General features: G+C 40.9%; 1 protein-coding gene across 4 annotated transcripts; it reads right to left on the reverse strand.

Moving 5' to 3' along the window:
- Window positions 1-49,069: 49,069 nt before the first annotated feature.
- On the reverse strand, window positions 49,070-203,415 carry MAN1A1 (mannosidase alpha class 1A member 1). 4 transcript variants are annotated; one of them, XM_036318139.1, is made up of 13 exons: window positions 203,126-203,415; window positions 202,056-202,913; window positions 155,027-155,123; window positions 154,120-154,235; window positions 144,933-145,013; window positions 110,026-110,120; window positions 71,473-71,596; window positions 69,302-69,395; window positions 63,172-63,287; window positions 59,946-60,165; window positions 58,272-58,444; window positions 52,185-52,300; window positions 49,070-51,818 (listed from the first exon to the last, which is right to left on the reverse strand). In XM_036318139.1, the coding sequence occupies exons 2-13, from the start codon at window positions 202,668-202,670 to the stop codon at window positions 51,695-51,697; spliced, it is 1,971 nt and encodes a 656-aa protein (XP_036174032.1). In that variant the 5' UTR covers window positions 202,671-202,913; window positions 203,126-203,415; the 3' UTR covers window positions 49,070-51,694. The 4 variants fall into 4 exon arrangements, with proteins under 4 accessions (XP_036174032.1, XP_036174034.1, XP_036174033.1 ...); XM_036318141.1 differs by lacking the exons at window positions 202,056-202,913; window positions 203,126-203,415 and adding an exon at window positions 167,268-167,272; XM_036318140.1 differs by lacking the exons at window positions 202,056-202,913; window positions 203,126-203,415 and adding an exon at window positions 159,492-159,527.
- Between the last annotated feature and the right edge of the window lie 84,943 nt (window positions 203,416-288,358).

Genomic DNA, 288,358 nt, shown 5'->3' on the forward strand with positions numbered 1-288,358 from the left:
GTGTATGTGTGTGTGTGTATGTGTGTGTGTGTGTTATTCTTACTTTTTAACTTATTTGCATTTTTTAAAAATAGATTTTATTTTTAGAGTAGTCATAGGTTCACAGCAAAATAGCAGATGAGGAGTTTTAAAAATATGTAGTTTATAGACTGCCCCAGATCCAGCAAATTAGAAGCTTTGAGGGTGAGGTCTGGGAATCTCTCTTATAAGGGCTGGTGGAATTCCTGCCTTTGTAAAAAGCCTACTTAACTATATTAACTTAGAGCCAAGGACAGGGGCAGGAATGCATTAAACATTATGTAGCATACACAGCAGGATATAAAAACAGAAGCTCATGATGAATATGTTTATATCTTGATATTGATATTCTACATTTATGACATATACATAGGTCATGAGCTTATCAATTTGTGCACATTAAATATCTGCAATTTATTTTATGCCTCAACAAAGCTGTTTTTTAAAAAGTACCTAAACAACACACAACCCTCACCTCCTGTGTAACCCTAAACAATAAAAAATAAAAATAAAAAGTACCTAAACAAAATTGCATGTAATTCCAGCAATATAAAAATATAACAAAATAAAATATATATTATTATTATTTTTTTTAATATATTTTTTATTGATTAAGATATTACATATGTGTCCTTGTCCCCACGTTACCCTCTACCCCCCACCCCCCCCACCCCCGCTCATGCCCTCACCCCCCCGTTGTCCATGTCCATTGGTTAGGCCTATATGCTTGCATATAAGTCCTTTGGTTGATCTTTCCCCCTTACCCCCACCCTCCCCTACCTTCCCTCCAAGTCCCGACAGTCCAATCAATGTCTCTCCGTCTCTGGATCAGTCCTTGTTCATCAGCTTATGTTGTTCATTATATTCCACAAATGAAGTGAGATCCTGTGGTATTTATCCGCTCTCAAGTTCCATCCATGCTGTGGCAAATGGTAAGAGTTCCTTTTTCTTCTTCCTCTTCTTAAAGAATACCTTTCAGCATTTCATATAATGCTGGTTTGGTGATGATGAACTCCTTTAGCTTTTTCTTATCCGTGAAGCTCTTTATCTGACCTTCTATTCTGAATGATAGCTTTGCTGGATAAAGTAATCTTGGTTGCAGGTTCTTGCTATTCATCACTTTGAATATTTCTTGCCAGTCTCTTCTGGCCTGCATGGTTTCTGTTGAGAAATCAGCTGACAGTCGTATGGGTACTCCCTTGTAGGTAACTGACTGTCTTTCTCTTGCTGCTTTTAAGATTCTCTCTTTATCTTTTGCTCTTGGCATTTTAATTATGATGTGTCTTGGTGTGGTCCTCCTTGGATTCCTTTTGTTTGGGGTTCTCTGCGCTTCCTGGACTTGTAAGTCCATTTCTTTCACCAGGTAGGGGAAGTTTTCTGTCATTATTTCTTCAAAAAGGTTTTCAATATCTTGCCCTCTCTCTCCTTCTGGTACCCCTATAATTCTGATGTTGGTACGCTTGAAGTTGTCCCAGAGGTTCCTTACACTATCTTCATATTTTTGGAATCTCTTTTCTTTTTTCTTTTTCGGTTGGGTATTTTTTGTTTCTTTGTATTTCAAATCTTTGACTTGATTCTTGGGATCCTCTTTTCTGCTGCTGGATCTCTGTAAATTATTCTTTATTTCAGTCAGTGTATGCTTAATTTCTAGTTGGTCCTTTTTCATGTCCTCCATGGTCTCCCTATACTTATTGAGGGATTCATTAAATTTATCGGCGGTTTCCATAAAATTCTTGAAAAACCTTATAACCGTGGCCTTAAACTCTATATCCAATCGTTTGCTTTCCTCCATTTCTGCCATTTGTGACCTGTTTCTTTGTCTCCGCATTTTGGCAGCTTCCCTGTGTTGATAGAGTGGCCCTGTGCGCCAGGTGTCCTGTAGGGCCCAGTAGCTCAGCCTCCCCAGTTACCTGGGGTGGACACTCTTGGTGCACTCTTGGTGCCTTGGTTGTTGTAGAATCACTGGGAGGAATTGACCTCCAGGCCAATTGGCTGTGAGAATCAGCTGTGTCTAAAGTGGGAGAACTTCTGTGCTGAAGACACCCTTCTGGGGCAAGACTTGCTTCAGTGGGGCTTTGGTGCTCACTGAGTCTGCTCCCTGAGTGTGTCCCTTATGGATCTGAGGAGTTGCAGTCTGGTACCCTCTGACCACTGGGTACAGTGGCTCCTGGATCTAAGGAGGTGCTAATTCAGCCTCTGCCTGAGGCCACACAGCAGGAGCCACGAAGAGGCTCAGCTGTGAAGCAATGCAAGCCGCTGCGGGGCCTTGGGCCTTCTCTTGGAAGTTCCGGGTCTGCCTGGCTGGGCTGCAGTTAGGTACATTCACATGCAAAAGCCTCTGCCGCAGCCTGGGTGGGGCGGGGTCTCAGGGAGTCAGAGGGCGGAGAAAGCGGCCATGGCCGATTCTCCGCCCAGAGTCGCGCGTCTCAGTGTTCCGGTAACGGCTGCAAGCACCTCTGAGGGAAAGCCGCCCTCAAGTTCGCTCGCTGCCGGACAGACCAGCTTCTCCCCGTATGAGACCTGGGTCCCCAGAGACTTCCCGGAACCGGAGTTCAGAGCCGTCGGGAGTTTGTGATTCAAAAAGACAGCCGCGTCCTCAGGCACCACCCCGTTTCCTCGCGCGCGAGCCGCCGTACCTCTGCACTTCACCTCCGCAGCGCCTCTGGCTCTCAGCGTGCTTTTCTTTCCTTCTAGTTGTGGAATTTACACTCAGCCAGCCTTCCTGTTGTTCTGGATGATGTTTGCTCAGTCCTTTGCGGTAATTTTCAATTGTTGTATGAGGCGATAATTTCCCGGTGTTTACCTATGCCGCCATCTTAGTTGCAAAAATATATATTATTAATAATAGTATAACATATTCTATTAATAATAACAATAAATATAAAAATGTTTAAAAACAACAACCTAGAGGCTCACAAGGATTTAAACATAAAAAAAGATAGATGTTAAACACTTGGAGATTGTCAATATTTAGAATATCAGTCATGTTTTTTCAATTAAACAATTTTAGTTGCTAAGTAGAACCCACATCATTCACTTTGAGCCAGAGCAAAATTTGAATAGTTAGAGTAAGACTTCCAGCTTCAGAAATGAGATTTTAGGAAACTCCTAAATCAGGAAACAGTATATTGTTCCTGAAACAAGCATTTCAAGAAAGACCGCCAGATTCCCGTGGATCTTACTCAGGGACTGGAAATAAATATCCTGATCTGATTGCCATCAGGCACAGATGTTTCCACAGTATCAAATACATCCTGCCAAACTGGCCCACAGACACAGCTGCTTAAAAAATTACAGAAAGAAGAGCGGGCACCGAGATCATTATAGGAAGAGACTTAATAATTTTTTTCCACATAAAAAGCACTTTAAAATAAAATGAAAGTAATTTTATTGATTTATAGGAAAGTATGTTAGAAAACCCAAATGATAGGGAGAAAATCAGTAATCTAGCTTAGAAACACCACACCGCCTGCCCTATGGGCACTGCCGGCCCTGTGGAAATTTACAAATTTATTTAAGTCAACATCAAATAGCCAGAATCCTTGTGATCAGAGCTGACCTTTGTAACAAGTCTCTAAAAAACCTAGCTTGAATATCAAATAAACTCACAACAACACCCCCACCCAGGTCCACCCTCACTTGGCATTTGCTACAATCTCACGGTCAGAATCAGATTTTCTGATGCCAGTGTATTTCCTAAGCCAATGGTTAAAATAATGTCTCTTGAGTTACTCCTCCCTCTAAAGCCATAAAGATTCTGAGCACAAACTTAAAACATGTCTCCTAAAAGACTGCTCTGGCTCTAACATTTTAAAATAATAATTTAAAAAGTTGCAAGGCCCAATAGGCCAACAAATCCCGATCAGTGTGGGTGGATTGGCAGCAATCATAGAGTTCTTCATTATTCTTTCTTCAAAGGTTAATTTACTGTGTATGGAGGGCCCTCATACACTTTTATAGCCTAATCTACTCAATCATAAAACACAATCTTGTATTATGTTTTATGTTAGAGATATATTTCAACTCAGAAAAACAGTAGTGTATTGGGAGATGAGGTAGAAGAAGTTATAGAGGTAAATCTATTCTTTTAAAATTTATTCTCAAAGCAGCATTTGGAAGGGAGGTTATGTGAGGGAGAACAATATAATAATTTATACTGATGCTTACAAGTAAAGCATGCAAATGAATAAAATTCCATTTCTGGCTAACTTGATTACACAATCATGCATTGCTTAATGATAGGGATACATTCTGTGAAATGTGTCATTAGATGGTTTTGTCATTGTGCAAACATCATAAAGTGCATTTATACAAACCTAGATAGTATAGCCTACTGAACACCTAGGCCATGTGGAATAGTCTATTGCTCTTAGGCTATGAGCCTGTATAGCATGCTACTACACTGAATACTGTAGGCAATTATAGCACAAAGGAAAGTATTTTTGTATCTACATACATCTAAACAGAGCAAAGATACAGTAAAAATAGGGTATCCTATATAATAAATGGCTAATATGCAAACTGTCCCCTCCACCAGGAGTTCAACTGGGAGTTCAACCAGGAGTTTGACCAGGGGGTGGGGCCGATTGGCCAACTGCCTGCAGCCCCTCCCCTCAGCCCGCCCGCCTGATTGGCCCTGATCAAGGCGGGCTGGCCGGACCCCACCCATGCACAAGTTCATGCACTGGGCCTCTAGTAAAAGATAAAAATGGTACACCTGTTTGAGCACTTATGAATGGGGCTTTTTTCTATTTTTAATTTGTTTAACTTTATAAACTTTTTTGTTAAAAACTAGGACACAAACACATTAGCCTAGGCCAGCCGTGGGCAAACTACGGCCCGCGGGCCGGCCCGGCCCGTTTGAAATGAATAAAACTAAAAAAAAAAAAGACCGTACCCTTTTATGTAATGATGTTTACTTTGAATTTATATTAGTTCACACAAACACTCCATCCATGCTTTTGTTCCGGCCCTCTGGTCCAGTTTAAGAACCCATTATGGCCCTCGAGTCAAAAAGTTTGCGCACCCCTGGCCTAGGCCTACACAGGGTTAGGATCATCAATATCAGTGTCTTTCACTTTTACATCTTGTCCCAGGTCTTCATGGGCAACATATGCACAGAGCTGTCATCTCCTATGATAACAATGCCTTCTTCTGGAACGCCTCCTGAAGGACCTGCCTGAGGCTCTTCTTGAGATGTCCCTCTTTTCAGAAATATGTCTACGATGGTTTGCTTGTTTTTTATTTTATTATTATCATAGATTTGCTTGGAAGCAGATAACATACCATGCACATTCCTCTCTACCAATGAAAACCTTTCAGTGTTGGGGTCCATGTTTTTAAACTTTTTAAGGAGCTTGTTGAGGTCTGCAAAACCCATCACTGTGAATTTCCTTTGTTCCTTTTATTGTCTTGCAGTTTCCTTTTCTCTTGCCTCTTCTTCAGCTGTATGTTCCCGTTTCAGTTCCAACAACTCATTAGTCAGTCCCTCTGGACCACCTCTAGGAGCTCCTCACCCAGGTTAAAGTTGTTTGCTGTCTCAACAACAGCCATGTTGTTTTTTGCAACCTCTGCATCCTTGGCAAATTCTTTGAAGTCCTGGGTGAACTGTTTGAATGTCTTCTCCCAGATGCCATTTACACACTCCTTGGTGACATCACCTCAAGCCCAAGCGAGGTTCTTGATGCAGTCATAGATGTAATCTTCCAGGATTGCATCACTGTCTTTGTCAGTTGCAGGAAGCCTGAGCAAAAGTCCTTCTCTGGTAGAGGCTGCTTTAGCTCCTTGATCCCTTGGTTGGATCAGAGAGGTAGTGTTTGGAAGGAAAAACATCACTTTGATATTCAGATGAAGATCAATAAAAGGAGGATGTCTGGGAGCATTATTAACAATAAGCAATATCTTGAAAGTTATATTATTCTCCATTTCACTGGCATAGCAATTCAGGAGGCATTTTGAAAGAGGAGCTGGGTCATCCATGACTTCTTATTGTTCCTGGATTACCCTGGCAGTGTGTGGTGGCCGATATGCTTGAAGGTCCCAAGATTCTCACTGCGCCAGATCACAAAGGGCTTCAATTTGTAGCCTGTAGTATTGTCCCCAAGCAGGACTGTTAGTCTGTCCTTAATCACCTTGAAACCTGGCATTGACTAGATCTTCTTATAATAAGAAGAAGTCCTTTCTGGCATCTATTTCCAGAATAGGGAGGCTTCATCCATATTGAACATCTGCTCTGGCAAGCAACTGTCTTCCACAATCAGCTTACCTAGAGTTTCCAAAAATTCTTTGGCTGCTTTCAGATCAGCACTTGCAGACTCACTACTCACTTGCACATTATGTGATGAATAACAATTCCAGGGCTAGCAGCAAATTTCAATACCGTAGCCAGTTCCAGGCTTTTCTTTTAGCGTTGCACACAAACTTTTTATTTTGGCAGTGATTGTAATGGTGCTGAGAGAGACACACTGCTGTATCTTGTCCTCAGCCCTGGTTATTAGAAGCTTCTCCATGTCTGATGTAGGCCCTTCTCAAAATTTTGCTTGTCTTCAATGAAGCAGATCCTTTAACAGTTTCTGTCATTTGGTTCATGTTCTTTAGATTGTAGATATGGTGGAATAGGATGTGTCTGACTGGCAAGCAATGACCATCACTGAGTTTCACTTTTGTAGTCTTTAATCACTTTTAATTTCATTTCCAGGTCAGTTACTAGATGCGATCTCTTACTGGCACCATTAGCAGTAGATTTTATATGTTTAAGGGCCACGATAAACCAAACAGCTCAAGATTAAATCAAGCACAAGGGAAATTATTAAATCAAGAGAGGAGGTAAACAAGAGATGTATAAGGCTGCTGCTGGCGTAACATGGCATAGTGTTTCTCAGCAAACTTCTTTATAAGTAGAAAGAGTACATTCGAAAATAATGCTAAAATGAATAGTAAAAACAAGCTAGAATAGTTGTTTATTTGTCATTATCAAGTATTGTGCACTGTATGTAATTGTATGGGCTACCCTTTCATATAACTGGCTGCACAGTATGTTTCTTCATCAGCATCACCACAAACACAGGAGTAAATGCATTGCCCTATGATGGGGCAATGGGGGTGACAACACTAGGAAATAGGAATTGTTCAGCTCCATTGTAATCCATGGGACCACCGTTGTCTATGTGGTCCTTCATTGACACAAACTCATTATGGGGCACATGACTATAGAATATCCTTTTCTATGTAATCATGTCCCATTTTGAGAATAAAATTCTAAAAAGATTTTTCCATAAAAGTATTCCATTAATATTATTTTCTGTTTTGAAACAGCTAATGCTGAATTTTGTGCAGATTTTAAAAATATATATTTTTATTTATTTCAGAGAGGCAGGGAGAGGGAGAGAGAGAAACATCAATGATTGATTGGCTGCCTCCCACAAGCCCCACACTGGGGATCGAGCCCACAACCCAGGCATGTGCCCCGAATCAAACCATGACCTCCTGGTTCATAGGTCGGTGCTCAACCACTGAACCACACTGGCTGGGCAGTTTTCTGTAGACTTTAATGATACTGAGTATCAGAATATATTTTTCTCTCAGACTGATAGATGCCAGAGGGGTGGGGGTTGAGGGGTTGGGTGAAAAAGGTGGAGGGATTAAGAGGTACAAATTGGTAGTTACAAAATAGTCATGGGGATGTAAAGTTCATAGGGAATATAGTCAATAATATTGTAATAACTATGTATGGCCAGATGGGTATTTAAATATTGGAGAGGGGGGCATATTATAAAAGTACTAGCATATGATTGTTTAACTGCTATGCTGTACACATGAAACTAATACAAAATAATATTGAATGTAAACTGTAATTGAAAAAATAAAAAGTATATATTTCTCTCACAATAAAAAATGCACTTACACTGTTTGCCAGAAGAATCAATTTTAGTTCTTTGCCTGCCCCTATGTGATAAATATTTTTCTCCTATCAGCCTGTGGTTGCAAATGAAATGCAATTTGCAATAAGTTAGTTGGTGGCAAACCCCAGTCACTCCTCCTGGGCTGGCTTGGCCAGAGGACAGCAGCTCTTGTTGAGGTTCTGATAGAGCTCCAGCCCCACTAGATCATTAAAATGTCAGCTGGCGGCGCAACAGCTGCCTGGAACCCAGTGTCAAAAGCTCCTCCACTCCAAACCTACATTTTAGAAGAGAAAGGTTTCCCAGTGTGAATGCCGCTTCTGCTTCTCATTCATTTGCAAATTTCCTCTCTTATTTATTCAATCTCTGATTTTTTCACACAGTAGCCACTCCTCATTGTGCCGGGCCTATCCCACCCAGTGAGATGGATTACATCTCTCTTTTCCTTGGAATGGGGATGTAGCCCTCCAATGCTCTGTTGCATAGGGTACCAACTGCTGGGAGTTGGCACTTGAGGTGGCATCTATTTTCTACCTTGGCTTTAAGTAATACCTTTCAGAAGCATTAATTACAATTAAATTTTCCCTTGGTCATCAGAAGCTTAGAGGATGGGTTGGACTGGGATTCATATGATCACATAAGACAACCGATGTCAGGGGAGGATAGAAAGGAGCCCCTTCTCTGGGGCTCTGTGGTCACTCTCCCAGGAAATGACCGTGACATCTCCTAACAGTGCTGGTGTCCTTAGGGAGAAAATGTAGAATCTCCATCAAAGGCCACAGAGAAGTGGGGGGAAGGGGAGTCAGGGAAAAATGCAACACGGAGGAAGTAGAGGAACTGAGAGTGTTGGCAACTGAATCCTCCTTGTTCTATCTCAATTAATACAGCTAAGATTTGGAGATTGTTCTGAATTAATCAACAGAGCCGAGCCAAGCCAAAGGGAAAAAGGTGAACTTGGTTAGCTGTGTCACTAAAGGTGGTCTAAGTGGCTAAAATTGGTGGCTTGGGTGGCTGAACCACTAAAGTTTTATGAGAGTTTGCTACAAAGCTGACAACAGAAAAGCTAAGCCCCAACATAATTTACTTCCATTGAGGAAAGTGTTTGCTCCAGGTCAGGCCCGGGTTGAAAGACTGTGAAGACAGCGTGAGTGACAGGGCCCCAAATGACCTGCTTTGTAAGAAGGGACAGTTAATTACAAATGCTCCCTTCATTGCAATCAACACCTAGAGTTGGAAAGAGCAGGGACCCAGGGCTAAAGCAGGGCTAAAGCTGGCAATAAAGACAGGCTTTGTTCATAAATATTACTGGTCTGAGACTTCTCACGAAGTTGAAGAACTGGGTCATGACAAATAGTGTTTCACTGTGGTTGTTTATATTCCATAATGGCTATTTTTGTGTGACCAATGGGCGAGAATCTTATCTGAGTTTTGAGAAATAATAAATTCTCAGGAGGATGCATGAGTTTAAAGGAGAAAGCTTGGCCAAGTGTTTAGTATATAAGTAAACTCTACGAATTGGTTGTTGCCAACTGCAGTCTACAGCCTGATTCCTATACAGGCTTCTCAATGTGAGTTTTAATTTATCCTAGATCATTTTACTAATTTATCTGAATTATCTTAATTGATTGAAAATGTTTGACAGATAATTTATATTTCCACTTCTGACAGTGTGGTAGGTTGAGGGAGGTGGTGTGCGTATTTAGCTCTGGGCCAAAAAGGTATTCCTCAGACCACTTAACCAGGCCATTTTTGGGCAGGGGTACAAAACAGTGTTTCTAATGAAGTCTTTTTTTTATAAGTTTAGGATATTCTCTAAACAGCATTATATTACACTTCTCCTATATCACAGTGAATCTTTAGTGTTTATATGTAAATTCTTTAAAAAAATGACTTTTCTCTTTGACAAACTAAAATCTTGGATAAATAGTTTTTTTTTTTTTTTTTTTTTTAAAAACCCTTTCTTCCTTCCTTTCTTTCTATCTTCCATCTTTCCTTCTTTCACTGGTAACTGACACAAAAGTAAGGAAACTGAAGATCTCCTACACAGAAGTGAAAGAGGAATTCTGGAAGGCATGATTAACTGTAGTTTTTAAGTATGTATAGTAAAATCATAGTAAAATAGCTTGCGTTGCCATTAAAAGGCTGGCAGTAGTATAACTTCCAAATAGAGGAAGAAAAATGGATTGGGAAAAAAAACAACAAAACAAAACAAGTCTTAATTAATCTAAAAAAGGAAAGAGAGCTAAGAGGGAGAGGAAAAAGAAAAAAAAAAAACCCAGAGAAGGCAAGAAAAAGAAACAGCCAAATAGAAAACACATGATACAGTGCTAGAGAAAAATCCAAATATATAAATAATCACAATAAGGTCTTAAAAGGCAAATCTTGGCAAACTAAATAAAACCCTGCAGTATGCTCTCTATAAGAGAAATACATAAACATAAAAACACAAAAAGGATAGAAAGCCAAAGGATTGGGAACATATCCAGGCAACATCTAAATGAAAACTGGTATAACTAAATTCATACTAGACAAAACATAATTTAAGGATCACATTATGATGGTAAAAGTTAAATTCCATCAGGATGATATAACAAATCAAAACGTATGTATTTTAATGAAGTCTCAAAATACATAAAGTGAAAATGGACAGAACTTTAAAGATGAATTCATAAATCCATAAGTATAATGGGAAATAGTAAATATCTCTCATAGTAAATGATAGATAAAGCAGACAAAAATATCTGTAAGGATACAGAAGATTTAAAGAGCAAACTCAGCAAAGTATACACATTTCTTTGAAGAACCCATGAAACATGAAAATTGACATTGTGCGATATCATAATCACACCCACTCTGTATACTCAGGTCAAAGGTCTGGTATCATCTAGATCACTGCTCTAATTAGTTTAGAGAGCCTTTCTGCAACTAGCTTAGAAATCTTTAATCTTTAACAAGAAAATCCTATACATTTTGAAATTTAAAAAAAAAAATCACACATGTCTAAAGGTTAAAGAAAAAAATTAATGAATATTAGAAAATATTAAAATATAAACAACTATAAAAATACTACCCATCAAATCTTTGGGGATCCGAATCAAATGATATTTAGAGAAAATTTTTATTAGAAAAGAAATAAAGCTCAAAACTGATGAATTAAGCATCTAACTGAAGAAGTTAGAAAAAGAAAGTAAAAGGAAGGGGAGCTATGGGGGGAAAAAAGAGGAACAACTAATAATCTGAACAATTAATATTTAAAAATATATTTAAAAAAGAAAGAAAGTAAAAGGAAGAAAAAAATGCGATCTGAGCAGAAATTAATAAAATATAAAACAAACATACAATAGAGAGGATCAACTTAGACCAAAGTTGAGTCTTTGGAAAAACTTTAAGAACAAACCTCTGGGAAAGTTAAGGAAAAAAAGAGAGAGTACTCTAAAATAAACAATATCATAAATAAAGAGGGATATAACTAAAGATGTACAAGAGTCATTATTTAAAAAGTCATAACCAATGGACACAGACACTGGGGCAGTGGCGGCTTGCCCTCAGGGGCGGGAGTGGCTGGGAGGGGGGTCAATCGGGGAAAAAGAAGACATGTAATACTTTAAACAAACAAACAGTAAATAAATAAAAAGTCAATAAGTGTTAAACCTAGATGAAATGAATAAATACTTTTAAAATATAACTTGCTAAACTTATCTGAGAAGATATGGAGAATCTGAATAGTCCATTAAAGGAATAAAAGTAGTAGTTAAAAATCCTTACACAAAGAAATATTGACTTTCAAATAATTCCAAACTGACACAAACCCTTTTCGAGAATAGACGCTGAGGGACTACTCCTCAATTTATGTTATTAAGCCAATATTACTTTGATGCCAAATCTAGACAAGGACATTGCGAGCAAAACCACAAACCAAAAACATAAAACAGTTCACCTTCATCCATGACCATAGACACAAAATCATATTAGCAAACTGAACCTGAAAAAATACAAAAAGATACTACCTTATGATCACATTGCATTAATCCCACAAATGCAGTGTTGGTTTACTTTTAATTTGTTTAAACTTCATAAACAAATTAAAAGAGAAAAATCATGTGATTATTCCAACAGCTGAAGGAAAAACATTAGAAAAACTCATTCATTCAGATCAGGGAAAGTCTTGGTTGACAGATAACAGTTATTGTCACAACTTGAGTTCCTCGGGAAGAAGACTTTGAGATACAGATGAACAGGCCAGAGGTTTATTAGGGAGTGTTCCTGGTGTCAGCACCTATGGATTGGAAGGAAGTAGGATTGGGCAGAGGGACTTCAGTGTAGCTCAGGGAAAGCCTCAGGCAAAACCCTAAAGGGAGCTCCAGTATGAGGCTGGCCTGTCTGTCTTAGGGTGAGTAGGCTGGGCCTCAGTAATCGGCCAGGGGTTTGTCAGGCTCTGTGGAAAGCCCTGCCTCTGCTCCTCCTGGACTGAGAAACTGTGCTTCAAGCCAGGGGCCCTGTCTCCCATTCCGTGCGCCAGGCTGGCTTGTCCGAGTGCCAGCTGGCTTGTCTGTTACTTCTCTGCTGTTCAGCTGGACAGTCATCACTGCTCCAGCATTAGTAGTATCTTCTCTCCTGGGTTTCAGACACCCCGGCAGGAATTACTTGGAGAGGCTACAAGGAATCGTGGAAAGATGTGGAAGGCAGAACACCTGTGTTCTCTCCCTCGCAACAGCACAACAAGCTGTGTGACTTTAGGGAAATCACTGAGCTTCAGTATGTTCATATGCCACCAATGTGTATTACTTTCTTACAAGTTTTGGGCTAGGTGTTGAGAAGTCAGTGATACATGCTATGAAGAGAAAGTGTAGGATGCTGGGTGGGGAGGGTGGGGAGCCTTCAACTCACCTGGTAGTGTAGGTCTTTCCAGAGGAAATAACCTTTGATAAGAGAAATGACCAGCAGGAGTTACCTAGGAGTAATGGGGGAGGAAACACATTCAAGACAAAGGGAACAGGAGAAACCAAGATGGCGGCATAGGTAAACACTGGGGATTGCTGCCTCGTACAGCCACTTCAAAAATACAACTAAAAGACGGAACGGACATCACCCAGAACCACAGGAAGGCTGTCTGAGTGGAAATTCTACAACCAGAAGGAAAGAGAAAAGCATACCGAGACTCAGAGGAGGCGCAGTGCGGAAGTAAAATCTTAAGGTGCGTAGGTGCATGCGGAGCGGGCTGGCGGCTGAGGGTGTGGTTGTCGTTTTCAATCTGGAGGGAGTCTCAGGCTCTGAGCTCCAGTTCCGCGCTAGTCTCTAGGGACCCAGACTCATATGGGAGAAGCGGGACTGTCTGGCGGTGGTCGGAACTCCAGGGCAGCTTTCTCTCAGAGGGGCTTGCAGCGATTACCAGGACATTGAGAAGCAAAGCCTCTGAGGGCAAGACTGAGAGCAGCCATAACTGCTAGCCCCGCCCTGTTGATCCCGTGGGAACCACCCCGCCCAAGCCCTGCAGGGAGGCTTTTGCTGGATAGCCTCAGGCAGAGGCTAGACTAGCACCTCCCTAGAGATCCAGGAGTCAGGAAGCCCAGAGGTCAGAGTGGGATCATCCAGTTTGCAGCTCCGTGGAAACATAAAGGACACACTCAGGGGGCAGACTCAGTGAGCACCAAAGCCCCATTGAAGCAAGTCTTGCCCCAGAGGGGTGTCTCCAGCACAGAAGTTCTCCCACTGCAGACACAGCTGATTCTCACAGCCAATTGGCCTAGAGGCCAATTCCTCCCAGTGATACCTACAATCAAGGCTTAACTACAACAAGACTGTGCACAAAGACCACAAGGGGGTGCACCAAGAGTGTCCTCCTCAGGTAATTGGGGAGGCTGAACCACTGGGCCCTAGAGGACACTTAGCACAGAACCACTTTATCAACACAGGGAAGCATAAAAAATGCGGAGACAAAGAAAAAGGACACAAATGACAGAAATGGAGGAAAGCAAACTACTGGATATAGAGTTCAAAACCACACTTTTAAGGTCTTTCAATAATTTTCTAGAAACTGCTGATAAACTTAATGAGATCTACAAGAAATCTAATGAGACCCTCAATGTTGTGATAAAGAACCAACTAGAAATTAAGCATACACTGACTGAAATAAAGAATATTATACAGACTCCCAACAGCAGACTAGAGGATTGCAAGAATCAAGTCAACGATTTGAAATACGAAGAAGCAAAAAACACCCAACAAGAAAAGCAAAATGAAAAAAGAATCCCAAAATACAAAGATAGTGTAAGGAGCCTCTGGGACAGCTTCAAGTGCACCAACGTCCGAATTATAGGGGTGCCAGAAGAAGAGAGAGAGCAAGATATTGAAAACCTATTTGAAGAAATAATGACAGAAAACTTCCCCTACCTGGTCAAAGAAATAGACTTACAAGTCCAGGAAGCGCAGAGAACCCCAAACAAAAGGAATCCAAAGAGGACCACACCAAGACACATCATAATTAAAATGCCAAGAGCAAAAGACAAAGAGAGAATCTTAAAAGCAGCAAGAGAAAGAAAGTCAGTTACATACAAGGGAGTACCCATACGAATGTCAGCTGATTTCTCAACAGAAACTTTGCAGGCCAGAAGGGAGTGGCAAGAAATATTCAAAGTGATGAATGCCAAGAACCTACAACCAAGATTACTTTATCCAGCAAAGCTATCATTCAGAAATGAAGGCCAGATAAAGAGTTTCACAGATAAGAAAAAGCTAAAGGAGTTCATCACCACCAAACCAGGATTATATGAAATGCTGAAAGGTATCCTTTAAGAAGAGGAAGAAGAAGAAAAAGGTAAAGATACAAATTTTGAACAACAAATACACATCTATCAACAAGTGAATCTGAAAATCAAGTGAATAATCTGATGAACAGAATGAACTGGTGATTATAATAGAATCAGGGGCATAGAAAGGGAGTGGACTGACTATTCTTGGGGGGGAAAGAGGTGTGGGGGATGTGGGAAGAGACTGGACAAAAATCATGCACCTATGGATGAGGACAGTGGGTGGGGAGTGAGGGAGGAGGGTGGGATGGGAACTGGGTGGAATGGAGTTATGAGGGGAAAAAAGAGGAACAAATGTAATAATCTGAACAATAAAGATTTAAAAGAAAGAAAGGAAGAAAGAAAGAAAGAAAAAAAGAAAGAAAGAAAGAAAGAAAAGACAAAGGGAACAACATGTGCACAGCCCTGAAGTAGGAGGGACTTAGCACCTTGAGGTTCCGGTTGGATCAAAGAGAGGCCTGGGAAGGGGGATCCACGATGAGGCTAGGCAGGAAGGCAGGGGCAAGAGCATTCCCATGTCCCAGGGCCAGTGGTGGGAGGAGGAGAGAAACAGGCTCCCAGTTGTTTTCAGAAGCTCACTCTCACTAGACTGTGGAGATGTCTGGCGAGGAGGAGAGGTGGCTATGGCGAGCTCAGTGAAGTGGCCAAGGAGGACAGTGGTGTGGAACAGGATGGGGGGAGTAGAGGTAAACAAGCATGGTAATCATTTCCAACCAGGGTGACAATGCCTGCAGATGGCGTTACATCTACCTGGTTGGCCCAGAGGGTCATTTACTGGGCACGGCATTCATTCAACGTTTATGGAACCAGACACCTTTCCAGGTGCTGAGGATAGAGCAGTGAACAAAACACAGACCTCTCCCTCTCAGGAAACTCACCTTCTAGCAAAATGGTTCACATTCTCACAGGGAGGATCAAATGAGATATGTACTAGTAAGCTACCGAAATGTGAATAGTTGCTTCAGAATTTCTAGTTCACTTGTTTCTAGAGAACACTGTTTTCAGCGTCTTCCCTGTATTAACTCCCTGTGGCTGCTGTAACAAATTACCACACACTTCGTGATCTAAAAGACTACAGACCTATTACCTTGAGTTTTCAGGTCAGAATTCCGAAATGGGTCTCCCTGGGCTAAAATCAAGGTGCTGGCAGGACGGCATTCCCCTGAAGGTCCGTGGGGAAAACTATTTCCTTGTTGTTTTTCCAGCTCCTAGAGGCCCCTGGCATCCTTGGCTCATGGCTCTCACATTGTCAAGCAGCAATGCCAGTAGAGCCTTTCTCACATCCCCTCACTCCGAACTTACTCTCCTTCCTCTTGCCTTCACTTATAATGATTCTTGCAATTACATTGGCCCCACCTGGATAATCCTGCAAACTCTCCATCTGCAGATCCTCCCCCTCATCGCATCGCAGCGTCCTTTTGCCCTGTAGCACACGGCCAGGTCCTGGGGCTGGGAGGTGGACATCTTTGAGGGCAGCGTTATTCTGCCTGCTGCTCTCCCAGGTGCAGCGTTAGCAGGTCTGATCATGCAGTGGAATCCAGTTTTCTCTTCTCTCCTTTTGGATTTGTTCCCTGTGCATTACTGAGCAGTAAAGGGACTGAAACACAGGGACAGCCAGAGCCGAATCAGTCTCTTTTTCTGTGTCTGAGAGGTTTTAAGAGAATCCCAGAGAGCTCCTTGATGAAAGGGCCAAGTGTCAAAAACACGGGTCTCTCCTAGGCTGCTGGGGAGAAGCCCTCAGAGACCTGCTTCTGGTTGTCACGGCTGACTCGCTGCTCTCACAATCAACCAGCCAGTACAGTGGGGCCTTGACTTACGAGTGTCCCAACTAACGAGTTTTTTGAGATACCAGCTGTCTCTCAGCCGTTTTTTTGCATTGAGTTGATAGAGTAATTTGAGTTAACGAGCTCCTCAACGAGCTTGGCCTCCGAACGAATTAAACTCGTAAGTCAAGGCCCCACTGTATCTGGAAATCTTTACTTGTGAGTGCTCTGTTGAGGAAGATTTCCTACCTACAGGGTTACTAGTCGGGGAAAAGAAAAAGACACCTAGAGGATATTTCCTGAGCCCTCGCTGGATGGCTCAGTTGGCTGGAGCGTCATCCTGTGTACCAAAGAGTTGCAGGTTCGATTCCCAGTCAGAGCACATACCTAGGTTGTGGGTTCGATCCCTGATTAGGGCACATCTGGGTGGCAACTGATGGATGTTTTCCACTCACACTGATGTTTCCTCTCTCTCTCTCTCTCTCTCTCTCTCTCTCTCTCTCTCTCTCTCTCTTTCTCTCTCTCTCTCTCTTCTCTTTCTAAAAATCAATCCACAAATGCTTGAGTAAGGATAAAAAAGAGAACATCTCCTGACACACTTTACAGCACAGAGGCAGGCAACAATTCAGGCAGAGAAGATTTGGAACTTTATCCTTTGTGGGGGGTGGGGGCGAATTTATGCAAGTCCTTAAAGTATTAAACTTTCTTATAATGCTGCTATTAAAATATGAGAAAAGCGACCACTGGGGGGTTTTAGTGACCCATTTAAAACGAAATTAATTGGCATTTCATCATCAGGGACCAGCTGCAGCTTAATTAATCTCTCCTGTGGCCGCTCTAGAGGAGCAGCTCTGAGAAGGAATAAAGGACTGTGTTCAAGTTCCCTTTTTACCTTCAAGCAGACGACTAGGGTTTCCTGACTCCAGGTAAGAAATGGATAACTAGCCCTGACAGGTTTGGCTCAGTGGATAGAGCATCGGCCTGCAGACTGAAGGGTCCCGGGTTCGATTCCGGTCAAGGGCATGTACCTTGGTTGCAGGCACATCCCCAGTGGGGTGTGTGCAAGAGGCAGCTGATCGATGTTTCTAACTCTCTATCCCTCTCCCTTCCTCTCTGTAAAAAATCAATAAAATATTTCTTTTTTAAAAAAGAAAAAGAAATGGATAACTACTCATAGCAGGTGAAAACGTACTCCCTTCCGATGCATGATCGTGTGAGATGCTTGGGAAGTCTGCGTGGCTACAGTGTCCTGCTGGCTCCTCAGCCCTCCACATCTGCCCTTTGCTGGGACCACCAAGCCCCCGTGAGCGAGGGCCTTAAGGACTGGCTGCGCAGGATGCTTTAAAACAGGGGTCCTCAAACTTTTTAAACGGGGCCAGTTCACTGTCCCTCAGACCGTTGGAGGGCCGGACTATAGTTTAAAAAAAAAACTATGAACAAATTCCTATGCACACTGCACATATCTTATTTTGAAGTAAAAAAAACAAAACGGGAACAAATACAATATTTGTATTTGCATGTGGCCCGCGGGCCGTAGTTTGAGGACCCCTGGTTTAAGATATGTGGGCGATGCCCGGTTGGTGTGGCACAATGATTGAGTGTCAACCTATGAACCAGGAGGTCACTTTTTAAAAAATTTATTTATTTTTATTGTCAAAAGTTTTACCTATGTCTCCTTTTCCCCCAATTGACTCCCCCACCCCCGCCCCGCCAGCCATTCCCACCCCGGGCAAGCCCCCACCGCCCCAGTGTCTGTGTCCATGGGTTGTGCTAATATGCTTGCATACAAGTCCTTTGGTTGCTCTCTAACCATCCCTTTCCCCTACCATTTGTCTCTGGATCTATTCTTGTTCATCAAATTATGCAGAAGGTCACTTTGATTCCCTGTCAGGGCACATGCCCGGGTTGCAGGCTCCATCCCCAGTGTGGGTGTGCAGGAGGCAGCCGATCCATGATTCTCTCTCATCAATGATGTTGCTATCTCTCTCTCCCACTCCCTTCCTCTCTGAAATCAATATAAATGTATGTTGAAAAATAAAATGTCTGGGTGAAAATGGGCTGGAGAGGAAGGCTGGGAACAAGAATGTTCAAGAAGGCAAGGCCGCTGTCTGAGAAATGGTGCGATCTGCCCTCACGAGTTGCCTCCCGTGTGACAGGGACCGGAGTGGACACTGTACAGGTGAGCTGCGGAAGGGGCAGGGGAGTGACCTTTCTGGTCAGTGTCTTCACTGCTTACCATGTACCACGTGTCTCGTCAGATCTGCTTCTCCAGTGACAATGATTCTCCATTTCCCCTGGCCTGCTGCGAAGGTCCCTGGGAGAAGCAGCCAACCTTACTTACTTTAGGTGGGGACGAACAGGCCTCATCTTTGAAGGGAAAATGCACAAGTGGCCCCTCATGCGCCATATCCACTTTCCTGGTCTCACGGGCCCTTTCTTTCGTCCTTTCTGGTCCATTCTCAGAGCCCTGCTCTCACTTTCTCTCAGTCCTGATTACAACAGCATCAACTCGTCTGCACCTTTCAGCTGCTGGCACCCCAGCGCTTGCAACTAGTTCCCCAGTCTTAGTTCTCCCCACTGTGGTCTCAAGTCTCAAGGGCATGGGCCGAAAGGCAGGGGCTGCTTCCACCAGAAACCGAGTCTCCTTTCCCACGCTGCACGCAGGAAACTGGGTGAACGGCGTGGGGTGGGGAGGTGGGGATGGGGTCGGGGGAGCTCTCTTTCCCTTGCAGAATCCTGGCCTCAAAACCCTGCTAGGATTTGCATGCCCTACTTCATTGCGCATTGCGGTCTAGAGCCGATGTCTTTCTATTAAAGCCAGAATCGATTCGTGAGGTAATAAATGGAAGAATCTTCCCCAGGCTTTCCAGCAAAATTACTTGTGCTATTAGTAGCAGTAAGCAGGCTTTTACAGCTGGAGATAAGCTCCTCTGATGTTCTGTGTGTCGGGATGTGAGAGACCCAGGGCTGCTAGTGTGGCTGCGACCAGGAGGCAGGGCCGGAGGAAAATGTGGCCATTAGTGTCCGTGGTCCCTGGATGGGTTCCTGCGAGGAACTGCTCTTTAATTCTTTCCCTGGAAAGCCACAGCTCGTTAAAACCAGCCAGACAGAGAGCGTGAAATAACAGCACTTAAACTCTGACTTTGCCTTAGGGTTTAGTGACCTGCCTGGTTAAACTGCCCTGGTGTTGGCTTTAGCGCACAGCTGCCTCTGTAAATAAATCACCAGGTGGCCCTGTCCGAGCCTCTGAGAAGTGTGTGCCACCTGGTCTGTCACTTCTCCCTCGGCCGGAGGCAGGGTTGGCATCAACTGCAGAGGCCAGTTTGCAGGGTGGCTGAGCTGCTGACCGTGGAGATCAGCTGAACGCCTTTCCATGAAGTCCATCTCGGGGCCCAAGAGCTGCAGATCCCAGGAGGAGGCTGTGCACAGATACCCAGCAGCACCTTTCTCAAGAGATGAACCTGGAAACATTTTCAACGAAATCTTATGTTGTTATTATTGTTATGATAGTCTTCTCTTTTAAGGAATCACTTAATGAATCCTTTTTAAACCCAACTAATCCTCCCTTAATTTTCTCTCCTCTGGAAATGCTGATTTTCACATGTTGGAAAATGGTCATTCCTCTAGGGCACAGGGGTAAGTGAGCCATTTAGCAGCAATACAGTTAAAGCATTGAGAGTGAGTCATTTCTATTCCTAGTGCCAGTAAATCTGTTTTGTGTGTCCCAGGTTGGAGGATGCTATGGGGCACGTGGACGAACATCTGAAGACACTGCATCAGCCAGGCAGCCCAGGCCTCTCTGGGGTGTGGTATGTATGGAGGTGGCGACCACTGAATGGGCCCGGGAAGGACACAGTGAGCTCACAGCCCTGATTCACTTCCCGAGAGACCCCTAGGCACGCCTTTTGTTTCTGCCTGTTCTCCTTGGACAGAGGGGAATGCAAAACAGCAGAGAAGATGCTTTTCAAAGACCAGAAGCAACAACAACAAAAATAGCATAAGGAGCCGACTTGATCTACTGAAGTCCATGCTTCATGTCCTTCCTTCTCCCAGGGCTAAAAACGACATTGAACATTTAACAGTGCACAGTTGGAACCAGAGGGACACTCAGTCAACAAGAATGGATTTAACACTGAAAAATACCAAGCAGCACAGGGGGAGGGAAGTCCTTGCAGTCAGAAGACATGCCAGCCGAATGTCAGCTTCGCCATGATCGTTACTTTCATCCAGTAATGCTGCTTCAGCATTTACAAAGTGCATTTAATGCTCACAGACATCTTGGAGGGTGGGTGTGGGTTGAACATGTCTCCCCGGAAAGTAATTTAAGTCCTAATCCCAGCACCTGTGATGTGACCTTATTTGGAAAGAAAGTCTTTGCTGATGTAATCAAGTTAGGATGAGGTCATACTGGATTAGGATGGGTCTTAACCCAATGCTAGTGTCCTTGTAAAATGAGGAAAATATATATGGATGTAATGAATTCAGAGAGGAAGGGAGAGGGAGAGAGAGAATCATTGATCGGCTGCCTCCTGTACTACCCCTCCCCCCTCCCATTGGAGATCGAGCCCACAACCCACCATGTGCCTTGACTGGGAATCAAACTATGACCTCCTGGTTCATAGGTTAATGCTTAACCACTGAGCAACACTGGCTGGGCTAAAATTAGGACAATTTAGACAGATATAGCGAGGAGAGTGCTATGTGAAGACACCGGGGAAGATGGCCATGTGGCAGCAGAGGCAGGCGTTACATCCATGCAGCTGTAAGCCCAGGAGGCTGAGGACTACCACCAACCCCCAGAAGCTCGGAGAGAGGCAGGGACAGATTCTGAGCTGCCAAGAAGGAACCAGTCCTGCCAACACCTTGATTTTGGACTTTTAGCCTCAAGATCTGAGAAAATACATTTCTACTGTTTTAAGCCCCATAGTTCACAGTACTTTGCTATAGCATCCTTAGGAACCTAAAAGTGCAGGTATTGCATTTTCATTTTATAGAAGAAAAGCACAGGTTTCAGAGATGTTAAGAAACTTGCCGAAGATGACAGAGCCAGTAGAAGGTTGACATCGAGACTTAAAAGCCAGAACTGTGACTTCAAGTCCTAGGCCCTTCCCCCAACATGATCTCTGACAGCCGTTGGCTTAGAGGTGAACAAAAAAGAGATAAGCAGCCATTCCATTCCTGGGTCTATACTCAAAAAACTGAAAGCAGGGTCTCAACGAGCTATTTGTATACCCACATTTGTGGCAGCATTACTCACAATGCCCCAAAGGTGGGAGCGACCCACATGTTCTTCCATGGATGAATGGATAAACAAAATGTGGAATAGACGTGCAATAGAATATTATCCAGCCTTAGAAAGGAAGGAATTCTGACACATGCTACCACATAGATGAAACTGGAGGCCATTTTGCTGACTGAAATAAGCCAATCACAAGAAGACAGATACTGTATGATCCCTCTTATGCAAGTACCTAGAGTAGTCGAATCCCTAGAGATAGAAAATATAATGGTGGTTGCCCAGCCTGGGAGGAGGGGGCAATGGGAAATTGTTGTTTAATGGGCATAGAGTTCAGTTTTACAAGATGAGAAGAGTTCTTGGTTTTACAGCCACATAAAAGAGTTCTTGGTTTTACAACAACATAAATGCACTTACTACTGAACTGTACACTTACAAACGGTTAAATGGCGAATTTTATGTGTATTTCCCACAATTTAACATCAAGCAGAGATGTGGTGGAGCTTGTTCTGATGGTGATTGCTGGCTTGGCCTGGCCATGGGCAGGCAGTCGGATTGGACAGGCTGGTTCCACATTCTGCCTGTTGGGGACTTGCTTCCTTTCCCCTGCCTTCCTCTCTGCCCTGCATGCCAACCCACACTCTGTTGCTGTTACTCCAAACTGCAGTTGCAGGCACTTGGCTCAGGTCTTTAGCATCTGTCCCCTTCTTCCCCCCCGGGACGTACAGTGCTGTTTTCTCAGAAGACTTGGGGCACACTCCCTTTGTTAGAATGAGTTCTAAACGCCAAGTGAATAGCAGTCTGGCTTCCTGTAAACCTGACTCATGGCAGTTGAAACGCCAGGAGAGCAGTTTTGGTTGTGTTGCTTCCTGACTTTGCCAGTTTTGTGGTGAGGATGAGAATAGGGAGGGTCCCCCTGTGGACTATTCCCCTCACTTCCAAAGCCATGCTCCTTGCCGGCCAGTTCCTAGGTGGGACTGAGAGCTGCGGCTCCTGGCCTGCAGGGGCTCTCTCTCGGTGCTCTATGGGTGGTACATGCCTCTATTTTGTTTGCCCCACCTCCCATCTCATCTTTGTGTCGCTGATGCACACATTCACAGTCCGATTCACTTGACATTTACAACTCAACCTGCTGAGTTTAAGGGGTGCAAAGGTGCATCACAGATATCTGACCATCATAATGTTATGTGTTGGTTGTTCTCCATCTGGTCCTTCTTGATCCATTCTTAGTCCATTTAAAGATGACATAGTCAGTGTTCCCCTTGTCCTCCAGCTTCCAGTCGGGTTAATCCCCTGGGAGGCACTGGCAGGGGACATCAGGCAGGAGGAGAATGCACCCACAGAAATCACTCCCTCTCTGCTGGCCCCTTGGCAGTGACCCACAATCTGCAGTGATCTTCCCAGAAAACCAATCCTCTTCTCCACAACCAGAACCCAGCCGGCTGTGAGTCAGGTTCACTGGAAGCCAGACTGCCATCTCTAGTGACAGTCCAGGAAGCCAAACAAGAACTTCTGTAACAAGTGATCCCACATGGCCAGGACTTGATTCATCACTGACAACTTCCCTAATTTATGTCCCTGCTTCCAACTTAGGACCAACCAGGGAAAACCACTAACCAATTATACAGGACGCCCACTTCTAGTTAACCCCCCTACAGCTTCCCCAGGCCAATAGCCTCCCATCAGCACACACCTGAAGTCTCCTCCTTTTGCTCTGTAAAGCTGTCCCACTCCTCTGCCTGCCTGGGGTCCCTGAGACAAGGAAACCGACGGTGGCTGGCTCCCTTGCTTGAGCAACCTAGGAGTGAATAGCCCTGCTGTTCTCATTTGGTTGGTCTTGGTTTATTTCCACAGAGCCCATGACCTTATCTCCCTGGTGTCCTGCCCTCTGATGAAGACACTCAGACTCCAGATTCTCCTCTGTGGGCTGGGTTCCCTTCCTCTGCTGGAGAGAAGTGTGAGGCCAGTGGAATGTCAGCAGGAGCACCTTCCCAGGGAAGGGCCCAGGCAGGGCTTGGCTGGACTTCTGGCATTCATGAGTGAGACACATGGGGCACCTGAATTCTTTCTTTAAAAAATTTTTAAAAATATATATTTTGTTGATTTCAGAGAGGAAGGGAAGGGGGGGGGGGAGAGAGAAACATCAATGATGAGAGAGAATCATTGATCGGCTGCCTCCTGCCTGTCTCCAACCTAGGATCCAGCCAGCAACCTGGGCATGTACCCTGACTGGGAATTGAACCAGGACCTCCTGGTTCATAGGTCGATGCTCAACCACTGAGCTACATCAGCCAGGTCTGAATTCTTTTAAGAGCCAGTGATCAGGCAAGACCATAACTAAAGTTTAACTCTGGGTCCTACTTTATTTTCCAGTCCCATCCACCCATTGAGGGTTGGGGCCTATCCTTACTCTTGCCAATGAACCCAAGCCCACTAGTGTGGCCTGAATCCCCAGTGGACAGTTTTCCTCTCTGCCAGCTGCCTGTCCCCATGCCAAGTCCAGCTGCCTGCTTTCTCCTTGCCCCACCCCTGCTCTCCTCCAGGGATCTCAGCCCTTTCTTTCTCCCCTCGCCCTCAGTGCACACACATGGTTGCTTCCTGTATCAGATGCAGGACTGGCCAGCATCATTCTTACAAGCTGCCCAACACAATCATAGCTGAATCATTCAGTGTCTCTCCTCCAAGTTTGGCTCTAGTGGAATTTTTGAACAGATTGAGAAGTGACCACATGATGGCACTATAAAGCTGTTGATGGTCTCATAAAGTTGGCAAACTGCAGAGCTCCAGGGCGTCAAAATCTGCATTCTTCTGTTTTTGTGAATGTCAGAAAATAAAAATCGATAATGGTCAACAACCTCCAGAAAATCGTACTCTGTTTTGCCAAGGACTCTTCCTAATCAATGGCCATCAGTGTTTGACACTTGCCAACATCAGCTCTCCTTCCTCCGCACGCGTCCCCACTGCCCAAGGCCCTTGTCTCTTTGCACTCAGCACATGCACTGCCTGTCCCACATTGTCTGTTAGTTGCTATGAACCAAAACATACACACAGAGAGATTTAAGAAAGATGAAAATATCTTACCTAAGCAGGAGTGAAATGATTTCTCCTTTCGTTTTGGGCCATCATTATGGTAAATAAATAGATGCATTTTTTCCTTTCCACGTATATAGCTGGGCAAATCACATGCACAGATGAAAACTGCCCACATCTAGAAAAATCCCTCAGCTGCTCTAGGTGATTAGTCATGATCATAGTTAGCTAGCACAGGCAAGGTTGCCCAGGTAATCACACACACATTTGATATTTTCCCACACCTCTCCTGTCTGATTCAAACTCTTAGGCATTAAGGTTTGTTTGGGGCACACTCTTAAAAACAGCACTGGTGAGATTCACGTGGATCTTAATTTTTCATGTGACCAAATGATAACCTGATAGTACTGAGTTCTGTGTGAAAGGCAGCAAAGCACAGTGGGGAGAAATACACCTCCTGGGTCAAGATTGGGGAGGTGGTGACTCAAATCCTAGCTCAAGCCTTACTTTATTTCTGATCTTGACAGAATGTTCTCAGCTTCTTTGACCTTCAATTTGCTCATTTGTGAACTGATGTAAAGAGTATTTGGCTCCTAGAGTTATTTGGGGCGGGGGGGGGGGGGGGGGGGAGGAGGAGTTAAATGAGATAATGCAAATATTCATACTAGGTGATCAATCATTGGGTGCTAGTATTCCTGTGAGTAGATTGGATGATTGCAGAGCATAACCTGTGTCAAGCAACAGAAAGTTCAGGAAAATTCCTTATGCTCCTTTGGAAACCCCCAGTGGTAATTAAGAGCATGATATTTTGAATCAAACTGTCTGGATCCAAACCCTGGGCCTGCCATTTACGCAGTAAATGAATTCAGAAAAGGTAAGCAAAGCTTTCTAAGCCTCAGTGTCCAGCTTGAAATGGCAATAATCATAGCTCCTGCTTCGATGTTGAGTATAAGATAATGCATATGCTATGGGTTGAATTGTATTTCCCCCCAAAGATGTTGAAGTCCTAATCCCCAGCACCTGGGAAGGTGAGCTTATTTAGTAATAGGGTCTTTGCAGATGGGGAAGTTAGGATGAGGTCATTAGGGTGGGCCCTAAAACAATACACCTAGAAGAGAAAAATTGGAGAGGGACACCCACACAGAGAGAATGCCATGTGAAGATGAAGGGAGAGATTTAAGTGATGCATTTACAAGTCAGGGAATGCCAAAGATGGCCACCGAACACCAGGAACTAGGAGAGAGGTATGGAACAGGTTCTTTCTCATAGCCCTCAGAAGGAAGCAACCCTGCTGACACCGTGACCTCCAACTTCTAGCCTCCAGAACTGTGAGACAATACATTTCTGTTAAGCCACCTAGTTTGTGGTACTTTGTTGTGGCAGCCCAGGAAACTCAGACAGCACGGATGCACTGACCCAATGCTGGGCACCCAGCAAGCATTCAATGAGTGTTACATATTATTGCTGTTGCTGTGTGCTAGTGAGATTTCTCACCTTTTCTAACATCAGTTCCTCTGCACAGGAATATTCCCATCTGGTTTCTCTTGACTGGTTACTAGAACCCGCATTTTCTCTGTGATGCTTACACACAAGCAGAAAGGCACATACAAAAACAGATTTCAATCACACTGCTGATTAGATTTTAAAAAATGTAAGCACCTTGGGCAGAGCATCACTAACTAGTGTATAAAAGATGATTTTATACAAGATGAGGGTAGAACAAGACAACTTCCATAATTAAATGTCAAGGTGTCCTCGAAGGTGTCAGGCCCATGGCTAGCGGCAGACAAACCAGCAGCACCGAGGCGGGCTCTCAGCATCCTGATTGGCTATTCACTCATCTCCAGGGAGTGGAAATTCATCTCATGAAAAGCACAAGATTCCTGGTAGGGCTGCTTTATCTTACCCTTGTCCTGTGACAGCACAAAGGAAGCAGTGTGATTCTCTCCATTTTCAATGTGACCTGTCTAGCTGATGACAGCTATGCAGAAGTCTTGACCCATCTGGCCTGTGCCTTCGTTTTGGATGTTGGCATCCAAAGTGTCTCTAAACCACCCACACAGCAGAGAAGCTCCACGGCTTCTGACTCACGCAAGGTGTTCAGTAATAAGCATGTGTTGTAAGAACAAATGACCTGCAAGAATAAGTATGTATTTTATGAATACTTAATTCTGGGTCTTAAAGATCATGAAGACAACCTCGCAGGAAAATGCCCTTTAAAAGTTGGCGGTAGAAAGCACGAGTGGTCTTTCTTTCTGGCGAAATTAAAATTATAAGCATTTCCTTCTTCTCTTACATGCCATGTACAAACAATCCCTGGAAACAAACTGTCTGGAGTATTTTATTTCTTAATTAATCCAGTTTTGCCATTTGGTATAAATAGGATGATGTTCAGGCTGAATGAAAGAACAGGAAAGTTTAAGGGCTACAATCCAAGGAGGATTTTCAACTCCCTCCACATCTGCTGCTCTATTTTGCTTTAAATTAGATTTGTAAATTAATTTAATTTTTCATTTGAAAATGCTCAGCTCTCCCTCACCCCTTTTTCTTTTCTTCCAGCAGCTGGTCCTCTTGTCTGTGTCCCCAGTCTTTCCCCAGGAGACCAAACTCTACTTTCTACTTCATCTGACAATTCTCTTCCCATATTAAACATGAAGCACTTAAGCTAGACAGGTAAGTTAAGACGAGCATCACTTACAGGCTAATTGGTATATGAAAAAGACGAGATCTCCCCCACTGATGTTAGAAATTCCCTTCTCCGATTTGTCTCTTTCAGCATGAAAATACTCCAGGCAACACAATAGTACACATCTAGACCCAGCTTCACCTTTGTTTCCTCATCTAGAAAAACTGAGTCACAGTATGGGGCTATTTCACACGGTTGTTGTCGGGAATTATATTTTCATGTACTTATTAATACTCAGTTTTCCACCAACCAAGATTTTTATCTGCTGATCACAGATATCACACAAAAATGGTGAAATAAAATTAAGGAACCAGAAACAAGGAACTTAAACACAATAGTAGAGCATGAAGACTAAGTTAGGAAAAATGTTCAGGGGTTGGGGTGGAGTGGCTACTTAGTTTCTGTAATTAAGCTTTAACTATAACTCAGATTCTTGAAAGTTCAAGGTTAAGGGTCAGTTACATGAGCAGAGAAAAAAATAAGGGTCCTAAGAAATGACATATGGAACTTGAATGTCTCTCTGTGTCCTCACATGGTGGAGGGAACAAGGGAGCTCTGGGGGTGTCTTTTATCAAAGGGCACTAATCCCATTCATGAGGGCTCCACCCTTATGACCTCAGTACCTCCCAAGGGCCCTACCTCCTAATATCATCACTTAGGATTTATTTTTTATTTGTTTAGAATTAATTTTTTTAAATTTATTGACTTGAGAGAAGGAGAGAAATGTTGATTTGTTGTTCCACTTATTGATACATTCATTGGTTGATTCTTATATGTGCCCTGACCCAGGATCAAACCCAAAATCTTGGTGTATTGGGACAACGCTCTAACCAACTGAGTTACCCAGCCAGGGTGCACCACATAGGATTTTGACACATGAATGTTAACACATTCAGTCTATGGCAGTGGCAGATTCCTCTGTTCAGCAGTGGGGTGGTTCTCATCATGGAAAACTGAAATCTTTTTTTCAATAAAAAAATGAACTCTTTTTTTTTTTAAGTTGCCCTTTTTGAACAAAGTTAACTCCCTTGAGTAGGAGGGATGAGGAAACGGTTAGCGAGCTGACATAAGCCACAGAAAGAAGCCATGAGGAGTTTACCTGCATTGGTTGGGCACTTGGCCTCTGGTCAGTAGCCCATTATGCTCCCTTCCCCCTTTCCTGGCAGATTTCCTCAGCCCGCGCCCCTGGGCCTTAACAGACTTGCCTGCCTCTCATTCTGGAATCGAGTTGCTTGACAGGAGAGGTTCTTTTTGTCTTTTATCTCAGTATCTCCAATTCTGAGCAGATTCTTAGCTCCAAGGGGGCAGAGAATCCCTTCTGTTATTTCCTGTACCTCCTGCGCAGTCTCTAATAAATATCTGCTGCATGAATAAATACATTACCCCGCAAATTGTAGGCACTTAATAAGTATTTGTTCAATTAAGGAATTGTGCTTAAAAGTAAATCATATTTTATGCAATCTGGGAGTTAAGTATATTGAGAAACATTTAATAAATCTTATATAAAGTGACTATCTTATCTACTTAAAATCTCTAGTCCTCTCTTTAGGCTTCTGGTTATACAAATAGTACATGTTTCTTGCAGAAAATGGGGAAAACAGAAGAAAATAAAAATGATAGAGAATTCTCCCATATAAAATTAAGAACTGTTAATATAGTCTTAATGGCACACACAACTTTTTATTCTGCCTTTTACTTATTTGTGAATATTTTTCTACATTGATGTGCCTTCATTTCACCTAGCTATTTTTCTTATTATTTCTAATATAGGTTGGTTTCGATTGTTCATTATTATAAATAATATTAAAATGAAAACTTTGAATCAAAGTTTCTATCTGCATTTCTGATGGTGTGCTTAGAATAGATTCCTAAAAATCTTCTCCCAAGTCGTTCCTGACAATATATTCAAGAAAACACTGGTACTTTCTGCCTTTTGGTAGTGACTCCGGAAGGTGGTTAACATGGTTACCAGCTATTAGTTTGCTAATTGTCCTTATTTGAAGCCAGTGACCCAATAGTTTCTACTATTCTAGCCTTGTGACCACCTCAAGATTGCATTGTTGTCTCAGCCAGGTTGATAATGGCCCACCCCCTCCAGGGTAGCCTGAGTAATGCTAGACGCTTCCGTGACACCCAAAGAAGGTTTTGAAAAAGCCGAGATTGATGGCGTCCATTTGGAGTGTGCTCTTTAGGTGGAAAGGATAAGAGGCGAGTACATTTTGATGATGGCTTTCAGTCATCCTGAACACCTACTGACCCAACCAACCCCTTGAGTTTATGGCCCTCATAACCCCCCTGAAGAGCACTCTGGACTCTACAGACTCAAGGGCATGTGATTCTCTACACACAGGCTGCGACAGCCGGCCCTCTTTTCTCCTTTCTGCCTACAATACCTCATTAGAAGAGGAGATAAGTATCCTTCAGCCCCATACATTAGTTACATCAGCAATGCGGCCTCCGCTGCAGCAGGGATGGCTTACCTTGACACTCCAGAGGTAGTCCTTTCCAGCTATGACCTAAGTGGCTACAGATTTGAAACAGGGCTGCAAAGAAATTGCCACAAGGCTGAAGGCAGAGCTGGTCCTGGTCACCAGCTCCGCATGCCCCAAGGAGGCTGCCGTGTAAATCCCCGTGGCCGCTGCCCCACCAGCTCCAGCGGCACCTGGGAGAGAGGCTGAGTGTCTGCAGGTGAAGCCACAGCTGAGAGGACAGGCTGGCGCTCAAGATGGTCATGTGGCCCGGAAGGGGGTCAAGAGGGTCAGGATGCCAACACGCCCACTCTGTTTTAGGAAACATGTGGGTTACAGATCCCTGGGAAAAGAAAGGGCATCCTTGAAAACCAGGGGAATTGCAGTCATGTGTGGGAAAGCTGCGTATCTCAGGTATGAAATAAGCACAGAGCCAAGCAGAGGGTGAGAAGAGCAGTGAGGGGTGGGGGTGCAGGTAACTATTAATGGGCCCAAGTTCATAGCCAACTAGTTATTCTGCTACCCCGAGAGTTCTGTTTCAGAACAAAAGACACATTTGGTCAGGAAGTAGATGACAGGCAGGATTAAAGCAGACGTTTATTAATTAATAGCATAAACTTTAAATAAGTGAGACACACACTTAACTGCAGCCCAAACACTGTGGTTTAAATAATATTACATGGCCAACAACTGTTGCCAATATATTTTTACAAGGTTGTTAAGTACTGCCAATGCTCTGATGCTGAGCCAAATTGCTCTGGAATATCGTGGTGCAAAGCACAATCCTGTGTTTTTGTGAAAGACTCGGGATACCGAGGGAATAATCCATACAGCTCATGAATGTGTGATGCGTGCCAGAAGGTATGGGTGAGAGCCACCCCTCAAAACTGAGGTTCTCACCTCCATGCCTGTGATGGAATGGGGGGGGGGCGGTATATTTAGAATGAGAGGGACATCTGATTAGGAAGCAGGGGAGGCAAGACCTGGGATTTGTCTTTAAAAACCCCAAAGATAGCCCTGGCCAGTTGGCTCAGTGGATAGAGCATCGGCTGCGGACTGAAATGTCCCAGGTTCAATTCTGGTCAAGGGCACCTGCCTGGGTTGTGGGCTCAATCTCCAGTAGAGGGCATGCAGGAGGCAGCCAATCAATGATTCTCTCTCATCATTGATGTTTCTCTCTCTCTCCCTCTCCCATTCTCTCTGAAATTAATAAAAATGTATTTAAAAAAGCAACAACCCAAGGGTACATCTCATATCTGATTGGGAACTTCTCCTGACTTAACCTTTGCCTCAGCGTGTGGTGCCCTAAAAGTGCCAGTGATCTCTTCCAAGAGCAGATCTCAGCTCTGGCTGGAGCTCAGCTTGCAGACGCTTGGAGCAGGTCTCTTTGAGATCATCACCGTCAAAGCAGGCCCCGCATCCATCCAGTGCTCGCTGCATCTGTGGGCAGCCAGGCCTGCCACCTGCCTTCACAGACCCTCCTGGCCAGGGCTGCTTCCCCGCACTCCCAGTGCGACTTCCTTTCTGCCTTCCTGCCGTTCCTCTTAATTTCCTGACATTTAGCCAAATTGCATGATTAGTAAGCAATGGTTCAGTATGTACTTCAGAATCAGGAGATGCAGAGGCCTGGAGTTTGGCTGAGATTTAACTGGTCACGAAGCCAGAGGAGAGCTGAGAGTGTGCGGAGGGGGCAGATGGGTTTCTCACATCGGGCCTTTCCGGAGGTTCTCCGCACAGTTGTCTCTGGCCTGGCCTGGCCGTGTATTGGGATCTCCCGTGGGGCTGGTGGAGATGGGCAGATGCGTGCTGGGGAAAGGCGCTGAGTTACTGCGGCACAGCAACTACATAGACCATCAACAGAGGCATCTAACACTTGCCAAGGAGCCTGGGGTAGGTGTGCCATGACTATTTGCTAAATAAAGAAATCAACGATTTCACTGCAGATAACACTGTGAGAGAAGGAAGGAGGAAGTCTTTTTTTATACTAGGAAGTGTAGATAACTAGGTTTTAAAAATTTTATTTATTTTTTCCTGGGAGTAATCACCCTTCCCACCCCAACCTCCCCCCTTTGAATGAAGGATGATATGGAATATGTAACAGAGGCACATTGATCTTTTTGTTTCCTCCCCTGCAGTTTCTCTGCCATCAAAACTAAGCCACGATGAGTGGGAAAGAAGGGCAAAGGAGAGGAGAATGTTCTTTTCTTTGGGGGTGGACATAAATAATGAGAGGAGAGGGGACATGAAGGGGGGCAAGGGGTCCGCTGTGAGTGTCCATCTGTTGCGGTGAGGTGAGGGGGAGCAACAGCTTGAGGGGCAGACTTGTCAAGTACCGGTGGAGCCTGGAGCCCTCCTCACTGTCCCTGTCCCCTCCCCAGCTCAGCTTGGGGTCCCGAAATGTCTCCTGGGTCACTGTGGTTGGAAGCTGAAAAGGCAAAATAAAAGCACAAGAATGAATGGCGCCCAAACAGAGCAGGCTGAGCTTGCCGTCTGCGAGTTTTCAGAATGACTTGCTTCCAACATCCCCTCCAGAGGCGGCTGACACTGTTTTCATAGGCAGAGCTTCCCATATCCTGGCCGCCTTCTCTGGCTGCCAGAAATGGAGCACGGGCTCAAGGAGCTTCCCCAGAGATCCGATCTGTTCAGGAAGAACGTTCTCTGTGGCTGCCCAGGGCCCGGGCAGCCCTGGCTCCCGGGATGCCTTGAGCGTGGAGGAGGCCTCCTGAGGGCTGTGCAACTGCACTTCCAGCAACATCAGCCCAGCACATGCAACCTTCCATGACCCGCATTTCCTAATGGAGCATTTCTTAATGGAGAAGCCTAAGTTTTTCTTCCTTGCTTTCAACACCCTCCTTAATCTGACCCCACCCTGCTTATGCAACTTGTTTTGTCCTCAGCATCTCATCCTCAGTCTGGTTGCCCCGTTGGCTTATTTGTAAGTTCCTCATCTTTCATAGAATCTTCCAGGTCTCCTGGTTCTCTTCCTTTCAGACCCCTGGTGGTGCTTATCACATGTTAATTATGCACGTGCTCCCAAAGCTCACTCAGGTCTCCCTTGTGTGGGTTTTGTTCCCCCCAACTCATTTACCAATGCAGTGAGGTCGGAGTCACTGCCCGATTCTCCCCCTTGGAGCCCTATGTTGGTTAATGCAGATAAGGCGAGCTTTCCCTGGGGTTCAGGTCTTGGGTCTCCTACCTGGGACCCAGCGCTTTTAGCTGCGACCTGCTATGCAACAGGGAGGGACAGCTAGTTCTTGGAAGGGTAGGAGGAATGGGGCAACTGCTGGCTGACAACTAGGTTGAACAATTCCTGGAAGTCGAATGCACACAAGTGGAAACAGGTTTGTTGGCTATGAGGGCTCCTGACCCTTTTTTTCTTTTGGTTAATCCTCACTTGAGGATTTTTTTGCCCCTATTGATTTTTAGAGAGAGTGGAAGCAAGCGGGGGGGGGGGGGGGGCGGGGGGGGGGGGAAGAGATATGTGTTGCCTCCTGCACACGCCTGGACCCAAGCTGAGATCGGGCTGGAAACCCATGTACATGCCCTTGACTGGAATTGAAGCCGGACCCTTCAGTCCTCGGGTTGATGCTCTAACCCAGGGGTCCTCAAACTACGTCCTGCGGGCCACATGCAAATACAAAATATTGTATTTGTTCCGTTTTGTTTTTTTACTTCAAAATTAGGTATGTGCAGTGTGCATAGGAATTTGTTCTTAGTTTTTTTTTAAACTATAGTCCGGCCCTCCAACGGTCTGAGGGACAGTGAACTGGCCCCCTGTTTAAAAAGTTTGAGGACCCCCCTGCTCTAACCACTGAGCAACTGGCCAGGGTTATCTCTTCTTTTCATTTCTCTTCTCCCTTCAGGCTAGCTATAGGTTGGGGCTGGGAAAGAAACCACAGCCGTGGTCCTGCTGGGGAGGGGTCCACCCCACCTCACTATGTTGGGCTCCTGCCTGCGTGGGAAGGTTCTGTGTGAAGGCAACAGCATTTGCCACAGAAATTGTGCTTCTGGAATTCTGGCTGCCGTAGATGCCCATCTAAGCGTCCGTACCTCTGAGGCAGGAAGGCGAGCCTCCTCTCTCTGCCTGTCTGCACTCCACTTCCTCTTGTTGGCCGAAAGAGAAGTGGGGGAATCCCAGCCAGAGCAGTTGCAACAGCTTCTGCTACCTCCGAGGGGGGGACAGCCCCTCAGATTCCCCAGGCTAAGCAGTCCTCCCCCGGGAACGCCCCCACCTGCTTTTCCTTCCCCAGTGTGGTGTGCCCTCCTCCTTCCCAAGAGCCTGCTGATTCGCATCCACGTCATTCCTTAGAGAAGGTGGGACTCTTAGCTCTGCCCAGGGACACACATCCAGGGGCCCACATGACACTGGGCAGCAGGGTAAGACCCTTTCCCCCCAGTTTAGGGACTGGCCAACCCTGGGGTATAGGAGGGGGGAGCGGGCAGGGGATGAAAAGGAAATCCCCTTGAGAACCAAATATCCTCCATCTCAGACTCTTTCCTTTGACCTTGGGTCTCTAGGTCGCAGTGTCCACTTGCTGCCAAGGACAGTGGGGGCCATGAACCTGGACTGGGGGGTGGAGTGTTGGGGAGAGTGGAGGGTGGTGGCAAGGATCGAATTTGTGAATATATATATAGTCACATCCACAAAACAATGAGGGCCGAGATGAGGTGACTTGTTCCTGACAGTGGTCTCCACAGCCCCTCTGCAGTCCTCCTCTCAGTCATGCCCGCCCTCACGCCATTCCTGTCCCCTCGCCATTCCTCAGTCATCCCCACCACTTCCCCAAGCCCCACAATCCCTTACGTCCTTTGCTCCAGCCAGTCCCTCTGCCTGGGACACTCTTCACCTGGATAACCCCAGTGGTTCCTTGGCTAGTTCCTCACAGCCTTGTGCCTTCACTCCAATCTGTTCTTGGTGAAGTGCACCCTACCACCTGCCTTCATACATACTGTATACATGGTTCCAAGCACTCTGATTGTCGTACCCCGTTCCACGTTTACATTTTCCTGTAGTTCTCATCTTCTAGCATTTGTGCAATTTCCTCATTTATGAAGACTTTTTTGTCTTCTGCTAGAATATACGCTGCCCAGGAAAAGGGGGTGAGGTCCCTTTGTCCTCTGCTGTCTCCAAAGCACTTGGGATAGTGATTGACACATGGTAGGCACTCCATCAATAGCTAAGACATCAACGTAATGAAAGGTGACCCTAGTGTCGATCCAGCAAGGGCAGAGCTGGATTTGGATTCCAAAGCTGGTCATCCTGCATCCCCACCTCAGAACCCATGGCCTGTCCGGGTGGAGAGCACATTAGTGGCTGCTCAAGAGATGCCTGTTAATTAGAATTGCCCATCAGACCGCTCCCTCCCAGCACAGATACTAGAGCTCTGTGTGTGAACACAGGGCCTTGCCTCATTTTTCCTGACAGGTTTGCTGGCATCCTGCACATCCTGATGAGGTGGCACGTCCTGATGAGGTGGCACGTCCTGATGAGGTGGCACGTCCCTGGTCACAGAGCACTAAGCTTTATGGTCCCTGGGAGTGTCCGGAATGAACCCTCTTTGAAAACAACACAAGCTGTTGGCCCATGCTGAGTGCTTAAGACCATATGCTTGTGAACTCTCCAAGCAAAGACACCTGTCAAATCCAGAATTGGCGACCAGCCTTGCTCGAAAGATTGGCTCTCTAGGAAATGATGGAGGAACACAGCTGGGGCTTGTAAGGCATGAGCTGGAGGTGCCAGGGCAGGACAGAGCCTGAGGGGGTGTGAGGGAAGCCCGTGGAGCAGGGACACCAGGCATTAATTACCTGGGTGGCTACTCTCTGGGCAGAAATGCAGCTGAGCCCCTGAGGGTTGGGTTGCTGCAGTGGTTTTGTCATTTTTGTTTTTAATTAGGGTCTAAAAATGGATCTTAGTTCCTGTGAAGAAACTCCATAATGTGAGGGCAGAATTGGGCCAACTGGGTCCACCGGCTTTGAGAATGCAAGCATTTCACTGCTTCTCCCACGATCAGGTCCCTCAGGACAGACCCTCTCTTGGACTCTTGCTCACCTGACCCTTTTACTTGTTATGCTTGTGGTTCTGGTTTCTGTTTTGTTTTTCTTGTTTTTGTTCCTGTTATTAGCTGACCTTGTTTATGTTGGAATTAAGGACAATTTTCATCCTAATCTCAACATCTTGGTAATAGAAAGTTACACATTATATGGATTCCGGGTGAAAGGGAACAGTCAAATTAGACTCATACGTACTGGCTCACTGAGTGTATTTCTCGAATAGCCCCAGAATTAATGTTTTAATGAACACTCCAACTGCTCAGGAATACCATTCTGGAACATATTAACCTAGAGAGCAGCCAGTTAAGCTGGTATTTGGTCAACAACAAGCATTTCTTCCCCACAAAAGACTGTAATGGGATTAATTTAACATTTCCTAGCTTGTGGCATCTATTTTGACATAAATCTTTATACAGAGTTCGATTACACATATAACTATAAAACAGGATTTGGGGAAATATTTTGATGAGGAAAATCAGAACACAAACACAAATCAGGCCTTGGCTGATGACTTACAAGAAAACCAATGCATGTTCTGGGAACAGCACTTGGAGGTTGGGGGGTTGGGTAAGAAAGGTGAAAGGATTAAACAACAAATAAAATAAATTCATAGACAAATACAACAGTATGGTGATTACCAGAGTGCAAGGGGGTTAGGGGAAGGTAGAAGAAGGTAAAGGGAGGGGATAAAGAGTGACAGAAGGAGACTTGACTTTGGGTGGTGAATACAATATACAGATGATGTATTATAGAATTATACACCTGAAATCTACATAATTTTATTAACCAACTGGGGGCTCAGTGCACAAATTTATGCACTTTGAAAGGAACTGTGGGTTGTGAGGCTGCGGTGGGCACAGGGGCGGGTTTACACACAGCCCTTCTGCTGCGGCCCCTGGTCCCCTGTCTGCCGGCAGCCCTGCTCCCGCTGCCACTCTCACGCGCTGATGGTGCTGGCCCCGCTCACACCCGCTGATGGCACGGAGTAATTGGGGCCAGCACTGTCAGTGGGTGTGAGCTGCGGCTGCTGCCCCGATTGCCCCTCAGGAGCAGGGGGAGGTGGAGAAGCCCTGAGGGGCAATTGGGGCCAGCAGCCACCGCTTGCATCTGCTGATGGTGCCGAGTGATCGGGACCGGCGCTGGGTGTCAGCAGTGGGTGTGAGCAGTTGGCGGAACCGCAGCGTGCGGGAACAAAGAATTTTCAGTAACCACCAGAGGCTCGCCCCAATGACAGCGACCAGTGCCCTGCCTTGGTCTGGCACCTCCGCTCACCTGCTCCACCATCCCGCCGCAGCTGACGCCCACCATGTCCTGTGCGCGTCCCCCTGGAGGCCAGCGCACGTCTTAGTGACCAGTTGTTCAGTTGTTCCACCATTCGGTCTATTTGCATATTAGCCTTTTATTATATAGGATGTCACCACAATAAATTCAATAATTTAAAAAAATGAGCTTAATGAAAAGAAACTACCTCTATATGACTCCCCATTGCAAGATGCTGGTGTCGGCAGATAACCTCAGTACTTGCAATGAGCATGGCATTGTTTTAGTTAATTCTGGGTGATTTAGTTTTGCTCCCAATGGTTATACATTTTCTTCACGAGTTGCTTTGTAACAGAAGATCTCAAAGTATGTTGTAGGATTCAGATTGTCACTGTTTGTTTACCTAACAAATAAATACAACAAATCTCTTAATCAGCACCCTGGTGACTTGAGAGAATATGCATAGTTTCCCAGAGTGGGTAGCTTGCCAGGATGCAGTGTGCCCCTGGCGCAGACTGCCTGGTCTAGCAGAAAATGTACAGAGTGTCACACATAGTGGCAACTTCCTTTGATATATGTGCATCTCGGTATTCTAGTAAAAGCTACCAAATAAATAAAAAAAAGAGTTCACCTCTTCACCTTACATTAAGTAGGATTACAGAGGGAAAGTGAGCCATTTTAGCAGAATTCTCTAGATCCAAGCAGTGCAACAAACCTACATTTGGATAGCTCCGAGGTTAATTGAACCAACTATATTTGTTAACTGTAGCATCTAAACATGACCTTTCCATTTTCATAGTCCAAAATACCTCTTTATTCCTGTTTCTTATGATTTATTTTAAAAATTACCACATGCCTACACTCTAGTTTTATAGGACAGGTAGTTTTGGGTGTGTGCATTCTGTAAAAAAAACAACAACAAAAACCCCTCTTCTCTGCAGTTCTCTGATGGGCTTGCACCTGACTGTAACTCCAACAGAGGTCTTGCCAAAAGCAATCCAATTCTGACTTGAATTAGTCATTTTATTAATTACATTTTAAGCAAGCCGATTACTTGCTTGACTGATTTCTTGTTAAAGCCATTAAAGTTCATTAATATTCTGAATTATATATCCTACTTCCTGCACCAAATACTGGAAATAACACCAGTCACCACTATGCCGGATTGGTTCCGAAGGATCCCTGCTGCAACCTCACTCTCATGTATGACTTCGGAAGTAGTAACCATCCAAGAATAATTTCTGAGCTGGCTAATTCTTTTTTCCCCCTTGTGCCTTCTGTTATGAAGAGCCCTTAGGAGTGCTGTCTCAATGAAAGTCTTAGAGTTGGGCGGAAAATAACTTATGAAAGGGATAACTTTGTCCTAGCACAGTGGTTCTCAACCTTGGCTGCACATTAGAATCACCTGGGAATCTTTTTAAAATCCTGATTTCTGGGCCTCATCCTCCGGAAATTCTGTTTCTTTGTTATGGGGTGGGGCCACAACATTAGTAACAAAGAAACAGAATTTCCAGAGGATGAGGCCCAGAAATCAGGATTTTAAAAAGATTCCCAGGTGATTCTAATGTGCAGCCAAGGTTGAGAACCACTGTCCTAGCATATGGTTATAGATAGAGAGAGTTTGGCTTACCATTTTGGAAGGCGGGGTAGGGAATGGGAGGAACTGGGAACTGGAGAAACAGACTGAGAGAAGAGTAGGGAGAGAAACGATGTGTACTTCCCACTTGGAAAAATAGAATCTTAGCTCAGTAAAATTAAATTTGAACCAGTGCATTCATGCAAAATCTTCCATAAAGAAAGATCTCTTGATACAGGCACATGTGCTGAATGCCTGAAAGAGGGAGTACCTTCTATTGAGATGGATTGAACTTAGAAGGAAAAAGAACAAAAATTATATTCACACTGTCTTAGTACATTCAGGCTGCTTAACAGACTCTCATAGATCAGGTGGCTTATGAACAACCTCTCACAGTTCTGGAGGTTGGGAAGTTTAGGGTCAAGGTGCTGGCACATTCAGTTTCTTGTGAGGGCCCTATTCTTGGTTCATAGACTTTGTGCTATGTCCTCACATGGTGAAACAGGTGAGGACGCTCTGTGGGGTCTCTTTTATGAGGGCACTAATCCCATTCATGAGGGCTCCACCCTCATGACCTAAACACCTCCCCAAATCCCCACCTCCAAATACCATCACCTTGGGAATTAGGTTTCAACGTATCAATTTTTGAGGGGGGCTGTCACAAATATTTAGTCTATAGCACATACTCATTTATTAGATGCTTATTTTATACTGTGAGCTAGAGTCAAGTATTAACAGGCATCATTATAATATATTTCTATGAAAAGAAAAATATAACTTACATATTCTTTCCCAGCCAATCGATTTAGGATTTTAAGGTTGTTCCAGTTTGTCCTTGTACTGAAAACTTGTTTCCTCCAATCTCTTAAATTGGATATTATGGTTATTTCAACTTTTGAAATAACACAGAGTAGCAACAACTAGCTGAAAATAAATGATCAAAGACGAGAAAAGCTCCACTCCCATTTTTGTAAAAATGACAAAAAAGCTTAAATTCTGGACCCACAAAGTATTGCAAAACAACCTCATTCCACAACAAAGTTATCAAACTTGGCAACAGTGACTGGGGATATTAATTTCTGACCGAATTGTAGTGTAGACCAGCTTATACTTATTTAATCTGGAAAGTCAAATTGCTTTTGACAGGTTATTTTGTTCTAAATCACTAGTAGAGAGAGAGAGATTGGCAGCAAATAAATGCAGTCAAATGTAATAAGTACACCTGTTGAAGCTTATGCAAGCTGCTAACAGAGCAAAAAGAAGACGTCAGGGAAAGGTTCAGAGGTGACATTTCAACTGGGCTTAGAAGGGTAGGCTTTGTCATTTAAACCCAGTGAGGAATACAAAACAAGATGACTGAAAATGTCTTCTCTCTGAGTGGTTAAAAAAACACACCACAGGGTTCTTGTGCTGATGAGTAGTACTTTTAAACTAACAGAGTCAGAATCTTAAAAAAGAAAAGAAAAAAAGAAGTGTAAGTTCTATCCCTTGCATGATCATTTAGCTTTCATCATTTTTATGATCCACTAAGTAGGATATTAAACCAGGCGGATGCATTTGGGTTGGCAGATAAAGGCTTAGAAAGTGCTAATATCAGTCATGTGAAAATTTGGAGTTAAAATCGTTTGTGATCCAAGGCAGGTTGGCCAAGGTTTCATCACTGACATCTAAAGAGGATCGTTTTGACGGCCATGCCTTTGGCAGGTTTTCTTTGAGGCCTACCTGTCTTTCTATTCTCTGACAGCAAGCAAGTGCTTCATGGAGCCACAGCCTTTCTTCTCTCAAGCCTACTCTTTCACTGAAAGCACCTGTTAAACTTTTTTGAACTTTCATGGATGGGCAGATGTGGCTTCTCACTAGTGAGTTCAATACTGAGATATGAAGGCTCAAAAATATGTCAGATATATTTGCTGTGTAGCTCAGGGGTGATCATTGCACTCAAGGCTCTTTGTCAGTTCTAGGATCTGGTAGTCTTGAGGCTTGTTTTTTTCAATAAAGATGTCAAGCTAAGCAGAGGTCCTAAATGATGGGTTTAGCTATTGTCACTTTTGCCAGTAATTCACCTACTTTCTTTCATAAATGTTACTCCTCAGCTTGGCTCTGCGTCTCAGGGAACTACATTTCCCAGACTCCCTTGCCCTGTTTTCTGTCATCTTGACCAATGGGAGGCATTTATGGAAGATTGGAAAGTAGGAGACAGAGAAACCAGGGTATTTCTCCCATTGGTTGTGCTTTTAGTGGTGTTTCAAACAGCAGCTACCATCACCTTCATGATTCTAGCTTCTGTTGGACTATTTCTCCCCTTCTGATCCCAGTTCCTGCTGGCCAGTCCTCCATTGTAGACCTAGTTCATGCTCTGGCCATTTCTGGTCTCTGGTGACATTACCTCCACCTCGTGTCTTTCTAACTCAGGCCCCAGACGGTGGCATCCTGCAGCTGCTGATTTCTGACTTTCCATGAGAATTCACCATCCCTCTGGCTTCTCAGCTCTCCTATCACTTATGCAATGAAGTTCCTGCATTAAATTTATTCTTTTTGAGACAATGATACACCACTTGTAATAATCACAAAGCCAATGACCACAAAAGAACACATACACACACACACACAACAAATTAGTTTACAATGTGATGCCTGCTTCTGAGGCTTCTATCTAGGAATCTTGGTATCTTAACCATCAGGCTCACAGAGAAAGCAGGGTTTCCCTGTCTTCCCTTAGAGATGTGGGGCACAGCAGTAGTTAATCAAAGGTCCCAGGGCAGTTCCTAATGTGTACTGGGGAGCAGCCAAGTGACCTCTGCCCAGCGGAGTCGTAGTTGGCACTTGGTCTTGGATTTCCATCTCAGGAGGAAAAATACAATCTCATTGCCAAATGGATTTCTTTTCCTGCTTCTAGCTCTTAATAGAAATATCATGGGCAAAAAAATAATATAACATATTTGCAGGGTTGGGGAAGGAAATGCATGTCTCCGTTTTCCCTTTACAGTCTTTATTCTAAAATAGAATAAAACATTTACTTTAGAGAGTATTCATGAATCATTTTAAACAAAAACTCTTCTACAGTTAATCAATAGATAAAGACTCTTGAGAAGTCTCCGCTCCTGCCTGGACATGCTGAAACTCTTATTTAAAGGATGAGCTGTGTACACGAGCCAAGAATGCTTTCTGGCTTGGCAGTCTTTTCTGATCTTTGGGAGAGGTTAAAAGCCCAGATATGCAATGTGGAAATTTTGAAACTTCTCCTTAATGCAGTCCTCATTATGTGAAGGGGACCAGAAAGAAGAAAACAATCTCTCCTCTACTTTTTCAGAGCTGCAAAATAAATCTAAGCTCTTGTTAGAATTTGCCACGTTTATTTACCTTTTAATCAAGGTTTTGACATTCTATATGGTTTTTATCTAGTCTTTAATGGAATCTTGCATATTGATTTATAATTGTGACAAATGTCACTTTCAGATTTTTCAGGGACTGATTCATCGCCCTGGGAGCCTTTGTTTTTCCTCCCTGTCTGCTCATTTATATCAGCACCTCCCCTAGATGCCAGAGACAAGAAGATAAGGTGGAGGAGGGTGAATGTTCTAATCAGTCATTTTTGTCACCTGTAGGAATCCTTGAAGAAAGGCCCTCTGAGAAAAGGAGGCTGAACTTATTAGAAAGAATACCACAATATAAATAATAATGGATTTGCTTTAGCCCCAGACTCCTTTGTCCTATGACTAGAGGATTACAAAAGGGCTGCCGTCACCACAGAGGAGTTGTATGTTGTTGACATCACGGAGAGTGTCCCTCAAGTGTTTCATTGACCAGATGCCAGCCCCTGATGTGTGAGTGTGCCAGGGAGCAGTCTTCATCTATGATGGATAGAGTAAGCAAGCAAACAAACAAACAACTCACCCCCAACAAACACAACAAGCCAAACCCCAGCGGCCCTGAGAGGAGCTGATGTGTCTTTGATTTTACCAACAGCGTGGAGTCCAGAAGCAATTACAATGGAGGGACCCAGCTCGGGCTCCTGGGGTTTCCCTGAGACAGTTGATATATTATGAACATATTAAAAGATGACAAGTGGCCTATTTTCGGTGAGTTTGCTTTTGCAAGGACAGTGATGAGAATTTTCTAATGACAGCTCATAATTAGGCATCTGGCAGTTAAGGTAAACACTAGATTATCCCCTCAACATAAGCTCTGCATTCCACTGTGCAGGTAGCCGCACCACGGAGTTAGCAGGGCCTGGCGGGCTGTGTTCTCTTGCAGGAAAACTTAAGGTGAAAACTGTGTTTATATTTTTTGAAGGAAAGTTTGCAACTTTTTCTCCATTTATTAACCATTTGTCCATTCTTTATCAAATGATTTCTGAGTGCCTCCTATATATAGGATAAAAGGATGCAATTGGGTTGAAACAAATACGTGCCCGATGCAGTATTACATCCTGTATTTATATGAATGAATAAGTCATGGCACCTTCCTTTTTTCTAGTCTTCAGCTCCATGAAAACAAGAGGAAAATGTTGCTCTCCACTGAACCCCTAGGGTAGTGTCCAGAGCATTCTTGGAGCTTAATAAATATTTGTGATAGAATGAATAAATGAATGAAAACACATAGTGACACCATAGTGTGCTGCACGTGAATAGAAATTTGCATAAAGTCCTTAGGAGTCCCAGAAGGGCAAGAATAAGTTGGGGGACCAGAGAGGCGGACAGGTAGGCATTTCCCAAGAAGAGGAGGAAAAGATTGGGAGGGCCATTTCAGGAAGAGTGCAGGTTAGCAGAGGGTGGCATGGGGGGAGGGGTGGGGGTGGGAAAGAGGGGACCCTGACCGCTTGGTTAGGCAGAACCTGGGGGCAGGACTGCACGCCCCTCTTCAGAAGCCAAGTCTGACATTCCTGGGGAGGAGAGTAGAAGAAAAGGAAGTGTTCTTCTCACCGAATTCATGTCCCCAACGCTGTGGAAACTAAGGTTTTTTTTGGGGTGGGGTGGGGTGGGTGGAGACAGGTTAAGTAGACTCTGAATCAAAATCACTTTATGTATTTTCCTTTGGATGTGATTAGTTTTCAGTCACTAGAAGCAATTTTTAAACATATAAGCTGATTTTGGAAGCCATACTCGCTCTTTCAGAAATTATTCCTTCCCAATTCATAAAATTGATTTGTTGGTTTTCAAAGCTACTCTGGGATGGAAATAAAACTAAAATTTAAATGGAGTTCTTAATGTGCAGTCATTGTTTTATTTTCACTGGGCTATTTCAATAGATCAATGACGATCGATAATAGTGCTCTTACCAGTGCAACCACCAGGCAGGTTGATCTTTACTTCTTCTACAAATGCGAAAGGAAAACCTGTTCTTCAGAAAAAGAAAGAGAGAAAAAAAAAAGTGAAAACGTCTTCCATTAGTGCACAATTCAGGTGCGAAGACAGAGCAGAGTATTTCTGTCTTCTCATGTCAGAAAGCAAGCGCTAACTCTGACCTTGGAAGATGAGCAGGAGCATGTGCTTGCAGCAGCCTGCCGGGAGGGCGGCCTCCAAAACCCGGCGGCAGTTGGAACCAGCAAGCGAAATAATCGCACACGTGTTGCCCTAGCAGAACACGCTGGCGGCTTGCCAACGTGGAGCAGCGAGGCTTCCAGCCCAGGATGTAAGAGCTGCAATCAGGGCCTGGAATTCAGGGTTGAGGGCCCGATCCTGCCAGGTAGAGAGCTAAGAACGTTCACCTACAAGAGCAATTTTCATCCTCAGGAAGTGGGTATTATTGGTCCCACTTCACAGATGAGGAAACTAAGGTCTGAAGTCTTGTAATTCAGGTGTGGTGGTCCCTAGTCCATGGACGGGAAACTCCTGGTTTGGGTACTGCTGGTTCCTGCTCCAGGTCCCCACACAGACATCCTTCAGGGCAGAGCCCAGCGGCTGCCTCTGGACTACTTGCTCCTCCCTATTTTCAGATGAAGAAACCGAGATGTGAAGACTGGAGGGCTTGTTCCGAATCACACAGCAAGTTCATAACAGAGCTAAGTTTGGACCTCAGTTGTCTTGATTCCTAGTGAAGTGTGCTTACCATAAATCCAAATATATATAGGTCCTTACCAAAGTACAGGTCCAAATGCATCTACACTTTCTACCCCTTCTATTCCGCACCAGGTAAGGAGACCAGAGGGCCGTCATTTATTATAATGGCGGCATTTAAAATGTATATATAATTTTGCAGCGCCTGGCTGAGACTAAGTCACAAAGTTACCGGTTTGGGACTAGCAGGCCGAAAGTGTGAATAGCTGTGAAAGGTACTCAGGGTTTATGTAACTGGTGAGGGGAAGTGTTGTACTGAATGCCAGAGTGGTGATGACATTTTCCACACAGAAGGGAGAGACCCAGCTTGTTCTCTGGTGTTTACTAAGTGGAGTCACAATAAGCAAGTGGCCATGTCTATGGAGAGGGACCCACAGCACTGAGCCTGCGTTGAGAAGTTGACATTGTGTGGCCTCCCATCCCAGTTCTAGGAGATGATTCTAAGCCCGTTTCTACTTTCCACAAAGAACTCCAAGACAGTCAGAAAGTCAAGAACAAACTTCCCAAGATTTTGTGAATTAGGGTCATTTACTTCTTTCCCCTAAGAGAATTAAAAGCAAAGCAAAACAAAATACTCTCAGGTGCCAGTCGTTTTGAAAAACATGATTTGAAAAGCAGTGCATGTTGAGGCCTTGTTTATAAAATTATGAATTAATATGGGCTTGTAGCCTAAGGCCAAAACATCCCAGTCTGTGGAACAGTTTTTAAAAGTGCTATATATCTATGACTGCTTTCTAAGCTTTCATGGTAATTTGCATGCACTGGGGAATTAAATGGATCTGTGACACTAATTTACGTTAATTTATTCAGTAACTAATGGCATGTTTTAAGGAGATTCAAAGTGATCATAATAATGGCAACCAACCAATGTCTGACAATTGCACACAATGAATGCAAAAACACAGGGGACAGGGGACAGAAATGAAGGTGCTTTTCAAAGGTCATTTCCAAGAATATCTTACATATTTATACGACACACAGCCTACCTATGTAGCCTGTGCAAGTGACAAATCTTGTCAAAATTCAACAAGAACAGAAGAAACAGTTTGAGAATTAACTTTAAAAGCAGCTACTGGGAGAAGAAAGTAAATGAGACAGTCACTGAATAAAAAGAGGGATGATTGAAGTTAATACTTTTGAGTTTTCTCAATAAGAAGGACTTATGTTTAAAAATCCAATGTGAATCTGTTTCTAAAAGATGTAGATTATATGGCTTATTGCTCAGAGATACTTTTGTAAAAGAATGAATCCACATTTCCAAAGTGATCCAAATTATGTTTCAAGTTGTTGTTCTGCTTAAACCTGGAAGTAGAAACAAAAATACAGTAAGGAGGTCCATGGACTTCTCATCACTTGCTAATTAATTCATTATTTCTTCTGCTATCCTGGGACTTCCACCCCCTATAACTTGAAATTGTGGTTCTCCACTCCAGTGATTCCAGGGCCCACCACAATTTTGATTTGCTAAATTTGGGGTATGCTCTGGAACGTGCATTTTAACAAGACTTACTAGAGGTTCTGATATAAACTGGAGCCCACACCTTGAAAAATATGGCCTTAGATCAGTTTCCAAGGGTACACTCTCAATTTACACCTTTATTTTAGAGTGGTTGGATAGGACATGTGCTCCCGTATGTTGTTTTTAACTTTTATTAGCATAAATCTTACCAAATCACTGTGCCTGGGAGCATAGAGCCAGGATAAAAAACAGTTCCTGACCTTGGGAAATTCCCGTGTCCTTATGTTTAAAATAAGAGTTGGACTGAATGCCGTCTAGACTCTGATGCAGTTCTAAGACTTTATATGCGTATCTGATGCTTGGCAGATAGTTCTTGAATATTATGACTCATGTGTTGGCCAGTGTGAATGGAATAAGCCAGGAAAAACAGAAATCAGTCTCTGGGCCATTAAATCAAAATTAAATAAGATTCCTTTCCCCACCCTCACATTTCAGCCACAACCTACCGAACTGGAATGGCGATTAGATATATGAATTTTACCCTTCAATGAAAAAGTTTCTCTTGTTTTCTTAAAAATTTAAGGAATTCTCTACATGTAATTATCAGAAATTGGATGTATTGATTGCCAGGCTGCAACTTCTGTGTGGATGGTTGACGATTAGTATAAATAAAAATTATGTTTAGAAACTGTTTAATAATTTGGTCACCAACAGAGTAAACATAACCAATATCCTCTACGTTACAAGTAATTGAATTCAGAAGGTTCTCATTTGACTAGCTGTATTTTAAATGAAAAACCAATTCTTTTGCTTGATGTTGTAGAAAGCATTTTTTTAAAAAAATATATGACACAGGACTGTGAGATTAAGTCAGAAAACAATACAGTGTAGTAGGCTACTCAAATAGTAACACTGAAAACACTATATTGGAGAAATCACGACTTACATTTCTTTGGTAGGTGTTTCACATAGGGCCATATGTGATAAAAAGTGATTTTTAAAAATCTGTTTTTTTTTTTAGTTAATTTCAGTCACAACCACAATTTACTCTGTATTTCCTTAAAACGACTGCAAGTAGCAATGAAAGAAATTGCCCCTTCTTATAATTATCTATTTAAAACAGCATGTTATGCAATTCTGGCATGTAATACTTTAAAAATGTACAGCTTATTAAAAGACATTTGCAAATAGCTGTAGCAAACCCTACGAACCCCATTCATTCATTCATGCATTAACTGTTCACCAAACATTCCCTGTGGGCTGCCAATTGCTAGACGCTCCTTCAGGCACCGGAGATGCAGATCGGAGAGGAAGGCACCAAAACAAGTAACTTCTGTTCTCATGAGGCTTACATTCTAAGGCAGCAGTTCTCAACCTGTGGGTCATGACCCCTTTGGGGCTCAAATGACCCTTTCACCGGGGTCACCTAAGACCATCGGGAAACACACGTATAATTACATACTGTTTTTTGTGATTAATCACTATGCTTTAATTATGTTCAATTTGTAACAATGAAAATACATCCTGCATGTCAGATATTTACATTACGATTCACAACAGTAGCAAAATTACAGTTATGAAGTAGCAACGAAAATAATTTTATGGTTGGGGGTCACCACAACATGAGGAACTGTATTAAAGGGTCGCGGCATTAGGAAGGTTGAGAACCACTGTTCTAAGGGGTCAGAAAGACAATAGACATACAAGGAAATGAATATGTAACCTAACAAATGCTAAGCAGGAAATACAGTAAGACCAAGGGACTCAGGGTGATGGGGAATCTTATATTGATTTGTCAAAACAGCCACTCTGATGCGGTGCCATTGAGCAGACACCCACAGGAAGCGAGGGATGAGCCAGTGAGGAAAGAGTTCCAGGCAGCAAGAACAAAACCCAAAATGTCTAAAACATTCTAGTAAGTGGAACATGAATTTGAAAAACCCAGGCTTTTTAAAAAATATTGGAGGCTCTCCTGCAGCTTAAGTTCTCTCTTTTCTACGAAGCTTCTTTGACTATCAACCTGGGTGCTTCAGGAAGGGGAGCCCCAGGCTGGACTTAGGGGAAAGGCCTGGAAGGTAAGGGCGGGGCTTTGGAGGCCCCCCCACCCCCCCCACCCCCACCAGCCCCACATCATCATACAGCCTGGGGCTGGGCAAGCCTAGGAGTCCCTGAGCCAAGTTAACTGCACTTCCCACCAAGCAGCCTGCCCTGGTGTGCCCACTGCACTGTCACTGCAGAGGAACCCTGGGAGGTGGGAGTGGGGGGGGGGTGGAGGGGTGGGGGGAAGGGGGCGGGAGACAGGCACAGACACAGGGATGAGTCCCTGGTGTCCCCAGAACCCGGTCAAGCCCCAAAAGGAGGGGCAGGTCAAATCCTAGTGGCCTGCTCCCTGAACAGAATTTCACTTGTCATTTCACACTAAATGCTGCTTTGTTTTGTTTCAGTGGTACGGCGAGAATGTAAACGTAAGCACAACGATCATACTTCATGCTATTTCTGACACCAACTCCCCCCCCTCCACCCTACAGGCCCTGGTGTTGAACATGTTAGATTCTTAATAAAGGTATTTGTTTAACCAAAGGCCATGCATGCAAAATTATTTGCAAGTTAAAGTTTTTAATAGAAAATGTTTCCTTGTCAGGATACTCTGGGTGTGGTATGAAACCACTACTCAGATCTAATGTCTTTATTTGCAACTCTACACACTCACCCCTACATATATTCAAAAACTTACTTAAAAGGAGAAAAACATAACAAAGGAGGAGATATATTAAAAGGCTTTATTCACAATAGAGAAATTTTACAAATATAGTTTTTAAAAATTATGTGTCAATCTATTATGTTTCCCATAACATTAAAGATTTATATAAAGTTGGAAATGACAGAATGGATTTATGCACAAATCAAAAACAATCATTGTAAAGGATGGACAACACAGATGAAGGAATTATATCAAACATCGAGTCCTGAAAATCGCCACACAATTTTTATGTGTAATATTAATTGCACAAAGTATAGCAAAAACACATACAGAGAATTAAGTACTATTTTAATTATTTGCCTTTTAGGTGAAATTGCTGCAAATGAATGAAAGACAGTGTCTACCTAAAGACATCAGTTGTTTAAAATAATTAACACAAAATATAACTTTAGTTAAATTACATCACTATAATATTAATCTCTTCTTTACATTTTTGTTGTTTTGGGACTTATGTTAAAAAAATCCAAGTTCTAGAATTGAAAACACTTTATTTTTGCCATTGGCAGAACAATGTCTAGTATAATCTTTTGGCCTACTTATACCAGGATACAAAAGGTACATTATAGTGCAGGGTGTACATAAACCTGATATTAAAATCCTACCTGCTGCAGAAATACATACCAGCTCTGTGCTCTTTCAAATCAAATTTAAATGCAAAGAAAAGAAGGTAACTTAAATTGTTAGCCCAAGGATGTTTATGTGAAAATTATAATCTAAATACATATGGCCTGGTTTTTGCAATAATCTTTTATAGTTTGCCTTTATGTTCTGGGACAAAAGAACTCTCACTATCCATTCATTTCATAAGGTGAGCAGACATATGAGTGGAAGATATTCTGGGACTCAAAACACACTGACTTGGCAATAATGATTTATTAAAGTAATGACTAATAATGATTTAATAAATTTTTAATTTACTAATTTTATTAATTTATTCTTTGTATACCAATGTACAATATAGAAAAAAAGAGCAGGTCACACAAAGTGGTCCTTTCAGACAAAAGAAATATTTTGAAACACCTTTAAAAGCTGAAAGACCTAAAACAATTAAGTCTATGGAGATCCAAGAAGATAACTGTCTTAAAAATATTAGGTTGAACCATATGAAATTGTTGACATTGGATAGTTTTTAAACTACAAATGCAGCAACTTCATATGCTTCAGCTTAATGCATGGGGTTGCACTGATCTATCTGACCACTGTAGGTGGAGAAAGCAGGTGGTTAAAGTCTTTGTACCTCAGAATATACATCACCATATTAGCTCTTGGGGTCATATATATATAATATGATCCAATATGATAAGAAAACACAAGGTATCACCAAATCTATTCTTGGGAAAAGCACTCATATCTCAACACAATGCTTTGAAGAACCATATCATTATTTTGATCTGCTATTGGATTGTGGGGGATTGGGAGCATCCATTCCTACATATTCTTTCCAAGCTGGGACATCTATATTGAATTTAACCAAAGTAGACTATATTCTTATTTGACCTAAAAGTTTATTAGATTTTTCTCAATTGACCATGAATAAATACATTGGTAAAGCTTCTTTCAGAGTTAATTCTGCTTTCATTAACTGAAATGAAATAATTTCTTATATTTGAGAAAGGGCCCTTGTTAAATCTGAAAAATCTGAGCCACATGTAATGTTTTCTTTACTTCAAGGGGAAAAAAAAGTTAAAGATGAAATGCAAATGCAAAATCATTTGAAATATTCATCCTCTCTTTAGAGATACCCGATTCTTCATATGTTCAGTAAAAAGCGAAAGCTAACACACTAAGAGTGATGCTATTTCCCTTTAAAAAACATAATTGAGCAATAGCAGAGATCTGCCAAACTTGCAAGCTCATTTTGCTGTGTGGTGAGGAATGGAAGAAATTAACCAGCACATGATCCAGAAATGACACAGGACATTTCAAGTAAAATTTGAAAATTAATTCACAAATTAGGAAACACTAACATAATTCACCAACAGAAATATACTGTGGTTCCAATGAAATGAGGTCAACATGAGATGATCTTTTTGGAATGGCATTCTATTTTGAATTAAATTGTAGGTAAAGTATTTTAGAAGACATTCTATCAAATAATGATAGACCCGCATACGGAGGCTGTCACAGTTATAAGATCTGTCTCTGGTGGATAGACAAACCATATTCACATGAAATTAAAAAGGAAAAAGCTTTTTTTATTATTTAATTTATTATTATGGCTTTTTGCAACATGGCAAAACATTACAGCTTAAAGCAGACACTATCTCCTCATAGAGGAGGAAAAAGTTTTGCAGTCAAATCAAAATTGTAATTAAGAGGTCACTGGTATACCATTTTATTCGGTCTAATAAAAATGATACTACACCTTTATGAATTCCAGAGAGAACAGATTATGTGAAATAAGAAAATCTGTGATCTACTGACTGAATACTAAAGGATATGATAAGGAATTTGCGTCCCATTTAAGCCTATGAGAAAAAACATAAAAGACTGCAAAACAATTTTAGAACTGAGAATAATCACAGACCTACTAATAAAATTCATCATGGGCCTGGATACCGGAAGAGGAACTATTAAGGTATGCAGTGATGGGAATGAGCAGAGTAAAATGTAACATGTCTTGTCATTATCCAGTGACTTCCACTTCTTTTTCATTAGTGCAGAGTTTAGGGAGAAGATGGGCCTCAGTATTGAAGATCCAATGTTCCAGGGGAAGTAGATCGTCGTCAGAAAATATTAAGTACAAATATCTAGAGGGAGAAACACGAGTGTATAAAACCACAAAGGCACAGCCCAAACCACATCGGTGTCTCCATTCATCCGAGGGAGAAATAGGGAGAATCAAGTATAGCAAAGCGTTGAGGGAATACACACATTAATGCAGAGTGAAGAAGCTGCTCTGGGCTTTGATCCTAGAGTACCAGAACCGTGAAAGCAGGCCCGAGTCAGCACACTCACACGATGACCGGGAACAAACCTGCAACCATCGCCATGCGCGTAGAATGGCATTCAGAGGCAGCCATGCGTGACAGTGCCTGAATGTGCTCATGATAAAGACATGGACAGAGGTCTGCCCAGCTCCCTCGGCCACATCCTTTCGGATGATTTTTACTCACTTTAGTGTCTCCGCCAGGAAGAAGCTCTGTTGCACATCATCGTAGCTGTCATGTTTGAGGTAAACATCCCTGAGGCCCGAGTAGCCCCCGCTCACCCTGCAGTGAGTCTCCAGAGCCTGGATGACCAAGAAGATGGAAAAAAATGGTCGCGAGTCAGGCAACCGATTGTCACTAATTTTTATCACTAGATTGTCAAATTCAAATAAAATAAGGATCCAAATTGAATTGCTAGATTGGTACAGCTTTAGCTGGAAATTAAAACAAACAAACAAACCCTATCCAATGTAAATACAAATAAAGCATGAAAAGTTAAAGGACGTATGGACAATATATCTTCTCACCTAATTAGAAACACTTCCACATTGACTTTTGGAATAAATTTTCAGTCATATTTACCATTTCCTAATATAATCTAGAGCAGGGTTCATCACACTATGGACCACAGGCTAAATCCCATCTGCTGTCTGTTTTGGTAAATGAAGGGTTATTGAGCCACAGCTATACTCACATGCTGTCTGTGGCTATTTCTTCGCTACAGTGACAGTTGAGTAGTTGGGTATGGCCCCCAAACCTAATTCTCTCCAGCCCTTACAGAAAACAGTTGCTGACTCCTGGTCTAGAAAGATTATTTATATCAAATGGGACTATAAACCCCTGGTGAAAAAAGTATGCTGGACCAAAAACAGCTGCTACAATAAGCAGAACATCTCATTGCTTAAAAATCAATTGTGGAGTACTAATTAGTGGTCCTGGTGAAAGAGATAAAAGTGGAAAACGGAAAGCAGTGGGAAAAATGTGGTTGGTATCTATTTCTAAAGCACATTTTTCTTTTCTTTGGTCTGGGATGGAAGAAGATGGGATGAATCCACTGGTAACTATCTAGGGAGAAAGGACCCTACATTCCTGTAGCTGTCTGACTATAATGAGTATTTGGATAAGAGAGATGGGATGGGCAGGGTTGGAAAGAAAATTTAGGAAACAACCTAAAATAACTTGCCTTCTACATTGTCAGCTGTCACTAAGTTGACTAGTCCTTGTATTTTGAAATTACATTGGCTGCTTTGTTAGTTAACAGGCCTAGTCAGTTCTAAAGAAGTTATTTCCTACTCACCATATCCTATTACTCTTATTAACTATACTATAAGTCACATCAAAATTGCCATCTGAAATCTGGTTCTAATTCATGTCATCTTAAATTTATTTTTCAGTTTTCTCTTATGAAATATAACCCTGTCCCTCTTTTTAAAATGTGTATAATTATACTCCATTTTTCTCCCATTCAGCCAACCTAGCAAAAAAAGATGGAGAACATAATTGAGATACTAGTTGAGAGAAAGATCGTTATTGGCTAGAAAAAGATTTTGGAGGAAAACATGGCTCTAAGAATGCAGAGACCAGAAAAGAGGGGAGAGAGAAGGTGAATCCCGTGAGCAGGGATGTGGCGCTGAGGGCTCAGCTCCCCTCTGCAGATGCTGGCAATGAGGACATTGACTTGGCACACCAGGGCTGGAGGGCAGAAGACATAGAGCATTTAATTACCAGGTTAAAGAAAATCTAACTGGCAGGCTCCATGCATAAAGAAAATGTCTCATGATTGGTACTTTTTAAAAGCCCCCGGGAAAATAAGATCAACTTCAAAAATGAAATGCTTTGATTATATTCTTCGTTGCACACAATGAACCAAGAGCGCAAAAGCCTACAGAAAGGGACTTTCAGGTCCAATTATTTTTTTCCTTCCTTCCTTTTCTGATCAAAGTTCCTTTTGATAAAAAGTTAAATACCAGATAAAATGGAGGTTAAAAATTGTTTGTAAAAAGAAAAAGATCCAGATTTAGAAGAAATGAGTAAGTTCATTATTATGGAACATAATGAAATCTTATTTCCTAATAAGATTTAACCACAAAGTTTTTTCTTGGTTTTTCTCTGGAAGTTCTTTGGCGATGAGCTAATGAGAGTGTCAGGCCGTTCTCCCTCCCATAGAGATTTCTATAAGCGCAATCATTTTTTGCTTTGGGGCTGGCGATGTCCAAAGTTTTTCCTCTTTTCAGTTCACCCCAGTTGTCCTTTCTCTCCCATAGTCCTAGTGTGGAGAGCCATAGTAGTTAAGAACACAACCTAAAGTTTTAGAGGAGGGAGTCGTGTCCCAGCTCTGGACTTGCTAACTGTGGCCTCAGAGGTCCCTGGACCCAGGCAGTGTTCCTGTGGTCCACATGGGGTTGTTGTGACAATAAAACAAGATAGAGACACAGTCAACACAGTACAGGGCCCTGTTAGAGGTCCAGAGAGGCCTAGCTTATTTAATTTTATTTTTTTAGGCTTTTGGTAAATAAATAAAAAAATGCTAAAGATGCATTTTAAATAAAAAGAAAAACCTTCATGTCAAGTCTAAATTTTAAGACTTTAGATGTGTAAATCTAGGGACAAGCAGCTCTCTTGAGCCCCCATAACAGACTCTGATCTTACAGAACCTCAACAGTGGAAGGATGTATCTACACAGTAGAGTCTGATCAGAGCATCATTTTACTGCAGTCTGTTCTTTGGATCAGTCTCTGGGCATAGGGACTACCTCAGTTTTAGTAAATGTTTACATTACTTATTAGTGACCATATGTGAAGGGGACTTGCTAATAGCAAAGAAAAGGAGGACAGGAGAATGTTTACACCGACTAGAGCTCTAAAACAAAAGAAGAAACACAAACCTGACTGCAAGCGACTGTACCTTTTTAGGGGGGAGCAGGTAAAAGAATAGTGAGCAGCATGAGTTAAGTCCTAAGCCGGAAAGCATCACTGTAAGAACAGAGAAGCCTTGTCTTATCTACCAGGTTAGAAAAACAGCTGATCAACGGAGATTTCCAAGAGTGGACCCCAGAGAACAACGCTAATAATAAGGCTCACTTGTTGAGTTTGGTCTGAGAACCAGGCAAAACAGACACACCAAAGAGTCTCAGAACAGGGATCAAGCCTGGGCAGGCAGAAGCAGACACTGGGAAGACAAATCATTCTCTGAGAGCCAAGATGCCCATGTGTAAAAGATTAGATTCAGGGAACTGGAGAAAAATGTGTGTGCAAATAAAGAAATGAACATTCCTACGTAAGGCTTATCCACAACTCTAGCCCAGTGGAGACATGATATAATCTACACATACCTACATCTATAGACATTATATAATCCATATTTACCTACACATGTATGAATGTATAGGTATAACTTATCGTAAGAGCTTTATCAGAATATTAATTATACATGTCTAATTAGAAGGAATTTAATGTAGTTCTTCATGACATTAAAGAGATGCCTCAATAGTCGTCAATGTAGTCGTTAACATTCGACCATAGTTTCCATGTAAGCCAGGAGTTTTCTAAATCTATTAAAGGAACAAGTTGACCACAGGCTGTAGGAATTAGCCCTCAGGAGAGAGGCTCCTGAGTCACAGTGCTCAGCCCTGCAAGAACACCCCTGGGACATGTCAGGAGAAGGTGGAGGAAAAGGGGGGAGGCGGGAGGAACAGCTGGCAGGAAGTGCTGTCTTCAGATAACTGAGGAGCTGAAATGTACAAGAGAGAGATTCTTCTTTCAAAAGCACAGAACTGTAAATTCTGGTTTTAAAAGGAGTAACTTCCTAATACTTCTGGTCATTAAAAAAAAATGACACGAATCACGTTATTAGTAGCATATTCCTTTTCGCTACAAAGTCCTTGAATTGATGAGGAATAGCCACCTGCGAAGATTGGCAGAGGAGTCTTTCCTTTGCGTGGAATCTGGACTTGGTGATTTCCAAGGGCCCCTATGTTTTAGTTTGGGTTCCCCTACAAACAGAGCATGAGTCATGGGTTGGATGCAGGAAATTTGGGGGGAGGTGATATCAGGAAGTGGGGAGAGTGAAACAGGGAAGTGAGAGGAGCCAGTGAAACGCGCTGTGTGCAACCAGGGCCTCCTCCCGCCTGCACCTCCAAGGAACCATGCAGAACACATCTCAGAACTATTCTCTGAAGAAGGAAGACTGGGAAAGCCACCCACCCACTCCAGTATCTCACTGGGGAGGGCTGCCCCTGGGACCAGGAACTCTCCCCCACTTCCCAGACCAGGGCCAGCTGCCTGGGGACAGCTGGGCAATGCTGCCAGCACACGGGCATCCCCCATCGCAGCTGTAACACCAACACAAGGGGCCGAGGGCATGCGACAGTGAAGTAAGTATTGCCTACTCTATTTCTGTGCTTTAGAAAAGGCAAGCGCCCCCAGCGCTCCCCCATCCCCACTGCGTCTCAAGTCCCAGCAGAAGTTACTAGGGGCAAAAACAGGAGGATCCCTGCACTGGGACGCAATGAAACAATTTCACATCATATCCTACACTAAGAGGGGGCAACAGGCAAAATTCCTAACACCTCACATCAACCTTCTTCCTTCACCAACAAACTCCACCGAAGAACAAGCAAATCATAGCTTCCTGCCCATATGGCAATAGAGATTTAGTAACCTTCCATTTTTGAGCAAGTCTCTGTCATACATTTTTCGCATTTTAACATCTCCAAAATTGTTGTGTCACAATTTAATTGGTAGGGCTGTACTTTCTTAGTAGTACATAAAATAATGGTGTTTTAGATTTGATGAAAAACATAATTCCTGCTATTTTTAATTTAAACTGATATTTCTAAGGTGAGTGCTAGCCTTAATTCCTTTGCTGGCTTATTGAAGACCAAAATAATTCCCTATCAACAAAGCTTAGATGAAATGTAATTTAAATACATTTTTCAGAGAAAATATGTCTAAAGAAATTGAAATTACCACTGACTAAATATAATTAGAAAACTGCAAAAAAAATATTTAAAAAGGCCTAAAGAATCGCTATTACTTAAAATGAGTGATGACTAGTGATAAGACAGACACTAAATGAACAGGGTGATAAGCAAGATTCAACGGCTTCCTGAGATATTAAATTTCACACTAAGGCAATATTCATCTAAGATTTCCTGAGAGAAGTTGCTCCTAATGGACTGTTTTTAAAGACAGCAAACTTTCTAAGAAAGAGTGTGGAGAATAAGAAAGTGTAATTAAAGCCTTTGCTTGTTCTCATTCCCTGAATTCCCTCCCAGTCCTTTCAGAATAAGAGCTCTTAAAATTAGACATTGTTTGATGCACACTCCGGAGGGTGCCTCCGCTGGCATCCACACACAATAGTTTAGTTTAGGAAGATGATATGCCATATTCGGCAGGAAGAGACCCAAGAGATGGCAAAGAATTAAATCAGCACACTGGACAGATGGAAAGCTTATCGACATTCAGAGAAATCTGAACTTGCAGAAAGTTGTTCTTCTACAGGTTATTTCTAAAACTAAGTAGCTAATTTACTCTAAGTCAGTGATGGCCAACCTTTTGAGCTTGGCGTGTCAGCATTTTGAAAAACCCTAACTTAACTCTGGTGCCGTGTCACATATAGAAATTTTTTGATATTTGCAACCATAGTAAAACAAAGACTTATATTTTTGATATTTATTTTATATATTTAAATGCCATTTAACAAAGAAAAATCAACCAAAAAAATGAGTTCACGTGTCACCTCTGACACGCGTGTCATAGGTTCGCCATCACTGCTAAGTAAAAGTATGTACTGTATTATCATTTAAATGCCCAAAGACTAATAGAGAATACACACACACACACACACACACACACAGTGTTTCTTGAAGTAGACAACAGGCAAGGGGTGACTATCACCAAGTTGCCTATAACCCTTTGTGGAATTAAGTGGTTATCACTTCTAGTCATGGAAACTTAATTTTATAATATACCTTTCTAGATAACTCCTTCAATATCTATCATCTATCTATCTATCTATCTATCTATCTATCTATCATCTATCTATCTATCTATCTATCTATCATCTATCTACCTATCTATATTAAGCAAAGCTGAAAAGCTGAAGCCAAATATGCAGGATGACCTAAATGAAAACACTCAGTCCTGAATGGAAAAAGTCTGGTCAAAACTTTAACAATTACAGAAAAGCTGATATGCTAGATTTATCTGTACATGCCACATTTTTTCCCTGAGACATTTATCTATATGAAACACAAGCAAATTAAAATTTTACCTCTACAGCTTCCCAGGCCCATTTCCTGTACTTTGGATCATGAGTCAGTCGCCACATGTACATGTAAGTCTCAACAACCTCTGGCCGTAGAATGTAGTATTTTTCATTTTGCCTTGTAGCAATGGCTTCAACACCACCATCGAATCTGAAAGCTTCTGGTCCCAGTTTCACAACTAAAGAATATGGAATGGGTAACAAAGGTTATTGTCTTGAACAATGCATAGTGTCTACCACTTAACTAAAACTAGAAAGTACTTTACAATAGTCAAGAACAATGACAAATCACTTTAAGAAATAGTTATAAACATATCTCTATATCTAAAAGGCTAAGCCACCATCTGACCAGTAGCTATGACGTGCAATGACCACCTGGGGGCAGACGCTTTGACCAGTAGCTATGATGCGCACTAAGCACCAGGGGACAGACGCTCAACGCAGGAGCTGCTGAGCTGCTGTGACTTGGCAGTGGCCGTTCTTGGGCGATGCACCCGGAACCAGAGAGGAGGGAGCCTGATTCCGGGGTGCATCACCCGAGAATTACCCTCTCACAATATGGGACTCCTCGGGGGATGTCAGAGAGCCGGTTTCGGCCTGATCTGGAGACCAGGCCGAGCGACCCCACCTGCCAGAGGGACCTCGCTCACTCCACAGTTGACCTTTAAGCTGTGATGTCACCTCAGGTGTGGCTGGCTGGGGAGGGACCATGGGAGGTTGGCTCCAGGGTGTGCCCGGCCTGTCCCGCCCAGTCCCACCCCACTGGCCACCTTCTAATTAATTTCCTTTCAATGTGCACTGGGGCACTAGTAAATAATACTCAATATACATTTTTTTTTGTTAATCCTCCCCTAAGGATAGTTTTTACATTGATTTTTAGAGAGAGTGGAAGGGAGGAAGGAAGAGGGGCAGGGAGAAGAGCAAGATAAAGAGAAATATTGATATGAGAGATACACATCAATTGGTTGCCTCCCACCCATGTCCCATCTCGGGGTGGAGGATTGAACTTGCAACCCAGGTACATGGGAATAGAACTCGTGGCCCTTTGATTTGAGGGCCAATAATCTAACCACTGATACACACCGGCCAGGGCTATTTAATATATTTTTTAAATTCAGTCATCTAAGGTAATGATTCTATATTTTCTTTCATTTAACCAACAGTTATTGAGCACCCAGTGGATAGGTGCAAGGCCCCAGGAAATACCTTATAAGCTAGCTAGAAAATCTGGGGATTGTTAAGTCATTATGTCATGAAAGGTTATTTAATCTTTGTGCTTCAAACCCTATTTTATAAGGAGGGAGTCAAAGTCAAAATCATATTCATAGAGACACTGGAAAGATTAATGATAATTTACAAAAATATATTACATCTCTTTAGCAGTGAGACAGAAACTCTTACCCAATGTATTTACCTAAAGCAAGGCCAATAAATTAGACTGGCCTAATGTTTTATTGCCTGGATTTCCATTTCTTGGCAAACTAAGAGTAAATATTTTTATGTAGCAAAGCAGTATTTTTTAAGCTGAAAATATACATTCCTTTAATATATTAATCATGATTGTGAGGTTTCATCAGGCACAGTGGATATTCTTTTGAGGGCAACAATGACCAAGTTCTTTACTGAACGAAATAAAAGCATGTGGCAATAGACTGTAGATGAAGAATAACATGTACTCACATGTGCGATTGTAAGATTCATGGCAGGTACGGGCAATCTCAGCTCCGAGCTGAAGGTAGTGCTGGGTCAGGCCCTCGGGAGCATCATCTGCCCCCAGAGCAAACATGCCTCCAGCAAAGCAGGTCAGATGGCCCATCTTGTGCTCTAGGAGGCCGCCTTTCCACTCTGCGATGTAAGTCAGCCCCCTACTAGACTTGCGGATCAAGTGAGTCTCGATTGCCTGAAAATAACGCTTATTTTCAGCATTTGTAATCTCTTCTCAAATTTATACAAAAACATGTACCCCCCCCCCCCACACACAATTACTTCATAGCAGACTAGGGCTATAACAGTGTCTGTACCTTTTATACTATTATCAAAAAAGAAGGGTTTTTAGGAAGCACATTTGGGAATAGTAGACACAGATAAAACTTGTGATAGAGAAGAATAAATTAAAATGAATACACAGGCAGATAAAACTTTCTCTACCTTTATTATAAGCAAACAAATGAAATTAAGATGGTAATAAATAAATAAACATACTGCTGTGCTCATTTACTGTGGTTAAGCTAATTTTATTGATGACCCAGTTATTACATTAATATTTCATTCTTACTTAATGCAACTGAACATCTTAGCTATTTACACTCCTCAGAGCACAAATTGCAATAAAGTCCTTCAAGCAGATGCCTGTTCATCACCCAAGAAATTATTCTTTCTACATAGCAAGAGCAATAGCTTTTGAGCATGGATTAGAGAAACATTATTACCCTGTTATGGATCCTGCATAAAGCACTATATTATTTTTGGCATGATTCTGACCAAATTGCTACTTCTCAATATAAAGTTGGCAACTGAGTTCCAAGGCCTCCACAGCAATGTTTGTATGACAGTTGGCAAATATAAGTTAATACAGAGGATGGAAAAGTAGCTCTAAAAAAATGTAGTGTCAAGTCTATAGAGAATTAATTAGGAAAAAGGAGTATTGTATATTTTGTGATTTTTATCCTTCTATATTAGGAAACAATTAGTTTGATGAAGCCTGTAGAATCCTAATTGTCTAATATAGCATCTGCCCAGGTACTGATCACTCCAATGGCCCTGTGACAGGGTGAGCATCTCTCACTGTGGATTCTTAGTATGGTCTCCAGAGAAGGCCATGATAGCCAATAAAAAGTTCAGGGTATTTTATTATTAAAACAACCCCCCCCAACAAACAAACAAACAAAACAAAACAAAACAAAACAAAAAACCCATACCACTCTTGGATTAAAGACTTTCTAAAACCAACTTGCAGCTAAAACTGATGAACTACATCTCTACCAACTCAACTGTACAGAACAACAATGCAAGGTACCCTCTCCATAACAATGATCTATCTCTGTAAGTACAACCAGACAAAGAAACTTTGCTCTGTAAGACATGGCTACTTGTCACAATCAGAAGTTTAAGTGTTCTATCTGTGCTTTCTTAGTCAAAAGCACAATGGATTGAAAGTGCTTTTACTATTAAGAGAAACAAGAAACACCTTGACTTCAATTGTTCTTAATGGATCCTTCCTGTCAATGGTTTGTCTAAATACAGTATGTTAAAAGCTGTTTGGGTACAGTTCTAGAAACTGAGGGAAAATACTTCAAAGCATATTTTAAAGTTGCTCTTCCTGGAACAGCAGGTCTTAGGGGGCAAGGATGAGAATAATTAAAATGTCTGCCAGGATAGTAATTAAAAAATGACACAATGGAAACCACACTGTATGGAGAGGAACTCCCTAGGTTAAAACCTAAACCTCATAGGAACGAAGAAAAAGAAACCTGGAAGAGGCCGTGCGGGCCTATCCTAGTAGATAGGTTTTTGATGTCCATCATGTGCCTGAATAAAGGCTGTGCTAAATGCAGGCCCGGGTCCTAGCTAAGGGGTTTTTGTTCTCATATGTGAAATAGCAGAGTTGTAGCTGCTCTATTAGGGAAGCTCCCTATTGGCCTTGAGTGAGGACCAATGTGGCACTTACTCTGGTCAATCAAAGCAACGCAAGTTGCATTTATATTCAAATAAATAAATCAGTCTATATCAAAACCACTCAGACCTCTTCTGAGGGAGACCAATTTTAGAACAATGGCTGCATTTTTGGAATTTCAAATTTCCATTTTTTCTCTCCTCTATTACTCTAAATTATATAAAAAATTACTATTCTAAATTATAAAAAAGAATTCTAAGCAGTCAATTTTTTGATGGCTTCACCATTATTTTACAACATTATTTGAGATGTCTTAATAATAATTAATATTAAAAAATATATGTAAACATATAAACTACTTTTAACAATCAGAAGTGCACTTGATTCTGCTACAAAATTCTTTCCTGAAAAGCTGGGTACAAGTTCAGTTATTTTATATAAAATAATTTTCTTTCTTTACTGTATTTACTTTCAAATTTTATTTTCATTTTTGACTGAGGTTTAGTTTACTCTCACACTGGCCACTTCCTAAAGACTTTGCTAAGTAGTTTCTGACTTACCTCCCTAACTTACTGCCCATAAAGAAATATATGCATGTAGTATAGAAATCCTATTCACAAATAAATCCATAGTGGTGAGGTGCTGACACAATTTTAATCTGAATTTTGATTTCACACTCAACCTGAAGTTCAGTAATGCAATCTGTAACACAGGTGAATAACATCTAAACTACTATGAGGAAACAAACTAGTACTTTAGAGTATCTACTTCTTAGCATACAGTTCGCAATTCAACAAGGGTTTGTTCCCTCTCATTCCTCCTCCATTTTAAAGGACCTCTGAAAACTGTTAGTAATATTAGGGTGATTTCAGATTTTTATTTGAGAGTACTGTCCACATACCTCCGGAGATAAGTTTATTCCAAATGTCTAGGTAGGCAATTTTAACTTAGTCAATTTTCAGAATATAAATTCAGGATTTTTTCCTCTCCATAATGGTAATGGGCTCCAAGCACAAAAATATCCTTTTTTTTTTCAGATGTGCAAACATTTTCCTTTCAGATATGTAAACCTTCACTGAGGTTTGAACTATGTAAAAAAGTTAACTGCCCTCTGAGAACTACATACATCAAGTATGTTGACTACTGTTATAGTTGTGCTAGCAGATGGTTCCTAACTGGAAATAATCTGTAACTCACTTATGTAGTATTCCATTATTTTTCATTAAAGCTTGATTGAATAAGTAAGTTACAAGTCAGAGCTGAGTGGCAACATGATTTAACTATTGGGTTTACCTGAACAGCATCAAAATACATCTGCTTAGCTTCCAGATCTGTCTTGTCAGACATTAACCATGCCTTTAGCAAATATTCATAAAAGCTGTCTCCGAGTCCTCCAACTGATACATGATCTGTAAGGGAGGGAAATGAATTTTAGAGTGATTCAGCCTTTAATTCAGATAATGCAGCAAAATCACATTAGCTACTAGGATGCAAAACTCTACGTCAACTGCAACTCAGTGTTACATTCAAATTCCAACAAATCTCTTGTTTTCAGAAAGACATTCTGAAATGAGCAGATGTGCTGTTAACTAATGCGATGTACTCTAAATAATTACCAGGGTAATTTTGTAAGCAGGAATATATATAATCCCCCCCTAATTCCAAAAATCTGGTTCTCTAGTAAAAATACCAAATTAAAATGTTTCACAGTATATATTCTAATAAATATTTGTTTAGCTCAATAATATAAACCATGGCAAAGCTATGAGTATTAGCAAATCTTTTAAAAAAAGTGGTTTGCAATAAAACCAGAAGGATCAAACACCTTGGGTGGGGTGCTAAGAAAGAAGATAGTGGCAGGCGCTTCTCTTCCTTACACATCATTTCTGCAATCCTCCGCTGCCATTTATTATGCCAGATCCACTACATACAGGACCAACAATCTTGCAACTTGTAGGGTAGGTACCCTCATTAAAAATGAGAAACCTGAGCCTCACAGACGCTAAATGAGATTACAACCTTCTGATTCGTCCCATTTGATTTGACTCATACAGAGGCTGGCCTGTGGACCTGCTTGCTCTTCACCAGATAACACGACATGGGTCCCTTTGCCCTTTATACTTTTATTTTTCAAGCATGTTTAGCTACAAAGACAGACAACTGAAGAACTCATAGAGAACATGAGCATTAAAAAGATGCACTTATTTTGGAAAATTGCATTGAGTGGCTACTCAGTAAACAATTGAACAAAGCAAAACTTCTAAGTCAATCTTAATAGGGACCACATCTATTCACGCTAGAAGGGCTATATCTGTTAAGTGGTTAAATATGGATTTTATTATAAAAGTCCAGAATAATAGTTTTAATTTTAATGTAAAATGAGTGTTTTTACAATTGTAAAGCTGGTTCTTAAAACAGCAGTGTTTGAAGTGACCTTTACAGTTTCCTAAATAAATCACCACAGAAACCTCTGACATTTAAAAATTAAATAGACGAAGACCTATCTCATCAATAATGAGCCCTGTTGTTATAAACATGATTGCAGGAGACAAATGCAAGTGATGCATGGTCAGGCAGGTCACTGTCCGGCTCCTGTCAACATAACAAGGCCTGAAGGAAACAATAGGAAATGATGGCCATGATCCAGACGGGTCCTCTGAGTTAAAGCAATGAGAGTTGAAACCCAACAGCCAGAAGCAGTGGCTTCATTTTTTGAGCCCCCCTCCCCCCAACTCCTTGGGTTATGATTCTATAATAGATGCAAGAAGCAATTTTGGGCATTTGGTGATTTTAAAAAAAAAGGATTACATATTATTACATGTATTTTAACTATTTTTAAGTAAATGCTAGTTTATTTTTTACTTTTTTAATTTCCTGCTTATAAAATTTTCATGTTAGGAAAGAATAAAAATAAAAGAAATAGAGGAGAGAAAGTCCTTTGAGATTTTAGCATCTCACTCACTAAGCTTTCTCTGGTTTTGGATGACTGTTTGTGTTGGCAACAGGGTCCTGTGTAAACATCTTCATGGGTGTAGGAGAGAACATGCTGGATTTGGCCAGCAGGAAGGGGCCGCCTATTGCTAGAAAGAACATATGTCGTATTTTTATTCCCAAATGCTCTAAGGTAATGTGTACTATTGTCACTCAATTATTATGTTCTTCTCTAAAGGGGGGTAATTTATCCTTTTCTTCCCAATAGAAATAGGTCCCATAAAAGGATTCCTAATAATTAAAGAGAGAGAAAATGGCAAAAGAAGAAGACAAAAAGAATACTTAATAGCCTCTTTATAATTTTGTTGACTTCAATCTGAATCTGAATGTCTCTCCTCAGAGCAATCCCCCAGTGATGCTAGTGGCACTATATGTATGTTAGTGTTGTTATATTAATCAGAGAAGGGTGATAATTATTGTTTATTGATTACGGAGCCCCACATCTGGTCTCAACAGCCACCAGATCTCTTTCTATGATTAGTGACCAGGACCAGATGCTGCCTCTTAGTCACAACTGAAGAGCAAGGAAAACTGCTCCAAGAGAATAAATAGAACCACTATTAAGAGCAGAGGCAGAAAGATAGTCAGTTTGGATACAGAGTGCATGAATGTCCACAAAATTCACGTTAAGTGAACACCTACTGGAGCAAGATACCGTGTGCTGGGTTAGCAAATATGACTAAGACGAAGTCATAGCCCCCAAAAGTTTGGGTCTCTAGGTTGAGGGGTAAGTATCCAAATCATTAGGAAAAGGCCTGTAACTGGAAAGTACCCGAAGTGTTGGGACGAGGAGGAAGAAGGGGGGGACTAGAGAAGGAACGGGTGCTGACAAATTCCAACCGGGGTCGTGAACAAGGTCTCCCAGAAGAAGTGGCAATCGAGCTGGGCCTTGGTAGAGTCAGAAGGAAACAGAACAAGCACAAATCCGGGCACGGCCAAGCAGGCCTTGAATGAAGAATAAAAAAATAAGTCTTCCTTGTGGTTGGAACCCCGGATAGGGTCGGGGAGGAGAGACAGGGGACTCATCAACACTGTTTGTTTTTCCACCAGGAAACTGACCCATAAGCAATCCAAATATAAAGGGCTCTTTGTACCAGGAAACATGGCCAAAGAGATAGTATATTTGTGACCCAGAAGGTGAAGCCAGGATGTTCAAGTACAACGGACTCTTTTGTCCCTTTCCATAGTGACTCCTAAACCCTAAGTCACGGGGGGAAAAAACCCCAGTAAATCCTCAGATTTTTCTTCAACTTTTGAATTTTCATGAGAAAGAGAACTCTAAAAACCCTGTCCTTTTAGAGAATCACATCTGGCCATTTTGTCCTTAGAAAGCTATTCCAGTTCTGCTTTATCCAAATACTCCAGTGGCCCTCAAACTTTTCATGGTCTTAGCACCCCTTTACACTTAATAAAAAATCCTCACCTGAGGATATTTTCCCATTTCTTTCAGATACAGTAGAGGGTGGGGAAGAGGAGACAGAAGCGTCGATCGATGTGAGAGAGACACACTGATTGACTGCTTCCAGCTCGCACCCCTACCGGGCCAGGATGGAGCCTGCAACTGAGGTATGTGTCCTTGACCTGGAATCGAACCCACCACCCTTTGGTGTGTGGGCTGAAGCTCCAACCACTGATCGAAACCGGCCAGAGCACCCCCTTACCCTTTCAAAAATGAATAAGCACTCCAAAAAACTTGTTTCTGTAATATTACCAATATTGACAATATCGGAAATTAAAATAGAATTTAATACATTTTCTTAATATATTTAAAGCCATAATAATATACCCCTTATAAATTTTTTTTCATAAAAATGTTATATTTTTTAAAAAAATAATTAGTGAGAAGAGTGACACTATTTCATATTTTTGTAAATCTCTTTGACGTTTCCTGTTCTAGAACACAGGTGGATTTTCATATCTGCTCTACATGCCACCTATACTATATGTTGTCCTGGCTAAAACAGATGAAAAAACTCAGTCTCACAGTTATACAGCTGGAAAAGGGAAGAATATTTAAGGCTTTTCAGATTATTGTGGATACTTTTCTTTGATACTACAACAAAACTGGACAAGTAGGTTTTTTTTAAAGGTTAGAGTGTTTTAAAAGTTGCAGTGTAGAATTAGAAACCACATCAATGCATTTTTGTGCGGTTGCATTAAAATCCATTGGTCTCCCTTGTGCTTTGAATGGATCTTTTACGTGATTTTGTAAAAGCATGCTTTGGTCATTCGGAAAATATTGCTCACTTGAATTATGCAGATCTTCTACATGTTGACACATTTCATTATACATTTGTTAGTGTCTCCACCAATCTCATCAGAACAGTCATCAAGTGTTGCTTAAAGGCAATGAGTTCATTCCTAGTGGCATATGCAAGTTTCCCAAGATTCTAATGTTCATGCAGAGTTCAAATGTTATCATCGGGACAGATACTGCCAGTTTTCCTTGAAGTGGACGGGCTCATTTTCAAGAACACATCTACGAATTGCCCAACTCGGAAAAACCAGCCTGTCTGCTGTTGTTCTTTCATGTAGAACTGGTGACCGTGAAACAGTAAGTTCAGCTCAGGACTCAGAGGATCACACAAGTGCTTTTCTGTGAGGCAACCCACTGTTCTTTATTAAGCAGCAGAAGTGCTTTAAGTGTACTTTGGATTTAATCACACAGAATATTACAAAGATGTGTATTCAATGGCTGAGATGTACTAGAACCAATAATTTACTTTTGCTTCATTATGAACATTCATAAGTGAAACTGGCTTCCCCCACCCCCCCTTCTTTTTCAAACTCGCTGTGAAGATTTCAAATGTGACGAATATTCGGAGCCTCTGCTATGGTTCTCACTTTAGTAGTTTCACCCATCAGTACTTTTGCAACCTAAGTGCAAATGTCAGCACTGTGGCAGACAGTCTTAATGTTATTATAAAAACACCTTTGACCTTGTGGACTCTCTGAAAGGTCTCAGGGATGCCCAGTGATTGGTGGACCACACTGAGGTTACGTGGCAACCTTGATTATGGTTTTATGATCTCAAAAGCTAGGCCTTTCCAAGCCATTACTAACACTCATAGATTTTAGCATTTTTTTCTACTAAGTTATTCTTTAAGCAAAGTAATTCTACAGCAGCAGTGAGGCACAGCCATCTAAGAATATATGGCATTTAAATATAATGAAAAAACTCAAATTAGAGTAAATTTTAAGGCATTTGAACACACTCGGCACAGCTAGGCATCTCACTTAGTATTCTTCACTGGCTCTCAGTTGCTGCTTCATCTACCACTGGTTTCCCAAATCCGCTTGAGGAAATTTCTCTCAACGACTCTGAATCATTACACCGCTGGTCAAAGTCTGCCAGGATCTCAACTGAGGGCTCTGGCACAATACTTTTCTCCTACCCTAAAGAGAACTTTACTGGCAAGACACCTGTACCTGCTGGCTTAAAATTAAGTAGAAAAAATATGCTGTTTGCTCTTTTATTTTCCCAACTCTTAAAGACTCAGGCTCCTCTCTCATCTTGTAGTCAAGCAGAAAGTAGCTGTTATGAAGTAGAATGATCTAGTTACTCTATAGAAAATCCTGATGTTAGTCATTAAAACAAAGGAACAATTCCCCCGCCCCCCACCCACATGTGTAGTTTGTTACAGGCTAACATCCTCCCACTACCCTGACTAGATCTTCCCTTTCTGATCAATAGCTTTAAATGTGCTTATATGTCCTCATGCTCACAGTTCTGCATGAAAAATAAACACTCTAGTTTCCTGGTAACACTTACAGTCTGTCTAGTGACAGAAGCCTATTTATTGAAGGAACCAGGTCTTCTTTCTCCTTTTCTAAACATTCTCCCAAATATACTGTGCTTCGTTCTGCCTTTTCTCTCTGTTACCAGGACAGTGCTGGGTACCATAAAGAGCTAAAGCAATGCTAATCTTTTTTTTCATTGTTGTTAATCCTCACCCGAGGGTACCCTTTCCATTCATTTTTAGAGAGAGTGGAAGGGAGGGAGGGGAAGTGAGGGAGAGAGATACATCAGTATGAGAGACACGTCGATTGGTTTCTTCCTACAGGCTCCCCAACCGGGCCGGAGATGTAACCTGCAACCCAGGTATGGCCCTTGACCGGGAACCGAACCCGAGACCCTTCTTTGCATGGGCCAACACTCTAACCCAGGGGTGGGCAAACTTTTTGACTCGAGGGCCACAATGGGTTCTTAAACTGGACCGGAGGGCCGGAACAAAAGCATGGATGGAGTGTTTGTGTGAACTAATATAAATTCAAAGTAAACATCATTACATAAAAGGGTACAGTCTTTTTTTTTTTAGTTTTATTCATTTCAAACGGGCCGGATCCGGCCCGCGGGCCGTAGTTTGCCCACGGCTGCTCTAACCACTGAGACACACCCAACAGGGCAAACAGTGATAATCTTTTGACTTACATTGACCCCACTGTCCACTACTGGGATTCAGATAGTTAGGGTAAAGGCCTTGTGGTTTCACCAGTTTATTCAGTACTGTCCGAATATTCATTACCTGCGATAGAAAATAAAATGTTACTGGGAAAACCCAAAAAACAATTTTGGTGCCATTCTTCTCTCTTTCTTGATAATAGTTTTGCATATTAGAAAAAAAAAGTTGATGAAGGTTGATTTAAATGATGCAGAATTAGAACAAAGATAGTCGCTATCAGCTTACAAAAATAATAGGCAGCAAGTGAACACAGTCACACTGATCTGCCGCATGCCAGATGCCATACAAGGAACTAGTGACGTTTCAGTGGATGAGCAAAGTCCACACTGGTGGGATGAGAAAGACTTTGCATAAAGAAATATCATATCTGCAGTGTGAGGACTATAACCCGTGGTAGTAAGTGCTATGGAGAAAACACAGGATGGTAATAGGGCAGAAGGCTGCGGAGTGGTGAGCTGGGCGGGCTGGGGAGGCTGATGGAAGATTACTTGAGCAGGCATTTGAAGAAATGAAGCAGCAAGCCATGGGGAAATTGGAGGAAGAGCAACCAGGGTAGAGGGAGGAGCAAGGACAAAAGGCATGAAAAGAGAGTGGGTTGGGAGGACAGGAAGCAAAGGGGAGGCGCAGGCCTTGCAGGCCACGAGGGCTTCTGCTATGCTGGGGGCAAGAACTGAAGACATGTGTGTGTACCTGGTGTGACGGGTGCCAGAGAGTGAGTGGCAGTCAGGGGGCTACTGCACAGGCCAGGTGACAGATGATGGGTGCCTGCACCAGGGTGGCAGCAGACGAAACAGCACAGAGCCTAAGGGTTTCTTGATGCTTTGGACCTGATGTTTACCAGGGAGGAACCAGGGTGACCACTGGAGTTTGGGTCTGAGCCACTGGATGAACTGAGGTTTCAGTTATCCAGATGTGAAGACTGGAGTAGAAGCAGGTGTGGGGGCTGAGTCTGAGACGTTTTAAGGGGGAGCTAGGAGACCCCTGCAGGGATGGGGGACCTTTTTCTGCCAAGGGCCATTTGGATATTTATAACATCATTTGCAGGCCACAAAAAATGATCAACTTAAAAATTAGCCTGTTGTATTTGGTCAAACATTTAATTAACTCACCCCTAACGCCTTGGCAGGACCAGACCAAATGATTTTGCGGGCCTCATACGGCCCGAGGGCAACACATTCCCCAGCCCTGCCTCAGTGAAATGCTTAATAGGTACTTGGATTTGGAGTCTGGAGGTCAGGGGACAGGTTGAGACTGAAACGATAACTTTGGAGTCAATAGCAGATAGACAGCATGTAAACCCATGGGCAAAATGATGTATGGAGTGAGCACAAAAGGAAGAGGCCCAGGGTGAACGAAGTTTTCTAATGTTTAGAGGTCGGTGCGACGAGGAGGGTCCCAGACAGGAGAATGAGAAGCCGCACCCAGGAAGGAAGCAGACAAGCCACGGGCAGAGCGTCTCAGGGAGAGGGAGTGACCACGCACACCAAACGCTGAGAGGGCGAGGAAGACCAGGGTGAGGATGATGACTGGGTCTGGCAATGTGGCACTCACTGGTCACCGGGACAGGTGTGGATGGGAGAGTAGCTGGGCGGGAAAGCATTCAAGAAAGTGGGAGACAGAGAGGGAGGGTAACAAACAGGGACAACTCTTCCAAGGGATGATTCCGCTGTAACGAGGAGCAGAGACGTGGGGTGGAAGCTAAGGGCAGCGTGGTGGGGTGAAACGGATTTATTCAAATATCTATGTTTCTTTCTTAAAAATTAGAAATTAATTCAATAGCTACTTTGCATTCATATAATACCCTGAGTTTAAAAAGCCTTTCACATACTTGGTTCATATAGTCCATACAGCTTTATATATTTTTAGATAGGAAAAAAAGTTCGGAGAAAGTGACTTGATTGAGGTGTAGGGAATCAGCCATAGAAGCCAGGCGCTCTCATGCTGAGCTAGAATCATGCATGGAAAGACTGTGAGCTCACAGTTGGTTAAAGGAAAGGCGCATGTAACAAAACGTCATATAGGGCTGCTATATTAAACTTGGTTGTTCTTTTCCACATCCAATATTATCAAATCTCTCAGCAGAGGATACTATTTCTCATAAGCGATGCTTTGCAATGCAAGGCGTCGTGGAGAATCTCACCTTTTCAGCAAAGATGGGGTCTCCTGATAATTGGCTCAAGTGCATAAATTCCAAATGCAGGGTCCCAAATTCAGCCAGAATGCTGCTGCCTCCTGAGGCCCAGGGCCAGTTCCTTCCAATCCCACTAAAGAGGAGAAGAGATAGAAGAGTTATGGGTCAGACTAATTCCTTTTTTTCCACCGGCTCTACACAGTAGAAGTGAAAGGGACAGCTTTTGAGTAATGGCTTCTTAGCTCATAGTCCACTCTGCATATTTGAAAGCATAGTTGTCTTTGACTGGGTACCAGTCTCAGGCTTTCACTTCTATTTCCAAATTGAAAATTGGTGTTGACTTAAGTCACAGAGAAGTTGCTATGTGCTTGCTGGTGGTGATGAACAGATAAACATTTTGGAAGGTACATGTGTCATATAGAGATGTATACACATTCCAAGTAGAATATTAAACGAAATCATACCAAAACATCCCCACCGGTTCCCAAATCCCACCTATAGAACTTCAACATTTTAATTAATTTCAGCCTGAGATTCCATGGACTTCTATAGACATTCACATGATATGCAGTTTTTTCTTGGGTATTGGATATATTTCAAAGATTCATTAGTAATCCACTTACACCATACTCTCTCCAAACCTTCCATTTACTGAACTTCCTTTCTTATGTTTCTCTTCATACCATTTTACCTATATCCTAAGTATATTTTCTAAGGATTTACTCATTCCCTGACATATTTAATCTATGCTTAAAAATGTCAGCAAATTTATGTAATTCAAATTTAAAAGGGGTCAAAGGCAGGAGCTTCAAAAATGATTGCCTCTCATCTTGGAGAAATGCTCTTTAAAAAGAGTAAGTTCTAAATACACACACACACACACACACATACACACAGAGAGGCTACTGAAACATGATCATACTCTTGGGTACAGTTTATTTCTGGAAAGCCACTTACACTGTCAAGACATAGGTAATAATTCAAATAAAGAATAAAGTCAGTGATTCTCCTGACCAGTCAATTCCCTTGCAGAAATCTGAAAACCCACATTTTGGTTTTAGTTCAGGTGCGCATTTATTAAATGCCTACTCTTTGCCACGGACTACGCGTGATACTGGGTTGCAAGATGGCTATGATGAATAAATCACTCTTTTCTCAAAGACCTTTTAGTGTAACGGAAGAGGAAGATCTAAGCATAAGTAATTCCAACTGACTGTGGTAAATGCCAACGTAAATGTGTGTAGAGTTCCCTGAGCACCTAGAGCCAGGACATGAGATCCAACACAGTGAGGATCACAAAAGGCTTCTTCAAGGAGGGGAGTCCTGAGTTGATTCTTGAAGGATAAGTAAGAAGCCGTAAGGAAAGAATGGAGAGAGGGAGAATGTGGACATGGAGACACACAGCAGAAGGGCTAGCTGGGAGCTGGAGGCAGCTGCAATACCTGTGAGTGGAGGACAGGAAAGGCAGCAGGAGAGAAGGCTACGGGTTCCACTGAGGCCACGTCTGAGTCTTGTGGGAGTCTCACTTTCCTTTCTTTCCAGTTTGGCCCCAGTTAAACAGTTCTTGGTGTCCCCTAGATCTGCTAACCCTTCTGTCTTTTGCTTATATTTTCACAGCTCTGGACAAAGCCTTCCAGCCTGCATGTCCTGCTGCAGGGCTGCCAAGGAAGGCTGAGGAAAGGAAAGCAACCTGGATATCTGGTTCGTGACTTCTAAGCTGGCCTCACCCTTATTCCTGATTTCTTTATAGAGTGAGATCTCGACTTTGTTCCAAAACTCTGACTTATAGTACACCTAATAAAGAGTAAGCAAATAGGCCCTTGCTGGTTTGGCTCAGTGGATAGAGCGTTGGCTTGCAGACGGAAGGGACCCAGGTTCGATTCTGGTCAGGGCCCATGTCCAGGTTGCAGGCTCAACCCACAGAAGGGGGCGTGCAGGAGGCAGCCAATCAATGATTCTCTCTCATCATCGATGTTTCTAGCTCTCTTTCCCTCTCCCTTCCTCTCTAAAATCAATAAAAATATATTTAAAAAAAAGTAAGCAGAGAGATCTGAAAATCAGATATTCATTTATTTTAGAAATGCCTGATATTTATTAAGTTCTGAGAACATGAGTCAGTTTTTATTTTCATGGTTGACTTACATAGAAAGAACATCTAATCACCCAGATAAGAGGAACAGCTACATTAAAATTTTATTAACATATGGCACATGCACATAGTAATCAGTCATTAATATGTTGTCATGACATTATTTTTTATAGCCCAACCATTCTATCACTGACCAAAGTCAATAAGCACATTAAGCAAAATTATAAATTTCTAGGTTCTAGAGAGATTATTAAGCCCAAAGCTGCAATGTACTCGTATGGTGGTGCCAGGAGAGGAGGGCATGATGACTTCATCTTGGAGAGGGAAGAGGACAGCATGCTGAGGAACCCAGCCCACTCCCAGGTCTCCAGGACTTGTTCTTTTCAGTGCAGGGTAGGAGAGTGTGGTGGCGCACTCAGATGGAAAATGTAAGCAGTACATACACACTAAACCACAATTCAAATTACTTTTGTATCCAGACATTTGTTCCCTGCTATTAACATGATAAGGCAAGAGAAAACCAGAGATATAATGAAAACTTTCAATATGTTTTTAAGCAAGTAAGATTTAAAAGGATTTTACATATAAACTCCTCCTTTGCACACATTCATATCAACAGGCAAACAGCCTTCTTTGCTATCACTGTTTAATTACATAGGGGCAAGAACGTTAAAAGCACTGACAAAGGATATCTCATGGTAACAGAAAGAATGCTGAGTCTAGAATACATAATATGTTATATGAAAGGATGGCTTTCAATACCACGTTTTCAACCTACAGAATTAATGCATTTCAGTAAAATTATAAGATTAACAGTTGCACTAGTCAAAGAAGGGTTTTAAGAAATCAGAGAAAGCATCATTATATCTAGATATTAAATAAGGCCACTTGCCTTTTCTTAGGCAAAAGTTTAAAGACTTGGAAGTTGGCTTGGGTGAGGACATGGGGCACAGACTATGGGCCATCACAGCTAACACGTGTGTGTGTGTGTGTGTGTGTCAGGGAGATGCACAGCACATGTGCAGTGAGTGAGAAGCAAGTTCTGGTTACTCACAGAATGAGTTCCAAGATCTTTCTTATCTTTAAAGTCTATGACTCTACTCAGGAGTCTATATATTTATATGGCTCTAATATCTAAAGTGACATATATGGACAGTGGGCATTTGACACCAAAATGGTGGAGCTGTGACAAAGGGAAATGAATCTACAGAGAGTCTTGCTCCTTTGGTCTGGGGGTCAGGGTGCCCTGGGCATAGCATGATACAAAAGGTTAAGCTTTCTAGGCCTCTCGCTCAAAATGAGTCTCATCTGAAGGAATAGGGGATTTAACATGTCTTGGACTTGACTCGGTGTGGTGAAGACACAATACAATATACAGATGATGTGTTATAGAGGTGTACACATGAAACCTATATAATTTTATTAAGCAATGTCACCCCAATACATTTGATTAAAAATGTCTTTAACCTCAGTTCCCTTATCACAGTATTTTAAAGGCAGTCCTTGTGTTCTTTAACTATTTTGTCTTTATTTTATCAACACTAATACTATTTAAAAAATACTTTAAAGATAAAGTAACAGTTTGTTTTCAGAAACGATTAGTTCCACAAGGCAGGCATGAAAGAAAAGAATATTTTATTAATATTCCAAATGGTGTTACAATGACTGCACTTTAAGCCCAAACCATGAGTCAGCATATGGAAATGTATACACAAAAAGGCAATTAGCACGATCTGGGGAGCTGCCAAGTGTTTGTTTTGGTTCAAGGAATCCTGGAAAAGAACTTCAGGCTTTTGTGTCACTATAATTTCATTTCTTTCTGTTTCTTCCAATCTCCAGTTTTCCCATTTTAATTTGGAGTGGCATTTAATTTTGGAGTGACACCTGAACAACATGGGTTTGAACTGCAGGGATCCACTTATATTCATACTTTTTTCAATAAATTCTGTAAATGTATTTTCTCTTCCTTATGATTTCCTTATAATAACATTTCCTTTTTTCTAGCTGACTTTATTGCAAGACTACAGTACAAAATACATATAACAAATAAAATGTGTTCATCAACTCTCTATGTTATCCATAAAGCTTCCAGTAAGTAGTGTAGACTATTAGTAATTAAGGTTTTAGGGAGTCAAAAGTTACATGTGGATTTTCGACTGCATTGGGGGTTGGCATCCCTAACTGCCACATTGTTCAAGGTCAAATATATATGTGTCAAGTTTTCATTTAATTTAAATTTCCAGTAGTCTACAAAGGTAATAGTTCTTTGAAAACAAAACATCAAAATGAAAAATAACTGATTTTGGAAACTACAATTAGAATCATGTCTTCAAAAATGGAATCACTATGAATCTTTTTAAAACGTGAAATACTATTTTATTCTTTAGAGTCTTAATTTGAATGTAGTTTATTAGCAGTGGCAGTATACTGCACTCAAAACAAGAAGGTATAATTTTTTACTGACCTCATAGCTTGATAAGCAATGGGCATTATATGTTTTTCCTTCTCTCTCCCGGGAATGGTTAATAGCACCAAAAGAAAGGAACTACAGTACTAATGACGCTATTCTACTCAGGGCTGAACCCCATGGGAAAGCTGCTAACTCTTTTGCCAGAGCTTGAAATGAGTCAAACAGCCAGAGGGTTGTTCTAAATTGATGGTATATATCTACAAAATAATCTTACATTGAGGTACCTAAAGTTTTGTTATAGTTATTGCCCATTTGTATCCTTAATAAATACATTTGGCTACTCAGTATAATCGAATACAGCAAAAAAAAAAAAAAATTTACAGAACTGAAACAATTCCAAAAAGCCAGATGAATATATAAATAAAGCATTAAAGAGTTGTAAAGTCTCAATTAGCTCTCACTTTCAAATTTACTTTTCCTTGCTGCTTGCTATTCTATGCAAAATGGGAAATGGGCCAATAAAAATTTTCTTGAGGATTCATGCCTGAATAATTTCTGATTAGCTGAGGAGTAAACAAACTCCCTTCAAGGTCAGAGTAGGGAATACAGCTTACTCCCTGGGGGGGTGGGGGGGGCGGCAATGGAGTTTAACAAGTCTTAGGAGAAAAATGTCCCTCACGTTCTGTGTATTATGGTAAAGCCTTACTTATATATGCAAACGGAGAGGCACACATGGGTATTTATTTCAAAAGAGCAGGTAACTTAATATTATCCCTTCTGGGTTTTAGCACAAATTAGAAAAGACTAATTAGAAAGTTCATAAATGATTGCTCCATTTAACTGTATTCCCAAAGCTCAGTGATGTTGAGCGTAAGCGATTTCATCGTCACTCATTACAAATACCTCTTTCCTGAAAGGTTCATGCAGAACCATTCCTTCAGGTTTGTGGTCTAGAACCGCACTAAGAGTGGAGCCAACAGTTCCAGGGGCTGGTGTTCGAAAACTAGCCAAGATTCTACTGTAGGCCGCCCTTGGAAAGGTAGACTTCGGAGAACTACTTCCCCAAGGTCTATCCCACGGGGAAAGAAAAAGGCGAATAAGGGCGGCCGTTTGATCACATTGATTCATAATCTACAGCTCACTACCTCTGAACAGCAGCATGTGGGCGAAATCTCCAAAGGATTCTCATATTTACATTTTTTAACAAAGAGCCAAAATAACGTTTTTAAAATTACCATATCTTGCTTCGTATTATGGGTATTTTATACAGGACTGAAATGGAATACTTTCATTTTAGTTTATTCTCGCTCTCCATACTTCTGCCCTTGTATTTGACTATCAAAGATTGTGTTAGTTTATTCTCACCCTTAATACGGTGGTCCCTGTATCTGGCTGTTGAGGATTGGAGGAGAGGCTGGGTGTTACAAAGACTGAGATGGTGAGAAGCCCTCTCTAATTCTGTAAATAATCTGCTCATCAGGTCCAACGATTCCAAAATTCTGTTTTCTAGTTGTCCTTTGGGTTAGATCTCCTTGACTACCATAATCAACAGACTGCAATAATTGAATGTAGCTTCTGCCCAGTTTTATAGGCAAACTGGGATATCCTATCAACAGTACTGATGAGAAAGCATTCCAGTGCATGTAGGGTGTGCAGGCATGCAAACACATTCACTTTACTAAACTTAAAAGCAAATCATATTCTATATATTGTTTTAAACATACACTACATTTTTCATGAACATGCCCCATGCCAATCAATGTATATTATTATTGTTGAATGCATAGTATCTGATTGGATAAATTCTAATTTATTTAAACATACCCCTACTACAGGACATTCAGTCTAATTTATTTATTTTTGCCACTATAAACAATTTAGCAGTATGTCTAGTTCTTTTTTTTTTTTTTAAGTGAACTTATATTTACACAAAAATATCTACATAGGTACCAGCTGGAAGATGTTAGTTTAATTGTCTGAACTGATAATGGGGATAGATTTGGGGATGTGTATTGGAGGCATAAATGCCCATTGTGGAGTTGTTTCTCTTTACGGTATGGGCCTGCTAAGTTCCACTTGGTAGCCTCTAGAATTCCTGGGATATCTCAGCTCCATTGCTGTAAATCACTGCATCACATCCTTTAACACCGGGGAGGGAGGCTACAGACAAGCATTTTTATCCAGACACTTTTCTAAAAACCTCAGGATAAACAGGAGCATAGTACAGTCCATCTTCAGAACTGGTAATCCACTAATATTAATTTGCGAGACATCTCCTTCCTTTGGTTTTATATACATTTGCTCCATTATTGTAAGAGTTTAACACAAATCATCATTAAAATACATTACTTAAGATTCAAGACTTTAGTAAAATTGGGCTGTTTATTCATCTCTTTGTCTGCCTTTCATTCGATGGGTCTATGACTCACCTTTGGATCAAACTAAATGCAATTAGCACAGACCCCGGCTTTTAATTCTCCAGATTCTGTTCTGCAGTCTTTCAGGAACCAGAATGTCCAGGACTGCTCTCTTCTTCCAGTCAAATATCCTCAGGGACTGACTGGTTGATACACCTGTGTAATCCCTAAGTCTAGGGCAGTATCAAGAAACAGAGGCACTTGATACATGTTTCATTTAATAAAATTAAAAAATAATAATGAAAGTGTTGTGTCATTGGTTTTCACCTCTAACATGTGTGAATAATTTAATTTTATATTAGTGTCACCATATAGCTCTCTTATAGTCAATTTAAAAAAAACCCATCCATTCTAGCCCGGCCAGCATGGCTCAGTGGTTGAGCGTTGACCTATGAACCAGGAGGTCACGGTTTGATTCCAGGTCAGGGAACGTGCCCAGGTTGCAGGCCCGATCCTCAGCGTAGGGCATGCAGGAGGCAGCCGATCAATTCTCTTTCATTATTGGTGTTTCTCTCTCTCTCTCTCTCTCTCTCTCTCTCTCTTCCTTCCTCTCTAAAATCAATAAAAATATATTAAAAGAAAACACTCTTTCTAGGCTGATCACATAGGCTACTATCACAAACTTGAAGTGGTCTGAAGTTGTGTTTTCTCAGAGTTATGGTGAAATAAGGAGAGTAAGGACAGGATGGTAAATTTTTATGAAGGCTACATTTTATTCAATTGAAATGATTGTCTTTTTTGTCCTTCCCATTTTTGTGATGTCAGGCTGGTGTTTTTTCATTAAAATGAAAGAATGATAGTAGATAGTAGGTAATTTTTCTTTTCTGGTGTCTTTTATTTTTAATGAGATAAAAACATTGGCAACTAAGGCTCGCCTCTCAACAATTAGGGAACTACTTGGCCCAGGAGCTAAATCTTTGGCGCCATTGACCTTAAGATGCAGCTAAAGCTATGGAGCAATCACTAATGGAAAAGAACATCCTCCTATCCATTATGCCATAACTAATGTAAGCTTCGGGCAGAAATTCTGAGGTAGGAAAGAGTGACATTCAATGATTTTGTTCAACGTGTTAAGAGATGAGCACTTTGCGGGTATCTTGCCAAACTCAGCAAGTAAGATTGAGTCAGTGAGTCAACCATACTTTACTGAGTGCTTACATGTGCCAGGTGCTGTGGAGTGCACCCATCAAACACTGTAGGAAACCTGCTAAGGTTCTTTTAATGGTCAAGATCGTCTGCTCTGAAATTTTGGAGCTTTGGGGCATCAATTGAAACTCAATTAAACTTTTGTTCAGGCACTTGAGTAGAGGTAAAACAGTTTTTTTCTGGAGAACAATTTCTGTTTTTCCTATGGGCATTCCTTGGAGGTCTTTAGGGAAGAAATCAAGTGGGTCTAATTAACTTTTAATAAAAGAAAGTGAACTTTGATTGGTATCTGAAACACAGTGATATCACAGTATGACATTCAGCAGATCCTCACTGTAGGTTTTTTTCCAGATATTAAACTACTTGGGAGGAATTGGGGAAGATTCATCCCTGGATGCTAAATAAATTAGTTATCATTATACTTCAGAGTAGGCAATAAATTGCAAAATCAGTAAACTAAATGCTAAATTAAGAAGCCTGTAGCGGGAAAATGTTGCTAAATGCTACAAATGCTATTAAAATTCCCAAATGATAAATTAACAGCAAGAAAGTTTAAGAAAATAGATGATGTCTAGGTAATCAGGGCCAATAATTAGCGTGTTGTTTTAAGCTGCATTATATAAATTCAAGACAATTCTCTTAACATCTTAAGAAAGTTAGACAGTTAATTAAACCACCTTATTATTTAAAATGCTAGCTTTTCTTAGTTTTGAGTTTTTATGTAAGAAGTATCACATAAACAAAAATGTGTGCATAGCTTGTGGTTAGAACAGATTCAGGGTCACTGGGAACAGATGCTGGAGAATAAAGCTATCATGCTCCTTCATTCTCATTTTCCTGCCTTCTGCCTACAACTTATGGTTTGCAGTGGTTCTCAGCCTTCCTAATGCCGCGACCCTTTAATACAGTTCCTCATGTTGTGGTGACCCCCAATTTCATTGTTACAAATTGAACATAATTAAAGCATAGTGATTAATCACAAAAACAATACGTAATTATATATGTGTTTTCCGATGGTCTTAGGCGACCCCTGCGAAAGGGTCGTTCGACCCCCAAAGGGGTCGCGACCCACAGGTTGAGAACCGCTGGTTTAGAGCCTGTGGAAGACTGTGTTATGAGGCAGTGTAGCAACTAAAGTTTTAAAGATATAAAGATTAGAAAAACATGACAAAAGAATAAAGAGGATAATGGAGAATAAAGAATACAGAGGAAGAATAGGTTGTTGAGGAAAACTCAACAATGAAGACAGATATCCTCAACAGAACATGAGCCACTACAAGGAAAACACTGTCTCCTGTTTTGGCCCTCAGTGACGCCTGCTTATAAAAGACTAGAAGCCCGTTGCAGGAATATTCCTGCAAGAATAGGGCTTCCTCAGGCCAATCTCGCTGCCAAGCCCCGCCACGCAGGGCTTTACACGGGGGTCCCAGCTGGGGGTGGGGCTTAGGTGGCACACGGGGGCCCGGATGGCGGCTTGCGCTGGCCTGCCCTGCCTGCAGTATGCAAATTAGCCGCCATCTTTGTTGGCAGTTAATTTGCATATCATGCTGATTAGCCAATGGGAGATGTAGTGAAGGTATGGTCAATTACCATGTTTGTCTATTATTAGATAGGATAGGCACTGCAAAGCATAATCTGCCTGTAATGAGCTCCATGCTGCCTGGTGACACCTCTGTTACTTAACTTTCTACCTGCTTAAACAAATCTCCCTAGCTGTAGAATACGTCCAAATTGCAGAGGTACGATTCTGTTTCTTTTACCACCATCACCTTCTCAAATAGACTTCTGCATAGTAGATGCCATAATTTGTTGGTTGTTGCATTTATATATGGAAGCAACAAATCCCTTTAAACATAACTATAACTCATATATATACTTTTAAATTCAGGAAATACTCAAAGCAAGTTTTATTACTTCTGGTTAAAATAGTTTATATGTATTTATGTTTTCCTTTAGCTTACATGTTTACTTATTTTTAGTAATTATTCTTTTTTAAAAAAACTATATTTTATTGATTTTTTTACAGAGAGGAAGGGAGAGGGATAGAGAGTTAGAAACATCAATGAGAGAGAAACATCGATTCAGCTGCCTCCTGCACACTCCCCACTGGGGATGTGCCCGCAACCAAGGTACAGGCCTTTGACTGGAATCGAACCTGGGACCCTTCAGTCCACAGGCCGACGCTCTATCCACTGAGCCAAACCGGTTAGGGCAGATTCTTTATATAATAGGAAAAAAAATCTGAAAAATGTAACAACTTTTATCATCTTCTGCAAAATAAGAATAATCAAAATGGGTAGTTCACATGGTCTCAACTTTTGGTAGCCTCCTAATGCTGATATTAATATTAAAAAGTATTTCAAAGTATGGTTGACCTTTGAACCACAGGAGTTTGAATGGTGTGGGTCCACTTATACCAGGATTTTTTTCGATAAATACTGTAAATGTATTTCCTTTTCCTTATGATTTTTAATAACTTTTTTTCTAGCTTACTTTATTGAAGAATACAGTATATAACACATACAAAATATGTGTTAATCAACTATTTACATGATTGGTAAGACTTTCGGTCAACAGTCTGTTATTAGTAGTTAAGTTTTGGGGAGTCAAAAGTTACACGTGGATTTTCAGCTGTGTGTGGGGATAGGCATCCCTCACGCCCATGTTGTTCAAGGGTCACCTGTACTAAGTAAATGGTTGGTGGAACTTTGACCGTAAAACTACCTATTTCCTAGCAGACATATTCAAAATATACGAGTGTCGACAGACATGAATAACTGTAGCTTTAAAAAAACCTTTATTATGTAATGTCTGTTAGCTCTGTAAAACGAAAACATCAATATAGTAACTTGAGAGTACACAGTCATTCCTATTTTACCTTTAAGGAAATACTTAGATAAATAAGTGCTCACATAAAAAGTTGTAGCTTGTGGTAACTTTAATTTGCTGGTGAACATTTATAAAGCTAAAAAAATGAAATCATCAAAATAGTATTTTGAAATGACAAATGCCAACCACATTCATTTTACCTTTAGGAAAAGGAAGAGAGAAAAAACCCTTCCTCCTTTGCTTCCTGCTACTGGCGTTCAGGCTCCCCGCTGCAGGAGGGGCAGCGCTACCTGCAGGCTCAGAGCACTGTGGGCAATAACTGCTGGTCCTAACCAGCTGAGGACAGGATTTGGTGATTCGTGAAGAGAACCTCGGAGAGACAGAGGGATCTGGAATTGATGGGGAGGGGATGAACTCAGGACAAATTATGCCGGAGTAAGTAAGACCAGACTTGCCTCACACACCTAGTCGGAAATGAACTGCTGTGAAATCATGCAATGAGCTGGTAGGAGGATTCCGGAGTTTTATGGATCGGGGCTTTCTTGGTACAAAATAAATCTCACAGCTTTGATGAGTGCCTTCTCTTTCCTTAAATGTCAATTTCAGAACAATAACCCTGTTTATGAGCTATTTCTCCCCTGATTCCAAATGAAAAATGCTCTCTTGGGTCCCATGGGCAAAATGCACATTACTTACTTCAGTTAATAGTAAAATGCCAATGTGAAGCACAGCATGATTATCTTGCAATATTAAGGGCTAAGAAGAAAGTGAAAGAGGATGGTGTGGCCATCTGAAGGAGGGCGTCTTTATTTTATTTTTTCTTTTTTTTTAAATTAAATCTTCATTGTTCAGATTATTACAGTTAGGAGAGCATCTTTAGAAGGGCTTCTCAGAGAGATCTCATTGAAGCGGAGATCTTCAAGCTGAGACCAGCAAGACAAAGAAAGAAGCACCTGTCAGTGAAGACCTGGGGTGGCTCTGCCAGTGCCCTAAGGTGGGCATGACTCTACGAAGCATGAAAACAGAAGGACAGTCAGTGAAGAGACTCCATGACAGGAACCCTGGAGAGCTGATAGGGGGCAGATCACACAGGACCTGTAGGCCAGGGCAAGCATTTGGATTTATTCTAAGTGCAATGGGAAGTCACACAAAGGTTTTAAACAGGAGGCGATAAGATCTGATTTGCACATTTAAAAGTTCACTCTGGACACTGTGGGAAGAGATGATTATATGAGAGCAGCTCTGAAGTCAGCTAGCAAACTGGTCTCCAGGCAAAAGACAGGTGGTGGTCTGAACAGGGGACAACAGTAGAGACAGACAGATGTGGGAGGATTCAGGCTAAGGCTATGTCTGGATGTAAGAGTTGTCAGGAAGAATTGGATTTGGGGATGAGGGGAGACAGAAATTAAAGATGATTTCTAGTTTTTTTTTTTGGCTTTAGCAGCTGGGTGGTTACTGGTGCTATTTAAGAATATGGGAAAGACTGAGGTAGGAATGGCCATGATAAAGGAAAGTATGAGTTCTGTTTTTAGTTTTTGCTCTAATAACCATAAGTAGCAATTATAAGAAAAAAAAAATTTTAATTTTCCTTTCTTAGTTTCTTATAAAGATCAATTTATTTAATTCAAGGAACTCTTTTGTGCAATGGCTTTTCTAAATTAATTTTTAAAATCTAAAAATATACGTAAGGAAAAAAATTGAAAACATACAAAAGATTATGTCATGGAAAGGAATTGCCTCATATTCCAGATTCCATTATTATAGCTCAGAGTAAAAACAATTAATTAACTGATATCTCTTCCAAAAATTTCTTAGTGCATGGTCATTAGACACAATTAAAACAACCACCAAATGAAAGAATACTATACATATTGTTATATACTGTGTTTCATGAAAACGTAAAATATCTTGGTGCTCTGCCTCATTACAGCTGGCTAGTATGCCTGTGTGTGTGTGTGTGTGTGTGTGTGTGTGTGTGTGTGTTTGCGGGGGGGGGGGGGTGGGTGCAGTGACTTATTCAATCACTTTTCTTTTGCCTCAAGTTCTGCTATTATAAACAATGTTACAAATTCTTGAGCAGATCTCCTGGATAAAATCCTACAAGTGGAATTTCCAGGTTATAAATGTGTATTTAAATTTAATAAACACCATCTGATCACCTTCTAAAGAGTTTGCCCCAAGGCATACTCCCTCTAAGTATGCATAAGAATGTTCTTGCTCCTAACTCTGGGCATCTGTAAAGTGTTTAAAACTTGGTGAATCTGTTAGGTGGAAAAAAACACCAAACACATCTTAAAGCTATTTTAATTTGCATTTCTTTACATGTGAGCTTCTGATATTCAGTGCCAATGCACATCTTTTTTTGAGAAGTACATGTTTATGGGTTTGTCTAATTCATGTATTGGTGTTACTGCTTCCCCCAGTACTATTATTTTTATACTTTAGAAAATTATACAAGTAATGCATACTCATTTTATGGGTAAAACAATGTAAAATGAATTGAGAAAAGCTAATATTGTATTCCTATCCCTTTGTACTTTCTCCACTTGCCAATTCCAGTTAACAATGCTATCCGCCCAGGTGCATCACAAACATATGGATATATATATATTCAAGACTTGTTCTTTTTCAATAAAATGGGATTGTATTATATACGTTACTTTGCAAGGTACCTGTCTCAATTAGTAGCTAATCACAGACACTAGGATAATCATTTTTAATAGCTATATTATAAATATTATTACATAAAATGGATAATCAGATTATATCAAACCAATCCTCTATTGATAAATCTGTTCTAATCTTACCTAATAATAGACAAACATGTAAATTAACCACCCCTCCGCTACACTCACCAGCCAATCAGGAGAGTATGCAAATTAACCCAACAAAGATGGCAGTTAATTTGCATGCATAGGGGCAAAGAGGCAGCGGAGGGAAGACTGGAGGCTCCATCCGGAGCCACCGAGGCCTGGGTCCCAGGTGCCGGAGGAAAACCGGTGCCGGCAGCCAGGGGAAGAGAAGCCCTATTGCACGAATCTCTTTGTGCAACGGGCCTCTAGTTTTTAAACATAACAATCAATCCACATTAACCATCCATATTCATAGTAATTCTGTTAGCAAGATATACTTATACATTAAGAAAACTTGCCTTTTAGCCATCATGGACTTTGCAATTTCCCCCCAATATTTATGCATGCAGAGAATTGTCCGGTGTGACCTTGGGCAAGTCCCTTAAACTCTCTAAGGCAGTAATCTCTTGATCATTAAAACAAAGTAACACCTGCAAAACCCACCTTGTAGGATGTTAGCATAATCAAATGGGATAATACACATGAAAGTGCTTTGAAAGTATCTTTATCTTTTGCATTAGCAACTGACATTTAACTAACCAAAAGAAATCTGTTTTCAGGTTTTTTTCTTCAATTTTAGAGATGTCTATTCAAAAATAAATTCACCAAATGTTCACTTGGAGTTAGAAATTATAACATAAGTAATAATGAAATAAAGTAAGGCATTCCCAAGATTTTGAAATGTAACAAATTCTTACAGTTAGCTAACTTTCTTAAAGCAATTAATTGCTATACAACTACCAAATATGTAGCACTTTAAGAAATCTTTCCTGTCTTGCAAGTCTTTCAGAGAAATTAAGTCAAAAAATATTTCCAGTTGTAAGAGACAGCTGTAGAGACTGATGACATATATGTGATTTACTCAGGTAAAGTACGAAAATCCTGTCATCACCTCGCAAAGGTGAGAAATCTCGGTCTGTTTTGAACAGATGCAGTATATCCTTTCTGCAGAGTGGCTAAATAATCAATTATGAGTCCTTAAGGAATCATCGCTTAAAAATCCATCTACTTCTGAATATCCATATGCACAGGAAATTAGTTAAGATTATTCACTTAAAATATCCTCTGCTAGAGGAGTACTTTTTTTTTTTTTTATCACAACATTCATTTTCAGAATGATTTCCAAATCTTTCTTAGGCCCAAACTTGCTCATTATGCCAACTACTTTACCATAGGCAATAGGTAATGTTTGTAAAAGGACATTATGATTTCTAGAGCTGCTGATCCAATCAACTAAACCAGTGGGTTAAACCAGGGGTCCTCAAACTTTTTAAACAGGGGGCCAGTTCACTGTCCCTCAGACCGTTGGAGGGCCGGACTATAGTTTAAAAAAAAAACTATGAACATATTCCTATGCACACTGCACATATCTTATTTTGAAGTAAAAAAACAAAACGGGAACAAATACAATATTTGTATTTGCATGTGGCCCGCGGGCCATAGTTTGAGGACCCCTGGGTTAAACCAACTGACAGTGTAAAGCTTAATTATAAAGGGTAAATATTTGATAACTCAGGAATTTATATTACTTGGCCAGCCTGAAGAGACTATGGTCTAAAATAATTTTTGAAATTAGCCTAATTTTAAAATCTAATTAAAATTACCTTCATATAATGTCTTATTTGTAAGTAAATGATTTAAATTTCATTCTTGTTAGAGTTACCTGCAAACAAATGAAGGAGTGTAACCAATGTCGAAATTAATAGTCCTTCATAGACTTATTGGTAAGCCACACTTTAAAAATAGCCAATGGTTGCCTCCTTTAAACGAGGGCACGACAGGCCAGAGGTTCTTTAAATAATTCAATTAATCTTCACAACCACCATGCAGGTAGTCGTTTCTTACTATTTGCCAGAGGAAACGGTGGCTCAGCAAAGTTACAGGCTTCCTATGACCTTCAGCGAGGCGGCAGGGGCTGCACATAGTTTCGACAATGTGTGCTCCACTCTTCACGTACACTGACAACGATGAATACATATCCATCCATTTTACATCCACAGTAGCTGACTAAACACTGTTAAGACCATATCTTATTTCATTTCTAAGATATTCAGACTCATTTAAAAAACTTCATTAATAAAAATTTCAATGATACAAAGTAAAGCAGAAGTTCAATAAATTATATCTCAATAAAGTAGTTTTTTAAAGAGGGGAGGAAATAAACATAAAACATATTCTAAAGTATCTTCTGTTTTCTAAAGTGGAATATAAATATTTTCTATGTATTCTTAGTGCTGAAATGAAAGCATAATAATTGAAGTAAATAAACTAAAGCTCCTACTCATTCCACTATTTTGCTTATGCAACCATATTTCCATGTGACTCTTGTTAACGTAAGCATAATATGTGCACACAGTTTATAGAAAGGAACAAATCAGGAATAATTTTTCACTTTATAAAAACAAATAAAACAATTTTTTAGCAAAGTAAAACCCATAATAAATTTAAAGTTATGTGCCTTGAAGAGAAGTGAGTAATCCTATAGAATTAATGACAACTCGCACTGACAATTGGTACAACCATTCTGTAGGGATGTTTGGCAAAATGTAACAAAAGTATGAATAATATTCATACTCACTAATATAATAATTCCATTTCTGGAAATTTACCCTAAAGAAACAATTACAATTTTATCTTCAAGTGCAAGTACTTATATTATATCCTCAAGTATAAACACGTAGAGTACTATTTATACCAGTTGAAAAACTGAAAAGAGTTTGGATATCTAACAAGGGAAAGGATAACAATTATTGCCTATTTAGAAGATCTAATAGTAGACAGCTATTAAAGATTATGTTATAAGAAAAGTTTAATAACACAAAGAACTCTTTATAACACAACTCTTTTCCATTGATTTTTTTAGAGAGAGTGGAAGGGAGGAAAGAGATACAGATATGAGAGAGACACATATTTGGTGGCCTTACGCACATGCCGCGACTGGGGCCAGGGATCAAGCCTGCAATAGAGGTGTGTGCTTTTGACTGGGAATCAAACCCTTGACCCTTAACAGCAGTTCTCAACCTGTGGGTTGTGAACAATGAAAATACATCCTGCATATCAGATATTTACATTACGATTCATAACAGTAGCAAAATTACAGTTATGAAGTAGCAGCGAAAATAATTTTATGGTTGGGGGTCACCACAACATGAGGAACTGTATTAAAGGTTCGCGGCATTAGGAAGGTTGAGAACCACTGCTAGGCTGACGCTCTAAGCACTGACACTCTAACCGGCTAGGGCATAATACATTTTTTTTAAAATTCACGGATTGCTGGCTTCCAGTAATGGTAAAGGGAATTGGTTGGCAAATACTCCCATAAGTAACAATTATAAAATCTATAGTGTGTGTGTGTGTGTGTGTGTGTGTGTGTGTATTTTTTTAAACCAAATAAACTGTTATTTAAAAGCACTGGAAAGTGACCAAAAAGCAAGCATAAACTAAGTGCTAACCACTGACAGGGAGCAATTGCAGTGAGTTAGAATTCGAGTTAGTGCCTTTTTTTCTCCCAGATTTCACAAAATTGTAGTCTTACTTTCCACAAGAGTTATAAAGTTTGGCAGAACGGCTGAAAATCTAGGGTTGAGGGAAAATTCTGAAAATGAGTGAGCCATGTAAGGGGCGGGACCAAATATCTGAGTATAATCCCTGTCCCCAATCCCGGGACACCACTTGATCAGACATCAGTGGACTGCCAGGAAGACAGCTGACAAAAACCAGAGGAACGTTTATCTCTGCGAGGCAGAACTGCTCTAGATGAGATCTGTGAGTTTGCCGCTTCGTCTGACTCAGGTACTCCTGAATCCGTGACTGACTCAGGAGACAGCAAACTAAAGCCTTCGTGATTTCCTGTGCCAGAGGACTGAGCCTGGTGATGGCCTGCCACAAACTTTGCCCAGATCCTGACTGGATGCTACATTGCACAGGTACATGAAGGGTCCCCAGGAGGTCAGGTTAAAAACAACCACAGCTGGAAACTGAAAGAACTGAACAGAAATCTCAGCTGTAGTGCACTGCAGAGGAGACAGCGTTTATGGTTAGAGTCCAAGAGAGTTAGGTACTTGCTCACAACAACAAAATTCTCGGATGCATGTTACACATAGAGAGTTCCAACATATATTGGTAATGTCTAATTTTTAACCAAAAATTACTAAATATTCAAAGAAACAGGAAAATGGGACTCATGCTCCGGAAGAGGTAGTTAAATGAACTGAAACTGACCCTGAGTGGGTCTAGAATAGATGCTGATTTAGCAAAGACTTCAAAGCAACAGGTTAAACACACTCAAAGACGTAAAGAAAAATGTGCCAAAGAAATGGGTAGGAGAAACAGTAAACTTGAAGGTATCAATAAATCTGATCATACCTGAACAGAGAGAAAACAGATTAAATATAGCTGAACAGAACTCCTAATAGAGATCGAACAGAAGTGTAACTGAAGTTCCAGAAGAAGAGTAGAAGAAAGTCGGAGGGAAAAGGACAAGAAACGTAAGATTTCACTCATATGTTGGATATAAAACAGGAAGCAACAAACAAACAAACTCATAGACACAGCAACACATGATGGTTACCAGAGGGGAAGGGAGGTAGGAAGAGGAAGAAGGTAAAGGGGTTCAAATATATACAGACTATGGGTGGTGAGCACTCAGGCAATATACAGATGACGTATTATAGAACTGAATACTTGAAATATATATAATGTTATTTACCAATGTTACCCAAATAAATTTAATTTAAAAACAAAAGTGTAGCCCTAGCCAGTTTGGCTCAGTGGATAGAGTGTTGGCCTGCGGGCTGAAGGGTCTCAGGTTAGATTCTGGTCAAGGTCACATGCCCGGGTTGCGGGCTCAATCCCTATTCAGGGATGTGCCGGAAGCAGCCCATCAATGATTCTCTCTCATCATTGACGTTTCTATCTCTCTCCCTCTCCTTTCCTCTCTGAAGTCAATAAAAATATATTTTTTAAAAAGTGTATAATATCATTGTTGTCTCTTTAAAAATGAAAAGTGATACATAATAGAGTGTTTACATTACATTGAAACTCTATAATCAGAAGAAAAGAAACTATAACATTTATTTAAAATAATAAACATAAAGGTTAGTTTGTTCATTAAGATAAGAAAGTTCATTACATACAGAGAATACATCTGTAGTATCTCACGACTATACTTTTAAATGCTTAGGAAACCCACATTTTTCCAAATATGTGAAAATACTTATTGGAGTAAAAAAGGAGACAAAAAGTTGCCTGATTTTCTAGCTCTCAGTTTGACAAATTCAACTGAAAGTTAATGTTGGAAAACTAAACTTTTCAGACTTGTGAAGGTGACATGGTTCAGAGAGACCCTAGTAATACAACTTGGTGGTAATTATGTACAATTATTCACCAGCATATTTTATCTAGGAGGCCCACAGATAAAATCTTCACGTCTCTACATGGTGGGGAGGATGAGGTGTTGATGAGTAGGTTGTGTGAAAGATGAAGAGAGAAGGACTGATGCCTTCAAAATTCAAGACAAGGTGGGAGAGAAGACCAAAAGGCCTCCTTCGCTGAGCTCAGGGCCTGGCTAATGTACTAAAGTATGAGTGCTTACTTTACAGAGAAATGCATTCTCTCTTCCTAATTAGCTAAGACTCACTGAACACAGTTTCAAATTTTGATATTACACAAACACCAGGAGACAGTACCGAAGTAGAGCAGTCACTAAGATGGCAGGAAGGCAGACACACTGCTCCTAACAAGGTTTAAAAGAATTCAGTTTCTATATTCTAGAAGAGGAGATGAAGGGAGGATTTGCATAATCCTAGTTTTTATATCCAGATAAAGAAGATGGTATGCATATGATTTTTCACTTTTAACCTGTTAGAGGTGATTCTATTTGTTTACATTTATTTTTACCCTTAAGTAGTGAAAATGAGCTTAACAGGTTCTTTGTATATATCAAAGCCTACAGTTACTGGTGAAATTTAATTCCAACCAGACCCTTGGAGAACTTCTTTAATAACCTGGTAGTGCTTAATAATCAACATAGTATAAAAAGACAAACCCAGCACTAGCCTACAGTGGCAGTAAAATATTTGGACAGATTTCCCTGTCTTTCTATCATGTATGAGGAAATTTAAAAGCATAAACTTATTTTTTTTGTTCCAATAGTTCTGAACTATTTTTTAAAATTACAGAATTCAATATTCATGCTTGTGCCACACTAGATTAAATCAAATTAATGAAACTTTAAAAATCCTATCTAATAAAAGAGAAACATGGTAATTGACGTACGACCGCTACCCTTCCCATTGGCTAATCAGCAAGATATGCAAATTAACTGCCAGCCAAGATGGCAGCTGGCAGCCAGGCAGCTTGAAACTAACATGAGGCTTGCTTGCTTCAGTGACAGAAGACTCCAACGTTCCCCGCCTGCCTTGCCGGCCTCTGAGCCTGCAGTTTGAAACATTGTAACAAATATAGACGCTAAACAAAACCCCAGAAACCAGCTTTCAGCCGGCTGGGATCTCAGAGCTGGAGTTGATACAGAGTTTCGATTATAGAACCGAAACAAACCAGATACCTGCTTTCAGGAGTGGAGGCCTAAGAGCTGGAGCCTCAGAGCTAAAGCTGGCCCAGAATAAAAAAAAAAGAAAAAAAGAAGCAGTTGGGAGCTTTAGTCCCAGCCTGAAAACAGCCCTCAGCCCCTCACCCAGACTGGCCAGGCACCCCAGTGGGGACCCCTACCCTGAAGGGTGTGTGACCAGCTGAAAACAGCCATCATCCCCTCATCCAGGCTGGCCAGGCACCCCAGTGGGGACCCCCACCCTGATCCAGGACACCCTTCAGGGCAAACCAGCCAGCTCCCACCGGTGCACCAGGCCTCTATTCTATATAGTAAAAGGGTAATATGCCTCCCAGCACCAGGATCAGTGGAGCTGAGAGGCCTCCCGGCACCAGGATCAGCATGACAGGGGGCAGCGCCCAAATCCCCTGATCGCCCTGCGGCTCTGTGTGTGACAGGGGGCGGGGCCACAACCTCCCTATCGGCCCTGTTCTGTTCGTGACAGGTGACGGCGCCCCAACCCCCTGATTGGCCCTGCTCTGTGCCTGATAGGGGGGAGCTCCCGAACCCCCTGATCACCCTGCGGCTCTGTGTGACACAGGGTGCGGCGTCCCAAACCCCCGCCCTCCCCCACGGGCCCTGCTCTGTGTGTGATGAGGTAGAGCCATAACCTCCCCATCGGCCCTGCCCTGAGTGTGACAGTGGCAGTGCCCCAACCGCCTGATCGGCCCTGCTCTGTGTGTGACAGGGGGCGGTGCGCCAACTCCCCTATCGGCCCTACTCTGTGAGTGACGGGGGAGCTCCTCAACCCCCTGATGGGCCCTGCTCTGGGCATGACAGGGGGGAGCTCCCCAACCCCCTGATGGGCCCTGCTCTGTGCGTGACAGGGGGGAGCTCCCCAACCCCCTGATCGACCCTGCTCTGTGCGTGATTGGGGGGAGCTCCCCAACCCCCTGATCGGCCCTGCTCTGTGTGTGACAGGGGGTGGCACCACAACTTCCCCATCAACTCTGCCTTGAGTGTGACAGCGGGCAGTGCCCCGACCCCCCAGTCGGCCCTACTCTGAGCGTGACTGAGGGTGGCATCGCAACCTCCCAATCCGCCCTGCTCTGTGCATGACAGAGGGCGGCGCCCCAACTCCCCAATTGGCCCTGCTCTGAGCCCGACCAGGGGCTACACCTAGGGATTGGGCCTGCCCTCTGCCACCCGGGAGCAGGCCTAAGCCAGCAGGTCGTTATCTCCCAAGGGTTCCCAGACTTCGAGAGGGCACAGGCTGGGCAGAGGGACCCCCCCCGCCCCGCCCCCGAGTGCACAAATTTTTGTGCACCGGGCCTCTAGTATACATATATTTGGAACTGCTATGTAGACTACAAAGAACTGTAATGTATAAGGCATTAATAAATTAGCTTGTCTGGTACCCATAGCTTGTACATTCATAATTCCTCTTGCTTTCCATCTCCTACCCTTTACAGACTTTTCCTTTAGAATCAACATAATAATAAATGTATTTTGTAGCACTTTTTTAGTTTGAAAAGAGACCTAGACTTTACTGTCTTTAGAAAAACTTTAAAAGCAAATTTATGATTTTTATAGATTATTCTATAGAGTTTATATATACTTGCTATATAAATTCTATAAAGTCCAGTTTTTGAAACTTCTTTTTTAAATATAAATATGAAATCACCATTCTCTTGGTCATAGGCCCCAGAAATATAGATTAGCCAATTTTGTCATTTGAACCCTTTGAATTTAGTTAAAATTTTGCATTCCAGCACCAAATATGTTGTTCATTTTAAACCATCATTCTTTCGGTACAGACTGACACTCTTGTTCATATTTTTGGCTTACCAAGTCAATATTAAAAATTAATGTCTTCAAGCACGTTCTGACCTACTGCATATTAAAACCAATAACTCATCTAAGAAAAGCTCTTGATCTAATTAAAAACCTTTGCAGGCAGACGTCCTCCCTTGGCCCGCTTTAAAGTGGAAAACCTTCCTACACAGAAAGAAGACTGTGCCACGAGACTGTTTAGCGTTATAACATTTAAATCTGGTTAAAACTAATTTAGAACTTCCACTGAAACCAATTTAAAAAATATTCTCAAGAGTAATCTAAAAAGGATCAAAGTCCACATAATATAATGAGACAATATGCCCATTATGAACTGCTAAATGATAAGACACTTGCCTGGGCTTGATAAGCTAAGTGACACTTAGATACGTATTGTTTATGGCAGTAACCTTTGAAGCCGAATGCAAGATTCTTCATTAGAGTGCAGGAGGAAACTATCAAAGCTGCTATTTCTAAAATTTTTTTAAAATCTAAAAGTAAGAAAAAAACGCTTTATTAAATTAAATATTCAGATAGACCCAGCTCCCCTCCCTTGGTGCTTATGTGAAAGGTTTTATATAAAAGATACCCAGAGGTTCTTGTAGAGATGACAACACAATGAGGAGAGGTTGGCAGCGGGACTCCCACTGTTCTACGGCTTTCAGAGACTTTTGATGCACAGTCACCCCTTGATCTCTGTGGGGGACTGGTTCTAGGACCCCCTCTCGAACACCCAAATCCAGGGATGTTCAAGTCCCTTATATAAAATGAGGCAGTGTTTGCATATAACATATTTATATTCATCAGTGTACTTCTAATCATCTCTAAATTACCTATAATGCCTAATATAATGTCAATGCTACATACATACTTTTTATACTGTATTGTTTAGGAAATAATGTCAAGAAAAAAGTTTATACATGTTAAGCACATTAGCAACCATCGTAGACCTACATGTCAGCAGTTGGTCGAATCTGTGAATTTGGAACCTGCAGAAATGAGGGCCGAATACATTAGGGTTTATGAGCTATAGAATTTCATGGATACAATTAATTTTAAAACCCAAGACCTTTAAATAGGATAATTACAATGCGTTGTAAAGAGGTGTAGAGTAATCTTGAAAATATTTTGCGCCAAAAGAGATTTCCTGATTGTCTCGAGGCAAAGTATTCAATCAAGAGCTGAACTTCACAAAAAGAATGTGCCCCGATGTACTGATGTTTTCTGGGACAAATGGTTGTCGGGAGTATGCTACCTAACAGATAATTTTTTTTAAAAGAAGAAAAATAAAAGAAATAGGAAGAATACAACATACTTAGTCTGCCACTTGAAGATAAAGGTGAAAATTTAACATGAATTTTAAAAATATGAATTTTAAAGAAACATTAAGAAAAAAATCATTTTGAAATTTGATGTTTATGAAAATACCTGTGAAAGTGGTTCACCTTTAATACTCGTACTTGTCTCAAACTTGAGAAGGGAATTTTGTATCCTGCTTTAAAATCTTTCAAAGGAACAAACGATGATATCAGGAAAAATTTAAATTTTCTAGCGGAATTACAAAAATATCCTTTGCATAAGTGAAAAGTGGGATTTAAAACAAACATCATGTTTTAGGAAGGTCGGTCAACACCACACTTCTCTCATCAATATAACTTCCCATCTTTTTCACCTGGACAGAGTTCAAATCAAGTTTTGGATATTTTTCCACTGACTTTGTTAGACAGAGTGGAAGAGAGGGAAAGACAGAGAGAAATATCGATGTGAGAGAGATACATCGATTGGTTGCCTCCTGCATGTGCCTGCAACTGAGGTACCTGCCCTTGACCAGAATTGAACCTGGGACCCTTCAGCCCTCTATCCACTGAGCCAAACCGGCTAGGGCCAAACCAAGTTCTGAAATAACACAGAACAAGAACTTTGAATCACTCACTGTATCACAATCATTAAACTAACATTTAAAACAATAATGAATCACACTGCTGTTACTAAAAATATCACTCTTCTTTTCTAAATAAAGTATTTTATTTCTTCACTTATAGTTATCCTTTTATAATTTTACTAGAGGCCCGATGCACGAATTCGTGCAAGAGTACATCTTCTTTCCCCTGGCTGCCAGCACCGGCTTCCCTCCGACTGCCCACAGGCACCCAGGGCCTAGGCTTGCTTCCCTCCAGCCACCAGCAGGCATCTGGGACCGGGGCTTCCCTCGCAGCCCTGACTTTGTCCGGAAGGACATCTGGTCTAATTAGCATATTATGCTTTTATTATTATAGATTTCAATTTTATTTTTGAATGTTTTAAAATGAATATGACATTAGAACAGTAATACATGCATATGTAATTTGTGAATAAGAATACATGTTTTGGAGTAAATGTTTAAAAATATTTTACTGATAAGAGAGCAAAAAAGTTTAAAATCCAAAGGCTTATTTTTATGTTCCTGATATAATTGTGGGTGCAAATCCCATCATGCAACTAGCTGTAGAAATTGCATGTAAATAAATGGCTAGGAGTGCTGTATTTATACAATGTTAAATTAGTTTTTTCCTGTTACATTCAAGAACCACAAATTTTAAATACCTCGTCGTTAATGAAATTGCCACAATTTTAGTCCTTATTTTAGGGTATTCCACTCATTTAAAAATAACCCTTCTTCAGCTGGGCAGTTTCATTGTGCTTGTCCCTTTGTTGTCCCAGATGATGCCAATTACAATTACTATGAGGACTCTATGGTACTTCCCCTGTTTGAGGAAGACTATACAAACTGAACACACAGGAGGCTTGCTAGAATTACAGATGTGTATATATATTACACACACACACACACACACACACACACACACACACACTTTACTTGAAAGTCCATTCTTCCTTGTTAAGGTCTAACTTAAACATAGATTGTATAGATGCCTACCATGATATCAGGATCTAGAAATCCACAGTGATCTACTCTTCTAGATATAAAAGACCCCGATTTCTCAAATTTCTAGGCTTTTGTCATAAACACTATTCCTGTAGAATTGATACTCTTAATCCCACTTAAAAAAATGAAAAACACTCAAGGTTTAAAAAATGAGGATGTGTGATCACATTATTTTTAATAGTTATACATATATTCAGTAAAACACAGGATCTTAAATACAGATGTATTTTAAGAACTATATATATTTGTCACAGTGGTTGCAGGACTGACATTCCTGTTCTTTTGGCTGCCATTTTCTTAAATATTTGCAATCAGCAAAGTTAGAGGAATTGGCACTGCCAGATATTAAAACAAAATGGCAAATTTGTAATTCGTAATCCATTTGTTTTCCGAAGTCTATTTGCAGAGTGCCAAGTAGGTATAAAAGGGCACTATGCCGAGAGCTCTCTGGGGCAGGGAGAGTGGGACAGACACTGCATAGCTCCTGGAGGAGAGGGCATCAACCAAGGGCACCAGCGCAGAAAAGCAGAGATGAGAAAACACAAGAATGTGCAATGGTTTTGTCCAGGACATATAGAAGATCTCATAAAACCATGTGGTTTAAGGGCTAAGCAAGAAGATTCACTGACTTCTGAAATAAATGTAAAACACATTTAAAAAGAAAGAGCATGGCTCAGTGGCTGAGCATCGACCTATGAACCAGTAGGTTGTGGTTCAATTCCAGGTTGCGGGTTTGATCCCCCAGTGTGGGGTGTGCAGGAGACAGCCGATCAATGATTCTCTCTCATCATTGATGTTTCTATCTCTCCCCCTCTCCCTTCCTTTCTGAAATCAACGAAAATACATTAAACACACACACACACACACACACACACACACACACACACACACAAACACACACACAGAAATCCAAGCTATTTGCATAATGTGCTCACATATCACTATAGCAATGAATGATATCCATCTTAAAATGACGTCTGTAACTTTTATTGCACTTCAAGGGGGATAGAACAGATTTATGCTTAAGTTTTGGAAAACTACTCACTGATAAAGCCATTATAGTAATTGCACTGGGTCTGTTTATTAATTTGTCACAATTAAGTCAATAACAGCTTTACTAATGTCCTATTACTTGATTAGTTTTGAAAGTGATTATCTTGAGAACTCGACTTAATTGGAAGCCTCTCGATTTACAAGGTACATTAAACTCTCAGTAGCATCTTAAGATTATTCAACATATGCAGGTCAATTACCAGTAATCACTGTTTTGTATAAATGTTCCATAAAAACTATAGCATGACATGACAAAGGGGGAAAGCGAGATCTAATTAATGATGCTAAACTCCAACTGCCATGTCTAGGATAAGAGGGCAACCTGGGCATTCATACTGTCTTCCTGAAACTGGGTCTGTTACTAAGAGTCAAGTAAAGAAAAGCTAGCAACTGTCCCCTTTTCGGAGGAAGGTAATTTGTCATGATGGCTAAATCACCAAACTGCACTGCCTGTACTCATGCCCAGCTGCACATTAATTTCCAGATTAATAATTACAATTAATGCTGACGATTGCTCCATCAGTTCTCTTTTTCCAGTTAATACAAGAGACGGCAATCAATCCTTGTTCATCCCATTTTTCACAGCAGATCAACAACAGTGGTGACTGCAGAAGCAGGTATCATGGAGTGGTTAATGCCTCCATTGAGATTGTGAGGCCTTTAAAAATTATTGGCCGTATATAAATATTTTATGTTGACCTTCCAATTTCCACTCAAAGATTCAATGCAGTTGGTTTAATATTTACAATGAGTAACAATGATAAGGGCTGAGAAAGTGACTTGATACCAAGCTGATTTTCAAACACCTAAACACCTATTCAAACAATGTCATAAATCTTTAAACTAACTTTATTAATTAGACTAGAGGCCCGGTGCACGACATTCGTGCACTGGTGGGGGGGAAGGGGGCGGGGGAGAGAGTGTCCCTCAGCTAGGCCTGTGCCCTCTCGCAGTCCGGGACCCCTCGGGGGATGTCTGCCAAGGGGTCCTTCGCGCTGCTACGGAGGCAGGACAGGCTCCTGCGACCACTGCTGCGCTCGCCAGCCTTGAGCCCAGCTGCTTGGCTGAGCAACACTCCCTCTGTGGGAACGCACTGACCACCAGAGGGCAGCTCCTGCATTGAGCGTCTGCCCCCTGGTAGTCAGTGTGCATCATAGCGACTGGTCGTTCTGCTGTTTGGTCAATTTGCATATTAGCCATTTATTATATAGGATATTTTAAAGGTTTGCCCCACGCTAACACCACGAGCTTGGTCTTGAGAATAATCCCAGGGAAACTGATTGCTGTTTCATTAAAAACTTAGGGTAGTAAGCTCCTTGAACGGGTTGCTCCACTGCTGACCTGTGAAGACATTATATGAATTATATGCTGTGACTTGTACCTGATCTACATTCTGTACACAGAACACATTTCAAATCACCAAGGCTGATTTGCCACCTATTGTGTGAATAATGTGAGCAAAGCTGAATCCGTAAAACACCGGTTTTGTGCATTTGAAAACCTTGAGATGAAAGCCACTTTGCATTTGCTGCATCCAAATGACTATAATTGTCCTTAGCAAAATTTTCCTGGTGAGTCGATGGCTTAAACCATGGTTAACTGCTTGATGTGGGGAAAGTAGAGGCCATAGCTATAAATCCAGTCCCATGGAGTTTTGCACCAAGGCTCTCTAAGTACCAAAAATTGAAGAGTGAGACAGGCCCCTTAACAGACTTCCACAAGTCCCTTTCTAAGGGATGCAAGAAATCCTCTTCAGGTAGACTATCTCTAAATTGGCTACACATTACCTTTGATAAATTCCTGCATTAGGGTTACTCATATGCTGCAATTTAGCCTTAAAATGCAGGATGTCATGGAAGTATAGAACACCCCCCCCCCACCTCCCCCAATATCTAATATACGGTTGAGTAAAATATTTACTCCATTCACACTTCAATTTTTTTCCAGTGCCCCACCAGCAGCACAGCGGAAGTGGTCTGTGGCAGACGGGAATTCCTGGAGAAAGAGGGAAGGGTGGTATGGAGAAACACCCAGGGCTTAAAAAGAGACTGAAAGCCCCATTTACCTGGCATTACCTTCCATTATGACTGGGTGAGTGGGAAGAAAGGGGACAGTCCAGGCACCCTTAGGCACTTCAAGTTCCCTCTGCCTCCCAATGCATGACTGAGAAACAACAAAGCATCCTTTGCACAGAACTGTTTGTCCCTTAAGTCTCAATAGAGGAGGCTGTACACAAGTTCCATTTAAACTAAGTGCTACCATCCTTCTTGTCCACTTGCAATAAATAAATGCCTTTGATTTGGTCAAGTGACTGCATGACGGGCATAGGCAGAGCGGTCTGCAGCTCGGTGGGAGGATTAAAAGATCCAGAAGAAGCCAAGGGCCCATCTTCTGGTGGGAGGATAATGCTGCCTTTTGTCTTTGTCCGGGAATGCCTTCAGGGACAGGGCGAGGTCACCAGGTGCTCAAAATAAAATCACTTTGGCTGAAGCCACCAGAATGGCTTTAGGAAAATGGCTCTCCTTTTTAACAGTTACCCTAAAGTCCTTAATTAAAAATGCTACTTTCTCCTCCCACTATATTAAAACGGCACAAAGTTTGCTTTCTAGTTCTAATGGATAAAATGATAATAATAATAATTATTAATGATGATGATGATGCAAGGGGGAAAAAGGACATTGTAAACTCTTTTTGGGTAATCAGTGGCTGGAATTAGCTACATTCCATAAGCAGCAACATACTGCTTAGATGGAAGTGAAAATGTTGGGTAACAAGTAAATTAGTGATAGAAACAACAACCCGCCCTCGCCATAGAGCATCGGCCTGCGGACTGAAGGGTCCCGGGTTTGATTCTGGTCAGGGCACATGCCCGGGTTGCAAGGAGTCAGCCGATCAATGATTCTCTCACCACTGATGTTTCTATCTCTCTCCCTTTCTCCTTTCCTCTCTGAAATCAATAAAAATATATTAAAAAACAAACAAACAAACAAACAAAAAACCCCTCTCCCTTTCCATGGATGTTTGGAGCTGGCTGCCTCACTAAGCAGCTGCTTTAAGAATGTGAACAGCTCCGATGGCTGGTTCAGTCATTTCTTGTATTATGATAGTTCTCAAAGTGTAATCCTGGGACCACCAGCAGCAGCCTCTCCATCAACTAGGATCTGGTTTGAAATGCAAATTATGGAGCCAGGTCCAAAACCCTATGAATCCGAAACTCTGAGGGTGGGCAATATGAGTTTTCACAAGCTCTCCAGACAATCCTCATATACTCTAAAGTTTGAGAACCACTGTTCTATTAAAGTTGGGCATTATCCAACCAATTTTCTAATATTCTATATTTCAATAGGTTCACAATCAGTGGGCAGGGGAAAGTTTCCAAAGTTAACGGAGAGGAGAAATGAAACTATCCTCAGGATATAAATACTAGACATAGAGCAGTGATCCTCAACCCCAGCTGAATATTGGAATGCCCTGAGGAGGCTTATAAAAATGCCAGGAACTACCTCAAAACCAATTGAAACAGATTGGGGGGAGGGAGGCAGCAATGATAAATATGCTTTTTAATGCCCTAGTTATTCTAAAGCACTGGGGAGGTGGAGCATCACTGACAGAAAGTAAGAAGCCACAGTAGTCAGACCCTTGATAGAAGTAGGACAGCCTAGGAACAAGGAAATAGAATGTGAAGGTTTACAGCAGTGCTTCCCAGCGTGGGGCACACGTCCCACACGGGGGCAATTTGATTTTTAAGGGGGCGCAATTCGAGAATGAGTTATCAATAGTGAAGTTTTTGCTTTTCTTATGGTTCTAGGGGCCTCATATACAGTATGTAAATATATGTTGTGACATATTTATGCATTTCAGTTCTCTATTATATGTTTTGAAACTTTATTTGCTATTTTTTCTTATCACTTCATATTATTATTATTTTTTTAAACAATTTCTTTGAGAGAACCAAGATGGCGGCATAGGTTAACGCCGGAGTTTGCTGCTTTGAACAACTACTTCAAAAGTGAAACCAAAAAACGGAAGGGACATCACCCAGAACCACAGGAACGCTGGCTGAGTGGAAGTCCTACAACTAGGAGGAAAGAGAAACGCATACGGACACTCAGAGGAGGCGCAGTGCTGAAGTCAAACTCTGAGGTGCGGAGTGCGCGGAGCGGGCTGGCGGCGGAGGGCGCGGTTGGCGTTTTCAATAGGGAGGGAGGCGCAGACTCTGAGCTCCAGATCCGGGCGAGTCTTTAGGGACCCAGACTCAAACGGGAGAAGCGGGGCTGTCTGGCTTCGGTCAGAGCGAGTGCACCTTTCTCTCTGAGCTTTGCAGCGGGTGCTGGGACCCAGAGAGGCAGAGCCCCTGGGGACAGGACTGAGAGCCGCCATAACTGCTCTCTCCGGCCCACCCTGTTGATCCTGTGCGACCCGCCCCGCCCAAGCCCTGCACACAGGCATTTGCCGGATAGCCTCAGGCAAAGGCTAGATTAGCACCTCCCTAGAGGACAGAAGTTCTCTCACTGCAGACACAGCTGATTCTCATAGCCACTTGGCCGGGACGTCAAACCCTCCCTGGAATTAGCTACAACAATCAAGATTTAACTATAAGACTGCGAACAAAGACCACGAGGGGGTGCACCAAGGAAGCATAACAAAATGCGGAGACAAAGAAACAGGACAAAATTGTCAATGGAAGATATAGAGTTCAGAACCACACTTTTAAGGTCTCTCAAGAACTGTTTAGAAGCCGCCGATAAACTTAATGAGATCTACAAGAAAACTAATGAGACCCTCGATCTTATATTGGGGAACCAACTAGAAATTAAGCATACACGGACTGAAATAACGAATATTATACAGACTCCCGACAGCAGACCAGAGGAGCGCAAGAATCAAGTCAATGATTTGAAATGCGAGGAAGCAAAAAACACCCAACCGGAAAAGCAAAATGAAAAAAGAATCCAAAAATGCGAGGATAGTGTAAGGAGCCTCTGGGACAGCTTCAAGCGTACCAACATCAGAATTATAGGGGTGCCAGAAGATGAGAGAGACCAAGATATTGAAAACCTATTTGAAGAAATAATGACAGAAAACTTCCCCCATCTGGTGAAAGAAATGGACTTACAGGTCCAAGAAGCGCGGAGAACCCCAAACAAAAGGAATCCAAAGAGGACCACACCAAGACACATCATAATTAAAATGCCAAGAGCAAAAGATAAAGAGAGAATCTTAAAAACAGCAAGAGAAAGAAACTCAGTTACCTACAAGGGAATACCCATACAACTGTCAGCTGATTTCTCAACAGAAACTTTGCAGGCCAGAAGGGAGTGGCAAGAAATATTCAAAGTGATGAATACCAAGAACCTACAACCAAGATTACTTTATCCAGCAAAGCTATCATTCAGAATTGAAGGCCAGATAAAGAGCTTCACAGATAAGGAAAAGCTAAAGGAGTTCATCACCACCAAACCAGGATTATATGAAATGCTGAAAGGTATCCTTTAAGAAGAGGAAGAGGAAGAAAAAGGTAAAGATACAAATTATGAACAACAAATATGCATCTATCAACAAGTGAATCTAAGAATCAAGTGAATAAATAATCTGATGAACAGAATGAACTGTTGATTATAATAGAATCAGGGACATAGAAAGGGAATGGACTGACTATTCCTGGGGGGGAAAGGGGTGTGGGAGATGCGGGAAGAGACTGGACAAAAATCGTGCACCTATGGAAGAGGACAGTGGGTGGGGAGTGAGGGTGAAGGGTGGGGCAGGAACTGGGAGGAGGGGAGTTATGGGGGGAAAAAAAAGAGGAACAAATGTAATAATCTGAACAATAAAGATTTAATTAAAAAAAAAAAAAACAATTTCTTAGTGATTTCTTCCTCAGTACCTAAACTGTCCTTTCATTCTTTTATTTTTCTCTTTCATGGATGCCATGTTCTTTGGAAGCTTGTGTAGACCAAGTTAATGGTCTTTTAGGCGTCCTCCACGTGAATAGGAGTTCACTTTTCGAATAATAAGAATTATATGTCACGGCGGGGGGGGCAAGAGGCATCAGGATTTTAGAGATGCTTAGGTGGGGCATGGCCATAAAAAGGTTGGGAACCTCTGGTTTTCAGCAAGGACGCATACACCTTTCCAGAGACTGTTTGTACCATATTAATTACTAGCTAGCATGCAGGACTTGGAACAAAAATTACATTTTATTGCCTTACACTCTTCTTAAATCTTATGGATTAAAGAGTTCTTATTTTGAGAGAAGATAATTCAACAATAAATATAATTCTGGAGAGGAAATTGCTTTGACTCTGTAGATTAATCCCAAATAACTTAAAACATAAGGAATGTTTGAGCATGGAGTCACAACTATCCCACACGGAGACATTCTCTCCATCTTCCCAGGTATTTCTACCAGTATCCTCTTCCATCCCGGCCTGAGAAAACGGGACTTGAGCTTGAGAATGGATTAGAAGCACCGAGTGGCTTAAAAACTGAAGACTACCATAAAAAGGCATCAGAACGAAGTTAAGTTTTAGCTATGTTATTTTATCGTATACCACATTTCATAATAACATTTCAGAACAAGAGCATGAATTAATAATTCCAATTTACATTTACTTCATGGCATTTGCAATGATTAATCTTCTAGATATTAATTCATTAGATTTCCAATAAAATCTTATGAGATCATCAGGACAGATACTATTGTTATTGTTATTTTAGTTTTACTTATGAGAAGACAAACTCAGTTATGTGAATTATCCAAGGCTAAGAGCTAAATTGACAATATTAATAAATGGCAGCTTTAATAAGGGTAATAATATTCTAATGCCTAATATTAATAACTGTGCATATCAGTATTAAAACCTTAAAGTGTGGTTATTACTGTTTCCAGAAGAGTTTAAGTGGCCAAATGAATAAAAGTAGATAAAAGAGGGTAACCCAATATAACAAAATATCCAATCAGAAAAAATAAAACCATAAAACTGGTTAGCTTAAAATACTTGGTAAGTCTGTAACTTCTTTTTAACTTTTCTAGAGTTCGTAGAACTTTAAATGTAACAGACCCGCAGCACATGTAATCTATACTAATAAAAGGGTAATATGCTCATTAGACCGGATTGACCAGATGTCTTCCGGACACCTTCTGGACAAAGCCGCAGTGGCTGCGAGGGCCGAGCAGGGCTGGTGGCTGGCAATGGCAGCAGCAGCGGGGTGATGGGGCGGCGCCTTCCCCTGATTGGCCCGGTTGCTTCCCACAAAGGGAGGCCAGACTGCAGCTTAGGCCCACTCATGGGGAGTGGGCCTAAGCTGTCAGTAGGACATCCCCTGAGGGCTCCCGGACTGGGAGAGGGGCCAGGCTAGGCCAAGGGACACCCCTCCCCCCCACCCCAGTGCACGATTTTCATGCACTGGGCCTCTAGTAAAGATAAAACTGTAAGATGTGGCTCTGATTTTCTGCTCAGTGTATATCACTGCTACAGAACACTTTTTAGGGTAACTAAGGGCTATTTTACCTCTTAGAATATTAGCAAGTCATTAAAAAACTTTGATCTGCTCATATTCAGGAAATTTGCTTCTTGATATTTTTTTACATAATTATTATGATGTAAGAATCTGAAATCAGCTACTTCAAAAAATGGTTGGCAAATTTAATGATCGGAAATTTATATTTCAACTGTCAAGTAAAAACACAAGAAGATATGTTATAAAATATTTAACCTAATCAGATTGTCTTTCAGAGTTTGTGTTTATTTAATATGTAAGCATTTTACAACACTAAAGTACTAAGAAACCCAATAAAGGGGCTAGTGCCTTTTGTCACAATATATATAGTACATGCTTCACAAGGGATAATCTTTCACTATTAGAAAACATTAAGTTATGTACTATTCTTAATTAAGGCCCCATTTCAGTTAAAGTAAAGCAATTTGCAACTTAATTATCATAATACAAACTGCAATGTAATTAATGACAGAGTATGCATTTGCATTGGATAATGAGAGTAGTCAGCGAATAAAACTTCACACAGCAGGAAATAAACACAGGTGACAGAGTTGTACCGAATTCATCACCTTGCTGACTAATGAGAGCCAGAATGCAGATCAGTCATTCCCCAGAACATTCCTTGATACGTGCAGTAAACGCACATGCTGCAGACAGTTCTGCTAACCTAATATAACCACCAGGAGAGTGTCAGTTCAGAACAACCCACAAAGACAAACAAGTGATAAAACGGCACATAGCTAAAACGAACTCATTTATCAAGAAAGACAGAATAATTATTAGGAATGCCCAGAAGGTATGCCCTGTGATAGAAATGAATAATGGGAACAGTATCTATATTATTTGAAATTAAGCACACATTTTAGGAAACTTAAAATATAGTAAGTTTACTCTACCCGGGCTTGAATTATATATATATATATATGAAAATGGTGGGATACTTCATTTTACAAACCACAGAGGTGCTTTTTCTTCTTTAGGTTGAAAGGAAAAAATGAACATGGCCTCTTGCTAATCGTAACAAGATCAGACATCAAATTTTGACGTTTACACATTAGAGAAATTGAGTTCTACCCAAATCTAATCGGTTAAAAGGCAATCCTTTTCGTTTAGCAGAGGTGTTATGTAAGTTATGCATTGTCATTCTACTGTTGTGCTGGTGAAGCAAGCACGTCCGTCCGCCCAATCAGGTGCTGCATATACCACCATGGTGTTTGTTCTGTTTGTTCCATCAAATTACCACCTGCTATTAAATCACAATTCCGACTAATTTACAACTTAATACAGCAGCTCTTGAATGTGTTACAGATGTAGCAGAAGAGATCATTATAAAATACTTTTTTTTTTCTGAACAGATTTTGGGACAGAGTTCCTAATGTAGAATATGAGTAAATTATTTAGGTTCTCAGCTATTCTCAGTTTGCACAAGTACTGAAATCCAATTTGGCTTATTGGTGTTTTGGCTCCAAATGCATAAACCTCCCCAATTCAAAATACTGCTTGCTTTAAATTCAATTCAGTGAGATTGTATTCTCTCTCCTTGGCACAGACTATCTTACATTTGTCAATTACATAAGCAAATGTATAATATAGCATATAAAATATATATATTGTGCTTTAAGAATCATGCTGTAAATACCTAGAGGGAGAGACCATATCTGTTTTCTTTTTTAATAAAATGAGGAGAAGAGGGCAATCTTCCCAGGACCTGACATAAAACCTTCACCAGAGCAAGGTCTCAAATACATGCTTATTTATTCATTTTTTACAAAGAAAAGTAAAGAAACCAATTATCTTTAGGCAATAACCTGAATGCTAGAGAGATGTGAATAGATAATACCAACAGGTTCACAGTTTTGTGAACAGACAGTTGTTGGCAAAGAGCAGCATCCGTAACTATTTTCAGAATTGAGAGGGAAGAGCCGAATTATATTATAGATGGCATATTCTGTGCCTCTCCCATCATTATTATTGCCAAGAGTTTCAAAGCCAGTCAACAGTGAACACACAGCTATTCTAAACAGCATCCTCAAGCACTTTTTTCCTCTTGGGCATACACTCCCTTATTCTGGGAGAGTAATTAAGAAAATGTGCTTGTGCCAGACATGTTTTTTCTTCTCTTCTTTGAAGCTTCTCCTGGTGACAGCTTTCAAAAACATAGCAAAGAGGCTCCATGGTAGCTGTCCCTTATCCCCTGGCCCAAACTGTAAACATACACAGATTCGGATAAAACAGCATATATGTCTAGGTTGACATCAAAAGTGTATCCTGAAATGTAATTATTGCAGATAAATATGAAATGTTTTCTTCCAAATCAGCGTCACAGCTGGAAGGCGAGGGGACTCAATGGGTGGATTTGGTTGGGCAAAGGGATTGGAGGAATTTTAGTGAAATGATATTACTAATAATTTTGCCAAGGCTTATTGTGTACATCTGGGCAAGTCACTGCTATTTAGTAAGTGGAATTGAGAGTGGATAAAATCTATAATAAAAAATTCATACAGGATGCCAGGAAGAAATTAAAAGTTTGCCTATCAGCTGTCAAACAGTTACCTGATTTCCTCTAGTTTAACTTGAAAACATTAGACAACACATAAGTGAAATGGCACATTATTTTTCACCACATCCAATTTTTCTATAATCTTTGAAATTGAATAATAACATCCATATAAAACACTGTAAATGCAAAATAAGGTGTTAAGAAAAACTTGAATGCCCCATTTAATGAATTTTCAAGAAGCACAGATAGGAAAGATCGTAGAAGATTCAGTATTTAATAGTTTCTAGAAGCATTCCTTTATGCACCAAAAAATATCTCCACTGTACACTAAGGACAGATTTCCTAAGGAAAAATCCTCTAGCTGTTAGGAATAAACACTAAGTAAAGTTAAGTATGCTTTAAAATAATCCAATTTCTTATGCTTATTTCAAGAGAGGCTAGAACTAATTAAATGATATCAGCACCTTACAATAATTGACTGATTTTTGCAAAGATATAGGCCCACATGTCTCTCTATTAGCTTTAGTAGCCTTTTATCTAATTTCATTACCTTCCAGGAAACAACAAGAACTATTTCTGTGAAATCCTAGGGTAGAGGGTTGGAGTGATCAATCACTCCAGTCTTTTAAACCTGGGGTCCTTGGGTCGTAAGTAAGGCACGGTTTTGCTTTTGGAAACTGTAAAAATATGTGTACTCAGGAATATGCAGTTTTTGAGGAGAGGGCCATGTTTCAGCAGAATTTCAAAGTGGCCTGTGAACCTGAAAATTTTCACAAAAGAACAAATAAAGTAGCCTAACTTCCAGTTTACAAATAAGCCTGGAGAGTGGAAATGATTGCTCTGAAGACAAACCTACAGCACCTATAAAATACCTAGAACCAGGTCTCTTGATAACCAATTAGCTCAGTGTACTGTTCTGCCCCTATCATTTTTCTCAGAACTACCAGGTAGGGGAAAATGTGTTAAATGTGCACAGTGTGTTTGTAACCAGATCTTACTTCAGGGAATACAGTAGTTTCTAGGTCAGAATAGTGTCTATAAATCCAAAGGCTGAAGATGTGGAAGGTAATATAGGTGGTCTACGTGAGTTAAAAAAAAACTCCAATAAATGCCATGCTGCCTCTAAGCCAAGCTCATTGCCACAGCCTTGAGACCTGTGGCAGCATATGCTTTGGTCTTCAAGATCAAAGAGAAAGAAAGCCTTCGGCCCCTTAAATGGGGACACAGATCCTGAGATATCACATGTACTAGAGAACTACCTCATTTATTAACATGGGCCAGCCATGTGGTCTCTTCGCACCTCACTGCCTCAGCATCACTGCCCCTGGACGCCCCCTTCCCCGACGATGATAGACATAATCATTTCAAGGCATACATATATAACACACAAATGAAAATACTGCATGACATTTAACTGATGATTTTTCATAATTAATTTTAGGAAAGAATGTCATAAAGTAAATTATGAAGAAGAAATCTCTATTAATCCTGCCAAACCACCCTGTACAGTTTCTTGGCATTTATAAAATAAGAAAGCTGTTTAATTAATGCCTGTATATCATGTGTGCATAAACATCAAAGTACATATTCTAGTCCTACCATTTATATATAGCATGGTATCAGGCAAATGACTTAATCTGTCTGTGACTCGAGTTCCTTGTTATTAAAATGGAGATAACATCAGTACTGACATTATGGGATTGTTGTGAGCATTAAATGTGGTAGTATGTACAAAATGTCTATAACAAAGCTTTATATTTTATGATTTTATAAACAGTTCTCATCATCATTATCATTACCTTTCTTATCATTACTAAGAGGCACATATGTGATTAATTACTTATGGGGAAGAAGGAGTTAAGAAGAAAGCTTAAGATAAAATTGTTTATTAACGAAATGCTCAAGCTATCGTGAAAATTCAAGCTATTCCCTGGGAGAACACCAGGCAGTCTTCAGCCCAGGCTTTTCTTGGGGCCATATTCCCATGGACTTGTCACACCAGTGTTCTCCACCCAAGTGCGATGCGAGGGTTGGTTTGATCTGGGTCAGTGGAGCAGGTCCCCTCCCTCCTGTACCTGTGGGTGGGGCAGCCTCAGGTGCTCCCAGTCTCATTGCATGGGAGATCTGATTAGTCCAAGTGTCCTACCTCTCAAATGTTTTCATGACAGTTTTAAAGATAATGGGGTGCTCTTGGAATCTATGGAGACAGTTTTTCGGATGCAATGCCACCATGAGAATGAAAACCTCAAATCATGCCTGGCTTGGATGACTCTGTTGGGGTCATGCTATCCCATGACAAGGACCCATCTGAGGCCATGGAACACTGACAAATTAGTAACTTCCAACACAAGGACAGATGCCAAGACTCCCAATGATGGAAGAGGCTGACATCATACAAGTAATTATCCATCCACTGTCTATTTCAACTTAAAATATGTTGTCAAAAATGAAGAGTTTTACCTTTTTAAATTCAGCAATGCCCAAGGTATTCCAGAGGGAGTATGAAATGCTGGTAGCAATTTTACCCCAAGTTCCACTGCTTTCTCTCGAAATATCTGAAAAGTTAAAGAGTCAAATAAGCTACGGTTGTAAGCAAAACAAAATGCACTATACTGCTATCTCTCATCTAGCACTTTTCTACTTTAAAATTTTCTACATACGAAAAAAATTAAAATTTTCTGAAATTAAAAGAATTCCCAAATAAATATAATTATCTAGGAAAGCTAGAATGGTCCAAGGGCCATGTGTGCTGTAGGACATTTATTCCAATTTTGCTTGCACATTAGAATCACATGGGAGTTTTAAATAATATGGATGTCTGGATTGCACTCCTGAGATTCTGGTTTGGAGCTTCCAGATCAGAATAGTTTAAAGCATCACAGGTGATGTCAGGTGATCCTAATGTGCAAGCCAGGAGGAGAACCACTGTTACTGGTGGATAAGTAGTGGACTAAAAATCAGGATATCTGGTCCTTTTCTCTCCTCACGTATTTATGAGATCACAGTGAAAGAAGACCAGGGGGATGGAGGTAGTAAAGGTTAAGGGGACCCAATATATGGTGACGGAAGGTGATCTGACTTTGAGTGGTGGGAACACAATGCAATATACAGATGATGTATCATAGAAATGTACATTTGAAACCTATGTGATCTTATTAATCAATGTCACTCCAATAAAATTAATAAAAAAAATAAAAATAACACCCACAAAAAATAGTTATAAAAAGACATATTATTATAAGTAATCGATATGTCTGTCCTCTTAGCCTTCGACAGTTTGAATTTCCTCTAATGGCAAGTGTAAGTGAAAGATACAAAGTTAAATTAGGTACAGATTCTACCCAGGATTTGGTAAAGAAGATAATAGATGCAAAATACATATCTAGAACACAGATACACGGGAGCTGGAGATAAAATTGTCTAGGAGTTCAGAAGGCTGAACTCCATGAAGGTTGTATGCAGCACGCACGCGGGGCTAATAATGCCAGAGACTGGGGTGAGGATGGGAAGTGGAGGGGGCATCCCTGAAGGCATTGGTCTAAACACAGGCAGAGGTGAGTGGGGACCTGCAGGAGAAATGGAACAGGCCAGTAAAGGGGAATGCTGCTAATAAGGTCAGGCACACACAGACAGCGTTGGCCTGAACTATGGAAGGTCATAAGTGAAAGGCTAGGAATTTTATTCTGTTAAAATGGAAAAATATTGACAGTTTTTGAGCAGCCAATTCGCTGGAGAAAATCATGCTTTAGGAAGATTAACTGGTTGACATCCACTCGTAGTTCTGGTCCAAAGAAAAGCACAGAGTTAATTTACTCGTTGGAGGAAGCACTGCTCCAGCTGTGGCAGCAGGCAGGTGCCTTCCCCCTTCTCCTGGTCACATGGTGTGCTGAGCGTGGGAGGCTGGGAACTACACACTTTCCTTTTGCCTCTTTTTTCAAACAAGGGAGATTCGAGAAAGGCTGGGGGAGCCCTGAAAAGCATGGAGAATAGAAGCAAGTCCTCTCCCAGCCAATGGGAAAGCATGAATGAAAGCACTGTCAAAGCAGCCAGTATGGCCTGGCCGGCGTGGCTCAGTGGTTGAGCATCGGCCTATGAACCAGGAGGCCACGGTTAGATTCCCGGTCAGGGCATATGCCTGATTTGCAGGCTCAGTCCCTAGCCGGGGAGGGGGTGGGGAGGGTACAGGAGGCAGCTGATCAGTGATTCTCTCTCATCATTGATGTTTCTCTCTCTCCCTCTCCCTTCCTCTCTGAAATCAATAAAAATATATATTTAAGTAAATAATAATAAAGCAGTCAGTGTGGCTTCTCCAGAGGGTGGGTTCCAGTCCACAGCGCCTGCTCCAAGACCTGAGTCTCATCACACAGAAACCTGGGCACATGAGTTCCCACACGGAAGACTACCCCATAACACCAATGTTGGCTTTATTTCTGAGACCCTAATCTTTTGGAATCCCACTCTCATTTAGTAATAAAAATTAAGAAAGTAGTGTGTTTAATGTAAAACTCTGATTGGCAATCGATTTAGATAAACTAATATTTCTGGAGTCCAGGCACTTGAAGTATATAGAAATAGCTAAAAAAAATAGAGGTACCATGTTTCCCCTCCACAAATTATTACAACTCTCTTTAAGGAGATAATTTCCTATTCCAACAACTAACAGTGGATGGAAAGAGAGGAGAGAGAAAAAAAAAGACCAAAGGGTATATTCTTCCTCCTTTCTCTGCCTTACCCTAGAGCAGTGGTTCTCAACCTTCCTAATGCCGCGACCCTTTAATACAGTTCCTCATATTGTGGTGACCCTCAACCATAAAATTATTTTCATTGCTACTTCATAACTGTAATTTTGCTACTGTTATGAATCGTAATGTAAATATCTGATATGCAGGATGTATTTTCATTGTTACAAATTGAACATAATTAAAGCACAGTGATTAATCATAAAAACAATATGTAATTATATATGTGTTTTCCGATGGTCTTAGGCGACCCCTGTGAAAGAGTCGTTCGACCCCCAAAGGGGTCGTGACCCACAGGTTGAGAACCGCTGCCCTAGAGAATTCCAAGTTCTCTTCTGCTGTGTGGGATTACCCAATTACTGCCCTGCCATCTCTTGACTTTCTAGTTTCAACCCAATTTCTTAAAACTGTAAATTAACTCTTTTTCAAGAAACTTATAAGAGATAAAAGTCAAACTATGCAGTTAAAACACCATCGTTAATAGTATAGTCTTATGGCAGGTAAGTTAAGGGTTCAGGCTTTAAAAACATTCTCCAAATTGGGTAATCTTGGACAAATTACTTAATCTCCCTGTACCTAAATTTCCTCATTTTAAAATGGGAATAACAACAGCATTTACTATTTTAAAGGTTGTGGAAAGAAATGAACACATTATTACATTTAAAGATCTTACAATACATAGCAACTACTCTAAAAGGCTACTTGTAGTTTTCATAGTGATGATAATAACGGTATTTCCCCAAGAACTTTCCTTATTTAACCGCTTGAAATTTTTTCTGGTCTTGGCCTTTACCCAACTGCTGTTTTCGTACTTTCTACTCAAGCTCTGTGAGTGTGTGCACCCTCCCCCAATACATACACTCTTAATCATAAGCATTCATTCTCAAGAACTCAGTTCTTATCACCTGCTGGAATTCCTAAATTCACCTTCCCAGTTTAGCTTTAGTTCTGTACTTCTATTTCTGTGCTCACATCACAGTTTGGGTGTCTTGTCTCCTGACACTTAACATGTCCAAGATGAAATCAATCATTTAATGTCCCAGGCAAACTTCCCCAGTTCCATCACTGACATGGACAGTGAGTCCCTGGGGCTTGAGAGTGCAGGCATTTTGACTTTAGATTTATTGCTCTTCAGTCCCTGAAATGTCTCATATATAGCTCATTCCCTTTCCATGATATGAGCATAATCCATATTTTCATCGCTGGGTACAATGAAATGGCATGATGGAAAAGAAGGCCCTCCAATCAAGTCTACCACTTTCTCTTTTTAGTATCCAATGTTCAAGAAACCATACTGATTCCCTCTGTTGTCTAAAATATCAGGTCAAAACTGATCTACTGACCTTTCAATGACCTCCATTAATCTATTATCTTCTGTTCTCTCAAAGACCAGTCTGACTCTAGCTTGAGTCTCATGGTCTCAAGCACTCACTCAAGTTCAGTCCATTCTATTATCTGTCTTTTAATGTTCCCCAGCTTTATAATTACTGAGATATAATTGACATACAACATTGTGTACAATATGGTTTGATATATATAGAAATGATTACCACAATAAGGTTATTTAACACCTCCACCCTTGTTTTTATTGGTGATGCCACCTTACCACCTTTAGTATATTTATTTACACAATTCTTTCATCCTGAAACTCCCTTTTCTGCCTCCTTCTGGCCCATACAAATTCACCTATTATTCAAGGCCAAGGCCAAGATCTTTTCCTTCTGTGAACACCTACAATGCAGCTTTTGATTTAAGAAAGCAAGATATATTCCTTCCTTCTTTTATTCCCATGTAATTTTCTTTCTAAAAGTAGAGAAAAAATCCTCAGTTTCTTCGTCGCTGCCTATTATACATGTCCACCGCAGACTAGGTCATTTTGTTTTTAAAGGTATTGATATCACAGTATTTCTGTGAGTAGCATGGGGGAAATTATTTATATTCTCAGTTAACAGGAAACAATGGCACTTCCTGTCTCAAGGTTTTTGTCTTTACTGGTTCCTTTGGCTGCGATGCTCTTTCTCTCCACTTTCCTGTTTTGTTCTTAACTTCAGTGATCCCTTTAAATAGTCCCTTTTTAAGAGAGGTCTTTTTCAATAACTCCCCATAAAGTTGGCCATTTTCACTTATTATTTATCATATCATCTTTTTAATTTCCATTTCATATGGAAGCTTCCAAAGCATGGACTTCGCCTTATTTGGTAGTGGTGGTGGTGTATGTAGCATCTAGCAAAGTAACCGGTGCTCAATAATAAATGTTCATTTAATAAATAGACATACCTGGGACACTCTAATGAGAAACCACTGATATTCCAGTGTTTGCAAATCACTCCATCCCATTCCACTGGTTTCTACTATCTGCAAATAATTATGTCACATATTCCGGAGTCTTGGGCACAATTACAAAAGAGTTTTGGATTCTAACATTAAACTATTGATGCTTTCAATGACATTATATGTGAGCAGGAATCAGTTCCAATTCTTTATGATTGATTTACCTTCTCCTGAGATATGAAGAGAGGTTACTTGGAGGAGGAATCTAGATTCTCAAAGAGAACATCTTTCTAGTTAACATGGCCAGAAGGTAATAAAATTCCAAACTAGCTTATCAAGTTAATATTATTAAAAGAATAAAGAAGAAATGCCACAAATCATTCTAAAGGGCAGTTAAATTTTAACTAGCACATCTTGGATAATGTGCTGGAAAGCAAATGATCACAAGAAGTACACTAAATGGTACTTCAGCACTCCTTCAAATGGGCAGGCATGATGGACAGAGCGCGGAGCCCCAGCCAGCATGTGCTGCTAGGACCGGCTCTCCCATGGCTTCAATGGGAGGCCTGCACCAGTCACTTAACTTTTCTGGTTCTCAGTTTCCCCAGTAAAATGGGAGAGCAGGGCTCGTAATCTCTGCTTTTGATTTAACACTGAAAAAAACCTAGTATTCAGAAGTCATAAAGCTAGTACTGAAATGAGACTGGCAAAAGAGCAAAATTATGCTCATGTTTTATGAAGATAAGTGCTAACTTGCCACCAGATTCTTCATCAGTATTGATTTCCAGGGTTTGTTGGTACTTATATTTGGTGAAGAGGATTTTACAAAGTTACAAGAACAAGATGAAATATGACAGCAAATAAAATGTAATCCATGTTGACAATAGATGTTTTCGATTTTTAAAAAAATGACCATTAAAATTAAGTAGGGTATTTACACAATTCCCCAATCATTTTCAGATGGGCAAACATATTATGACTCAAGAAGAATCTCCAGAAAAATTCTGCATAAGAGAGATTCTAATTTCACTCACAGTAAAAATAAAAACTAATATATGCTGAAAGAAGGGTGGTGGTAAAATATTATGAAACAGCCTGTAAAATAATCTTTAAAGCATGCAACTCACAAAGAGGTTTAGATAACATTTATGGTCTGAAGTTAAGAATTTCAAAGTAACTACACCCAAACTGTATCTTTCAATTACACTTAAGTAAGATCATCACAGTCTTTGATCAATGTTTAAAAAACTTCAGATTTTAGAATCTGTCAAATAAAAACATTTATCTTTTTACTCTACCCTTACAAATAGGATTGGACAAGGCTGTAAAACAAGATGTATGGTTTTCCTTGCTTTACTAGTTTGCAGATCCCTGAAGAACTGTACAATATATTTACATGCCAGAGCCAAGAGTTAAGAGAGAAGAAGTGAAGAAGAACAGACAGTGCTGGAAAGAACCAGTTTCAGTTCAGGCATGCTTCGGTTTAAATGCACAATCAATATGAAAACCTGTCTTCAAATGCGCTCGCTGAAAACTTCACTGTTAAAAGATCAAACACCGATTTTCCCCATTAATAAAAGCAGACTTTACCTATTACTCATTTTTGCTACAAAAAGCTTTCAGTGCACGATGCCAGAGAAATGATAAATATCTGGCTGCACAATAACGGAAATAACCCATATATTGTTAGCTGAGTCAACCAACACACATAATATGAACCAAATTTAATCCTTCAACCAACTTATTGAGCTACTCTGGCTTTTTGGTTTGGAGTGGAACCTCTAAAGGTTAAATATTCAAGTAAAGACATATAAAGTAACTAATACAGCAGAAATTTACAGCTCGAAGAGCCAGCCAAGGTCAACTATTCCCATAATCTTGATATGTAGTGAGGTTGAGAGAGGCCCTCTTCTAGTTCAGGGCTTTCATAGGGGATGGTATGATGGTAGCTACAGCCAAGGGAGTGCAGGATTCACGCCCCCTCAGACACCTGTACCTCTTTTGATGTAGAGGGACTCCCCCTGTGAGTTCCCTGTATGGGTAAGTGTGCACATCTTCACTTTGCTGCCTACTATTAATGTTTGCATTTTTGCTCTAATTAATTAAAATCCCAAATTGAAATTTTTAAAATTAAAATATTTGTTTTATTTCTCAAATTGCATTATGAACTTCATTTTTTTTTCAAGTTTATAAGTTTTAATTAGATGAACACTTTTGTCAATTGTTTTGTTTTTCTTCCCTGTGATTCAGTACAATTCAGTCTTTAGCTTTTAGGCAATTAGATGAAGAGAGTGTCCTTCATTTTCCTGAAAAATAAAAGCGCTAAGATCTCCTCAACTTGTTTATTCAAAACATAAAGGATATGCATGCTAACCTGCCAGTAACCTTGGGTCGAAACTTAAGAAGAAACTATATATATATATAAAGGAAGAAACAATATAATTGTACCTTTGACTTGCGTTTCTAATGTATGAAAGCACAAAGCTTAAACACAAGAAAAATACTCTTATACTTTATAAATCTAGATGCAGAATACACTAGTGAATAGGCATTTTATTCATTTATTTAAAAATATTTTTATTGATTTCAGAGAGGAAGGGAGAGGGAGAATAGAAAATATCAATGATGAGAGAGAATCATTGATTGGCTGCCTCCTGCACGCCCCCTATTGGAGATTGAGCCCACAACCTGGGCATGTGCCCTTGACCGGGATCAAACCCAGGACCCTTCAGTCCGCAGGCCAATGCTCTGTCCACTGAGCCAAATCGGCTAGGGCGTGAATAGGTATTTTAGACTTAACTATCTTTATAAAAGATACTTATTTTCATGAAAAATTAATAGTAAGTTAATTTTTGTTAAAGTTTGCTTTTATGCTATCCCCTACTCACAATGAATGAATGTTGATAAATGAACACTGATTTTTTTCCCCTGAGGGCTCTGATTTCATTCCCTGGTTCCTGAGTTGGCAAGATTTTCTAAAGTTAAGAGAGCAAGATGAAAAATGAAGAGGAAACTGGGGAAATTTTCAGCCTGTTCAAGGTAGACAACACCAGTATCCAGGTATGCAGAAACCAATGCTACCTACACCTGGAAATTGCTTATGCTTTCCCTGAGCAGAAGCTAGGGTCAAGGCAGCAATGGACACACTGAACAGGGAGTCAGGAGGCCCAAGTTCAAGTTCGGGCCTGCTGCTCACTAGTTCTGCACCATGAAGATGGGTAATTTCACTTCTTATTGGTTATGGAACTTTTCTGAGATAAGGGGCAAAGATACATAAATGACAACACCAAGAAATTATATTGGCTGTCTGATAGAGGAAATAGCTTGAAAAATAATTAGGGTCCTTCAAGAAAGTGTCTCCTAAAGAAGAAAGTTTGTTGTAGAGATAAATGGTGCAGAGGGGGAAGCTGGGAAAAATAATATAGTATGATGATAGGAAATTGTCCCTCTTCTAACATGCATTCCGTATGGAAGTTAAAAGGGCACAGAAAAGGAGAGGAAAGGCTATTTAGTTCCTGTGCTTAGAATTAGTCTGAGGTGTTCCCCACATTGTGCTATCTTAGATGCTTTAACCCCTAACGTAGCAGCCCAAGAACAGTAAATAACAGCAAAACAGTCCGAACCATGACACAGTGCTTAAAAATGAGTTGTTGAGCTGCTCATTTTATCTCAATTTATGTTTAAAAAATGGGCACGTTACCAACATGATGCTCTGAAAAATATGCAATATACTGTTAATAACACTTAACATTAGATAAGTATGCCAACTAGTTTCTGAACCCACATTTCATACCAAAAAAAAAAAAACCATTTTAAAATAAATCATGCCTGCTAAAGACACAGGAATTATGAAAGCATGTACCCTACCTAGCTATGACTTCTAACATAATTTGTGAAATCCCCCACATAGAGCTTGCTAATATGTGATATCATAGCGTTAAAACAAGGAGTGTTCTGTTTATTATTACATTTGCAGGTAAACAGCACAAATCATTTGGAATATACAAAATTTGGACTTGGGAAACCTTTGTTCATTAGAAAGATAAGAGGAAGAAAATAGCAGCCTCATCTATGCAAGTATATTATGATTCCCGGGCATTTTGGGGCTATGAGGCATTCTATGTTAGTGAATTGTTCCAGATCCCCAATCTCACTGCTAAAGAGCATTAAAATGTTTATAGTTTATCCTTTTTCTTTGCATTGATCCCAAAAACTTGTTTAGTTCTTTTGATTTAGTGAAATGTGCAGGGATCCTGTCTTGGTGACAGCATCAGCATCACACGCAGACTCTGAGTTGGGGCCCTGTCATTGGCTGCCTGGGCTGTATTATCTTGAACATTCACTTAACTCCCTTTGTGCCTCAGTTTCTAGGTATATGAATAGGGAATCATTCTCCCAAATCACAAGATATTTAAATGTGATTAAATGCACAAGTGCTTTTTGAAGAGCTATAACAATAGCTATCATCTTCATTGTTCTTTGCTATAAGATAGTGGTTTCCTCAGGAATAACTGAAAGATGTTAGCATTTTTGTCCATACAAATGGACCAAAAGCTGCTGAGCGTTTTCATGTCTGCTCCTTGTCCTGTGATTCTATGGTCCTGCTCTTTCTTCCTGTGATTAGCTATCAGCTCATTACAGTGAAGATGACTCACTGTCGATCTCCTCCTAAGTTGCAGTAATTTTGTAAACAGTTGTCTGTATCAGAGCTTGAAGTATCTATCTTTTGGGAAGGGAATAAACTTCAGGAAATGTTCCCTTTTTGTGTCAGATGACATAACTTGAACTATAAACTCTATAGGTATGAAAAACCAATGAATTAATATGTTATTTAGCAGTAATAGTTTGCAGATTCACAAAATAAACTAAATAGCCATGTCTACATAGGTTTTTTTTCTTTTTTTGAAAAAAAAAAGGCAAATGCAAATTAATCTTTTTGTTGTTGTTGTTCAAGTAAATGGAAACCTATCTGGTTGTGCATCTAATACCATTAAACTGGTGGGTTTGTTTTTGTTATTGTTAATCCTCACCTGATGATATTTTTCCATTGATTTTTAGGGTGAGTAGAATGGACGGGGAGAGACAGAGAGAAACATTGGTGTGAGAGAGCCACAACAATTGGTTGCCTCCAGTACGCACCCCAGGGGATCAAGCCTGCAATAAGTTATGTGCCCTTGACCAGAATTGAACCCAAGATCCTTCAGTCTGCAGGCTGATGCTATATCCACTGAGCCAAACCAGCTAGGGCAAACTGGTGGTTTTTGATTTCGGCGTAAAATCTCCTTTATTATATACTAGAGGCCCAGTGCATGAAATTCATGCACTCGGGGGTGGGGGGATCCCTCAGCCTAGCCTGGGCCCTCTTGCAGTCTGGGACCCCTCGGGGAATGACCACCTGCTGGCTTAGGCTCACTCCCTGGGGGGATTGGGCCTAAGCTGGCAGTCAGACATCCCTCTGGCAGCCTGGGAGCCCTTGGGGGATGTCCACTTGCCAGCAGGGAGCAGGCCTAGTTGCAGTCGGACATCCTTAGCGTTGCTGAGGAGGCAGGAGAGGCTCCCACCACCATCGTTGTACTGGCAGCTGCCAGTCTGGCTTGTGGCTGAGCAGAGCTCCCCCTGTGGGAGCACACTGACCACCACGGGGGCAGCTCCTGCATTGAGCGTCTGCCCCCTGGTGGTCAGTGTGTGTCATAGTGACCAGTGATTCCCAGTCGCTCTGCTGTTAGGGTCAATTTGCATATTACCCTTTTATTATATAGAATAGAGGCCTGGTGCATAGGTGGGGGCTGGCTGGTTTGCCCTGAAGGGTGTCCCGGATCAGGTGGGGGTCCCCGCTGGGGTGCCTGGTCAGCCTGGGTGAGGTGCTGAGGGCCGTTTTCAGACTGGCCACACCCCTTCAGGGTGGGGGTCCCCGCTGGGGTGCCTGGCCAGCCTGGGTGAAGGGCTGAGGGCTGTTTTCAGGCTGGTCACACCCCTTCTGGGAGGGGGGTCCTGCTGGGGTGCTTGGCCAGCCTCGGTGAGTAGCTGATGGCTGTTTGCAGGCTGGCCACAGCCCCTTCAGAGTAGGCATCCCCACTGGGGTGCCTGGCCAGCCTGGGTGAGGGGCTGAGGGCGTTTTCAGGCTGGCCACACCCCCTTCAGGGTGGAGGGTTCTGCTGGGGTCCGTGGCCAGTCTGGGTGAGGGGCTGATGGCTGTTTGCAGGCTGGCCACAGCCCCCAGCCACCCAAGCTCCCAGTGGAGGCTGGCTGGAAGCAGGTATCTGGGATTTATTTAGCTTCTATAATTGAAACTTTGTTGCCTTTTGTGGAGGCCACAGCCGGCCAGAGCAGGCGGGAAGCTTGGCTTCCTCCATCGCCAGGGCAACCAAGCCTCCTGCTTGCTCCAGCTCCGTGGCTGCCGGCCGCCATCTTGGTTGGGTTAATTTGCATATAGTTGCTCTGATTGGCTGGTGGGCGTGGCTTGGGTGTAGCTAAGTTATGGTCAATTAGCATCTTTGTCTTTTATTAGTGTAGATTACACTGATTCCTCTAAGTACCTTTGGGCATAGAGTTCAAAATTTTATGTCAGCTGATAGGTGAACATTTTAAATTATTAAGTGGTGATGCTGCTGGACAGAAAACTTGGGAGCAGGGCAATTGTTCTCATGTTTGTTCCCCTTGGCAAGTTGATTGACCTCTCTTAGACTCAGTTTCTTTATCTACAAAATGAAGAAAAATATATTTGCACCTTAGAATTTAGAGAAGTTCTCTTTTTCCTGTTCTTTTGTTCCATACCCAAATTAAAATTTAAAATTTTCTCATTATTCAATGAATATATTCTCATTATTGAAAAACCATAAAATTGTCACATAAACAAAAATTATAGGACATCATTAATCTATACACCCAAACACACTATTGTTAACATCTTAAGCATTTATCCTTTTAAACAGTATTGATTGCATTTTTTAGAAAAATGGTATCATTCCATATGTAGTATGTTGTAATGTTTTAAATCCATCCCAGCAACTGAATCTACATTAAATACAACACTCTATGTCAGAGGTTATCAAAGACTTTCTGTAAAGGACTACTGTTTAGCCAGTCCCTTGTTATTTGACTCTTGGGTGTCCATTGCTTTGATATTACAAACAGCAGTGGTATGAACATCCGTGTGCATATTTATTTGTACACATGACTTTCTTCAGGGTAAATGTTCAAAAGTGGAATTTCTGGTCAGAGTGCATTCATTAATTCATTGACTCATTCACTAACTATAGTTTCAGGGACAAAGCAGCCACAGACAAAATGTAAAGGAATATGTGTTGGTACACTGTCAATCCCGGGATTGTTACCTTGATTGAAAGCATCTTAAATATTTTTCATTTAAATTAGGAAGCTTTAAAATGTTTTCATACATACTATTTCATGACAACACTATATCTGTTTTTAGTAAATCAGTTATATTCTTACAGCACCAGAAAGAATTCAATGAAGCAATGCCTTGTATTAATAGCAATCACCATCAGAATATCAAAATGTCACATAACTCAATACTTTTCTATTAGAAGAGTTTTGAAAATATAGAACTGAAATAATTAGAGAGGCATTTTCTCTTTAAAATACAAACAAATATTAGCCAAGAGCATATATAGCATCTTGTCTATTGTGGCCACTCTTGCACCATCTGAATGCTTTTTAAAGCTATTAGACACACACACACACACACACACACACACACAAAACACTTCAACATAGTTTAAACTTTCTAAATTATAAACTTTTAAAAAGGAACTTCTTTTATAATTCTGACCTTTTAAAAATGTCATTTCACTTACTCAACAAATATTTATTGAGTGCCTATGTCCTACATGCCAAGTTGCAAGAGGCTCTTGGAATACATAAGTAAACAAGATGGCTGTGGTCAATGACTCATAATAATACTTGTTTTTGAAGTGGAACAGTGGAGAAACATCCACAGAGTAGTATTTTATGATACACAGGAAAGGATGAAGTAATAACTTCCATTTCTCCTCTAAAAACAAAAAACCAAGATGGATAAAATATTGTTGTGAGTGCTGCACGATGTAACCAGGCAAATCCTCACCATCACAATGCCTGACCATGTAAAACGGACAACAGCATCACAGATATGGAGAAAGAAGATTGTGTAAAACTGTAGAGAACGTTATTTGAAGATGGTAAATTTGGCTTCAGACAAAGCAGGCTTCCCCCAATATGATCCATGCATATCAGGTATATATCTTTTCTTCTGTGACTGGTGGGTACCTTATTATTCAGTTGGGAATCACCTTTAGTAGCTGAGAAACTGATCTATCAGATCTGCTCAAAAGAACAAGCTCTAATAGAAAGACCAGGATAGCAGCACTGTGCGTTTAAAAAAAAGTAAAAATCATGGACAGAGGAAGAAAAATCCTATATAATAAAAGCCTAATATGCTGTGTCCAGTCGACCGTTCAACCAATTAAAGCATAATACACTAATAATATGCTAAGGTTGCTCAACCACTCACTATGACGTGCACTGACCACCAGGTGCTCTATGACGTGCACTATGACGTGCTCTGACCGGTAGGTTAGCTTGCTGCTGAGGTCTGGCAGATCGGGACTGAGTGAGATGGGCCGGACATACCCTGGAGCCCTCCTGCGGTTCCTCCCCGGCTAGCCAACCTCCCGCGTCCCTCCCCAACCCCAATTGTGCACTGGTCGGGTCCCTTGGCCTGACCCGTGTCCTCTCACAATCCAGGACCCCTCAGGGGATGCTGGAGAGCTGGTTTCAGCCTGATCCCGCAGGCCAGGCTGAGGGACCCCACTGGTGCACGAATTTGTGCACCAGGCCTCTAGTACTATATAATACCACATATGTGGAATCTAAAAAAGCTGCACTCATAGAAACAGAGAGTAGAACAATGGCTGCCAGGGGCTGAGGTGGGGTAGAGGTGGGGGAAATGAGATGTTGGTCAAAGGGTACAAATTTCCAGTTATAAGATGAATAGGTTCTGATGATCTAATGTGCAGCAAGCATGGAGGCTATAGTTAACAATACTGTATCATATACTTGAAAGATCCTAAGAGAGATCTTATATGGTCTCACTACAAAATAGAAATAGTAATTATGTGAAGTGATGGAGGTGTTAAACTAATGCTACTATGGTTATTAATCATAAGTGTATCAAATCACCACCTATTGTACATCTTATAAGTCAATTATATCTCACTAAACCTGAAAAAAAGTAAGACTCAAAGTTCTGAGGCAAAGCACAGAGGGGGAAACATGGCAGGGAAGTAAGCACGGAAGAGTCCACCCTGGCATCCATCATCCATTTAAGGGCCAGGCAGCAGACCCACAGATCGAGGTGCCAAAGAAATGGACTCAAGTTCTTCTAACACTAAATAAAAGGCAATGCACTAGGTAAAACTTTGAGATGAAGACTGAAAATTTCCTCTGTTAACAAAATAGAATGAGAATGGGGTATTTTTCCTTTGCCCCTAATTTTAGTCACTACAAGGTATAACTGTTGAAGACAAATGACTGAGAACCATGAGAAAAAGCAACTACCTTTTTTTTTTTTTTTTTTTTAATAAAGGGCCTGTTATAAGAAAATAAATTCTGGCCACGTCCAACATGGATCTTAGACTAGGAGGAAATAGATTTCAAAAAACCTTTAAAATCGTCATCATTTATGAATGATAGAAATTTGTGTCACAGATTCTTCAGGGATTATGAGAGGGCTCTTCTATTTGCTTTATTTAACGGGAGTTTCCCATAATGTAAATGCAACACCAAACAGCTTGTGCTGCATTGGAGACAACGCGTGTCAGATGTTAGGGAAGGAGACTGTTATGATTCCCAATAGAGGAAATGATTTCCTCAATTCTTGATTTAGTACATTAGGGCACGGTTTCCTAAACAATGGTGATAGCCAAATCTGGATGTCTACTTTTTATTTTTATTTTTAAAAACATGAACCTTGTTGATTGCAAGAGGTGGGTTTCGTGATACTAGTCAGCGGTTCTCAAAGTGTGGTTCTCATACCAGCAGCAGCAGCAGCAGCAGCAGCAGCTGGGAACGTGTGAGAAATGTAAATTATCAGGTCCTTACCCAGAACTGCAGAATCAGAAACCCTGAGAGTGGGAGCCACAGGTCTGATTTAATAAGGCTTCCTGGGGATTCTGACATACTCTAAAGTTTGAGAAGCACTAAACTTCTCAGAAGGTGGACTCAGGTAATTCAAAGAATGGGAACTAAGTGGGTGGGAAACAATACTTTAATCAAAATACAGTATTTATATATTACAATGGGTATTATACTGTTCCTGCAGTGAATCAAGCAAAAATCTGTAATAATCTTTAAATTTAGCGAACAGCGCAAGAGATAGAAAGCCACTGATGCTGAACTGGCAGTGTAACAGCCAACTCTCCATTTGCTGTGTGCCTGATATTTAAGAGCAAATTGGACAGCCAATTCCTAAATGAATGGCAGGCACGACTGCATAATTTCAGCCTACGTGCTTGCCACTGTGGCTTCGGAGCTTATTTTACTGTTAAGTCATGTCTCTAAGTCACTTAAGAGCATTAGAATGGAGAGATACGGTCAAATTTATGAGACCAAGAACGACCCTCCTGTGAGTGCTTCAGACCACATAGAGTATCTAATTATTAGTTGACAACACAGCATTTATTAGTCTTGCCTCTCTTCTTACAGGCTCTGTTGCAAATCAGCACACAATCGTATTGAATTTTAAAGGATCATTTACATGTAAAGTAACTCTTATGTTTATCTGTGGTAGTTCACAGATAAAATAATCCTTCCTGTTTTAACATAGGACTAATCATACAAGGTTTAAAACATTAAAGAAAAAATAAAACTACCATTTTTCAACAGTGAGGACTCTGGTAATACTGTACATTTGGAATAATGAAACTGACAACATTTATAAAATGAGACATGGCTTATATTAATAGCCATGATATAGTGAAGATTTATATACAACGTTGTTAAGGCTGAATCATACAATGTACAGTGGGGCCTTGACTTACGAGTGTCCCGACTAACGAGTTTTTTGAGATACGAGCTGCCTCTCAGCCGATTTTTTGCTTTGAGTTGTGAGCTAAAATTCGGGTTACGAGCCAGCTTCAGATACCCCACCGCTAGTTGGCGCAGCGAACGTCACAGTGAACACCACAACATCAGCCCAGCATCACGTGTCTCACTCGTTCACTTTATGATTTGACATATGAGTAATTTGAGTTACGAGCTCCGTCACAGAACGAATTAAACTCGTAAGTCAAGGCCCCACTGTATAGTATTTTGGTTGTCTGAAGCTTGTTCTCGGTAAACTCATCAAAAAAGACTTCTGGAAACAATATTCACTAAGTTCTTACATGCTGATAACAGTTTACCCGTTTCCTTTACACCTGAAAGTTGGTTTTGCTGGATATAAAAATCCTTGTTTCTCATTCTTGCTACCACTGTCACAATTCCCCTTGAGTTTGTCATTAAAATAGGAAATGGGTTTACAGTGAACAGCACTCTGCATTCGTTTTGGGTAAGGAAGGAATTAAGACTGTGGCTACTCCACAGTAAAGAATCAGTGCAGGTTCCTAATTGTTCTGTGTCTAGAGCAGTTTATTGTTTACTTCCCCACTTCTTAACATCTCTCTTCCACAGTTTTTCTAGGGGATCAACTTTCCTATTCTTTTTCATTCCAAGGTATTATCTGGACGACTTAAGCATGGTAAAGCACGAAGCACAATTCTATATTTCACCAAAAGGAGTCACTGTATTTATGCCCCAAAATGAGTTAAGAAGTTTTGAGTTATGGGAAGAAAACTTCTCTCATCACACTCTTCCTCCAACTGGTCACATTGTGTGCACTTGATAATCAGTGTATCACAGTTTGAGGACACTGGATTTAGAGGATGTTTAAAAGATATTTCTTTCATATCCCGTTGTTTTCAATTAAAGAAAAAAAAAATCCGAAAGTGATAAAACGACTTGCTCAAAGCAATGCAGTGAGTCGGCAACCTAACAGGATCTGAGAAGCCAGGATTCCAGATTCTAAGAGCAGTGCTGTTTCATTCAGTAAGAGTGACCTCTTAGGTTCGTTAGGTTGATGTCTCTAAAACAATGAATAGTTCAAGTAGCCCCCTCTTTACAAATGTTTTACCTGTAAGCTCAGAATTTGACAATTTCCCTTAGAAGCACAATTGTAAGTAATAAGAGCCTCAGATCATTACAGGAAAGTTTATTCCAATTATAGGATCTCAGACAAGTAGCTAATATCTCATAACTGGCGTAGGGTGAGGAGAGAGAGTGAAATGAAAGAAGACACTGTTGGCTTTTTATCACATCTAGAGATTCCTTCACACATTTTTTAAAATTGCATTTCAAAAATATAGGAATTTCTAATACCTGTATACCCATAACCAAGATCTATCAATTCATACCATGAAGTCATACCATCAAATTTGCTTTGAATTTTAAAAACATAAAATAATACAGTTTCTAATTACTTCGAGTTTCCACCACAAAGTGAATCTGTATTTTGATTTGAGAAGCCTCAAGAGTGTCTGTAGACTGTACGCTTTCCTTACACAGTCACCTCCTTTATCTCTCAAAGTTCCCTTTCTCCCTGACTCATCACTGAACAGCTTCTCTCTTACTTTCTTCTTCCTCCAGCAAGCATGCCTTGCTTTTGAAGTTCCATAAAGGATGTTTACTGCTGTAACAACAGAAAAAGCTCTGCTATGTCTTCCCTAATACCTTCTTTTAATTAGAAGAAAGACAAAGTCACAGACTGTGCCAAGTGCCTCAGTGTTCCCGGATTTCCTCCTTCTGTTAGTAATAAAAATAAACTCTACTGAATCTATACACTTACCACAAATAATTCTACTCTTTTGCCTTTTAAATGGTTGATAACAGAAAATACAAAGAAATTTCCAATGCACATATTCTTTTTAAAATATGAAATGCCGTGCTTACTAATTTGTATGACATTTTGGATTGATTTGTGTGTGCTTAACAAAAGAAATATTGTTTTTATAATTAGCCTTTGTCTTTTAAAATTGCACTTAAAAATGCAAACACTAAGTAGTTGGATCTGAGACTGTGTAAGGATTTAGGACCAATCTGTTTACTTAAGCTTTGTTTCAATTCCATTTCCATGTGAACTGAGGATAATATTAACATCTAGTAGATGCTGCTGTAAATAAACCACCATCTGAAATGGCCATCTAGAAATTGGCTGTAAAGAAGGAAATTCAATTATTGGGGGGGGGGGGGTAGGGAGGGGGAGGTGACTTTCAAGACTTTGCACCCAGATTCCTGTAAAAAAAGCTTAAAAAATTTAAATCTGAAGACAGGCTAGAACTGAATCCTGAGTAAGTCTAGGGGCAAAAGTTTGGTAATGACTTTTTTCTATGTGTATTGCAATTTTCCCTTGATATTTTTCTGATCATATATTACTGATTCACTATGAAAAATCTGATAAATATAGAAAAACAAAAAGGCAGGGGGAAAGGATCAAAGTAAATACAATTTATATTTAAAGAACAGTTTCTATGCAATTATTCTCTATGTTTTCCATAGCTGAAGTGGAAAGCAAATAAAATCTATATTTAGGAATACTTTCTTATGTAATTATTATATGTGTTTTCCATAGCTGAAGTTATATTACACATGAACATTCATATCTTGCTTAATTTATGATATCAATACTTGTCCATGCCACTATATAAATGAACAAGCATGAAATGTAACGGTTGCACTACATGCCATCATGTGGGCACTCCATGATCCGCTCCACCATTCTCCTCCTGCTGGGTATTTGCGATGTCTCCTCTTATTTACTGAATCTATAAGATATATCCATTAGCTTCTTTAGGTATAATGTGATTCCATTTCAGATTATTTCTTTTTAATAGATTTCCTAATGTGGAATAACTGGAGTTAAATAAATAACTTTATTAGGATCTTCTTACATACATAGTACTTTTCAGACTACTTGTATCAAATTACACTTCCTTCAACAATGTCTGAGTAAATTTTTGCCCTACTCTCACCAAATTGGCTATTCACATGGTTATTAGTTTTTGCTAATATGATAGAAAAAAAAGGGAGAGAGGGGAGTCAAAGCATTGGTATTTTGAGTATTTATAAAGAGAGTAAATGATTATTTTGAATCTCTCTGAACATGGGGGCAGGGAGGGCCTGTGGGATGTGCAACACAAGGCAGAGGTGAAATGAGTTTGGCAATACAGCACTTGAAAGGATGGGACCTGCACATTTACCTGAGGACTAATTAAACTCCATGATTTGAGGTGGCATCTTGAAATTCCAAAAGGGGACAGACCCCTAGGAAAATCTCATGGCCGCATGCTGGGTCACTGGGTCAAACCTTGTGTAACCTTAGACACCCTGGTTTTGAGTTTTGTTTTTGACAGCAGTTAATGATTGAGGAAAAACATACCGTAGAATGTTGGCTCATTTCAAAGGTTAAAAACTATGACAAGTAGATATTTTAATCATTTTTTACAATTACTTTTATAATATATGACAATAAAGCTGAGTTTTCTTTCCTCTTTTTTGTCTAAATAAATATAATATAAAAAGCAAATAGGCAACTGGATTCCAAATTTTTTTTTCACAGGAGAAATTTATTAAAGTGCTGTCCACATATGATAGATTTAGAAGCTATTTCTAAGTACTTTTTGGAGTTCTCTAATTACATAAAAGCATTCCAATTGTATTGGTAAACCTTCACAATTTATGTCTGTTAATAAAGCCAAACAATTTTAGTTTCATTGAAGTAACAGGGTACTATAATTTTCCTTCATATTTCTTTATCAGAAAATATGATTCTAAATTGAAAATACTGTTCTTTTTTTCTAAATTGTGTACATTTACATCACTCAGTATTCTCAATTATCGTCTTCAATATGCCTTACTTACCAAGAAGTTGAATGTATACCTTAATCCAGGGGTCCTCAAACTACGGCCCGCCGGCCACATGCAAATACAAATATTGTATTTGTTCCTGTTTTGTTTTTTTACTTCAAAATAAGATATGTGCAGTGTGCATAGGAATTTGTTCATAGTTTTTTTTAAACTATAGTCCGGCCCTCCAACAGTCTGAGGGACAGTGAACTGGCCCCCTGTTTAAAAAGTTTGAAGACCCCTGCTAATCATTGAAGTGTTACACCACAACATAGATAAGAATTGTATCAACATTTTGAACTGTACCAGATACTAACTCAGAAAAAAATAGAAATGAATGCTAAAATCACATGGATATATATATATATATATATATATCTCAAGATTTTTGCTACATGTACTCACTGGACAATGAGAAACATTTTATTCTACTGATGAATCGTGTGAGGGAATGAACGATAAAAACATGGAGAAGAAAAATGAGAATGCTTACAACTTAAAGAATTATTTGGGAAAATTCAAGGACAACTTTGTCTCTATTTTGAAAAAAAAAGAGACACAAATGCAATAAATAAATAATTTCAAATACAACTTGAATAAAAATCTGTTACAAGCTCACAAGTGTTATGAACATATTGGTTTCGTTTGCATACCTTAATTATTCTTTGTTGCTAGAAGTGGAAGATTTCATGGGTTATGGAAGATTGTTGCTAGCTTACCATATGAGGTTTAGATATTGAGCTAATGAGCAAGTAAAAAAGAAAGATTGTGGTCCTAATCCTGGTAACTTTCATTTTGGGAATACCACGTGGGCAGGATCATGCAGCGGGCAGAAAAGGGTCTGAGAGCAGTTCGGCGGCTTCCATGGGTCTCAGGAATCAGCTGCAGAGAGCTTCGGTGTATCCACGACAGGGAGGTTACGCAACTTCCCAGCCCAGCACTGATACTGTGCACCTGGCACACAGTAAACCCTCAAGAAAATGGCCCTGTTACTTCCCACCATTATCATTACCACTACTGTCCTCTTCCTCCCCCCCCTCTTCTTAATCCCAAAGGAAAGAGAATCTACTCAGAACTCTCAGGTGCCGATGGTTAGAATGCTATTTCTCCAAATCTTCAATGGTGTCACTCAGAACCTAGCTCCCATCTGGTTTAGAGGGGTCCTCCGCATCTCCCTACCCCTCCCTCTATCACTCTATCATGTGAGTATATTGTGTTTTCTTCACAGCCCTTATCACTGTCTGAAATTGTCCTGTGAACTTAGCATTTTACCTCATTTTGTGAGAGGGGACTATGTCTAATTTATCGCTGAATCCTTCAGAGACAAGAACACAGTCTGGCACATAATAGATGCTCAAAATAATCACAGATGGCACATAATATGTGCTGAATAAAGGGGTGAATCATAAGCAACCATATCCTATATAATAAAAGAGAAATATGGTAATTAGCCATTACACCCTGAGGCGTAACAACCAAGCGCGTCACAACCAGATCACAGATCAGCAGGAGGTGGGCCAGCGAGGTACAAGCAGCTGTGGAGAGCTACAGGAGCGGGCAGGGCAGCAAGCTATGAGGGGGGGGAGGCTGGAGGGGGGTAGGGGGAGCTACAGGAGGGTGGGGCAGCAGGCAGAGAGCTACAGGAGGGCAGCAGCGACCTACTGGCTATAAGCTGGTGGCAGAGAGCTACATGACAGGGCAGGGCAGCAAGCAAGCGGGAGGCGGAGAGCTACAGGAGAGGGCAGGGCAACAAGCTATGGAGGGGCAGAGGCGGGGGAGAGCTACAGAGGGTGGGGCAGTGGGCGGAGAGCTACAGGAGGGTGGCAGTGACCTACTGGCGCACGGATTTGTGCGCAGGGCTACTATGTTAATAATTGACGACAGACCTTTAAGATCCACAATAACTAATTCTTCAGAATGAACCTCTGGATTAGTATAATTGTAAGCCTAGCCATAAAGCATTAGATAGCATTAGCTAGTCATAAAGATTAGACCTCAGAAACACACAGATGCTATAGTTATCTGAGTTAACCATGAAGTCTAAATTAAATAGTAAGTGTACATAACCTGACTAGAGGAAGCTCATGAGAGGGGACTACAGTAAGAAGCCACTATTTAATAATTACTATCCCAAGTCATATGTAAGAACTGAAACACAGCAGTCAGCAATGATCTATAAATTGGAGCGGTTATCCCTATTATTATATCAGGAACTTTAAAAAATCTGTTCAAATAATATTGAACAAATAAATATGTTAAACAAGAGGTTGTCACTAAGGTCACTACTTCTCTGGTCTAACCCTAACCTACTTAATGGCAAAAATGAAAAACAAAACAAAAACAAGTGTTTAGAATAAAGAGCTGAAAAGTTTCTTGTATCCTATGCCTATACTATAAAAGCTCTTGAATTCCCTCATTTTTTTTTCAGGATCCTAGAATTAATCACTATTTGTATTGCTTCAGAGAAATTGGATACTTCAAATTAAAACAAAGAACAGTTATTAAGTTACAAACAAACATCACTCTCAAGGCTTGGGTGTTATCATAAACGTAAAAGCATTTTCAGCTAAATTATAAAATGAGCTGTTTGCTTTTTAATGCAGAATTAATGGTGGCATATTCATATATATCAGCAGAGCTTGCTTGGAGAAACACTTCATAATGGAGCAGAAATAAGTTTAGTTACTAGAATGGTTAACCCTAAAATTTGTCAATGAACTATTTTCTAAAATGTTTTAAAGAAAAATACTTTAGCCCTAGCCAGTTTGGCTCAGTGGATAGAGCACTGGCCTGTGGACTGAAAGGTCCCGGGTTCAATTCCAGTCAAGGGCACATGCCCGGGTTGCAGGCTCGATCGTCAGTAGGGGCATGCAGAAGGTAGTCGATCAATGATTCTCTCTCATCACTGATATGTCCATCTCTCTCTCCCTCTCCCTTCCTCTCTGAAATCAATAAAAATATATTAAAAAAGAAAAAAGAGAATTAAAAAAATACATATAGTATAAATCTACATCATAAAAAGTGAACAAGAAAGCTTGTAAATTAAATCTTTAGAGGACTTACGTTACGAGGCACCTGCTACACACTGAATATTTGTGTCCCTCCCCGTCTCATTCACATGTTAACTCCTAATCCTCAATGTGATGTATTTGGGGTCGGTCCTTTGAGGTGATTAGGCCATGAGGTGGAGCCCTCACTAATGGAGCCCTCATTAAAAAGAGACCCCAGAGCACTCCCTCACCGCTCTGTCACACGGAGAAGATGGCTGTCTGTGAACGAGAGGTTGGGTTCTCACCAGACACTGAGTCTTCTGGCACATTGACCGTGGACTGCTCAGACTCCAGAACACTGAGAAGTAAATGTTGGTTTTTCATAATCCATCCAGTCTATGGTATTTTGTTACAGCAGCCCAAATGGACTGAGATAGTACTTAATTCCTAAACTTTAAAAATTTTAATCAAGCATCTATTCTAATAAAAGCCTAGGTGGTCCTTGTGACCTTGTGCGTGACATCATCACAAGATGGCCGCTGCAAGATGGCTGCCGCAAGATGGCCACGTGCACATCAGAGGCGGGGCCCAGTGGCCGCTCTGCACAGTGAGGCCTGGGGGTCCCGCAGCTCCACGTGGCATGAAGGAGGCTGGTCCTGGTGTCTCCGTTGCCTCGCACGGAAGAGGTGGGTTGCGGCAGGGGAGGGAAGGTGTGGGTGATTGGGCCGGCAGGGGAGTGGTTAGGGGGCGATCAGGCTGCCAGCCAGAAGTGGTTAGGGGCAATCAGGCAGGTGAGCAGTTAGGAGCCAGCAATCCCAGATTGTGAGAGGGACGTCCGTGATTGGAGAGGATGCAGGTTGGGCTGAGGGACACTCCCCCTCCCCCTGTGCATGAATTTCGTGCACAAGGCCTCTAGGATATTTATAAATTAAATGAGCTATACTAGGTAGGATTTAATGTTTAAAGTGAATCCAAAACAAATTCATGTTTCATCTCACCATGATCAAACTTATTACATTTATTTACATAAGTTTCATCAAGTTATAGTTTAAAAGAAACAGCTCTGCACAGGTATATTAGTTACATTAAATCCAACTAATTAGCTAACATGCATTTTGTTCACATCTCTAACGCCAACTCTCATCATCTGAGCTAATTTTTCTTAATGCACTGGAGTTGTGAAAGTGTGTCCAACAATCTTATATTTAAATTTCATGAAGCATAATGCTTTCTCTTTTTTGTTTAAGCAGCAACCTTTGTTGAATACATATTTTCATACAGATTGGTAATATTATATAAACAATGTTTATATCTTAGCAAATTAAAATAGGTTCACTGACACTTGGTATTTTTTTTAAAGACCAACTTTTACATTATATTTTTCCAATTAAAATGTATTTCATAATCAGCCATGATGATAGATTCTGATAAAACCCCTCTTTGTGCTATTCTGAATTATGAAATCACTCACTCAAAACTTCCTCATTTTTTAAATGTCTTATTCATACACCCCATTATATAGCCTTACCTTCTAGTCACCTGCTAAAACAACTGTTCCTACTCCTATTCTACTTCAACTGGGCTCCAGTCAATTTAGTGCATTTTCTCTCTAATCATCACTCAACTGCTTTTTTGTTCATACTATCATTTTGTTCATATACTCACTTTGGACTTCATGGTCTATAATTTCAATAAAAAGTTTGCTAACGGCTAATCCACGCCTTTCTTTGTCACACCTGGCTAGCAAAAAAACCATTAAAACCAACCAAACACCTTTCATATGCTTGTATTTGAGCTGCTGAGCTAGAGAGAGGAATACCGTATACCTGGAAGGACTGATGTCACCAACCTAGACACTGTCCAGGAACCCTAGCGTGTTTCTCTAGCCAACCCTCTCTGGAACGACAATTTTAAATTCTGCACACTCATCTCCAAAGTTTGTTTTCTCCCTGAGTCTCAGCAGACAGACATCCTATCTTTTCTTTCTTGTTTGGAGGTTCTAGCAGGGGAGCGCAGCTACTCGTATACCCTTGACCGAAGACCGGTCCTCTCCTCGGGGAGGGGGGGGGGGGGGGGGAAGGTCGTCCTCTTCGACTGAGCGCGCAGCTTCGGGAGGGACGCACATGGATCGGTGAGGGAGGAGGGGGACACCCGCCTAGCCAGCCAGATCAGCGGAATCAACCCTGGCGCTCAATGGGGTGACAGATGTCGCAGCCAGATCGCCCTCACATCCTCTTTTCTTTCTTTATGTGGTTAATGGGCCATGAGATGGTAACTGTCTCATATTTTTGACACCCAATCTAATTAGTTGCTGACATGCCATCCCCATCTTATCCCCATTCTCTCGGACTGCAATGGGAGCAGGACCTCGCTGTCCCTAATGCCCTCTGCCCTCTGAATCCCACCCTCCCCCACCTTCTTACAGACCTTCTCCTCTTCAGTCATGCACAACTTGAACTCTGCTGCTACTCTACCTCCAGCATTCTCAGTGAAGTCGTCTGTGACCGCCATCCTGCTACATCCCAGAGACACGTTTCAGACCTGATACAACTTGCCCTGCAGCAGCCTTGGACCCAAGTGAGTACTTCCTCATTTTTCAAAATACCATTTTCCCTTGTCTTCTATGACAATCACATTCTACTGGTTTTCCTCCTATTTCTGGGACCACCACTTCTAATCACCTTTTCTAGCACTTTCATCTCATGAATGCTTAAACGTTAAATCCTCTTTTCTCAGTCTACTGGGCAACTTCATTCCCTTCAATTATCATTTAGCTGTTGAGGACTCCTGAGTTCACTTGGTATATTGAGCTACTTGGTATATTGAGCCAGAATGCCCACATTTAAAGCCCAGCTCTGAATTCCCATGCCTTTGGCTTAACTCTCTGTGCTGCTTCTTCCTCTATAAAATGAGGATAAAACAGTATCTACTCCTACTTTATTTTTTAATTTTTTACTTTTTTTTTGTTAATCCTTACCTGAGAATATTTTCCATTGATATTTCTTTCTTTCTTTCTTTTTTTTTTTTTTAAGAGAGACTGGAAGGGAGTGGGGGAGACACAGAGAGAGAAACATCAATGTGAGAGAGACATGTTGATCGGTTGCCTCCTGCACACATCCCTGACCGGGCTGAGGGATAGAGCTTGCAACTGAGGTACATGCCCTTGACCAGAATCAAACCTGCGATCCTTCAGTCTACAGGACTGTGCTCTATCCACTGAGCCAAACCAGCTAGGGCTCTACTCCTACTTTACAGGGCTGTGTTGAAATCTAATGAATTAATGTATTTGTTCATTATTTCTGTAGCACCAGTGCAGTGCCTTGAAGCATCTGCTGATTCACTAAATCAATGTACTTACCAGATGGTAAATTATCACAATTCTGAGGAATTTTCTGCTAGCCCTATTAAATTTGAAATTCCTTGTTACGGGTACCTCATGGTGCCCTTCTAAAGGACATCACAATTTGAAAGAACAAGAATTACATAGGAAAATTCCTGGAAAAATACAACTTCTGTTTAAAATACACACAAATTCTAGTATTATAAGTCCACATCAATATGATTCAGACAATAGAAACGATATGAAGTATTGGTTTTAATAGGCATTGTGAATTATGAAATGCTTTAATATTACTCTAACTACAAGCATATTACCTCATCTCTTTCATTAGGCTTTTCTAAAATGAGAAGTGCCTGGCCTAGGGAACACTTACACAAAAGGAGAAAGTGGCCCTGACCAGTTTGGCTCAGTGGATAGAGCGTCGGCCTGCGGACTGAAGGGTCCCAGGTTCCACTCCGGTCAAGGGCATGTACCTGGGTTGCGGGCACATCCCCAGTGGAGGGTGTGCAGGAGGCAGCTGATCGATGTTTCTCTCTCATTGATGTTTCTAACTCTCTATCTCTCTCCCTTCCTCTCTGTAAAACATCAATAAAATATTTTTTTTTTAAAAAAAAAGGAGAAAGTGGTTGAAGGAAAAGCACCAGGTCCTCAATGTCCGGTCAACATTGGAGCTGCTGCCAAAGAGCAATGATTAGCCCCACACAAGACAGCTGCAGTGCTGTGACAGGCACCCCTTTTTTATAGGGTCGTTTATGTCTGTTTTTCAACTTTTTACTGTTTGACATTTGGAAAGTTAGGGGAGAAGCCTAGAGTAGAAGACATTTCTTGGAGAAGCAGAAGTTTGTGGACAAGTGCTGGAGCAGTAGCTTTTTACTTGAGAAGTTAGTAAAGATGTGTATTCCTATCTCAAAGCAAGACTCTCCACTTATTCCCTTGCTTGCAAAGGCTGGAAGTTTTTTTCCTAGTTGTTGTGGACTGACTCCAGTTTGGGGACCCTTGAAGAAGTCCTTCTGCTCTCACAAATTCCTATCTTCTGCTACTCCCTGGTAGTTGAAAAGGCTACCTTGTTTAAGTGGCCACTCGGTGGCAGTCATTAACACTGTTCACTAAATTGTCTTTCCTGGGCATATGGTGCTAATGCTGCATCCACTTCCCCAGTTAAAGTGGCCATGTGACTTGTGCTGGCCAATGAGATGCGAGCTTTCAGATAGCTGCAATAAAAGCCAGTTGTGTGATTTTCCAGGTTCTCTTTTGCCACTTCCCTTCCCTTAACCCTCTACATCCTGCCTTGGCAAAATGACCCAGATGGCAGCTTGTCCATCAGTCTGGGCTCTGGCGGGAGGATGATGAGAAACATAGCCGTGAGCTAACCATATAGTGGGGAGAGCAGAACAAGTAGTGTGCAGAGCATAGTCTTACACGACTGAGATTTTGAAGTTGTTACTTCATCATAACTTAGATCTGTTCTTATTGATGTGAATTTGTAGTCTGCTTAACTAAACAGGTTACAAATATCTGATTAAGAAACAGGTTATTTTTTTACTTTCTCTTTCCTTTATGTCTACCATGTTAATCAATCGGATAAGCTAGGCCAGCTTCTGCCATTTATCCATTACTAGTAGCATAAATAAGTTTGGGAGCTGGAATTATTAGCAAACTGTAGAAAAGCTTTCATGAATTGCTGAGGTAAAGTTCTTACAGCTAGTAAAATTTTTGTTCTTTTGAAGACAATTAAAATACAGAATATTTACAACAGAGAGAGACACATATAACAAAACTGAGTTAAGGAGTAGGTATGATTTCTATGATTCACTCTGGGACAAAAAATGTTAATTTCTATTTCAATGTATATTATTTTAGAATCATTTCCATAGGCTCTAGATCCCTTTTAAAGCACAAATAAACTTCAAATCATAATAAAATATTCAATATGCGACAGTTGTAACTTATGAAAACATGGTAATTTAATTACACATATAAGCAAAATTACTGTTCTCTATTATCATGTTTTACTAAAGTAAACCTTTTAAATGAAAATATTAGGTATTATTTATATCATATTCTTTCTTTCATTAAAATTCAATAATGAATGCTAAATAGTAAGGTAATAAAGTCTACATAAGGGTCAAAACCTTTAAAAAACTATAAGGATAAACATATTAGTACACAATAACATAAGGAAACAATCAATAATTACCACTTTACAGATATGATTAACATTGTTCCTTTCCAGAAAATTACATAAATATGCCAACAAATAAAGTTTCAGCTGTATAGCTTCCACAAATTAAAGCAAACATATGCCCCCTCACACTTACCTTTCCTAATTTCTTCTTAGGTTTAAAACTTCAGAAAATCTTCTAGCTAAATGTCAATTCTACTTAAAGGATCCACAATAAATGACCTAGCATATTTAGTAATGGTTGGAATTTAGATATGCTCTCTAGTTCACTGGTTTTCAAAACCCTTCCTCTTTAGAGAACCAGCATGTACAGAACAGATAAACAGGAAGCTGTTCTATGGGGCTGGGAGAAATGGGGAAGGGGGGTATAGGAGCTTATATGGGAGGTTCGAGATTGGGCATATTTTCAGTCCCCTTATTACATTCTTTCCCTCCCAACAATCTACCTCAAGCCTTTGGGGCCAGTTGCTTCTTTATGTTATCAATGTACAGATTTTACTTTAAAAATGATTGGAAGGATTTCTTTATTGGATTTCACAGAAAACCTAATAGAGGGTAGTCAACAAACACTAAATACTTTTCTAGGGCTAGGCACACAGTGCTAAGCAAAGGAATATAATAACAGCAGAAACTTAATCCTTATTTTCCAGTTGTACAAATTCTACTGGGAAAATGGGGGGTGGGGGTAAGGGCATAGAAGAGTCACAGATCCATAAACAACGAAGTGTAATAGCAGCATAAGCAGAGAGTGCAGGGAAGTGCCGGACCCCTCCAGGTAGAGGGAGTGGGAGGTGACTTGAGCAGTGCAATCAGGGAGGGCTTCATAGAGGGGCAATATCTAGGTTGCGGGGAGGTGGAAGGAACAGGGTGTAGGCAGAGGCAAAGCACACCTATGTGCCTAGGGTATTTGGGGCAGGGGGAGGGCAGCCCATTGTAGTTAGAGAGGAAAGTGCCTAAGGGGAGTAATGAGGGAAACAGTAGGCTGAGGTCAGATTTATAAAGGCTTTGTAGGCCAAATCGAAATGTCAATTTTTAAGGCCTAAGGGCCAGGGGAGGTTTAGAGAAGGGCTGTGTGACACGAGATCTCGTCTTTATTTTGGATTGAAGTGGAGAACTGGCTGAAGAAGTCAGATGCTGAAAGTATGAAGGCCAGTTCAGACGGACATCTCGAAGTCTGTTTTCCACCTGCTTATTGTCCTGCCAGACCCAAAATGACACGGACAACCCAAATCACAAATCTTTTCTTCTTACAGATCGGTTCAAGTTTCCCAGTTTGGGTTTATGAGCGTCCCTTTGGGTTTATCTCCTCTCTAAAGGCTAAGCTCCACAGGGCAGGGGTTGAGGAGCTTTTATTTTCAGGTATAGCTCAAGGCAAAGAACAGTGGCCAGCGTGCGGTGGGAGTGCAATCAACATCTAGTGAAGAGATACATGAATTCTCCCAGGTTGTGCCTGTTTTTTGTGTGCCTCACTGCCCTATCTGGCCATCACCATTTCAACACTCCTCTTTGCTCAAGCCGTTGGGCCGCAAACCCAGACCAGTGAGTTTTCCTGCTGAGAGCGCCACTCAAACGTACCCTTGTGCCCTTTGCAAATGCCTCCATTGCTCAACAGATGGATAATGTGGTTCTTCCGTTACCAAGTCCTTTCCCAGAAAATTATTCTCAGGAAGAATGTTAACGAGGAGGGGGAAAAAATGCGTTGTAAGCCCAGCCATTTTCTCATTTTACAATCTGCTTAGGTCCTGATGTTTATTATGTCCCTTTTTTCTAATTAATAAAATATAGGCTTCATTATTCATACAGTAATTTTTTTCATAATGTAGATATTTAGAGCTATGTATTTAGAACAAAGTACAACTTTGTCTGCTTTCCACATAATTTAAAGCGATGCTTATACACGGGTTGCTTGTTAGGTAGTCTATTTTAATGTTGTACGGGGGTGGACAAAAGGAGGCTTACAATTGTAGGTGAAACACAGAGTTAATAACGCTCTTGTAATAATCATAACTTACTTTTCCCCACCCCTGTATATTTGTTCCCCTTTTTTGGCTCCCAAACATTTATTCTCTTCACACTTCTTATAGGGCATCAATTTGCTGTTCAGGAATTATTCATACTTCCTTATCCCTAGTCTTCACAGGATCCTGAAATCGAATTCTCTGGAAGACTGCTTCTATCACCCCTCCGTTTCATTCCCCGAGGTCCCCAAGGAACCACATGTAACGGAAACTGCCAATTGACCTCTTCCTCCCGGGACTTTGTTTTTTGACAAGAGTATAAAAAAACAGTGCATGTTTATTAACTCCCGGATGTCAAGCCAGAGAGAGGCTCTATGGTAACTTGAGACTATTAGTTCCAATCTGTCCTTTCAGCCTTCGCTCTGATTCTGTGGTGTCACTACGTCCCATCAAATTCACTCTCTGCGCCACATAGCCATTGGTTTCTGTTGTGATACAGATAATAATATGCGGGATGTTCCTACACACTATTTTCTACATGTATCATCTTCTATTACAATGTCTTGTTTTGCATTTGCCAATTTTCAATATCATTTTTGCTTCGGTTGCTCTTTTTATTTTTAATATATTTTTATTGATTTCAGAGAGGAAGGGAGAGGGAGAGAGAGAGAGAAACATCAATGATGAGAGAGAATCATTGATCAGCTGCCTCCTGCACGCCCCACACTGGGGATCAAGCCTGCAACTTGGGCCTGTGCCCTGACCGGGAATGGAACTGTGCCTCTTGGTTCATAGGTCGACACAACCACTTGAGCTACACTGGCCGGGCTGCTGTGGTTACTCTTATTCTCTAATGCTGCTTTCCAAAATTTGTTCTGGGAAGTAATATTTGTAACTCAGTGTTAGAAAACGTTACATAAAAAAAGGAGGGGGGATTATAGTTAAATAACTATGGAAAACACAAAGATTAATATATTTTAATTCATTTGCTTTTCTGTACATTGTGAATTTCTAAGAAAGATTACAGGATGTAGCTTTTTCTGACTTATTTTTAGTATGTACGCAGGCAGGTTTATCCTCCCATATCTAAAAAAATCAGTGGTATGTAGAACATATTTTGGGTAATGATATTCCAGATGCTGCTATTTACTGTCTCCAATGAGGACTTACAATTCCCTTGAGCTCATAATAAAGCAATGCTATTTATTTTACTTATCTTTAAGACTGATCATTCCTGTTTAGTATTCATCTGATCTCTATCCTGTCTGTTTGTAGTGCTTCTGTTGTTTGCATTTCTTATATAGACTTTGAAAATCTTGTGGCTTGAATTTTTTCCCAGTAGTATTACAAGACATTTTAACTGAGCTAGGGTGTTTAAAGTTTCTGAATATGTCCTTGAAATAAAAGTTTATTACAGGTACTTAATGTTTCTATTGTTCTTTTTTAAAAAATATATTTTATTGATTTTAGAGAGGAAGGGATAGGGAGAGAGAGAGAGAAACATCAATGACGAGAGAGAATCACTGATTGGTTGCCTCCTGCACGCCCCCCACTGGGGATCGAGTCCGCAAACCAGGCATGTGCCCTTGGCTAGAATCGAACCTGGGACCCTTCAGTCCACAGGCCGACACTCTATCCATTGAGCCAAACCAGCTAGGGCTCTATTGTTCTTTTGATAGGTTTAGAGTTTCATTGCATTCCTGACTATTGTTCAGTGTTTCTAATTATGAGCACATAACACAAATCAGTGGTACTTCCTCTTCTATTTTTGCAATATAAATTCAGGAATTTTGAGTTTATAACAATGGGGGCCTTTGTACTTCTGATGATGATTTATAACATGCTCTCAAAAGACTCCCTGAGCCTCAGTGATGAAATCAGAATGTTAAATTATGGTAATTTAGTAGCTCCTCTATGAGATAATTTAGGAAGATAAATTTTCTGAGATTATCTTAGCAAATACCTTGATCTACATAAAAGTATGTGATATAGAACTTTATAAACAATCTTAGATCAGCTTATTTATAATTTGGGCATGTTGGTATTCTTTTTATTAAATGAATGCTCAAGACCAGCCAGCGTGGCTCAATGGTTGAGTGTCAACCCATGAACTAGGTGGTTATGGTTTGATTCCTGGTCAAGGCGCGTGCCTGGGTTGTGGACTCGATTCCCAGTGTGGAGTGTGCAGAAGGCAGCCAATCAATGTTTTCTCTCATTGATGTTTCTACCTCTCTCCCCCTTTTTCTCTCTGAAATAAATAAAAACATATTTTAAAAAATGAATGCTCAATATATGCAGACATATACCTCTTCAAGCATAGGCTTGGGGTAAAATAATTTTTCATAATCACATTCCTGATAGACACTTTTCCTGAGTGCATTGGTCAATGAGAGGCAATTGTCAGTGAGGAAGAAGCAGGAAGTGATGTTGAAAGGGTCCAGAACTAGACACTTTTCACTGGGCAATCCCACTTTAGAAAATAAAAATTTATTGACAGATTATAGCTACACTATTCAAAATTTAATAATACTGAAAAACCCAACTGTCCAATGTTTTTGGAATAGTTAGGCGAAACTATGCTAAGAAGATAAATTCTTATTAACTAAAATTAAAATGGCCCTAGCTGGTTTGCTCAGTGGATAGAGCATCTGCCTGGGGGCTAAAGGGTCCCAGGCTCGATTCCGATCAAGGGCACATGCCCGGGTTGCGGGCTTGGTGGAGCTGATCAATGATTCTCTCTCATCACTGATGTTTCTATCTCTCTCTCTCCTCCTTCCTCTCTGAAATCAATAAAAATTTAAAAATAAATTTAAAATGTATGCCATAGAAATGAAAAATTATGTAAGAAAGAAAATACCTTGCATAACTTGTTATAAAATAAAATACAGAAAATCTAGATCTTATAAAAAACAATGTTTGCACAGGAATAAGGACAAAACAAGTACACTAAACAAGTAATTTTCAATGGATGTATTCTTTGTAGACTTTGTTTACTAAGCTTAGCTAACTATAGAATTTTAAAAAATACCTTCTAAGGTCATAGGCAAATGACTTTATAAGCAAACTATAGCATCTGTGGGTATTACATTTATATAAGTATGTAAATACTTATAGGTCTATAATATGCACATATATAGAAATAAATGTGTATAAAATTAAAACATTGTTACGAGTGAAAAAGTATCCTAAGTAAACATGATGCATATTTAGAAGAAATACATTTATTTCTCTTTGTACACTTGACTCTCCTATTTGAGCTCAGATATATTTCAGCTCACCTCCACATAAATGATGAAGAAAGTTAAGACCAAGGTCATCCTAAGTATGCCATGTGAAAAACAATGAGAACACCCACACACTAGATACTCAAAGACAAGTATTTTAAAAGCAGAAATCTGTTAACTAAAATAACATCGGGTAATTTTAAGTATGACTTTTTAGAAGCATGGATTCCCTGGCTTAATGCTAAGAACAGTCTAAACCAGGGGTGGGCAAACTTTTTGACTCGAGGGCCACAATGGGTTCTTAAACTGGACAGGAGGGCCGGAACAAAAGCATGGATGGAGTGTTTGTGTGAACTAATATAAATTCAAAGTAAACATCATTACATAAAAGGGTACGGTCTTTTTTTTTTTTAGTTTTATTCATTTCAACCGGGCTGGATCCGGCCCGTGGGCAGTAGTTTGCCCACGGCTGGTCTAAACCAAGCTGGACAAGTAAAATTATTTGGGACTGGCAAAAGAGAAGAGGCATAGCGTACCAGAGGGTCTCTTTACCCTGGCTGAAAAGGTGACAAAGTCCATAATGAAGAATATACCTTAACATGTAAGCAGGACAAAAGAGAGAGAACTCATGGACATGGACAACAGTGTGGTGATGGCTGGGGTGCAGCAGGTGGAGGTGGAAGAGGACATAGAGGGGATAAATGATGATGGAAAAAATAAAGGATGGAAAAAGGACAGATATAGGGGAATACAGAAGCCATCTATATAACTTTAAAAAGCTCTATGGTGGAGTAAAATCTAAAGAAAGAGAAAATGTTAAGATTGTGCGGGCTGTTTTATTATGGCTAAGAACCTGAGAGACAGGACAATGTCAAAGCAGTTTTTCTTGTTATACATTTATTGCTCGCTTAATCTGTTTGAAGGAGCATGAAAATACATGAAATACTACCCCAGGTGAGATCCACTCTTCCTCCAGCTGGAACGCTGAGGCCAACACAAATCTGACTGACATGCTATTGAAATACAAGACTACTTTTCCTTGACCTGAGCTCTTAACAGTCAACATCACAGGCGAGGTCCAAGTCCAAAACCTTTCAAGAAAATCTGTGTTCTTTATCAGAATGATATAAAAAATCCTTTTTTAATCAACCAACAAAATGCAGCTAAATAAAAAACTCCTGCTTTGCACTGAGCTGCAGACAGTGAATTAACTCACCCAGGAAGAGCTGCAAAGCACTTCGCACAGGGCCACTGGCCTGCAGGACCCTCACTGGAAAGCTGAGCTCTCACTCGCCCCCTCAATTTCTTAAATACTGTAATTTTTATATCTTGCTTGCCAAGCTTTCTTCATTTTAAAAAGTTTTTATTGAGCTAACATTATAAGTGTTAAAATAACTTTTAAAGAGAAAAATTCACCCACAAGCCTGCCACTGCACTAAACCTCTTTATTTTGTCCACAAACACATAAAATTTGTAGTGATAGTCACACTATATGTAACATAATGGAGCCAGGCTATTTAAAGGCATTGTATACCATTTCCTGACAACATGTTCTGCCAAACTAATGAGTACATATTATGTAAAATTCAGTGTATGCTAGAAGTCCATAAAAATAAGAATATTCAGTACATTCCCCCTAAATATATACTCCCCAAAGCATATTTTGTCCTAAAAATGTAACTTTAAGACACTTTGTAATTCCCATCTGTGTGACACTTTTCCTTACCTCTTCTCCAGACAGATAGTAGGCTGAGAGTAGTCCACCAACAAAGCGTATATTAACTTCAAAAACAGAAACTTCAGCATTCTGTAGAAACAAAAAAAGGAGGTACATACATAAACAACAGTATACAATTGAGAAAAATATTGTGAGAAATGCACTAAATCTTTAAATTTTATTCAAATCATATATGCTCGCCCAGAGAGATCTATATATATAAAAGCCTAAGCGACCCTTATGACCGAACGACTGGAACGACCCATCGACCAGTCGCTATGACACACACTGACCACCAGGGGGCAGACGCTCAACGCAGGAGCTGCCCCCTGGTGGTCAGTGGGCTCCCACAGCCAACCTCCCGTGGCCCCTCCCCCTGGCGGGCCAACCTCCTGTGGCCTCCCTCCAACCCAGCCAGCCAGCCAACCTCCTGGGGTCCCTCCCCTTAGCCAGCTGGCCCCCGACAGGCCTCGATCACCAGCCAAGCTGAGGGACCCCACCTGTACACAAATTTGTGCATTAGGACATTAGTTTATATATAATAGGGGAAAATTCTCTTAAAATACATAGATAGAATTTTGACTCAAAATCTCAATGATAAAAATACTAGAGGCCTGGTGCACGAAATTCGTGCACTTGGGGGGGGGGCGGTGTCCTTCAGCCCAGCCTGCGCCCTTTCGCAGTCTGGGAGTCCTCAGGGGATGTCTGATTGCCTGCTACCATATCTGTGCTTGCCAGCCATGAGCCCGGCTTCTGGCTGAGCGGTGCTTCCCCTGTGGGAGCGCACTGACCACCATGGGGCAGCTCCTGCATTGAGTGTCTGTCCCCTGGTTTGGTTGATTTGCATATTAATCTTTTATTATATAGGATTTATGATATATTATTTCCTCTCTCTATTCAACAGCATTTACAATGCTCAGTGTTCTCTATTTGTGCAGGTGCACTAGGGCCAGGGCACTCTGTTGTTCTATTCTGTGTTCTCCTTTTATTCATTTGCTTTTTCTTCCTGCAAGGCCATTTGGACTCACACTTTGGCTGGCAATTCACCATTATTCTAGTAACCTTCTTGCATCATGTTAAAGTAGCACAGTGAGAATGCAAATCAGATTTTAAGCTGGGAGACCTGGGTCTAGTGCTGTTCCCAACTGTCTGCCTGCAGCCTGGAAGGGTCAGCCTCTGAGAAGAAATTCATCTTTGCATGAAGGAGATGATAATCATATATATGAGGCACGCTGCTGAAACTGCTCATTTATATCAATAATAGCTTGCTTTTATTATTATTATTTACACTATGCCAGATCCTGTGCTAATCTCTTTACATGGACTATGTCTTTTATGCCTTACACCAGCCCTCTGAAATAACTGCTATCCATTTTACAAATGGAGATACTGAGATTTATAATGGTCACTATGACTTTCTAAGGTCAGACAACTAATAAGCAGTTGAATCAGGATTTGAACTTGAGTACTAAATTCTTGGTCCAGGGCTCTGCTACCAATATCAGCTAACATGATAATGCACCAAGTCTCTATTAATAGTCATATCATTGTGGCATAACAGTCATTACTGCCAATACTTTCATTATTTTATTATATCTGATTACTAAATGGATTTGTCTTACATCCTTTTACTAGATAATTTAATAAAATGAACCTACAATAGATTCACAGTACACTTTAAGCTTTAGTTAGCTTCTTTTTATATTCTCTTGGCCTACTCAGTAATTGTTCACTTCTGCCTAACATCAAACCATTTATAGATAATCATGGGGGAGAATAGTAAATTATAATATATGGAGTAAATATCTGGTAGATAAACTTAGTCAAAATCATCTGAGATCTTATTTCCTTTCACAAACAATTATTAACCAACTTCTATGTTCTAAGAATATGGCAATGAAGACTGACAGGTCCTCAAACTCATGGAGTCTACATTATAGTGGGAAGAAACAGTTCCAGAGGAATAAAGGAGATATATTTTCATTTAATTCACAAATGATCTCTGAAAAGGTATAAGGATCTAACAATTAAAGCTAAGTAACTGTTTAAGTTAAAAAACTTTTTCCAAAAAATTTCCTACAAAAAGATTATGTAAACTCCCTAAGGAGGAAGAATTACTGGGCCAGAGTTAAGCAAAAATATCATAAAACAATCTGTGATGAGTTGTTTAGTTGTATTTCATAATTTGGAACATATGTCTAATATAATTTGATTAAAAGCACCCTGTATAGGTGCAATTTATCCGTGAGGTGTATGACTTTGAATGAGTTTATGTAAATATTCGTAAAAGTTTTAGTATTCCACAAAATTATTGATAAGAAAAAGGGAATCCATTAATTTGTTTTGGATCACACAGCTGTATTTTGTATGTCTAAGGGTCATAATGTCTAATAATAAAATCTAATGACTCTAAACCCTCAAATTGTATGACGCCCAATTTGTAATTGTGTTCTTCAATTTTGAACCTGAGAACAGTCCTCCATAATTCTGCCTACTGAAGCTTAAGGTGATTTTTATATTCTTACTCTGGTTATTGATTAATTAGACATGTATTCTCTCTTCCTTCTATAAAAATTTTAGATAATTAGGGCCTTTATAGAGACATCTGATAAGAATCATTGCAAGGTAGAGGACTGAGCCATTTCAAACATGACCAGAAATATATATTAAACTATGTATCGATCACCTATTAGGTACAGTTGTTCAATTAGTTATTGGTCCAGCCATGTATTCTAGAACTCTATCCTGCTCTACATGTAAGATATCGAAGTAACCTTGCAAAGTGCCACGCTCAATCAAGGTCAGTAGGTTTGTCTTTTGGATTTCATGGATCTAACAGTCTAGTGAGCCTGTGCAAGAAGCAAACTTGGCTGCGAGTGAATCCATGCCCTTCCCAGTGATTGCTCTGTCCTTGTCTTTACAAATCTGGCTCAGGAAGGTCACATCACCATCAGTAGTACTAAACAGTCATCATATCTCTCTCCTTTTGAAAACCAGAATTACATTTGAATTCCCAACATATAATTTTTTCTCCTTTCTTTTTTCTCAAAGTGAAATATAAATTATTTAGAAACCTTCATTTCCACTTTCTGGGCTACACTACATTTTAGGTCAGAAGACTGAAATTTTGACACTCTTTACAGATCTTCAGGCGAAAGAAGATAATGATTCGTCCACTGCAACAAATTGGTTGACCATATTGTTGAGCAGACTATAGAAATGCCTCAGAAAGACCTGGGACTGAAGACTGGCTTGGAAGCTAGCTGAAATGTGAGATCCCAGGCAAGGAACTTATTCTCTCTCAGTCTTGGTTTTCTCATTTGCACAAGGAACAATGCTCTCCTTACAAGGCACTATGAGTCTGTGAGTGTGAGGCGCTGTGCACAATACCTGGCACAGGTCAAGCACTCAACAGTGAGCTGCTGCCATTATGACCGTACAGCAGCTCAGCCTAAATGATCTTCCACAGAGGTTGCTGAAAAATCGGAAACTCCAAAATCATAATATTCGAAATTGTAGAAATGCAAACTGATACATCTCTGACCCTCAGGGGAGTCATATTTCTCAATGGCTAAAAAAAAAAAAAACAAAACACCCCAAAAACCCTCTTTTGAAATATAGAATTCTGGCCAAACTTCCTTTTGAGCTTGATATAATTTCTATGACATCTGATTTCCAAAAGTAAATTTCTACAATCTGAAGGTTTTAGGCCATTTTTATAAGCTTCTAATTTCATTTTCCATTAATATAATCTTATTACATTTAAATAAATATGTACCTCCTGTTAATATTCAGGCAGTGTCTTTTAAGATGTTCTAAAATTTTTCCAGTGACTCGCCCTAATGACAGAAGAGGAACCGGGGCAGAGAGAGGACAGCATGCGAGAGGAGGGCAAACCCTACCAGCCGGTGACACTAAGATCTTGTGTGACTTATCCTAACAAGGAAGGTGAACTTCTCCATCTCCTTCATCCATGTCTGCTTTCCAGGAATCTGCCCTATGTATTCCAGGGCCTTTAGTACACATCATATGTGAGTTTCAGCTTGAGATGCGGATCCTGTCTTCTGTTTAAATTGCACACACCTATTAGTTAATATCACAGCAGATGAGCAAGGGGAAGGCGGACATTTTTTGGCTAAAGGCATCGTCACACACAAAATCGGGCTGGGAGTCACTGATCTTTCATTTTGACTTTCCTCTACCAACAGCCTTTGAACCAAAGAGCACACTTAACCAGATTCATATAGAAATTTAATAAAATAGATGGCATAACTTAAGTTTACACCTAAAAACAAGAGTTGAGTCTTACAAACCACAATAAAATGAGGCCTCAGTACTAATGTCTCCAATTGTCTGGGGTGTCTTAGATTGATCATTTCCACCTTTAGTGTTTATCCCTTTCCCTATTAGTTCTGTCCTTTGATTTACTCTCCATCTATGCAAAACTATTAAACCGAGAAAGCTTTCTAAAATGAAAAACAGAATTTAAGCCAGTAAATCATTTTGTGTACCTCCCTCCCCCAGTCCTTAACATGATGCCGTATTTCTCTACTGGAAAAGGCTTTCTGCAAATCAACTGACCGTGAGCTCATGGGCATGAAGAACCTGGCCTGGGAGAGAGGGGAAGTGACCATTTCAAAACAAGTGCATGAAAGACCAACTTCCTCCCGCTAGACAAGGTAGCTTTTAAAACAACTCAGAAATTCATTAGGTTGTGTTTTTTATAACCAATTTATTCACTAAAATTCTCTATAAAGTGACCTACTTTAATAGATCTCAATAAATGATGTAACTGGTTTGACCATTACACTAACACATTTAACATTTAGGCTTGAGAACAATCCAGCCAGTTTCCTTTTGTTTGAGGAACTATAAAGGCAAAAGTTTCCCTATAGGACAGATATATTGCTGCTTTGCACTTTCAAGCCTTATAATGATCTAGAATCAAACTTGTACCAAAATTCTCCTTAGTTATTATCCTATGACTCCACACAGCTTGACATCCAATTGATTACATAAAATTGAAAAAGAACTTTTATTTTCAAAAATATGTTAATTCTACTTTTAGTGTTCAATACTAATTCTGAGAGACGTTTTTCAAAGGTAATTATCTCTCTCTCTCTCTCTCTCTCTCTTTTTAAAGGGGAATAATTCTCAGAGAGTACTCATTTGCTAGCTCTTCTTCCCAACTCCCTGTCAGCTTTCTACTCAATGAACTATAAGCCTGGGTTTCGCAGCCTGTTCCCATATGTAAGATGCAAGCAGGCTGCCCGACTACAAACCAATGCAATAACTATGTTTAATAACAACTGCTCGACTACCATCCAATATTAACTCTGTGCAATAATAACTGTACCACTACAATCCAATGCAGCAACTGTGTTTAATAATAATTTTCCACTACTAACATGTATTATAACTGTGCTTTACCTTACTGAAAAACATGGTAGAAACAACATGAGACTTTTCAAAGCCACTAATTAAAGACAGGTAACTGCCTATAAGCCTTGCCTATGTTTAGGCTTAGTATTCACCTTTATTTATAAATGGTACTTCAAAGTATATGCTTAGTATACACCTTTATTTATAAATGGTACATCTGAGGATTAAGAATATGTATAAAACTCCTTTAACAGATTAGACTGCAATATTAAACAGTGTAACTTAGTGAAACATATGTCCTAGCGGCTTTTAATTTCATATTTAAGTAACACAATAAACCCTTTAAAATGAACAGAATGTTAAGTTCACAAAGACAGACAAATTACCATCTTTTCGATGTTAATAGGTTGGTTTTACCGGGTAGGTCAAGAAGGGCCTCAAGTAGCAGTCCAATCCATCACTAATAGCGGTCAGAGAACTGCTCAATATCCTCTTAAAGCCAAAACCCAAACCATCCCTCTAGGCAAGCACTGATTAGCATTCAGATGGAAACCACTGAATAACTCCACTCAACAGGACAGTAAACTTAGTTATGTGCCCCCCTCCCCACTGGGATGTAATGCTGCTCTCAGACAGACGATCCATAGAGCAATACTGAGGCAAAACTCGCTTCTTTCAGGCTGTATGGCCTGGAGCTCTGGACCCAAGCCAAGTACTCAAGAGGCATCTGAGAAAATCCCAAATCACTTCTTGAGGTCAACTTACATTCTTTGGATAGCAAACCCTACAGCTTGTTTCCCTGTAAAGTAGGGTGGCATTCAGACTAGATAAGAGAACAGTTTGGAACTTTAAAAAATAAAATCACTTTTGCTACAAGTATCTCTGTTATCTAAAACATATGGTGTTCATTACAATCAAAAGTACAATCCAGGTGTGTGCCGAAGATCACTATCTCAGTGTGTTGCCAGTTAGCGTCTGGAGCAAGCTAATCATCTTTCCGTTGTCATTCTCAACACCTGGCCTCTCACGCAGTGATATTACTTTACCTCAATGCAGAACAAAGCTTCTTACGGATCATTTTAATGTCGCTTTGGCCTTTTCTAAGAGTTGACATAAGACATTGTTATATGGAGAAAATGTCTAAGTAGTCTATAAAATTCATTACTGAAGATGATTTTCAATATTTCTCATGTGAGGATCTACGTAAGCAATACCTCTGGAGAGTGACCATATAGAACAGGAAGCTCAATACTGGATTTAGAAATGCCCCAATACGAAACTCTTGATCACTCAGCCTTATGTTAATGATCTTCCTGTAACAGGAGCCACCACCAATCCATTCTGGAGGTAGGTTAGGTAAAAAAACAAGTAGACCAACTGCACTTGAAGTCCAGATCATTTCAACCATATTAAAAACTACAGCCACCCTTGCACCCTGACAGCTGGTCTTCCAGAGGAGTCTGTCAGGAAGTAGGACAACATAGCTTGGCTTCTCATTCATTTAATTAATATTAATGGAACACCTATGGAACAATGCACGTAATGAGCACTGTGCTACTACGATTGCACGCCTAACCTTGGAGGACTCAAATTCTGTCAGTGTATGTATTTCTCAACACTTGGCATTTCCTCTCCAAGAGAAACAGGCTCACTGAGTTAGGCAGACCTGATTCAAACCACAGCTCTTGCTGCATGATTGGGGCAGATTAAGCAAGCACCTCTTCATCTACAAAAATAGGGAAAACGTCATTTCCCTGTACGGTTCTCACGAAGACTAAATGAGATAGTCAATGAATCACCTGGTATGTCTTCGAACTCTTAAAGAAGTAGTTGCAGCCATAACCGGTTTGGCTCAGTGGATAGAGCGTCGGCCTGCGGACTGAAAAAGGTCCCAGGTTCGATTCCGGTCAAGGGCATGCACCTGGGTTGCGGGCACATACCCAGTAGGGCATGTGCAGGAGGCAGTTGATCGATGTTTCTCTCTCATCGATGTTTCTAACTCTCTATCTCTCTCCTTTCCTCTCTGTAAAAAATTAATAAAATACATTAAAAAAAAAAAAAAGAAGTAGTTGCAGATCTAAGCAGCCCCACAGACACCTGACCTGACTACAAAGCCTACTTGGAAAGCTCTTGCTCCTTCCAAGTCAAAGTCCTCAGGAAGCAGAAGTGTCCCCCATCCTTAATTCCGAACCTTTTCCCTTCGTGTACATGGGTTTTGTTAAGAATAATAGTAAATATACAAATTCTTAAAAAAATATTTAAAATATATATTGACACAATTTTATAGTTGAGGCTATTCAGTCAACACATTTTGAAGCCTGATTTACAAGAAAGTGGGTGCCGCGCTGCTGGATACTGCCGAGAGTTTAGCTAAGCTGCTCCATGGAATGACTGCTCTGCAGCCATTTTGTGCCATCAAGTGACCTGTGGGTGCCTGACACTGAAATCAGCCTCTCTCAGCCCCTCACACAAGTGCATGGCCTAGATAACAGCCGGGGAGTTACAAGCAAATGCAAGTTCCTAATACGACTTCCCAGACAGCCCTTGTGATAAGATTCCCCAGCCTCCCAGGGCCTTCCTCGTGTGTACCCCTTAGAAAAAACACCGGGAGAACTTATCAAAACCCCACTATTTTTGGTTTGAATGGAGCAATCTGGCTTTAGCTTGGGAACTCCTAGCCACTCTACCCAGCCTAATAAAGGCACGGGGTTCCTGTCTTTCAGTCTGTCTGTACTCGGCTTTGACAGTCCTATGTGGCTCCTGGGGGCAAGCCTAGAACATCGTCAGGACGTGTGAGTAATAAACTTCTCTATTTCAGTTTCTCTTGTGGTCTTTTGTTAAACTGCAGTTCCCAATATGGCACCCTATGCTCCCCTTAACAAATGTTAAACATACGAAGTGCGAAAGTATGAGCGTTAGATCACACAGCTGTTGACTCACATCTGTGACGTGGTTAGTTGGCTGTGCGGTCTGGTGTATCCATCTACAAAAATAGGGAAAACGTCATTTCCCTGTACAGTTCTCACGAAGACTAAATGAGATAGCCTAGAATCACCTGGTTCAGATTTCTAATCTGTAAAGGTGTGAAAACAATTCCTAACTCACAGGGTAGATGTGGGACTTGAATACTTGGCACATGTAGGTCTCGATAAATATTAATTTCTATTTTCTTTTAAATTGCCCCCAAAATGAACACAGATACATATTTGTGTAGTAAGGGAAGACAAGAATCCTATCTAATAAAGAGGGAATATGCTAATTGGCCCTCATGCCACCACAAAGATGGCAGTGCCCACAGCCAATAAGGAGGGAATATGCTAATTGACTGCCATGCCCTCAAAGATGGCAGCAGGGGAGGACAGTTAGGGGTGACCAGGCTAGCGGGGGAGGGCAGTTGGGGGTGACCTGGCCGGCAGGGGAGGGCAGTTGGGGGTGATCGGGCCGGCAGGGGAGCAGTTAGGGGGTGATCAGACTGGCAGGCAGAAGCGGTTAGGGGCAATCAGGCAGGCAGGCAGGCAAGCGGTTGGGAGCCAGCAGTCCAGGATTGTGAGAGGGATGTCCGACTGTCCGACTGCAGTCAGACATCCCCTGTGGCTTCCCAGATTGGAGAGGATGCAGGCTGAGCTGAGGGACACCGCCCCCCCTCCCCCCAATGCACAAATTTTGTTCACTAGGCCTCTAGTATAGTATGATACTACTTAGAAGTTGCATTATTTGTTTCTGCTAGGGTACAACACAAAACCTTCCCAATGCCATAATTTATTCCTATTAACTGAGATTTAAGAACTGAATTGGCAACTTCTGTTTAACTTACCACATTAAAATCTAGATTTTCTTCAACCCATGATTTTGCCTCTTCAAATTCATCTTTCATTCCCATAATAAAAAGTGTGTCCAGGGCATCTACTATTGTTGCTCCTTTGATACTTCCTGAAAATATCAGAAAAATTTTTATTCAATCAATTAATTTTGACAGATACTTAAATGAAAATTGGCCAACCTTGGGAAGGGAGAGGGTAATACTGAATTTATTAATAAACAGTAATAATGAACACAGTCTAAAATTCTTTCAGTGAAGGAAAATTAAAAAAAAACTGCACAGAAGTCAAACAATTATCACAGGCTATAGATGGATACACTAATCTTTAGTTTCTTCTGAGTTGTAGAAAATGAATCTCTTAGAAATTTCATTTGTGACTGCATTCTCTAGCGAGAAAAGAGTAGGCCTAAAAAACAGGGGCAATGCGTTCCTTTTAATGTGATTATATCAAAGCATACCTGTGTAAAACTGTTTAAATAGAATTAGCTCTAAAATTGTTTAGTGAGAGCTCTAAGAAACCAGTACTCTAAAATGGAATTTGACTCCCTCTGAAGCCCTGATTCTCCCCTTCCTCCCACCCGCCTACCTAGTAGGTAACGAAGCAGACCAAATGCTCCTTTGCTGGGTGATACCTCGGGATCTAGAAATCATGATGCTGCGCCCATACCCATTAGATGAGAATCTCGGGAAGGTATTTTTTAAGGTATGCAGGTGGTTCTACTCTGCACGGGTGCTCTGTCTGAAGGATGGTCTTTGCAGATAACTCCATCAGGTGTGCAAGTTTCCTAGCAACGTGGTCAGAAGGATCACACAAACATCTCCACCACCCACAAGTTCAGCCAATTAGGAGAAGTTACTGTCACTGAATTGTGACAAGTGACACAAAGTATATTCTACTCACCAAACAAACTGCTGGAATGGCCTTCTTTTGATACAGGTTTCAGCTCATTTAATCCCCAGGCATATTGTTTATAGTTATACCAAGCATGTTTCATCATCTGAGAAAAGAAATGAAAATGGGATTATAATTTGAGATGTTTTTGCTACAGAATAGATCATATGTTAAAGACCTAAAGGTTAAAATATTAAAACTCACTGCTTAGTTTAAAAGACGATTAATTAAAATTGTGACAATGATATGAATAAGCTAGAACACGTACATACATATATATACATCACCCCTTTATGTTTACAAATGGAGATTTTTTTTGAATCCATTTTATCCTACTTAAGATATACATCATTTTCAAAAGACCATTTCCAGAAAGAGAAATTTAGTTTATCCTTAAAAGGATAAACCATTCTTACATTTATCTATTTCATTCTCATGACAGATTAAATCTGAAAAGACTCTATATTTAAAATTCATACTTTTGTATAAGATTCTCTGTACTTTTAATCTCAAGGTATAGTACAAACATCCAAGACAAATATCCAAGGTTATCATTTGAACACTTTGATTTATCTTGACCAAATCTATACAGAAGTATTTTTAAATATCTGCAAGAAAGGAAAAAATATAAAACTCGATGGTTATATCTTGATTTTGGAAAACTTGCTTATTTTAATATAACCAATCTTTAATAGTATACATATGTGTGTATACCTATGTAACAGAAGACTGACCCTGTGTATTCCCAATATAGACTCCTTGTACCAGGAATGTTTTCAGGTCCAAACCTCTCTGTCACCATTAGTTGCATAAGTCTTTTCTTTTATTATTTTTAACAAAATTAACTTATCTATATATAATGAAAACCAAATTAACTTCTCCTGGCTGATAGACAAAGTTTTGATGTACTCTGCGAGACATTAACTCTAATAGAAAGTGAATAATTTTCAAGAGGAGGAATTGTTCTAAAAGCTTGTCAAAATGGCTGTATAACTATTGTATAATAGTTTGATAAATTTTTTTAATGACTCAACGAATTTATATGTAATTATGTTTACATACATTTTTTAAAAAGAGGGACTCCCCCCACCCCCATATAGAACTTATTCATGTCACTATTCCCAATCTGTTAGCAACAATAATTACAATATGGACATACTCTGAAAATATTATAATATGGCTCCATATTTAAAATTTCTTTAAAAAGCATCACAAAGTTATAAATACTATATAAGGGCTATTTATCACTAAATATCTTCAGTGAGATCAACTCAATTTTATGAATAAGAAAGTCTTCAGATGTCCCTGAAAATGATAATTAACATCTTTCTTTAACCAATATGTACATTATCTCCCTATCTCAGGATAATTGCTACTAATAATGGCTACCAGGATTTGTGATTCCTTTGTTCATTGCAGCATTATTTACAATAGCCAAGATATGAAAACAACCCAAGTGTCCATTGACAAATGATTGTATAAAGAAGGTGTGGTGAATATATACAATGGAATAACATCCAGCCATAAAAGATTAAATACTGTCATTTGCAACAACATGGATGGAACTCTTGAGGGTATTAGGCCAACTGAAATAAGTACGACAGAAAAGGACAAAACCATGCGATTTCGCCTGGATGGTGTGGCCCAGTGGTTGACCCATGCACCCAAGAGGTCGCTGATTTGATTTCCCAGTCAGGGCACATGCCCAGGTTGTGGGCTTGATCCCCAGTGTGTGCCATGAAGGAGCCAGCTAATTGATGTTTCTCTCTCATCGATGTTTCTATCTCTCTCTCCTTCTTCCTTCCTTCCTCTCTAATAAACAAAAATAAGCAAACAAAAAACATATGATTTCATTCATATGTGGGATATAAAACTAAAAGTACCAAATGAACAAACAAATCAAACAAACCCAAACACATACTAGTATACACAGACAACTGAATGGTGGTTAGCAGAGGGAATGGAGGTGGGGGAGTACATAGTGGGTAAAAGGGGCCTAGTGTACGGTGATGGAAGGAAACTAGACTTTGGGTGGTGAGCATGCAGGCATTGAATTGTAATGTTGTACATCTAAAATTTATATAATGTTATTAACCGATGTTGCCCCAATAAATTTAATTTAAAAAATCTGTACTATCTGCTGGGAACTCTGCTAAATGCTCTACGTTCAATATTGTATTCAATTCTCATCATAACCCTGTGAAATGTGTTGTATTATGTTATTTGGTAGATGAAGAGACTGAGGCTTGGAAGTTAAATGTAAACAACTTTACTCGAAGTCATGGCATTTTTTCACAGCTACGGAGCCAGGGCCATGCAGTTCGCCTGGCTCCAAAGACCAGGCTGTTACCCAACACAATGCATCACTTTCCTTGAATGAGTCAGCACCAGGCTCTTCCTTTTATTATCAGACTTATCTTCCAGCAACCAATAAAATGCATATAAAGCAGTGTTTTTAAGATTTTCTCCTTATAAATTCATTTTATTGGGAAGTATAATAGATTTAAGGGTAAAATGACCTGACTTATAATCCCAATAACATCACTGCTTAGTCACATAATCAGGGATGAGTCACAGTTTTTGGGAGACTCTTTTTACTAGGAAAACTGGGATCACAAACTCTCACAGGGTGTGTATGTAAGGATTATGTGAACATGGTCTGTGTGATTGCACCTAGCACACTGCTTGGCATATGGTGGGTAATCACGTTTACTGAATTTTAAACCTATGCTGAAATCAGTTAAACCACATCACAGAAATAGAAATCAATGAGCCTCTGGAAAGGCTAGGTATATGAAATCCACAAAAACACCTTAAGAATACATCTGAGTTTGATTTGGTTCTCCTATTAAACGTGCAACACTTGGCAAACTATCCATTCCTGAAAATTTCCAAAAATACTTTATAAATTCGAAAGTTTTTGGAATACATGTGACCCAAGAACAGAAAAACCCATCATGATGATTTGTTTCAGCTCCAGGACTGAATGGAAGCTAGTGCCATATACTATTAATGACTCCAAGGGAGCATAAAGCTCTCCCATAGAAGGCTGCTTCTTTGTCAAAAATGATCATTTATACAATGTGCTACTTGAGTTTCCTCTGTAGTATATATTAGCTTTTCTTAGCTTTTCCCCCAAGGGAAAATTTGACACTAATTGCTTAGTTTCCTACAGTTCTAAAGCTCCTGTCACATGTTTCTCAAACTGGGTTCCTCATCCCATGGGATTCTATGAGTTAAAGTTAGAAACAAAAATGAAAACAAGGTGGTCAAATGCCCTGAATGGAGCATCAAGATCGGTTTCTTCAGGAATCTAATTCCAGTGATTGGTGACCTGTGCAGATGGTTTGCCGTGTTAAAGCCTGAGACAGAGAGAGAGAGAGAGAGAGAGATTGAATTTACAAGTCATATATATGTAAAAACAACTTTGTAACTCAGGTTTATGACTTGTACAAATATCTGAAAACGTCAAACTGCTACTAGCTTTTATTGTACAGATTTAAGCTGCTAACCAGCTAGGGATTATGGGGATGCAGGCATTTAATCTCCCCAAACTCAGTGTGCTTGTGAGCTGACAGGACAAGAAGGTCACTTCTAAAATTTAACTACCAACTGAGGATAGGATGAATCCCCTCTCTTCACAGGCTCCTTCATTTTGTTTTATAGTCTTTCATCAATTTAATTAGGGTTATACAACTTGACACCCCAAGTAGGATTCAAATAGGCCTACACTAGATGCTGATTGGGACTTCAAATGCAATACTGAAACCCTCATGAAAAAAGATAAATTGAAAAGAAGCCAATTTTTCCCCCTGAGTATTTATATTTGCATTGGTGGAAGTAATGGTATGAATGGAAACAAATAAAAGAAAATGATAAAATATTTCATAATAGCAACCCATTATTTTTACCGAGAGGAGCTGGATATAAGACATAAAATATTTTTTAAAAACAGCATTACTTCCCTTTGACTCTGTACTTATATAAGATTTCTTTGATTAGCACTTTCTTCTCATTTGGCATCAGGGCTGAGTAATTAGGCAATGTCATTTATTGAGGGTCAGCTATACTATAAATATTAAGATGCTAAAAGACTAGAAGGGAAGTGTACATTATTCTATCATGCTTATAATCTAATAGACAATGTATGGAAGCTTAACCTCTTTTTCCTACATACTCATAAATGTTTATATATATATGAAAACAAGAAGAAAACTAATTAAATGTCGTGCACAGCTCTACTGTTGTACCTAACAGTTTGTTTTTAATTTTATGACCTGACCTAATCAAGGACATGCAAAGCCAGGAATAAATAAAAATATGCTTAAATTTCTCTAGGTGTGTGTTGATTTCTGAAGTTACATTTTTGTTGCTAGAAACTGAACTTAGCAAATACTTTACCTACTGATGCTTTACTCATACGATCTTAAGTTATTCATAAAAGACACATTAAAAATCTTTTTAAAAATCTCACCATTTTTGCCAGGCAGGTCACCATATGACTCATCAATTCCACTCCTGAGTATTTGTCCAAAGAAAATGAAAACACTAGTTTGAAGAGATTTGTGTACCCTCATGTTCATTGCAGCACGATTTACAATAGCCAAGATACAACCTAAGTGTCCACTGATGGACAATGGATAAAGATTATGTGATTCCATATATATATGGAATATTACACAGCAATAAAAAATAAAATCTTGCCATTTATTACAACATGAATGGACTTAAAGGGTACTATGTTAAGTGGAATAAGTCAACCAGAGAAAGACAAATATGGTATAGTTTCATTTACATGTGGAATCTAAAAACACACACAAATGAACAAATAAACAAAAACAGAACAGAGACCAAAGAGATGGTTGCCAGAGAGATGAGGGATGGATGAAAAAGTTGAAGGGGAATATAGTCAATAATATTGTGATAAGTTTGCATGGTGACAGATGATCACAACTAGACAGTGGGATGATTACATTATAAGGTATAAAAATGTCGAATCACTTTTACACCTGAAACTAATATTAAGTAATATAATACTGTATACCAACTATACTTAAATTTTTAAAACGAAAGTTAAAAAAAAGAAATTTCAACTTAAAAAAACTCACACAACTTTTGACTTTCGCGGCTACATGTTCAAATCTCATTTACAGCCCCTTGCTGTCGGGTCTTACACAAAATTTCCATAGTTTATACAGTGTGATCTGGGTCCCTGGCCCCAGCTGACTGGTGCAGGGCCTGGTACCTGACCCAAAGGCAGGCGACTGAGAGCTGGCCATGTGATTTGCAGGTGAGGCACTCAGGTGTGAAGCTCTCTCCCACGCATGGACCAATCTAACCATCTACCCTACATGTGGGAGTGTAACTGGGAGATACTGACAGAGAATCCAGAGGCCAAAGTGATGTAGAAGCAGATAACTATAAATACACAAAGAGAAAAAGCCATAGAAGGAGGCAAGGGGCAACTGAAACCATGGGGAGAAACTATGAGACAAAAGACAAGGAGAAAAAAGTAAGAGGAGGCTGGGAGGCAGACACGGGGAATCACGTTAGGCCTGCAGAGCTGCCGTGGGTGACAAACAATGCTGTTTGCTGTCTGAATGCTGATGAATCACCTCCACTCCACTCCATGAAACATGGCTCTTTGCTGCGGAGACTGTTTGCTTTCTTCCCTGTGTGTCCTTATAGAAAAATCCTGTCACTGGCTGAGGAGGAATGAAGAAGAGCAGGACACGGGCGTGGCAGCTGACAAACTGGGTTCTTATCTGAGCTCTCAAATCACTGACCCTAAGTGAGGCAATTAATCTCTCTGAGTCCACTTTCAGCTCCCATAAAATGTAAATAATTAAGAATACCAGTCTCATTGGTTACTATGATGATTAAATAAAATAATGCATGTAAAGTGCTTAATACATCACTTGACACACTGTAAGTGCTTGATAAATAATAGGCATTATAACTATTTTTATTAAAAACTCAAGCATGTCTCTGATCTTTGCAATGCGAAAGAGCTCCCTACTTTTTCCTACTAACATATAGGGCAGTGATGGCGAACCTTTTGAGCTCGGCGTGTCAGCATTTTGAAAAACTCTAACTTAACTCTGGTCCCGTGTCACATATAGAAATTTTTTGATATTTGCAACCATAGTAAAACAAAGACTTATATTTTTGATATTTATTTTATATATTTAAATGCCATTTAACAAAGAAAAATCAACCAAAAAAAATGAGTTCGCGTGTCACCTCTGACACGCATGTCACAGGTTCGCCATCACTGATATAGGACAAACAAGAGGGGCTCATCTATACAAAATCAGACAAACTATGTAGTACATGCAAACTCTTTATAAAGATATGCAACTATTTGGTATCCAAAGGTGGAGGGAGAAAGAATGAAGACCTTTTCTACAAAAGGTCTCTCCAGATGTAAGACAGGATGGCTCAACTTTGGTTCTGAAAGTTTACATATCGGCTTTCTCAAAAGCTTGGCTGTGCCAGGAATGCGTGTGTAGGGGCTTTGCCTGATGGATCTGGGGACTAATCTGTCGGGGGGGTGGGGAGGGAAGATATGCCCATGAGGGTAAGTCATACACAACAGGCTACATTGGATGGTTCTTGGACAGGGCTGCAGGAGGGGAGAAGTCCCTCCCAGGATGAGGCTGCCCAGAGGATTAAGGGGAGGAGCCATCATCCAGAAGGGGAAAGGCAAGAAAACTCCCAGAGAGAGGGGGCTGACATGTGTAAGTGATGTCACTTGCAGGTATAGTGGACAGTCTCTGACTCAGAAGACTCTAAAGGGCAGTAGCAGTTTGAAGTCCTATAACCACAAGGCCCTATCTTATCAAGGGCCAGCAAATGCTGGGTATGGTTTCTCGGGGAATGAAAAACAGGCAGGCTCTACATGGCTAAAGAGCTGCTTGTTGGGGCTACTTTAAAAATAACTGGATGTGTGAAAATTTGAATTTGATGCCAGCTAGATTTGGAGTTAACAAGTCTCAGCCTGCAGTGAAGACATGAGCAGCCTAGAGGTCCGAGGCCAAAGGCCATCTTTGCTTCATTTATGTAACTGCTTGCCATCTGACACTAAAGAGAAGGTCTTCAGTCTAGTGACACATTCCTGCTGTTCTAAAGGACATGAAGGACTGTGTCTGGGTTCAGGGAGGTCTAAGGTGGCAGGTCAATCAACCTCACTGATTGTTGAAGTGGAAATTGATGGCCTTTGCTCTCAAAATTATACTCACAGTTAATGCTTTGGGAAAAACAACCAATTTTAAAAGCCTGACAGTAGTGTTCACCAAACTTTGCCTGAAATTACTTGATTGTCAGATGAAAGTAACTTCTGGAACTTTCAAATAAAATCTCAACACAGAACACTTTTAGTGTCATTGTACCAACTTTTTAAAAATCTTTGGTGGAACTAGCAAATGGAGAAAGAAAGGGAAAAAAAGTAAATTGAGAGAATCAAGTCAAAGCTTACCCAAACCCTCACTTTCCATTGGAAAAGGATTTATGGATATGTGAATATCAGACAACAGTTTAGCCACCACTTCTCTGATGCTCTCCCACTACTGACATTTCCCTGTGGAAATGAAGACGAAGAATTTGGGCCAGGGACAGGCCTGGTGCTAAGGACAGTTGTCACATGTGCTGAGGCCTGTCACAGGTCTGACCTCTCAAACCCTTAGTTTTTTTCATCTTTGAAAAACAATAATTGCTGCTAACAAGCCCACCACTGTGGTACATGATGATAACAGTGGGGGTGGGTGGGGATGTGTGGGGACAGAATGGGAATTCTCTATACTTCCCACTCAAGTTTGCTTTGATCCTAAAACTGGTCTAAAAAATCAAGTCTATATAAAGAAAAGAATAACACTGTCCTCACAGCATGGTCTGGAGATCACACCCGATGATGCTCGTGGCTGGTAGCAGACGTCCAAGGAGTGTACCTGGCTTTCCTCCAGGCCACCTCCTCATTGTCCCCCCAAGTCACAGGACTTCGAGAGATAAGGGAGAGCAGCCAGAGGAAAGAGGACATGTAAGTACACTCCGAGTGGGCAGGGCAATTCAGGGAGAAGTCAATAAACAAGATAGGAGAGGAAAGAGGCCAAGTTCACCTAGAGGTGACAGAATGCAGAGCCTGGTAGGACACTGCATTTGTAGGCCTGGAGTCTATCAGAATTATGCGTTTAGCACCCTCTCACTTGAAGACATCAAGATGCCACCTAAAATAGTCCTGGGAATGATCTCCTCTTGACACAGTTTTTCACTGAGCAAGGCCTCAGTCCAGTTACCTTCTTATCTGTCATCACACGGAGGAAAATACCCCACAGCCACGACAGTTTCCAACGTTACCCCATATCAGATTAAAACACTGATGTGCCTTGATCAAGTTATCTCATCCAAACACTGACATATATTAATTCTCTCTCTCTTTTACCAAGGTGGCCAACATGTTCTGTTTCCAAGATTCTTTTTCCCAATGTTGTGATGACATTTACCACTTACTGAGTTCTTTATGGTGGCAGGGTATGAATTATAAATGATAAAATAGGGTGCCAGATTTAGGAAATAAAAAGATTGTATGGGACATACTTATCTATAATAATAAAAGCATAATATGCTAATTAGACCAGACAGCTGAACGAACTTCAAGACATCATTCCGGATGTTCTTCCAGATGAAGCCATGGTGGGGGACGAGGCAGAAGCGATTAGGGGTGATCAGGCAGGCAGGCAGAGTGGTTAGGGGTGGTGAGGCAGGCAGGCAGCCGAGTGGTTAGGAGCCAGTGGTTCCGGGTTGTGAGAGGGATGTCCGACTGCCAGTATAGGCCGGGACCGGGCCTAAACTGGAAATTGGACATCCCCTGAGGAATCCCGGATTGTGAGAGGAATTCCCCCTGCGCCCTCCCTCACAACCCCCTCCCCCACCCTGTACACGAATTTCACACACTGGGCCTCTAGTACTAAAATAAAAGCATTTCTGTTTATCTAACACACAAAGTTAACAGAGTCCTGCATTTGGCCCGGCAACCCCAGGATAGAGGGATAGAACACATTCAATCCCTGGTTCTGCAACCAGGGCCGGCTCTCTGGCTTGTGCCCTGTTTTGACTTGGGCTAGAAAGAGGGCTGAAAAACTCAAGGACCACACAGAAATAGAATGACCAGGTCTAGGGCAACTGGAAATGACAGGGAATTTGGCAAAAATGAAGGCCCTGACTAAAGCCATTTTTGAAAAAGGCTATGAAAAAAACACAAGCATGTTTTCAACGGGTCTAGAAAAAAATAATTTGCTAGCTAAGGGTAAAATGCATATCTGTGAGCCAGACAGCCCACAGACCAGCAGTCTGTACTGCAACCCCTGGTTTATAGGCACGTGTCTAGACTGACTGCCCTGTGTTTAGGCCTTTGGGCATGTCACTCCCCTCCAGCTTGCTGCCCACGGCTCCCAGCAGCGCCCAGACTTGTGGCACAGGCTGCCCTCAGTGCCCGCTGCTGGACTGCCCTGGCCCCACCGTTGGTGCTCTCTCTCTGCCAAAAACCAATGAGGTCCTGGAGACTTGAGATATAGGAAGCATTATGCACACTCTTCTCAGTAATTCTGTATGAGTGGTAGTTTCACTCTTTAGAAAGCATGTAGAATCCTACATGCTCTGTTCTGCAAATGCAACCACAGGGGCTGCAAAGGAGAAAGGAATTTAACTTTGTCAGACACCTACCACAAGGCACTGTGAGGGGAACTCAAAAAACTTACCACACACTTCCTCCTTGTCCCATCCTGCAGGGTATCACTGCCCCATCTTACAGGGGAGGAAGCTGAGGCCCAGAATCAGGCAGGGGAGGAGCAAGGCGGTGAACGCTCCCTTTCTAATTCTTTCCACTCCACCCCCTCCAGAGCCCTGTTTTGTTGCTGGCAAACCATGAAGACAGTCAGCTGCAGCCTCGGAGCTCTCCTGCTGCTCCATGCACAGAAGGCGGCCCTACCTGGGGTCCAAGGAGACAGGCTGAGCCTGACACCAAACAGCGCACACCACATGGGGCGTGGGAGCTGGCTCAAGGAGAGAACCCGGCGGCACCTCCTTTCCCTCCCTGACTCCCGGCCTTTAACTCTCATGACCTTGCTTCCTCCCCACCGCAGCTCTGCCCAGCTCTGTCCCCAACTCCTCTCCTCCTGACCCTAGAGTCCACTTGGGCAGAGACGATGGCTCTGCTCCCCTCCGGCCTTCCTGCCCCTGGAAGAAGGGAGAACCACGACTCCCTCTCCTACACAAGCAGCTTCTGACTGCACCAGCACCTGCTCTCTTCAGCTGTGATATCTCCTGGGCCTTATCATCCTCACCGGAGCTAGTGCTGGCCAGCATTCCGTTCCTCTTCTCTACGACTACACGTCGTTCTTATCTCTGTGTGGACGATTTGTTTGTTACCGAGTACTGGCGGCTGCCTCTTAACCGCTGAGTGGATATATATGTGGACTTGTCTTCTTCAGGTTCAGATGTCCTGAATTCTCCCACATACAATTTTAGACTATATGATTTTTTTTTCAGAGAGCAGGATGTATATGTCATTATTTAATGCTATTATATGAACCTTGATGGGCCACTGAGCATTAACTCCCTACTGAATTAAGAGTGGTTAGCAGCAGCCTCCCTTTAGAAAAAGAGTCAGAATGCCGGATAAAGCCAGTTAGAGAGAGAGAGAGAGAGAGAGAGAGAGAGAGAGAGAGAGAGAGAGAGAGAGAGAGAGAGAGAATTCTAGTTAATTGCTACTTGTAGAGGACAGGTTGTCTTGTTTCTAAGAAGTATCTCATTCTCCTAAGAAAAAGGCAGTTTTTCTAGGTCTAGCTCAGGGAACTGGATCATATGCTATTTCATTGTTCTCTTGCTTTGTGATCAAATTCTGACATTATTTTAGAAAACTTCTATACTGGTACCAAATGCAGGAGGGTACAGGGCAAAAAGCAAACAAACACATACAATGAAAATCTCAAGCCATTAAACAACCCTAAAACTAAAGGAAAATGCAGTACATGTCCATGAATTATTCTAAAGGATAGTACTTTAGTATCTCAAAAGTCAGAGATTAGGCAAAGGCTGGTTCTTGTGTGAATACCTAGTACTTCCCTTTTTTTTGGAAAGAAGCACTGTTGCTGAGAAGGGTCTATCACTTGTTATTTCCTCATCAAAACAATCTGGCCTAGGCTTCTTTCTCAATAGCCTTGTCATAAATCAATAAACCTGGCCCCAAACCGACACTTCCTATTGCCAATAAAGAAGTAGCAGGAAGTAAAAAATAAGACACACCAAAAACTATCTGTCCGGTGGTTAATGACTATGGTCTCCCGACTCACGGTGTCACTCGAGTACAAGAGTTCAGCGTTAGGGTTTTGGGGTCTGTTTATTTGTTGATTTGTAATTGACCTGACACTGCACTCTTTAGATTACCCCTGCGGAGATCTCTGTGGCCAGCGGGGGCCCAGCACATCTTCCTTACTGGCCCCCAGGCTAGTGATGGCGAACCTTTTGAGCTCGGCGTGTCAGCGTTTTGAAAAACCCTAACTTAACTCTGGTGCCGCGTCACATATAGAAATTTTTTGATATTTGCAACCATAGTAAAACAAAGACTTATGTTTTTGATATTTATTTTATATATTTAAATGCCACTTAACAAAGAAAAATCAACCAAAAAAATGAGTTCGCGTGTCACCTCTGACACGCGGGTCATAGGTTCGCCATCACTGGCCCAGGCAAAGACTCCGTAAGGCTTTTCCGAACCCGGGACACAGCAGCAGCTATGACCTTCCCAGCCATCAAGAGAAAATGGTACCCCCAGTTGGGATATACGGGGTCCCCTTCATTCTGAAAGGATTTGTAAAAAAGTACCGAATGGAAAACACATATTATCCTCACGGAGCATAAACTATCTCATCTCAAAAGATGTTCTTTGGTTTCCGTGTTTGTAATTAAAAGGCAAGCCCCGGCCTTCTTTCCCGCATGCACGTTATTCCACAGCTTCACATTTTCACCACATTTGTCTCCTCTGCAATACTGACACGTGATTTTTTTAGAACTGAAATGTGCTCTCTTTTGTTTATAGCTACATCAAGTTCATAAAGACGAATAACTTTTTATTTGTTCTTTGATATTCTCTTTCAAAACTTTACAGATACTATGAAGTTAGAACATAACTAATATTAAATGAAAAAGAATTCGTCTGAATTTTATAAAAATGAGGAAGAGCCAGCAGAGGTTTTACCTTTTTAAATTATATTCTTTTCTTTGCTCTCTTTCTCTCCATTTTATTATTTTTATTTGTTTTTGTAAACCAATGAGAGCCCCAGAGAGTCAAGTCCTGTTCTGCTTCAGTTTTCAAGAGCATCACAGGGCACAAGTGTTTCTTTCTTTTTTTTTTTTTTCTTTTGTGTGTACGTTCTTTAAATAGACTTAATTTTTAGAGCAGTTTTAGGTTCAAAGCAAAACTGATTTTTGAATAAAGCATAAAGATTTCCCACACATGCACCGCTGGAACACAGCACAACCTCCCCCACTATCAACATCATGCACCACGGAGGTACTGTGTAACGTCTATTGATCTCCATTGACACATCATTATCACTATCACCCAAAGTCCATAGTTTACACCACAGCTCACTCTTGTTGTTTTACATACTAAGGGTCTTGACAAATGTATCTTGACTTGTGTCCAGCACTATAAAATCATACAGAATAATTTCACTTCCCTAAAAACCCTCTGTGCTCTGCCGAGCCATCCCCCCTCTCCTGACCAGCACAGATCTTTTGACTGTCTCCATAGTTCTGCCTGGTCCAGAATGTCATATTGTTGAAAACATACAGTATGTAGACCTTTCAGATAGGTTCCTTTCACTTGGTAAATATAAACTTAAGGTTCTTCCATGTCTAAATTTTCAGGGCTTGATAGTCAATTTTTTTTTTTTTAGATTATATAACATTTGATTGCCTGGATAAACCACAGTTGATTTATCCATTCACCTTCTGAGAGATATCTTGGTGGCTTGCAAGTTTGGGCAATTATGAATAAAGCTGTTATCAAACAGAGTTACAGGGCGCAGGAGTTTCCTTTACAAAGTAAAACCAGAAATTACTATTCTCTTAACTAAAGGATTATCAACAATTTTGTAAAGATATTACTATGCGAAGGCAGAATTGATAAAAAATAAATTGGCTATAAAATGTCACATAGGGAAATGGTTGTTTTTTTTTTAATTCTTATTGTTGAAAGTATTACATATGTCCCCCTCTTCCCCCATTGACCCCTTCTAGTTTTTTCAAACTTCTGAAATAATCGGGATGCCCACTGTCATTCCAGAATCCATGACTTTATAAGATTTTCTGCAAGTAATCCTTTTGTATACTGCAGGTAACAGTTTTAGGCATTATTATTTGGGCATAGGAATAATAAAAATATTGTATAAAAAGGTGGTGGTCTTTTAAAATTTACTCATGGAATGTAGTACTTATATATACTGAATAACAAAAATGCTAGATCTTGGAGTAGCAATTAGTGATTCTATAAGATTTAAAATGCCTAATTAGAAAAAATAAAATAAAATCTATAATAATAAAAGCATAATTTGCTAATTAGACTGGACATTCTTCCGGACAACCTTCTGGATGAAGCCGGGGCTGCGAGGGAAGCCTGGGTCCCAGGTGCCAAAGAGAAGCCAGTGCCGGCAGCCGGGGGAAGGAAGGCCTACTCTTGCACGAATTTCGTGCATCAGGCCTCTAGTAAATAAAATCAAATCCATGATTGGTATGTCACAAAAGGACACTTAATTATAATTCTTAAAAATTGAAAGAGCCAGCATGTATTGAACACTTATGTGTCAGGAAATATGTAAAACAGTTACACATTCTTTCAGTCCCTTAAGAACCCTGCAAGGAAGGTAGTCTCCCCATTGAGACTCCCTTGCACAGTTGAGAAAATCAAAAAGTTACGTGATCTTCCTAGAGTCAGCTCTCGAGCATATGGGAGGAGGCTGGCTCTGAAGCCTAAAACCTGCTGTCTTCTACTCTGTCCTGAGCTGATCATGTGACCCATGCAATCTGGGGAAGTTGACTTCCAAATGAGTTTCCAAATAAACTGTTAGTTTCCAAATAAACTGCTATAACAATAAACTGTCATTGTTATACATCTTTGTATGTTTCCTATATTTTTAAACCTTGCTGATAAAGAAGAGAAACATTAAATATATTGGTAGATTAAGGGACTGAAATGAAAATGAGAATATCTCTTGCTTCTAGTGCCCTGCAGGAAAAAGATATCTTAGGTAGGTTGAAAAAGATTTTTGATTAACATAAAGTTTAATATCTAAAAGTTCCTTCCTTTGAAAGGTATTTGTTCATTTCTATTTGAGTATCCTATAGTGTTAGCTCATAACCTTTACTATTGGTTTTATAGATGGAATTTTATCACCAACACAACACATTAATAATTTTGTTTGCTGGCTATTGAAAAAAAGATATATTGCTCAATATGGCTTTAAATGTCAGTAACACTCTATAAACTGCCCCTAAATTAGCAACATCAGATTTCTTGCTAAACAACTGTAAAAAAAAAAAAGTAGATAATTGATTATTTTCCAATGGTCTTTCTACTACAGTTTCACATAGAGTTCTACTATATTACTAAAGTCATTACTTAAGGTGAAAAACATTTATCTTGTACTATATTTTTAAGGCAAGCATTAACATCTTATAAGCTTATATCATTACCACCCTATAGACTAGTATTTTCTATGGATTGAAGATCATCTGAGATGTTCTATAAAGTGATGGCAAATATTTCCTGGGTCTGAAAATGCATCACTCTAAGCATTCTGTTAGACCTATAAAATATGATAAATCCTGAATTATTTTTCAAACAGTGGAAAAAGATAATCATCATTCACTCTCCTGTTGCTGGATGGCAAGAGCCTGGCATTAAATGTATGTGAAACTCAGTGACCTGTTAAAGTAGACTGCATTATTAGTATTAGCTTTGGGTACAATGAGTTCCAATTTGGTTCAGCTATTTTACAGCTTACAAATCAGGCAAAGACTTTCATAAATTTAAGAATAAAATAAAAGATGCCAACTTTATCAGCAGAGGTCAAATTATTTTACTATCCAAAAAGACTACACAAAGTTGCAAAACAATAATAAAAATGGGGAAAAATGAATATGTAGTCTACACTACATATGGCAGATACTATAGACTGATTCATCCCACTCCCAAATCTCCTTCTCCCTTGCTTGTCCCTGCAACAGAAGCTGCCAAAGACAAATGTGTGCCTTGTAAGCCTGTGTACAGATTAGAGGTGGCTCTGTGACAGAGTTCAGGCCAACGAAACATTTGCCGAGGTTGGCCGGCCGCCCTGCTTTCCCTCTTCCTCCTGCCTTGAATGAAGGTGATGCAGGCAGGTGTGCTGTCACAGTGGCTGTTCCACTCCCACAAATGGGTGTAAACCCAGGAGAACGTCAGAGGCATCACCTGATGGAGGAGATGGCGACCACCTGTCCCCAGTTGTGTTTTAAGTTCAAACTAAGGTTATTGCGTTACTTAACTCATCAACTACCAGCCAGTACTGCATTAAACATTTGAGTAGCTCTCTTTAGTTGTTGTTGTTGTTTAAATGAGTGATCACATCAAAATTGGACTTACACCATATTCCCAATTTGGGGAAATTGGAAGTTTTTCTTCTGTATTATTTCTTTTCATAATGTTATTTGGTAGCTGAAAGTGCTCTAACGGTTTGATCAGAACAGTTGTATAATAATAAATGCTACGATTTATCAATGAATTCACGGTAGCCAAGTCTTCTGTTCAAGCTTTATTTGACCGATGTAATGCAGTGGTTAGGGGGCAGGGCACAACAGGTTAAAAAAAGAAGATGCATGTAGTCAGGGTTCCTCAGTTTACTTATTAAGCAGTTAACTTCAGGGAACAATGAGTTGTTTTCCTCCACTTTGCTTGAAAAAAGTATAATATTTGTTCAAAATGGGATAAATTATTCAAGTAAAGATTATTATCAAAGAGGATTAGGTTATAGTTTAATCAATATTGAATCTTAAATATTAAGGCATCTTCTATAATATAATTTATCCACTGTGCTGATAAAAACTGATATCCTAATACTTTAATCTCAATTCTTTTTTAAAATATGTTTTTATTGACTTTAGAGAGAGAGAAAGGGAGAAGCAGAGAGAGACAGAAACATTGATGAGAGAGAAACATCAATATTAATCAGCTGCCTATTGCATGCCCCCAACCCAGGTATGCGCCCCTACGGGGAACTGAACCCAGTGACCTCTTGGTGTGTGGGTGGATGCTCAACCACTGAGCCACACTGGCTGAGCTTGTCTCAATTCTTGTTAACCTTATTAATTAGCCTAAGCTATTCAAAAAAGACTCTGGTTAATATATGCACACCTAAGTTCATTGCAGCATTATTTACAATAGCCAAGCTATGGAAGCAACCCAAGTGCCCATCAATAGACAAGTGGATAAAAAAGCAGTGGTACAGAAAAAGGAACTCTCATGCACTGCTGGTGGGAATGCAGACTGGTGCAGCCACTGTGGAAAACAGTATGGAGTTTCCTCAAAGAAATTAAAAATGGAACTCCCACTTGACCCAGTAATCCCACTTGGGAATATGTCCCAAGAAATCAGAAACAACAATCAGAAATTGTTCATAGCAGCACAATTTACAATAGCTAAGATCTGGAAACAGATGAGTGGATTAAAAAACTGTGGTACAGCTATACAATGGAATACAATGCTGCTGTAAAAAAGAAGGAATTCTTACCATTTGCAACAGCATGGATGGACCTAGAGAGTATTATGCTAAGCGAAATAAGCCAGTCAGAGAAAGATAAATATCACATGATCTCACTCATTTGTGGAATATAATGAAGAACATAAACTGATGAACAAAAATAAAGCCAGAGTCATAGAAGCATGGAACAGACAGTCCAACCTAAGAGGGAGGAAGGGGGGTAAGAGATCAACCAAAGGACTTGTATACATGCATATGTGCATAGCCAATGGACACAGACAGTAGGAGGGTGAGGGCATGTTCTGGGGGGTGGGTGGGAACAGCTGGGGAGAGGTCAAAGGGGGAAAAAGGAGATATGTAATGATTTAAACAATAAAGAATTTAAATTAAAAAAAAAAAAGCATGTCACCACCCTTGGGGGAGAGGGGGAGTAGTAGTACATATATACAATGGAATACTACTTGGCCATACAAAAGAAGCAAATCTTGCCTGGCCAGTGTGGTTCAGTGGTTGAGCATCAACCTATGATCCAGAAGGTCACAGTTCAATTCCAGGTGAGGGCACATGCCTGGGTTGTGACCTCGATCCCCAGTGTGGGGCATGCAGGAGGCAGCCAATCAATGATTCTCTTTCATCATTGATGATTCTATCTCTCTTTCCCTCTCCCTTCCTCTCTGATATCAACAAAATACATTAAAAAAAAAAGGACGAAATCTTACCATTTGCAATAGCACAGATGGACCTAGAGGGTATTATGCTAAGTGTAATAAATCAACCACAGAAAGAAAAATAACCATATGACTTCACTTATATGTGGAATCTAAAGAACAATATAAATGAACAAACAAAACAGAAACAGATTCATAGAAATAGAGAATAGGCTACTGATGGTCACTGGAGAGGGGGATCGGGGGGGGGGGGCTGGGTGAAAAAGTGATTAAGAAGCACAGATTGGTACTTACAAAATAATCATGGGATGTAAACTACAGCATAGAAAATATAGTCAATAATATTGTAATAATTATGTATGGTGCCAAATGGGTGCTGAAAATATCAGAGAGAACACTTTGTCACATATATGACTGTCTAACTGCTATGCTGTACACCTAAAACTAATACAAAATAATATTAAATGTAAACTGTAATCGAAAAAAATTGAAAAATAAAAATATGTAAAAAAGGCTCTAGTTAAAAAAATATAGCTAGTATTTTTACTAAACACTATCTTTGGTTTAAAACTAACAACCCTAGTTGAAATGTTTAAATTTTATCTAATTTTACAGAGCATCTTAGCTGAGTTACAATTCCTTTTTCTCAAATGTAAAAATTTTCTCCATCAATATTAAAGAATACAACCTTTTCCACCTTTGTTTTACCAAATCTTGCTAAGAATAAGTCAGTATACTTGTGATCTTTTAACGATCAATTTCCATACAGACTGACTCTCTTATATTGTGTGTTTTCTTCTCACTGTTTGAACAATATTAGAATTCCACATCTTTCCTTTCTGGAAACCAGACTGTTGTTCCAAATAGAGTGGGGTATGACCTTCTTCCACTGACAACAAATATCTTCCCAGTACTGAATATAAAATACTGTCCTTGGCCTAGGACTCACTAACTTGATTTAAAATACCCTTGTTTAAAATGCTTCTCTGAACCAGAAGAAGATTTTGCCTTTCCCCAGGGTGCTCTGTCAGGATTTATGAGAGATCTGTCCATTCTTCCTGCTTTCTTAGCCCCATCTTAGAAGGACACCCTCCTAGCAGCTAGCTAGTCACCTCTGAACTTCACTGGCAAAGACTCAAGGTCCTGAAAACTAACACCCCACATCCATGGCCTGCAAATGCTGACCCTGGGCAGTGGTGAGGATGTGCAGTCGCCTCAGCCCTTGATCACACTGGCCGGCTCCTGCAGAGCATGCTGTCGCCGAAGGAAGGACATAGGGCAAACCGTTGTCAGCCAGGCAGAGAGCACATCCCAGAACAAACTCAGTTGGGCAGTGGGGTGCAACTGCTCAGCTGTCCTGCTGGACTCTGGACCCCAACTCCCAACTCCATTCCCACCTGTTCCTTTGTGCCGGGCTGAGCTGCTCATTCCTCTCACAAACATCTGTAAGCCTACAGCTCCACGGCCAATAGCACATTCAGTTCCTGCGCACAGGGGGCTAACCTGTGCACAGCTGTATGTCTATGTGAAAGGCTCACCCGCCTTACTCAGTGCTGCAATTCTCCTTCTACTTGTGCTTTTTCTTCTCAACCGACTTGGGCCTCTGGGTACTGGGTTCTGCTCACTTGAGACCCATCACTACCATGATGTGCCATCCGGGTAGTCTTGAAACTCAGATTCACACCCCATGCTATTCTCACACAAGTACTGATTGCCATCTCTTGCAAATGAACTGCCTTCCGAGCATGAACTCTAGCCCTCGGGCCCCTCTAGCCACTGGCTGAGGCCATCACAATAAAATGCCATGACACACTTACAAGTGCATACACTTCCGCCAGACAAGAAGCACGGTCCTGCGATGTTTGCTACTGAGTTAATCTTGCTTACAAAAGTTCTTTCTATGTCACAATACACATAAATACAGAGTCATTGTCATTCAAGGTCCTCTTTGATGGAGAAACAAAAGCATTTCCCATGTCTCCCTGGTAAAGCTGTTCAGTGTTTTTACAAAATGTCTTCAGCACAAGGCTCTAAATTATGAAGCAGCAAAATAAGATTTGGGTAGCAGTCATTTCAAAATTGAAAGAAGGCCTTAACCCAGCGGTTCTCAACCTGTGGGTCGCGACCCCTTTGGGGGTCGAACGACCCTTTCACAGGGGTCGCCTAAGACCATCGGAAAACACATATATAATTATATACTGTTTTTGTGATGAATCACTATGCTTTAATTATGTTCAATTTGTAACAATGAAAATACATTCTGCATATCAGATATTTACATTACGATTCCTAACAGGAGCAAAATTACAGTTATGAAGTAGCAACGAAAATAATTTTATGGTTGGGGGTCACCACAACATGAGGAACTATATTAAAGGGTCGCGGCATTAGGAAGGTTGAGAACCACTGCCTTACCAGTTTTCAACGGCTATGTAGCTTGACCTTTGAGGTAGTGCTCAAGGATGCAACCAAGCCAAGGTGGCTACACACAGAGAAGGTTCTCAAGGTCACAGGGAAGCAGCTGGACTGGGTCCAAACCCTTGAGAAGCCAATTGTTCTTAAAGCGAATCCTTCCCAATCCTGAAGTCTGTGAAGAAGTAGTTACCACTGTCCCAACACTTCCAGAGCGGGTCACAAAGACCAACTTGTGAAGCTGTACACCAAAGATGCAAAGCGCTTCTCCCAGTTTCTAGCCCTGATGACCAAGTACGGCAGGTAGGCTTTCTACCGACAAACAACGTGTGTTTGTTCCTTTTCAATGACGTGCCTGCGTGTTTCTCTTTGTATCTGGAGATTCAAAGTTGTAACATCATGACTCAAAAAGAGCAAAGTGGAGGCCAGCCCCACTCCAATTAATACGTTCTTTTTGATGATATTTATATTTGCCAAGAATTTGTTAAACACAACAAGAAACATGTATTTCCATTATAATATGATCACAATCATATATTTTACCAATATGTAACTGTACCATATAACCAATTATTAAATATTTTAAGCCCCTAATTGGTTAATCCATAGCAATGTACAACTGTAGGTTGTGTTGTTTTGCGTCTGTGGGTCGCAGTTCCTCCAAGTGGATAAGAGACTGGAAGGTGTGGGGGATGCTCCCTGATTCTTTCCTTTCCCTCCCGGAACGTCCGTCGAAGCTGCCTCTGCGCACAGTGGTAATGCAGGTGCTGATGACTATCTGACCAAATCATCGAAGGATCAAATTCTAAAATCCGAGAATGGATCAAGATAGCCTCGGAGGGCGAGAAAGACAATTCAAACTGCGGTGGAGGCGACGGGGGCGTGGCAGGGAGAAAGGAGTAGTTAAAGGATCTTGTAAGTCATGAGCTATGGATCAGAACGGGATGGGAAGGAGCGAAGACGGCAAACACTCCCGCCTTAGATAACGCCAGAAATAAAAATGCCACGGGTAAAAACTTTGCGGGCCTTTCCAAGCCATACCCTGCAATGTAGGTAAATCCTAAGTAGGTGCCTGTAATGGGGAATTATCGTGACCATTACAGTGTTTCAATACAGGCAGTAACAGCTAGTTCCCAACGTCAAGTAATTTCTTTCCTATGATCTTCAGAAGAATGCCCACTGGATTAAGCATTCTTAGAAATTCCAATCATTTTTCACACAAAAATTAGAGTATTTTCAGCACCTAATTGTGTATTCTAGTGGTTAAGCATGTATTTGTGAAATCTGTTAGATATAAAAAAATACAGAGTAAAAGTTTTTCTTTTTTAACAATGGAAAATGTTTTTTCTTTTCATTTGATTGTACAACACAGAGCCTGATGGTCATCAGGCATGAATATCCTCACTGTTAAAGACACTAAGTACGCAGCGCCCTCCGCGGTCCCGAATCTGTCTCTTGCGTCAACAGTGTTTGGATCAAACAGACCCAGGGACGCCCCTTCTTCCAGCCTCCGGCCACTCTCCTGCATCTTACCCAGTCACCACCTTCAGGACCACCTCCGAGACCAGCAAACACACCGGATTTTCCTTAACTCCTTTTAGCCAAATAACCATGGGCTCCCAAATTCGTCAGACTTATTCCATCGAGGGGGAGGCCTGGCCAGCCTGCCTCTGCGGGTCTCCCACACCTACCTCTCTCTGGGCTTCTATTCCCACCAACGGTGACGTGGCTCTCGAGGGCATGTGCCACTGATTCCGCAAGTTGGTGGAGAAGAAGCCGAGGGCGCTGAGCATCTTAAAGATGCAAAACCAGCGCAGTGGCAGCATTCTCTCCAGGACAAGCTGAAGCCTCCCCAAGAGGAGTGGGCAAAACTCAGGACGCCATGGGAGCCGCCCTGGCCTTGGAGAGGACCCTGAACCACTGAACCAGGCCCTTGTGGAGCTGCAGGCACTGGGTTCCACCCTCAGCTCTGGGACTTCCTGCAGAACCACTTCCGGGAGAGGAGGTGAAACTCATCAAGAAGATGGACTACACCTGACTCACCTCTGCAGGCTGCCGGCCCCCAGGCTGGGCTGGGCAAGTATCTCTTCTTAAAGGCTCACCCTCAAGCACCACTAGCAGCCTTTGGAGCCCAGAGGCCTTTGAGGGGCCCCTCTGCATCCCCCTGGGGTCTGGCTTTTGCATGAGCCTCTCCCCCAAACTACTAGCCATTCTTTTAGTCACCCTGAAGCCCTCTCCCATGCATTGGACCAAATGAAACAATAAAGCTTTTTGCAGCAAATAAAAAGAGGTACTAAGGCAGCGGTTCTCAACCTGTGGGTCGCGACCCCTTTGGCGGTCGAACGACCCTTTCACAGGGGTCGCCTAAGACCATCCTGCATATCAGATATTTACATTACGATTCATAACAGTAGCAACATGACAGTTATGAAGAAGCAACGAAAATAATTTGATCGTTGGGTCACAACATGAGGAACTGTATTTAAAGGGCCAGAAGGTTGAGAACCACTGATTTAATCATTCCTTAGTGACTAAGGAAAGGAAACATAAATATCTTATTTGCAAATGTAGTTACTAAAACCACTAAAAGCCATTGGTTGAAAAGTGTTTCTCAGCCTCAGCACTACTGGCATTCTGGGTGGATAATTCTTTGCTGTAGGGTGCTGGCCTGCAAGATATTTAGCAGAATCCCTGGCCTTTTCCCGTTAGATGCCTGCGGCAGCCACCCTGGGATGTGACAGCCAATGTCTCCAGGCATGGCCAAATGTCCCTTCGGGGGCACAATAACCAGTTAAGAACCAAGGGTTAAAAGGAACTGTTTTATTAGAACAGTAACACTAACACTTGCATAGCACTGTGTACTGGACACAATCAATTTGAACCTCAATAACAACTCTAAGGAGTAAGGCTTATTTTAACCCCCATTTTACAGACGAGGAGACTGTGGTATGGAGAGCTTAAGTAACTTGCCCACTGGAGACATAAGTGGCTCAGGAAAGCCAAACCCAAAGGTATGGCTCCAGAGTTTGGGCTCCTAACTTCAACACAACACCTGCTGTGAGATGGGGAGAATAAGCACAAATCAAAGTTGGTTTTCACTCGAGATTTTTAGTAGTCCTATGCATTGGGCACCTTACATATACTTCGACTGAGTTCAGATTATTCATTTGCAAAACAGGAAAATGAGATTAAAATAAGATACTTTTTTTCTAGGGCATTTAGTAAGGCCTCAACAAAAGCTCTAAGAATAAAGAATAGACTATTCTTATTTATCTACTAGTGGTCCCGTGCACAGATTCATGCACACTGAAAGGAAATTAATTAGAAAAAAATATTTTAATATCGCTATTCGCCCTTTCTCTATAATAGAAGTGTCAACCAAATTCACAATTGACATGACAGATCAAAACACACGCATGCGATTGGCACAACAGCTTTATATGTATCGCACATGTGCGAGTCAACTTAGCCTTTTATAGATATAGAATAAACTTGCTTAATTAGACCTGCTTTCTGATGTAGCTAAACTTTTTCCAGCCCAGTGAAGCACACCAACTTCTCTTTCAGGTAATTGTCAGCAACACAGCAGTAAATATCAACATGAAGCAGATTATTATTGTAGATCACGCAGGGAGAACAAAGGGTGAAATATTTAACTGTAGCAGAGTTTGACTATATTCTGTGCAGTGAGAAAACCTAAAGTCATCTTCAAGGTCCACCATTTCTTACTTCTTTTCAGTCGGGTCAAGTTTCTAAACTTTATAAATCTCTGTTTTCCAGCTAATGAAAAGGAAATAGGATTCCACCAAGTCTCCTATCTACCTACTTCAGGACTTCTGTGAGGATCAAATGAGATGAGGCACGGGAAAACGCTTCACAGACATTTGGTTAAAGTGCGAAATGTTTGCACTTGGCTATAAAGTTCCTGGGCTGAAGAAACTGCAAGGAGACTAGTCGTCACTAGGGAGAGGAAGCTGGGTGTTGCTACGTGACGTCATTAACCAGGGCCCACAGTGACCGTTTCTGGGCTGGGCTAGGCTGGGCTATGGGCTGCATTTTGCACCACGGGTCTCGGCAGTGTCGGCTGCGATTTGGTGGGCTGTCGCTTCAGGGTGGTGGCGGGGCCTGTGTCCAACTTGGGGGAAGCTGAGTGTTGCTTTGTGGGCACCAGGTCCTAGGTGCCATTTCTCTCTGTGTGTCACGGCAGCTCCTGTGTTGAGCGTCTGCCCCCTGGTGTCCAGTGTGTGTCATGGCGACTGGTCGGACGGTCAGACACAGCATATTAGACTTTTATATAGAGAGATACTTTCCACATGTTAATACATTTTTGGTTTCTCTTCCCTATTCACCTGCATATAGTAATTATAGTTGCTTATACAAAGAAATTACCATAAAATCTGGCTTCGTTTGGGGTGAGTTACCCCTACTAGTCATTTGCAGCACAAAATACCTCCCGGGAAACAGTTTGGCTGGTCACACAAACCACAGACAGGCCTCACAATTCTCAATGTCTATTGAGTAGCTCTTGGACGCCAGGGACTGCACCTGGCTTCACACACTGCATCACACCCGTCGTATCCACAGGTGTTAAGTATTCCTCACCCCATCCTCCCCGTCCTCACCAAAGCTGTCCACTCCCCAATCCCTGGAACTGAGAATATGTTCACTTACATGGCAAAAAGAGAGTTTGCAGATGTAATGAAAATGTCATGAAAGTTGCATGAGGATAATTAAGGTGACCTTAAAATACAGATATATGCCTAGACTATCCAGGTGGCCCAAATCTAGTCACCTGGGCTCTCCAAAGCAGAGACTGCAGTTTATCTGGAGGCAGACGAGTTTCAGCAGAAGGCAGACCAGGGGTGCAGCTGCACAGTGCTGCCTGTGGGGTTGCTGCCTGAGGGAGTGCTGCCTGAGGGGTTGCCGGTGTGAAAAAGCAGGGCAGTGTGAAGGGCAGTGTAGGCAGCCTGGGAGGGAGAGGTTCCTGGCTGACAGCCAGGAAGGAGACAGGACCCCAGCCCTTCAGTTGCAAGGAACTATTTTGCCAGCAACCTGAATGGACTCTAAGTGGATTCTCCTCTGGAACCTCCAGGTAAGAAGCCAGGCTTTTATGAGACTCGGTACAGAGAAACCAAACAAGCCCACTTAGATCTGACCTACAGAACTGGGGACTTTAACTTGTTCTATGCTGCTGTTTTCATGATAATTTGTTACAACAGCGACAGGAAACTAACTCGGCTCACAATATTCCTGAGACAAGGAAGCACTACAGACACTCAGCCACGGCTATGCTGGGAATTACCAAGTGGCAGATGGGGTTTAGAAACTGGCCTTTCAACCCCCAGACTATTTTCCTAAATAATTAATATGTGCATCAGAGGGGACGTAAATAGTTTTGCATCCATTCACTCGATGGCTTCTATCAGCCACTGAAAGGTAGGCATTATCATCCCTTCTCCAGATGAGAAAGGCATGTGTCCTTACACAGGGTCCGGCTGTTCCTAAGTGACAAAGCTCTTTCCTCTCATTGCCTTTGAATGTGGTGCTTTAACAGTAAAAATGTAATAAATATATTATAGAGGATTAAAACAAGCAAGACATGAAAGTCCAGAGAGGCAAATGCTTTTCCACTGAAGAAGGACAGAAACAAGTAAGAATTTCTGCAATTGATGAGATTTTGAGTCCTGATGGACAGGTAGGATTTTCAAAAGATGAATGTTAAGACCTGCTTCTTTTGCAAATTTGAAATCAAATTTTATGTGTGTTGGTGTGAAATTGGTCACCATTGAAGTAAAAATGTTTGGACTTCATCCCACTGTGAAGCAGCAGCAATACGGTTGGTTGTTAAATAGTGAACATCTCAGGGCAGGTGTGCTTGGTTCTTGAACTGATATTTTTCAGATGCGTTTGTATCACAGTTAATGGAACAATATGAAAATGCTAATGCTGGTGAACTATAATTTCAAGAGGGCAGAACTTCCTATAGTGACTATATACCAGAACCCCACACAGAAACTTCCAAGAATATAAATGCAGCTGGTGCAGCAGAGATAGTGGGAGACCGCTGTGCAGCCAGGCAACCCTCTCCTCTCCATTGCTCAGGAGGCACTGTGCCATAGCTACACTGGTACTAAAAATCAATACTCCTTCCCTTGGCCATTGCTAATTAGACACCTAACTACAGCTGGGTCAGATTCTCCATTCTGGGAATTTGGAATTGAGTCTCTGAGATGCTTTTCAAAAGAACCTCTATTAGTAGTTAAACTCATTAGCCATGTAAACTAGAGGGCTGATTTGTAAGGTATTTGTTTGCAGAGGAGAGAATAGAGCAGGTGTGTCTATAGACCAAAGCTCAGAATAAGAAACTGGAGAAACAGCAGTCCCGGTTCAAGGTGTCTTCCAGGCACTGTGAGGTCTTTCTGTACTTCTTGATTTGGATCCATGAGACACGCCCCTCTTATCTTTATAAGAAATATTCCTCCCCAATTCCTTTAGCCTAAATTGAGTGGATTTGCATTCTCAAAAACCAGTGATCCTTGTATCACATTCTCAAAAGTAGCCCTTGGGACCATGTGTCTTCTCTCTGATCCAAACTTGGAAAAAACCCAAGACTAGGTCAATCTACTTGCCTGCCTTCTCCACATATATCAGCGTGGCTGAATCGTGCTAAAGAAAAAAATCAAACAAATGAGCAGGTAGAACCGTCACAATCCATGGCTGCCAGCCCCCACTGTGTGCTCAGCAGTGTCCAGCAGGCTGCCAGTTCTCTAGTCAATCTTCCTGTGGCCCCGTCATCTTGCAGCTACCACCCCATCTCGTCAGTGGCGTCCACTGTGGCCTTCTGCAAAGAGCTGTCTCTGTACCTCCTGACCTCCACTGCATGTGGTTTCCACCAGAGGCCACTAAACCTGCCCCAGTAGGGGGCACTTTCTACCTGCTTATTACCAATCCAAAGGCCAGTTCTCATTCCTTCTCTTGCCTTTCAGCAGCATTTGACAGTGCTGAGACTCACTCCTTAAAATATTAAATATCCCAAAATGCTCCCGGGTGCCACGCTCTGCGAATTACTCGCTGTGCTTATGATGGCTCCCTGTCTGTTATCTCTTACTCTGCACATCCCTTAATCGCTGATGCTCCTCGGGCTGTAGGCCCTGACTCTTTTAATAGGACACTATCTCTGAGGGAGCTGGTTTACTTCCATGGCTTGATGGTCTTCAGACTGGTGTCCTCAGTTGAGGCCTCTCTTTGCAGTGCTTCATATGTATTTCTAACTGCCTACAAGAAAGCCTCTCCTCTTGGACATCTTTCTCATCTGGAGCAAAACACCTCCAGTGAAATCCATCATACCTTTCCACTCCTCTTTCACCTGGGTACCCACCTTCACCAACCCCTTGCACAAGCCGAGAACCTAAGCACTGACTTTGACTCTATTTCCTCCTTCTCATTCCATGTAAGTGCTCACAAGGTTCTGTGAATGTTATTTTTTTAATAAATTTTTATCGGTTTCAGAGAGGGAGAGGGAGAGAGAGAATCATTGGTCGACTTCCTCCTGCACACCCCACACTGGGGATCGACCCGGCAACCCGGGCATATGCCCTGACCAGGAATCGAACTGTAACCACAGATGCTGCCTGGCTTGTAAATGTTATTTTTTAAATATTTCAAGGATCTTTCTTAATCCCCATGATCCTTTTCTGCATTTAGGTCATTATCACTTCTCACCTGAATTGCTGCAGAGTCTTTTAACACGCGTCCCTGACTCAAGTCTTATCCAAAAAATGCAAATTTGATACCTGACTCCCAGTGATCTCAAGATAAAGCCTAAATACCTTGTAAGATTATTCTCTGCTTTACTCCTCTGGCCCATTTCTTAGCACCTTCTTACCCACACTTCCCTGGTTTGGTTCTTTAGCTTCTTCCCAGAGTCTCACACAGGCCACTTATTTCTGCACCCTTCTTCATCCTGCCCTTCAACTGGCTAACTCCACTCCTACTGAACCCCTGGGCAATCTGCTTGACCCTTCTGGCCTCTTCAGGTTCCTCTAATACTTTACTACTTTTTGAAAGTGTTCCTAAACCCCCAAATCTGAGCTAACAATCCCTATTGCGTTCTGCCTCCACACCCTGCACTTCCCCTACTAAAGCAATCATCACACTGACTTAAAGAAATTATCTATTTATTTTTATTGTGGTAACACTGGTTAATAACATTTCAGCTGTGCAACATTGTAATTTGATATCTGTATCCTCTATTGCGTGCTCACCACCAAAAGTCTAGTTTCCATTTTGTTACCATATATTTGACTTCTTTACCCATTTTGCTCACCTCACCCCTTTTCCCTCTGGTAACCACCATTCTGTTGTCTGTATCTGTGAGTTTGTTTTGCTTTGTGTTCTTTACCTTTTTGTTTTATATTCCACATTTTGCAACAATATGGGTGGATCTTGAGGGTATAAGTGAAATAAGTCAGATAGAAAAGGACAAAAACCATATGACTTCCCACTGGCTTTTCACTCCTTGTCTCTTAGGATTCCGGATTGGCAGCTCTTACTGTTAATCCCTCCAGTGCCACTGGGTGGGGCCCCTAAATATTTCTGGAAGGACTATTGGAAATGTTTCTTAATTTGATTTACTAAAGGAAAATAATACGAAGATTATGTTTTTAAACATCTGAATATGAATGATTAATGTATTTCCCACTTGCATATACTTTAGAAAGAGTAATAGCTTAGGACCAGTTCAATATGCTTTGGTTGTCACTTCTGTAAAAAACATGCGTGTCTCGTCAGTAACAGTGTATTACTTTGACTCACAGAATCTCTTTTGGTAATCTACCTCATTACGAATTTAAAATTCACATTTCATTTATGTTACTATGGCCATCCTTTATGAAATGTCTCACTTAAAAATTAAATAACTGCAAGATTATTTCCTCTAAAATTTAGGCGTTATACTGGCCCCAAGACTAGGCGGAGGAAAGGAAGCACATTTACAGTTTCTTTTAGAGACTCTTTTCTTTCTCTTCATTTTGATTTAAACAACTTTCTAGAACTCCCCCCAATTACTTTCATTAATGCATAAAGCATTATTTTAGATAATTATATACACACACATAATCATGTATATATTTTGTCTATACATATCATTAAGATCTATACACATTTATTAACACACAATGATAAAAATGAACTTACTGTTGAACACAATATTACTCTTAAGAGAAGCTTTTCCAAAGAAACTGATCATGGGTTTACTTTCAGTTAAGTTTTAAAAACATCCAGTATGTTGTTTGCCACAAGCTGAGATGGAAATGGTGTCCACACTCAAGCCCGTTTCCCTCCTATTTCTCAGGCAAAGGAGTAACTTAGACAGGAGTCCCATTCTTTACTAGTAAGTAAGGTGGGTAAGAGCCTCAAGAGGGCCAGGCAGGGGGCTGGTGAGGGCTCAGGGGTGCCCACTGGGAGTGGGTGCAGGGGGAGGAAGAAGTGTGCCCAAGGTCAAAGCCCAGGTGAGGCACCCAGAAGCTCTGTACCCTTAGGCAATTTGCTTGATCCTCCTGGCCTCAAGCGAATGGGGAAAACAACACTGAATTCATAGTGTTGTTCTGAAAATTAAATGAGATTATGTATATAAAGTTGTTAGCATAGTGCCTGACAAGAAGTTAAACACGCAGCAAATGGTATGCTGTAATTATTTTTACACTTTCATCCCTCTAGAATTAAAACTGTAAAGGAGAAAAAAAATCTGTTGCAAAGATGAAAGTGCAAACATCTAGTTCTTGGTTGCTTTAATTATACTTAGATCAATCTTCAGGAGACCATTCTCTGAACAAGAAGAATAACATACGTTCCATTGGGAGGAGCATAACTAAGAAGCTGTATTTTTTATTAAATGTGTGGTCTTAACGGACCACCTCTATTTTAAATCTAAAGAAAAAATTATCAGGCGTTGCTATTGTTGTTATCGTAAACCAAATAAACCTGCAAACGAATAGCTGAGGTTTAAGAGTTAATTAAGGAATAAAAATCTTGCCGAAACCGGTTTGGCTCAGTGGATAGAGCATCGGCCTGCGGACTGAGGGGTCCCGGGTTCGATTCCGGTCAAGGGCATGTACCTTGGTTGTGGGCACATTCCCAGTGGGAGATGTGCAGGAGGCAGCTAATCGATGTTTCTCTCTCATCGATGTTTCTAACTCTCTATCTCTCTCCCTTCCTCTATGTAAAAAAATCAATAAAATATATTTAAAAAAAAAAATCTTGAGTCAGGTTGGCTCAGTGGATAGAGCCTTGGCCCGAGAACTGAAGGGCCTCGGGTTCGATTTCCTGTCAAGGTCATGTACCTCAATTACAGGCTCGATCCACTGGTCAGGAACATGCAGGAGGCAACCAATCAATGGGTCTCTTTCACATCGATGTTTCTCTCTCTGTCTCTCCCTCTCCTTTCAACTCTCTAACAATCAATGAAAAAATATCCTCAGGTGAGGATTAAAAAAAAAATCTTAAGGCAAAAATTCCGTTTAAAAAAGAAATATCTAACTTAAGGTCTTGTTATATAAAGATGGAAAACCCTGGGTGCATTATATACACAGACACTTTTTCGTGCCCATCAACTGTTCGTGCCTCTGGGGTTGTGAAACAGGATACTCCAGGGTGAAGAACAGGGGCAGTGATCTCACGGAGAGGTGGAGGAACAACCTTCCCTCCCCGTCGGTTTGGTTTAGCACCTTCAGATCAGCCCCTGAAAGTGCTATCTGTGAAATCTCCCATGTTTTGGAAAACCTTGGGGACACTATGGTGATGAATGAGATTTCAGATCTATCAAAGGCATTTCCTTCCTGAGATAGTGTTTGAGCAATCCCACTGAGAACCAAAGGCCTGCAAATATAGTAACCAATCATGCAACTAGACAGCCTTCTCTCTCAGGAATTCTAGAGCGCAGCAGCCAGTGCCCAGCAGTCAGGGAAAAGGTGATCTGTCAGTACCAACGTCTAGAATTCACCTCTCAAGGTTCCTGGAAGCAAGAGGGCTGCTCAGTCGCTACTAACCAGTCACCCCTTGATCACCAAGTAATCTGACATGAGTAATATATATAATCCCACCTCTGCTGCTCGCCTCTCTCCCTTTGTGTCCTTAGCATCACCTCTCTCTGAGAGAAAACACAAGCGGATGGAAGACGAAGAACAGGAATGGGTAAAAAAGTATGGCAGAAAAATACTGCTAACTTAAGCCAAATACTTGATTACCTCTGGCATAGCCATAATAATATAAGTGTAATATGCTAATTAGACTGGACGTCCTTCCAGACAACCTTCTGGATGAAGCCGGGGCTGCGAGGGAAGCCTGGGTCCCGGATGCCAGAGGGAAGCCGGTGCCGGCAGCCTGGGGAAGGAAGGCCTACTCTTGCATGAATTTCATGCATCAGGCCTCTAGTATGATTATAAAATCCTAAACCTCACTTACCACATCAAAGTTAAAGTAGAGGGTTTAGGTCAAAACTTTGACTTCTCAAGAATACAAACATCCAGAGTAGTTTTCCTAATGAGGAATCTATACTAAGTTAACTCAGACCTGGTAGTATAGTTTATCAAACTTTTTCCTCGTCCCCAAAAACCGAGATTACTAAATTCTTGTGGCTTTACCTTATGAAAATCTAGAGTGTAATTCTCTAGATCACAGGTGGGTGGAGAACTACAACCACAGAATCAAATATACAACTTCCAGGCATATTCTAATGGCACTGCATTAAAGAAGACTAAGAAAGGAATAGGTGAACAGAACAGAATCTTCCCTCCCCACTCCCCTGAGGGCAACTGTTTTTAAAACTCTGTACTTTAGTTCATCTTAGAATCCTATTCTAAGATATATATTCCTTCTATATATAAAATTACAATTGTCTATTTGTCTTCAATCAATCTTAGAAACATTTCACAAGGCATGGGAAATACAAACATCCTTTGATTTATACTTTTCTTATTTTCCTTATTACCAATAGCAAGCAGACTTAAAATTCTAATATTGAAAACAATAAATGGGGTGGGGCTTAAAAAGGGGGGGGGCTAGAAAAAAAAAAAAAAAAAAAGATGAAAACATATGGACAGCCAGGAAAGAATATCTTTACCTCTCTCTATTAATAAATTTTTATTAAATAAATCCCACATTGAAATCTAACAGGAAACAACTTAAAGTTCAAAATAACATCATAGATCAAAGGCTTCCTAATATTTTAGAGTGAATCATAACAACGTGTCATCTCTTACGTTAAGACTAAATTCAGTCAAAATGTTCTTCAGAAAGTCTTTAAGAATATAATGTTGCGATAAAAAGAAGTAAACCTTGAAGAACATTCGCTGGTGTTCTGTTTCCAAATCTAATCCTCCAGGCATAAACTACAAAGTTAATAAAGAGCAGATTAAAACCAACCAAGGACAAATTATTAACTCTGTTTTCCATTTCACTCTTCGATTCTTATTTTAAATGCATTAGGAATCTCTGCGCTCAGCGTGGTTAAAGCTGCAGCTCTAATATTCAACGGATCTTATCACAAAGGGTGTAGACACTTCCTAAATGAAAGCACCATATGCCTAATTTTATTGAGCTATATTTACACCCGTAGCTATCTCTGAATGAAACATTTCAGCTTTTGCACTCACAAATATTTCTTTGCCCCTAAGGTATTTTTCCAGATTTCATTCTTCTCTGTTCTCCCCCTTCTCCCCCTGCAATCCCCCATTCCCGTCATGCCAAATCAATCAATCAATCAAAGAATCTGAGTATTTGAGTGATAGCAGGCCAGGAAGCCAGATGTAACTGGACACTGGTTTTCCTAAGGATGAGCATCACTTCTATGAGATAACAACTGAAACAAGGCAAAAGAATGCTTACTTTCCTGCCACAGGAAGCAGGGATTTCGGCAACAACAACAAAGGAAGGTGGCAGCAGCAATACAAACTGTTGGTTAACACGGCAATACTCCAGCCAAAACTTCCTTTCCTTTCCTGGAAATGACTTCTTGAATCCAATTACTTATGAACAACCGCTTTCTTAAGAAAAGTTCAAGCTATCATTTCAATCAACCCCTCCCTAGTTGCTAAGAAATAAGTACTGTTTATTGGATATGCTACATGCCAGGCATTGTGCTGAGAGTCACATATATCTTCTACTTTAATTCTTACAACAACTCTGCAAAGGAATTATTAGCTCCATTTCCCAGATGTGGAAAGGGAGTCCCAGAAGGGTTTCCCCTGCCACCACAATTCTAATCTGCCTACAGTTTTGGTGACACGCTTAAACTGCGTCTCATTTTGGTTATATTTAAGACAAACTGCTTTCCACTTTACATTCTGGGCCATGAACCTATGAGATATTTTCAAGGAAAAGGTGTCTCCACACTTAGGGGGTCTTGGAAGATAATATATAAAATTAGCCACACACAGGCCAAACTTAAGAGATACGACTCACTGGGCTGGCGTGGCTCAGAGGTTGAACATAGACCTGTGAACCAACAGGTCACAGTCCGATTCCTGGTTTCAGGCTCAATCCTCAGTGTGGGGCATGCTGGAGGCAGCCAATCACTGATTCTCTCTCATCACTGATGTTTCTCTCTCTCTCTCCTCCCTTCTTCTTTGAAATCAATAAAAAAATATTTTTAAAACAGAGAGAGAGATAGGTCTCAAGGAGCAAACCAAGGCAGATCTGTAGATTAGGAATGTCAGCCCAAGCAACTAGAACTTCATTCCAGAGCAATGCTTTTCAAACTTTAGTCACAGGTCCAGCAGTGTCAGCATCACCCAAGAGCATGTTAAAAATGCAAATTCTGTGACCCACTCACACCTACTGAATCAGAACGTTTGGGGGCAAAGCCCAGCAATCTGTCAGTAAGCATGCCCTCCAGGTGAATCTTTGAGTAGCTAACTCCATAGGAAACGAAGGAACACTAAAACCTCTGAGCTGGGCAACAGGAGAGAAGTGTTATTTTAAGAAGGTTCATCTAATAGTGATCTACAGTATGCGTTTGAAAAGGGACCATTTGCAAATTCATAAAATTCATAGTTTGTACCATGCAAATATTTATTTGAGATAGCACTTTTCAGGAGATAACAATATTAAATTAGGAAACAAAGTTCTTTCTCCAAATATACCTTCTTATAGAGAAAATTTTTATTAAATTCTAATTTCTCTTGTGGAAAACAACACCTAACCTATGACTTTTCATTTCAGTGTAGCATTACTTATGAAAACACCATTGTCCCTCAAAATTTTTTCACTAGGATAGGAAAAAAAAACAACACCTTTAATTAGGTATATCATATATAGAATTAAAATGTAAAACAAAAATAAAAACGGTTATTAATGTAGTCCAATTTCTAGATAATAATGGACAGAAATAAATGAGAACTTTACCTAAATTAAAATCAGTAGCGCTCTCTTATCCACTGAGGGATCCATTCTAAAATCCTCAGTGGATGCCTGAAACCACAGATAATACCAAACCCTATATATACTACGTGTTTTCCTACACATACATAACTATAATAAAGTTGAATTTATAAATCAGCCACAGTAAGATTACCAAAAACTAATAATAAAATATAACAATATACTGCAACAAAAGTTAAGTGAATGTGGTCTCTCAAAATACCCTATTGTACTGTACTCACCCTTCTTGTGATGATGTGAGAGGACACCATACCTATGTGACAGGTGAATGGCATGGAGATTGTGACATCACGTTAGGCTTTCATTGACCTTCTGATGATGAGGGTTACTTGCGCACAAGCACCGGCACACAGGAAAAGCCGATCTGATAACCAGGGTGGTTACATGACTAAGCGGCAGGAAGCACGTACAGCATGGAAATGCAGGACAAAGGGAAGATTCACACCCCCCACAGGACAGCGGAGATTTCATCTCGCTACTCAGAAGAACGCACGATTTAAAACATCTGAATTGTTTATTTCTGAAAATGTCCATTTGATATTTTCAGACCATGGTTGGCCAGAGGTAACTGAAACCGCAGAAAGCAAAACCATGGCTAAGGGTGGACTACTGGACCTGAAAAACAAAACGCTGGGTATAAAAATAAAGCAGGCGAACTCCGAAATGAAACGGAACTTTTACGTTCAAGGAGGTGTGGACCTTCGGAGGAATCTCACCAGTATCTGTATTTATTTCAGCTGTATTACAGCGGCTCAAAAGGTATTTTATGAGCCACCTTCACAGTCAGTTTACAAGTCATGTAAGAAAATGAATACAGTTTTTCATTTTATAAATTATTCTGAAATCAACTTTAAAACTGGAAAAGGTGTTTCCTCCATGGATATATTCTTTATTCACTCACTAGATGCAGTTCTGAATCACTTTTGACTGTTATCAAAAGTCAAGTGTCATGAACCAAAGAACTTATATACTTATACACATAGCCCATGGACACAGGCATTAAGGTAGTGAAAACCTGAGGGGTGGGTAGGGGCGGGAGGATGGGGGAAAAGGGAAAAAAAAAGGGAGATATTTGTAATACTATCAACAATAAAAAATACATTTTAAAATGAAAAAAACAAAACAAAACAAAAGTCAAGTGTCCCCTCAGAAGACACTGGCTTGTAGGCCATGAGGATGGCGCAAGGGGCTCTAAAGATGGTTGGATTCTACTTCCACATTATGTGATTATATAAACGTGGGACCTGTCACACTTAACCTCTGCATATGTTTGCTTTAAAACACACACTCATTCAACAAATATTTACTGGGTCACATTATGGGCAGGGCCCAGGGCTAGCTGACCCGGTGGACAGGAGAAAGCTCTTTCTCCTGCTCAGCATGGTGGCTCGGGGGCAGACTCACAGATAGGAAGAGCCAGCCTCACGGAGATTCTGTCCTCTTGGAGGCAGAAAGACAGAAGCACTTCCAAGCTATGCTGCCATTCTATCTTATTACTGATAGAACACTTAATTAATCATACTTTTTATTCACCCTAACTGCTAAAGCAGCTTTCAATAGTAGTTAATGAATCATCTTCATTTTTTATGCTCCTCATATTGACCAACCCCCACTTTTTTTTTTCCCTTAAGCTACTGAATTCTTCATCACACACTCTAAGCTAAGTAACTCCTAGGAGGATTAAGTAATGAAGACTAACCAAAATGCTTAATAGGAGTGAATGTGCACAACGTATTAATACATGCCAATTATAAAACACGCTTTTGAACTACATAAAATTCCTTTTAAACTTATTAAGAATGCCATATAAAATCGCTGACTCGGGCTAAAAACTCCTGAATATACAATATGAACCGTTTGAGGCATTTCTAACTAAGAGTTGAAAACCTGTACTTGCCATTTTATAGGCCACTTTGACTACAAAAGTAACACATCTTAGAGAACAGCATCCTAAATATTCTAAAATCACTATTATCTCAAACCACAATTTATAAAAATAATGTCGTATGTCAACTATTATTCACCATGTTAATGTCGTCTCCAAGCCAAATTTAAACAGTTCTGGCACTAGGAAGACTTTTATGAACTAACCCAGGTCAGACTACAAGTGCATTTTGAAATATGTACCTCTTTGCCATCTTCAAAAAGCAGGTCTAAAACCACGTTATTAAGAGGAATTAGCAAAAAGTAAAATAAAAAATATCAAGCCCAAACTTCATAAACAAGTTATGCCTGTCTTTTATCCTAAAATAAATACCTTAGATGGAAAGTACATTTACCCTATTTGAAAAACTGAAGGCTTCTAAGATACAAAAGGTTGGCCTGCCCCTTCACACATAAAGATGTATAGTTACTGCTATGAATTCTTATGAATGATTTCCTTTTGGTTAATTTTCTCTTTAAGAATTTAACTTTGTAAGACTTGCCAATTTTCTGGCATCAATAAATCACTTCTGAAATTCTATTTGGACTACTTTTGATCTTCAACTATAATCTTAAAATAAAAGAAAATCATTCTGATGAATTCTAAAAAGAGAAAGATCCTCTCCCCCACCTTTCGCAGATCTCCAGAGATGCCATACTTCCTAAAATATGTGATGCAAAACCCCAACTATTACTTAACAGTGAAGATAAGCCAGTGGGAGCTTAGCTGACATAGATGTTTTCAGCAGTCCTCCGTTATCTGTGGTTTCAGTTACCCAAGGCCAACTGCCGTTCAAAAATATTAAATGGAAAATTCCTGAAATAAACAATTTGTAAATTTTAAATTGTGTGCCATTCTGAGCAGTGTGATAAAATGATAAAATGATAAAATGCCTAACCTGCACTAACCCTGGTGTGAATCGGCCATTTGTCCAGAGTAGCTAGGCTGTATATACCCCCGGACCCACTGTCAGTCACTTGGTCGTCCTCTGGGTTCTTAGATCAACTGTTGCTGTATTGCAGTGCTTGTGTTCAAGAAACCCTTATATTATTTAATAATGGCCCCAAAGCACAAAAGTAGTGATGCTGGCAATTCGAATAGCCAAAGAGAACCATACAGTGCTTCAAGTTAAAAGGTATGTATGTCTAGGAAAAAAACCCACAGTATATATAGAGTTTGGTACTATCCACAGTTTCAGGCAGCCATTGGGGATCTTGAGCATATCCCAATAAATAGGAGGCTGTGCTCCTATCAATAAAGACTACTTTTTATCTTAGGTCCCAACCCAGACAAGAGCAAAATTTAAATGTTATTGCTTTCAGAGAGGAAGGGAGAAAGAGAGATAGAAACATCAATAATGAGAGAGAATCATTGATCAGCTGCCTCCTGCATGCCCCACACTGGGGATGGAACCTGCAACCAGGCATGTGCCCTGACTGGGAATCGAACCATGACCTCCTAGCTCATTGGTTAACGCTCAACCACGGAGCAACACTGGCCGGGCTTCTAAGTTTTTGAAAATAGAATGCTCTCTATTGCTTTTCAGGACTTTGCCTCCTTCGAGAGTCCATGTCCCTTAAGCCAGGTTAGAGCCACCTTCTCTGATATTCCACCCAATAAGCCTCCAAGCTCTGCCTGCTTCCTAATCCTGCTCCTTTAAAAACTTCCTTGTAGTTTACAATTGACAATGAGGAAATGTGGTTAGTCAACCAACACAAGAGAAAATGTTGCTCAAAGGCAAATTAAATATACAAGATACTGTTCTATCACCTATGAAAGTAATAAAGATTCAATAGACTACATTTATCATATTATAGGAGGAAGTATAAATTGTTTATGGAAAGTAATTTCTCAAAATATACCATGATCCTTTGACCCATTCATTTCCCCTTTTAGGAATTTAAAGGGAAGTGCTACTTCCGGATGTGCTGGTAATGAAAAATGAGGCGAAAACTTAATGGACAAAGGTGTTTATCTCAGCAATTTTTATAAAAACAAAAAAAAACTGTAAATAATCTAACTGTTCAGGACCAAGGGAATGGTTAAAAAAAAACTAGGATCTTTTTTCATATATTATACTACCGTACAATGACACATTAAAAGAAAATGAAAATAACATATATATATGTGTATATATATATATATATATATATACACATATATATATATACAGTGTGTGTGTGTGTGTGTGTGTGTGTAGTGTGGCTGCAACTGTAGAAATAAATAACCTATATGTTGGGGTAGGTATACTGTTGACACTACTTGTGACTTAGTGACAGACTGAAGGATTTCTTTTTCTTTTTCCTACTCTTGTGTACCTTTAAAAGGTTCTTTCCTAAGCAAGCATTCGTTCATAATGAAATAACACAATGAAAGATGCTTACTTCTTCTACAAGCATATTCTCACTCTTGCTAACACAAATCTCAGGATATAACCATTTTTGTTGGGCCGCTTTAGTGATATACTTCTCACAGCAGCCTTTAAGAAGCAATACATCAACGAAAGGGAGGCCCTGATGGTGACATTTCTGGGAATGAGATTTGGAGACTGGGCACACACCCCTGCGCTGCCTTACTCATCCCTCAGGTCTGTCCTTCTGCCGGATGCCCTGACAGACAGACACAGCGAGGAAACGCCCTCCCTTTGAGTAGTTCCAGCACATAATCTTATTAAAGAGGAACCAGGGTCAGAAGTCATGCCCCACGCATCATTCCAGGAAAGCTGGACGCGGCCACCGGCAGAGAGGCCAGGAGCCCTGGCCTTCTAGGCTCTGACTCTCTCTGGTCCCTTAGAGGAATCGAGTGTTCTTCGCAGGGCTTTGAAAAGGCCATCAGTGAAGAAGGATCTGGCAGATACGGAGATTTCAGCAACAGCTCATGTCTCTGGACGTCATTCACAGCCTGGGTACATCAATTATTGCCACACCCTTTCCTATAAACGACTGTCCCAGGCAAACGGGCATCCCCACCAGTGTCGCAACAGAGACTGTTTCAGTGCTGCTCTTCAACTCCTCCTGGCAGAACTTGGTGTCCTTCATCAGGTTTCCAGCCCCTCACTGGCAGGCCTCCTCTCACTCTGAGAACTGGAGGATAATCAATGGGAGACCCACATATCAATACGTGGAAAACTGCCACTGAAAGTCCATAAAATGTAGCCCGAGTGTCACTGGGTGAAAGGCTGTAGATGAGAGTGATCAAAGGTAGTGCAGAAAACCAGGGACTGCGCCTTTGCTAAGCTTAAGAGCCAGTGGACTGACAGAAAAAAGGAAGCGAGGGAGGCAATTTAGTTACAAATGTCAAGCCACCAGGAAGGATACCTACCTGCGCCTTTTAATTTTATTACCTCTGTTCTGAATTATCTGCGGGCCTGCTGCGTTCTAAAGAACCTAACGCAACTGCCAGAGTATCCCAGACACAGAAGAGGGCTTCGCCCCTTAAATGCTCTTAAACCTTAATCTCATTAGGTTTCCTTTCAAGCACCTACTCATCTCAGAAGTCTTTATCAGGACTCAGTGGGGGAGGGGCAGAGCTGCTGCATTCAGAGCGAAGGAATTAGCCAGCATTGCTTTCTCAGGGTAAACCTTCCCCAGCAAAGACGTCTCATCTCCCCTTAGGATGGACGGTCTCAGAAAGCTCTGGTGCTGGCCTGCCACTCAGGCCTGAGCAGGAGGTGGAGCAAGCCATTAGAGCTGAGATAGCACAGGCTTAGCGAGGCCTGGGCCCTAAGAGGCAGTCCCATCTCTATCCCGATCGAGTGCACGGCTTCTCATCTATAAAACGAGTACTGGGCGTCAGGCTCTCTGAGGCCCTTTTGGGCCTGAAACCCTAGTCAAGCTAAACGCAAAACTCTCAAAAAAGGCCCCAAGTCATTGAGTTATAAAGAACAACTGCTGTATATGAATTTTGACTATCAAGTGACAGACTGAGCTCTGATTATAGAATTGATCATAATTATATAAATGTTTGCCAAGTCTAAAACAATTTTCCTCTCTCTTCTTAAAAACATTCCTCCAAAGACAAAACAGGTGAAAATGCACTTGACTCAACCTCTTTCTCTATTTTGGGGAACCATTTCCATGCATAAGGAGAGAACTCAGGAACTGTGATTACTCTCAGAAGATGGTACTTCAGTAACAAGCACATTAGACTGTGAGGAAAAGACAAATTAATTCTTTACCACATATTTTGAAGTACACAAGCTGAAGAAGTATATACTTTTAAAGATACCTAAGCCTTTTGAAATGTGGCAGAAATCTGAGAAAATCAGAGTTGACAGCACCACAATAAAAGGAGAGCAGTCTGGAAAGATCATTGTGATCCCTTTAAGCATCAAACTTATTTGAAGTTGTTTTTGATAACTTTTTGAAACTTAATTACCCACATCCCTGATTTATCAAACAGTATATATGAAACAACATAATCTTGGCTTAACAGCTTTAGGCAATAACTAAAACAGTAATAATAGGAAGTAGCATTTATTATGCACTCACTACATGCCTGATACCAGATTCTAAGTGTTTTGTGTGGAGGGTCACATTTAAGCCTTCTGATCCAACAAAAACGGGTGCTTTTATTATCCCCCTTTTACAAATGAGAAAATGAAGCTCTGAAAGATAAAAAACAAAAACAAAAACAAAAACAAAATAAAACTTATTTAAGGTCACAAACCTTGTAAATGAAAGAGGCCCAGTTCAGACCAAGGGCATGCATCTGACTTCAGAACCAGCCCTGCCTACCACCATGTTGCTACAAGTGGAGGGAGCAGGGAAAGGTAAGGGCATCAGAGAATCTCAGGACCTACTTGGGCGAAGAGAGCTGTGTGCTCCTGGAATGAAGGATCTATAGATTGGTGTAATTTTGAATGCCTGACTACTTTTTTAAAAATGTAGTCCTTCAGGTTAGCTATCAGTTCTTCTGTTACACATAGTGCAATGTCAAAAGAAGACGTACCAAGATGTGGTACGCACACACTAGAATGTTACTCAGTTATAAAAAAAACACAAACGAAATCTTCCTATCTGTGACAACACGGATGGGCCTAGAGGTTATTATGTTAAGTGAAATAAGTCAGAGGAGGACAAATACTGAAAGAGTTCACTTACCTGTAGAAGATAAAAAACAAAGCAACAAACAAAACAGAAACAACGCACAGAGAGAGAACCACCAGAGATGTGGCCGGACGGGAGGAGAGGTGAGGAGATGGGCGAAAAAGGTGAGGGCAGTTGGGAAATACAAACTGCAAGTTACAGAACAAGTCACGGGGATGTGCGGTACCGCACAGAGAATACAGCCAATAATATTGTAATAACTATGTATGGTGACAGACGGGAGCTAGACTTATCATGGTGACCACTTTGTTAGGTTTATAAATGTCTAGTCACTGTGCTGCACACCTGAAACTAATACAATATTAGTTAAAAAATAATTTAAAAACAAAAGAGTATATACATTTATAGTTTGTTTATTTTTTTAATTTTTGTTTCTGTTTTGTTATCTTTATCTTTTTTATTTTTTTTGTTTCTTACATTTATAGTTTAAAAGAGCCCCCATGCTGTCACAGCCTACTTCTCTAGGCTCTCTCTCCTATCTGCTTTTCTCCTTCCCATTTTTCTCCCTCACCTCTCCTTGAAAAGAATGCCCAATTGGGTGATTAGATATGCTATGCTTCCTGCAGAGACATTTATAAATAGGAAAAATGTCTATCAAACTTTCCCTGGGCAGCTTTAGAAAGATGAAATCTTCTAAGTCATGCCAGTAATAAGATTTAGAAAAAAAACTACAGTAGGTAAAAAGATATAGTAAAAAAAATTACTGTAGGGAACATAACAAGAATATGAGGTCAATTTGATAATTCTGAAGAATTACATTGTACTAGTATGTGCTTTGTACTCTGCATTAGGGTCAGCAAATAATGAACACTTATTTGGCATTTTATTTAGGATGTGATCTATGATAGGAGAGTGAGCAACACTCACCAAGGATGGGGCTTCCATTCTCAACTCAATTCTACACCAACTGGCAACATGACTTCCAGAACAATCTTTGTGTATCAGTGGCGCTACTGTAAAATGAATAGCTGAGCTATCTCTAAGGTCTCCTCCAGATACAATACTTCATGATTTAGAGCATATGTTTACTTTTAAAAATCAGAGTTATAATTTTTAGGGCATATTGTTGGTAACAGAAAAATTAATTTGCAGAGTTTGTATAAAGGACCTTTAAACAGATTTAGGAATGAAGGGTTGGGGCGGGGGGCGGTTAGAGGTAGTTCAATTACTTAATACTAAGCAAGGCACTAGGCTAAGAAAAGTCAAGACTTAAGTCTCCCCAAAGAAAGAATTTCTTCCTTAAGCTACCAAACGCTGGTTTCTCCCTTTATCATTTTTGTCTACTCATGAGAAAGGCATTTCATAGTATCTCTGGAGCTCAGAGAATGGCTGCTTCTATTTTGACCAATCAAAACTCATTTTTGACAAACACATACGTTTCTATGGTTGTATAGGTTATAAAGAACTTAAAAGGCTACAGGTTCTCTACTGGCCTATGGGGTAGAAGCAGGCTCCAGGGCAGTTTTGATCTGCCCATGTACAGGCATACCTCATTTTATTGCCTTTTGCTTTATTACACTTCACAGATGTTGCTTCCCCCCCAAACTGAAAGCAAGACCCTCCACCAGCAAAAAGATTACAACTCACTTTATTGCGAATCTCATTTTACTGCAGTGAGTGCTCTGGAACCTAAGAAGTGAACTTGGTCCTCAGCACTCACACAGACCTGTGGGTATTCCCTCCCTCTGACCATGAGGCACATCTTTTAAACTCACTCAAAGAAAGAATTTGTACTCCCATAAATTATGAAATAGTTTAATACAAATATATGTAGATTCTCCACTGAATTCCCACAAATTCAGATCTCATACAAAGGCATTCTTTACACATGTGAAATACTAGAGTACATTTCTCCAGATTAGTAGCTCACATAAGAAATGCAGATGCAGTAACTCAAAAATGCATTTACCTCTTTTCACACCCTTAGCTAGATTCTAAGTCCTAACTACAGCTCCTTATATGAATCTAAAGTTACCTGATAAGAAGAAGACAGAATTCTCCTCTCAGACAGATTACCAACAGTTTACAGAAAAATTACGCTGAACATAATTGATTATCTATTAACAATCTTTTCTTGCTCTCCTATATTAATGTTCAATAGTCAATGTCTACTCCGGTGCTTACACTGTTGAAATCCAAATTTATTCATCTACCTTTTAGAGAAAGAGCCCTCCCGCAACACTCTATGAGGTACCTATTCTGGGACCAGTCCTATCAGTGGGGAAATTTGCATTTGCCTATATTCAATGTGTGTGTGTTTCAGAGCAGGGAGAGCAAACAGGCAACGTAACAACCCAAGGGTATTTAATAAGCTCCTTCAGAGACAGGTCTTCAAAGCGTGGCTTTTATTATTTTGCAAAAATCATTCTCCACACCAGAACTACCCATACAAGTAAATTGGAAAGTTAAGTTTCAAAATGAAAGTTTTGTTTTAATCTGCCAAGGTAGATTATTCCTATGTCTGATCTTTAATAAAAGGGTTAACTGTTAGTAGTTAACATAAATTATACACTCAAGAACAATCTAAAGCTAGTGTAGGTATAAAAATGTATTTCAGCTATCAGCCATCAAAATAAAAATATTTTTAAACTTATAATTACATAAACAGGTCTGTAATAAAAAAACTAAAGCCTGTTTAGAAGCCAAGAGTAACCCCACCCACCGCTGATAGGACCTGATGCCTTACCTGATAGACTCCCCAACTGGCGAATCAGCCATAATCCCCAAAAAAACCATCCTAATTTTTTGAGAAATTGACGATTTTTCTAACTTCTGTGCTTCATTATTCTAATACCGCTTTTAAAGCTAAGGACACCTTGAGTACAATTTTTAAAAGATCAAACTCATGAAAACATATACTATATATGTCTTATAAAATTCAGGGAAATTCCAGAGTTAATTTATTTACAAATTTACCATGCGTGTGTGTGTGTGTGTGTGTGTGCATGGGTGTCTTAATTTCAATTTTAAGTTTTACACCAAGATTGAACATCCATCAAATAAGTACTGGAAAGCAGATAATACCTTTTGTGGAGTGCACTAGGCAATATCCTATTTGAAATTACAGACTGTCTTCTCTGGGCGCAAATTTGTTAAAAATTTACCACAGTACCAGTAACACAACTGTATTGGCAATACAAAAATAGTATTGGCTGTCTTTAAACCAAATAAAAGTTTGGCTCAGAAATTAGAGTCTACACTCCCCAATATTAGACTAAAATATTAGACTTGCCTATATCTTTTAATTTTACTATAAAACTATTATCACATTTAGGTGCAATAGAGAACCTAAGTATGTAAAGAGAACAATAAAATATAGGAATGATCAAGATCAAAACCAAGGCAAAGATCCATTGGTTCAAGGCAAGGAGTCCATAGCGGTACCTGGAACGGAATCTAAATGTGTAAAGTTAAAAGTCCAGTGCCCTCTTCACAATGGGCCACCACTCTTTTCTCCCTGAAACTGCACATTTACAGCCCAGTTTTAGACTAACATGAGTTACTTTGTTATTTTTATTTACAAAGGAACACATCTGCCTGAACTAATCTGATGAAAAACCATAATCCATTTCTTCCCTTTAGACTTTGACTAAATACTGAAGCTAATTATGCTGGCTTTTTTTTTGGATTCTCACAACATGGAATATAAAGAACACATTTAGTTCCACCACTTTATGCAAGACGGGGCAATTTCAAAACATCTAGGTGCTAACATACGGACATGGAAGGCAACCTAAATTCCCTTTCCATGGTTAATTAAGACCTTTTGATTTAGAGACCCAGATAGCATGAACCTAATAGGGCCAGATATGCATGCTGCTAATATGACTGCTACTGTCCCACTGCTTCTGCTCTAAATGCACTTTGAATCACTATTGGTCAGGACCAATAGCTTTTTAACATCCATACATCTTTAATATTTAAAATAATTTCCTTGGACAACAATGAATTCCACTAACTGGCAGCTCACGGGAAATTAGAAGCACGAGACATGTCAATTACAATGCTTCAAACGTAAGGAAAATATAAGCAGATACAGATTTAGGGTGAATTTACCTATGGGTTTGGTGGGATATTTTTAAGGAGGCTGGGGATGAAGAGGGGAGGGAGATGGCTGGTGAGAAGTAGAGCTTTTTCCGCCTTCCTCGTTCTGTAGCCCTTCCCGGGGAAGGCAAACTGCTGGACCAAAGCTGTCAGGGGGAGTGAGTGAAAATCCATTCCTGCAAGTCTAGGGGGCCTCTACGCCCGAGGAAGGGTCTCCAAGCAGAAAAGCTGAAGGGCTGTGGAAGGAAGCTGTCTGCACAGGGGGGATGAAGGCATGCTACCCAGGGAGACTAACAGGGACTTAAATCCACTTTAACTTGCTCCAGCACAGCTTAGCCAAATTCATCTGGTCTCATAGTAAAGTCACAAATCCTATGACAATCGAGCGTATTCCATTCTGTAGCCACTCAAGCTGAATACCAATTCACCTCCTCAGAATTCTCTTTCCTGTCTGAAAATGGGAGGGCCAGGGAGCTTTTGCTCCTGGTTACCTACCCAATGTCAAACCGCCAAATGCATATTCAGAGAATCTGAAATTCTTTAAAATGACAAAAACATGACTTCCCTTCATAATGTGTTTCAGCAACCTGAATCAAGAGGTGAGGAGAAATGTTTTTTAATAGGGTTCCAACATCTCTTGGACTGTGTACAAATCCTGGCTGGTATAATTTCACACGGGAGACTAGCTGTGGAAAGAGGCATGTCCACATGCCTGGCGACAGGTGACACAGGTGACAGGGAGGAAGTCCAGGTTTTAAGTCCTGACTCCATCAATAACAGGCTCTTTCATCTCTAAAATGACCGTCTAACATTATTTTAAGGTCCCCTTCAGCTTTAAGCCAGTCATGAACTAACCACATGTTACAAGTTCTAAGTGAAAATAACGAGAAGGAAATTATGAAAGACTTATCGAAGTCCATGTTTGTCCTAGATTAAGTCTGTCATCATTGTGCTGCCGTAGAGGCAAACCTGTTGCATCACATGAAATACTTCTTTTTCTGACGACACCAGAAATGCAACAGCCAGTAGGTTTGGCTTTTTCAATTTTTCATTTTTTAAAAAGTTAAACACAGTGTGCCACCCGCCCCCCGCCCATGGTAGCAAGTTCTCAAGTTTCACTTTGATCGTCTGAAAGTACACACACACACAGGATGCCACCTGGCAGGCTGGGGCCACATGCCTGAACGCTGGGGTGTGCTGGCTTGCTGTTAGAATCTTTTTATCATGTGTGATTGATGCTTAGTGTTTACATTGGCTTCATTCCAAAGCCACGTCCAAGTCTTACTGGGGACTGTTTGGGAACTTCAATGCCGCTGTTCTCAGAGACAATTAACAGTATCAACCAATGGGAAAAAAAGAGGTTTTGCACACCACTTGCCCATGCATTTAATGCCTCCCTCGTGTGGCCTGCGCTCACCGGAGCATGCAAGTTAGAAGCAACGGAATTCAACCTCGGATGGTAACTGGCCACATCTATTACGCTACTGAAAAAAGGGGAAATGAAAGAGTCTTTGGCACCACACCTGGTGGAGGTAGTAAACCTCCATCCATGCCCCCCGAGACTGTAATATTACAGTATGAATAGTTTCGGAGGTTTGTCGTTTCTCCCTGCAAAACACGGCGGGTTGGGAGGAATTTCTAGCACCGAGCACTCACCTCTTTGATCTTTGCCCTCTTCTCTCGGACGGAGGCATCGGCCGGCTCCCGGTCCACCGTCCCGATGGGCGGCACGAAACGCACCGGGGGCAGCCCCCGGTACGCCGCCTTGTCACGCAGCTGGTCCTGGGCCACCTTCTCCTTCTCCAGCAGGATGTCTCTCTGGATCTCCTCGGGCAGCTTCTGCAGCGTCTCCTTGGCTTCCCTGAGAGCCCGCTCGTGGTTTTCGCGGATCCTGGCCAAGTTGTCCTCCAGGGCGGCGGCGGGGTCCCCGGGCGCGCCCTCCTCGCCGCGCCGGGCTCGCCCTTCGGCCGGGTCCTCGGCGCGCGCCCCGGGCCCGGGCTTGTGCTCGGCGGGCGACTGCAGGGCGGGGCTGGAGTGGAACAGGACCCCGCTGAGCAGCTTGGAGGAGTCGGGCAGGAAGAAGATCGCCCCGAAGCAGAGCGTGATGAAGGCGCTGAACACCAGGAGCAGCACGAACTTCTCCGTCAGGCGGAAGGCGGAGGGGCCCGACCCCTTCCTGCCGCCGCCGCCGCCGAGCCCCCCGCCCAGGCCGCCGCCCAGGCCGCCGCCCGCGGGGCTGCCGAAGAGAGGCAACAGGCCCCCCACCGGCATCGCTCCCCCCGCGGCCGCCGGGCTGCCCGCTGTCGGGTGACCCTGCGCCCCGCCGCTCAGCAGCCAAACTTCGCCGCCGCCCGGCGTCAGCGGCTGCGGGGCCGGGTCCTGCGCATCCAGGCCGCCCCAACCCCGGGGCTCGGCGGCAGGTAGCCCCCGGGCAAACAACTCCCCTCCGGGTCTTCTTCCCGGGGCGGCTCCTTTGGCAAACCAGCAAGCGCGGCAGACAGCTGGCTGCAGCCCCTGCGGGAGAGAAGCAGCAAAACGCAGCAATTACTAGGCTGGCGATAAAGTTTCCAGCGGGTCCCCGCCCTCCGACGGCCGGGGGAGCCCCCGGGACAGCTCCCCCGGCGCGGATTCGCGAGTCGGACTCAGGGCACCGCCCTCCAAGTCCAGTCGCTGGACTTGGGGTGAAGTTTGCGGGTCCCCAGGGGGGTGAGGCGTCCCGCGCACACCTGGAGCAGGGTCGCGTGCGGGCACCGCCTGGAGAGGGGAGCGCCCCTGGGGGCAGGAAGCGCGCCGCGTGGGTGGGGGACTCGTCAAGTTCGCCCCCTGCGCATCTTGGACGGGGACCAGCTGCCTCTGCTTCCCAGGCGGCGGCGGAGCTGGCAGCCCGGCCGCCAGCCGCCCCGATCGCCGCTCCGCTAGCTCGTGCGCCGACCAGCGGGCGACGGGGAGCGCGCCGTGCCGCACGCTGCCCTCCGCCGCGGCCCCGCGAGCACTGACACCACTGCCCCGCTCCCGGGCGGTCGGAAACGGGGGCGGGGCCGCGGCCGCAGAGTGATGGCGCGGCCGGGCCAATCGCGCGCCGCTCAGGGGCCCTCGGGGGCGGGGCGGAGGCGGGGAGGGGGCCGGGCGGGGCAGGGAGTTTACGGGAAGCGCTGCCTCGCGGGGGCCCGGCCGGGGGGCGGCGGGAGGTCCCGGGTCCCCGAGGCGCGCGGCCGGCGGGAGCGGCGCTGGGGAGGGAGTGGGGACCCGCGGCGGAGGCCGGTGGAGCCAGGCGGCGGGCGGGGCTCGGGGAGCGCATCCTGCGCTGGCCTCGGGCCCGGGTGATGGTGGGTCCCGAGTCGTCCAAGCGGTTCCTGGGCTGACGCGGGACCTCCCGGGTGCACCTCGGACCCGTGCAGAGTCCAGTGGGGCTCGCCCCGGGGGGCCGCCGGCCAGGGCAGGGTCTCCAGGGGAATCGCGGGCACTGGGTCCTATGGAAGCGCGTCTTTTCCACAAATACCCGCTTTTTACCCAAGGCAGGGGTTCCGCCGATGCCCCGTAGCAATGAATCCAAAAGTCCCTGGGTGAGCAGCTGGGATCCGAGAGCCTTCGAGCAGCCCGGTCTACCATCGTTACCGCTCTGGGTGTTGTGGTTGCTTAGGATTCTTCCCATGCATCCTCTCCCCCTTACAAAAAAAAAAAAAAAAAAAAAAAAAAAAAGCGTGTGCCTCTCCCACCCACTCCCACTTTCCAATGCATTTACCTCATAAAAGTTGTCACATTTTCCATTTAAAGAAGACAGTTTTCTGTTGCCAGAGCTTCAAGTAATAAATTTGAACATTGTGTTGAAATTAACTCTTGGATTTGACTACTTCCATGGAAGTAAGGACTTGGTCCTAAAGAGACTGTTTTCAACACAGTATTGTTTTCCAAACTGTGTTCGTAATTCCCCCGCTGCTCTGCAAATAAAGGGTTATCCGAGAGGAAAAAGTTGACTGATTTCCCGTTTCTGAAAGCTGGTTCTTAGCAGCCTCATCCTACCCCTTGCCCTTCTCTGGAACGTGATTTGAGCTCTGTGTCTGCTTGTTGTCTTAAAACAAAGCAAACAGCTGGCCCCTTTCAGGAAAGTGCCCACAATACAGTGGGTAGGCGATGAGAAAATATAAGAGTAAACACAAAAATTATTATGACACTTTTAATTTAAGTATTCATTTTAACCATCATTATTTGTTGAATATTTGCTTTGTGTGGAATGAGTCATACATCCAACGTTTCTGTTGATAGGAAATTATTGTTTGATAAAACCAACTTCATGGCTTGGTTATTTTGATAACTGCTATGAAATTCTATGCCCAGAAGAGTGCAGCATATCCAAGCAAGGTGACAAACTTTAGGAGGATTGAAAAGAAAGTAATGATTTATTTTTTAAAAAATGATGGAATGGTAGTTTTTCTTTCAAAGCTGTGGATAGATTGAAAAGTTTGAATCCTTGTGAAATAGTATTGTTTTCAACATCAGCCTTAAAATTGAGTTACCTCATGGAAAGATAGATAACAGGTAGGGTTAATTACCCTAAAAATCAATCTCTTCCAGAATGATTTATTATTTTATCTATTTGTTTTAAGATTGGAATTATTTCTTATAGCCACAAAAACATTTAGACACTTTGACTTATAATAAATATTACTAAGTATTCTAGGAAAGCAATAAGATCTACGTTTTTGTTTGTTTGTTTTATTTTCAATATTTTTGTTGTTGACAGTTTTACAGATGTTTCCCATTTTTCCCCCTTTACCCCTCTCAACCCCCCCTACCCACCGCCCCCAGGTCTTCACCACCCTATTGTCTGTGTCCATGGGCTATGCATATGAATATGTAAGTTCTTTGGTTTATCTCTCCTCATCCCCCCACCCCCACATCAAGATATGTCAGTCTGTTCCATGCCTAAGATCTACTTTTAGGTGCATCTTAAAATGGCAATGAGAGGTTACAAACCTAATTGTAATATCAAACCAGTTTGGACATTTAAACCATCACCTATAGTTGAAAGATGATTTTCCCCCTAAAAACTTTAAATTTGCCCCGGCCAGTGTGGCTGGGTTAGTTAGAGTATCATCCCACGCACCAGAGGCTGGTGTTGTGCTGGAGGGAGCCCATAGATGTGTCTCTCACATTGATGTTTCTCTCTCTCTCTGCCCCCTCCTCCCTCTCTAGAATCAATGGGGAAAAGGGGGGGGGGGTGATGGGGCAAAACCCCTTAAATTTGATTTCTCTGCGTTGTGTTTAACTATTTTAAAGTGACTGCTCTGCTTATTTCTATTCATCTTTATGAAGCTTATTCCAAGATTGCTTTCTTTTTACCTGTATTTCTTATAAACCGAGGCTTATTATGAGTATAGCCTGGCTTTAATATTTGTTAAACAAGAAGTTAGCATTAGTGGTTGATTATGGCATATGGATTGAAGGATGCCCATCTGTGTTAAGTAGGATGAAAAATATGTGGGAGTGCTGGTATTTGGGCTACGTGAAGTTAAAAAAATTCACAGAGGGTATTTGAAGAGACATACCAACTAAATTAACCATGTAAAACCCTTTAACCATGGAAAGTGCTGTGTATTCATAGTAAGGGAGGAGTACAGAGAGGTTGATAAATAAAAATGTGTATTTTGAAACAAAATATCACATTTTACCCTGATTTCAATACCATAAACACTTCACATTCTACAGTTAAAAAAATAGTGCTTTGTGTCCTGAGATAAAGCAAAAATAAAGCTGACTGATTCTAGTCTCCAAATAATAAAAACTTGACTATTATCTGTAAATCTAGTGTCTCCGCCACCATAGCTCCTTGAAGATCTGTCGTGATTTTTGTGAATACATGACTGGGGTGAAGTTAGTGTTTTCTCATTATGAATAGTCTAATGTAAACTTAGCAACCTTAGTAATTTTGTGTGGTTTTTAGTTTAAATGCTTGCTGTGTTTTCTTATTTGGCCAGCCAGTCCTGAAGTATGACTCCTTTGTACCTTTGGCAAGTTTACTTGCAAACTTAATTCTTACTTTTTCCTTTTCCAATTATTTTTAGCTCTGTATCTTTCCTTGGAAATTTGTAAGTTTTTGAGTTTCAAGATAAAATCTTTAGGATCAAGTAACTTTTAAATATCTGACTTTAGTTAGAGATATCCCCCCAAAATATAAAGAAATCCCTAATTTGTTTGCCTGCTTAGATTTCTCTGATTTTAAAATTACATTTAACAAAGAGTATTTTTAACTTTTACATTAACATGCATAAAATTAAATACAGTCATAATTATAAATAGGGTTACAGATGGAAAAATGATAATATTTTCATAAAAACTGGTGAATGAATATTTTTAGAAACATAAGTTCTCAAACATTAAAGTGCAAAATTATTTCTTAGTAGGGATTTTCTAGAAGGTACTAGGTGGAAGTTTATGGGAGAATCCTTTTCAAACTCTTTTTTAATTTAAAAATAAAAAGTAATCTAATAAAAGTAACATTTAACATATATGTGTAATAATTAACTACTGAAATTCTCTAACAAATTAGATTTCTGTTAAAGTCTTCCTATAGCTGATTTTCTAATTGTCTTCAAATTCCATTCAGGGTCAGAGTAGGTTATTGCTTTTATTTTAAAAACACCAAAATGAAACATGCAAAAAAATAGTTCATTTTGAACACTAATCTTGACATTTCAATACTTCAGTGGGCAACTCTGAATTTTATATGAAGTTTATTAAGATGGGACTTAACCAACGTTTTAAAATAAACTATCAATAGTATTTGTGGTCATATGAGGGGTTACAGTCATATCTCTGATTCTCTACCCCTACCTCTTCATTTACTTTGGAACTGCCTAAGTAGCATATTATTGTTTTAGAACTCCAATCGTGTGTGTGTGTGTGTGTGTGTGTGTGTGTGTGTGTGTGTGTGTCTGTGTGTGTTTTGCAGGGAGAGGGGCTGAGTGAGAGGCTGAATTAATCAGTCCCCTCTGTCTCTGCTTGAAAGATCTGTTTTGTTTTGGACATTCATTTCATAAATATTGGCAGTCCCCAACCTAAAGACAGTTTGTCCCACAAAGTATTTATGCACCGGCTCTTTGGAACTTTGAGAACATTTCTCTCCATAGAAATAAAGTTGTAAATGGTGCTTTGCGTTACTAGTCTGCTCTACGAAGATCTAAGACCTTAGGGAAGAATAAAATGTTGTCGAAAATACTGTCGCAATGCAACTCATCAAAGTAGCATTAAATTAGAGAGTGTTTTATTTATCTCAAATGTCGGAGCCTGAGGACAAACTGACTTATTTGGTTGAAGAGTAGATATAATGGTTGTTTCAGAAAGATTCCGAACTAACTTTCAAGGTCAGAAGTTTTTAGGTATAGGTTTCCCTCCCTAACTATAGCTTTCTTTTGGTTTCAAGTATATCACAAGTCCTACTCTTATAGTGCTTTTGTTTTGTTTTTTGTTTTGTTTTGTTTTGTTTTTATTCGGTTAAAAAAGGGACTGAAAGCAATAAGCCCAGAGAGAGGTTTCCCTAAGGTGACTGGGCAAGGGCTTGTGTGAAAGAGTGATTTATTATAGAGGACATGCATGTCCTTGGCTGTGTCACCATGGGTCATAAGTCGCATATCTTCTGTATCTCTCATTCTTCATCTGTAACATTGCTGTGGCTCTCAGATGAAATGATAGACGTAATGTCTCTGGCACAATGGGCATTCAAGAAATGTAATCCAATTTCTCCCCTCCCTTAAAAAGGGAATTAATGTCAGAAGTCATAAAATAACAGTGACTATGGGATCCTTACAAGAAAAAGAAGCAGAAAAGGGTGGCAGCGAAGAAATTTTGCATTATGTGGTTCTTCATATGGTTTTCACTTTTCAAATTCTGACCTCTATTTACATAATATGCCCTGGAGAAGGAGTGGTGTTGGGCGGCCCCAGGTTTGAGAGGGAAAGTGTCCTCAAGTGTTTCTCTACTTTTTTAAAATATGTTTTTATTGGTTTCAGAGAGGAAGGGAGAGGGAGAGAGAGAAAGAAACATTAATGATGAAAGAGAATCATTGATTGGCCGCCTCCTGCACGCCCTACACTGGGGATGGAGCCTGCATCCTTGGCATGTGCCCTGACTGGGAATTGAACCGTGACCTCTTGGTTCATAGGTCAACGCTCAGCCACTGAGCCATGCTGGTCGGGCTCTCTACTCTTTATATAAATAGAACCAACTATTTACCAACTAACCAACTTTATAGTTCCTAAAGCCTTGAGAAAATGTGAATGATGGCAAATTTTCAAAGTGAAAAGAAGGGGACTACCACTCAGTACTTGAAGAATCAGGAAACCAAGGGTTCAGGGCAGAAAGGCTGGTCAGAGAATGCCAGCAACAACCCTGTGTCTAAAATGTTTGAAGGAGTAAGAGATCAACCAAAGGACTTGTATGCGTATAAGCAAAACCAATGGACACAGACAGTCGGGGGATGAGGGCATGTGCTGGGGGGTGGGAGTGGCAGGGAAAGGTCCATGGGAAGAAAAGGAGACATATGTAATACTTTAATCAGTAAAGAATTTATTTATTTATTTATTTTTATTTAATTTTTTAAATTAAATCTTTATTGTTCAGATTATTACAGTTGTTCCTCTTTTTTTCCCCCCATAGCTCCCCTCCACCTGGTTCCCACCCCACGCTCTGCCCTTACCCCCCTCCCCCCTGACTGTCCTCATCCATAGGTGCACGATTTTTGTCCAGTCTCTTCCCGCATCCCCCACACCCCCTTCCCCCCTCCCCCGAGAATAGTCAGTCCACTCCCTTTCTATGTCCCTGATTCTATTATATTCGCCAGTTTATTCTCTTCATCAGATTATTTATTCACTTGATTTTTAGATTCACTTGTTGATAGATATGTATTTGTTGTTCATAATTTTTATCTTTTTCTTCTTCTTCCTCTTCTTAAAGGATTCCATTCAGCATTTCATATAATACTGGTTTGGTGGTGATGAACTCCTTTAGCTTTTTCTTGTCTGTGAAGCTCTTTATCTGACCTTCAATTCTGAATGATAGCTTTGCTGGGTAAAGTAATCTTGGTTGTAGGTTCTTGGTATTCATCACTTTGAATATTTCTTGCCACTCCCTTCTGGCCTGCATAGTTTCTATTGAGAAATCAGCTGACAATCTTATGGGTACTCCCTTGTAGGTAACTAACTGTTTTTCTCTTGCTGCGTTTAAGATTCTCTCTTTGTCTTTTGCTCTTGGCATTTTAATTATGATGTGTCTTGGTGTGGTCCTCTTTGGATTCCTTTTGTTTGGGGTTCTCTGTGCTTCCTGGACTTGTAAATCTATTTCTTTCACCAGGTAGGGGAAGTTTTCTGTCACTATTTCTTCAAATAGGTTTTCAATATCTTGCTCTCTCTCTTCTTCTGGCACCCCCATAATTCAGATGTTGGTATGCTTGAAGTTGTCCCAGAGGCTCCTTACACTATCTTCATATTTTTGGATTCTTTTTTTCCTTTTGCTTTTCCGGTTGGGTGTTTTTTGCTTCTTCGTATTTCAAATCTTTCTTGCGATCCTCTAAGTCTGCTGTTGGATCTCTGTATAATATTCTTTATTTCAGTCAGTGTATGCTTAATTTCTAGTTGGTTCTTTATCACAACACCGAGGGTCTCATTAGCTTTCTTGTAGATCTCATTAAGTTTATCGGCAGTTTCTAGAAAATTATTGAAAGACCTTAAAAGTGTGGTTTTGAACTCTATATCCAGTAGTTTGCTTTCCTCCATTTCTGTCATTTGTGACCTGTTTCTTTGTCTTTGCATTTTGGCTGCTTCCCATGTTGATAGAGTGGCTTTCTGTGCTAGGTGTCCTATAGGTCTCAGTGGCTCAGCCTCCCCAATTACCTGAGGTGGACACTCTTGGTGCACCCCCTTGTGGTCTTTGTGCACAGTCTTGTAGTAGTTAAGCCTTGATTGTTGTAGGAATCACTGGGAGGAATTGGCCTCCAGGCCAATTGGCTGTGAGAATCAGCTGTGTCTACGGTGGAAGAACTTCTGTGCTGGAGACACCCTTCTGGGGCAAGACTTGCTTCAGTGGGGCTTTGGTGCTCACTGAGTCTGCCCCCTGAGTGTGTCCCTTATGGATGGATCTGAGGAGTTGTAATCTGGATGGTTCCACTCTGACCACTGGGTACACTGGCTCTTGGATCTCTAAGGAGGTGCTAATTTAGCCTCTGCCTGAGGCTACCCAGCAGGAGCTACAGAGAGATCTGCAAATTCCTCTTCTTTGTTTGGGGTGAAACAATGCAAGCTGCTGTGGGACCTTGGGCCTTCTTTTGGATGTTCTGGGTCTCTCTGACCCAGCTGCAGTTTGTTAGGTAATTTTAGATTGCAAAGGGCCAGGCCATTCATATGCAAGAGCCTCTGCACACAGCTTGGGTGGGGCGGGGTCTCAGGGAATCAACAGGGTGGAGCAAACAGCTATGGCTGATCCTCAGTCCTACCCTAAGAGGCCCTGGGTCTCAGTATCCTGTGGTAATCGCTGCAAGCACCTCTGAGAGAAAGCCACCCTTGAGTTCTGCCCACTGACAGACAGTCCAGTTTCTCCGCTTATGAGTCTGGGTCCCCAGAGACTCGCCCGGAACTGGAGTTTAGGGCTTTTGGGAGCTTGTGTCTCCCTCCCGATTAAAAAAGACAACCACGTCCTCAGTTGCCAGCCCTTTCCACGTGCGCCTCCGTACCTCTGCACTTTACTTCCGTACCTCCTCTGAGTCTCAGTGTGCTTTTCTCTTCCCTTCTAGTTGTGGAATTTCCACTCAGCCAGCCTTCCTGTGGTTCTGGATGATGTCCGTTTTGTCTTTTAGTTGTATTTTTGAAGTGGTTGTGCGAGGCAGCAATTTCAGGTGTTTACCTATGCCGCCATCTTGGTTTATCTCAATGGCTTTTTTTTTCTTATCAGTAAAGAATTTAAATTAAAATGCTTGAACTTTAGGACTTGAGGAGAATATACTATTTCAACTGAGTTGGAAACTAAAGGGAACACTTTCTTTCTATGGCCATAGACAGATACAATATTTTTCTTTAGTTTTTAATTCACTAGATGCATTTTTTATAAAATATTTTTCCTTTAAAAATATTTTTTCTCTCCATTCTCTGTCCCATAAAAGAGCATATGCTTTTCCAGAAAAAAAAACAAGCTCAGAAAAATAAAAATTCTGATACATTGTTCTGCCCAATTGAATTTTTTTTGGAAATAAAATAAAATGAAACCACATGTTCGTATTCCTATTTTGGACAAACTATCTTCTACTATGACACGACAACACTTTGCTTCCCAATTTCATTGCAAAATAAATGTGCTATTTGCACTACATGTTCAGTCTTTCCTATTGTCCTTCTGGGCAGAACTTTGTTTTAGCTCTGGGTCTCTGTAAATGGATAGGAACTCACTTGTGATTCTTTGTCCAGTGAACTTGTTTTTCAAATTCAGGAAGAGCATTCTCTTGCAATATATAGATTCATTTAGGAGCCAAGGTAGAAGCCGATATGTGTTGCCGATAGTACCTGAACAAGTAGCGACTGAATGTGTGACTAGTAGTCTATTCTTTTTTAAATATAATTAATACCGGTCGGACTGTGGGAATGAGACAGACACACTGAAATTACCATAGGAAAGAGAAGGAAAGAATTCCAAATCAGTGACCCATATATCCATTAGGCTTAATGGTCTGGAACTGGCAAGGTCTCATATAGGGTTTCTGCAAATAACTGTTCTTGAAATGTGTTGAGTTTGAGATAATTAATCTGGCTCTTAGATTATAAACAGTTTTGAACATTCACTGAGACGATTAGATTCTCCAGTTTCTCCCAAGTAGTAAATGGGTGTCCTGCATTCTACAACTATGATATACTCTCTGTTGAACAGTAACCAGCAAGGAATGAAACTGTCAGGTGCCTAATAGTGCCATCATTTTACATTCTTAATATAAAAACCCACATGTATCCTTATCAAGATATTAATTTCTATTCTTAAAAGTAAGCCATTATAATGATTTTAGTTTGCTTAAGTAAACCTATGGCTAATTTCTTTTGCCCCTTACGTGTTCATAGGGGAGAATAAATTAAGAAGAAAGTTAGGAAATGTAACTTTGTGAAACTTTTCAATTAACTGATAGGCTGTCTATACTGTTCAAATAAACATTATCTCTGGATTTACTTCCTTTTCCCATGTGTCACCATGAACAAGTTTGTTGTGGTAACTAATATCTTTTTTTAAATTAACTTTGAAGATAAATGGGGATGGGTAATGCTTTTGCTAAACCTCTCCACTTTCTCATTTTTAAACATAGTAATAAATGGGAAATGAAAGAGGTTTTATCATTGATTTCCTCTTTCTAATCACTACAGTTTTCTGTTTATGCTGACCATCTATTTCTCTGCTTTCACTTGATGCCAAATCATTAAACTGTGGTAACTTTTTCTTTTACTGCAGAGACATGTTTTTATAAAAAATTGGGGGAAAGACACCTTAAGAAAAGAGACACCAACCATTCCCACCACATAGAAATAATCACATTTAATATACTTTTATATTTCCCTTGTCATTAAAAAAACATACATATAAAGACAAAAAGTTTAACACCCATAAATGTAAAACATCTGAACAATCAGGAGCAACTTCTTTTCAAACCATCAACATTTGGCGTGCAGAGAGAATTCTATTAACTAGTCAAAGAGGGTTTTTCTTAGCATGGGCTCTTCCTTTCACATGCCTATTAGAGTCAAATTGTACAATCCTGCTTGCTTGACTAAAAGATGGAGCTACTCTTCAGTTTTTATTATGGTTTGCTTTCCCCTTTGTTTGAAAGTTTTCGGTTCAATTTAAAATGTTTGGTTGGTTTTTTGTTTTGTTTTGTTTTGCCTTTCCCCTCATATGCTATCTACAGTTAGAAGAAACTGGCTCATTAATTCTTTCCATCTCTCAAAGTAGATTTTGTTGTTAATTTCTCCCTTCAGTGTTACTGGTCTTTCCAAAAGATAAAGATTTAGTTCTGGGCACTGCCCAACAACAGCCTTACATGACACTTTAGCCAACAATCTGTAAGTAAAAACAAAGTCCTTTGTCGTTGCGTAAGTGCCTCACTGTTTATGTATTACCTGTAGCAAAATAAGGGACTTTGAAATCTGAAATGGGAAGGTAGAACTGCAGCAGTTTTCAGACCTAGTTCATAAAAAAAAACAAAACTGAACATGATGGAAACAATATATTGAAATTAGGATATAAAGTAAAAGGAACCCATTTTATTTTCTATTTAATCTCATTTCCGTCATTTAGTGCATGAAGAAGTGATGATGTAAACTGTTTTTTAAAAAAGTGTGTGTGTGTGTGTGTGTGTGTGTGTGTGTGTGTGTCTCAAAGATGTTTTGGCCAAAACTTCATTTCTAGTTCCTAAAGTTATCTCAACAGTCTTCTTTAATTTTTTTTTCACCTGCCCTTCACCTCCAACCTGTGTAGATCCCGTGGTTCATAATTTTAACAAATGTTTTGCCAGTATCCTAAGCCCTTTGTCCCTGTGTCTTCTTGTCACACTTCTCTGGCAAACCTCAATTTTGGGGAACACAAGCATGTACTTTTTTAGTGCCTGCACTCCGGCAGCCAGATCTTGGTAGAAAAAGTACAGTGTGACAGATTGATTCCACCAGGACTCATATCCAACCTCAAATGGGCCTTGACTCTGCCCAGGAAGCCTCCTGTGTCTGTTTGGTCAATTTACTTTCCCACCCTGCACAGCAATTTCCGTCCTCCCTTCCCTTCTGCTTTCTCCAGCCCAGTAATTCTCAACCAGGGGCAATTTTGATCTCCTCCCCTATCTCCAGCCCCCAGGGGACACGTGGCAATGTCTGAAGATGGTTTTGGTTATCACACCTGCTGGGGGTGGGAATTGTTGCTGACATCTAGTAGGCAAAGGCCAGGTGTGCAGTTCAACATCCTACAAGGCACAGGACGGTCTCACGCAACATAGAATTATCTGGTCTGATAGGTCAGTAGTGGAGAGATCCAGGAACGGACCCCAGCACCTTTGTGCTTAGCAGATGCCTTTCTTCCTGTAAGAGAAAACAGCAGGCAACTGTTGGGAACGCCTTCATCTTTTCTATGTCAAACACAAGCTACATATCTCTGCACAGAGCCTCCCATCTTATTATAAGAGAGGGGCTGTTCCCTTCTCTGGCTGAGGCTAACCTTACCACCTGGGCTCTGGACTTCAAAGCCTCTCACTTTCTCCATAACATTACACCTCATTAAAAATACATTTCGTATTTTCAAATTAATATTTCTGGTCTAGATCTCTCAGAGTTTTCGATCTGTATATCCAGTTACCTGCTTCTTTTTTTTCTTTCTTTTTCTTTCGTCCTCCCTCCTCCTCTACCTCCTCCTCCTTCTTCTTCCTTGTAGGTCTCAAAACATTTCAATCTCAACATATCTCTAATTGGCATCTGCCTTACTTCTTAGACCCTCCTCATTCCAACATTCCCCTTCCAACTTGGGGGAGACTCCCCTACCTTCTACTACTAAATCTAAAAGAGCCTGGTCCTCATTCTTCCTGACATCAAGGCATCCAGTTCATAGCACATGATCAAGGCTTTTCCAGGCACTTCTTTGCCTTTTGAGTAACTGAAAGGCAAAGATGTGTTCAGCACCCATTCCAAGGTTGGATGGCAATAATGGTATTCTGCTGCCGTATTTCAGTGTTCTGGCCAGATTGTTGCTCCTAAAGGATGTTTATGGTCCTCTGTGGTTCTAAGGCCTGTGGGGTGACCTCAGTTCTTATCTATTTTCCAAGCCTGATCAGTCAGGAAAGTAGGGATTGCTTCTGAGGACAAGGACTCTTTCCTATACCCTCATGCAAATTCTTTTGGTACCACTCTTTCACAATAAACTCTTATCTTCATGTAAGACCTGGCTAGATTGACACTGAACATGGAAATCCAGAAAGAATTCATGATTTATGCTGGAAATGGGAAAACTCTGTTTTGGGCTTTGGTTTTGCTAGAGATTAAAGGGTCTGTTAGCCTAATCATTGAAAGTTCTTAGGTTTTAATTCATACTATAGGCCAAAAATTTAGGTATTTGAATTTAATAATTTCTTTCTTTAAGATTTCCAATGCTATCAAATATACCAACTTCCACCCATGGTCACTGAATTGGGTGAATCACTGGGGGTGGCAACATCATCCCTTAGATCTTTTAGGCACTTGAGTTCAGGTAGCCAAGGATGATAACTTAATTACCCTTTGGTTATGGTATGGCATGAACTTCCAGATTATCATTATATAATACTAGAGGCCCAGTGCACGAAATTCATGCACAGAGGGGATGGGGTCCCTCAGCCCTGCCTGCACCCTCTCACAATCCAGGACTGCTGGCTCCTAACCGCTCACCTGCCTGCCTGCCTGATCACCCCTAACCACTCACCTGCCTGCCTGATCGCCCCTAACCACCTCTGTGGAAGGTCGTTCGGCTGTCCGGTCTAATTAACATATTACGCTTTTATTATTATATATTAAGGAAATACCATTATATAATTTTTTGTGGCTCTCTGTAACACCCTACTTCCTCATTCCAGTATCTTTTATTAGTTAAGATACTTTTGATTGCAAATAACAGAAAGCAATACTCATCTCCTCCAGTCAAAAATAAAAGAGGAGGGGGGATTTATTAGAAGAGTAAGGTTCATGAAATCAACATGTGACTCTTATTCCTTTAAATGAGGTGGTTATGCTGCTAGGGGGAACTAGAATTATTTGCAGACTTGTACCCAGAGTCAGGACCCTGAAAGCCCCAGGTCACCAATTATAAAAGTGAAACCTGGGAGGAGAAGGCTTAGACATCAGAAGATTTTAGGACTTTATCAATTTACATCAGCCATCATTTGGAGAACGCATGAAGAATAGAATTTTAGAGCCTATGACCAAATGTGGAGAAACATAACTCTAGATTAGGCTGAATGTACTGATATAAATTCACATCTGAGATTCCTGATGCCAGGTGATGGTAAGAAGCTGGGCTCATTAACTCTTGACTAGACTTGCAAATGATCTTGAGATGTCAGAAATGTTTAGAATAATAATGTAGAGAAATAATGTAGAATAATGTGGAGAAAATATTGGGAGATTGGAGTGACTGGATTTGACCATCCAATAAGTGTATTCCTCCAGCGGGCCCAGGAGACATTGCGTTCACTTGGGTTTGAGACATCCATTGTGATTGAAGCTCTGGCATATGACAAAAAAAAAAAGGTGTAATAACTGTTCTCTGGAAGCTGTGGGAGAAACTGAAATAGAAATGGGTTTCCTAATTTCAGTAGGAACAGTGAGTCCCTAAGGCTGTAGAAGGTAGATAAGTCACCCACCACCAGAGGAATGGTAGCAGGATATGAAACAGGCTGACTGGGTCAGTGACTAATTTGATCGTGGAATCCTTGAGTTTGAAATAGAGGAACAGTCCATTAAGGTCATTTTATTACTCTAGCCAAAAACGACAGGACTGATGAAGAATTCCTTCTCTATACTCCATACTAAAATGGAATATATGTGGCTTATTAGTGGTGGTCAACTCTAAAATTTATCCTTTAGGCTATAGAATACATATTACAGTGAAGCTAGAGGAGGAGGGGACATTACCTGGAGTTTGTGGACTTTTGAGGACATAGGGTAACTGATGAGATTTGAGATTGTTTTCATTTGGAAAAGGAGTGCGTTTTTTGTGGTACAAGTAATATATGCACTATGTTAGGAGGAAAAATTTGGGGGGAAGGATAATTTTGGAAAGAAATATACAAGTGAATGTTAATCTGCCAAAGGTGTGGACTGTGGTTTACTTTTTTTTATTTTCATTTCATTTCAGTCCACCATTTAACTACATTCCTATTTGGTGCATTCCCCAGCGAATATTGTCTTGGCAAGGAAAAGTGCCCCACCTCCTACAGTAACATTGAAGGTGTCAGTTCTTGTCTAACCCCTGCTCTTGGAAGGCAAGGTTTGGGCATACAACCTAGCCAATTAGACACTGCATCCCAGGACTGTAAATTTGAAATTAGAGGAGGTAAATGACGATAGGAGGAGGATCCATCTTTGGTATAGTGGCATGATTCTTGCAAAGTCAGAGGTGTTCTGGCCCCATGATCTGTGTCAAAAGACTTCTTATGCCCCCTCCTCTTGGATGTCTAGACCTGCTGTGGCTTCTGCCTGGTTTCCAGGCCTCGGGTTTCAGCATACTTCGATTTGGTGAGCTCTTGATAGCATTTCTCCTCTTCATGCACTGGACAGAGTTCATTAATATTACTTGCACATGCTATTTGTATCCTAATAGAAACAGAATTTAAATGCTAATGCTCTTTTCTCCATAATCCTGGTCCTGTTCTAATATCTCCTGTCTCAATGAATGGCACTGTTATTTATTGAGTTGAACAAGCCAAAAGCCCAGGGCACATCCTTGACAATCCCTCGCTCTCAATCCCACATCTAATCCATCACTAAGTTTTATTGATTTTTTCCCCTTCCTAAATATCCCTTGACTCTATCCACTTCTCTCCAGCTCTACCAACATCAACATTGACACCCTAGTCCCAGACCCCATCATATCTTATCTGGACTACAACAACCTATTTGGTCTACCCATACTTTTCCACGTCCTCTAATCTATTCTTTCCTAAATGTAAAATTTAATACTGTTACACACAGCCCCACTACCCAGTTAAATTCTCTCTCTTTCAGTTACCTGGGAATTTGCCTTACTGCTTCCTACCTCCTGGCCTCTGCATATGCTATTCCCTCTCTCTGTAGCTCTCTTCTTCCCCTATTACCCTTCACAGAGTTAACTCCTAATTACCCTTCACATCTTCTGTCATAGATCCTTTCTTCATGATTGCTGTCTGATCCTGTCTGCTCAGGCTGCTGCTAACAAAATACCACAAACTGGGCATTTTAAATACAGACATTTATTCCTCACAGGTCTGGCTCCTGGGAAGTCCAAGTTCAAGATGCTGGCTGATTTGTTTCCTGGTGAGAGCTCTCCTGGCTTTCAGATAGCTGACTTTTTACTGTGTCCTCACATGGCCTTTCTGTGGTGCATGGGCAGGGAGTGGGGTGGGAGGGTGGATCTCTTCCTCTTTTTATAAGACCACCCCACCCTTGCAACCTCATTTAACATTAAAGGCCTTATTTCTAAATGGAGTTACATTGGGGTTAGGACTTCAATAGATAAATTTATATGAACATAATCCATTCTGTCCCCGGTCCTGCAGAACTCATGTCCTTAATGCATGCAAAACACTCATTCCATCGCAACAGCCCCAGAGTCTTAACTCATTCCAGCATGAACTGGAAAGTCTAAAGTCTGAAGTCTCATCTAAATATCATTGAAATCAGATGTGGATGAGACTGGAGATATGACTCACGCTGGGGCAAAAGTCCTTTCCAGTTCTGAACCTGTGAAGCCAGGCAAATTATGTGCATCCAAATACAATGGTGGGACAGGCGTGGGCTAGACATTCTCATTCCAAAGAGAGCCATAGGGAGAGGAAAGAAGGGATGATGAATACCAATCAAGTCCCCGCCCTTACAGGGCAAATTCTGTTAGGTTTTATCGCTTAGGAATAATCCTCTTTGGTTTGATGCCCTGCCTTCCAGACCCTAGGCAGGGGTCACGTCCTCTTGGCTCTGTCAGGCAGCGCCCTCTGGCCTTCTGATACTAGGGGTGATCTCTGAATCACCTTTGCGGTCATTCTTTCCTTTTCTTGAAGGATAAAGCATGTTCAAGGCCAAATACTCTATGGCCCCATCCTCTAGAATGCAAGGACTCTTACAGCCTTCTTTCCTCAGCCCCCTTTGGTTAAACTGGCAGTATCTCTGCTGGTATAGGTAATCCCATCCCTAGTCCTGGCTTCTGCTGAAATGGCTGATTAAATCCATGAGTCCTACCCAGCATCTCTTTATCAAATGGTTGTTCAGCCACACCGCTAGTATTCTCTTCAGAACAAGTTTTCTCTCTCTCTCTCTCTCTCTCTCTCTCTCTCTCTCTCTCTCTCTCTCTCTCTCTCTCTCTCCTTTCGCTCTCAGTTTAGAATATTCCAAATCTCCAAGTTCTGGTCCCTTTATGTTGAAAGTTATTTCTTTAGCCCTAGCAGATTTGGCTCAGTGGATTGAGCATCCGCCTGTGGAATGTAGGGTCCTGGGTTCGATTCCTGTCAAGGGCACATACCTCAGTTGCCAGCTCCCAGCCCTGGTCGGGGGCATGCGGGAGGCAACCAATCGATGTGTCTTCCTCACGTCAGTGTTTTTCTCTGTCTCTCCCTCTTCCTTCTACTCTCTAAAAATCAATGGAAAAATATCCTCTAGTGAGGATTAAAAAAAATAGATTTCTCATTATCTTACTAAAGCAATAAAAAGGACCCAATACATTTTAGTAGAAATCTTCTTTGCTTGTGTACAATTTTATTGCTCAAAAGTTGTACCTTCCACAAAACAATATAACACAATTCAGCCCAGTTCTTTGCCACTTTATAAAAAGGATTACTTTTTTTCCAATTCCCAAAGACCTGTTCTCCATTTTTGTCTGAGGCCTCAGCAAGTCTGAGTGGAGTAGGGTTTGAGAATTTGCATTTTTAATTTTGAGAATCACTGCTAAAGGCTATGAACATGCTTCTTACACTTTAAGGTCTACGTGACTCCCTGGCCATCTTGTTAAATGTGGATTCAGATTCTGTAGGTCCGGGGGAGGCTGGGGGTTTTGCAGTTCCAACCAATTTTCAGGTGAGCAGCAAATTGTTTCTGGGTCAGTTGCATCTCATGGTCTGAAAGTTCGTTAGAAATGCAACATTTCCAACCTGTTTCCAGCCTTATGAATCTGAATCCGCACTTAACAATGCATTTTAACACGGTTCGTGTTGGTTACTGTTTAAGAAGCACTGTTCTAATTGCTTTGTATCATTAGGAAATTTAGGGAAACTGCCATGGAGAATAGAATAGGCTTGACTCACAGAAAACCTATGCCAGCGGTTCTCAACCTGTGGGTCGCGACCCCTTTGGGGATCAAACGACCCTTTCACAGGGGTCGCCTAAGACCATCCAGATATTTACATTACAATTCATAACAGTAGCAACATTACAGTTATGAAGTAGCAACGAAAATAATTTTATGGTTGGGTCACATGAGGAACTGTATTTAAAGGGCCAGAAGGTTGAGAACCATTGGTAGAGATACATCATTTATTTAAGGTCATGCAGCTAATACATGATAGGTCTTTAGCTTGAACTGAGTTCGGTGTTCTCTCTCACTAAATCATACTTCCAGATTCTTCTATCTATTAACAACAAAAAAAGCTGATTTGGAAAGTGTATTACCTGAGAGGGAAGTGATCTTTCCAATCCAATTGTTTCACATGATTTGTCAACTGCCCCTTCCAATTCTCCAAAAAATAGCCTTCACCATGCTCTTCTAAGATGTTCTTCTCTGTATGTTTTACCTTTTGACAGCTGGGACATGGCCCAAAGTCAGGAAAGAGAGCTCTGCACAGCCAAGGTGGAAACAAAAAGATCACAATGCTAAAGCTTATGCAGTTCACCCAGAGGTAAATCTCTCTTAGGTAGAAAAGTTCCTGGAGCCCTCCCCCAGGGGGAATGGTCTGGAACTGGTCCTACAAGTATGGACATTTTTGTCATCCTTCCTCTTCCACCCCCATCCCTACCCCCAGAACCTATAGCATATAAAAAGCAACATTTGGAAGAGGAAGAGTTCTGGTCACAGACAGATACAATGAGGTAAAACAAACAAAACAAAAAAACACACACCACACAATCTTGACTCTTTTGTAACAGAAAAGAGGGAGTAGTCAAAGAAGAGAAATGAGATGGACGAGGAGGAGGAGGAGGAGGAGGAGGAGGAGGAGGAGGAGGAGGAGGAGGGGAGGAGGAGGAGGAGGAGGGAGAGAACTCTGAAAGCTCAGTAATACACAGTTCTATGCTCCATAGTAGATCATACAGTCATCATTGCTCTACACTAGAGTGGAATTTCATTTTAAAATAAAGATCATTGTACATCATCCAAGAAAAGGTTAAGTTATATTTAGAGTACTTTGTTTAAGAAAGCACTAAAATATGCAATATAATTCAGAAAGATTCCCATAAAGAGATTTAAGTGAGCAAATCTTCAGTGTTTCAGAGTGATGCATCCTCTAAGGACTGCTGCTAGTGAGATTTATTATACTTTCTTTCTTTGGTCTCCCTTCCTATTGTAGTGGTTTAGAGTATGGGAAAGACATTTGCATTTCACTTACTAAATTCAGCTGTATGTATGCAGGACAAAAAAAAGAAAGAAAAGAAAAGAAAAGAAAAAATTATGCAGCCATTCTACTCAGTGAGCACGTATTTTGGCCCGAGCTTGGGGCGGGAAACAGATCTTTGCTGCTGCTTTAGGTCTCAGTTACTCTCAGGGCTCTGGTGGTGCCAGCCTCTTGCTTTGTGACTATCGTGTTTGAAGGCACTTAGTTTTGTGCCCCGTTACCAAATAAATATTTTATCTGTTGAACTGAGAAAACATTAAACTCTTCAAATGCTGGAGTAAGAAGAAGGAGTTGGATTATACTTGTTGTGTTTGTTTCCCATGTTTAGTGTCAAATAAAAATAACACTCATTTGGACTTAGTGAGGAGAGGCTTTATTTGAAAGGATTCTGCAAGGCGAGGGAAGGACGAGCGTCTCAAGAGTGAGCTAGGAAGGCTGGTTTTTAGTTGTACAGAAAGGAAGAAATAAGCCTGGAAAGAAGCAGGTGGAGAGAAGTGGGATGAGAGAGTGGCACAATCTGCTAGGGGTTCGGAGAAGGGTTCACCCCGAGACCAGCCTGTTTGAGGAGGGTTGTGAGCTGGGTCCGGCTGAAGAGGAGCCCGAGTTCAGGAACCTTGGGCAAGGAGAGACGCTGAACCAAAACGTGGTTAAGAAGCATTTGGGCTGGGATGGTGTGGCTCAGTGGTTGAGCATCGACCTATGAACTAGGAGGTCACGGTTCGATTTTCAGTCAGGGCACATGCCCGGGTTGCGGGCTGGATCCCCAGGAGGCAGCCGATCAATGATTCTCTGTCTCTCTCCCTTGTATCCTAATAGAAACTGATGTTTCTATCTCTCTCTCCCTCTCCCTTTCTCTCTCTGAAATAAATAAAAATTAAAAAAAAGAAGCATTTGGTTCACATTGCTCAGTGGCCTAGCAGTTCAGCTAATCATTTTTGAAGCAAAGCGTGGGAGTTTGGAGGGTCTGTCTGGTCTCACCCAGGGGAACTGGCGAGGCATCCCTAATTCTTATCTAAGTCCTATAGGAAAGGGTTGTTCAGGGTGAGTCATTTCCTGGACACAAAGGGTGTGTGTGTGGGGAGGGGGCGGTGGGCTTGTTAACTATGGCTGTTTTCTAGGAGTAAAGGGCCCAATTAAAGTTCAATGTTGTCAATAGCATGTAAATATTACTACATATACTTGGCGGTAATTTAAGAAGTTTCCAAAGGTAATTAAAAAAATATATTGCTTATGATGTTGACCACAATTATTATATGCACCTATGTCAGTTAGAAATTCCAGTCCCTATTATTTCAAAATCTCTAAAGGAATGAAATCGTATATATGTAGATAAAATATGAAGTTATGTCATTTCTTCAAAGAAGGCTTTCTTAACCCAGGTCAACTTTAGTTTAGGGGCCTGTTACTTGCTTTTGTTTCTCCTTCTTAATACTCATCACATTTGTACATGTGCTTAATATTTCTCTTTCATAATAGATGTATGCTCAATGGAGACAGGGACTCTGCCTGCATTGTTTGCCACCATGTTCCAGCACCTGGCCTATAATAGATGCTCAATATTTACTTGTTGGATGAATGAAAGATGTTTCTATTGTTCTCTCACTGTAGAATAAACTGAGGAAATAATAAAATTATTGTTGTTTCTAAAAAAATTGCTCTACCCTGTGTCTTCCATTGTATATTGTTTTGACTGGTCATTCCTTATAATTTAGGTTTGTAAAAACTGGAAGGAGTGTCTTCAGAATCATTTTACAATATTCTGCATAAGGTAGATAAGTCTATGTACATGTGATGCCATCACTTATTAATTGACAATATCTAATATTTCGTAATGCTTATTATATGTTAAGTGCTTTATATAAATTATTTTTAATCTTGAAAATAATTTTATCATTAGATTGTGGATTATAAAAGGATGGTTTTAGACAATGTACATATAAAGACTACAATAGTCAAAATACTAACTTCTATGGTGATCATGAATATTCCTGGAGTATAGATAAAAACTGCATTCCAATGCCGAAACCGGTTTGGCTCAGTGGATAGAGCGTCGGCCTGCGGACTGAAAGGTCCCAGGTTCGATTCCGGTCAAGGGCATGTACCTGGGTTGCGGGCACATCCCCAGTGGGAGATGTGCAGGAGGCAGCTGATCGATGTTTCTCTCTCATCGATGTTTCTAACTTTCTATCTCTCTCCCTTCCTCTCTGTGAAAAATCAATAAAATATATTTAAAAAACAAAAAACAAAAAAAAAAACAAAAAAAAAAACTGCATTCCAATGCAAACTTGGTATCTTTATTTCTTGCAGTTATTCTACATAATACTTTAAAATATATAAATTATGAAACATGGTGTGGTAAATGGAATTTGGGAGATAATTCTTGCTTGTAGAACTCCACCCCAAATTTAACAGTTTATAATGATATCTTCTTTGGTTATAAGTATGGATTTTTTTTGTGGGTGAAAAAATTACAAAATGAAAATTATTTGCATTAGATAGAATTTAATATAGCACAAATTCACCTCTATGAGCCACAGAAAATGATGACTAAAAAATGGTGTAAGCCAAATACAATGAGTATAAATTAGGGACTAAAATATGATTCTGAGGAAGATTCCTTTGTCCAAGCAGGAGACCCAGAGTATGGAAAAGATGAGGGGAGATGCCATGTACAGAGGGCCTTGATGCTGGGTTCTTTGGCCAGGTCCAGGAGTCCAGGTCTAGGAATCCCCTAATTCCTAGTTAGTTGAGTGGATAAAATAATTGGACAAGCCATTCAGAGAGGAACCAGCTCTATAGACTTTATGCACTTCCAAGTTTCTTGGACTCTAAAATCTGTTCGTACTGCTTGGATTATGATGGTGGGAGTAGGAGTGGGGAGGCAGAGCCTAACTTCTTTGAGGAAGTTTAGCACTTCCTCCTCCTCTCCCACCCTCCTTCCTAATGCCTTTGCATGCTCAGTAAATGTGGGAGTTTGGGGAAGATGAAGGACAATTAAGAAGAAAAGCCTTTTTTGTCCTTGGTTCTTTATCCTCTATTGCCCGAGGAGGAACTTTAATTAGAGCTTTGAAATTAAAAACTAATGTATTTAGATTAATAGGAAAGAAATTGCAAATTCAAGATTGCCAAATTTTTGTATTATTCTTGAATATTTTCCAGAATCCTCTGGATCTTCTTTTTTCAGGTTATAAGTATGGATTTTTTTTGTGGGTGAAAAAAAATACAAAATGAAAATTGTTTGCATTAGATAGAATTTAATATAGTACAAATTCACCTCTATGAGCCACAGGAAATGATGACTAAAAATGGTATAAGCCAAATACATTGAGTATAAATTCCTGCTTAATATTTCTGAGTAAAGGGGATAGTCACTCTAGGCCACTTGGCCTCGCAGACTGCCTTTCCCTGTCACAGGAGCTCCACATGTACATCACATGTACATAGACTTATCTACCTTATGCAGAATATTGTAAAATGATTCTGAAGACACTCCTTCCAGTTTTTACAAACCTAAATTATAAGGAATGACCAGTCAAAACAATATACAATGGAAGACATAGGGTAGAGCAATTTTTTTAGAAACAACAATAATTTTATTATTTCCTCAGTTTATTCTACAGTGAGAGAACAATAGAAACATCTTTCATTCATCCAACAAGTAAATATTGAGCATCTATTATAGGCCAGATGCTGGAACATAGTCCAAACAATGCAGGCAGAGACCCTGTCTCCATTGAGCATACATCTATTATGAAAGAGAAATATTAAGCACATGTACAAATGTGATGAGTATTAAGAAGGAGAAACAAAAGCAAGTAACAGGCCCCTAAACTAAAATTGGCCTGGGTTAAGAAAGCCTTCTTTGAAGAAACAACATAAATTCTTTTTTCAATTTGTTTGATAATGATGACTATTGGAATTAATGCTGGCCATTATTCGAAGCAGTTTTCCTTCTAAGCCATTTCTGCATGCCAGCCACCACTGCTCTGGGCACTGGAGAACTGCTCTAGGCACTGGAGGCACATGGGTGAACAAAACAAAGTTGTTGTCTTCAGGGAGCTTAATTCTAATGATGAAAAGAAGACATACAATCTATAATAATAGAAGTGTAATATGCTAATTAGACCAGACAGCCAAACGACCTTCCGGACGACCACGCTATGACACCCACTGGTGCCAGGCCAGCCAAGGCAGGTGCGATGCAATTGGTAGGGGGTCCAGCCATTACCCCATGATTGCCCTGCAGAGGGAGGCCCAGGCCACCGGCCAGTGGGCTGTAGTGGGTGGGCAGGGCCTTCCTCTGTGGAGGCGATCCATCATGGAGCCTCAGCTGGGTGGGCAGGGCCTATCTCTTTGAGGTGATCGATTGTGGGGCTTCTGGACTGTGAGAGGGCACAGGCCGGGCTGAGGGACCCCCCTCCCGCTCCAGTGCACAAATTTCGTGCACCGGGCCTCTAGTGTACTATAAAACATAAGCAACTACGAAAATAACCAAGCAAAGTATCATCAATTTTCTAAAGATTGAAATTTTGCAGACTATGTTATATGACCAAATAAAATGAAGCTAGAAAATTCTAATAAAAAGATTATCTGTCAAAAAATTCTGTACCCCAGCAAGTAAAAAAACACACACATACCACCATATTTCTAAATAACTCATATATTAAAGAAAAAAATCCGAGGAAAATTAGAAAGTATATAAAACTGAATGATTACAAATGCACTCTCTTCCAAAATTTATGGGAAGTAGCCAAGGCATTAAAAGGGGAAAATACGTAGCCTTAAAAACTTTTATTAGAAAGGCATCAAAAATGACCCCAATTTTTGTGGCAAAGCAATTATAAAGATGACATTGCCATGAATTAAAGTGGAGAGAAAATAGTGAAAAGGGTTGCGGGGGAAATGGGGGGTCGGCTCCCGCTGCTGGGACTCCCTAACAATCTCTTCTGCCAGGTGGAGCTCCTATGAGAGGGAAAGGCAGTCTGAGAGGCCCAGTGGCCTAGAGTGACTATCCCCTTTACTCAGAAATATTAAGCAGGAAAATGAGGAGAATGGAATGGTGTCTGGTGTCTGGTGTTTTGTGTCATGGGGACCTGCAAGTCTTGTGAGTTTCTGAAAACAAACCAAAGCACAATGAACTGGAAGAGGAGAGAGCCCTACACACATGCCTCTGATGAACTTATTTCTTATCCTATCTAAAACAAAAAATGGATAGGGAACGCTATGCAGGTTTATTCACTGTATACATCAATGTGTTCATTTTAGTCTACCTTCTTATTTCCCTTATACTAATGCATGTCTTTTTATCAGTAGGAAACTTGGTCCATACAATACAGGATCAATTTGGAAATTTCCTCCTTCATAGAAAAAAAGAAAAAGAAAAAGAAGACTTATATTTGTGGAATGAGGGTTTTGGTGAATTTAAGTTTAGATTAGGAAATTTTAGACATAAAGTCTTTAAACATAAATAAACATAAAATGCTTTCATTATCTTTCACAACACATTTAGTAAATCTATTTGCTTTGCTTTGTCTAGTTTGTCTTCCCTGAAAATTGGGTAAACATTTTAGTGTGCCAACTGGTTGTTTGGTAAGCTTGCTAAAGACTTGACTGGCAGCTTGAGGTTTTCTAACTTATGTTATTTGTTCTTGTTTAAGACACGAGAGAGACAAGGCCAGCTACTTTTCCCCTGTAGAAAGGACAAATGTAATAACAAGAGAACAGTTTCTCAAATAAACTCCTTGCACAATAAGATTTCTGAAACACATCAACAGAACACAAACTCTGCGCCATATTTTTGTTGGGGTCCATAAGTTTGAAGCTGGACTGGAAACAAAACTTCCTGCTTCCCAAGCCAAGATTTGAAGAAGATTCTTTAAAAAAATATATTCTTTAAATATATATATTTAGAGAGAGAGGAGGGGAGAGGAATAGAGAGATAGAAAGATTGATGAGAGAGAAACATTGATCGGCTGCCTCCTGCTCGCCCCCTACTAGGGATCCAGCCTGCAACCCAGGCATGTGTCCTGACCAGGAAGTCAACCAGTGTTCTTTTGGTTCATGGGTTGTTGCTCTACCACTGAACCATGCTGGCTGAGCAAGAATGTTCTTTTAGCTAAACTTCCAGTGGTGACCTTTGTTCCCTGGGCCTGTAAAGGCATAGGACAAAAGCTTTTTCCATGCTCTAGGGCAGGGTAGGGAATGTCCATATAAGGCCCTCGAAATCATTTGGTCTGGCCTTGCTAAGGCATTAGGGATGAGTTAATTAAATGACCAAATATAGCAGGCTAATTTTTAAGCTGATAATTTTGTATGGCCCGTGAATGATGTTATAAATATCCAAATGGTCCTTGGCAGACGAATGTTCCTTACCCCTGCTCTAGGCCATCTACTAAGGTAAAGTTGTAGGGTCATCAATTATAAATGAAAAAATAGGATGACTATGGTGGAGAGAACAATTGACTGATGCATCTCCTCCAATTCTCCAGTTCCTTTCTGCCATGTTGCATTGGCTAGGTCATTTCTGGGCCTTTGCACAGAATTGGGATAATGTGTAAAAGAGGAAAGCAGAAATTTTGTCTGATTTAAGTTGGAAAGATCATAAAATTTCTTCAGGATAAAAAAAAATGACTAGATTCAGGAAAGGAAGAAAGGAAGGAGGAGAAGGAAGAGATTCAACAAGGGCCAGCTTTGAGGGGAAATGTTTTGGGGATTTTGCTAGAGGAGGGAACATGGGCGCTCAGTGTTGAGAAATCAGCTGCTTCTCTATCCAAGGGGCCTGCCTGGTACTGTAGCTGTGAAAATGGAAGCAATCAGAATAGGCATCCCTTTCCCTTGAAACTTGAAAGAACATAATTCATACATCATTTATTTTAATCTTAATTATTTCAAAGGTTACTTCCATTTTATTGATGAGGAGACAGAAGTTCAGAAAAATTACATGACTTGACCATGGTCTTGTGAAACCCCAACTTCTTGTTTCTAATGGAATACTTGCTCCTAATGAATAATACAATACGGCAGAGTTTTGAAGCCTATATTCAAGTAAAATAACATGAGATTTTTAAATATTGTAATTCTCTTTTCTGTTCACACTTCAATGTAACTTTAATGCTTTTTTCTCCCTATCTACCACTCCCGCTCTTTTTGTCTCACTGACTTGAATTACATACAGGCTGTTTCAGCCATTTACTATTTGATGCCAATATTTTAAAGACTTGCCTTTATAAACCCAAATCAGGATGTTTTATTGTAACAGAATTTGCAGAGTGAAGTAATCTGGAAATTCTCAATCAGAACTATACCTGGCTTGAGTTAATTAACGGTGTAACAGCAATGTATTTGCAACTTGTGACCTGGAAAACTTAATTCCCCAATTAGGAACTAAGAGCATGATACAGTCTGTAGGGTCCATTTGGTTTAATTTGTCTATTTATAATTATTGAGGGCTTTTTTTCTTTTAAATTCAGGACATTAGAAAACAAAAATGTACTTGAGAATTCATTGCAATGTGTACAACGAAAAATGTCTTATTGATACTAGTATCTCCTCAAGATAAGGCAGATTTTTATCTATCTATCTATCTATCTATCTATCTATCTATCTATCTATCTATCTATCTACTGTCTGTGTGTCTATCACCTATCAATTAATCATCAATCAATCTATCACCTCTCTCTCAACCTCTCTCTCTCTCTCTCTCTCTCTTCCTAGGACTAAAGGCCAATTCTGAGTTCTGGCCGGAGCCCTCTTTGTATCCCTCTGATTCTCACCTACTCACCATTGATAGAGAATTTTAGTTTTCCTAACCGTTTTTCCTTCATGATTGGTTTAGTATAGTGACTTGCCAACTTGCCTCAGTAAATTCTCTACTGCCAGTAGCACTGGGCTCTGTGTTGCAATCCCTGTGCTGGGCTTGGTGTCCCTCATGCTCATTTTGTTCTGAGTTATGTAATCTGAGTACACACATTTTCTGTGGCCTCCTGAGCTCAGAAAGCAAGTCTGAGGCGCTGGGACACAGCCATTTTAGTTCAGACTCTCCCATTGTGTTCTAATCTGACCTCTGTGTCCAGTAAGAGGACCCTCCTCTCATCCTGGAGAGAGGGCCGCTACTCTGTGCCTGAGTTCTGAATGGGAAGGAAATGCCTCCAGGCAGAAGCCTCAGGACAGATAGTCTTGATGAAGCACAGACATCCTGGTTCGCAGTCATTTTCTGCTCTGTCCCTTTCCACATGTGGCTTAGAGGACTTCAACCGTGTTGGGGCTCATGGCTAGGACTATATACAGCTGGAGAAAAGGCTCATACCATATTGTTCTTTAAATCCTTGTCTCTCTTTACACTTCATGATGGCCTCACGGATGAGAAAGAACTGCAGAAGAGCTATCAAAGAGAAAAATGGAAATAAACAGATTTGCACCAAATTGGACTATTGACATTTGGCTCTTTCTTGAATTTTCCAAAAACCAGGAATTAAAATGGCATTCTTCCATTCTAGAAGAAGGTCCACAGGCATCATTCCTCAAGGATTTCTGAGAAAGAGAAACCATTTTGGACTATTTCTTTTGGATCAGTGCCTGTTTTTGGCCCAATGGAGGTAGGTTCTCTGGCTTCTGGAGACACCTAAGGCTGCTTGGCTTCCACTTTACTGGGGGGGGTGCTTCTAAACTCCCCAGCAGGTCTGGCTTCATGGCATGTGGCCTATGCAGTCATTTAGGGACCCCCATTAGAAGGGCCTCATGCTTGGTTTAACACTATGCTGTTACCATGTTGAAATTATTATTTTTGAACAAAAGGCCCACATTTCCATTTTGCACTGGACTCCACAAATTATGTAGCCAGTCCTGCTTCCCAGACCATTTGCCTCAGAATCACCTGGTATATGCAAATAAATCAGATTCCTATTATATCAGACACGCTAAGACCCCCGAATCAGCCTTTTAACAAATACCCAATGAATTCTTTCACAAAGTTTGCAAAGCCAGAGAACCACTGGCATAGAAATTCAAGATATCATATTCTTGGGCAGCTTTGCTTACTAAAAGATTTAAAACAGAATTCCTGGCTGTAATGTCAAGTAGGGGAAAAAAGAAGCATCCATAATTTAAAATGTTTTATGTAAAATATATTAGGCAGTTTTGTGTTATCACCAAGATAAATATTTGAAAATATGCCTAAAATATTAATTTAAGAATCCTCATGGTCTTCATTCATTCTGGCATATTTATTTATTTTATTTTTATTCATCTCCCATTAAGTCAGAGCAATGCATCCCCTAATTGTTAACTAATTAGACCTGCTAAAGGAGGGTAATATTGTTCTGAAAGCAGTTTCAGTTTCCTCCAAATCCCTCAACATCCTGACAAATCAGAAAAGATGGAGTCCCCATACCTCCTGTAGATTTTTGAGAAGTGTTAGTTTAAGCATGTCAAACTCAAAGGCTAACACGGGCCAAATAAACAAGGTTTAAGTTTATGTGGGCCACAAAAAAACAAAAGCTTCAATTTTCATAGAAACGTAGGTTTATTTCGATAGAGACATGCTGAATACAAAGGGCTGAAATAAATGAGTAATCGTTAACATAAAATAATAGAACATTTTAATAAAAATTAATATTTTTCTTGAACATTAACTTAGCAGACACTGAATAACTGCACAAATTAATAAGTGTAACTCAAATAAACCTATTTTTCTTGTTCTCCGAAAGCAAAATATTTCCTGTTGTGCACACCAAACAAGTCAGTCCAAGATTAATGATGTGGCAATCGGCTGCTAAAATATCCGCTGCCAGTATTAGTCACACCAAACAAGTCAGTCCAAGACTAATGACGTGGTCATCGGCTGCTAGAATATTCGCTGCCAATATTAGTGAAGAGAAATGGTGCGCTTGCGTGTAAGGTGCGTAAGGGAAATGAATGCAACACGATTAGAGTAATCAGTCATTAGCGAACATTGTAGTTCGTTATTAATAATTATGTATAACAGGATATTGTAAAAATTAAGTTATGAAATTTTTATTGAAATGTTTCTTACATACCGTTATAGGCTGGGCCACAAAATTTGTTGTGGGCTGCATGCAGCCTGCGGGCCATGAGTTTGAAATGCTTGTGTTAGCTGATAGTCTTGTAGGTGAATATATTTAGTTTTTTAAAAAAATATATTTTAATGATTTTTACAGAGAGGAAGGAAGATAGAGAGTTAGAAACATTGATGAGAGAAAAACATTGATCAACTGCCTCCTGCACGCCTCCCGACTGGGGATCGAGCCTGCAACCAAGGTATATGCCCTTGACCAAAATAAAACCCAGGACCCTTCAGTCTACAGGCTGATGCTCTATCCACTGAACAAACCGGTCAGGGCTATATTTACTGGTAGTTTTGATTCTAAACTAATTCCAAGACTAGAAACAGCCTCAGCCTCCCAGATGACTTCATGAACAGATGTTAACCTGACTCTGGAAGCAAGGCCCTGGATCGAGGGACTGGGGACAGTTGTCTTCTTGTGGATCTTTCTGTGGGCCTATGAACTTGAAGATAATTAGTATCAGTTGTGCTAAGATTGTAGCATTAAATACTGAATCTATGCTAACTCATCATAGAGCCATTAGAAGGAAACAGCTTTTTATTACGGAGTGCAGGACACAATTTTTACCAGCCCTCTATTGATGAAGAAGTCTACCTGCCTGGTCGGCATGGCTCAGTGGTTGATCATTGATCTGTGAACCGAGAGGTCATGGTTCAATTCCCGGTCAGGGCACATGACTGGGTTACAGGCTGCATACCCAGTAGGGAGTGTGCATTAGGCAGCTGATCAATGATTCTCTCTCATCATTGATGTTCCTATCTCTCTCTCTCCCTCTCCCAAATCAATAACAATATATAAAAGCCATAGCTGGTTTGTCTCAGTGGATAGAGTGTCAGCCTGTGGATGGAAGGGTCCCAGGTTTGATTCTGGTCAAGACATGCCTGGGTTGCAGACTCAATTCCCAATAGGGGTTGTGAAGAAGGCAGCTGATCAATGATTCTCTCTCATCATTGGTGTTTCCATTTCTCTCTCCCTCTCCCTTCCTCTCTGAAATCAATAAAAATATATTTTTAAAAATACATGCTTTTAAAAAAGAAGTCTATCTGACACCAGAAAGCCCTTGACTTATCTACTGCATCAGTGTCTGGTCTGGGCATGAAGTTTCATTCTTTCTGACCACATTGAGCTCAATCTGTAGATATAGAATGTTTTCCTAACCCATGTTTTTAGAGACTTGATGGTCAATACATTGTTTTGACTGATTTTCTGTGCATTTTAAAAATAATATTTATTATATTTTTTCCCTTCTTATGAAAATAAAAAAATTTCATGGTAGAAAGTTTGGGAAGAAATGTTTATTCTTAGACAAATGTTTTGATGCTATTTGAAATTTCATTTTACTGAATCTATTTTACTTATTAATTAGAGCTATTTATAATATACTAGAGGTCTGGTGCATGAAATTTGTGCGGGGGGGGGGGGGAGCACGCGTCCCTCAGCCGGGCCTGCGCCCTCTCATAGTCCAGGAGCCCTTGGGGGATGTCTAACTGATGGCTTAGGCCCGGCAGTCGGACATCCTTTGTGCTACCACCACCACCACTGTGCGCTTGCCAGCCGTGAGCCTGGCTTCTGGCTGAGTGGCACTCCCCCTGTGGGAGTGCACTGACCACTGGGGGAAGCTCCTCTGTTGAGTGGGATCAGGCTGAAACTGGCTCTCCAACATTCCCCGAGGGGTCCCAGATTGTGAGAGGGTGCAGGCCAGGCTGAGGGATCCCACTGGTGCACAATTGGAGCCAGGGAGGGACACAGAAGGTTGTCCAGCAGGGGAGGGACCGCGGAGGGTTCCAGGGAATGTTTGGCCCATCTTGCTCAGTCCTGATTGGCTGGACCCCAGCAGCAAACTAATCTACCGGTTGGAGCGTCTGCCCTTTGGTGGTCAGTGCACATCATAGCGAGCGGTTGAGCGGCCTTAGCATATTATTAGCATATTACGCTTTGATTGGTTGAACGAACGACTGGATGACCGGACACTTAGCATATTAGGCTTTTATTATTAGGATAGGGTGGGACAAAAGTAGGTTTACAATTGTTTGTATGAAAAATAAGACATTAATAAATAATAATACAAGAATAAACAATGTGTTTCATGTACTCACAACCGTAAGCCTACTTTTGCCCCATCCTGTATAGCTGTTATCTTTGATTCAACTATATGAATAAAAGTTTTTGGAATTTAATTAGCAATACTATTAATCTGGACACTTGCTGTTTTTCCATCATTGTATGTGTTTAGATTTACTAGGTGTACCGGTTAATAATGTCAGGTTTTGTGATCAAAGAAAACATGATAATTTTAAGAGAAACATCAAAAGTGCTTTATTCAAAGTAATGTCCATCGCTAGCTACACATTTCCCCCATCTTTCAGGTAATTTGTGGATACCGTCCTTATAGAACTTTTCTTGTTTTGAGGCAAACCATTCAGAGACCCAATTTTCCACTTCATATATTTTGAAGTGCTGCTCAGAAAGTGGGTGTACCATCATTCAGAACATAATCTGAAGGAGCAAAGTCTGGTGAATATGGCAGGTGGGTAAATACTTCCCAGAGAAGGTCTTTTAACATGTCTTTAACTGGTTTTGAGGTGTCTGATTGTGCGTTATCCTGAAGCAAAATTACTTTGCTGTGTCTTCTGGTCCATTCTGGTCATTTTACGATCAAAGTGTGGTTCAAATTGATTATTTGTTGTTGGTAGCGATCAGTATTAACGGTTTCACCTGGTTTTAGAAGCTCATAATACACCACACCTTCCTGATCCCACCAAATGCAGAGCATTGTCTTCTTTCCGAAGCAATTTGGTTTTGTAGTCGATGTTGATGGTTGACCTGGATCAACCCATGATTTTATGCATTTGGGATTCTCAAAATAAATCCACTTTTCATAGCCAGTCACAATTCGATGCAAAAAAGAATTTCTTTCGTGCAGGTGAAGCAATGTTTTACTGATGACTTTTTGGTTTTCCATCTGTCTTTCGTTCATTGATGAGTCACCCATTTCCTTCCTTTAAAATCTTTCCCATTGCTTGTAAATGATTGGAAATTGTTTGCTGAGCAACGTTTACTCTTTCTGCAGGTTGTTTTTGAGTTTGACATGCATCTTCATCCAATAATGCTTGTAATTGTTGGTCATCAAACTTTTTCAGTTGACCTGGATGTTCTTTGTCTTTCATATCAAAATCATCACTTTTAAAGCGTTGAAACCAGCGTTCACAAATATCTTGAGATGGAACATGTTCACCATAAGCTTCCCGAAGTATATGATAACTTTCAGCAGCACTTTTCTTCAAAATAAAGTAATGGATTAAAACTTCCCACAAGTGCTCTTTTTCTGACATGAAATTCGACATTTTTACGTGTAAAAATATCTATGATGTTAACACCTTCAGAAAATTTGACATATGAAGTTTTGAAGCTTGTTGTCAATACAACAAAATAACATACCTATCAAATCACATATATATCAACATATGTGTAACTCCATCTATTGGAAAAAATCTGCATTATTAACTGGTATACCTAAAAACGAAAACCTTTCAGGATGGAGTTTATTATTATTTTTTAAATAAACTGTTTTTAGCCTGAACTTTCTCCTGACGTTGGATAAGTTCTTTAGAGAAGAATGAGAAAATATATATGCAGAAGTCAGGTCCTAAAGACTAAGGGTATAAATGACTTCCCGGGAGCCTCTTCCTCTCTTTCTGTTTCCCTCTTGATTCGTCTGCCTCCGAGCTCTGGGAGGGGGCGGCCTCTCAGGCCGCTGCTGTAACCAGCCCTGTAATGCCAGCCGCACCGGAACCTTTCCCAGAACGGCATCCGGGCACCTGCTCTGCCAGGAGGAAAGGCCAGAGAAACAAATGGAACTGCACTAATTGCCTTGATTGCTAAAGCGAGTCAAACAAATGGGCCGGGGCCTTAAACAATTCCAACAAACACAACCTCACGAACATCTGGGATGTTCTTTTGGTTTTTGATGTTGTTGCCCAGTTACTTACTGAATATGGCTTGTGTGCATAGTTATTCATAATTTTGTTGGGCCTTTTCTCTACAAAAGATCTGGCTGGCTATTAAAGAATAAACATAATGTTGTGCATTTTGTAAACAGGTGTTAGTAGGCTATACTTATTTGGTTATAAAAAGGTAAACTCTAGTCAGATCTCAGAGATATTTGTGTATCCAGGTTCATGGTGGTAGTATTTATCATAGCCCAGGGGTGGAAGCCACTAAAATGTCCACCAAGGCATGAGTGGATAAAGAAGATGTGCTATATGCATACAATCAAATGTTTTCAGCCTTAGAAAGAAGAAAGTCTTGTCACATGTTACAAATGGGTGAACCTTAAGGACTTTATGCTAAGTGAAATAAGCCAGTCACAAAAAGACAGATAATGCAGGATCCCACTGACATGAGATTGCTAGTCAAGTTCAAAGAAAGAGTAGCTGGTGGTTGCCACAGGGTTCAGGGTGGGGGGAGAAGGGGGAGTTGTTGTTTAGTGGGTACAAGTTTCAGTTTTATAAGATGAAAAAGTTCTAGAGGTCTGTTGCACAACGATTTGAATGTACTTAACACTACTGAACTCTACACTTAAACATGGTACATTTTTGATGCAATTAAACATATAAAAATTAAAAAGTAAACAGTGTATGATGGCTGATTAGCTCCATTAGTTAGAGCAGCCCGGCTGGTGTGGCTCAGTGGTTGAGTGGCGACCTATGAACCAGGAGGTCACAGTTTGATTCCCAGCCAGGGCACGTGCCTGGGTTTCGGGCTTGATCCCCAGTGTGGAGCGTGCAGGAGGCAGCCAGTCAATGATTCTCTCTCATCATTGATGTTTCTGTCTCTCGCTCCCTCTCTCTCTGAAATCAATAAAAATATATTAAGAAACAAAACAAAAACAAACAACAACAAAGAATTAGTTAGAGCAGACAACAGGTTTAAGCCTAATCTTAATTTTAATCCAAAACTGAATAATAATTTTCTTTCTTTGAACCATTTAACTCTCCCTCTGTTGTGTGTTCTGGTACCACATGAGTTAGCTTGGCCAGCTATTTTCTGAATATTTGCCCAGTGTTAGAGGGCATTGCGACCAGGCAGAAAGTTTAAACGGTGTGCCTTTCCGACAGCTTTAGAGACATAAAGGAGAGCACACTTCACAGTTACTGTTATAAAACAAACCCAAAGCACAATGCCTTGATCTTCTTAAATGTAAAGGTTGGGAAGAGAAAACACTGGGATAAACTCCCATCCCCTTTTCATTTTTGCTTTCAAGTTTTTAAAATTATTGTTTTGACATTAAATAAAGTATCTTACATTTATAAATATATATTTTTTAGTTGATTTTTTACAGAGAGGAAGGGAGAGGGATAGAGAGTTAGAAACATCGATCAGCTGCCTTCGGCACACCCCGCACTGGGGATGTGCCCGCAACCGAGGTACATGCCCTTGACCGGAATCGAACCTGGGACCCTTGAGTCTGCAGGCCGACGCTCTATCCACTGAGCCAAATCGGTCAGGGCATATCTTACATTTATAAATAATGAAGGCTAGGGAGTAAAAAGGGAATTTTAATTAAAATTAACTATTTTGTGGAAACTCTGCATTAGTATTTAATAGGTAAAGTTCAATAACAGATTGCCCATTTTACAATTCCAAATGTATTTCCTATTATCAGGCACTGTGCTAGAATTGGGAGATTATATGTGTAGGCTATCTGTGCACCAAGTTAGTACAATTCTTGTAAACACTAGGAAGAAGCCCTGGGTTAACTGTTCAAGAATTTTTCCAATGACTAATCCTTGACGGTTGTAAAATGAAACGCCTGATGTAGTCCAGTTACAGGAGTGCTTTGGAGGGTGGCCCCAAATTCCAGATGATATATCTGACAGCGAGCCTTACTCGGCACAGCTGATTATTCTGTACCAGCACCAACCTGATTGACTGATCTTTTGTCATTCTCAGTAGCGATTTGTCCTTTATAGGAATGAAACAGATTATAACAAAATATATATTGAGCAAATTTATTACTTTGGGAAATGTCCAATCTTTGTAGGCGATATAAATTTACAGTGCATTGCATTTACATTCTCAGTGAATGATTGGGAGACTTTCACCAATGTTCTCGCTCAGATTTAGGTCATTGCTTTTGGCTTAGAAATGTGACTCCATAGGAATTCAACTATTTACCATACATGAAATGAAGGTTTTTTGTTTTGTTTTTTAATCTCACTCATGTAGCACATTTCATTTCAATTGCTTCAATTATATATCACCAATCTGTAATCGAAGCTAAGCGACTGCTGTGTCTAAATCATTGTGCCATTTATTTTGACTCTTCCCTTGTAGATAATAAAAAATGCAATTAAAGGGGAATTAAAAAAAATGACAGGATAATAGAAAAAGATTACAAGTGAAAGTTTATTAGGACATAGCCCTCTTTAAGGATTTGGTGATACTGTGGTTACATTGTATTTCTTCATGTAAAAACTAAATTTACACAGTTTTCCTCTTAAAATAGTCTTCGGCCTGTCTCGCAACACTAGTATTAGAAAGGAATTCCACTGTCTTGGAAAAATTTAGAATTTATGGTAAATGTAAATATAAGGTAAATATATTGGGACAATAGTTTGTATGGCTGTTGCAATTTGCCAGATAGAAAGCATGTTGCTGATTGTATAGAATATCCTTATAGTGCTGGTGCCATTTATTGTCAGAAAACAACAAAATTAAGGAAAAAAGTTAGGGGAGTGAAAAATGTAGTTTTTAAATCTTTCATTTTGACAAACGTTTTTGTGAAATTATTGGTTTTTTCTAGTAGGCTATTTACTAATAAGCAAACGAGCCCATCCTTAAATATGTAAGCTATTTCAGACCTTTAACATTCTTTCCCAGGCATTTGTGCTTCCCCATAGCCCTCAGCAGGTGATTTTTACCTCCTAAACCACAGAAGTCTATCAGGAGGCAATTTCCTTAGCTTCCTATTTCTTTCTTTCTTTTTTTAAAAAAATATATCTTTATTGATTTCAGAGAAGGGAGAGGGAGAGAGAGATAGAAGCATCAATGATAAGAGAGAATTATTGCTTAGCTGCCTCCTGTATGCCTCACACTGGGGATCGAGCCTGCAACCCGGGCATGTGCCCTGACTAGGAATCTAACCATGACTTCCTGGTTCATAGGTTGATGCTCGACCACAGGGCCATGCCAGACGGGCTACTTCCTATTTCTTTCTCCACCCCCTTCTACTAAGATAGCACTCTCTAGACCAGGATGTAACTTACTCCCTCCATTTTAGAAGAATCGTTTTTTCTGCTGTCAGAAATGTAATCTCCATCTGTTCAGTTGATACCACTCGTCGTTGTGTAGTTGTGATTCTCTTGTACGTGATTCTTCCCTTTCTCCTATATCTTTGTCCTCTGAAGATTTCCTCCTCAGCATACAAACCCTCTGAAGTCTCCATCAAACAAAGAAAAAACAAACACATTCACAAAACCACACTCCCACAACCCTCCCTGACTCTCCAGCGTCCTCTCTCTACTAGGTTATTTTTCAATTCATTTATAGCTGAAATTCACCCCAGAAGACACTTGTCTCCAAGACCTCTTCATTTCTTTTTTGTACCTGAATTCACTGCAATTCACTCCTATCACTTAATTAAAATTTCTCTTTCCATATCACCAGGGTCCTGGTTGCTAAATGTGGCACTTTCCCATCTTTTTCTTACAGCATCTCTCCTCAGTGTTCAGTATTACTGTACATATCGTCTATGGAACATTTTTGCCCTTCATTATACTAACTTTCATGGTTTTCAGGATATCGTTTCACTTCCTGCTTCCTTTATCTTCCCTTAAGCCTTGGTACTCCCTAGCAGACCATGATCAGGCCTTTTTACTCCTTGATCCACATACTTTCTATGAAAGGCCTTTTTACTTTGCTGGCTTGAGTTATGACCTACATGCTGATGAACCTCAGGCCCACATTGCAACCCAGATTTCTCTCCTGAACTCTGCCCTTGACTGTGTCGCAGGCACCTCAAAGGAACTTGATGAAACTGTTATCTCTACTGAAACTTCCTTTCTTCTGTGTGCTTTCTTGCAATGGACCAGCAGATAGTCTTATCCAAGATAAACTTTGTACACAGTCTAGGTTTCAACTTTTTCCTTCAAATCATGTCTAAATAGTGGCAGAGTTTTATCTATTTTATAATTTTAATATCTTCAGAATTCTTTCCCTTCACTTGTCACTGGCTTGTTCACTTGACCATTGTTATCTTTAAATAATAGTCACCATACTACTCTTTCTAAATCCAGCCCTGATCTAATAAAATACATTCTTCACCTTAAAATATAGTAATTTTTTTAAGCACATGAATCAGGTCATGTCATTCTCAGTTTAACATCTTTAATGTCTTCAAAAATAAAGAGGGTCTTAAATTTGGCCCCGTTCTGACTTTCTAAACTTGTCTCTTACTACTCTCTGTCGTTTATTTCTTTCTGTCTTCACTCAAATCATAACAAATCTCCCTCTGTTTGGGAGGGGCCAAGTCTTCTTCTGTCTATGTATCTTTGCAAATCCTATTACTGCTGTTTGGTACATCTTTCCTATCCCTTTCATACCCATGTATCCTTCAGAAATCAGCTCCTCAAAAGAAATTTCTCAGTGGTTCAGTTGTCTGTCCTGAGAGCTCATTTAAAATCCTGTGCTTAGCTCACAGAACTTTTTCATTTATATTGAAATTATTTTCCTCTTCTAACTCCCGGAGGTCAGGGGACCTTTATCTCTGATTTCTCAGTATCTGGAAACACAGTAACTGATAGAGAGTTGGTGCTCAATAAATAGAAAAAGAATGGATGAAAATGGAAAGAGAATTAAGTGTTTTCTTGGAGCCAAATAACTCTGAGAATATATTCTAGCTTACACTGAAATTTGAGAGAACCACTCAATTTCATTATCTAGAAAATAGAATAAATTGTGATGATGATTTCTCATTTTCTTTCTGAAAGGTTTTGACAATAGAATTTCCTAAGTATAGCATTTTATGTCCAAGATATACTTTAGAAATTAAGGCTGTGTCTACTAGCCACACATATTTCAAATAAATATATGTGTGTCAACACCATTAAATATAAAGATGCAAGATCCGGTGATAATAACATATGAAGGAATCTTGCTTATTAATGTATTTTCAGTGGTATAATGTACATAAAAGTTGATTCATTGTAATGCACCTTTTTCTAAGATATTCTTTCAGAAAAATTAGTATTTCCCAGGCTTTATTGTAATCTACAATATTTTTCAAATATTACTGTCATAAGAGTTCACTATTAACAAAGAACAAACTAAACATCTTTGTAGCTAAATAGTTTTAAAAACCAAAGGAAGAACTTACTCTCTTAGTATATATTTCCTGAAATTCTTTACTAAGTTTATCAACCACAATTGAGCTTCAATTGCCATTTTAATGTTGTCTCTACCTTGGGAAATGTAATGGTTGAAAAGTAAGCCAATTCCGTCACCCACATGTTTTGTCTATTTAATCTTAGACAATGGGTTTGACTTTTGCCTCTCTTACCTGGAATTGTGAATAAATCAACCAATTATTTAATTTTGATCTTCTTTAATTGTTAGGGGTCTAGAAACATATTTCTGGGTGCTGCACTTGTATTCACTCATATGTCTGTTCTTTTTTTTTTAAAATATATTTTATTGATTTTTTACAGAGAGGAAGGGAGAGAGATAGAGAGAGTTAGAAACATCGATGAGAGAGAAACATCGATCAGCTGCCTCTTGCACATCCCCCACTGGGGATATGCCCGCAACCCAGGTACATGCCCTTGACCGGAATCGAACCCGGGACCTCTCAGTCCGCAGACTGACGCTCTATCCACTGAGCCAAACTGGTTTCGGCCATATGTCTGTTCTTTAGACATTATTAGACTTCGGTGGAATGGCAAAAAACATAATTCAAAGTAAATTTGAAAGACAGATAAACTGATATATTAATGATGCTTTAATCTAAAAAAAATCAAAAGTAAATAGTAACAAAATATAAATAGCAACCAAAACATGCACAAATCCTTCTAAAATCCATCACCCAACTATTCCTCTTGCTTCTGAGAATTTTCATCTGTAACCTTGTCCTACCTGATCATGCAGGAGTCTGGCCTTGTATCAATTCCCTTTCATCAAGAATTGTGTGCATGTGTATATCATATAGAAAACAATACAAAACATAATAATACAAGAATGAAGTCTGTGTTTTGTGTGTTCACAGTGTAAACTTAATTTCCCCCCACTCTTGTATGGAAGAGTAAGAAACCTCATTCTCACTTTCACAGGTCCTCCCACCTCTGTTTTCCCTCCTCCATCCACTGCACTTCCAAGATTTATCTTCTGTAGCCAGTTTGGAAAGACATCCTCTCTTTATTTGGATGTAATGCTGTTTTAGAAAGTGCCTAAGTACCACTAAGTCACAAGTACCACTGCCTTGTGACCCAGAGTTTAAAAGAGATTTTAGGTCAACCAGCTGTGAAACCACTGGAGAGGGGTCTAGAAACAATCCACCTTGCCTGTTGTCCCTGTTTTATGAGTTGTAACCCAAAATTCAAGCCTGTCCATCTACCAATAAATTCTTGAACAGAGATACCTACATCTTACTTGGAAGTTGGACTATACAGTTAGTGTTTGAGGCAAAAGCAGAATTACTCTGGAAAATCTTTTAAGTTATTCATACAAAATTGTGTACATGGCTTTGAGGGTATAGTTCTCTACAGCAGTTCTTTGAGAACCACTGAGGAAGACTAAAGGAAGGAGCAGAGGGAAAGAAGATAGGCAGGTGTGCCTGACTTGTCTCCTTGAAGGGAATCTTTACATCACCAGTGGTAAACAGGGTGGAGGATTCTGAAATATTCCAGCTTATCTATCCAGTAATCTACTCTGTATTAAGACTATAAAGACTTAATAACTTTACAATCTTAAAATGGTTTGATTTTTGGTGGTGAGGATTAAATGAGATAATAAACATGCGTGTACCTAGCTCAGGCTTTGGCATATAGTAAATGCTCAAAAAAATGTTTGCTGGATTCAAGGCTAAATCTTGCTTGGTCACATTATCATTTACACTGTTCTTTGAAAATAGGCCGCCTGTTTCCTGTTTTTCCAAGTTGCTTTTCCTCTTTGGACGGCTGTCATTTTTATGGGCATTGCTCTCATTACCCATGTGACCAAAGTGAGGAGTCACAGCTTCCTTAAGGGTTATCCTGTCGTGTGTGTGTGTGTGTGTGTGTGTGTGTGTGTGTGTGTGTGAGTGAGATGAGGTTCTCCTGGACTCCTAGCCCCACCCACACTCCCCTGTACATTTCTCTTCCAGCCAAACATCCTCCATTACCTTCACTCTTGCTCCTTGCTCTAAAATTCCTCTTTCTTGGGTAGCAAACTCTCCAACATTCGTAGCCTTTTCCTCTGACTCCTTTCTCTTGTTCCTTTTCTTGCCTGACAGCTAGCTGGATATTTTTATTTGATCTGTTTGTGTCATGTTCCATGTTCTTCAAGGCCAGGAGTGGGCGGGTGTCCTTGCTTCCCAATGTGGCCTTCAGAGCACTATTCCTTCTTACTAAAGCTCTGCCCCTTTGAGGCTAATCCTTTTCTCCTCATCTAACAATATCAGTTAACATTTATTGAACACTTCTACCAAGCCAGGCAGTATGCTAATCACTTTGCACAGATTGTTTCACCAAACATACACAATAACTCCATAAGATAGAAACTATCATTACTATATCATTATTAGCTTTACAGAGGCTAAGAAACATGTTCACATCTGTATACATGGATATGAGTGTCAAAATATCCATTGCAATGTATAAAAATATGTAAAGTGCTCAGTAAATACCATATAAGTGTTTGCTGTTATTTTTGTTGTCCCAGGGTGCCTTGTGTGAAATGGAAGAGCTAGGATCAAACCCTGGCAGTCTGACTCTAGAGCACACATTCTTTTTTCTTTTTTTAATATATTTTATTGATTTTTTACAGAGAGGAAGGGAGAGAGATAGAGAGTTAGAAACATCAATGAGAGAGAAACATCGATCAGCTGCCTCCTGCACATCTCCCACTGGGGATGTGCCCACAACCCAGGTACATGCCCTTGACCGGAATTGAACCTGGGACCCTTCAGTCCGCAGGCTGACGCTCTATCCACTGAGCCAAACCAGTTTCGGCATGAGCACACATTCTTAATCATTATGCATGGCCAGGTGACATTCTACTGACCACCGTTCATTCAGTAATAGCCTTGGCTCACAGCTTTTGAAGCCAATTCCACTTCAGTTCTCTAGGCTTTTCCACAGTATATGCGGTCATTCTCCATAGTGCATAGTCATTCTCTATTTACTCTTGTTTCCTTTTTCCCCCCTGCTAAAACGCCCTCTACCTTCTTCACATGACCCCTGCCATCCACTGCACAACACACCCTGCATCCTTCACTACCTTGAAGGCACTCACTCATATCTCACGATGTCACCACGGCCCTCTGCCACTTTGGTACCTCCTCACTGAGACACCCACTATTACCAAGATTATCACCACAATTTCATTATCTATCAACTGTCTTCCACTTGTCTTTTTGCCCAGCTGAGGTTTTATGGTTCAAATCAGGTCCTTATAGAGAATCCAAATTCCCTTATTCACTTCTCTGCCTCTCACCTTCAACTGGAGAACTTTAATGCTGGTCGAGCCCAGCTATCTACCTCTCTGTACCTACATCTGAACAGTTGTGGATGGTTGGAGAAAAATCAATAACCAAGCTGCTTGATTTTTTTCATTAGCTAAATTAATCATCATATGTAAGTGTCTTAAGTAGGCACTTGGCACCATACGACAGAATAGTGTTTCCCTAGAAAACTTAACCACTCTCAAGATAATTATTTTATACTTTCTTCCCTCACCTCCCGTCTTGTACACCTTCCCTTAGCACTCACTCTCACTGATGACCTTGTATTTTGTGTCATTTAAGAAAATAGAGGGCCCTGCCAATGTTGCCCAGTGGTTGAGTATTGAACCATGCACCAAGAGGTCGATTCCTGGGTAGATGTTGATTCCTGGGTTGTGGGCTTGATCTCCAGTACAGGGGCATGCAGGAGGCAGCCATCGATGTTTCTCTCTCACTAATGTTTCTGCCTCTCTCTCCTGCTCCCCCCCTCTCTCAAGTCAATAAAAACATATTTTAAAAAAGAAAATAGATGTAAGGAGATGGAAAACCCTTCAACTTCCCATTCTCAGACCTATGAAACCAGCCCTGCCATTAGTCTCTTCCTTTCCTCCCTATCTGTTAATGCAGATGAAGTGTCGCTTTTCTTGTCCAAAACCAGCCTCTACCCGTGTTCTGGATCTGATTCTCCGCTGGGTTTGTAAGAACTTTCCTTCTTCTCTTTTCTGCACGTCTGACTCTCCCTCTCAGCGATGTTTCAGTACGAAACTCTCCTGCGGGTGCTCATATCCGTTCATTTCTAGGAAGCTTAGCTCTCAAGTGGACCGTTATCTGCAATCTCTGCCTCCACTTCCTTACCCCACACTGACTGTATCCTCACCTCACAGTCCTACTCCTACTTAGCATCTAAACTACTGCTCTAATGAAACTGCTTTTGTAGGGTCAGTGAATTCCGTGTGGTCAAAAGCAATGGATGCTCTCTTATCTCAGTTGATTCACTCCCAGGATGACTCCCTTTGTCATTCAGTTGGCATCTCTTGAGAGAGACCTTCTCTGATGACTTCAGCTGAAATAGTCCCTCCCTTCCCCTCATAATGGAGCCATTACATCACTCTGCTTTATTTTCCTCATGGCACTTATCTGAATTTATCTGGTGCATTTATTTATTCATTTGTTGACTGTGTATCTCCTGCCCCCACCTAGAACAGTGCCTGGCACATCACAGATACTCAATAGGATTTCTTGAGTGACAGACACAATGCTATATTTAGAATCTTCTCTCTCCTCCAACAACAAAGCTTTTGTTAACTGGATGAAGTTTGTCAGTCTGACTCTGTCTCATGTTAGTATAGCTATTCAGTCTCTTGGTCAAGGAGACTTCCTGGTGGACGGCCCTCATTCTTGAAAAGGTCTGAGTCCCACATAGGACCAGCCTCATTTTGGGTATATGCTTCCTATTGCTCTTCTCCCCCTTGTTTTCCCCGCCCCTCCATGCCATTCTGGCTACACATTTCTAGTCTTTTCTTTTTCAATATGATCCTCAGTTTTAAAATCTCTTTCTTAAACACTAATTACAGGTTACTGTGTTGGTGGTGATTGGTGGCATCTCTGAGCCAGGTTGGGAATGGCTCAATCTTACACTTGCTCTATAGGTCTGGAAAATTTCCCTGTTTGGGGCCAGCTGGCTACGTTTAGATTGTGTCTCCAGTTTTCTGAAATCTTAAGTGTCTGGGTCACAGTTATTTGCACACTGGACTTTTGTCATCTAACTACTAAACAATAGTGGTTACCCAGTGAAGCTTACTGATAGTGAAAAGGAGGATAAATGTTCCTACTATAATCTCAACCTTTACTAGCACGTTTTTCTAGGGTGGGTTCAGCTAGTCTAGTCTGACAGGACCGATTAGCAACAGTGCCAAAAAGAATATCCAAATTTAAAAAATCACCACTGCCAGCCAGTCATTATTCTCCATTCTCCTATTGTTAAACAAACATGAAAACAAAACAAAGCCCACAAAGGTCTTGTTGGGAAACATTTTGAATTCTAATTTTATTACATGTTTTCCTTAAGTGCTCATAAATTCCTTTAAATCCCGATTTAATGATAATAAAAATATTGCCATATACACATAGGCATATACATCTGTTAGAGACCTGAACTCAGTATGGGTGTATGTTAGAAACCTAACACTCAGAAAGACCCAGAGGGTTAGGCAAATGCCACTGGCTGTGCAATTTCAGCCCCAACGCTGACCATGCCCAACATAGGCACCACGTGTTGGGCGATCATTTAACTTACCACCCAAACTTGGGTACTATTAATTATGCTGGGATAACATGAGTAAACTCGGCTGTCCTGAGAAAATGGGCACGTAGAGTCATTCCAACCTTAAGTTCTGATGATAACTGTGGACCAGTCCAGTCTCCTGCAAACCAAACAGAAGCTCTGGCCCCTGCAGCTGTAACTCGTCACTGACCTTGGCCCCCAAGCTTAAAGGTGTATAGAAGGCATCATTCGTCATGAACTAGGGACTTATTTCATTGTCACAAGGTCATTTTCTAATCTCACAAGTTTGTAATAACACAGACCATCACCTTTATGGTGTTTTCTACCCCACCTCTCTCAAAATAAAGCAAGCCCTCAATAAATTACTTTAAGAGGGAACTGAGAGAGAGAGGCGTGAGTGAACTAACTCCCCTTTTCCAGCTCAACCACTGTTTAATTCAACCATAGTCTGCTATGGCAAGTAGAATCAAGTCCTTTGTAGAGAGCATATTACTAGTAATGCAGTTTCTAGCAGAAGAAAAATATAAGTGTGTGTGTGTGTGTGTGTGTGTGTGTGTGTGTGTGTGTGTGGAAAAACAGAATAGGAAAGAACTGAGGTTGGAATTAGAGCTAAATTTTCCTTCATTCCTCCTTAAACTGTGCAAATATGTGCATATACATATATGTATATATACATACTTATATAAAATATATAACAAATATGTTTCTTAGAAGGTTATTAGATAGATGCCAAAAAATAAACCAACAATTAATTTGATAATGCTTATACTCCAGTAAGATTCTGAAAAGGCCAGGATGCAGGATGCTTTGCCTTCTTCACGGTGAGCAGGTCCTGGTTATTCTCTTATAATTGAGGCCCCAAGGCTGGCCCTCAGGCGGGGCACCAGCACTGTCCTTCTGACTGGCTTTAAGCTGTAAGCAAGCAGTCAACCATGAGAAAAACTGAATTCTGAGAATATGAGGCACGTCTGAAAGTAAAGGAACTCTTTTCTTTGCTGGCTCATGGACTTTACCTGCTCATTTCACATTCGCCTTATGAAGTCCTGGATCCCATCAATGGGTTTGCCTTGGGAAGTGATAAACTCTCACCTTCCTTTTATTGGCAGCCTCCCGCTGAGCTGAGTTTGAGTCTCTCCAGTGAGAGCAAATTTGTTACTTTCCATTGGGCAGCTGTGACTGTTAGACGGTGTTTCCTTTAATTAAACTGGATTCTGTCATCCCAGCTGAACAACTGTTCTTGTTTGCCCAGCAACGTCCTGGATTTAAGAAAATATTCTGCATTCTGGGGTACCCCTCATCCCCCATAAACCATGACAGTTGGCCACTCTGACTTTTATTTTCATGTCTTGGCTCTATTCTCTAGCCTGGGCTATGCAAAGAAGTGCTGTTTTTTCTTCCAAACAGCATCTCTTTGACACATTTAAGGTACATTTCTCTCGCTCCAAAAATTCTTAGCTGACATAGTTTTAGATCATTTTCCATTTGTTCTGCTCACACTGTGCTGCCCTTTGTTGGGGGAGGAGCTTTCCTTTCCTATCCATATGATTCCACACAGGAGAGGACTATTCCTGCTCTGTGGGGGAGAGGGTGGGTGTGAACACTTCTGTTGGTTCTCTACCAATTTTTCTCTTAATCCATACTTGTCCTTCAGAATCAAATCAGGGGGTCGCATTCTCTAGAAATCTCTCCTAATCTCATCTTCCTCCATTATCAGTCAGGCTCATTTTTGATGTTCCCATTGGAATCTAAATGAAAACTCATGGGTGAATGAATGACCATTTCAACTCTCCACCGAGATGGCTCTAAAGATCTTTGGGTGGGACATATAATTTTTTATAGAAAGCCCCTCTACATTCTTTTATAAAAACAAATGAATTACCAATGTCTCAAAGCTCTCTACTATACATAGAATGTGTAGATATAATATATCCTGGAATATGTTCAAAGGAGGAGCTGCCAATTGCCTGTCAGTCATAGAGAGTTTTTAGTAGTTTGCTCAAGAAACATCTGGTTTGGCAAAAGAGCTTCCCACTGAAACTGCCAAGGTCCTAAGTATCCACAGGAATGATTTGTTAGATGGAATTATTAAATGTAAACGAATTGAACCAGGGAATAGCTGTCAAAAATAATGATTTTTACTTTCAGAATTATTGATCATAACCTATTCTCTTTAACAATCATTAGACAGCTAAACCAATTAATTGTCTACTGCTGCTGTTAGTTCATGACAATAAAACTATGTCACCAATGTATGGGAGGGAGATTTTTCTTTCGCTAGCTGGAGAATCTGTTTTCAAATCATCCTAAGGGAATTTTATTTCATGATAATATGTTTTTTAAAGTTTAAATTATGGTTTGAGCTGCTAGGAAGCTTTCTACAGACCCCAGGTCTGATGGTGGTGCTGATGAGAAGGTTCTGTGTAAGCATTGCCAGCTTGGGGACATTGGCTTAACCTACAATTGCTTCTGTTCTGCAGAGTTAAAAGACACTAACAGTAAAAAATCTCTCTTTTCGTGCCCAAATGACTTCTCGTGTGAATGATACCATGTGTTTTTCTTTTGACAAACGTTTTCACAAGGTGATTAGAGAGGGAAGGCTAAAGATTATAAGCTCTGCTCATGCTCTCTTAGCCTAAACATTAGAACTGAATAACTGTCAGGGTTCTATGGAGTGTCTAACAACAAATGTGGCTGCAGTTCTGGGTTAGTAAAGATATGTGTATTTTTACAAATAAGATAAATACTATTTCACACAGCCAGACGATATGACCCCTAGACTTAATAAAGACCAAAACATGTTTTCAAGAATTGAAACCCATCAGTGAGAATGAAGAAATCTATATATCAATATTAAACATTGGTAATAAAAAAGAGAAAAGTAAGTCTCCTGGTGCAAGGTGGGATCTGGAATTCAGTTGGCTTTATCAGATTCACAGCCACAGATGTATTTGGCCCCAATTACACCTAAATGTTTAATGTTTAATCAAATTAATAAATGCCCCCAAAGGTATCAAAGAATCATTTATTTATGAAAAGATTATTAAAGAATATTTAATGAAAAAATAAAATATGTAAGTGAAAAAACTTAAAAGCATGTGTAGTATGATCTTAAATTTAAAGCAATGTACAGGTATGCCTATAAAACATTGAAGAATTTTTCACAAGGATATTGAATTTGTTTTTTTATTTTCAAGAGTTAAAGTGTGGGGAAATAACCCAAATCATTTGACCATCTTTCAAAATTCACCCTAAGAGGTATGGTGGGCAGATCCAAGCAAACCTGTGCCATAGACCACCAAGATGGGTGTATAAACAAACATTCTGAGAGTCTTCTCTCCTGAGTGGTGTCAGTTTCTGGTCTGGGCTATTTTTAATGAGGAGTTTTCTATAGGAGTTGACACAGCTGATCCTAGAAGAACGGCCTGGGGGAGACAGCCCCCTCTCCTACACTGGTCCTGGCAGAGCATGGCACCCTGTGGATAATCAGCCCGCACAGAGCAGTTCTCAACTGTACTGCGATTGTTATCTGTATGCCCCACTGTCCAGCTGGGGTCATTCTTTCTCGATGGGTATATGTCTGGGGAAGCACAGGGCTCTGGCTTCTGCATGGAAGGCCCCATGCAGACACGTGTGCCCTTCCCACTGACCTATGGGCGTTGGGATTGGTTTGGGAAGATGAAGTCATTTTGTATCCTTGTTGCTGTCCCTGTACACTAGGGACTGTGGGCACGAGGAGGGAAGGGTACCCCCCCTCCCCCCAAGCCTCTCTGAGCAAGTGTGTTTGTGGGTGAGCTCATGGGTATGAAGAGGATGCAGGTGGTTTGGTCTATGGGGTCAGAGGGCTTGAGCAGTGTGGGTGGATATGGCCCACTGTGATCCTATTTAAAAGGGGATCAAGCCCTAGCCGGTTTGGCTCAGTGGGTAGAGCGCTGGCCCGCAGACCAAAGGGTCCTGGGTTTGATTCTGGTCAAGGGTATATACCTTGGTTGCAAGCTCCTCCTCGGCCCAGGCCCAGGTTGGGGCTTGTGCAGGAGGCAACCAATTGATGTGTTTCTCTCACATCAATGTTTCTCTGTCTTTCCCTCTCTCTTCCACTCTCCCTAAAAATCAGTGGAAAAATATCCTCGGGTAAGGATTAACAACAACAACAACAACAAAAGAGATAAAGACGGGTTTTTTTGTTTCTGATGGTTGGGGCAGATGTTGGGTTCATTTGAGCGTTTTTTCTTTTTGCTCCCAGAAATCAGGCAGCCTGGGGAGCAGAGCTGGCTCAGGGCTGAGTCCCGAGAGTCCTGAGTGAAGGAGTGAGGCTGAGTGTGTGTGTGTGTGTGTGTGTGTGTGTGTGTGTGTGTGTGTGTGTGTGTGAGAGAGAGAGAGAGAGAGAGAGAGAGAGAGAGAGAGAGAGAGAGAGAGAGTCCAGCTTCTATTGTGAGAATCCCTTGCTAACTGGCCTTAAGCAGGAAATCCACAGGGACTGCAGCCCAGTGTCCTTTCAGATACTCACGAGGAGAAAAACTTGTGAAGAACACAGCGGCCGGCAGAGAGTTCCTTGGCTCTGTGATCGATCAGACCTGGCTGAAAGCCGCCCCTTCTGTACAGTATTTATGGCACTTTAGGCTGCGGCCTTGAAGCTTCACCTCATGTCAGCTATCCATAGAGGAGCTGATTTTTATAAGAACAACAAAAAATGTCTTCTTGAGCTTAGGGTTTCCTTTTTGTTCTTTAAGATTTCTCGAAAAGACTTAAGAAGGTTAAACAGTTGCAAAATGACCAAACGCTGAGAGGCAAATACTGTTTAGAGTAAATAAAAGAGTTTTTATGAAAACACCATGATGCATGTACAGTGGTTTCTGCATGAATCAAATTGTATGCTTTCAACACATAATTGATACTCTTAGGGGGGATGATGGCTGGGCTCCCATCTGTATCCCGAGTGGACTAGCACCAGCCTGTCAGAGATAATGACTAAATCGAAAGAAATGACACCAGCCCAGTAGTGCAAAGAATCCATATTAAAATACCAGCACAAACTCGAGTTTGGGAATTATTTATAACCTTGAAATTCAAAAGGAATTGCCAGGGTGCACATATGAGCACATACCGATGATTTATCTCGGCATCTAATGAAATCTTGGCTTTTCTCAGGTTTAGGAAAACAGTAATTCTTGGGTGGCATTGTGCATCTCTGTTAGGAAGATTATGAAGCTTTGCCTGGTTTTGGAAATAGTCCAAATAAACAGTATGAATTAAAAAAAAAGAACAATTCATAAATGAAGACCCTCTTGTTCCCTTTCTCTTCTTCTTAGCAGATATTTTTGAAAGTAACTATTTCAGAAAGGAAAACGGGCATCGTTTGTTGATAGAGTGTGTTGCCGATGAATCTTTCTTTCTGAGTTTACAGTTCCTAAGGGGAGAAATGCAAAATTCTTTCAGCTATGAAAAGCACTGGAGTGTGATGGCAGAGCTTCAATGATGCCCTGCTTTTAGTCAAGGAGGGGGTTCCCTATGTCCCTTGTGTTCCGCAGCAAGAACAAATGCCCAGACACTTCCATGACATTGGGCTGTCTTTCTCTAAATGTTTTTGTTGTACTGTCAGTGGTGTGAAGGGGGAAAAAAACACACCCCTGTAACTCATAAAAATCACATTTCGCCATTTCATTTCAAGTACAAGTTTTGTTCCAGAGACACATTTAAAGTGGAGAATAGGACAAAATATGTTTTATGTTCCCATTCATCTTTAAAATAGCCTCACAACACTGTGAACTTGAGACCGGACAATTACTTGGCACATAACCCAGGCAGACACCAACCTTGACAGAATTAAAGGGAACCTTCCTTCAAGGGTGAGGTGCTCTTGAACGACTCACCAGAAGCTTTAGGCACAAATGCACTCTCTTTCTACACCTCATGCATGCCAGCCTTCTCACCTGCCCATTCTCATGTGTTATAAATGGTTTTGTTTGTTTCCTGTTTTATTTCCACATTACCCCTTCCCTGTGACTCACATCAGTTAGGCAGATATGGGAATGTTCCACATATGTGTATTTCAGGTCCCTTCAGAGCATTTTTTCTTCTTTTTTTTAGAGGATGCTTATTTGACATTAACAATAACCTACATAATTCTTCAAATGTCATAAACCCTATAGAAAAAGAGCCCTTATTTAGCTCACTTTTCTGCTCTTGCTGAACAAAACACATTCTCTGAGCATGAATTACTGACATGAAGAACAGCATTTATTTCAGCCCAGGGCTAGGCCTTATTTTATGCTCAGGTAAATAGAATTAATGGCTTGCCTACTTGGGGAGACTATTAGTTGCTATTGTGAATCTTTAAGGGACCAGGTAGAAACATCCTTCTCAATACACACACACACACACACACACACACACACACACACACACACACACACACACAGACTCCACGTGCTCACATTATGATGTCAGCATGTAAAGAACTGGGAGTTTGATTCTAAAAATGTCCTGAGAAGCATGATGCCCTTTAACGGCTCCCCACAACCTCCTACCTCAGAAAGCACATGGGTTCTCACAACCTTTTCCTGTAGCACTGTGTCAGGGGACATTTTTAGGGCTCAGTCTCCTGAACTCACTCTCTTGGTCTTGTCCTCATTCTTTCAGATTGACTTCCAGCTTCAGATCCTATTTTTCCATCTGGCCTTGGTCACAACACTTTAGAGCTCTCCTTACTCTCCAGCAAATTCATATGTGATATTGTGATTTGTAGTAAGAAATACATATTTGGTCTTCACCCCATTTCTGGCACAAAGCTCCTAAAATTCCTGGAATTTCCTAAATGTACAGAGCAAACAGGGTGCATTTGGTTATGTAAAGGAAGTGACTTTAGGAAAACCCCTAGGTAACCTAAGAATGGAGGCTGGTTGTCAGCGGAACCTACCAGGAGATTAGAGGGTTGGAACTTTCAATACCTCCCCAACCCCTCAGGAAGGCAAGAGGGCCTGGAGAGTGAGTTCAATCACCAATGGCCTGTTATTCAACCATGTCTTTATAAAGAAGTTTCCATGAAAAACCCAAAGGATGAGGTTCAGAGAGCTTCCAGGTTGGTGCCCCAGTGGAGATGCAGGGGGAGGGAGGCCCTGGGAGGGAGGGGGTGGGAGCTCTGCACCCTCTTCCCCACATTTCACCCTCTGCATCTTCCCTCTGGCTATTCCTGAGTTATATTCTTTTATAACAAACTGGTAATCTGGTAATATGTAAATGTTTCTCTAAGTTCTATGAGGCAATGAATAATACTCTAGCAAATTAATCAAACCCAAGGAAGGGGTTGTTGGGACCCCTGATCTATAGCTGGTAGGTTAGAAGCATAGGCGACAACCTGGATTTGCAATAGACATCTGCAGTGGAGGTCACTCTTGTAGGACCGAATCCTTAACCTGTGGGATCTGATGCTCTCCAGGTAGATAGTATCAGAATCGAGTTGAATTTTTGGGCACACAGATGCTATCCAAGAATTGCTTGCTGGTGTGGGAAAGTCCCCACACTGAGTTGGTGTCAGAATCATACCCTATCTAGGATGATTGCTCCCCTTTGATCATATGTCCTGCACTCATGGTAAACCTTCACCTTTGCTTAGCATCAGAGTTCATTTCTATTTGTTCTTCATCCAGTAGCTTATCAACTGTCCACTCCCATAACCAGCCACAGCCCCAAGGGTTAAAGCTAAGGGAAAGGGAGTTGTAGAGAAAATAAAATGCTTTTTTCTTCTCTCCTTTGTTCCACTCATGGTCCTGGGCATCAGTATGCTAACTGTAGAATTCTAGCATTTCGTGGGTACCTGGAAACAAAGAGATTCATAGAGAGGAGCTTTCTCATTCATTTTCTCAGGACCCATTTTAAGCTCTGTTTTTCCTCTATAAAGAACACCTCAAAGTGATTTCCATGCATTTAGTTTTTATCGTCACCTGCTCAAATGCAGCTGTATGGCTTGTGTGTCTCAGTGACAATTTGTGAGAAAGACTGAACCAAGGTGCTACTCCCATTTTTTGCCTTTCATGACCTTTCCTTGTGCTTAGCTTTCTCGACAGCAGGGACATGGCCACCAGATCATCGTTCCCAAAGCAAGCCAACCGCAGGAGGGAGCCGCAGGAAAGCTTGTCCTTCCATGGCAACACTCAGCCTTTGCCAGGCCTCCTGGTGGCTTGCTCTGTGCCCACCATCTCTGCTGAGGGACAGAGGAGGGTGGAGGTCAGAAGCAGGCAAACCAGCACAGAAAGTGCTGTGTTCTTACAAAAGTGGGTTCAAAGAGTCACAACACTTTAAAGTTACGGACAATTGGATGTTAGGACTCTAATTGCTGCAAAAATTATCAAATGAAACCATCTTACTCTATAGTGTTAGAGAACCAGAAATCCTTTTAACCTATTGGGCAGACTTCAACATGAGTGATAATAGTGAGATCATTACTCTGATGGGAATTGTAGCTTGAAATTGGAGAACTTTTAAATTATTATACAGTTCTGATAAGTATTGAATCTATGTGTTTTTGTCGCACAAAATTTTTTAAAAAGCCCATTATTGCCATTCAAAAGGCTCCCACTAGTAACAATTTTAAGCCAAGGTAAAAATATATTTCATAGTGTCGTTTAAGGTTTCAGATTAATTTTGTTTAGGAAAAAACTTTCAAAGAAGTAAGTTTTTAGTTGATTTATACTTATATAAAATGTAGGTTCGATATTTTTGCCATGGTGTCTTTGCCATAGACAACTCTGTCACAAGTATTTTTGCCACATTTTTACCACATAACTAATTGCTATAAGTCAATTTTGCTGTAAAAAAAAAATTCCTGGTAGACTGTTGGGTTTTCTTTTTCTTTTTCTTTTTTTTTTTTGTCAGTTTCATTTCTCCATTGACAAATCAGCACACTTAATGTATTGAAGATAGACGTCAGTTTGGTTTCATTTCTTCATTGATGAAGTACTCACAGTTACTTCCATTCTTGTTTTATACATAAATTTTAGCTAGCCCTCCTATTGGTCTATAGAGTGCAGTAGACATGGTGATGGTCTTCAACTCGTTAGCATGTCTTCCAGATGAGGGTGATTTGCCCCAAGAGTTGGCTTCTTATTTTGAAACACACTCCCTGAGAGGAGAAAGACAGGCCAGGGGCCATCTTTGAAGGTGCAGAGTTGAATCCACATTTCCCATAGAATGGAGGCAAGTGCTTTGATACAATCCACAGTGTGAGATCAGGTATTTGTGCAGTGTTGCCATGAACCTTCACACATTTTATAAAGGTCTTTTTAATTTTGTTATTCATTTTTTTATGTTTAATTATGTTCTTTTAGATGTCCCTCTTTCTTTTGTCATGATCATATCTTTTTTTTTTTTTATGGCAAAATTGCCTATGGCCAGTTAGTTATGTGGCATAGATGTCTATGGCAAACATGCTACAGTAAAAGTACCAGAACCTTTTATCTCATTTCTGATATTAGGAGTAGCTTAGTGATATTGAAACTGCAAGGGGTTTATGAATTGATGTAACTCTGACAGAGCACAAACCGTGGCCAGAGGGTTGACTCAGCATTGGAGGATAATCTACTCTTTGGTGTTGGTCCTTGAAATCAGTTCTAATCACCATGTGCCACGCCAATGCTGGTTTATTTTTAAAAAGTTGGACACAGTGGTATTTGACTGGTTCACTACTCATTTCTTGAGCTGTTACTATATACCAGTGGCTGTGCTAGGCCCCAGGGACAGAGTAGTGAACAAACATGAGATTCTGCTCTCATGAATCTGTAAAACAGCACAACTGGACAAATCAAACCAGGATAAAAATAAACCCTACTGGCTTGCTCAAGCTATTTTTGTACTGGCTTTATTTATTTATTTATATTTTAAATATATTTTTATTGATTTCAGACAGGGAAAGGGAGAGAGAGATAGAAACATCAATGATGAGATAGAATCATTGATCAGCTGCTTCCTGCATGCCCCACACAGAGATTTGCAACCTGGGCATGTGCCCTGACTGAGAATCAAACTGTGACCTCCTGGTTCATAGGTCAACGCTCAACCACTGAGTCACACTTGATATATATATTTTTTCATGAACTCTTGGCTCCACTTAAATGTTGGCTTCCACCATTTGGAAAGCACATCCTGTTTGATATTTTGCACACTCCCTTCCAGGCATTTGGAGTCTCTGCACATCTCTCCACCTCCAGTTTTGTTCTCCCTTTGACTTCTGCCTTTTCCATTGCTTGTTCTTCAGATACCAACTGTTTTCACTGCCCAGGCCATGGCAGTTATAGAGGCCAAGACACCTCCTTGGTCTCCTTGGTGGTGTGACCTGCACGGGGATGGCTCTGTGATCACAGGCGACTGGGAAGTGCTGGGGATCTGTTTCCATTTCTGTGATCTCAAGTGGGGAATTAGATGGAAACATGTTGGGGGCCTGCAGCTAAAACCTCATCATGACAGATTTTCAAAGGAGACAATGATGACAAAACATTGGAAGAAGAACATCTGAGGGTATTTGACTTGCCATCCTGACAGTTTCATTTCTTAGAAGTGAAAAGAGGAACTGGTCCTCTGGACCTAATTCAGATGAACAGGGAAGATAAATTGCTGAAGTGGAAGTGACTGGTATGCTATATATAATAGCCAGGGGGAAGAACCCTAACTTCTAGGGAGAAGCAGATTTCTCAAAACCCATAATCCCTAAACCTGAGATTTTAGAAGGGACCCAAGAGGCATGAGTGGCTATCAAAAGAAAAGAAAATCTGACAGTCCTGTAAGAAATAGCTTTTATTCTTATGATTGATAAAATTAAAAATTCTAAAGAAATCAGGAGGACCGAAACCGGTTTGGCTCAGTGGATAGAGCGTCAGCCTGCGGACTGAAAGGTCCCAGGTTCGATTCTGGTCAAGGGCATGTACCTGGGTTGTGGGCACATCCCCAGTGGGAGATGTGCAGGAGGCAGCTGATCAATGTTTCTCTCTCATCGATGTTTCTAACTCTCTATCTCTCTCCCTTCCTCTCTGTAAAAAATCAATAAAATATAAAATAAAAAATTAAAAAAATAAAAAGAAATCAGGAGGTCTCAGGAATGAGTGCATATTTCACAAGGATATGCTCCAAGCATCACCACTTGCAGAGTTTTGATCCCATTCTTGGAATCTGAAGTGAGTGTAGAGAATAAGCACTTGTTTTTATCACAGTCTTGTCTTTCCTACTCACCTTTGTTCTGTTTCCCTTGTTTGTTTTTGAATGTTTTCTCTGGCTTTTGATCTCCTTTTGCCCTTCTCCCCTCCCCCTCCGTAATTTCTTCTTGGAGTTTCTCTTCTTAGATTTTTAACCTACACTTACATGGCTTATTCTTCTCCATCCAGATCCTGCTGTGCTCCTAATCCTGTACTCTCACCTCCTGCTTTCTTTTTCCCTTTCTCCACCCTCCCTCCCCACTATGATGGCCAAGGAGCCTCCACAAAAAGACTACCCCCATTTGGAATTGGGGGGGGGGGGGGAAGCACAAAATATTTAACCTCCACCATCGCTAGCCCCTGTTTGTTTGTTTTTTCACATTAGTAGCAGAATGAAAATCAGAAGATAAATTCAAGAGTGAATTCATTTAACAAAGTACAGAGGGATTAGAGGCTCTCTAAGTAGCATCTTCTCAAGTGTTTGTTTACAGATCATTAAATACTTAACTTTGTAGGAAACTAAAAGTTGAAATGTTCCAAACCACTGCTGATTAAATAGCAATCTGGAATTAAGATAAGGCAAATCTAAAATTAAAATAACAACAAATTTGAAATATTCATGTTACACAGATAAGAAGCTAAAATACTTGACTGCCTGGTTCAACAGGAGACATCTGGCCAGTCCAGGGCTTGTTTATTTTGTTACTGAGACCTGATGCTCAAAATGTGTGTCCTTCTGATACCTGTCTGTGCTGCTTGTATTACTCGGTCCTCCCCAGGGCAGGGGACACCTGCTCTATTCTCAGCCTGGGTCCCTACCTGCTCTCTTTTGGCCCGGATACAAAAGATTGAGGAGGGGCTCATTGCCAAGAATGAATGTTCCTAAAGTGGATAAAAATTCAGTAATATGATCAGCAAGTCTAAACATTGTCATGATAAAAATGCTCAAGATGATAGAAAAAGACATTGGAAACTATATTTTGAACTAAAGAATCAGGATGAGGTAAAGGCTGATGGATTAGGGATGGGTGGTGTAAGGCTAAGTGACGCAGAGAACAAAACTACTCAACTTTGATTTCACCTCTGTCTTTCCTATCATGGTTAAAAAGGAACAGAAACCCCAGATAAGTAATAGTGAGAAAACAACTGCTGACAGGTATTCAAGACTCTGGGTAAACTGTATTCTAGCAGAACTGAAGGACTTACTGTTATGATGAAATTACTCTTGGTAATTTTGTAGGGTTTATGAAGAGAGGTATCCAAAGTCTGGAATGGGTAAATATCCCAATTATTAATAAGGGAATAGATGGATTTCAGGCACTAAAGACTGGTGAATTTGAAGTTAAGATCTAGAAGGGATGACTTTGACTAACAGCGTGTATTTAGAAAGTAATTCATTTCCTTTTTCCTATGAGAGTTTTTAAATTTCTTTTTATAAAAGTTACTAGCTAACACGACATAATTCACTTTGTTGATTCATACATTTACTAAATACACACATTGTTAAGTGCTTAACTGGCTCTGAGGCCAGGTATGGGAGAATAGAGATAGTCAGGCCATGACTCTGACCTCAAGAGCTCCTGGTCTATTTGGGAACTGAGAAGGAGAAACAGCTCTGAGGCGCACAGTGAGTGTGCCTTTGGGTTGTGTGGATTTTGAGGTGCCCTGGGTCTTCTGAGTTGGGAAATGTGTTGTCATGTGGCGATGCCTGGAGCTCCAGAGAGCTCCTGTGTGGGAATGTGGATTGGTGGTAGGCAAAGCTGTGGTCACGCGTGAGGAGAAACAAAGGCCAATCTTGGAGAACAGTAGCGGGGGGAGGAGCCAGTTAAAGAGACCAAGACAGAATTGGCAGGAAGGGCGGCTCAGCGTCATGAAGGGTGGCTATATAAAAACCAAGGGAAGTGAGAATCTCACAAACAAGACGGAAATGAACAAAATGAGACCTGCAGAGCCCACTACCTTCAGAATTTGATCATTGATGATCTTAGCAAGGCAGTATAGTGGAGTGTTGAGGACAGAAGCCAATTGTGGCAACATAACAAGTGATGAGATGTAAGAAAATGAAGACAGAAAACGGAGATTTTTATGGGCTTGGCTATGAAGGTGGTTAGAGTGGGACACTGGGTAGAGGGAAGGATTTTTATTCTTTTAAATAATGATAGAGATTTAGGCATTTTTAAATAGATTAAGCAAATATTGCTTCCATTTATTGAGTAGTTGAGTGAGTGCTTTACTTACATTATCTCATTTCGTCTTCATGACCATTCACAGGGATGGGTATTATCACTCCCAGTTATAGATTAAAATATTGAGGCTTAGAGATAGTAAGCCATGTGACCTCAGTACACAGACAGGAAGGGAGACAGCAGGAATCCAAACTCAAATTTCCCTGGCTGTAATGCTCTGTTTTTATTCAGTAAGCTGACCAATGATTCCCAGACTTTAGGGTGCATGAGACTCACCTGGAGGTGTGATTAAAACACAGATTGCTGGGCTCTATCTAGCCCCCCAATTTTTGATTCAGTGGGTCTGGAGTGGGGCCTGAGAATGTGCATGTCTAATCAGTTGCCAGGCAGGGCTGATGCTACTGGTCCAAGGGCCACTTGTCAGAACCACTGGAATTTGTTAGAAATGCAAATTCTTCGGCTCCAGCAATCCGTGACTTAACAATCCTTCCAGGAGATTCTGATGCATGCAAAAAGTTCAAGAATCACCTTGCTAGGCTAAGGAAGAAGCTGGTGAAAAGGACGAGATGAAAAACGGAGAGGAAAAATAATGCAATAAAAGACCTAGGGGAGATTCGAGGTGCTGGGATTCCTGGCTCAGGTGCAGGGAGAAGACCTTGGCAGAAAGACTGACTGTGACTTTGAGGTGGGAGGAAGTGGCATGTGTGCAGAGGTAGCTAACTGCATGAGAGGGGAGTAGAGGATGGAAACTCGAGGGCAGAGCTATGACTTTCAATGTTTTGAGCTTTTAGCAAAACATTTGATAGTCCTCTCTCTCTCTTTTTTTTTTTAAAAAAAAATATATATATTTTTGCTGATTTAAGAGTGAAAGGGAGGGGGGGAGAGAGACAGAAACATCAGTGATGAGAGAGAATCATCGATCAGCTGCCTCCTGCATGCCCCACACTGGGAATTGAGCCCACAACCCAGGCAGGTGCCCTGACTGGGAATCGAACCCTGACCTCCTGGTTCATAGGTCGATGCTCCACCACTGAGCCATGCTGAATGGGCTCAGTTCTCCCACCTTTAAACTTAGGGCTGTGCATCATTCATTCATTCACTCATAAGCATTGCTTGCTCTGTGTTGGGAATAGCTACACACTTTTCCTAGGGCAGGAGCTGCCTCAGCTGTCACCTCCCTGCACACTCACACCCAACAGGCTGCCCCATGGTTTTGCTGTGTGACCTTGGGCAAGTGCTGCCCCTCTCGGAGCCTTCTTGGTTTTCCTTCTCTGGGCTTCCTTCACCCTTGGCCAGACATGATTGCTTCCCCATCAGCCCCTAGGGGATCCTGTTTCCAGCAGCAGCAGGCACCCCCGCCCCTTGTGGCTGCTTTCCAGGTCCCCAGAGAGGCCAGGCCCGGCTTGAGGCCCCAAATCCAGACTGCTCTTCCCCTGAGGCTGGCCAGGCAGCCAGAGCCCAGCCATGGCAGGGGGCAGCCACAGGCCCTCCCACCTCCAGCTGGCCATTCTCTGGACCCCGCTCCTGGCAGTTTTTGGAGAGGGATGCTGCTGGGTGTGCTGGTGCGTGGATGGAGGTGCTACTTCTTCCCTCAGTCCTCTTTTGATGCTCTTGCTGGAAGGTGAAGAAATGGAGCTCACTGAGGGTATCTTAATTGGCTTTGAAGCTGGCTGTCTCCTAGAGGAAGTTTTTAGGGATTTGCCATAGGGCTCTATCGGATTTTTAATAAACCAGCACCAAAGCATGAAAAGCCCCCTCTTCAAATCTGAGATGACACGAAGCTGGGAGCAACAACTAATTACTTGGATGACAGTGTCAAGATTCAAAAAGATACTGGCAAGCTGGACTGATGAGCCAAAAGAAACAAGATGAAATTTAATAGGCATAACTATAACCTCCGGCACTTAAATTTTAAAGCACATCAACCTCACCAGCCGAGGGGACATATCCAGAACCTTAGGCCAGTGACTCAGGCAGCTTAGCGTTGTATTATTCTTGGGACTGCATGGCTCACCTCTTAAATCCTGGTTCCATAACAAAATTGTCACCTCATTCCTTATGCCAAATTCTTTCCTTGTAACTCATCTCTGGTAACACAGCTCTCTCTGGTTTTGTCTTTGTGCCTATGCTCCTGCCTTGGTTTTTCTGTCTCTAAGTTTCTCTGAAATTGGGGCCTGACTTCACCCTGGTAAATCCTCCCTAGGCTGAGCCCCCGGATTCCAGCACCCGATGCCTGACGTTTCTGATACCCAGTCCTTTTCCCAAGTCTTGGTGTGTTTCTGTTTGTCAAGCATCATGGGTGTTGTTTATCAGACCTGCCTGGGGTCCTATTCTTCTTTTTTTCTTTTTAAAATCCTTACCTGAGGATACATTTGTTTTTTATTAATTGGAGAGAGAGAGAGAGAGAGAGAGAGAGAGAGAGAGAGAGAGAGAGAGATATGAATGGGTTGACTTCTGTACATGTCCCGACTGGGGATCAAACCCAGAACTTATCTATGTGCCCTAACTGGGAATCAAACCTGAAACCTTTTGTTGTAGGACAAAACTCCAATCAATTGAGTCACCTGGCCAGGACTGTGGTATTATTCTTGATTGACAGTATTTCTGATGTCATCTGCTTGCCTGATGACTTCCTGCCATTTTCTGCTGCTGGGTGCACCCCAATACCTGCAGGAAATAAGCATCTGTAGAGATTTTTTAAAATGAATTTTATTTTGAAGGAGTGCAAATTTTAGTTTTAATTTATGAATAATAGTGTACAAAAATAAAATTCTGCACTCATATTGCACTATAAAATGTATGAAGTGCTTTCATGTACTTTTTTCATTTCAATTTGATCATATTCTTGTAGATTAGAAGGTATTGTACTCTTCATTTTACAGTTGAGGAAATTGCAGTTCAGAATGGTGGAAAAATTGCTTAGAGCCACACAGCTTCTAATTGGTAGACCTGGGACCAAACCCAGGCCTTCTGTGCCGGCTACCCCTTCCCAGCTGCACCTGTTTATCAACTCGTAATGAAAACTCGAGTTTCCTCCCAGGAATTTTTTAAAAAGACACATATTGGGATATTGTCAAGAATACAATGGTTCCAGTGTATTAAAGAGAAAAAACATCAAGGATTTGAGACAAAAATATTAAGTGTAATATATTAGTTTTTTTCTCATTATTAAACACATCAGCAACGAAATCACCACTCAAGCTCTCTAGGTAATTTAAACAGATAATTGTCTTAATGAAACATAATTCAGCTTAGTTCAGTGTTGAGATGTCATTGCTGTTTCTTCCTGGACTCCCTGTCTGAGCCCTTATTAGTTCATGCTGGATTTGGCTGGTGCATCTGGGTTCATTCTCCTTCCAGCTGTGGTTCATCCTGCACCGCAGTGAAGGGGGGTCTTTCTGAATTGCTGCTTTTCTTATTGCCACACAGCTAATCAACTATCTTTATTGGCTTCCTCTTGCCTGAAACCTCAAGTTTAAACTATCTGCATGGCACATGGCTTTCAGTGTCATTCCTGATCTGACCACATTCTACTTGGCAAACCTATTCCTGAAAACACACCAGTCTCCTGTCTGGTTGATCCATGCCAGTTACTCCTCACGCTCCCTGAACTCCCAGATCCAATTGACCTCTTTGCACATTTTTCATATCTACCTTGGATTGTGCCCCGTGTTCAGCCCTGCATGCTTAAGTGACTAATAGGATGGCTCCTGATTTAGCTAGAGAAAGCACTTGCTATACAAAACAAATAACCACAGTGGAAATCAAGGTTCTTAAGCATGAGCTGAGAATTTTTTTTTTTTTGGAAAGAGCACAGAGTAGGAGATTAAAAAAAACTTGAATAAAGACATATGACAAAGAACAGGATATTGTTTGAAATGTATGAAAATGGTGATATTATGGAGATCATGGTGTCTCTTGATTTTAGGAAGGGGCAGGAAAGGTCAATTATTTTAAATGAGAAATAGAGTGTGTAGGGAGGACATGGGGTTTGGTGTCAAAATCTCATCTCTAACATTTATCAATTTGCTAACTTGGGTCAATTACTGGTCCTCCCAAGCCTCATTTCTCTTATCTCTAGAGTAGAAATAATGGTGGTTGAGAGGATGAATGAGTGGAGTGAATTACATAAGGTTATACAATAATTACCACATAGTATGGGCTTGGTAAAAGCTATTATTATAAAAAGATATGTTAGTGTGGATGAGGTTAGAGTGATTGTCTGGGAACCCTGATCCGGAGCGCCCTAATCCTGTCTTTGTTTTTAAGAAATACCCATGCTAAATAAAAAGTCCAGGAAGTCCATGCATAAGCCATTCATTGCCCTCAAGCCCAATGTGCAGGCCTACCTTGATGAGTCTTGAATCCTTCCTCTAAGACATTGAAGAGGCCAGAGACTGAGGCATTTGCCTTAGTATAGTCAAATTTGTTATCTTCTAAAGACATTGTGCATTTCATGCCCAGCATACCCCTGCTTGGGCCAGTGTGATGTGTAAGAACAGGGGAGTGTCTCTCTCCTGGCCTGGTCTTGAGAGCAGCTAGCATATTCATACTAACTCATACTAACTCATACATACTCACACTCATACTAACTTCTTCCACAGACTCAAACTGTATAGTTTTTCTCTGAATTCAAGGGAGAAATAAGCCAAATCTTGGGGACAAACATTTTAGAAAGCAGGACTTCAGAAAGTCTTATGTGGATTCTATTTATTTTGGGGAGTCTTTGACCTAAAAATAATCTCGGGCAATGGATGTGTAAAGAACAATTTAAAACAAACTTTGGGCCTTTTTTTTAAGGGAGGAAAAAGTATAAATTTTAAATTACTCCATTTCTTTTCTTTAAAAATGAAAGTAGAACATACTATTTGATTTAATACATAAAAACAAGTAAAATGTATATTATGGCCTTTTGAGGAAGAATGAAAGGAATGAGAGAGGAAAATTGAGGGAAAATGAGGGAGGGATAAAGGGCGAGAAGGATATAGTTTTCCATCTGGAGAGATGCATGGAAAGAGTGAGACAAAATTAGCAAAAGAGGAGGAAGTAGGCAGAGGGAGAAAAAAGTGAAAGGCAAGACCAGAATGTTCTTCTGCTTATTCCATCTTCTGCAGGTCACACCCCAGCCTCAGAGTGTGGCTTGCCTGCAGTCAGGCTCCTGTTCAGGACACACTTCTAGATGTGTGCAGAACTGTCAGCCTTTGCTTTCCCTGTCCACAGGCACCGAGGACACTGTCAGCTCTTCCTGGCCCATCCCCCCATCACTGTCTTGTACCATCCGCTCCCTATACAGTGCACCCCAACTCCTGACTTAGGGCCTGGAGAGAGGCCTCCTGCTCCAAGTAACAGACTCAGGGCACAGCAGCCAGAGAAGAAAGGTGCTGTTGGGGTGTCAGGACCACTCTGGGACCAAGTGCACTCTGGGATACGGAGACAATTGGATTTGACAAACTTTCTTTAGGCATATTAGGAGTTATCCAGTTGATGCTTAATTGTAGGAAATTTGCTATACAGCTGATGAAATTCAGATGGGCTTGATTTGGTCATGGGCCAGGGAGGGGTTCCACACCCTGACAAACACCAGAGGTAGTTGAACTGCTTTACACTTGAGCAATGTAAAGTCCTCTGCTTGAGGCTGACAAGTCAAGTCCTGGCCATGCCAAGGAGAGAACTAGGTCTCTGTATTCCCCGTGCAGTGCTCTCTCTTCTATCTCATGCTGCCTCCTTATAGGGGCAAAGACTGTGTCTTACATGTTTTTGTTTTATTTGTTTATCAATTTTGTTTATGTATTGACCACGAAATATGGGCACTCTTGCACTGGCTGGGTAGCTCAGTTAGTTGGAGCCTCATCCCTACACCAAAAGGTTGTGGGTTCTATTCCCAATCAGAGCACATACCTCGGTTGCCAGTTACATCCTAGGTCAGGGTGTGTATGGGAGGCAACTGATAGGTATTCCTCTCTCACATCCAGATCTCTCTCTCTCTCTCTCTCCCCCTCTCTCTAACAGTCAATAAAAACATATCCTCAGGTGAGAATTAAAAAAAAATATGGGCACTCTTCTAGATATTAAACATAGGGAAAAATATATTTTTTATAGTATATCCTAGCATGTATGTGTGTGTGTGTGTGTGTGTGTGTGTGTGTGTGTGTTGGGAGGGGTGGTAGGAGTGAGAAAAAGCACACAACACACAGAAACATTTTAAAAATGTTATGAGGAGGCATCTAAGCCCCATGTGTAGATGCCTACACAGAGAAGATGCTCAGATGATAATTTGTTATTATTTGTTGATTTAAGTTCTCTACCCAAAGTCCCGAGGAAACTTCAAGATCCTTTTTAACTCCGGGAAGCTATATTCTACCGCTCCAGGCGTATTTCCTTCATGCATGACTGTGGTTTCTTGAGAACGACCTTCTTTAGAGCAATATTTATAGTACATCTTAAAAATGCACCACTGGCATTTTAAAGTCCAAAGACAGATGTAGTCTCCTTGGACCCACCCATTATATCAACAATGATCACATCCTCAATGTGGAAATCTTCATGCTGCACACATGCTTGGTAAAATAATATTCTTAATATGATTGCAATTTTATTAGCAACATTCTGAATCATATGTTCCTAGTCATTGCACTTAATTTTAGTTTTTTTATAGTAGTGAAATATTCTCTGACATGTTATGTTTTATATCTTAGTCATTCTTAACAAACTTTGTTTATGCTGGTGTCTTGCTAATGGAATACACAATATTTCAGCTTTCTTAATGCCACTTCTAACAAAATTGTCAGTTAACCTACTTACACTTGTAATTAGCACACTTCACATTTTTAAATTTTAGAACAGAGTTATATTAGTATTGCTAATAGATTTTAAAAGAGCTCCAGTTTAACCTATTGAAGGCTGTCAAAATTAATTGGACAAGAAGCTTATTATATTTCTTGTGTAGATAAATAATGAGACACCCACCAGGAATGCTAGAGACACACGATTGCAAATGCTTAAATTAAAATTGTATATCAAGCTAATTTCTGATCACCTGGATGCTTGCCAGATTTTAGATAGTATGACATTGAATAGAGTTTAAGGTGTTCGAAAAACCCTTCTATTCTGCAGGCTGTAAGTGTCATGAGAACAAGGACTAAATCCTTAATATTTATCAGTGTGACTTCAAAACATGACTTAACCTCTTTGTGTCTCAGTTTCCTAATCTTTAGAATTAGGATAACACAGTATGTACCTCAGAGTCATTGGTGAAGACTAAGCGACATAAATATGTAGGAGAGACCACTGGCACTTGGCATCGGCTCTTCACTGGCCTATCTTCTGTAATGCTCAATGACGGGAATACCGGAGGTGCCCAATACATGTTGTGAGTATGGACAGTGACAGACGTAGAGACCCCCCACAGAAGATGGCTTACACACACATTTGCAAATGTACTGTGTTCCTTTGTCCTAACATAGCAGATACGTTTTTTTCCTATCCACCATCTGGTTTTCAGACCCTAGGTGGTTACGGGGCAGGTCCAGGAAAATTTTACAAACGAACCTTGTGATCTCTTAACCACTCTCAGGGCAAAAGTGTCAAGGAGGTAAAGTCTACTGGCTCCCCACCCATCTGCTGGTCTAGTATCCCGCTAGCTCATTCAGTGTATCCATAAGTCACTGCTAGAGTGTTAGCAGGCTGGGATTGAAATAAAAATTGCGAGCATTTATTGAGTATACGTAATGTGCCAGGCACGATATTGCATATGCATACACCTTCTTTGGTTGATCTCTCCCCACCCCTCCCCCCTGGTTTTTGAGGTATAATGGTATGTTCTTTAAGGAAAACTTTTCATTTCTATTAGAGGCAAACTGAAGTGATTATGAATAAAGTGCTATGATATTGGTAAGGCACTTTCAAATGGTTCAGTAGAACAAATATATGTATACACAGATAAATGTATACTTATGTATGTGGATACACACAGATAAAGCAAACATAGTAACATGTTAAAAATGTTAACAGTTATCGAATTTAGCCAGTCGGAATACTTATGATCAATATAACAATTTTTCAACTTTTCTGTATGTTTAAAAAATTTATCATAGTAAATTTTGGGGAAGAGTCCTAAATCATCATTTAGTTGGTGCTGAGCTGCATGTAGCTTGTGGGCCTGGAGTCCTGAACGATGGCTAGACCGAGCCAGAAGGATGTGTGATGCTGTTGTGTGTCCTCCCTGCCTTGCCAGCTCATTTGCCATTCCCTGGAGTCAAGAGGCAAGTCCCAGGCAGCCGCTGCCTGACTCATACCATCTGGGGGCTTCTCAGGGGACCCCCTCTCCCTTTTCCTTTCCTTTTCTCTATGGGTGTGGCCTTCTCTTTCATTGGCCCCTCCTCATGATCCCAGGTGGTTCAACTCCATTGTTTTGGAACCAGGAAAAGAGAGACAAAGAAATCAAATACATATATCACATCAAGACGCTGGAGGAGGCTGTAATTGAGCAAAATGAAAACAATTCCTCTGTAGCCAGCACCACAGCAAGAGCTGAGTTCCGCGCCACACGCAAAACGCTGTGTAAATATTTTCAAATTGCCTTGCTAAGGAAGAGAAGAAACCCAGGCTGCATCACACAGGGTGCAGATGTATTAGATCAGAAGAATGAAAAGTGCAAAAGGTCAGGCCATCTTTCTGCAAAGGAGAGAATATCCGTATTACTTACAAAGGGCAGAATGCGGATTACACTGACTGGGGTGACAGATCCTAGCAGGCAGCCTCTGAAAAGTTAATGGAGCACTGCCACGTACAAGCAGATGAAATCCTAGCCACCGGTGAAAGGAGAAAAGCGGGAAGGCTTCCGGACTGATGTTCTGCCTGTACTGTCATGGCTAGAGGTCGTCCCAGCAACGATGAGACTGTCTAGTAATCCTAATTTCCCTTATGTACACTGTTGAGAAGCACCGATAAGGAAGTTTTCCAACAATAACATTTTGATGTCCATCCATCACTCAGTTTTAAAAAGTTTCAAGGTGGACTCTGGAGCCAGAATGCCTGGGTGTATAATTCAGGCTCCACTGCATTGTTATTAATGTTGTGACCTTGGGCAAGTCATTTGCCTATCTGTCTCTCCATTTCCTTATTTACAAAATGAGGATGTTGTTAGTGTGTATTTAATGAGCTGGCTTTCAGTGTTACTCTGGTTAACATGTGTAACATGCAGTCTGGCAAAGACTAAGTGTCATCACTTGTAGACTACTATGATGGCGATGGAGATGATGATAATGATGATGATGAGAAACAGAAGGAGGAGGAAGAGTGGCAGAAGTAGGAGGGGCAGCAGGAGGAGGAGACTTTCATAGGCATTCTCTTCCCTTCAACAATTTTTTTTTTTACCTATTTCTTTTTCTGAAACCATGACTTCAGCCTCTGACCCCAAATCTAGAAGTCACTGTTCACTTCCTGTTTTCTCCAAGATTTCTAGAGCTCAATTAGTTGACAAATTATATTGATTTGACCTTCTTATGTTTATCATATCTCTTACCTCATTTCATTATCAATGCCTTCACTCTAAGTTTGCCTCCTATCTAAAAAATTGATAATGATTTCTTGGTCTTACAACCCCTCTAGATCCCTCCCTCCCAGTAGGTCTTCATAATGCTATTAGCTTGGGCAATGTCAAAACATACTCAAAACCTTTAAAGGGCTGCCCATTGCCTGTCAACTAAGCATAAAGTCCTTAATTCAGCATTTGGAGACTTGGGGAATTCTGACCCCCATTGTTAGACTTAGTTCCCTTTATTTATTTATATGCACTAAGTGCTCTATTCAAACTCGATTTCTTGCAGTTACCTGAACTGCTGCTCTCAGTTTCAGATTGGGCTACTTTTAGCTATATGGCCCTGAGCAATTACTAAGAGTTTATGTTTCCTCTTTTGTAAAATGCAAAGAATAGATTCCTGATTGCAATGAAGATTACAGGAGTAAACCCGGGTAAGGGACCAAGCGCAGCGCCTAACATCGAGTGAGTACTCAGTAAATGCCAGGCATGATGATGATGATGATGATGATGATGACGAATGCTATTGTTTATGCTGTCCTTTTACATAAACTTTCCTCACCCTGTTTCCTTTGACAAAACACTAGCTATTCTTCAAGTCATTTTAAAAAAATATGTTTTTATTGATTTCAGAGAGTGGAAGGGAGAGGGAGGGAGAATCATTAATAGGTTGTCTCCTGCATGCCCCCTATTGGGGATCGAGCCTGCAACCTGGACATGTGCCTGACCAGGGATCGAACTGTGACCTCCTGATTCATGGGACAACGTTCAACCACTGAGCTACACCGGCTGGGCCATCCTTCAAGTCTTTAAGTCTTTTTTCATATCATACCCATTTAAAAACTCCTTTCTGACTCCATTCAACCAATTATCTTCTCTTCCTCTTCTGAACCCTCAGGCACTCCCCTTTCTTTTGGAACTTATATTCCTTCCTGTCCTATAATTATTTGTGTACTTTGTAAACCTTTTTCTACTACCATCCTCACTCAAAAACCACCACAAAAATTCCCCAGACAATTAACCTCTTGAAGGGAAGGACTACTGCTTTACTTAACTTTGTGACCCCCTGCAATATTCAACATGATCACATAGAAGATCCTTAAATGCCCCTTTAATTAATAATGTAAGTGTCCGAGTAGAGTATGTGGGGGGTTATCCAAGGCGTCCCTTGAGATAAACTTAACCGTGCAGGTGTTCGGACATTAAGTAGTTGCTAACGAAGAGATTACTCTAAGCAAGCAGGACCTAGGGTAGGCATTATCATCTGACCTTATATTAATATAGTTAAGACTGCCAGAGGAATTACGCCACACAAAAAAATATGCAGTTGCAAGTCACACAGCACAAGGTTCCTGGTGCCGTGGGCTCAGACTTAACGGGGTCCCCGGGGAAGAGTGGTGTCCTCTGCGGGCAGCGGCAGAGGATCCGTCTTTGGGTGGCTGGCCCGTCTGGTTGGGTGGCGTCAGTGGGAGGAGGGCGACCCAAGTCTCACGATCGGACATTCGGCCATTCTTCTGCTGTCCGGCTTGGAGCAAGGCAGTGTGGTGCGTGGATCAAGAGGGGATGATCGAAGTCTGAAGTCGGGGACCGATTTTTAAGCCTGTTCTGGCCCAGGTGGCTATCAGTAACATTCGTCATCACACAGTGTTACTCAGAGTACAAGCTGGTTATCAGTAACATGCGTCCACCTATGTTACCTATGGGTGGAGTACAGGAGGAATATGGGGTAAGTTTTAGCTATGTCACACACACACAGGGAGGTGGCTACCTAAGTGGTCAAGTCGGACCCTTAATATGTCACCCTTAATATGTTCACCCTAAATTACAAACTTATAAACTAGAAAATTATTACTATTACAGTAAGTTTAATTGATAAATTAATTATTAAGCTTAAGTAAGTTCAGTTTGCTTGATTACCTGTCATAACTCCCAGAAATCCTACATTTTGAGATGATAGCCATGGAATTAGGTGTGACCACTTCCTAAAGCCCCTAGGTCTCACAAGGGACTACTTAGTAAGAAAGCCTAGCATTGGGAGAACCGTAACATTGTATCTAAAATTCTTTGGCAGCTCTGCCTCTGTATCTATTATTGTTCATAAGTTTATAATGGTCTTTATTATCCATGAATGAGTGAGATCATGTGGTATTTTTCCTTCATTGACTGGCTTATTTCACAGAGACACAGGCAGAGCTGCCTCAAACTGATTGTCAGACTGCAGCGGAAGGGCCAAGGAGGGTTGGGGGGCAGGAAGGAGGGGGTTAAGAGATCAATCGAAGGACTTGTATGCATGCATATAAGCATAACCAATGGACATAAGACACTGGGGGGTAGGGGAGGCCAGGGGATTGTCAAGGGGGGGGGGGGGGGAAAGGACACATATGTAATACCCTTTGTAATACTTTAAGCAATAAAACAATAAAAAATAAAATTAAAAAATAAAAAATAAAATAAAATTCTTTGGGAAAAAGTTTCATATTTTATATTTCTCTGTTAAGTGATAAAGATAAAAATAATCAACATGAGAAATCAGAACTTTGTTGATTCTCCTTTACACATATTGGGTGTAATTGAATGCATTATAATTTTTTCAGTGTTTAAGCTCTAAAGTTCTTAGTCTGATCCTATTTTTTTTCTCTTTTCCAGCAAGAAACGTTGCTTACGCTTACTTTTTCCCCTCCTTTATTTTTCTGCACCCACTTGCTTTACAGTTGGTGTGTGATGGTGGTAGAAATTTTGGTTTGCAACCTCCGACACCTCCCAGGTGAAATCTGAAATTGGTCCTCTAGACACAGAGGGCAAGGAGAACCCAAAGAAAGCAGACCTCCAGGTTGGCAGGTTTCAGTTTTAACAAGCAAGGAAACTGCACACCAGGCTTGCCTTGGGCACCAAAGTGAGTAAATAGATCTCTGCACCTGCGGGCCAGAATCTTAAAAAGTGACTTAGAGTCATGAACTGGATTCAGTGGCATATACCAGCCACCTGGCCTCAACAACACCTTACTTTCTCAAGGCTGTGTTATTAAGGATGGTTCCTACTGTGGGAGCGGTGGACAGGAGGTATATACCAGGGACGGGGGCGGGGGGCGGAGTTTGAGGAGTCTACAATAGCTCTGGGGTCAAACGGAGGTCATGCTCTCTGGACAACCTTCTCCAAAACTCCACCCCTTGTGAGCGCCTCTCAGTTGTACACACCCCCTTCTCCACAAGGTGCTGTGGATGGTCAGCAGCGGGTTCATTAGCATGGAGGCCACTCGTTTGGCAACTATCTGGCTGCCTGGGCAGGTGTGTGTGTGTGTGTGTGTGTGTGTGTGTGTGTGTGTGTGTGTGTGTGTGTGTGGTGGGGTGGGGGGGGCGATACACAGCAACAGTGTAGGCCCCTGCACGAGGAAACAACTTCAGATGATGAAGCACAAAATAAGTAACACGTTTTCCCAATAAGAGCCCCATGATCCCAACTCCTGATTTATCAAGGCCCTGAGGCTGGGGAGATTGGAGGGTGAGGGGTGGAGTGTTAGAGGAGTCGCCGCCGAGAGGACCTGAGGGCTGGTGGCCCCGTGAGCTGGACCCAGGCAGGCGGAGGCCCCTCGCCCTCTCCCCCGTCCTCAGAACGTACCTCTGTCCTGCGTGGCACCGCGGGAGCTGTTGCTTTCCCCCAGGACACCGCCTGGAGAGAGTAATGTGCTGGTGAGACGTCTGGACGGTAAACGTGACCGCGCCCCGTTAATGTCTCTACATAAACTTCCAAGGTTGTGCCGGGCGGATGCGCAGATCTACTCGGCTTGCAGCTCCCAGGACAAGCCTGGCATGGAAGTCCCCTGGCTCCTGAAAGATGCCACCCCCCACTGTGGCGTGACCCGCCTTTCCCCAGCCTCTCTCCGCCCTTGTGAACCGGACCAGCTGGGAAGCAACAGGGAAGTGTCAGGAAGGAAGAGGATCCCTTTTCTTGGGAAGAGTCTCTACCTACACCCTTCGCTGCTGCTCCCTCTGAGGCAGCCACCTGCACCCCGAAAAGTTTGGGCTGCAGGAAGCTGCTGGTTCCAGACTTCAGGTGAACAGCCAAAGCAGGCACGGCATCTCTGGGTGAGCCCTTGCGCTCAGACGCGGAGTTAGTTCCCTGGAGCAAACCAGTCCCCTTGGGCAAGGGTTTGAAACACCGAAAGGTAAGGTAATGGATTTGTTTTCAGATTTATGTTTCTAAGGACATTCTTTTATAGATTGTATATCTAAGAGCCCAGGCCCCGTAGGCTGGTGAGTGAGGGCAAATTCGGCTCAGCCTAAGCCAGTTATTACAGATGCCAGGGCTGCTGATTAGGAAGTCTTCACGTTAGGACGGAGCGATTGCTTATGCAGCGCCCACTGCGAAAAGGCCGGGTCACCGCACCTCTTACCTGCGTCGGCTGCAGATCCGTGATTGAAAACGTCTGACTTCCACAGGTAATGGGATCTCTTTACAGATATCTTTCTCACGTATTTACTTCCCGGACAGCCAAATGCCAGGCTGCTAACAGATGAATTGTTTGTACTTTAAAAGTTTACTGTTTCAGTTAGGACATTCTTGATGGCATTTTATAGTCTCCTTGCAGTGCAGGCAGCTGATTCATGCTGTATTCTGAAGGTTATGAGTCTCCATGTGATGTTAAAAACTGTATGTCTGTACCATTAAAGAAGGAGTGTATAAAATGCAGTGTTGCTCGGTGGAAGTATATGAACCAGAAGTATTTCATTTTACGCCACGGCTCTAGCTATGTTTGCAGCTTTTGAGCACTGGTAGTTCTTCTAGTTTCTTTTGCTTTTGGAGTTATAGCTGTCTCCTCTGTTGAAAAACACAAGCAAGGTTGTTACCAGATGAGCTCTTTATATTTATTACATGTGCTTTCAGTTCACCTTACAGATGGCACTATTCACTGAATTACTGTTATGTATAAGATTTTCACTAGGTGCTGAAAGGGCTACCAAAATGATTCAGGTATAGCTCCTGCTCTTTAGGAACTTACTGGTATAAGAACACCCTAATTGAGGTGCATGACAGAATGTGTTAGAGATGATTAGAAAAGTAAAAAGTATTAGAAAGATTTGAAAAAGGGGGGGGGTAACATATTTGTTTGGGAGATCTGAAAAAACTGCATAAACAACATCTTTTGAAATATGCACCGGAAGATGGGTAGGAATTGAAGAGAGGGAGCTTGTCTGGGGTAAAGGAATTTCAGGAAAAGGAAAAATCATGATTTGTATAGAGTCTTGGGAAGTGTGGAGTGCCTTTAAAGGGCTGTGGGTAGTCGTGAATAGAGGGGCTGTTCTTCTCTATATTGTGGGTAGAGAGTGACTACATTTCTCAGATTCTCTAGGGATAGAGGCAGAAGTGATGGATTATTTCCAGGCATCATGTGCCACTTAGATATTGACTTTGAAGATGTCCTTGAAAGTCTTGTACTGCAGTGGGCACAGCCTCTGTCAGCTTGGATTCCGAATGACTGAGCAGAGCAGAGCACGCCCTCCCTTCCCTCTGCTACCCGCAGTGGGAACACTCATGTCCTTAGGTGAGCAAGAAAAAAACTCTTAATGTGTTTAGCCACTGAGATATTGAGCCTGGGCCATGTTTTTTGAGGTACAGCATGACCTAATGGAAACAATTGTAAGCTAGCAAATAATGGATTGTATGTATTCATTTATTTACTTATTCATTCATTTATTTCATATTTACTGAGACTTTTTAAATTTTAATTGTTGACATGAGTTAAATGCTGGGAATGCTATGATTAAAAATGCACAGTTCGTGGCCTTATTGGAACGTACACTGCAGTGCAGGAGAATTAAAAACAAACAAACAAAAACAGGCTATAATGATCTACTGGAATGCTTTCGACCAGAAGGGTCAGCATCACTCGGGATCTTGTTAGAAACGCAGAATCTCAGCCCCACTCCCAAATCAAGGAATCATGATGGACCTTTTAACAAGACTCCCAGGTGATTTTCATGCACCTTGAAGGTTGAGAAGCGCTGGTAAGTGAGAGCTTTGGTAGGGATAGGCACGGGGCGATGGGAAACCAAAGAAGGGACAATTAGTCCAGTCTTGAATGAGACTTTTCAGAAGGCCTCTTAGACTAGATGGTGGCTGAATGAACTGCTAAGCAGCATATTTCAGTCATCATACTTATGTGAGTTTGGGTAAGCTACTTACTTTCAGCTTTGGTTTCCTTCTCTGCAGAAGTAGGGATAATATTCCAAGGTTGTTTTGAGGTTCAAAGGAGCAATATGTAAAAGTGCTTTGAATACTCGAAAGCCGTAGACAAGTGGAAACTTTTACTTTTTCAGCTGTGGTCGGAATATAGAAAAAAATTATGTTCTTTCATATAATAATGCATTTTAAACAGCGCTTAGTAAGAAAAAAAATGATCCTGTATGGATTCTTAGCTTTGATTATATGGAGAACTGAAAGAGAATTTCTTCCTCTTGCTTAATGCAGACGTGTATAACATTTGAAATATAGGTCTAGCATGTTGGTCAAATAAGATGTCCCCTGAGGTTGAAAAGTGCATTCCCTTGGACCTGTGAGGTCTGAACTTCAACTCTGTATAGAGCTTATCCAACACAGAGATAGTAGGGAGGGACTTTTTTCTGACTAGGACAAACATTAATTCCTTAGCAAAAATAGGAAAATCAAACTGAGTTTATTCAGAATTAATAGGACTGCAGAAATCCTATTTTTCTTTCTATAATGAAAAATAAACAAAGAACAATAATTAATTAATGATATTGGCAATATAGTAATACAGGTCCCACACGGAACTTTCTCACCACCCACAAGTATTAGTGTTTACTGGGTTTCAGCAAAGCTGTAGTTGTATATGGTCTAATACACATAGGGACCTGCCCCTTTTGTTTCTGTCTTCTTGTATCTTCTATACTAATAATCTATACTAATAAAAAGGTAATATGCTAATTAGACCGGATAGACCAGATGTCTTCTGGACTCCTCTGGACAAAGCTTCTGGGTGGCTGTGAGGGCTGAAGCAAGCCGCCATGGCTGGGAGGACCCATGGCAGAGCCCTGGCCAGGTGGGAAGGGCGGGCAGGGCCTCCCTGTGGGTGGTGATGAATGGCAGAGCCCAGGCCCTATTGTCCCTGACTGCGAGAGGGTGCAGGCCGGGCTTAAGGAATACCCCCTACCCCCAGTGCACGAATTTCATGCACCGGGCCTCTAGTATATATATTTGCCTGTGGTATTCTTCATTTTCTGGACCCTGTGGGCTACTGGGTCACTTGATGATCGTCCTAAAGACTTCATTCAGACATCATCTCCTGACAGAAGGTAGCTTTTATTGACCTGTGTAGGCCAGTTCACACTGACCTTCCTCTGCAGTCCATGGAGGCAAGAAGAGTATATTGAATCACACTGTGATCTTCACTCCATGTGTCTTACTCACTTTCTATTCTTAGCATCTGGCACAGTGCCCTGAGCATAGTAGGTCCTAAATAAACATCTGTTGAATGAACGTGAGAAAGGCCAACAATTTTAAGAATGAATATATAAACAGAAAGCAGAAGTATGGTTGCTAGGGACTGGGGAGGAGCATAAAATGAGGAGTTATTGTTAAATGGGTTTACAGTTTCAATTTTTGTTTTTGTTAATCCTCACCCAAGGATATTTTTCCATTGACTTTTCAGACAGAGAGAGACAGAGAGAGAAACATCAATGTGAGAGAGACATTGATTGGTTGCCTCCCGCACAGCGGTGGGGGATAGAGCCTGCAACTGAGGTACATGCCCTTGACCAGAATCAAATCCTGGACCCTTCAGTCCATGGGCAAATGCTCTATCCACTGAGCCAAACAGGCTACGGCTAGAGTTTCAGTTTTTTAAGATGTAAAGAGTTCTGGAGATTGGTTGCACAACAATATGAATGTACTTAATACTACTGAACACATATACACTTAAAAGTGGTTAAGGTGATACATTTTGTTATGCATGTTTTATCAACAGTTTAAAAAAATACCTTCACAGCAACATCTAGACAGATATTTGATCAAAAACTGGGTACTATGGCCTCGCTAAGCTGACATAAAATTAACCATCACACTTGAGTTTCCTCTTTTCTAGAATATTAGATAAATGAAATATGTAATATGTAGCCTTCTGTGACTTGCTTATTTCACTTGGCACAATGCTTTTGAGATTTATCGATATTGTTGGATGTATCAGGAGCTTGTTCCTTTTTTATTACTGAGGAATATTCCATTGTGCGGATATACTATAATTCCCTTATTCAAATATCAGTTAGTGGACATTTGGGTAGTTTCCAAGGTTTGGCTATTATTGCTATTGTTATTAAGGCTGCTATGAACAGTCACTTACAGTACTTTGTTCCTATTCTGAGCAAACATTTAAAACATGACATCATACAGAATGCTTGTGACTGCAACAGAAAGCAGTTGCCTCCACTTAAAATCTAGAAGTGTTTATCTCATTAAAAAAAGTCAAAAGAAGAGTGGATTGTAGGGTGGTTAATTCAGCTGATACACATCATTGAAGATCTAGGCCAGTGATGGCGAACCTATGACACACGTGTCAGAGGTGACACGCGAACTCATTTTTTTGGTTGTTTTCTTTGTTAAATGGCATTTAAATATATAAAATAAATATCAAAAATATAAATCTTTGTTTTACTATGGTTGCAAATATCAAAAAAATTTCTATATGTGACACGGCACCAGAGTTAAGTTAGGGTTTTTCAAAATGCTGACACGCCGAGCTCAAAAGGTTCACCATCACTGCCCTAGGCTCTTTCTCTCTTCTCAGGCTTCCATTTTGTTGTTTTTGTCCCCAGTCTAGCCTCACACCTGCTCACAAGATATCTGCATTCCACCAGTTAGAACAATGTCCAGAGATAGAAGATGGAGCTGTCTTTTCCCTCACGTTTTTCCTGAAGGTCAAGGAATTTTGCCCAGAAGTGTCCTAATAGACTGTGTCTCACTATTTATTAGTTTGAATGACATCAAATGCCCAGAATGGCATCAAATGACTATAGCAACTGATGGCAAGGACAGGGGGACCCCTTCCTTAGTTTAGAGCTTTCAGGACTCACTCCCTTGGAATGAGGTTTGTACAGTTTCCCCCAAAGCACATGACTATGCAGAGAAGAGTGGACACCTGAACAAAGTCAGGGCTTGCCATGAAGGAGAGTAAACAGATGCTGGGTAGACAGGGTCCACTGGAGTACCAAGCCTGTCCCAGGCCACGTTCACACTGGTTTTACTGTTCCTACCTACAGTATTTTCTGAAATACTTTCACAACGATTATTCTAGTTTTTACTAAAAGGTAAACAACAACAGAAAGAAGCTCCAATCCCATCCTTACAATAGATAACTGAGAATTATACTTGTTGGCCTTTCAGACTAAATTATTTCAATCATTCATTCTTCAATAATTTGCTGAACTCCTGTTCCATGGAAGACCCTGCAGCACAAACAAGGAAGGATAAAATTGAGATTTCTGCTCTAATCACGTCACAATCCAGATTAGAAGGCAAATTAAAAGTGATCAGTTAAACAACCACAGAAGAGGTAGACAGTGGTTCCACATAGCTGTGCAGAGCTGGCACAGGCAGCGTGCTTAATGGTTAAGTGACAGCAAGTAAGTACCATGGCAGGCAGTTCAGAGGCGGATGAGATACCTGCGTCGGAGTGGGCTGAGAACGCTTTCCAGAGGAGGAGGGGTTGCCATGGGTCTTGACAGGTAGGATTTGCAGAGGCAGACAGGAGCGAGGGAGGGCTCCCCGCTGCAGCACCGAGGACTGTTTGAATGGAGTGGTGGAACAGTGTCATGTTTGTTTGACTCCAGCCTGTAGAGCAGACTGTTCCGATTGTTTTTTTTCTCATTCATTAGAGCAATATTTTGAGTGCGTGCCTGTTTTGTTCCAGGCCTTGTTCTCTGCAGAGAGGATGCTGCAGGAAACCAAACAGACAGACATTCTGTCCTCGTAGAGCCTGTGTTCTAGTGGAGGACGTTGGACAGCCACATAATGAGAAAAATATATCTTGTGTCAGATATCACAGAGAAACACTGGGAAGGGGCCAGGCAGTATGATGGGAGAGGGTGTCATGATTCTGGGGATGAATCCAGAGCTGGGGGTCTGAGCTGGTTTCTCTGTCATATATACACAGAGATACAGGGCCAGGTGAGACTGGCCCCAAAGGCATATGTGGTGGCAAGGCTGTGTGTCGGTGGAGGAAAGAAAGGGTGGAGGTCTTGGCAGGAATATGCAGGGACTGAGGCCGTGTCCTTACTCCTGCCAATGGTGAGGGGAGCTGGGGAAGGCTCAGAACTACTCAGAGCTCATGGAACTCCAGGAAGCTTCTTTATTTCTGCTGTGGGGGAGGGGAAGTAGGGAGGTATAGCTTTATTCTTTACCAATAGTTTGAGTTCAGGTTGGGAAAAGTAAGTTGGAGCCAGGTCTTTGAAGGCCTTAGAAAGCAAGCTAAGGAGACTAGATGTGGTCTTGCTGAGGAAAGAGCCGCTTGAATTCTTATTTGCTTGGATGTTGGTTTGTCACTATGATCAAAGCAATGTATAGAATGGGCTCTCTTAAGTACCACTAACGTCAGGTACCTTAAATTTTTGGAGGCTCCTGATATGTTACAAAACAGAAGAAAATCCAAAATAGTTTAGCAAATGTGCGCTCTATTTTAAATGTTGAACTTTAATAAGTGAATGTTTTATTAGACAATAGCACAATGCAATATAATTGTGCTTCTCGTAAGATACTACAAGGCTTATAAAAAAACTCATTTGGCTCAAAATGCTCTAATAGGTTTGGTCATAGGATTGTTATTTAAAATTATATGATAAGTGCCCTTTCTCAATCCTGTCCGTTTATCTCTCCATCTGTGTGTGTAACCTCATTTGGTGATAACAACCTTCCACTTGGGGCTAAGCTTGGACTTTTGCTGATTTTCCATTTGCTCATCGTTGGGACTTTTATCATTCTCTGGCCTCTGCTGTCAGTGTCTTTTTGATTTTTATTTGTTTAATGACTTTTGACCAACCCCATTACTGTCGTGACCCTCATGTTCTGTCTGTATCCTGGTTTCCTGGTTTGGCTCCATGCCTGGCTCCCTTGACCTGCTGCCATTCACAGGCTGGCAAGACAGATGGCCATAGGCTGATGGCAAGGACAGTCCATCAGAGCCTTGGCACCGCAGTCAATTAAGATGCATGACAGGCAGCGGAGAGGAAAACATGAACAGGTAGGATGATGCTCTTCACGGCTCCTGTACAGTGCCAAGTCCTGGCTGAACTGTTGGTTGTTTACCTACACGAATTGCTGTAAATGAGACCTTGGGCACATAGGCTTTCCCTTTCGGTCAGACTGCACAATGTCTTCATTCAGTGCACCCTTGTTCTAGGACAGTTCTGCACAAAGCTATGCTGGTTACTGAGGGGGATACAGACATGACGTGACACTGTTACTGTCCTCAAAGAGTTTACAGCCCAAGTAAGAAGATGCTTTTGTAAACAGGAAATTGTGACATAAATTAAGATGGGAAAATCCTGTGATGGAAGTCCAAATCCAGCTCCAGGAAGCATGTGGACAAAGCCATGGGCTTGATCAGGTGAAGGACTTGCTGATGGATTGAGGTGACAATTCTAGTTGTGTGATATGCTTCTGGGTCTTGAGAACACACAAAATCAGTTCCTGCCAATGGTTTAGGGTAATTTATGCAACTCATGATTTCAGGAGAGAAAGAAGCATTTAGATACAATTTCCACAATAAAGCATTTATCTACTCCATATGTGAGATTCAAAAGTGGGTCATCTTTCTCGAAGAGGAGGTGACAGTAAAATAAAAGGTAAACAGGAAATTGCTCATTGTGGTAAAACCATGCCATATATTAAGCAATGCATTTTAATGTCCAAGGTCAAACAGTATGTAGAATATTTTGATCATTTCATTATCATAGGCCCACTGTATCAACTATAATATTCATTTAAGCATTTTAGGGCACAACTTTACACCCCAAAGCAAAGGAAAACTCTATCAAAAATGTTTTGAAGTTAAAGTAAAAGATTCTTCTACATGGAGAAATGTACATGGAGAAATACACCATATCAATTACTTTAAATGTTCCAATTAATATTCCTAATATTTACTTAAAAATAACTGTATTACATAAAATGAACCACTTTACCTTTTTGATGAAAACAAACAAAAAATAGTGACAATTTTAATCCCACAGGAAAATGTATAGGAAGTTATTTTGTAAAATATAGGTTTTATACACAAACTGGTTTCTGTGTTTCCTACCAATTTTGCTCAGAGAAATGTTGTGCATATATAATCCATACAACTAGGCATATGCATGTATATAGAAAAAACATATCATCCTGCTTCATATGATCAGACTTAATATGTACACAGATTATAGTGTGCAGGACATAGACCTTTATTTTTCTGAAACTGTAATTTCCATTTCAATTTCCTATATTTCTGGGATGGTAGACATTTAATCTTATAAATCTGGGAGTTCTTCCCATATCCCCCAGGGTCATGACTAAAGTCTGGGGGGTTCTCTCTGTCAAGATATTGGAAGGTGGCTTGTCTGATATCCAATGCCATTTGTCCATGCGTAGAGATACCTGAAAAGATATCCCTATTTCTGTCCTGAATTATCCGTAAAAAAACCCTCAATTCCTTAAATTACCTCTATGCATTAAATAAAGTCCAATTTATGTTTTAAATTATCTCTCTGCATTGAATAATTTATTACTTTACTGCAGTTCATTCTTTAGGTATCTTAGTAAGTATTCACCCAAATGGTCTATACCTATGTCATATCTCCATGCAGCAAAATGAAACTGAGGTAAGTACAATCTATGTTTCAATTTATTTTTAGCTATACCTAATGGAGACATTCCAAATCCTTTTTGGAAGTAGTAGATATGGATATAAATAAATAAAAACAGCCATACTAGTATGACTGATGAATTTCTAAATGTAATTATTTATAATCTTATTTTCTCCAAAAAGGATTTCAGGAAGCTTGCAGAAATGAATACAGTAATATGTCATGATAAAATAAATAGATAAAAATAAATTATACAGTAAGTTTATGGAAAATGGCAGAACTAAATTGCAAATTTAATTTTTTTAGTGGCTAAAGCAAAGAGCAGGTTGCATCCTATTGAAGGATTCATGTGTCATCAAAACACTGTTTAGAGGCGGCACAGCGTCCCCGACACTGGGACCTCAGCGTGGGTTCTGCTGTAAATCTTCATACGTGGAACCTTGTGATGTCCTCAAAGCCATCCTTAAAACCAATCCGATATGATTCTGCGCAGTTCACGAGAGGTGATTACAAAAAGCCACCAAAGCAGTGTTGCCCAAGTACTGAGTTCTCTGATGGCGTAGTTTCAACTAGAAACAGTATTTGAAACACCCAGAGGAATAGAAGTGAAGTTGGCATTTAGTTCAACGAAACACTTCCATCTGTGATTGAATGAAAGCTGGGATATACCTCCAACCAAAGCACACCCAAGCATAATCGTGGTGGTTAGGGATGCCTCTCCCTCAGCCGTAGGAACTCAGTTGTTGACACACTTTTAGAGGGAAGGGCATTTGCTGTGTGACCTTTGAGCTCGGAGAAGAGCCGTTCTGGAGCCCAGGACGAGCTGAATGAAAAGCAAGCTCATCACCTGTGTGATGTGTGACGTGGTTTCAGATAGTGCTGTTTTCACCAGGTGCCACCTGGCCTTGGCCTATTTTTACTCGTTATTTTTGTAGCCAGGTGCTGAGCTCACTTGTTTCTGGGTTATTAAAAGGGAGTGTAGCCTGTAAACATGTAAATGTTACCTATGTTGAAAGAAATAAAATTTCAATATTTATTAGTATTATTTGCTCCCTATATATTTTGATGGCCCACAACAAAGGGCCAGGTGCTCTTGTACACGGTAGTCACACCCCTACTGAGCTCTGAGACTGTCTCCCATTTCAGATCCACTCTTTTGTACCCCAAATACACTGGTACCTCAGAGAGATGAGAAACAAAGTCTTTGCTGTCATAATGATCCTTGTGAACTGCAAATAGTTATTTACTTGTCTGGTTCTGCATTATTTTGCAAGCTGCCTAAGAGCAGGACGTATTTATTTGACTTATATTTTAAAACATTTTAACTTGAAAATATTTTAGAGGCTTTTGTAATTACAAGAAAATGTGGAGAATAATTCTTTGCCACGTATCCAACAATTAGCATTTACAACGGGTGATGTTCTGTCACATTATCTTATAGTCTTCTTCTTGGCATGGCAGAGTGTTGAGCTATCATTTATATACAGTAATGTGCATAGATCCTCAGTGCGCAGTATGAGAAATTTTGACAATTATACCCTTTTAACAACCACTCCAAACAAGATATGCAATAGTCCCACGAGTCCAAAAAGTTTCCTAAGCCACTTTTCTATCCATCCCCCCAACCCCCATGCAAGAGGTAACCTTTCTGATGTTCTTTCTGATTTTTTCTCACCACAGATTAGTTTAGCCTGTTTTCATACCTCATATACATTAAATCACATGGTACACATCCTTTGTGTTAACCTTTTTCACTCATCATAATGTTTTCTATAGTCATTGTTGGTACATCCTACATAATAAAAGCATAGTATGCAAATTGTCCCCTCCACCGGGAGTTGTCCGGGAGTTTGACCAGGGAGCAGGGCCGGCCAAGGGAAGGGAGGGAGGCCCCGGCTACCAGCAGCTGCTAGGGACCCTACCAATGCACAAATTTCATGCACTGGGTCTCTAGTATTACAATAATGCGTTTCTTTTCATTGACAAATACTATTTCATTGCATTTGTTCATTCTCTCTGCTAATGGGTGACATTTAGATTGTTTCTAGTTAAGGCTACTGTGAAAATTCTTGTACAGATTTTCTTCTGGAATATGTTTTTATCTCTCTCTCTCTTTTTTTTTTTTTTGGAGGGAGTAATTATTTAGGAGTGGGATTGCTGAATCAGAGGGTAGGTGTATGTGAAAATGCTAAATTACTTTCCAAAGTGACTGTAGCATTTTACACTCCCACCAGCAATGTGCAGGAGTTCTAGTTGATTCACATCCTCCCTGACATTAGGTGTTGTCAATCTTTTGTTTAGTCATGCCAGTAATTTTATTTTGGATTTCTCCTATGACTAAAGATGTGGAACACTTATAGGACATGTGGTATCTTCTCATTTGAAGTGTCTATTCAAGTCTTTTGTTATTTCCTGTTACTTTTTTCTTCTTCTTCTGTTTTATTGGCTGTCTTTTTATTCCTGAGTTGTAGTTCTTTACATTTTGGATACAAGTCCCTTATCAGATATGCATTGTAAATATTTTTCCCAGTCTATGATTTCCTTTTTTATTTTTTGCCTAGCCCAATTTATAAATATATTCTTTCATGTTTTCTTATAGAAGATTTAAAGTTTTAGTTTCTACTTTTAGTCCAAATTCATTAATTTTTGTATATAGATTTAGAGAGGAGGTCAGGGTCCTTTTAATTTCTCTTTCTCATGGATATCTAGTTGCCATAGAACCATTTATTGAGATTTTATTTTCCCGTTAAAGTTGTATTGGTGTCTTTGTTGAAAATCACTAGAATGTTTTAACTGTAATCTATTTCCAAATTTTCCATTCTGTCAATTGATCTACTTGTCTGTCCTTATGCCAGTACCACTCTGTCTTGATTACTGTAGCTTTTTTTTTATTTTCTTTTTTTTTTTATTGCTTAAAGTATTACAAAGGGTATTACATATGTGTCCATTTTATCCCCCCGCCCTAGACAGTCCCCTAGCCTCCCCTATCCCCCAATGTCTTATATCCACTGGTTATGCTTCTATGCATGCATACAAGTCCTTTAGTTGATCTCTTACCCCCCTACCTCCTGCCCCGCAACCCTCCCCGGCCTTCCTGCTGCAGTTTGACAATCTGTTCGAGGCAGCTCTGCCTCTGTATCTATTATTGTTCAAAAGTTTATAATGGTCTCTATTATCCATGAATGAGTGAGATCATGTGGTATTTTTCCTTCATTGACTGGCTTATTTCACTTAGCATAATGCTCTCCAGTTCCATCCATGACGTTGCAAATGGTAAGAGTTCCTTCCTTTTTAGAGCAGCATAGTATTCCATCCTGTAGATGTACCACAGTTTTCTAATCCATTCATCTACTGATGGGCACTTAGGCTGTTTCCAGATCTTAGCTATGGTGAATTGTGCTGCTATGAACATAGGGGTGCATATATCCTTTCTGATTGGTGTTTCTGGTTTCTTGGGATATATTCCTAGAAGTGGGATCACAGGGTCAAATGGGAGTTCCATTTTCAGTTTTTTAAGGAAACTCCATACTGTCTTCCATAGTGGCTGCACCAGTCTGCATTCCCACCAGCAGTGCACAAGTGTTCCTTTTTCTCCACATCCTCTCCAGCACTTGTCGTTTGTTGATTTGTTGATGATAGCCAGTCTGACAGGTGTGAGATGGTACCTCATTGTTGTTTTGATTTGCATCTCTCGGATGATTAGTGACTTTGAGCATGTTTTCATATGTCTCTTGGCTTTCTGAATGTCCTCTTTTGAAAGGTGTCTATTTAGGTCCTTTGCCCATTTTTTGATTGGATTGTTTATCTTCCTTTTGTTAAGTTGTATGAGTTCCCTATAAATTTTGGAGATTAGGCCCTTATCAGATATGACATTGGCAAATATGTTTTCCCACACAGTGGGTTTTCTCGTTGTTTTGTTCATGGTTTCTTTTGCTGTGCAGAAGCTTTTTATTTTGATGTAGTCCCATTTGTTCATTTTCTCTTTCATTTCAAGTGCCCTAGGAGCTGTATCAGTGAAGAAATTGCTTCGGATATGTCTGAGATTTTGTTGCCTTTGGATTCTTCTAGAATTTTTATGGTTTCCTGTCGTACATTTAAGTCCTTTATCCATTTTGAGTTTATTTTTGTGTATGGTGTAAGTTGGTGGTCTAGTTTCATTTTCTTGCATATATCTGTCCAATTTTCCCAGCACCATTTATTGAAGAGACTATCTTGGCTCCATTGTATGTTCTTGCCTCCTTTGTCAAATATTAATTGAGCATATTGGTTCGGGCCTATTTCTGGGCTCTCTATTCTATTCCATTGATCTATATGCCTATTCTTGTGCCAGTACCAGGCAGTTTTGAGAACAGTGGCTTTGTAATACATCTTGATATCTGGTATTGAGATCCCACCTACTTTGGTCTTTTTCAGGATTGCTGCAGCTATTCGAGGTCTTTTTTTATTCCAGATGAATTTTTGGAGAGTTCGTTCTAGATCTCTGAAGTATGCCGTTGGTATTTTAATGGGAAGTGCGTTGAATTTATAGATTGCTTTGGGTAGTATGGACATTTTACTGATGTTGATTCTACCAATCCATGAACACGGTATGTTCTTCCATCTGTTTATGTCTTCCTCTATATCTTTTTTCAACGTCCTGTAGTTTTCTGAGTAGAGGTCTTTTACCTCTTTAGTTAAGTTTATTCCTAGGTAGCTTAATTTTTTTGGTGCGATGGTAAACGGGATTGTTTTTATAATCTCTCTTTCTGAAAGTTCACTATTGGTGTATAGAAATGCCTCGGATTTCTTGGGGTTAATTTTGTATCCTGCTACATTGCCAAATTCATGTATTAAGTCCAGTAGCTTTTGGATGGAGTCTCTAGGGTTTTGTATGTATAATATCATGTCGTCTGCAAATAAGGACAGTTTTACTTCCTCTTTTCCAATTTGGATGCCTTTTATTTCTTCTTCTTGCCGAATTGCAATGGCTAACACTTCCAGTACTATGTTGAACAGGAGTGGTGAGAGGGGGCATCCCTGTCTTGTTCCTGTTCTTAGGGGAAATGGTGTTAGTTTTTGTCCATTGAGTATGATGTTGGCTGTGGGCCTGTCATATATGGCTTTTATTATGTTGAGGTATGATCCTTCTACTCCCACCTTGCTGAGAGCTTTTATCAAAAATGGGTGTTGAATTTTGTCAAATGCTTTTTCTGCATCAATTGATATGACCATGTGGTTTTTTTCTTTCAATTTGTTTATGTGATGTATCACGTTTATTGATTTGCGGATATTGTACCATCCTTGCATCCCTGGGATAAATCCTACTAGGTCATGGTGTATGATCTTTCTGATGTACTGCTGGATCCGATTTGCTAAGATTTTGTTGAGGATTTTGGCATCTATGTTCATGAGGGATATTGGCCTGTAATTCTCTTTCATTGTGTTGTCTTTACCTGGTTTTGGTATTAGGGTGATGCTGGCTTCATAGAATGAGCTTGGAAGTGTTCCTTCCTCTTGAATTTTTTGTAGTAGTCTGAGGAGGATAGGTTTTAGTTCTTCCTTGAATGTTTGGTAAAACTCCCCTGTGAAGCCGTCTGGTCCTGGGCTTTTGTTTGCTGGAAGCTTTTTGATGACTGCTTCAATTTCTTCCATAGTTATTGGCCTGTTGAGATTTTTAGATTCTTCCTGATTGAGTTTTGGAATGTTGTATTTTTCTAGGAATTTGTCCATTTCCTCCAGGTTGTCTAGTTTGTTGGAGTAGAGCTGTCCATAGTATTTTTTAACAATCATTTGTATTTCTGTGGGGTCTGTTGTTATTTCGCCTCTATCGTTTCTGATTTTGTTTATTTGGGTCC

The sequence above is a fragment of the Myotis myotis genome, unplaced genomic scaffold (assembly GCF_014108235.1).
Source record: "Myotis myotis isolate mMyoMyo1 unplaced genomic scaffold, mMyoMyo1.p scaffold_m19_p_7, whole genome shotgun sequence".
In the NCBI taxonomy this organism is placed as follows: Eukaryota; Metazoa; Chordata; class Mammalia; order Chiroptera; family Vespertilionidae; genus Myotis; species Myotis myotis.

Coding starts and splice junctions, on each gene's coding strand:
- MAN1A1 (XM_036318139.1), bottom strand. CDS start 202,670: ATGCCGGTGGGGGGCCTGTTGCCTCTCTTCGGCAGCCCCGCGGGCGGC. Junction 145,014..154,119: donor AAAATCTAGATTTTAATGTG/GTAAGTTAAACA, acceptor TTGTTTCTACAG/AATGCTGAAGTTTCTGTTTT. Junction 60,166..63,171: donor TGTATTTTGATGCTGTTCAG/GTAAACCCAATA, acceptor CGTTATTTTCAG/GCAATCGAGACTCACTTGAT.